Here is a 288,358-nt window from a genome sequence, read left to right as displayed (position 1 = left end):
GCAGAAACTCAGAGAATCCTAGAAATGAATGGCTGTTAGGAACAGAGGGATAAGAAATTCACCTGATTTTGTTCATATTTGCTACTTGGTACAACAGTTGACTAACTTCCTTTAAGATGTTTTTGATACTATGGGTAAAATATCAAAGGCGGATACTTTAACAACATTGTTCAGAAACCTTAGCTTGAGTCACTCAAACTCTCATTAGTCTGATACACTCAAACTCTCATGCTTTCCGTTTTGTTTCATTTTAAGTAAAAAGACATATCTCTCAAACTATCTGGAGGGGCTGATTTCTTTTCACCGCCCTTCAGCCCACCCCAACCCAAGTTTGGAGCATTTTGTTAGATCACTTTGATCTTCTGTTTGACTTCTGCTTCATGGAAAAATGCTCATAAACCTTCAGAGAAAGGCTTTCTTTACTTTTAGCTTTATTCAAGAATTATAAACAGTGGACAGATCTATAGCAAAACGATTTTAAGAGCACTTAGGACCCACATGCTAATTTATTTGCTCACCACCAAAAAGAGGCTTGTTTGGTAAAAAGTTTAAAAAGTTCAGCTCTGCTTAGTGAAAAAGAACTCCACTTTTAAGTGGCTAAAAGTATTGTGTTTCAGGTTCCTTTTTTTAATATTAAGATCTCTAAAGCAACAATCTTCTTAAAGATGTTATGCACAAGCATTGACATGACATTTGAAATGGCTTCAAGAGTCCTGTTACTCTTGACATGCTGGCAAACACTTCACAGATGTGCATTCTTGTTGCAGCCATGTCAAGAGAGGATACAAAATCTGCGACTACAAACAAGTCTCTGCATGTCTTAATCCCAGGGTAGTGGTAGGCCACGAGACATTAGGGTGAGGGCAACCTATTCCTTCTAATCCATCATTATTCCAGCCTTATTGCAGCTTCTCCACAAATTATGGGATTGACCCATTGAGCTCTACATTCTTAGATGTTGAATAACAACTGTGGTTTCAGATAAAAACAAACAAATGAACAAAATGATAAACCATTGCCATTTGGCATTTTGCAATTCTGAGAGTGTCTTTCCATGTAGCAAGTGAAAAAGGATTAAACACTGTTTACACTACTGATTTTTAAAAACGTAGTCCTCTAAACCTCTGTTGGGCTTGTAAATTTATGTCTCCTGGGCTGAATAAGTACTATTGAGAGGTTTTATTTGGAAAATCACTTAATTTTATGTAAAAATTCAGATTTCAGCTTCTCTTAAAAAGTCAGATCTGACCACACTAGCATTTTCTCTGGCAATATCAACTGACAGTAGTAGTGGCTGCGCATTTTATAGAGACAGTTTAATTTTTATAATTTTCCTCACTAACCATGACACTGGGCTTCTTGACTCATTTACCCATGGCCCCCCAGATGGCATTTGAGTCTTTGGCCCCTGTAGCATATGATTACTTTGAAATACCAATACCGGTACAGATGTATGAGGGAGTCTGCAAAGTTTACGTTGCTATTCTGAATAGATGTTATTCCATTCTGCAGAACTGGACCTTTTCTTTAGCAGGATATTATTAGATGAGGCAGAAGGTATCAGGGAAATCTACAGAATGTCTTTCCAATAGGTGTAATTCGGTAACCTTAGTTGTTACCAGTGGAGTGAAGTGAGGTGAAGAATTACATTCTGGGTTCAGTGGAAGAAGCATCTTTTGCTGTGTTGGCATATAGTATACAAACCCTCAATAGAAGGCCAGTTCCAGGTGGACAGAGACTGGGGTTTCTTGTTGAATCCCATGTACCTATAAGAGTATTTGTTGCACATAGTAGGTGCTCAATAAATATTTGTTGAATAAACTAGATGGATTATTTATGGAATGTCCAAGATTCAGTTTAAACAAGACATATAAAATAATCATTATTATTACTTTTTATCAAGTGCCTTCTATGTATTAGGTACTTTGCAAATATCATTTCATTTATCTCTCACAAGAGGTAGACATTGTTGATCCCATGTTATATATGGGGACATTGAAATTTAGAGATTTCTAATTGTCTAAAGTCTTGTGCCCAAAAACAGCAGTGATTTTTATTCAAGTCATTTTGACTTCAAAACTTGTTCTTTCTGTTGCTACTCCACATTTTCTTTTAAATGTAAGATCATACTTTAAAACATTAAGCAAGAGTGATTATGAATAAGCTCTGTCCAAAGGACACCAAAACATCTAACGAATTGCTGACATTCATTCAATCAACTGTCTTGGCTTTTTTTATTTCACAAAATCCACTGTTCAGCTGAGTTTACTGATCAGTTCTGGACCTTGTGGGGGAGCAGGGTGAGTGAATTGAGCATGCAAAAGTTAATCTGTGAACCAGATCAGAAAGGGTATAAGACACACACCCCAGGTAGAACGAGATATTCAGCCTCAGGCTCTCTTCTCTAAGCTGCCAATTGGCCTCCCTGACCCCATCCTATTTCAGCAGAAAGCCTGAAGGGTTGAATTTCCTCTAGGCCTCCCCTTTGACCTCTGGTTTGTCCTACTATGGCTTGAAAGCCTAATTCAGACTTGCAAAGCTCTCAGTCGTCCTTGCTTCCTGCTGACTGTGTCTGCTTTGTCTCAGATCTTCATTTTTGTGTGTCTAGCTCTGGCGTGGTAATCTTACTCCAACTCTTGATTTCTCCCTTAGCTTGACAGTTTTTGGTTGTGTATTTTTGACCTTGCACAGTAGCCAGACCGAGTTAGTCCAGTCACAGGGGTGCAGCAGACAAGACTCAAGGCCCTTGACTTATAGTTGAACTCATTTGAACTGATCAATTTAGCATGAGGCTGGAAGAGTTGTTTAACTTCTGTTCCCCATGATTCTATTTGCCTCCTCTTTTCATGGAGTTGTGGGGATAGCTTTAATGGTGCTTATAAAGTCATTAATTGAAAAATGATCATGAATCTAAGATAGTGTACTAATAACATTTTGAACTAAATTTCTATGAACTTAATATCTAAAAAATAATTCTGTAGGTATAACACAAACAGTATTCACACACAAAGGCCAAGTAATCAACCAGTTGCAGTGGCTTACACCTGTAATCTCAGTGCTTTGGGAAGCTGAGTCAGGAGGATTGTTTGAGCTTAGGAGTTCAAGACCAGCCTGGACAACAGAGTGAAACCTTATCTCTGCAGAAAAATTAAAAATTAGCTGGGCATGGTTCTGTGTGGCTGTAGTCCCAGCTACTCAGGTGGCTGAAGTGGGAGAATTGCTTGAGCCCAGGAGGTTGAGACTGCAGTTAGCCATAGTCATACCACTGCACTCCAGCCTGGGTGATGGAGTGAGACCTTGCTTTGAAAAAATAAAAATCTAATAATTATGAAGCTCAGAGTGGAGAATCAAAACCGAAGCAAATGTAGAAAATGATAGAGCTGTGAAGTCATCTGGGCCTGGAATTTTCTTTGTTGGAAGGTTTTTCATTAAAAATGAATTTTTAAAAAAGATATAAGACTAATCTATTTCTTCTTGAAGGAAATTTGGAAGCTTGTGTCTCAAGAGATGTGTCCATTTCATCTAAGTTGTCAAATCTATGGATACATAATTGATTTTCTATTATTCTGTAAATAGCTGTAGGTTACATAGTGATATTTATTCATCCATTTCTGATATTTGTAATTTGTGTCTTCTCTCTCTTTTTTGTCAGTTTATTAATTAATTATATTAATTAGTAATATTTCCCATAATTTTTCTGCTATCAGTTTCATTGACTTCTGCTCTGATCTTTATGATTTTCTTCCTTTGGGTTTACTTTGTTCTCTTTATCAAGTTTCTTAAGGCAAAAGCTTACATCACTGATTTGAAATATTTCTTCTCTTCTAATATGAGCATTTCAGTTCTATAAATTTTCCCAAAAGCACTGCTTTGACCACATCTTGCAAATTTTGTTGTTTTGTGTTTTTATTTTTTATTCAATTCAGAATATTTTCCAAATCTCCTTATAACTTCCTTTTTGATCTGTGAGTCATTTAGAAATTGGCTGGAATGCAGAACAACCACCAAGATTTGTGCACTGGTCACTGTGAGGTTCACTCCTGTTTTTTGTTTCTAACTGACCCCACATGTTCTAGCCCTGTCAGTACTCCCAATGTTCTCTATGTGATAAGAGAAACAATCCTCCTGCAAAGAAGGATTTTTATTTGCCCAGCAGTAGGAAATCTCTAATGATCTCTAATGGTCTAAACTTAGGATATATTCCTGCCCTTCCCCAGAAGGTTTTTCTATTCCTTTCCCCAGCTATAATGGGTCTCTATCAGAGCCCTGATGGTGACATAGTTTTTGTTGTTGTTGTTGTTTTTCCCTCAGCGGGATAAGGCTTTCTTTTTTTTTTTTTTTTCCTGAGGAAAGAAAAAGAGAGAATGGTGGGGAAGTTGACTATCCATCTCCAACTCATTTTTTTTCTACTACAGAAATTGTGGGTCTGGGGAAATTATCTCTGTGTGGCACTATGCTGGCTTGAGGAAGGTGCAGTGTGGTTCAAAAGAATTTCTCCTCTTGTCATTTGATTGCAGCTTTTCTAGGTTCTTCAGTCCAAGGGGGTGTCACATTTACTCCCAGTATTCAGGATGGTATTTTTGCCTGTGGATAATTGCTAGTTAGATTTCTTGAGGGTGAGAGGGAATGAAGCCAGACAATGCCTATTCATCATCATGCTTTCATCATTCTCCAGTATTCTTCATCTCTTTTATCATGCTTTTCATTCTAGCATTTTTCTTATAGTTTCCATCTTTTTGCTGATCCTTTCCTTGTGATCATGCAAATTAATGACGTTTTTCACTAGATCCTTTAACATATTAATTATAGTTGTTTTAAAGTTACTGTTTGATAGTTCCAAATTATCTCTCATAATTGAATGTAGTTGTGTTAATTACTTTGTCTCTTAATGATATATTCTCTTTATGTGCTGCTTTGTGTATCTTGCAATTTTTGGTTGAAAACTGGACACTTTTTTGTAGACAGCAAAGACTGAAGAAAATATTTATGGCTTTTTGCTAGGCTTCTAGTGTATGGGATTGATTCAATCAAGTCAGGAGTTAGACTGGGTGTATGCTATCTTCCTGTTATGGTTACTCTCAATGTGTCACAGGCTTCAACTTCTAGCATTACCTTGTGCTTAGGTGGAGAGTAGTTTGTCAGAGGGTTTTTCTCAATGTCTGCTTCATCCTCAGATTTAGGTCTTCCCTTTGTGCCTATGCTTTGTTAAGTTCTCTTTCAATGCTCTTGAAGACTGCTATTACTTGTTTATTGAGCTTGCTAGCCTGGTGTTGGGAGTGGAATGGAGGCGTTGTTTGCTGTTCTGGTTCAGTCTCAGTCTCAGATAGGTGCTCTGTCCTTGGGTCTTAGAGGTGAGGCTTTCTCTGTGATATTTTTATTTGCCCAGGAGTAGGAAATCTCTAATGATCTCTAATGGTCTAGACTTAGGATATATTCCTGCCCTTCCCCAGAAGGTTTTTCTGTTCATTTCCCCAGCTACAATGGGTCTCTACCAGTGCCCTGATGGTGACATAGTTTGTTGTTGTTGTTGTTGTTTTTCCCTCAGTGGGATAAGGCTTTTTTGTTTGTTTTGTTTGTTTGTTTGTTTGTTTGTTTTTTTCCTGAGGAGAGAAAGAAATGGGTATATCTTCAAGCCTTTGCCTCGGTGGCTGCTCTTCTCCTCTGCAAGTCTGTACCACAGTGATGTTTTCTCTGGAATCTCATCCTGTCTTTAATTTTTCTCATGAGCACTCAGCATCTGTGGAGAAGAGCCTGCAAGTGGATGTGAATTCCCCTTATGTTTGTGGCTCTCAGTAGTTCTATACTGTCACTCTAAACTCTATACCCTATACTATCCCATTTGACCTTTAACAGTCTGTTAAAAATTTTGGCCGATTTTTTTCTTACCAGCTTGGATGGTATCTGGTGTTTGCTGCAGGCAAGCAGGTACTCTCCTTGAAGGCACCTGTCTTTCTTTGAATTTCTTAAGTTAGTTGTGTCTGCCTTGTGACCATAGCCCTGTGACAGATTCAAGAGAAGTTATAATTTTGTAAATTAACTTTTTTTTCTTATTGGTTATAAGTGTGGGATGATATTCTTTCCTGCTTTCTACATCCAATAAAGGATCCAGAAATACTGTTTCTTGATTTACAAGAAAATTTATTTCTAGGTTTTTAAAACATCTACAGGTAATAAATCTCATTTTATAGACCAAGTGTCAGCAAGGTCATTTTGGACCTCAAGGAACAGACAACCCAATCAAAATACCCAAACCAAAAGTTTTAAATTATCTCATTTGAAGAGAACAGTGGAGGTACAAGGTTTAGTTAAACTTTTCAGCAATTTTGTTAGGGATCTAGGTTCTTTATATTTTTCCATTCTGGTATTCTCAGGATATTGTTGTGTTCCCTTAGTGTAATTTCCCCCAATGTCGCAAGATGACTACCAATGTTCTGTGCATCACATCCCTGCAAACATATCCAGAGCAACAAAAAAGCAAAAATAAATACAAATAAATCAATAAAATAAAAACATAAGAAAAATCAATGGACTCGTGTCATTATATTTTAAGGAAAGAAATGTCCCAAGAAGTCTCTCAGCAAACTTTCTACGTGTCTTATTTGAAAGGGTTGGGTCACATGTCCACTGCTCAATCAATAGCTAGAAAAGGGATGGAACTATCAAATTTGATTTGACCTCATCAAAGGTCACTTCTGGGCTGGGAAGAGAACAAATTTCTGTGAAGCACCCGGCCACCTGACAGCTGAACAAAATCAGGATTCTATTTTTAGCAAAAAAGAATGTGGGTAATGACTGTTCAGTGATTAGTGTTGCCTGGTAAAGTCCATAGGCATAAAGATGACAAGCTTTGGAGTCAGATGTATCTTGGTTCAAATTCTGGCCCTTTGAACTTTGGGAAGTACAAAAGGGACAATACTTTGTAAATACTAAATATTTGGTATTTGTCTTTTTTCCTCATTTAATTATGTTTCTTGGCATTTATTTTGCTATTATAGCCCAGGAAGGGGAAATACCTTGTTATTATAGCCCAGGAAGGGGAAAGCTGCCTCAGGAAAACAGAAGAAATGATTTTGGTTATGGTAGGTGCACAGAACATAGCAGCTATTGTTATCCTGCCAATAAATTGTAATAATACATTTAGCTGATGGCTTATTCTAATTACAGGTACTTTGTTATAGCTGCACTTTCCATTTTGAGTAAAGATGGGGAAGAATTTCCTAGCTCAAGTGCAGAGTGGCAGGCCTTTAGCTGACCACGTTTTATGCAATAGCAAGAGACAGGGACATATGGCAGATATAACAATTTATGGCTCTGCCATTAATGGAGAGGATTCTACATTCCTCTGTGTTCCAGGTGGACATAGCTATGGAGCATGGTGGTCTAAAGAGGTACAACAAAAGTAAGAGAGCTCTTCAGGAACTCATGTTTATCTTTTCAGCCACAGTGATGGGACTATACAATGAATAGGAAAAATAATAGCACCAGCCGTGTAATAAACAGTTTAGATAAATCTACAAAGACTCCTATTTATCTCTCATTGTATCATAAGAATAAGATGGTGGTCAGGTTAAAGTACATTGCATTTACAACAAGACTCAAAACCAAATGAGTCTTATTTATTTATTTATTTATTTAGACAGAGCCTTACTCTGTTGCCCAGGCTGGAGTGCAGTAGTGTGATTTTGGCTCACTACAACCTCTGCCTCCCAGGTTCAAGCGATTTTCATGCCTCAGCCTCCCCAGTAGCTGGGATTACAGACATGCACCCCCACACCCGGCTAATTTTTGTATGTTTAATGGAAATGGGGTTTCACCATGTTGGTCAGGCTGGTTTTGAACTCCTGACCTCAAGTGATCTGCCAGCCTCAGCCTCCCAAAGTGCTGGGATTACAGGCGTGAGCCACCACACCTGGACAAATGAGTCTTTTTTGCAGATCAGTCACCAAATATGTTATTTTGCTTTGATTTTTCAAAAGTGTATGCTTAGTTTTATTAATCTCTCAATGTTTATTTCCCCCAAGACCTTAGATCATGTCACTTAGTTCTTAATCCTGGAATAGTTTTTCTATATTGAAAGTGTAATAGTCCTTCTGCAAAAATACAATGGAACCCCCACCCATAATTTGGCTTGGATGCAGAGACTGATGATGCCACATATATACCGAGAGGACATGAAAAGTTGTGATACTTACATGACTGAGGCATTTCTGGAAGGAGCAGAAAAGGAATACCCGTGGAATCTGAAAATGGCTTAAAAGACAAGGAAAGGAGATGGGTTTGGTGCTTTTACAGTGTTTAGGTGGTGGGTCTGGGCTGAGGGTTCCTGTGCAGGCAAAGGACTTAGGTGGTTTGAATCTCTCACCAGTGCCAAAGGAGAGAACATCCAGAATTTCTTATCAGCTTACTGACTTGTGGGACAGGGGAAGGAGGGAGGGGTGAGGCCTAAAAGCTGACAGAAGTCAAACATCAGAAATGGAGTCAGACTTATTGTGAAAATGAGATATCTAGAAATGTACATCCTTGAATAGGGATGCACCAGATATTTGGGTCCCTTGATAGTTGGGTGAGAAAGTTATAGAAAGCAGGATGAAGAGGGGAGAGAGAAGGGAATGAGTAATCTAACAAAATCTTTTGCCAGCATGAGTTAATTATTTTGGTTCTGAATAAAATTCAAATGTATTCCTTTTGCCTACTGCCTCTTCACGATCAGACACCTGCTTCTCTGCCTGCCCCCTCAGTCTGCCCCCTCAGTCTCTCTGTCATACACTAAGCTTTGGCATCAATGAATGCCCTTTTATTTTTTAAAATGGTTTAAAATTATGATATATTTTACACATACAAAAGAAGTCTTGTGTTTTTTTATGAACCGTTTTAAAAAATACATTCAGATACCCACCCACAACTTAGATTTTTAAACATACAGTTGACTTTCTTTCTTTCCTTCTTTCTTTTTTCTTTTCTTTTCTCTTTTCTTTTGTCTTTTCCTTTCCTTTCCTTTCTCTCTCTCTCTTTCTTTCTTCTTTCTTTCTTTCTCTTTCTTTCTCTTTCTTTCTTTCTTTCTTTCTTTCTTTCTTTCTTTCTTTCTTTCTTTCTTTCTTTCTTTCTTTCTTTCTCTCTTTCTTCTTTTTTCAGACATAGTCTCACTCTGTCACCCAGGCTGGAGTGTAGTGGCATGATGGCTCATTTTAGTCTTGACCTCCTGGGCTCAGACTATCCTCCCACTTCAGCCTCCCAAGTAGCTGGGACCACAGGCATGTACCATCATACCTAGCTAATATCTTTTATTATTTTTGAGGGACGAGGTCTCTATATGCTTTCCAGGCCGGTCTCAAACTCCTGGGATCAAGCAGTCCTCCCGTCTTGGCCCCCCAACATGCTGGGATTATAGGTGTAAGCCATTGCACCTGGCGGTTGATTTTCATTATTTGCAGTAGCAATGTCCTGCAAAGTCACTGTGAACACTGAGTTACTGAATACTGAACCACTGCTCTTAGGAGAAACACAGGGTTAGATTCCTGTGAGCCTCAGATCAGTCACATTTTTATCAACCAATCGACACCTAACCTTGCTTTGTATGTGTTTCTGTTTAAAACACTGTATTTCATATATATGGTTAATTCATTAACATTGAACTCACAGCAACAGCACTATAACTTGACTGAATGAAGCTTAAATGTACAGTTATTTTCTCCAAAAGGGAAAGCACAGCTTTCTTCACTTAGGAACACTAGACACTAGTACTTGAGCAAAACATTTGGGGGCTATTTTAAACAGTAAAATCACCAAGAAAAAGCACAAAAATGCAAAAAAAAAAAAAATGTCACTGGATAGACCACAAAAAGAACACTTGTTTAGAGTATGATAGATAAAAAGAAGGTAGAGTGTGGCCTCGTTTCACTTCAGCTGGGAAAGTGTGCATCAGGTGATTCAAATTCTTCACCACTCAATGCTTGTCCACAAAGAACCGTGAAAGTGCTGCTTGTTCTGATTTGGAGGCTACACACAAATCTTAGCAAGTAGGCAAATTTGCAAATGTGGAATCTCCAAATAATAAATATTGACTGTTAAGTAGTTATTAAATATATATTAAATATATGTTAAATATAACAACTTGCCATTATTAAAGAAAAAATACAGACGAAGAGAATAAAGAGTGTGGAGGAAAAGTTTTGCTACCCAACAGGAAGCCCAATCCAGCAATGAGTCTAAGCTTTGGGGGATGAGTTTCGGAGGAAGAGAAATGGGGTAGATCTTTTAATACCAAAAAAATTGATGTATTAATGAGAGTTCTCCAGAGAAGCAGCGCCAACAGGGTATATATATCAAAAGAGATTTAGTATAAGAAATTGGCTCATGTGATTATGAAGGCTGGCAAGTCCCCAAATCTGCAGAACCAGTTAGCAAGCTGGAGACCCAGCAGAGCCAATGATGTCATTTCAGTTCAAAGGGCATCAGGGTGAAACTCAGAAAGAATTGGTGTTTCAGTTCAAGTGCAAAGGCAGGAAAAAGGTGATGGCCCTGTTCAAAGGCTGTTAAAAAGACTTTTACTTGGAGGAGGGTCAGCCTTTTTGTTCTATCCAAGCATTTGATTGATAAGATGAGTCCCACACACTTTATAAAGGGCAACCTGCTTTTCTCAAAGTCCACTGCTTTAAATGTGAATCTCATCCAAAAACACCTCACAGAGACACCCAAAATAATGTTTGATCAAATATCTGAGCATCTTGCAACCCAGTCAGTTTGACACATAAAATTAACCATCATAGCTGGGGACTGTTTCTGTCCCATATTAGGAAAGTCATGTCTCTGAGTGTGGCTGACAGGCTGGAGACAGGAGAATCTGGCTTGGCTGGAGGTGGCAAGCTGAGCCTGTAGGATACCTACCTAGGGCTCAGGTGCCAGCTGCTATGCATGGGGTGTGTCAAGATTTTGTTTTCAGTCATGCCTCCACTGTTCAGAGTCTAGGTAGCCAGGTCAGTGTCACCATATTTGCCTCAGATTTATTGCTTTAGGAATAAAATGTTATAGATTTGGAGGTACTCTCTTCCAATTTTCTTTCCTCCCTCATCCAAAAGTGCTCTAACCATGTTTCTATATTTTTACTACACATGTATATACCCACAAATAACATGTTATTTTATATAATAAAAATTTTCACTGTTAAATCTATTATACATATCTTTTTCAGTTTCTTTAAAAACTCAATATTGTGTTTATGGGATTTATCTATATTTTATATGGTGATCTGGTTCATTTTATAAATTACATTATATATACATATGTATATATATTTTTTGAGATAGATTCTTGCTCTGTTGCCCAGGCTGGAGTTCAGTGGCGGGATCTTGGCTCGCTGCAGCCTCTGCCTCCCACGTTCCAGTGATTCTCCTGCCTCAGCCTCTTGGGTAGCTGGGATTACAGGCGCATGCCACTACGCCTGGCCAATTTTTATATTTTTAGTAGACACCGGGTTTTGCCATGTTGGCCAGGCTGGCTTCAAACTCATGACCTCAGGTGATCCACCCTCCTCGGCTTCCCAAAGTGTTGGGATTATAGGCGTGAGCCACTGCATCTGGCTTACTTTATATTTTTACTAATCGACATAAAATTTTTTTCTCCCAATTGTTCTACTACTATTACAAAATGCTACAGTGAATATTCTTATGCATGTATGCAAACACCTCTAGCATTCAGCAAGAGAAGTGCTGAGTACAAGCATTTTCACTTTTAGCAGAAATTATTTCCCAAATGGTTGTACAAATGTACACTGCCACTATCAGTGAACACTGCTTTCTGTTGTTTCACTTCCTCATTAACACAAATGTCGTGAGACTTCTTAGATTTGCCAATTTGCTTGGTATAAAGTGTTATCTCATTTTTGTCTAATTTGTATTTTCCTAATCACTAGGGAAGTTGAAAACTTTTCCATGTGGTTATTGGCCATTCACCTTCCTTTTGTTGTAAATTGCCTGTTCATGTCATTTACCAATTTTTCTATCTGATTTTTTTATATTTATTTATAGATTTTTAAAATGTATACCTTGTATAGTAATATTTTCTTGGGGATTTCTTCTACATCTCCTTCCAATAGTGTGCCTTTAAATTTTGTTCAGACACAGTGTCATCTCTTCCTTTGTTGATAAATTGCCAAAGAGTGGGAGCAGGTGGGGTCAGGGGCCAGAGTGCAGGGGAGGGGGCAATGGTGGAGGTGGCGGGGGGAAGCAGAGGGAGGTGGGCTGAGGCCTCGGTGGGGCCAGTGCGACGCTGGCTTAAGGAGCTGGAGGGGTTCCTAATACACATTTAATTCAGTTTCTCTTCCCTAAGAGGCTGCCGGAGTTGGGGCCTCCTCCAGCAGAGACCCTCGGACCCCTGCAGGGCCTGGACTTGGGGTGAACAGGGCTTCAGTCAGCGCAAGTATTCCATTTGCATTTGGTAATTTTTCATGCCACCTATTTATGAATATATAAATCTTTATACCAAATCTATTTTTTAAAACATGGAAAAGTTGCCTTTATGGAAACTTGGCAGAGCCAGAGTGTACACATTCCTAAACCATTAAACAGATTTCTATAACAAAAAAAAAAAAAAAAAAAAAAATTTTGTTCAGACAGTCTTTGCCATCTAAAAATTTTTAATTGCTTTAATAAGGTAAATTTTATGTTTTATTTAGGAAATTCTTCCCTACTTCAAGATCATAAAGATTTTCCTATGTTTATATCCTCAATATTGTTATCTCATAATATGGAACATTTGCATTTCATACTTAGGGCCTTAATTAACCAGGAATTCTTTTTCATATAAAGGTTTCGTAGGATTTTTTTTTAAACCATAAGTATAGCCAGTGTTCTCAGCCTCATTTATTAGATAGCTCATTCTTTTCCCACTATTTATTTTGCCTCTTTCAAGGGCCCCCGACACCAGAACTACATGTACCGCATTCTCTAAATGTGAATGTTTGTTTCTGTTGCATGAGTCCATCTGTTTATCCTCAAGATAGTATCACATTGTTTTAAACACTAAAACTCTATAACAAATCCTGATATTTGAGAGGGCAAGGTGTCTCCCTTCTTTTTTTATTTTTCAAAGTTTTCTTGATGACTCTTGATCTTTTATTCTTCTATGTGAATTTTAGGATTAGCTTGTCAAGTTCAGCAAAAATCCTGTTGAACTTTAATTAGATTTATAGGTTAATTTGGGAAAAATTATCATGTTTACGGCATTGAGTCTTTCTAACTATTAGCATTCTATAATTTTTCATTTATTTGTTGTTTAAGTATTTTAATACATATTTATATTTTTATTACAATGTTGTACATCTTTTTAAAAATTTATATGTTCCTTTTTTTGCCGTCATTGTGAATGGGAGCTTTTCTTTAGTTTCATTTTCTAAATGTATGTTTATTAGGTATAGCAAAGCTATTGTTTTTGTATATTGCTTTTCTATCCAGAAACTTTGAGGAGCCATCATTACTTTGATTAATCCAATTGTGGAATATCTTCAATTTTTTATGTAGACAACAATATCACCAGCTAATATTGAACATATTGTTTCACTTTTTCAGTTCTTATCACTCTCTTATTTTTTTCTGTTTCTGTATTTTTGTCCTGAATAGAAGCAGTAATAGTTTCTTTACTATGTTCCTAACTTTAAAGGTAACGCTTTTGATTTTCACGTTTAGTATGACATCTGCTTTAGGTTGTTGACAGGTACTTATATCAGATTAAGAAAATGTCTTTTTATTGCAAATTTATTAAATTTTTTTTCTTGCTTGCTTTTTTCCTTCTTTCTCTTTTTATCTTTCTCTCTCTCTCTTTTTCTCTCTTCTCCCTCTCTTTTGCTTCCTTACTTTCTTTGGTTAAAAAGTAACAGATATTAGGTGTTATGAAAAGTTTGTGTACCTATGTTCATAGCTATGTCTATTATACATTTTTTCTCATACTATACTGCCCTTATGCACTTTTAATATCAAAGTTTTTCTAGCTTCATAAAAAGGATATGGAGAGCATCTCCCTTTTATAGTTTCTATAACTGTTGTGTAAAATAAGTTATTTGTTCTTTGAGGGCTTGGTATACTCTATGAATCTGTTCCTTGTTTTGTAGTTAGATTATTGACAATGATCTATCTACGAAATTTTAAAATGTGTATTAGTATTTTTTAGCTTAATATTTCTCTTGGAGTCAAGTTTAGTAATTTATATTTGACTCAGGATATTTAACATGCAAATAATATTGCACCCCATCAGAAACTGATTTGAGCAATACAGGTAGTTAGTATGTCAGATATTAAGAAGTCTAGAGTGGGGAATTCTGCAAAGTTGGATGATTGAGAGACTCAACAGTGTCATCAAGGACGTAAGTTCTTTCAACACCTCCTCTTCAAGGAGTCTTCAAGGGGTTGACTCTCATATCCAGACATAGCAATGGTCAGAAGATGGACAGGGCTCTCTTTTCCTGTTCTGTCTTTTTAGGAAACTGTAGCAGACATCTCATCATACTTGGTTGGCCTGAAATAGCTCATGTTGTCACTTCTAAATCTGTCTCTGAGCAAAAAGACTTAGACCAGGATTCACAAGCACTTTCTATAAAAAGCTAAACAATAAATATTTTATGTTTTCTGGACCATATCATATGTTGCAACTACTCAACTCTGCTGATGTAGTGCAAAAACTGCCATAGGTAATGTGTACATGAAAGAGCATGACTGTGTTCCAATAAAACTTTATTTTCAAAAACAAGTGGCAGATTGGATTTGGCCCAAGGGCCATAGTTTGCCAACATCTGGCTTAGACACTTACTTTGATATAGGGATGGAGTCAGCCATCACTCAGATACATGGCTATGTAGATAAGGTTAGATACCTAGAAAAAAACTGGAATGGTGGAATTCTTGGGAAGCTGGGAACAGGAGAAAGAGGCCTGATTCTCAGAGATGCTATGCATTGGACTTTGTATTCTGGGGAGTGGGGAAGCACCTTTAAGCAAGAGAAGACTTCGTAGGCAGCATGAAGACTTCTCTGCAGGGGGTGAAATATTTGATCCAATATCTTTAATATCTCCCTTTTACCACGGAGTTGAGGCAGCAGCTGCATTACAGCTACTCAGGTAATGGCTCTAGTTTTCCACCTGAAGACCTCTTGAGCTTGTCTGCCGTCTCTGGGAATTAAACACACACACACACACACACACACACACACACACACACACACACACACACACACAAAACCAAAAAAAAAAACAAAAACAAAAAAACAAAAAAACAAAAAAAACCTCCCTGGAGATCTTACTATACAATCAAGGTTGAGAGACACAGGCCTAGACTTCTGACTGATTCTCAGAGAAACTCTCTCCCTGGCTTCTCTTGTCTCTCCAGTGGTCACTGGGGTGACCTGAAAATTACCTAACTTTGGGATTAGGACCTTATTTCCAACATTGGGAGCAAGGGGCCTCTATCTGAAAACAGGTTTTACACTTTTGTAGTTGATTCCTACCCATTCGCAATGGTCTCTGAATAAACCTCACTCATAATTAAAATTAAAGGGAAGTTAGTTCTGGTTTTAATAAACCAATGTGATGCAATATCATAAGCCATTAATCTATGCCAAAATAAGAAAATAGAGGAGATATCAAGCATCCAGTTGTCTACCATTTGGAGGCTTCATGCAGATGTTTTTAGGCCACTGTGAAGGCTTCAAACATAAGAGACCTGACCTGTGTGGGGTTGGTCAATCCTTTGGTTCCCTTTGTGAGATCTGGGACTAACCATGACATCTCTGATGTGCTTGGGTGCTCTTTCTTCTAGCCAGTGATCTGAGCACTCCTTTTATTAAAAATACCTTCTAGATATGAAGCCACCATGGACAGCACAAGCTTAAAATCCTCATGTTGGATCCTCTTTTCATCAACGAAAGAGTACTAAGCTTAATCAGGCCAGAGAAAAGAAAGGCTACTTTATCTTTCATTTTCATTTGTGAGCTTAATTTTCCCTTCACTTTCACCTTTATTCCCTGAAAGCAGTATTGCCTAGAAATTCTTCCTACCACTATCATACTGCTTTCCCAGGAACTCTGGAGCTGGCAGCAAGAAGTGTTCCAGCCCACACCTGGGCCCCTGCATGCCACCATCCTTACTCACAGCTCCTGTGGGTTTTTCCAGGACAAAAAGACTCAAAACATACTCTTTGAGGCAAAATGGCCCTAGGAGGAGATTCATGCTGACATAACAGAGTCTGACAAGGATCTCATTCTGTCTCCTCACCCATATCAGAATGCATATTTGGGAAGAATTGCCAAGTATTTTTAAAAAAAACCACAACTTCATTCTTGTGGTTTCCATACCCCTATTTCAGACAGGCTTGGACAAATTCTACAAACTCTATTCCTATGTGGGGGCTCTGAAGGCATTTCCAGCAACTCAAGGTAGAAAGGCACCAGGGTGGGTGGAGATAAAGAAAGGTAGGTAAGGTAAGTTTGATGGGCCCTGGTGGGACCACCCAAACTGCTATAGGAAGCTGCTGCCACTCACCTTTCAAACCTTTTGAAACTTTGCTTTATGTTGAGTCAGCTTGGTGGAGAATTGGAGAAAGCTCTGCTATTTTCTTAAGCCAGTGCACAGTGAAGAAGACAGAAGGTGAAGCAACATGAGGGCAGTTCAGTTCTGCAGTCCTGTGTGAAGCAGCTGTTGTATACAGCAGTGTGCAATGCCCAACTACTGGACTGCAAATAGGACCTCGGCTCTGGAAGTGGTCCAGGTACCAGGATTGATCCAAGCAGGCCCCAGGTGGTATGTTTTGGGTGTCCAGTGCAAAGCCTGAGGGTGGAAATGTGGAAGGGTTGAAAATATTAAGTCCAAAGCATTTAACAGAGAATAAAACCAAAAGTTAGAAGCAAAGCATGGGCAACAGGTTTGGGAGACAACAGGTTTGGAGGCAAGGTCTGGAAACTCAGAGGGTGCTTTTGAAGGAGACATCACAATCACCCCATGGTGGAGGAAGAACTGTACAGGCCCTGCCCCTGATAACAGAAGTGAATCACACGTTTCCATTCTCAAAGAACATACACACTGGAAGAGGAGCAGCCACGTAAACAGGTAATGTATACTAGGTCATATGTGCAGCCATGGATGTAGTCTTTAAAATGCTAAGGTAAAGGAGAGGGGAACCTCATTGGATCAGTGCCACAGGAAGTTTTGCAAAGGAGGCCATGATGAAACAGGGTTTTGAGTGATGCTGGCAGATAAGGATCTGGAGAGGCCAAGGGAATGAGTGCAAAGACACGAAGGTATGAAACAAAGTGATGTGTAGGAAGCTGAAGGAGTGAGAGAATTCTGGAGATGAGGAAGAAAGAGTGATGGTGAGGTCAAGACTGGAGAGGGGGACTTGTAGGTTTTCATAGGAAGAGTCTCGCATTCTGTGCTAAATAGTTGGGTTTGTTTTGTTTTTCATTAGGGAGTGTGGAGCCATGGATGTGTTATAACTGGGGCTGTGTAACTTGATCAGTTTTGAGTTATTAAAGGATTCATTCCTGGAGGCAGTGGCTGTAATAGATTAGATTCATTTGAGGGCTCTAAGAATGAAAGGACTTGGTCAGTTAGAGAGCTACTGCAATGGTTCAGGTAAAGGCTAATAAGCCTGGAACCAAAGTGGTGGCTGTGGGGCTGACAAGGGCAGGGCAGAGGGAAGAGATCCAAGAGATCATTAGGATTTGATGATGAGTTAGACATAAACGATGAGGTAGTGATAAGCATCAAAGATGACCAGCTCAAATGCTGTTCATCTACTGTCATCTCACACGCCTCTGACTTCACGTCACACTTGATCTTAACATATACCACATGCAGACCATAAAGCCCTCCTCTGTTATGCCCACCAACCTTTCCAAATTCATTTCCTACCACTCTCCTCCATTCACATTGTGCTTTGGCCACACTGGTCTCATCACACATTGCAAGCATGCTCCTGTCTCAGGACATTTGTGCTTGCCTATTTATCTGCCTGAGATGTTCTTCAGCCAGAAATCCTCATGGCTGGCACTCTGATTTCTTTCATATCTCTGCCCAAATATTAATTTATCAGAGAGGACCTCCCTAACCACCCTATTTGATATAGGAACCACTTCCTCTCACCCCATTCCTTTATATCCTTAACCCTGCTTGGTTTTTCTGCAGAGTACTTAGCCAACCCATCTTCTCAGAAAAGATCTATGTTGTGGGTAACTGATAATCCTCAAATGTGAGTGGCTAAAAAAGCAAACATTTGTCTTGCTCACACTACATGTCTACTGAAGGTCAGCAGGAGCCTCTGATCATGGTAATGGCCCAGGGTTGAAGAGTGACGAGGCATCATTTAACACGTGTTTCTGCAATTACCGCAGCAGTGGTGATGGGATATGTGGTGGGTTGTGCACTGACTCTTAAAGCCTCTGCCTGCAAGTGATATATGTGATTTCTGCTCCTGTGTCATTGGTCATAACAAGTCACACCTAACTTCAAAAAGGGAAGGGAAGAGTGATGTCACCATGTGCCCAGCAAGGGGGAGAGCCAGAATTATTTGGTGAACAGCACTAAGTTGGTACTATAATATCAGGCACATTATAGTTATTTCTTTACTGTTTGTCTCCTTCTTCCAGAGTATGAGCCACATGATAGCAATGTCTTTGCTTTGTTCCCGATACTGAGAACATGCTTGGCATGTAGTAAGCCAAGTAAGCATTTAATAAATGTTTGTGGGTGATTAAATATACATCTAAGCTCTTCCTCTAGACTGAAATGCCGTGAAGGCACATGCAACATTCATTTATCTTTGCATCTCCTTTCATTTCGTGTCGTGAGCCTACCAAACATTCATTCAACATTTTCCCAATGAAAATCAACCTATGGCTTGGAGACCATGCCTCTCTGTTTTCAGAACTCAAAAATAAAATTTCCCAGCTAGTGAAATACTGGAAACAGAATGGAATCGTGAAGGGGCAAAAAGAAACAGGAACAGGGCAGAAACCTTTTGACTAAATATTTTTATGGTGCAAAACTGACAACGATCATGATGGTCAGTTGAGTCCAGATTTCTTAAATAAATGATATTCATCACTTGCCTTTTATTCTAACTTCCTGTCCCCACAATCTTCAGCACAAAGCTTAACAGTTTGTGCTGATTTGGGTTGGAAAATTTTAAAACTCAGAAAAGTGCATGGCTCTCTGGGTGCAGATCCAATCAGCAGACAGTGACACCCTCCTCTTGTTTTCATTACTATTTCTTTTCCTTATTTTTATTTTTTCTTTTTGTCATCTTCAAGCATAGGCTATTGCTGCTTTCTTTATCAGTAAGTTTTGAGTGTATCAGTTAGTTAGAAGCCTTGTTTATGTGGGGAACTCTGCAGCTGTGGCATTCCAGGGACAAGCCTTAGCGGGAAAGTGAACGAACAAATGACTGAGCCACCTAAGGTTGGGGTTGAGAGAAAAATGACAGTTGTGATCAAAGGAATTGACTCAGGTTGCAACTTGTGCGCCCCTGGAAATCTGGTGTGAACCCCTCTGAAATGTAGAATGAGTAGATGAACGAATATTCAGTCTTGTTCAGAAGCTGAGCATTCAGATTAACACATCTGTCCTCGCTTCCTCATTTATGAATCGAAACGTTGTCAATGTGCCCACAAAGAAACATGTCTGGACCAAGGATTTATACAGATCTTTGAGGCTTTTGCAAAAATGAAAACTATGAACATTCCCTCCTACCTTTACCTGTCCAAGAACAAGCTGGATACACACGTAGCAGTGAGTATTGTGGTTGCAGAGCAGCTTGTTGGGTTTTGTTTGTTTGTTTTCTTTTCAGTCTCCTACGAGGGGAAAAGGGCAGTATGTTTACAAACAAAAAACAGTGCTCCTGAAAACACATCACCTAGAACTGAGCCCCAGTGTAGAGCCTAGTGAAGAAAACAGAGCTACATCACTGCCCTGAGCACCTTACCATGTAGGGCCCCATGGGGCAGAGTGGCATAGATAGGTGGCTCCAGATGACTCCAGCAAGAATGCTTCCTTAGAGTCCTTAGAGAGCAGGCTTCTAGGGAACAAAGGCAGGATTTCTGAAAAGAGAAAAACAGGCCTATAATCCCAGCACTTTGGGAGGCCGAGGCAGGTGGATCACTTCAGGTCAGGAGTTCAAGACCAGCCTGGCCAACATGGTGAAACCCCTTCTCTACTAAAAATACAAAAAATTAGCTGGACGTGGTGGCACGTGCCTAGTGTCTCAGCTACTTGGGAGGCTGAGGCAGGAGAATCACTTGAACCCAGGAGGCAGAGGTTGCAGTGAGCTGAGATGGTGCCACTGCACTCCAGCCTGTGTAACAGAGCGAGACTCCATCTCAAACAAAACAAAACAACAACAAAAAACAGTGCTCAAAGGTAAGGCCCTTTGCAAGATCTCCTTCCTTGTATAAAGGCTATGGCTTGATTCTGGTCCTCAATTTGTACCTGTGCATTGGAATGCTGGGAGTATCCACTTGTGTCTCCTGTCCCTCTCTTTGGGGGAACTGTGACCGGAACACTTTAATAATAATGTTTACGTGCTAGTGCAGTGTCAGGATGCATGCATTACCTCATTTAATCTTTAGAACAACTCTGTAAGTTTATGAAGTCATGTTTACAGAAAATAAACACTTAAGAAACTTGCCTGAAGGCCGAGCACGGTGGTTCATGCCTGTAATCCCAGCACTTTGGGAGGACAAGGAGGGTGGATCACTAGAGGTCAGGAGTTTGAAACCAGCCTGGCCCACATGGCGAAACCCCATCTCTACTGAAAATACAAAAATTAGCCAGGTGTGTTGGTGTGCACATGTAGTCCCAGCTACTTGAGAGGCTGAGGCAGGAGAATCGCTTCAACCCGGGAGGCAGAGGTTGCAGTGAACTGAGATCACGCCACTGCACTCCAGTCTGCACTCCAGACAGAGTGAGACTCTGTCTTGAGAAACCAACAAACAAACAAACAAAGAAACTTGCCTGAAGAAGCAGTGCTGATAAGTGGATGGGTGGGGGTTTAAACCACCTCTGCCTGACTCTAGTGCGATGTTGTCCAAGTGAAATGCAGTTGACCCTCAAACAACGTGGGGGTTAGGGGCACCAAGGTACCCCCACCCTGCAGAGTTGAAAACCATATGTAACTTCTGACCCCCCAAAACCTAATTACTAATAGCCTACTGTTGACCAGAAGCCTTATAATAATAAAAACAGTTGATGGACACATATTTTATATGTTATATGTATTATGTACTGTATTCTTAGGGTAAAGTAAGCTAGAGAAAAGAAAATGTCATTAAAAAAATCATAAGGAAAAGAAAATATATTTACTATTCATTAAGTGAAAGTGGATCACCATAAAGGTCTTCATCTTCATTGTCTTCACACTGAGTAACCTGAGGAGGAGGAGGAGGGGGAGGAAGAGGAGGGATTGGTCTTGCTGTCTGAGGGGCGGCAGAGGTGGAAGAAAATCTATGCATGAGTGAGCCTGAGTAACTCAAACTTGTGTTGTTTAAAGGTCAACTGTATAATGTAAGCCAAATAGAGAATTTCAAAATTTCTAATAGCTGCATTTAAAAAGTAAAAAGATGTGAAATTAATTTTAATAATGTTTAATCTAATATATAAAAATATTTCATTTTAACATGTAATCAAATTATTAATGAATACTTTTTATTCTTTTTTCATATAAAGTCTTTAAAATCTGGTGTGTATTTTACATTTTACATACGTGGTGTGTATTTTATATCTCAATTTGCAACAGCCACATTCCAACTGTTCAAAAGCCACACGTGACTAGTGGCTACTGAACTTGGTAGTGCACTGCTAGAGGCTACTACTCTATATAGTCTCTCAAATGCTCCAAGTCGTGGTGGAGATTTGGAAGACTGAGGAGGAATGCATAATGTCACCACTGGCACCCTTAAAGAGGAGGCACTCTAGGGCTGGGCTGCCACTAGTACATTTGGTGAATATATACATATTCAAGCAAAGTTTCCCTTCTCCTGGGCAGATGAAACCCTGCACCAGTGTGGATGAGTTGGCAAGCAGAGTGCTTGCTGGGTTTTGGTCTCACTTGCTATTCCAGCCAGGTACCCTTGTGCAGTGTACAACCTGCAAAACCATAGCTGGTGGCCCAGCTCCCTCATCTTTCTTCAGCAAACTCTCCTATCATCTGGCTCCAAGTAACTGAGATTCACCTGTAAGGAAATCTCTTCATCAAATTTTTGTATACCATGAAGTAATTCTTTCCCTTCTCTTAATAGTTACATTCTTCTAAACATTTCTAATAGATTCCAGTACTTCCAGTTTGGGGGAAAAGGTGTCTCTCAACTGATCCCTTGATGGGGCAAATAGATTCTTACTGACAGCACTTAGGAATCCTGCAAAAGGAAACCCTTGTCCCCTAGCTCTGTCAGTTGAATATCTGTGTTCTCTTATTGGCTGGCGAGTCCCTTCACCTCCCACAGAAACCCCAGTACCAATCCATTGTGTGTTTCACCGATGGAAACAGTGCATGCTCCATCTGTTTATCATATAGATGTGGCCATTGTGCAAACCTTGTAAAGTTGCCAGGAGAAAAAAAAACCCCACAAAGTGGTGCATTTTGAGGGCGATTACAATCCTTTGAACTATTTTAAAAGCACTGCCTGTTCCTTGTGGGGAGGGAGTGGGAGGAGGGGGGACACCTTCCAAATCTTTCTAGATCCAAGCCAACCTGAGTTTAGACTTCTGGTCTGTCACTTATTAGCTGTATCAGGGCAGGTGAATTCATCTCACTGTCCCTTGATAGCCCATCTATATCAGCATTCATGTGAGAATTAAGAGATATTTCATGTATTTGTGATCATTTTATTAGCTGGGAAAAAAAAGAAAGATAATTCATCTAGAGCATGTAATATACTGATCATCATGTGCTAGTTTATTGACAAGGCTGTTATTAATATTATTGGTGATAATCATAATTTATTATGTTAATTTTAATTAATATTTTATTGTTTGCAAGGCTTCAACTATCTCATAGCATTTCTAACAAGTAGCCTTAAGAATAAATTCGGCTGGGCGTGGTGGCTCACGCCTATAATCCCAGCACTTTGGGAGGCCAAGGTGGGCGGATCACCTGAGGTTGGGAGTTCAAGACCAGCCTGACCAACATGGAGAAACTCCGTCTCTACTAAAAATACAAAATTAGCCGGGCGTGGTGGCGCATGCCTGTAATCCCAGCTACCTGGGAGGCTGAAGCAGAAGAATTGCTTGAACCCAGGAGGCAGAGGTTGCAGTGAGCCAAGGTCATGCCATTGCACTCCAACCTGGGCAACAAGAATGAAACTCCATCTCAAAAAAAAAAAAAAAAGAATAAATTCAAATATGTAATTTTTTTCACTTCAATTCAGCAAATATTCCAAGAATTTACTTGGTTTAAGATCCTGGGCTATGGAAAACGGAGGTTGCAGTGAGCAGAAATCATGCCACTGCACTCCAGCCTGGGCAACAGAGCAAGACCCTGTCTCAAAAAATACACAAAACGAAAGATCCTAGGCTGGGTAGAATAGCAAAGATCTGTATCAGGATCTGTCACTCAAAGTATTTCCTAAGATATGCACCATGACTGCCACCAGACTCCTTTCAAACTCCTGGAGAGCAAAAGATGTCTTTCTCTGAGTCGTATTTCTAGCTCCATGCCCAACCATTCCCCTAGCCCCACATAACTTTATATCCAACTAGGTCAAACGTACTGCATTTCACAGAACATGGCCACCCAGCTTTGCATGTGCTGTTCTTGTGCTCTGAATGCCCTTCTTCCATAGTCTGATGGAGAGCTCACCTACTGATGAGCTCCTAACTGCCCTTCATGACCCTATCCTCGGTGAAGCTTTCTCTGAACCTCCAGACTGACAGCACCTCCTGAGTGAAGCTTTCTCTGACCCTCCAGACAGAGTTAATCACAGTCTTCTCTGTGAACAACGAAGCTGTCTGGAATATTTATAGGGTCTAGGCAAGAGCACCAATACCCAAATACCAAATGTTTAAGAAGTTATAAATCAAGCTAACCCTGGTCAAATAAAAGATGTTCTCTCCTACTTCCTTGTCAAAAATACTATTATAATATCAGACAGAATAAAAATATGAGTAAATGCATTGCTGATTTCATTGGCAAAATAACAAAGATTATTAAATGGAATTGAACAAGTATTATTAAACATTATTTAACTTACAGGTTGAAAATAATATATATATATAATTCATACATTGTTATATGTTAGTATGTACATTTTTATATAGTCATTCTATAAAATAGATTTTTCTTGACTTTGCAAAATCATTTGTTATGTTATAATGAGTTTTTCATCGAATGTGTGTTACATTGCCATTAATGATCTAAAGAATTAATAAAATATATTTAGTGGATATAAAATTGAATGTATCTTATAAAAATATATTAGAGTAAATGTCAAAATTATAAAATTAAAATTATTTTGGTGTGTTTTCAAAAAAGTTATTTCTTCTATTTAAAATAACCTACAAAATTGAAAGGCAAAATATAAATACATGTGATTATCATAACAAAATATATAACAAAATTTTAAAATTATTTAAATAAAACTTGTCCCTCTCCAAAAACATTCACACCAGTGGATTGATGCCCAGGTGTCTGAGGTAGGCTGATTCCCTACCAGTAAGAAAATGCAACTGATCCCTTAACAGAGCTCGTGTTCAAAACTTCATTCTGCATGACTCTGCCTTCATCTCCTAATTTTCATGTATTTAAATTTAGTTTTTTGAAAAGTTAATCACATTTATCAAATATTTTATAGAAGTAAAGCTTTTTGCAAATCTAATGTTCAGTGTTCATCTTATTATCAGTGTTAAGAATCAATATTACATTTCACACATTAGTTAGACTGAGACCTACATATATAAATTTAAAAGTAATGTGATTTTTTTAAGTTACAAATTGTTTTCTTCAGAAGCCATATGCTTTTTGAATTGTTATCTCATTGAATTATTAAGTCGAATAGTTATATCATTATCTTGAATAGCTCATTGGTAAGCATCTCCAAGGTCACAAATTGGAATATCATGAGAAGCAAGAAACTTGATGCTCAGTACTACTGGGAAATGATGTCATTTATGTAGAAAAAAGGTGTGACATGCTCATTTGGTTTTCTGTCTCACCCAAGTGTTTCTACTGCTCAAATCATCTTCTTACTCAAAGCAGTGTTAATCTCCAGTGTTGGCAATGGTGCAACCTGTACTGGGGTGTCCAATCTTTTGGCTTCCCTGGGCCACATTAGAAGAAGAATTATCTTGGGTCACATATAAAATACGTGAAACACTAACAATAGCTGATAAGGTAAAAAAAAAACACAAAAAATTTCATAATATTTCAGGAAAGTTTATGAATTTGTGTTGGGCTGCATTCAAAACCATCCTGGGCTACTTGTGGCCCATGGGCTGCAGGTTGGACATGACAGTCAGAAACTTACAAGGATATGGGGCAAGTGATATAGAGAAGTGTTTCCCTGGGAGCTGGAAGGATGATGTTAGCCTTTAGAGCAGAAGGATCCTAAGTTAACAGAATTCATGAACTCTTTAATAAAATATGTGTGGGTTGCAACATGCTGCTATTACATATTGTTACCTAAATGGAACCTTCTCCTTCTTCCCGTGACATAAAACCTTGACATTATCCTGGACTCCTTTCTTTCTACCACAGCCTGTATCAAACCCATCTCCTAATCCTATTGGCATTAACTTCAAAACTAATTATTGAATCTGACCATGTATTCACCTTCTCCCACTACCATTGTAGTCCAAGCCACTGTTACCTTTCATCTCTTGTTGCTGCACTGTGCCTCCTGATTCATCTGTTTCTTCTCTTCCCTCAACTCCCTGCTTCCTCCTAAAGTCATAACAGTGACAGTCATCCTCTTAAAATATAAGTAGTATCATGTTGATCCTGTGCTCAAATCTTTTCAATACCTTTATGTCACATTTAGAATAAAATCCATGGTCTTTGCAGTGGTCACAAGGCTGTCTCTGACTAGTCTCCTGGCTACCTCTCTTTCTTCATCTCTGACAGTTTACTCCTGGCTTACTGTATTCTAGCCACCTGACAGTTCCCTCTCAAAAATCTAAGGCTCTGTTCTCTTTTGCGTGGCATTATCTGACATTTTTGACTTTGGGGGGTATCAGAAATTACTTTGCATTATAAGAGAGGTTTGGTATGTAGTAACTAGGTTGGAAATATACTTTTGGGGTTAGCTAATGGCGATTATGGGGAGATACTTAGCTCTGCATGTTTGGATAAGAGAAGCATGCTCTTGGCCACCTAGAAATTATGGAAATGTCCCCACCCCCAACTGAGAGATAAGAATCCCATGGGAGATGAGCTGATCCCCTCTTTTGGGGATCCAGGATCTGTTATAAAAATGGGAATGGGACCCTTACTTTCTGGAGATCTGATTTGCCTTCCAGCTGTGTCTGTTTATTATATTGGGCTGTAGAAACTGCATGCTTTCCTGGTCCTGTCTCTCCAAGGACTCCACCCTAAAGCCAGTAATCCAGTTAAAAAACTTAAAAACTGGCAAAGGAAAAATCTTACAACTACTGGATCTTCTTCTGTCTATCTGTATAGTTATATATATGTTGTATGTGTGATGTTTATATAAAAGAGCTCTAACGAATTGGCTTAAAGAAAAATAAGCATTTAAAGAAAATTTTTTGAAAGAAAAATAAAAATTTTAAGGCTTTTTAGTTCATGTAACCTTAGTAATCTTTGGGAAATAAAAAGTTTAAAAGATTATTGGTAAAATAAAGACTTTTGTTCTAAATTAGGCAGGTCAGATATTAGGTTTGCTAAATGCTTTAAGGTCATAAACTGCTTTGACTTTTGAAAATTGTTCAATTTACCTACCTTGGAGACATTAGATTCTAGATAAGGCCTGGGAACATGTGGAATTAGCCATGCCCCTTAGCTATGCAAAGAAGATTATAAAGAAAAGAAATTTTATGAAAGAAAGGATCTTGTATGGTAAATTCTTGTCCTAAAGTAAAATAACTAGTTTAAAAAAGGGATGTTTAGGACAAGTGAGAAAGTCCAAGGATGTTGTAGATGATCTGTGCAAGTCATGAAAAGACTTGTGAAAGGAAATTTATGCACCAAAAATAAAAGTTGCTAAGAGTTACCATTATCACATGTAATTGAGATACTGAAAAAACAGTTTTATATTCAAGGTGTGTAAGGAAAGTGAAATATGCTTTTGGTAAAAAAAAATTATAAGAAGGCATAGGAATGTAAATTTTTACCCAGTTTAGAGGGTTAAAGGATTGTTTTAAATTAAATAAGACAAAGCTAAAGGTTTGGGCCAGGTGCGGTGGCTCATGCCTATAATCCTAACACTTTAAGAAGCCAAGGCATGCAGATCACTTGAGGTCAGGAATTCAAAGACCAGTCTGGCCAACATGGTGAAACCCCATCTCTACTAAAAATACAAAAAATTAGCTGGGTATGGTGGCATACACGTGCTATTGTGGAGGCTGAGGTGGGAGAATTGCTGGGAGGTGGGAGAATTGCTGGAACCTGGGAGGCAGAGGTTGCAGTGAGCCAAAATTGTGCCGTTGCACTTCAGCCTGGGTAACAGAGTGAAACTCTGCCTCAAAAAAAAAAAAAAAATGCTAAAGCTTTGAGCAAGTTGTGGAAGGTGTGTAAAATTAATTGTAAAACGTTCTGTTTGTAACCATATTGGCTAAAGTTAAAGGGGGTATTATCCAGTTTTTCTGTAAATTGAACATTAAAATAAAAGCATAACAGGTTTTTCTTAGAGTACTGATCTGGTCTTTAACAAAAATTGTAAAGGGTTATAAAGGTTTATGAGAATCTCACCTTTTGGCCAAACTGATTAAATTGATAAATTTGTCTATAAGTGTTATTAAAAATTGGGGTTGACATTAATAGTAGATTAATGGAAGTGTGAAGTTTGGTTCCCTCTCAAACAAAATTTTCAGGTAATATCAAAGGATAATGAAAGACTTTTGTTTGCCTTTTGAATAAGGCAAACAAATAAACTACTGAATAACTACTGAATAAACTACTGAAAAAAGAAGGGAAAGACAAGGGACAGATTATTTGGAAAGCTAAATCTTCCCTCTATCAATATGTAAAGGTTTTTGCCTTAAAAATTTTTTTAAACTCATTATTTTGGCTAAATGAATGGCTTGTGGTGACCTGCAATTCTATCTCATAATATCAAGTGTTTTAAAGCTTTAACATATTGAAAGACTTCCCAAAATCAAATTTCAGCTGCAAAATTGTCTTTTCTGACCTCTAACTTTGGGATGCTACATAGGGCCCCTGAAGCAACTGAAAAAGAGGTAAACAAGATTATTTGGTATGTTAAGTTACATAGGAAGTATTGTCAAAATAAGAAATAATGTTTATAGGTTTTAGGTTATACATCTTTAGGTTACATTCTAGTGTATATCATCAATATGTCCCAAAATTGCATGGGATTTCTAAAATTCTAATATGTCTATATGCTATCAATTATAATTATGGTTATTATGTTGTTATTGTAGACCACAGAAAGAACCAAATTTCCTTGTCAATTGTATTTTTTACTATGACTATTTAAAGTTATTTCCAGTTAATTGGTTAATGCTGGTGCAGTTTCTGAAAACTTCATAAGCATACAAAATCCTAGAATATGCTGATGTTTTTTAGGAGGTTCATGAAAGGATAGAAAGAACCTTGAAAAGCACTCCTGAATACAGGTTTCTGATAACTTTAGAATCATATCATTTGGACTGGGTAAAAATTCCTGGAATGTTACAGAAAAGACTGACTGGGTTATAAAACTACTAACCCATGTAGAACAAAAATTAATTAAATACCAAGAAAATACTTTGCCAGATTTTCATCCTAAATCAGCCAATACTGAAATTGTTTATATATGCAATTTGAATGAGCTCCGTGGTCTAAGTCAAATTACCTGTGGTAACCTATCAGTTATCAGTGCTATGCACCTAAATTGGAAAAACAACTGGTGTTCAAGAGAACATAAGTCCAATGTTAAGGATGGATACTTGGAGGACCAGGACAGCTGCCTTGTCCTTCCTGAGCCCTTAAAGCTTTTGTTATTAAAAGTCCTGCATTCCATAACTCATCATGGAAAAGATAAAATAATCAAAATTAAATATATTGGTGTGGTAACTTATAAATTGATAAATAGTGTATAACCAGTGTTTGGTTTGTCAAACCCATATTCCTGGGAAAACAATCAAAACTTCAGGTACATTTGGTTACCTGATGGTCCATTTAAACATTTTATAAAGGGATTTCATTCAATTGTCATTTTCAATGCATGTTTTCTGGTTATAGAAAAGTTCTCTCATGCAAGAGGACTGATGTTGTAACAGTACGTTATTATGCTACATTGTAATTTCACCAGCTAAAGAAAGCTTTTTATGTTTTACTGAGGACAGTCAACTCCTTCACAAACTAGAACCTGAAAACGGGATCTTCTGAAAATATCAGGGAAAGACTGCCCTTGCCATTTACACTACAACAAGACTTTGGACACTTGAACTTTGGGTTCATAATGTCACAACTGAGAAGGGTCCCTCCACACTCTTGGAACTGTACACCCGCTGGAATCCTTAAGGTAAAGCTAACCAGGAAAGTTTCTCTCCAGAAGATGGCATCCTTGATGTGAGCAGCTTTTCCCGAGATCATGGATCAAGACTTCTCTACTCTCATGAGACTCTTATCTTTGAATTTTTTCTCCTTGTTTATGTGTCTATGAACAATAGAAATGAAAAGGGGGTCTGTTGTGTGCACTTATGGGTTATGCTTTTATTTGTGAAGGGTTTTGCAACCAGCCGTATACATGGATAACCTTATACTTTGATAGATAAAAAAATGAAGGCCTGGCTGGGGCAATGGCTCACGCCTGTAATCCCAGCAGTTTGGGGGCCAAGGTGGGTAAATCACAAGGTCAGGGGATCAAGACCATCCTGGCCAACATGGTGAAACTCCATCTCTACTAAAAATACAAAAATTAGCTGGGCGTGGTGGTGCACCTGTAGTCCCAGCTACTTGGGAGGCTGAGGCAGGAGAATCACTTGAACCCGGGAGGCAGAGGCTGCAGTGAGCCAAGATTGCACCAGTGCACTCCAGCCTGGGCAACAGAGTAAGACTGTATCTCAAAAAAAAAAGAAAAAAAAAGTCCTAATGTAGATAAGAAACTTTAGTTGTACATATGTTGCCTCATAATCACTCAAAAACAGAACATTGGTTCACTCTTCTTAACCCACATCATGGGTTAAAGAGAACATTGCCAGGAGGCCTTCACTCTTCAAGAGAGGCATCATTTGTTAGGTTCTTTTTTCATGGCTTGGAATAAAACAGACAATGATTAGAAATGTATCCCTCATGACAGGCTCTGTAGCAGATTCTACTATAAAGGCTATGGTTACACAACAGACTTAAATTCTCTTCTGAAAGTTATGCTAAATAATAGAATTGCTCTAGATTATTTAGTGGCTGAACAGAAAAGTATCTGTGCAGCTGCTGGCCCTCGTGGCCTATGGAGAAATACATCAAATGTAGATTATAGAGATTCACTTGTAGGGGATTAACGAAGAGACTGCTTAGTTAAGTGAGTAGACTCTTTGTCTAGCTCATTCTCTAATCTATTTGATTTTAGGTGGTTTGGTTTGTGGGGACCCTAGTAAGGAGCATACTCCAAATTCTTGGTATTATCCTCCCCAAAGTCATAATAACAGTCTCCCTGGCATACTGTATTCTCTCGAAGGTTTTAAATGTTTGCATGCAGCCATCTCTAGAATGTCAAATGGTCTGTCTTCACTGCAATGACAAGAGCTGAAAGAAGTGTTCAACCGTAAGGACACTGTAACCTATGAATGACATGCTGAGACTGGAAACCCAAAATGATGGTAACTGAGTGTGGCACTAAGACCCTAAGTTTTGGTCACACTCTCACCTAAGTGAGAACCTGACGCAAAAAGGGAGATTTTTTAAAGCAAAATTACAGGAGGCCATTGTTTTGGACTGAGTTCATGCACTAGGCCCCAGCAGACCAAAGCAAACAAAAATGGAGTCGCTCATGCTACATGTGATATAATCAAACTAAGATTTTAAGCAAACACATACATCTTAGAATAGACCAGGTTTCATTTTTCTCCTGTAAACAGAATATTCCAGCAAAAGGAGGTAACTTGTACTCAAGCCCTTGTTCCTACCTTTGCAAAACTCACTGTTCTACTGTTTCCTAGTGGGTTTCAAGACCAAATAAGTACATTTACAATGGTGATAGTGACATCAATGACTAATGTTTTGGTTAATGCCTCAAAATTGAGAAAAATGACCAAAAGTGGGGATTTGTTAAAGCAAACTAAATATTGCCTGAGAAGGACTCTGTACTTCTTTATTTAAGTCCTTGTGGGTGAACTGCAACCTAACTTAATAGGCCGACAAGATTGAAAACCTAACTTAGGAATATGCCCTGAAACTATAGCTGAGACTTGGCCAATCCCAGCAGCCATACTTCAACCACTTGTACACTGCTGAGTGTTCAAACTGTGTTCAAATAAGGCAAACAGCAATCTGTAACCAATCCAGCAGTTTCTGTACCTCACCTCTGATTTCTGTACATCACTTCCTTTTTTTTTCTCTATATATTTGTTCTGACCATAGGCATTCCTGGAGTATCTGTGAATCTGCTGTGATCTTGGGGGCTGCCCGATTCATGAATTGCTCATTGCTCAATTAGACTCCTTTAAATTTAATTCAGCGGAAGTTTTTGTTTTAACATAGGTAGTCAATAAATAGGTCTTAAATTCATGAAAGAAGACTGCCATGGTTGTATACATGGATTCATCCCTCATGAATTTGGTAATTGGCTTGGTTTATATACATATTACTAAACAGAAATGGATTGAAGTCTTTACTTTGGGGCTAGTTCTTGTTTTTCCAGAAATTGCCAATTAAGATAGAAATACAGACAAAGAAGGAAAATAGGTTAGCCCTTAATCATCCATTAAAATAGCATCAGGAAAAAAAAAGATCAGTTCCCATATTGACCAGAAGAGGGCAGAGTCCCAGTGGTAATGTGACATAGGACAGGTGTTTGATGCTGCAGGAAGGTTTCAGAACATATGACACTGCCTAGGGAAGGTAAGCATAAGTGTCAAAGATAGCCACGTGGAAGAAAGAGAAAGAAATAATCTCCAGGAGGGGATGGGATAGGAGATCTTAATAAATCTTAATAAATTCTATTTCCTTTACTGAAATTCATCTTCCTTCCTCAAACATTATTGAGCACCTACTATGTGTCGGGCAATGTGCCTGGGACTCACAATACAGAGACAGATATACTTCATGTGGTGTCTGCCCCAGGAGCTTACATACTAGTAAGGGTTACAGAAAATTTTTTTTTTCCTTATGTGTTAGACTTCTTTTTTCTTTTCTTTTTTTTTTTTTTTTTGCCACATTTTCTTTAAATATATATATATATATATATATATATATATATATATATATATATATATATATATATATTTTTAAATTATACTTTAAGTTTTAGGGTACATGTGCACAACGTGCAAGTTTGTTACGTATGTATACATGTGCCATGTTGGTGTGCTGCACCCATTAAATTGTCATTTAACATTAGGTATATCTCCTAATGCTATCCCTCCCCACTCCCCCCACCCCACAACAGGCCCCGGTAGGTGATGTTCCCCTTCCTGTGTCCATGTGTTCTCATTGTTCAATTCCCACCTATGAGTGAGAACATACAGTGTTTGGTTTTTTGTCCTTGCAATAGTTTGCTCAGAATGATGGTTTCCAGCTTCATCCATGTCCCTGCAAAGGACATGAACTCATCCTTTTTTATGGCTGCATAGTATTCCATGGTGTATATGTGCCACATTTTCTTAATCCAGTCTATCATTGATGGACAGTTGGGTTGGTTCCAAGTCTTTGCTATTGTGAATAGTGCTGCAAGAAACATATGTGTGCTGTGTCTTTATAGCAGCATGATTTATAATCCTTTGGGTATATACCCAGTAATGGGATGGCTGGGTCAAATGGTATTTCTAGTTCTAGATCCTTGAGGAATTGCCACACTGTCTTCCACAATGGTTGAACTAGTTTACAGTCCCACCAACAGTGTAAAATTGTTCCTGTTTCTCCACATCCTTTCCAGCACCTGTTGTTTCCTGACTTTTTAATGATTGCCATTCTAACTGGTGTGAGGTGATATCTCATTGTGGTTTTGATTTGCATGTCTCTGATGGCCAGTGATGATGAGCATTTTTTCATGTGTCTGTTGGCTGCATAAATGTCTTCTTTTGAGAAGTGTCTGTTCATATCCTTTGCCCACTTTTTGATGGGGTTGTTTGTTTCTTTCTTGTAAATTTGTTTGAGTTCTTTGTAGATTCTGGATATTAGCCCTTTGTCAGATGAGTACATTGCAAAAATTTTCTCCCATTCTGTAGGTTGCCTGTTCACTCTGATGGTAGTTTCTTTTGCTGTGCAGAAGCTCTTTAGTTTAATTAGATCCAATTGGTCAATTTTGGCTTTGGTTGTCTTTGCTTTTGGTGTTTTAGACACAAAGTCCTTGCCCATGCCTATGTCCTGAATGGTATTGCCTAGGTTTTCTTCTAGGGTTTTTATTGTTTTAGGCCTAACATTTAAGTCTTTAATCCATCCTGAATTAATTTTTGTATAAGGTGTGAGGAAGGGATCCAGTTTTAGCTTTCTATATATGGCTAGCTAGTTTTCCCAGCACCATTTGTTAAAAAGGGAATCCTTTCCCCATTGCTTGTTTTTGTCAAGTTTGTCAAAGATCAGATGGTTGTAGATATGTGGTATTATTTCTGAGGGCCCTGTTCTGTTCCATTGGTCCATATCTCTGTTTTGGTACCAGCACCATGCTGTTTTGGTTACCTTGTAGTGTAGTTTGAAGTCAGGTAGCGTGATGCCTCCAGCTTTGTTCTTTTGGCTTAGGATTCTCTTGGCAATGCAGGCTCTTTTTTGGTTCCATATGAACTTTAAAGTAGTTTTTTCCAATTCTGTGAAGAAAGTCATTGGTAGCTTGATGGGGATGGCATTGAATCTATAAATTACCTTGGGCAGTATGGCCATTTTCATGATATTGATTCTTCCTATCCATGAGCATGGAATGTTCTTCCATTTGTTTGTGTCCTCTTTTATGTCATTGAGCAGTGGTTTGTAGTTCTCCTTGAAGAGGTCCTTCACATCCCTTGTAAGTTGGATTCCTAGGTATTTTATTCTCTTTGAAGCAATTGTGAATGGGAGTTCACTCATGATTTGGCTCTCTGTTTGTCTGTTATTGGTGTATAAGAATGCTTGTGATTTTTGCACATTGATTTTGTATCCTGAGACTTTGCTAAAGTTGCTTATCAGCTTAGGAGATTTTGGGCTGAGACGAAGGGGTTTTCTAGATATACAATCCTGTCATCTGCAGACAGGGACAATTTGACTTCCTCTTTTCCTAATTGAATACCCTTTATTTCTTTCTCCTGCCTGATTGCCCTGGCCAGAACTTCCAACACTATGTTGAATAGGAGTGGTGAGAGAGGGCATCCCTGTCTTGTGCCAGTTTTTAAAGAGAATGCTTCCAGTTTTTGCCCATTCAGTATGATATTGGCTGTGGGTTTGTCATAAATAGCTCTTATTATTTTGAGATACGTCCCATCAATACCTAATTTATTGAGAGTTTTTAGCATGAAGGGCTGTTGAATTTTGTCAAAGGCCTTTTCTGCGTCTATTGAGATAACCATGTGGTTTTTGTCTTTGGTTCTGTTTATATGCTGGATTACGTTTATTGATTTGCATATGTTGAACCAGCCTTGCATCCCAGGGATAAAGCCCACTTGATCATGGTGGATAAGGTTTTTGATGTGCTACTGGATTCAGTTTGCCAGTATTTTATTGAGGATTTTTGCATTGATGTTCATCAGGGATATTGGTCTAAAATTTTTTTGTTGTTGTGTCTCTGCCAGGCTTTGGTATCAGGATGATGCTGGCCTCATAAAATGAGTTAGGGAAGATTCCCTTTTATTCTGTTGATTGGAATAGTTTCAGAAGGAATAGAACCAGCTCTTCCTTGTACCTCTGGCAGAATTCGGCTGTGAATCCATCTGGTCCTGGACTTTTTTTGGTTGCTAAGCTATTAATTATTGCCTCAATTTCAGAGCCTGTTATTGGTCTATTAAGAGATTCAACTTCTTCCTGGTTTAGTCTTGGGAGGGTATATGTGTTGAGGAATTTATCCATTTCTTCTAGATTTTGTAATTTATTTGCATAGAGGTGTTTATAGTATTCTCTGATGGTAGTTTGTATTTCTGTGGGATCGGTGGTGATATCCCCTTTATCATTTTTATTGCATCTATTTGATTCTTCTCTCTTTTCTTCTTTATTAGTCTTGCTAGTGGTCTATCAATTTTTTTGATCTTTTCAAAAAACCAGCTCCTGAATTCATTGATTTTTTTGAACAGCTTTTTGTGTGTCTATCTCCTTCAGTTCTGCTCTGATCTTAGTTATTTTTTGCCTTCTGCTAGCTTTTGAATGTGTTTGTTCTTCCTTCTCTAGTTCTTTTAATTGTGATGTTAGGGTGTCAATTTTAGATCTTTCCTGCTTTCTCTTGTGGGCATTTAGTGCTATAAATTTCCCTCTACACACTGCTTTAAATGTGTCCCAGAGATTCTGGTATGTTTTGTCTTTGTTCTCATTGGTTTCAAAGACACCTTTATTTCTGCCTTCATTTCGTTATGTACGCAGTAGTCATTCAGGAGCAGGTTGTTCAGTTTCCATGTAGTTGAGTGGTTTTGAGTGAGTTTCTTAATCCTGAGTTCTAGTTTGATTCTACTGTGGTCTGAGAGACAGTTCGTTATAATTTCTGTTCTTTTACATTTGCTGAGGAGTGCTTTACTTCCAACTATGTGGTCAGTTTTGGAATAGGTGCAATGTGGTGCTGAGAAGAAGGTATATTCTGTTGATTTGGAGTGGAGAGTTCTGTAGATGTCTATTAGGTCCACTTGGTGCAGAGCTGAATTCAATTCCTGGATATCCTTGTTGACTTTCTGTCTCGTTGATCTGTCTAATGTTGACAGTGGGGTGTTAAAGTCTCCCATTATTATTGTGTGGGAGTCTAAGTCTCTTTGTAGGTCTCTAAGGAATTGCTTTATGAATCTGGGTGCTCCTGTATTGGGTGCATATATATTTAGGATAGTTAGCTCTTTTTGTTGAAATGATCCCTTTACCATTATGTAATGACCTTCTTTGTCTCTTTTGATCTTTGTTGATTTAACGTTTTTTTTTTTTTTTTATCAGAGACTAGGATTGCGACCCCTGCCTTTTTCTGTTTTCCATTTGCTTGGTAGATCTTCCTCCATCCCTTTATTTTGAGCCTATGTGTGTCTGCACATGAGATAGTCTCCTGAATACAGCACACTGATGGGTCAAGAAAATCTCCCAGAGAATAGAACAAAAACTCAAAGACAGAGAAAGATAGAAAAGAAAATCCAAGCATTGTAGAGGATTAAACCAGCAAGTTCAACATTTGATTAATAGGGTATCCAAAAAAGTAGAAGAGAGAAAATGAAGGCAATGAAGCTAAAAACCTTGAAAAAGGATTAGACGAATGGCTAACTAGAATAACCAGTGTAGAGAAGTCCTTAAATGACCTGATGGAGCTTATCAAAGAAACAACATCAGAAAATTCCCAAAGTTAGAGTCTTGTCAAATATCAACTTCTCAGAGAGGCATTTCATGACCAAAGTATTTAAGCTGTAGTCCTCTCTAGCCAGTGCTCCATATCCTCCTCACCAACTAAATTTTTCTCCATTGAACATGTAACCCTCTGACATGTTTAATGTCTCTCTTCCCCACTAGAATGTAAACTTCTTGCAGGCAATGAATTTTTGTCAGTTTTGTTCACTGCTGTATCCTCAGTGCCTAGATAAGTGCTTGGCACTCTAGGTGTTCAATAATTATTTGTTGAGTTGGCCAGGCATAGTGGATCATGCCTGTAATTCTAGCACTTTGGGAGGCCAAGGTGGGCAGATCTTTTGAGCTCAGGTGTTTGAGACTAGCCTGGGCAACATAGTGAGACCCCGTCTCTACAAAAAATACAAAAAATTAGCCTGGTGTGATTGTGTGTTCCTGTATAGTCCCAGCTACTTGGGAGGCTGAGGTGGGAGATTGGCTTGAGCCCAGGAGGTGGAGGTTGCAGTGAGCCAAGATTGATCATGCCATTGCACCACAGCCACAGAGAGAGACCCTGTCTCAAAATAATAATATTAGCTATTATTATTTCTTGAGTGAATGACTAAAGGAAATGATGCAAGAGACCTAAATCCTCATCTGCCATGGAAAGATGTCAATTGATAATGCCTGGAATGAGTTAATCAATAAAAAGGTATAGTCTATAATTTAAAAATAGGAAAGCAAACACCTGATGGAACAGCTGAAAAAGTGAAAGGCAATTATTTGTGTCTGAGGAATAAGAAGAGAGGCTGTGGGCAGGAGGAAGCAAGTCACCATTGTTTTTCATTATAAGATTTTGTGAACTACTTGTTTTTTTCATCATGTGCTTGTATTGTTGATTTTAAAAGAGTGTACATGTCTCAGAAAACATTTTCTGTTTATTTTCTGTAAAGAGGTCATATCAACAATAATAATAGCTAACATTTATTGAGCATTGAACACTTCTTACATGCCAGGCATTGTGCTAAGCTTTATGTGGATTATTGAAGGATGTATTATATCTCTGTTGTCATCTTGCATGGATTGAAAACCTCTGGATTTAGCCTAAAAGTAGAGAAAAACTCAATCCAAAAATATAAATATTTAGTAACATAAACTCAATTGGATAAATTCTGCTTATCAATCTTCATAACAGGTATGAATTTGATATGCCTATTCATGTCCTTAAAATGCAAGGAAAAAGCATCATACAATACTTTTAAGAATATCATTTGTATTTACTAGGGCATTCTTGTAGAACTGCAACAGTGCTTGTCAACAGGATTTGTTGCAACAGGAGCTATAGAAAGTGAAGGAAAAGTTGTGTATACACTCTTTTGGAAACATCTGTTGGTGTCCTCTGCTTGCTTTCCCACCACCCTTCTTCCTACATTTATCTTCCTGTCTGTTCATCTGGAGTATAAATGACCTGTTTCAGGAAATTCATGAGATTTTCACAACATGAAATGGCTTCTGACAGTCATTTCTGAGCCTCAGCTCTGATCCGTGCCACTCTATCTGTGCCCGGAGTTGTGCTGGAACATTGTCATCCGCCAGTTAGTTGTTCAAGAGCACACGGAACCAGATACCATGCCAACTCATTCTTCAGTTATTTCAGTGATGTAATTTAAACATGGATAGTTGTTTTAAAAAATCTTTTTAGCACAATTCTTTTGTTTGCATGGTGCTGGTGTGTAGACTATATTATGGATCTATTGGGAACATCCTCCACTTCCCTTTTCCTTTTTGCTTGGCTAACTCCTTCTCATCTTTCAGGTTCAGTTTAGCTGTGCCTTCCTTAGAGATGCCATTCTCAACAATGACGCCACCTAAATGGGGGATGCTCTAACTCCCACAGTTCCGGGTGCATCCCTCTGGCATTTTCCTTCATATACTCTATTATCACTGCTGTTTGTTTTCTTTAAATTTTTTTATTTTGAATTTTTGTGGGTACATAGTAGGTGTATACATTTACAGCGTACATGAGATACTTTGTTACAGGCATGCAATGTGAAAGAATCACTTTATGGAGATGGAGTATCTATTCCCTCAACCATGACATTTGTTTTCAGCTTCTCCTGCTGGACTTTATTCTTCATGGGTGCAGAGATCGGACTATTTCTCTTGGTAGTTCCAATACATGGCATAGTGCCTGGAACATAGTAGGTGCTCAGTAAACATGTTGAATGAATGAAAGAAAGCCACTGTCACTGTGTACAGTTCCACTTTAGTTTGCACACACTGATTATGTGAAAAATGACAACCTAAACAACCCTCAGATGTGTTAAACAACTGCTCAGTTAAAGGCTAATGAGTTAAAAAATATTGGCCTAAACCCAAAAGTTAAGGGAAAGAGATAGAGAGAAGGTTATGCAGATTTCCTGTGTTCCATAGGAAATGAATATTTCCTAAGCTTTTTTCCTCCAGCCATTTCCTAAGTAAATTGAGAATGCACCATATAATTTTACAGCCCCATGAAAGAAGAAAGTAAGATGATTTCAGAATGGTTGGTGCCACATGCTATAACCTAGCCTCTTATTTATGGCTTGACAAATAGGTGAGGGAAAGTTGTTATATTTTCCTATTTCTTCAGAGCCTTTGAATAATAGTTAACAAAGACCACATTGAAAAGTTAACTTGCCTTGTCACTCATGAGATCAGGTTCTGGATTATGTGAAGCAAAAATGTTTTCAATACAGTTCCTTCTCCCTGCCGTCCACTACCCTCTCCACTGGGGCAGAAGAGGCCATAGGAAGCACCATAGCTTCTCCACGCCTTTTTTTTGTTTGTTTTTTTGAGAGAGAGTCTCGTTCTGTCACCCAGGCTGGAGTGCAATGGCGTGACCTCGGCTCACTGCAAACTCCGCCTCCCAGGTTCAAGCGATTCTCCTGCCTCAGCCTCCCGAGTAGCTGGGATTACAGGCATGCACCACCAGGCCTGGCTAATTTTTATATTTTTAGTAGAGATAGGGTTTTGCCGTGTTGGCCAGCCTGGTCTCAGGTGATCTGCCTGCCTCGACCTCCCAAATTGCTAGGATTACAGGCATGAGCCACCGTGCCCAGCCTCCTCCATGCTTAGTTCCTATCTCTCTTCATTGGACCAGAGCTAATATGCACTGAATGCCCTCACAAATGATATTAAAAACTTTAAAGGAAATTTTATTATTATTATTATTATTATACTTTAAGTTCTGGGATACATTTGCAGAACATGCAGGTCCGTTACATAAGTATACATGTAATTCTAATGCTATCCCTCCCCTGGCCCCCACCCATTGACAGGCCCCAGTGTGTGATGTTCCCCTCCCTGCGTCCATGTGTTCTCATTGTTCAACTCCCACTTATGAGTGAGAACATGCAGTGCTTGGTTTTCTGTTCCTGTGTTAGTTTGCTGAGAATGATGGTTTCCAGCTTCATCCATGTCCCTGCAAAGGACATGAACTCATCCTTTTTTATGGCTGCATAGTATTCCATGGTGTATATGTGCCACATTTCCTTTATCCAGTCTATCATTGATTGGCATTTTGGTTGGTTCCAAGTCTTTGCTGTTGTGAACAGTGCTACAACAAACATACGTGTGCATGTGTCTTTATAGTAGAATGATTTATAATCCTTTGGGTATGTACCCAGTAATGGTATTGCTGAGTCAAATGGTATTTCTGGTTCTAGATCCTTGAGGAATCGCCACACTGTCTTCCATAATGGTTGAACTAATTTACACTTCCACCAACAGTGTAAAAGCGTTCCTATTTCTCCACATCCTCTCCAGCATCTGTTGTTTCCTGACTTTTTAATGATAGCCATCCTAACTGTCATGAGATGGTATCTCATTGTGGTTTTCATTTGCATTTCTCTAATGACCAGTGATGATGAGCTTTTTTTCATATGTTTGTTGGCTGCGTAAGTATCTTCTTTTGAGAAGTGTCTGTTCCTATCCTTTGCTCACTTGTTGATGGGGTTGTTTGTTTCTTGTAAATTTGTTTTAGTTCCTTGTAGATTCTGGATATTAGCCCTTTGTCAGATGGATAGATTGCAAAAATTTTCTCCCATTCTGTAGGTTGCCTGTTCACTCTGATGGTAGTTTCTTTCGCTGTACATAAGCTCTTTAGTTTAATTAGATCCCATTTGTCAGTTTTGGCTTTTGTTGCCATTGCTTCTGGTGTTTTATGACATGATTGTATATTTAGAAAACCCCATCATCTCAGCCCAAAATCTCCTTAAGCTGATAAGCAAATTCAGTAAAGTCTCAGGATACAAAATCAATGTGCAAAGATCACAAGCATTCTTATACACCAATAACAGACAAACAGAGAGCCAAATCATGAGTGAACACCCATTCACAATTGCTACAAAGAGAATAAAATACCTAGGAATACAACTTATAAGGGATGTGAAGGACCTCTTCAAGGAGAACTGCAAACTACTGCTGAAGGAAATAAGACACAAACAAATGGAAAAACATTCCATGCTCATAGATAGGAAGAATCAAGATCGTGAAAATGGCCATACTGCCCAAAGTAATTTGTAGATTCAATGCTATCCCTATCAAGCTACCATTGACTTTCTTCACAGAATTAGAAAAAACTACTTTAAATTTCATATGGAACCAAAAAAGAGCCCATATAGACAAGACAATCCTAACCAAAAAGAACAAAGCTGGAGGCATCATGCTACCTGACTTCAAACTATACTACAAGACTACAGTAACCAAAACAGCATGGTACTGGTACCAAAACAGATATATAGAACAATGGAACAGAACAGAGGACTCAGATATAATGCCATACATCTACAATCATCTGATCTTTGGCAAACATAGGAAAAACAAGCAATGGGGAAAGGATTCCCTATTTAACAAATGGTTTTGGGAAAACTGGCTAGCCTTATGCAGAAAACTGAAACTGGACCCTTTCCTTACACCTTATACAAAAATTAACACAAGATGAATTAAAGACTTAAGCGTAAGACCTAAAACAATAAAAACCCTAGAAGAAAACCTAGGCAATACCATTCAGGACATTGGCATGAAAAGAAATTTTAAAGGTGGTTCTAAAATTTTAATCTGAGGCTAGTTGAAAGATAATTGTTTAAGGAGGTGTGACTGTCTGTGATCATTGAGAAATTGGGCAAGATTTCATTTTTTTATTTCAAGTTATGTGACAGGCTCAGAAACAACAAATCAAATAGAAAAGAATTCCTTGGAATGGACTCAAGGATATACAAATGAATAGTAAGAAGAAATAGAGAATGATTCTAGTTTGATGGTTTTATGTGTGAAGCTAGATTTTCAGTTAACATAACTCTAATGGAAAATGCATAAATCAGGATGCTATTAATCATGATTGTAGGAGGATTTTCATTGAATGATGTAAGATTAGACTCTGGCTCAATGTCCATTTCCATATGGCAGTTCTTCCTTCTGTAGGAAGAATACTTCTATGCAGAATGTCCTTTTGATTCAAATGGAGCTCCAGAGAAATATTTAGTTAAAAGCTGAAACCATGTCAGTTACAAATCTATATCTTGTTTTCCATTATGACCAGAATAATAGCACATTTTCTTACACTGATCCATGTGTCATGATACCTGATGTTTCATTTACTTTCTTCACTAGCTCTACTTTCTTTACTAGTCTCTGGCTAGGATTTTTAATTGTTATCACTGTTATTATTATTATTACTATATATGGTTAATTATGAATGACTTTGTATTATCTTAAATTTAAGAAAAGACATATCCTGCATATATGTAACTTAAAGTAATATTATACATATATATGCATATATATGGATATATGCATATATACACATCTACATGTATATATGTGTGTGTATGTATATGTGTGTGTATATATATATATATACACACACACACACACACACACATACTGAAATAAACAAGCTGTCTCATGAAACTCCACTGCTGCCTATGGGGTTGCTATTTTGTTATTTGTGGGTTTCAAACTTCAGTAGGTTCTGTTATCAGCCCAGGAGTTTCCTCATTTCTCTAACTTGGAAATATACTAGGAAGCTGTGCACACGTGAGATATGGCAGACCCTGAAAGGTCCCTCGATTCAGTACTCTTTCCTCTACAGGCTCTTAATCTAAATTCTCACCTCTGTGAACTAGTTCTGTTGTGTTTAAGCTTTGTGGACATCTTAGTATTACAGAATTATAGAATTTTAAATCTAGAAACAATATTAAAGGTCAGTCTATAGATAAGGAGATAAAGGTCAACCACCAAGCTCAGTCTATAGGTAAGGAGATGGGAACTCAGAGTTTGTCCAAGGTCTCAGCCTCTGAGAGTTGTAGAACCATGGCTAGAATAGGGTCTTCTGAAGGTCATTTTTATCGACTTTCACTGCGTTCCTGTATTTATTGATGCTTTAGTTTACGGCGTCATCAGGATTCTTCTGGGTGAAAGTGAGAGAAACCCAAATCTGACAAACTTCAAGAAAAGAAGGAACTTTATTAGCTCGTGTAACTGAAAACCTCCAGGCACAAAGAAATCCGGTGGCTTAAATAATGTCTTCAACACTTGGTCTGTCTCCAAATTTTGTCTCTGCTTTCCTCTGTGCTGGATTCATTGTCTGACAAGCTCATCCAATGCTGTGGCCACAGGCCTTCCTCCTCACCACCCTTCCTTCAGAAGCTACAGGCATGCAGTCTACCAGCTTCAAGTCTACCAGAGTGAGAAAGGCTGACTTTCCTACCAGTCCCAGAAAAGTGTGACATTAAACATCATGGGCTTGCCTTGGGTTGTGTGCCTCTGTTTGAACCAATCAGAGGGTCAAAATATATCCACTGGTCTGAACTAAGTCACATACCCTCCCCTGCCACCAGGGATTGGATGTCAGCTCCAGCTGAATCTTACAGGCTGAGAGTGAAGAGAGAAATCTCCTGAAGAAAAAAAAATTTCTGTTAGCAGAGGTAAAATAGATGCCGAGTAGTTCAGAGAAACAACTCTCTGTTCCCAGGGCACACTATACCTGAGACACTGTGTTAGGTGTTTGTCTATGGAGCATCTGTTGTCAATTCATTTGTTAAGCAGATACTTTTTCAGGGTGAACATGCTGGTAGAAAGTTGAACTCATACAAATGGGGCAGAGGAGGGATTACATTGGCTGTGTTGAAGAAGTGATGGGGTGGCAACAGAGAGAGGCTTGGAGTGCAGAGCTTTGCACAGGGGAGGGAAAGTAAGTTCTGAGTGAAGGTAAATAGGGTGTTGAAGGACAGGAGGGCTCTAGGAAAAGGCCAGGTGAGAGGATGCTAGAAAGAATCTGTCTGCTAAGTGCAGAGGAAACTGGGTATGGTTCATTTCATTCAAGCAGTTTTGGAAGAGCAACTGTGTTCCACCACTGTGCCAGGTGCTAGAAAGACAAAGGTGGCAAGACAGACCAGCTCTCATGCTCCACAGGGGCACATCACACAATTGGTTAATGACAACTGCAGTAATTGCTACCAGGGAGAATTCTAGGGTGTTACAAGAGAATATATTCAATATATTTTTGAATATATTCAGTATTCAACAATAGCAAAAATGGGATCAACTGAAGCATCTATCAACAGATGATTAAAGAAAATGCAGTGTATATATACAACCATAAAAAAGAATGAAATCATGTCTTTTGCACTAACATGAATGGAGCTTGAGGCCATTATTTTAAGTGAAACAACTCAGAAATAGGAAGTCAAATACCACATATTCTCACTTATAAGTGGGAGCTAAATAATGTGTACACGTGAACATAGAGTGTGGAATGATAGGCATAGGAGACTATAAAGGGTGGGGGGTGGATGATGAGAAACTACCTAATGGGTAAAATGTACATTATTCGGGTGATGGCTACACTAAAAGCTCAGACTTCACCACTATGTAACAAAATTGCACTTGTACCTCTTAAATTATACAAATGAAAAAAGAGAGAATATACACTAGGGCAGGGTCTCCAAACTTTTTGGCACTAGGAACTGGTTTCATGGAAGACAACTTTTCCACGGACCGGGATGTTGGGAGTGAGGGATGGTTTCTGGATGAAACTCTTCCATCTTAGATTCTCATAAGGAACGCACAACCTAGATCCCTTGCATGCATAGTTCATGATAGGGTTTGTGCTCCTGTGAGAATCTAATGCCACCGCTGATCTGACAGGAGGTGAAGCATGGGTGGAAGTGCTCCCTTGCCTGCCGCTCGCCTCCTGCTGTGCAGACCAGTTCTTAACAGGCCACAAACTACAAACTGGTAAAGGTTTGGTAATGGGGTCTGGCGACCCTTGTACTAGAGGACCCCACTGTATGTCAGAGTGGGGAGTAAGAAGGCAGAGAGGCTACCCTAGAGGGAGCAACATTTCAACTGAGATCTGAAGACTGAGGAGGAGGTTGGCCAGAGTGGAAGAGAGGCCGAGGAGGAAAAGAATTCCAAACAGGGGATACTAGAGCCTGGGAAAAAGTGCTCAAGTTTATTGGAAAGAGAAAGGTACATTCCAAGCCACTGTAAGGCAAGTGAGCACAAAGTAAGGAAGACTGAGAGAGCTCGGGCTCAAAAAGGAAGAAGGAGCCAGACTGTGTCAGGCCATTTGGGCCATAGGAAAGATTTTGAATTTTACTGAGACCATTAATTTTGTGATTGGATTTCTGTTGTTCAAAAGATGACACTGGCTATGGATAGAGAAAAAATTGAAGTGGGTAAGAGCACACGGAGCATAAAAATGCAGTGGTGCTTGAACTGTAGTAGTGGCAATGGTGACGAAGAGAAAGCAGACACATTCACGAGATATTTGAGGACCTTTTCTTGTAAAGATGACTTCTGTAATAGTTGGACGGGCAGTACAATATATCTTATGGATTTAGATAAGTTTCACATTTTCATTAGCTGGTTGAAATATAGGTTTTATTTTTCATGACGTGATTAAGTTGGCTGGGATTAGGCTAAACGTAATTGTTTTATGGCTAAATGTATCCCGTTGTAATAAATAATTACCATGTATCAGCCCACCTAATGCCTGATTTCAGAGACGAGGCCACAGGGAACTTCGACAAGCCTACAGATCTGAGGACTGGACTAAAGATAGAGGAATGGGACCTTAAACGTTACTGGTTTTGCAGAATGTTCTGAGTCTTACGGCCAGCTTATTTGCTGCAATTTCGAGAATCCCCTAAACACGATAGAGCTCATAGTCTCTTGATATGTATTCTTAGATTGCTAAATGGGATGAATAGCTAGGTTTAGGTGTTCCACAGTGCAACAGAATCATTCCAACTGAAGAGTACTGAAGACTTGGAGACTGCGCGTGCTGCTATTTCAGTGTTCCCTTTGAAAATATAACTTTGGAAAATCTGACTGAAGCTTGGGAAGCTAGGATTAACTATGTTAGGGATGTGTACCCAAGAGAAGGTTCATCCTGAGCAGCAATTGCATGCAATACTCTGTGGGTGTACACCAGTATAGAGGAGAGTGTGGGATCTGAGATTACATTATGGCTTTGCCATTTACTAGCTGTCTTCCCAAGTCAGTCACTTATGCTCTCTGAGCCTCAGTTAACCCATCTGTAAAATAAATAATAATAATACCTGCTATATTACTCACCATGGTGCTGAAGATGAAAAGAAAGAAAATTTGTGAAAGTGGTTTGTAAGCAAAAAACTGATGATGCAAAAAGAGTTGTCATTACTTGTCCCAGTCAAGATAGGCTAAATTGTTTCATGGTAAGAAACAGCAAACTCTCAGTGGCTCTAAATGAGGTGTCTTTATCCCCCTGCAAAGTCCACTGCCAGACCAACAATTCGCAGGGTATTTTATTTCCATTCACGTTCATGGTAAAGTCTGTGACATTCTTCAGCCTTGCTCACATTTGTCTCACCTCAGTTTCCGGCTGTTAAGTGAGAGTTGTTGGCTGTGCCATTGTAACAGGCAGCTGCTATCCTTCCTGTCTCCTGTATCTGTTTTCCCTTCTCCTGGATGTAGGCTTGGGCTTGTCTTTGGGGAGTCTCTCATTTCATATTTCACTTGGGGCTGGGCCTCCTCTCTTCCCTCCCTCTCACTTACTGAGGTCCGCCTTTATGGACTGGCTCTGGGGACAGACATGTGACCCACATCTGATCTAACCAATCACTGTTTTCTCCCCACTCCCACCCACTTCTGGCCAGAATGATTTTATAGTGATTGGCCTGAGATCCAAATTGGCCCAACAGTATTCAACTCCAAGATTTTGTTAGAAATATTGGAAAAAAATAAGGATCTTTCTTCAGAGTTTGCTAGACCAAGACGATGTGGGTCTGGGGCTTCCAGCAGCTACCCTGTCATCACTAGAAGATAACCTATCCAAGAATGAAGGCAAGATAGAGAAAAGCTGAACTATAGGTTATACACAGACTATAGTTCTGGCCACATCCTTGGGTCCCTGGATCAAGCCATACCTAAAGATCCACATCCTGGACTTCCTAGTTTATCAGCTACTACATATTTTGTTTTGTTTTGTTTTGTTTGGCTTAAGCCATTCTGCATTGGGTTTATGTCTTGTGCAACTGAAGGGATCCTGGCTAACACAGCCATTCATTTCTAGGGCAGGAGCTGCTAGCCTGCACTAGACTAAACTATCTGTATTTTAATATCAACTTTTTCTTTGTTTCATTGCATCCCTTGGAGCATTGCCACTTAAATGGCAGCTCCTGTTCCTTAGGTTCCTCTAAAACCTGGCCAATGTGCCCAGCGGAACAGCAGACATCAGTTAGAGATCTGACTTAGGAGGACATTGACGCTTTTGAGATCTCCAGGATTTGGGGAGAACATGGCAGTGTGTTAAAGGGCTCCTCTTTTCTCCAACCTCTCTATATTCTCAGCAGCAGCACACTACTAGAGCTAGATCTGTGTCTACCATTTTCCTCACATAGCAAGTTTCTTTCAAGGTGGATACCCCACAGTCTGGGTTCTGGCAGTGCAGCATTCTCAAATGTTGCTATTTCACATCCTCAAGAATGTATGCTTAAACTAGGACTAAGGAAGCCACAGGACAAGCAATTTCCAAGAGTGAGAAAATAGGTAATTGAATAGAAGAAAGGGAGATGGGACTAACAGGTCACAAGGGGTCAACCTTAGGGTGGGTGGCAGTACAGGGGAAGAATTTAGGGCCCTGGGAAGGCTGAGATGGGCTTACTCATGGGGTGGAGGCAGATCATCAAGGTGTTGAGTTAGGCTCAAAGGCAAAAACAAGAACCTAACTATCGCAAACTAGGTACAAAGTGGAGTATTGCTCACTGACATGAGGCATTTTCCCATGGGCCGCAACTGGGTCTTGGTATGAGAGTGGAACCAAGGCATGACTGGCTTAGCTTGGGTGGAGTCCCAAATACAGAGGCTGAGGATGGAGGAGAGAGGGTCATATCTGCAGCCATTTCCCTCCTACTTCAGAAGAAAAATTGCCAAGTTTTACAGACGGCTGAACTCAGACCAGGGGTGTAGACCCCTGTTGTTGCCTTTTGACTCCCCCCTCCGGTTGTTGTCTATCTGAATTATGTATTTCAAAAAAATTTTGATTCTTTTCAACTTTTCGTCCACTTTTAGGCCAGAATTCCTAGATCTGAAGAGTACTTGCTCAAGAATGACCTTACCTAACTCTAGAAATTAGTCTTGCTCAATAAAAAGTCATTTCACAGAAATAAAACTAACTTGAAAAGAAGAGCATCAAATCTGCCGTCTTCTCTCTGCCCTTGGGCTTTTTATTTTTAATTTGAGAAACAGAGTTTTGCTGTGTTGCTCAGACTGAAGTGCAGTGGCTATTCAGAGGTGTGATCACAGTGTACTGCAGCCTCCAACTCCTGGACTCAAGTGACCCTCCTGCTTTAGCCTCCTGAGTAGCTGAAACTATAGGAGTGCGCCACTGTGCTGGTCTTGGGCTTCTTATGTTTCACTTCTCTGAAGTTTTGTTACAGTTGGAGTTTGCCTCATATGCCTCCTAGCTGGATGGTATTCATTCCTAAATTCTATTTTTATTTCTGCCTAGACTCCTAAACCATTTACTATTCCTGAATTCACCAGAGAGTTGAGCATCCTCAGCCCATTAAAAGATACATACCCTCCCCACGCTCCCATGTGAAATGCTACATTGGTTGAAACTCATTCTCCCTCTCTGATGGTGACCATAAAGGCTTTTTGTGAGAGGGCCTGTGATTTGTCCTTGGTATTGGCAGGGGCTTCAGGATGCAACCACTTTTCAGGACAACTCAGTAAGGTACTCACAGAATATTGGCTGTGAGAATAAGTGAATGAATTTAGGAATGAAATAATACGTTTAACAAATTTCCTGACAGTAGATGTCTTAAAATTGGCAAGCTTTTCCTAGAAACAAATTTCTCCTTCTAAGAAGCTAAATGAAGAAAATTTGAGTAACAACGGTGATAGTAAAAACCGAAAGTTTTAGCTTTTTAAAAATCCTAGATTTATTCATAATTAGCAACTTAAGTGTCAAGTTGACCTTGAACTTGGTAGAATCATTCTGACTCTGCTAGTAGTTTTTAGAGTTAAAAGGCTCCTATCTAGGAGACTCTTCGTGGCTTTCATTTCTTATTCATCAATCTTCCGGATCTCTTTCCAATGTTACTTCAAAGACGACTAGTGCATTAGTTACTTCCCTTACAAACTTTGTAGGTGCTAGCCTGAAGTAAAAATTCTGTAGTTTGGAGCTACAGCTTGTTCTTCATGTTTCTTCTAAGATTGTCTCTGTAGAATTAAATGTCAAAATCTGAAAGGCGAGCTCAGGGCAGTTGATTGAAGGAGTATGATATGTAAAACACACTTTATGTACATGTGTGCCAAGATGTGTGCAAGGGGTGCAACAAAATGACTTGTGAGTGTCTCCCTCCTTGATCTGTTTTGACCAAACTTTATTACTCATTTAATGGAACTGTAACAAAGAGCAGGAATCAAAACACATGGGGATCACAGAGGCTGTTATGTTTATTGTGCAGAACAGACAGTGATAATACACTAGAGAAATATTTTCAACAAGCAAGCGATTCAAAGTACAATCATAGACAGCAATTCTACATAAAGAACAAAGAATAAAGTTAGAAGACACTCAAAGGAACAGGGAGAAAGTCAACTGCAGTTAAACGTCTTGATACTTTTCTCCTGCAAACATACCTAACTTGCAGAAATGGTAGAAAAGTTAAATGTCCAGTCTTATGTAGCTGCGACCAACAACAGCAAAGAACAGTCCTATAAAATTTATCTCCCACAAAAATAAACTATATATATAAAAATTTTATGATGTTCTTACTGTTCCATTGGCCACAAGCTTTTTTTTTCAGTATGAAAAATGAGGTATACTGGGACTTAAGAGGTAGTAGTGTGTTTTGATTGTACAACATACAGGAAATAAAAGTGTAACTTTACCAGAGATGGAAATCACTCGGTGCACCATGTTTGGCCAACATGAGCAATTGCTTCCATTTTATGAGCTGGCCAATGAGGTTTCTAAAAGGCCCATCCAAAGATATGGAATGCGACTTTTATTTTTATGAGCCACTGTTTATTTGCTTATTTAACGCACAGTTAACAGTAATGTTGAGTTTTAATTCTCTCCATAGCTCCTTTGGTGATTCACAACAGTGAGCGATCTGCCAGTCTCAGAGAGGTATGTGGCCTTTGAAACTACCTCCCTGAAGCAGCTGGAAGAGAGATGGTTTTGAGTTTCATTTGGCTTCAGTACTAAAAGCCATACTGACAAAAGCCGTCATGAGAAACTACCTCCTGGCCCAGTTGATAATACCATGTTAAAAAGTCAGCACACTCACTAGGAGAGAAAGGCATAAAAACTCTACATAAGAAGCGTTTAAAATAAATCTGGTTGAGACATATTACAAAAATCACATTTGTGTAAAATACATGAAAATATTTGTCAAGCATTTTCTTATATTCAACTAATCTTAAAAACACATATTTTTGATTGCATTATGCAAAAGCAGGGCTTGTTGCATCTCACCTACAAAGCTTCAAGTTTCTTTGAAGGTTGGCTTTTATTTTATTTATTATTTACTTATTTTGCAAAAGTATGTAAAAACGTGTTCCTTTCTATCAAATGTCTTTTACAAAAATAGTTTTGACTAGGGTTAGCTGCAGTTTGAACTATTTCAAACATTGAAAAAACAAATGAATGCTGCAAGTAACAAGTTCATTCCTTTTGAAGTCTGGAGGTAGGTCTTTGCAAGTCAATTAGTCCATCTCCTTAAAGAATTCATTTGAGGTACAGACTTGGAGGGTAATATTTAAATATTACAGTCAAATCTTGTGTGATGTGTAGTGTGATTGAGGAAAATTATCCTTAAGAACCTAGGAGCGACTTGGTTAAAAAATTTTCAAGTTAATGTAGAAATCTAGCAGAGAAGCTGAAACAAGTATTTTAAAAATTTTTAATTAAAAAAACATAGAAAAATACATAGTCATGCTGAAACACAGTAAGGAGATTGCTTCTTTAACTGTAATTAAGTGTACAAAAAGAACTGCAGATGATTAGAATCACCTACCCAGTAAGTTTTTTTCTTGCATTGCTTGTGTATAGCAGCATGTAATAAGTACTAGACTGTAAATTCGTTGTAACATTCAGAGGTAGTATTGAGTAGTGGGGATATATTGCATCTCTGGCTAAAAGTGCAGTTTGAATGAAGAGATGGTGAACTCAAGCCGAAGAAAAGCACCTTGGTCAACCATCTTATGTCAAAACGTATTACTTGAAGTAACACATATGCTTAATTTGAGGTAAGTGGTATTCAGGTCTTTCATGGAAACTGATACACAATGAAAAGAGAGAGGGAGAGGAAGAGAGAGAGAGAAAGACACAGAGAGAGATTGCCCCCCCCTTTTTTTTTTTTGCTTTTTAAATTGATGTATAACTATAGCAAAAGAAATTTAGATTTCGCTCCTCCCACCTCATAATTAGGTGAGTTCATCATGCATTATTCTGTTGTACCTTTTCATTAAATTACAAAGAGGATAATTTTACTTGTCTAGTTTCCTTAAATGCTCTGAGGCTGACAAGTGTTATTTATTGCTAAATGGCATTTTGGCTCTGTAGGAAGTAGATTTCCTGAAAATGAAGTGTTGTCCTGAAAACAAGTGCTGTGAGTAAATTTATTACTCCTGCTGATATGTGTGATATCCATAAATAGAAGAGTTGGCAATATTTGTTTGCTTACTTCCCTTTTTGAAAAATGAACATAACCTTTTCTAGTTTGTTAGCTGAATGAAAGGATACATCAGCATTTCGTCTCATTTAGAAATAAAAAGTTAAAAATCATCAAGTAAGTGTCTACAAGATTATACGAAAAAGAGAAAGTAGTATCTAGTCCTTATCTTTGGTGTTCTAAACAGAGGATTCACTACAGGGAGTGGGTTGGGGTGGTATTTGAGGTGTACACAGTGTTACACACCGCGTTCTTCCTATATGAATGCCCGACGTCACAAGTGTGACACGTTTCTTGTTTGCATGCAGTGCAGTGATTGACTAAACCCAATTCGGTTTTTCTCACCCGCCCACTCTTGCTTATCAGATCAACAAACTATTAGTAGGTTAAGAAAAAAGAAAACAGTAATTAAAAGTTGCATTGTTAAGCTGTGTCCCCTGTGTTTACAGCAGTTTTTCACTAAACCTGGGACTGTGAAGGGATTACAAAGAAGGTGATTAATATAGTCCTTTTTAAGGTTATGTGATTTCTCCCCACCCCACCCCCCCCTCCCCCACCCCACCCCACCCCACCCCAGATGAAAGTGGAAAGACCATGGCAATACAGAATAAGTGGTCACTGCAGTGTCTTCTCCCTTCAAAAGATCCAACTGCTGCTGAGGTAGAAATCGAACGTTGGCGCCCCCTAGTCCTCTTCGGCAGACTCTTGTGAGGATGTCTCTTCAGTTTCCTCCTGGAACACACAAAGGGCACAGCCATGACGCTCAATCGTTATACTGTGTGGGCTGCTCTTGCCAACAGTGCAGAGGTAACCTGTTTCCACAGCACATTATGCTTGCCTCAAAAGAGGATGACGATGACTGGCGAGCCCTCATTCCCAGGGCTTCTTAAACCGTAATTGAGGAATCAAGGTGTTGTTTTTTCCCAGAGCGGTCATTAGCCACTGTTGACTTAAGGCTTGACATCATGGCGGCTGGTCAGCAAATTCAATTGTTTGCTGTCCAGAGAATGTCAGGGCAATGCACGCTTACTCACCAATTAGAAAAAAAGTAGGAATGGATAAATTTTTCCCGACAGCATGCCATTCATCAGTTTTAAAAACCGGCACACAAGAAAAATAGAGTTAGGGGGATCCTTTCTTAAGGTATAAATGAACCCACCCTCCAGATACTGGTAATAATAGCTGGTATTTTTAGAGTGCTTACCAGATGCTTAGGCACCTTCTGTTAATATTCCTGTTTTACATCTGAGAAAACCAAGGCACAGACAAGTAATGTGCCCAAAATTACAGGGTGTGTGGGACCAGGATTTGGGTCGGGTTGGTACTGGTGCCAACACCTGTGTGTGACCCCTACACCACTGTGCAGAGGCAGTGTGAGAGCAGGGGCAGAGCTGACAACGAGCCTTCCCAAATCCATTTCCTCCCCCTTGTATTTATTAAAGCACATTTTGAGACAGTGACCCAAGTTCGGCGTTAACTGCTCAATCTCAATACTAATCCGCATCGACCAAACATTTGATGGTGGGCTAGCCAAGCAGAGAAAATCTAATATATATGTTTTTGCAAGGCCCCCTCTTCATATAAATCTAACTCCTCCTTCCCTTTTCCTTTTTCTGATTCCTTATGGCTCTGGAATTTGTTGGGGTTTCTGCGAGCCGGCTTGAGCCGCAAAGTTCTCTTTCCTTTTGCTTATTTAACAAATGTGCAGTACCTTTCAGGACATGGGTGGTAAAGCGGAGACAATAAACATTTCCGATAAAAGCGTCGTTAGTGAGAGGATGATTTTTATCAAATGCTGCACATTGTCTCATAAGACGGCATGTGAAAAAGATCTGGGGGAAGAGGTAAACATTTACTCCTGCAGCAGACCGAGCCCCTTTAAGAATGGCCAGCTTAAAACAGCTTATAACAGTCTTCATACTTTAATAGATTTGATTTTCCACATGGCTTCATTTTGTCTGGGTGGCTAACCGACACAATTTATACCTCTCTTCCTTTCCCAGGTCACTACAGTACACCATTCAGTAAAGCATGCCTTAAAGCTTGTCTGCATTATATGACCAAACTTCCATTCATTAGTGTTTGAAACACTTCAGCTGTGAAGGGGCTCCTAAATGCTACCATGTGTGATGCTTTTGCGTAAAAGCAGCAAATGGGAGAAAAAAACCCCACAAGAATGGGCACTCACACATTCACATGAATGCACACACACACACATACACACACACACACACACACTCTATCCTGGGCTTTAATCACAGGCCACTGCATACTTCAAACCCTTTGCAAAAGGTTTCAAATATTCTCTTTCCCCCCGAAGACTGAGCGAGCTGTAAATCCTGGGAATAAACACACATACAAATGAATGGATTACAGCTTGAAAAATATAACCACGGCAGCATCAAGTCATGAGATTTCACACCGGTTTTGTTTAGTCTGCTTTGGGTTTTGTGGGAAAAGTGGAACGTATGAGGCTACCTCCCCTTTAACTCCCAACCCCCAAACTGTGGGCTTCACATATTTAAGCAGCAGGTTTATACCTCTTGACTAGGCAACAGGCCATGACCCTGAGATTCTCTGTGGAGCCCTGGCCACAAAGGAGGATGTAGCATGATCAAAGCCATGGGCAGACGAAAGAGAGACGAGCCAAAGATCAGCTGCCCTGTGACCCTGTCCTTTCACTTAATATTTAAATTCCAGAAAGTCACTAAGCTGTTAGGCAGATACACACCTCGTTTGTCCCCAGATGATTCACTTCTCATTCTGACATGAGGTGTGGACTTAGGTGACTACTCTGAAACAGACCACGGCATAAAAGCCAGCAAGTATATTTTATTCCTTCTTACGGTTAAAAAATTGATAGAACTCAGTCAAGCTGGCAAACCTCCTGGATTGTGCTGTAATTATTCAATTTCTAACTGTTTGATTTTTCTATACTATCCGGAAACCAAGGTACTTTCAAATCCGGAAGGAAACAGAATTTTCAGGCCATGAACTTAACAAAGACCTTGTACTAGATGGAATGTGATCAGCTTTTCAAAACATTCCCAGAAACTTTGCTTGATGTGAGCTGCTGAAACTCCTGAATTCCAACCCTTTAGACACAATTCAGATGAAAATGGTGGTAGGTCATATTGTTTCCTTAACTGTCCTTAAGACAATGTGGATAAGACAATGTGGATAGTTGTTTTATTAATGTATCTTTCTGCTGACCTTAGAATTCTACTAGTAACTATCAGTTAGTACTGGGAACATGACTAGGATGTCAGAGGGTGGAAGTCTCACTTCATTAAAGGTTTGGAGGCAATGTGGCTCTCACATGCTCAGAATGATGGTTTTCTCAAATGTCTAGTTAGTGGAGAGCTCTCTCTTCTTGGCATAGCCCTGGCTGGCCACCCTTCAAAGGAAGGAATGGTTCCCAAAGGGTTGATGTGGTGGGGCAGGTGGCTTTTCCCACCTCTGCAAACCTCAGCTCTCACCTTCCCAGTGACTTGGTCTTTGGTTACATGTGCGGATTCTGTACGACAAGTGTGCATTCAATGAAGAGAAGAAAAATCCTCCCTGTCAGGAATGAGGTTGGAAAACCCATTCTCAGCTCTCCTAAGTGTCATGGTTCGGCCAGACTTAACACAGGGTGCTTCTGTGGTGCAAAGAGGGAACAGAAACAGGTGACATGGAGAATAAGCAGCTGGCTCCGACATCCCCAAAGAGTCCTGTTTCTGTAACTGAGGAGTTGGTAGGGACCCCTGAGCTTCGATCATCTTTAATAACTTAAAAGACATGGATGGGGCCAGGTATGGTGGCTTACGCCTGTAATCCCAGCACTTTGGGAGGCCTAGGCAGGCGGATCACGAGGTCAGGAGATCGAGACCATCCTGGCTAACACGGTGAAACCCCATCTCTACTAAAAATACAAAAAATTAGCCAGGCGTGGTGGCGGGCACCTGAAGTCCCAGCTACTTGGGAGGCTGCGGCAGGAGAATGCTGTGAACCCAGGAAGCAGAGCTTGCAGTGAGCCGAGATGGTGCCACTGCACTCCAGCCTGGGCGACAGAGCAAGACTCCGTCTCAAATAAAAAGAAAAAAAAAGAAAAAAAGACATGGCCGTGTGTTATAGACAATAGCTTTTACCTTGACATGTTTTTAAAAAATTGCTTCTCATTTGTCACCTAATGGTCAAAGGACCTTTGAGCTTGTGTAGCTCCCAAGAGGAGCCTTGAAGTAATAAGGAGATGAAAACTGTAGCCAAGAGTTGCACACATCTCATTAGGGTCTAGTGGCAGGGTGGGAAGGCTAAACAGCCACTCTTTGGTCAAGAAGGCTTACCTGTTGGAATGGGGCTTCAGGAATGTTCAGATGAAAGGACTTTTCAAAGTGCAAGTGCACGGTGACATTTTTATGAGCACCAGCCACTAAGGCCTCTAAACACCGAAAAGCTCCCAGCCATCATGCAGCTACTTTACAAAGACAAGTGAGGTACCGGGCCGAAACATGTGAGGTTTCTTGGCAGAAAACTGATGAGTGGGGAACAGGGGTGGGCAGAGTTGGAAAACTATATTTTTATTATAACTACTGGAAAAGTGCACTTACTTTGCCTTAGTTTTTCTTTTGTTCATGAAAAAAGGAATTTGATAAATGTAACTCATTGTTTTAGCTAAGTTTGGAAAAAAACTCCACTAAAACCCAGAAATATAGTTTGCACATATCACTGTTCTTTTAATTTGGTTCAACATGATGCATGTGGTATATATACCTTTGGGTACACTTCTTCTAATAGATTAAAAAGGAGGAGGAAGACAGCCCAATATCCAAACTTAACTCCTAAGGCTGATGGAATTTTAAAATGTCTTGAGTTTAATCAGACTTACTATACAGGCATGGATGAGGGTGTGTGCTGGAAGAAAGTTCAATATTTAATGCTAAGAGCTGAAGCTCTGGGTTTAATTTCCAGATGCAGACTAAACAGCAGGTCTGCAGTAGAAGAGGCCAGTGAATTCTAAATGGAACCAAGAAATACAAACACAGGGGTGGTGTCACCACGATGCCCTCCTTTGTGTGTGGTACGGAGTGCAAAAATCACAGTCCATGTCAGCTTTAATAAGTCCTTATCTTTTTTTTTTTTTCTTAACTGCAAAGAATTCTGCAACTCTTCTATTACATGATGTTGCAGGCCAGAAATACATACGTAATTTAAGCTATCTTGCCAATAAACCTACAAATACTTGGTAATCTAGAAAGGGTAGTTATGGCTAAATGGCATTCTTTTTTGTCATCTGTGTATGTTCAACTTCTCAGGAACTCAGAATGACACATTTAGGAGTTTTCCACGTTCATGAGTATCTTGAGTCAGTCCTGTCACAACAGAAATAAAGGGCTCTCTTCAGCAGCAATGACCAGGAACCAGTTTTTCAAGTTCCATCTGTAGCTAAGTGACCGGCAAGACCACAAGGCTGAGTTTTTCTATTTCTCTGTCAGATATTTTCATTTAAAATTTATCGGGACTGTTTAACTTAATGGAAAGTGATTATTTCCTCCAACTAGGAAAACTCTACAGCAGATTTTTAAAAAACATGTTAAATGGAACATATATAAACAATATAACCTGGCAAGAGCAAGGGATTCTGGTGGAAATGCTAGGCGGGAATTATGTTTTTCAAAAGGAGACAATAAGTTGAGATATTGACAGCAATTGTACCTGATCTTGTCTTTATTTTTGCATTATGTATATAAAAACATAGAATTGTTAGGACTTCTTTGTGTGCGTTAGCATCAGCTTAATAAAGTTGGGTTGAAGGTCTTGCTAGGGCATGTTTAATGTAAAGAAGGTTGATCTTGGACCTCACTAATCATAGATGCCAACCACGGCACTAGCAGGTCTCAGTCCCACCGTGTCAGCCCAGTAATGACTATACATGTCTATCTACACTGCAGAGTTGTGTAAGAAATGTGACCACCACTTGGGGAAACCCTGAAAAACGTAAAAATCCAGTAAGACTATAGTGTGAAGCTGTGATTATTAATGTCAGTTACTCATTCTGTGATTATTTCTTTACCTATGATTCAAGGATAGGTTCTTAAGAAAGAAAAAAACTATTAAAGAAGGTCCCCAGAGGAAAGTAAAATAAAAAATCTTAGATTCCTAAAATGCTCTCCTGCTTTTCTTGTCTGTAGCCTCAACAGAGTTCCATCACTGAAAATACTGCAACAGAAGTAATGCTGGTCTCTGGGATACAATGAATTTCTCCTTTCTGGGATAAAGGGCCATTTTTTTAAAATCTGGAAATGGTAGGCACATTTTTCAAATAGGGAAATCATTTTAGGTATAAACTAATTGCAAGTTTCAGGAGTGATGATTTCTGAGGACTACCGGTTTGATCAGTTTTCCATGCCAGGTTCAATTCTTACTGCAGGAACACTGCATTTAAAAAAATAGCTAAAGAAAGCAAAAGGATTTTTGCATAAACAAAGTATTCAAAAGAAGGTAATTTTTTTTTTTTTTAAATAGAGATGGGGTCTCACTATGTTGCTCAGGCTGGTCTCAAACTCCTGGGCTCAAGGAATACTTCTGCCTGGGCCTCCCAAAGTGCTGGGATAACAGGCATGAGCCACCGTGCCCGGCCCAGAAGAAGAAAATTTATTTCAATGTTTCCACAGCTGTTGTGGAATGTTCTTATTTTTATGCAAAGTAGCTTTAAATTATGATTAAAGACTGCTTAAGGGTTATATTCCAGATGTGCTTATTAATGGCATAGACTAGGAAAAACCTTTTCCCTTTGTTTTGTAGATGTGTAAAATTTTGCATAGGTGTTGTATTTGCGGCCAGGGAACAGAATATTTGTGGATTTTAATCATTATTGCACCAAACATTTTTCATTATCCTGAGTTATGACTTTTGAGTAAGATTATAAAAATATCAATAACAGTAAGTTAACAATTTCTCTGTAGACATCTGAGTGTCCAGCAAACATTTCCTGAATGTAAGTGTCTGAGGCAATGCAACATATTTCTATGCAACCATTAAGGATTTTCTTAGAAAGACCAGGTTTTAAAGCCAGTTGCTATTTGTTCCACATTAATTTGGGTCAGCAAGTTTGGAGAGTAAGAAGAAAGATTATATATTGAGTAAACAATTGGTTTTTATCCAGTACACATCAAAATGTAGAGGAAAATTCTGCAATATGAAGAGGAAATGCAGGCAGCCACTGCCATTTTGTTTTGAGCCTAATCCACAGACTTCCCCACACAGAAACAGTCATACTTAAAAAAAAAACTCTCACAGCAAATTTGTCAAGTCCAGAAACACTAAATTTTGCTTTTTGGAGTTTTATAAGTTGCCCTAAATTGATTGATGTTCTTTCACTTCTGTTAGAAGTTGTCATCTCTATAAAACATTTCCTGCCAAGAACCGCTGACTTCATCCTGCCAATATTCCTGTATTACAACTGTTAGCTAAGCTAATTACTTCATCTGTTTACAGTTAATAATCATTTTGATACGCTTCCTCTGCCCTCCAATTTCCCTGTGCTTCTATGTCCTTGAGCTACTTTATTAAGGGTTAAACCTTGGTTTCTACTTTGCTCTCTCCTTTTCCCTTGACCTTGGTGATGTCAGAGGTCAGAGGTTAAGTCAAAAAGTATTTCCTATACAACAAAACCGTGCAACTTAGGGCAACCTTTGATATGATTCTTCATGTTTTGCCAGTTGGTACTAAACATTTACTGGCCCACAAGATGTTTTACTAGCTTGAAAGTGCATAAGCAAGAAAATAAATACATCGGTAATCTTTGTGACTTAGGCAGTATAAATCATTATGCTCCTTGAGTGAGTAGACGAGTGAGTATTTGTAAGTCTGATTTATTATGAACTATTTACTGCACTGGCCAAGGTACCATGTAAAAGACGAGTGTTAGAGTGAGAATGCTTTCCCCTTTCCTCCTTCCCTCTTTGTATGTCTAGACTAAAAGCCCCCAGTAAAAATGCCTTCTTTGAGAACGAGATGCTGACTGCAATTCATCAACTTGCTTGTCCCAAAATGAAATCTCTCATTTTGCTCCAAACAATGTTTAGGTTGTCTGAAATATAAACATCCTTAAAACTGCCCTTGAAGTCTCTGTAAAAACATTCAACATTTTATTTTGAGGGGGAAGAAATCCCGTGATAATCAAGGCTTACTGAGATTTCTTTGCCCGGGTGCACACCACCCACAGAAGATGTTACTTGCAAGTAAAAACTCTTTTTTTGAAACAGAAAGCTTTGTTTCCAGTCTTTTAGAAACTGAAAACTTTGCAATTCTCTCATTGGGAAATTGAAAAGGAGCAGGTTTATACCTGTCCTAATTGCCAGAGGCATCGTTTGCCAGGGCTGTACAACAATGGGGAAAGTGGATTGAAAGGGTGGAGAGCTGTTAGGATTTTAAAAACCTGTTTTCCCTTTGGGTAGAAGAAAGGTGAGAGAAAAATGTCTGAATTACATTTAGGGAGTCCCTTCAAGTCTCAGATTAAAGCCTTAAAAGGGAAATAGCAATAAACGATCAAATACCTGATAAACTAGCGAAACTTTTTTAGACATCTCAGTTGGAGAGACACTTATTTTTATCAAAGTAAAAACTTGAGTAACAAAGCACCCTCTAATAATAATAATAATCTGGTACTTTTATGGTGTTTCTTTTTTTAAAAAAAGAAAAAGAAAAACCTACCACCATTTCCTACTGAAGAATGTAATTCATATGACTGAGAATTCAACTGCTCAAATTGCTAAAAAACGAGCTGCTTTCTATTTCTTTCTTTCTTTCTTTTGAGATGGAGTCTCGCTGTCACCCAGGCTGGGGTGCAGTGGCACAATCTCTGCTCACGGCAACCCTCCCCCGCCAACCAGGTTCAAGTGATTCTCCTGCCTCAGCCTCCCGAGTAGCTGGGATTATAGATGGCCGCCGCCACGCCCGGCTAATTTTTGTGTATTTAGTAGAGATGGGGCTTCACCATGTTGGCCAGGCTGGTCTCGAACTCCTGACCTCCCAAAGTGTTGGGATTACAGGTGTGAGCCACTGCACCCAGCCTCATTTCTATTTATTTGTAATTAGCTGATTTCAATTTATTGTTTATCACTTGAAGTGGAAATATAGTAGAGTTATTTTGTAAGCTGTTTTCATTGGTTTTGGAATTTTAGAAAAAAGTTAACGTACATATTACAGATTTTCCCCTTTAGATTTTTAAGAGACTATTAACTCTCCCATTAGGATTATGGGACACACTTGATGTTTGCAGCTGATGACACCTGGTGGATTTCGCAAACACAAACCCCTGCAACAGGGTGGTCCTTCACTTTTCATTTCTCTCTAGATGCATGTACTTGTATACACAAACACAAGTGCGTATGCAGGTGCTGAGATTTATCATAATTCTGAATTTGTCTCCTCAGAATAAACTCTGCTGCTTTGTACCCCAGGTTCAACAAGGGCCATTCTTGAAGTTCTGAGGAGACTTCAGCATTGGGCAGTATGAGGATACTTCACCACAGAGCCTTTGTAATTCTGTATACGTGTGACATAAATGCTAGGAAGATGATTCTGAATGCTTTAGCCCTAACAGTAGGATGGAGCAATTACTAGAAAATTTCCTCCAGCTAAAAAATTCCTGCCTTAAAAAACATTCAATGAAAACACTTGACGTCAAAGAGGAAGTACTTTGGAATAAATCAGGATTCTAGAATTTTTGAGACTATAAATCTCTGGAAATGAAAAACTTAACAGTCAAAAATAAGTCAGAATGTAATAATGCTACCTGGAATTTATATAATTATGCATCTCTTGTAATGTTCTTGGGAGTAAGGGAAAAGGCATTATTATTATCCCATTTCCTAGATGGATAAATAGAGCAAAGAGAAATTAATTAGCCCAGTGATGGGGCCAGAAAGAAAAACGTAGGTCTGTTTACACACTGCTGAGCCCTTTTCTTTAGATGTAAAATATTTAGTTGTGCTAAAATTTTTACCACCTCAAAAGCGATTCTGAATGTAACCCCTCAAAGTGCTGTTGAAGGAAGGATATGAGGCTGAGTTAATCCAGATTGCCTCATGGGAAAGCCATCTGGGAGGGTATTTTGAAAGAAACAGATGGAAAAGGAAGAGATTCTTTTGAATGTAGTGTAAAATTTACATTATCCTCCACGAACTTTCACGTAGTTTTCATGTTTATATAATTCATCACTGTGTCATTACACAATATAAATTAGGTAGCCCAATGAGCTCATGTTCTTTTTTATAATTCTGAGTCTGAACTCTCCTATAAAGGGCAAATCTGGAACAGGGTCTGTAAGATAGCCAGATTGATCCTTGAAGATCAACTCAATCCACTTGTGGCTTCTTTGAGATTCTGAATTCTCTTGGGAAAAACAACTGTGATTTCACTTATATTATTTCTTGATGTATTAATGTCCAACTTGCAATCAGTTCTAGCCATATTAATAATCTCCACCTATGATGTATTTGTTCTTGCCTCTCTACCTTTCTATATGCCATTCATCTCATCTGTAATTTCTTTCCCTTAATTTATGTTTCAGTTTTCCCTTCTGCAACTCAACAACAACAAAATCAAACAAAACAAGAAAATTCCAGTCTTATCATCCCCTTGATAACCTGAGGCATTCCACTCATTCATCTGTATCCCCCGTGTGTCCCATACACATTGACATTCTGTGGTCATTTGCTCAACAAATGTTCAGACATCTTCTCATGTGTTTTCATGGAGTGTCTTCATCTCTAGTTGCATATTAAACTCACTTAGGGAGTTCATAAAAAATATGATGGATCTCCAGACCAAATAAACAGAATCGCTGAAGGGTGGGGCCATGCTGGGGAGGTAAATGTTTAACTACTTGCTCCTCAGGAAAAAAAAAAGTCCTGATTTGTAGTATTTGTCACTTTCCATGGTGTAAATACTCCCACCATAGTGGATTTCAAGCTACCTACTTGACATCACTGAACACAGAATTCAGAAGAGATGTTCACTATTTGCTCACAAGGGCTGGTTCCAGCATACCACTGGATAGGACACAGGCATATACATATAAATACATTTCTCAGATGCAGTGACTGTTTTTCTTTGTTTGACTCATCTTCCCTATGACACTAAGCACAAGGGCTGAATCAATATTAACAAACCACATAAAGTGATTAATCTATAGTTCACAGCCTGTGATGCAAATGTGAACTCTGCCTCATCCTTTGACTCAAATGCACAGAATTATCAATTTACTTTCTCTTGATTTTTGTACAGTTAAAGGATGAGAGGCTAAATATATTTGGGTTCTCCTAATGAAAATGTCAAGTTTTTGTTTATATGTATATATTTTTAAATATTGCTTAAAGACGCACAAACACTGGGTTTTTTTTAGCACCCCTCTCCCACTCTTAGCTTTTAGGTATGGGAGCAGCAATGAAAATGATTTTTTTCATGGTAACTCTGTTTTTATTCCACTTAAAGCTCATATGTAATTGTTTGAAGACACTTTCCTTGGATCCTTTCATGTGTTTGGAAGTTTCAATTCTCTTCTAAGTGGCATTTTTAGAGAACAGTAGATATATAAGATTGCCCGGGTGGTCCTTCCCAGGCAAGGCAACATTGACCTAAGAAAACAGGATGCAAGGTAGATTTGTAAAGACTTCTAGGGAAAAAAATTTCATGGATACTTAAAATTACATGAAAGAGTTCTACTTAATTTGATAGCTCATGACACTGCTTACTACTTATTTTAGCAGGTTCAGCATGATACCACCTGGATCTCCAATGACTATTTACATACAGAAGGGAAGAGAACAGCAGGACGTTCTTATACTTTAATACTGGCTCACATTATTAGCAATCCTGGTTAATTTATACTTCAGTTTTGTTTTCTTCAAGATATGCTTCCTCAATAAATATGTTTTTTTAATGTTTCTATGTACAGATTATAGTGAGGACAAGGTGCTCCAGGAATATGGGGCAAGAGACGTAGAGCTATTTTCCAATTTGATGTTGCCAAAAACTTCAGAGACTGTGATTCAGTTATTTAAATAAGATCTAAGAATGCATCAGTCTGCACGTTAGTATAACTTAATTTCCAAGTATTCTAGCATTCTTTGGAGTGTTTTGGGATCATCAAATATTATGAAATTGTTCAATGAAGAAATATGTTTCCAGTCATGAATCATTAAATATAAGTCTGGTGTCAACAGAATATAGACAGTCAGTTGGAAGGACAAAATTTGATGTTTAAGAATTGGTAAAATATAGGATAAGATTAAATATTTGTTTTACATATGAGGCAATGTAATAAAATAGTTTTATTTTTAAAAGAATTTATATTTGCTTTGTACACTTAAGACCTTACATTTTGGGAGGTTTTCATGGTACGATTGCAGACTATATATTCCTAACTTTGAAGGCTACAACACATTTTCAGGAATACTGCAGGACGATAACCAAAAGTAAGAAAATGCGAAATAAGGTTTAGTTTGGGGACATTTTTCAGTACATATTTCACTTTTTATATTAATTGGGAGAAAAAAATTAATGACTATGTCTTACCTGAGCAGGCTTCTTCTGAACAACTTGTTGTGGCTAAGGAGGAAAAGAAAAAGATATATTTTAAAAGAAAATATACATTATAGAAAAAATTAGGTGTACATATTTTAAATACAGATACTTGTCTGCAAAGGAAAGAGGAAAGTATAAAGTTCAACTGGTATATCCAATGTTAAAAGTGTTTATACTTGGCCAGGCATGGTGGCTCACGCTTATAATCCCAGCGCTTTGGGAGGCAGAGGCGGACGGATGGCTTGAGCCCAGGAGTTGTAGACCAGGCTGGGCAACATGGTGAAACCCTCTCTCTACAAACATACAAAAATTAACAGGGTGTGGTGGCGTTGCAACTGTAGTCCCAGCTACTCAGAGGCCTAAATGGAAGGATCACCTGGGCCAAGAAAGGTCAAGGCTGCAGTGAGCCGTGATCATGCCACTGCACTCCAGCCTGGGTGACAGAGCAACACCCTATCTCAAAAAAAACAAAAATGTCTATTCATGATCTCTCTATATTAAGGAAATACAACATAGGTTATCTCAGTGAAAACAATTCCAATTCCCAATTAAATTCTGGCATACAAGCCAACTAGCTTGAAAGAAACTTAACTGTTTGATTCACTTTGTTTTTAGCCTATATATCACAAAACTGAGGAGTGAAGGTACCTAATTTGTTAATATTTTATTTTTTTAAAACACCTTCACTGAGACATAATTTACATACCACATAATTCACTCATTTAAAGTATATTTTAGTATATTCAGAGGGTTGTGCAACCATCACCACAGTCTAATTTAGAACACTTTCATCTCCTCTAAAAGAAATCTTGTACCCATTAGTGGTTACTCCCCACTACCCTCCACGTCCCTAGCCACCTCCCATGCCTAAGTGACCATGAATCTACTTTCTGTCTCTATGAATTTACCTATCCTGACATTTCATGTAAGTGGAATCATACTATATATGTAGAGTCTTTTGTGTGTGGCTTCTTTCACTGGCCTAGGGTTTTCTAGGGTCATCCATGTGGTAGCATCAGCAGTTCATTCCTTTTCATGCTAAATAATTTTCCCTTGTATGGGTATACCACATTTTACCTATCCATTCATTAGTTGGTGGACATCTGGGGTGTTTCCACCCTTTGGCTATTATGAATAATGCTACTATGAACATTTATATACACGTTTTCGTGCGAACATGTTTTCATTCTTGGGTATGTACCTGGGAGTGGAATCGCTGGTTCATATTGTAATTCTTTGTTTCACTTTTTGAGGAGCTGCCAGACAGCTTTCTAAAGCAGCTGTACCATTTTGCAGTCCGTCCCACCAGCAATGAATCTGGAGTTCCAATTGCTCCGTATACATGCCAATGCTTGTTATTGCCTGTCTTTTTGCTTGTAGACATCCAAGTGGATGTGAAGTTAAACATCATTGCTGTTTCAATTTGAACTTCTCTCACAACTAATGATGTTGAGCATCTTTTCATGTGCTTATTGGCCATTTATATGTCTCCTGGGAAGAAATGTTTATTTAAATCCTTTGCCCATTTAAAAAAAATTTGCTATCTCTTCATAACAAAGTTGTAAGAGTTCTTTTAATGTTTTGCATTCAAGTCCCTTATGATTTGCAAATAATTCTGTGAGTTTGTTCAGTTTCTTCGTGGTATCATGGGAAGAATATTGTGTTATATTGTGTTATATCTGTATCTATTGTATGTGTAGAGCAAAACTCTCCTCTTTTGAGTGAAACATCCGAGGGAATGTTTTTCTGCCTGCCTAACTTTCCAATCGAGTATTAGAGAATACTTCTTATTTCTTTGGCATTATAAAAGATGGATTTGAAGCCTGAGCTTTTCGATGGATTATTTGCTTCCAGTCCTCACTCTCATGTCTGAATATAGGCATGTATTATTCTATCTACACATCGCTGAGATTTGTGAGTACACCTGAGGTACTCTGATGTGGATAGCGACATGCTTTCTTGCACCAGTTCTCCCAAATAACAGCACTTAGGATACGTTCACTATTCACTAGCCCCTGTTCATTCATTCTGAGAGCCCCTTCCTCTCAGAGTTCCTCTCAGTGGTACAGTGGTTTATTGCTGGTACATTAAAAATTCCATATAAAAATCATTAGAGCTTTTTTTTTTTAGATGGACAGAATAAAAATAAAATAAATGGCAAGGTACTTTTGCTCAAAGGAAAAGACGTTCTTCCATTTGACTTTAAATCACAGTAAAGATGACGTCATCACAAAAGCCCAAGTTTTGAGATGATGTTTTCTCCAGGGAAAATCGAACCAAGAACGATGAGGACTTCTTGCCTCTTAGGACACAAAAGCGTGGGCTAATAGAGGATTCATTTCCAAAGGGTCATTTGGAAGAAGAGAGCACTCATCTTCCTCCCATTTTTCCCTGTTGATTACACCTGTACACATGTTTACTCCCAAACCGTTTCAAATCCACATACATTCTTGCAGGCTGACTGGTTCCTACTGCTCAGAAATCCCCCTCCTTTTTTGGCAGAGGCTCCCGCATTCATGTGACTCCTGCACACTGCAGCTCAATGAAATCCTCTGAAAGAGCTGCCAGCTCACCCAATTTTCCATGAATTAGGTCCTGACACTTCAATGAGGGGAAAGACAATGTCTGAATCTCTGCCAGCCCTGGCTCCCGGCCTAGTCCGTGTCACGGAACTTCTACCAGCTACCCTCAGACACAGCACTTCATACTTTTCAGACCACCAAACAAACAGACCCTTGAATACTTTCAATGTTGGTTGGGGTTATGGCTGCCAGGATGTTTTCCCAGCCTCTGGCACCCAATGGCTCCAGACTGTGCCGAGAAAGTTTTTGTTGTTGTTATTTTGTTTTGTTTTTATTTTTATGAATGGCTTTGGTAGAAAACGCAGACTGAAGCATAATACTACCACCATTCATAAAAAGGGAAAGGAAACAAACTGCTGTCTGGAAAGCTTTTTGGACGCCAAACAAACTGTAAGTCTCTTATCTTCCTTGGGGCATCTCTCGGCTCAGAACTAAGTGTTGATTCTTAGAAACCAGTTGCTCCTCGGGGTTCTTGGCATTAAAAACACGACTGGCCACTAGAGTTTTATAAGACCTGAATAACATCAATGATACATATTAGTCTTCTGTGTTGTTAACAGTAAATTTTCATGCACCTTAATAAATGAGTAATATTTTGCACATGCATTTCCTATATGAAAGCTAGAATCCTTTATATTTTTAACATCTGCCCCTTTGTTACTGGGAGGGTCCAGGCCTTACTGTTTTCATTTTCTCACAGGGAAACCAAGGCATAGGGAATTTAAATAATCGTCTGAGATCTTTTTCTAAAACCAAAACAACCCGAGTCTACTGATTCTCTTAATCCCTGATATAATGCTCTGAAGAAACCCAGTCTGTTCCTTGAAAAAAAGAAAAAAGAAAAAAGTCAAATCGAGATCCAATCCAGGAGAAGCTGTACTTCCCGGCTTTGATTTTCATCTCCAGATTGTTCAGCAGGGCCTAGTTCTGATTCCTCCAGGTTGCTGATGAAAAGTGAATCGCAGGGGACAAGAGTCAGACCTGCAAAGTCCAGCTGCCTCACCTCACTTGGAGATTCTTCCTTCATTATCAGTTGTGGAGGGGCTGAGTCCCTCTTAAAGGTGTGTACATCATAATGACTGTTCAGTGAACAGATAGCAAAGCCTTTCAAGTTGTTTAGACAAATCTGATGATCCAATTCTAAGTGTGCACATAGGGAGTTTATACAGTTTAGGCACTTGGTCAACTTGGCATGCAAACCCTTCAATGCACTGAGATTTTGAGTTCATTATGTTGAGACTATTGCACCTTTCAAAAAGCTTGTAATGAAAATCCTCATTCCATGGTTGCATTGAAACTTCTAAAATACAATGGGGTGAAAGAGAGCTTCCTCCCAGAACAAAACATCAATAGCAGCATTGACAAAATCACCAAAGGACTTTGAAGAAATTTTTTGGATTAACAGATGTTAAAACGAAACTGTGGCCGGGTGTGGTGGCTCATGCCGGTAATCTCAGCACTTTGAGAGGATTGTTTGAGCTCACGAGTTCGAGACCAGCTTGGGCAACCTAGCAAGACTTCATCTCTATTAAAAATAATTAGCCAGGTATAGTGGCGCATGCCTGTACTCCCAGCTACTCGGGAGACTGAGGTGGGAGGATTGCTTGAGCCTAGGAGGTTATGGCTGCAGTAAGCTATGATCACACCATTGCACTCCCGCCTGGGTGACGGAGCAAGACTCTGCCTCAAAAAAAAAAAAAAGTGGTGAGAATTCAAAGACCCCATGAGTTGAACATACCACGTGAAGCTTAAAAGGGCTCTTTCTAACCACATGGATTTCAGTGAGTAGTTCTCTGCAGTCTAGCCCTTAGAATGGACTAGCTCAGCCACAATTGAAAGTATAATGCTTAAGCAAATAAATATCATTGTTAAAGTATATACAAATAGCTTAGGGTACAACATGCTAAGAAACTGTAGAAGATAAGCAAAAGGAAAGGACATATTTTTGGATTTCTGAGGTCATACAGCAAATGAACATTTCTCCAAATGGAAGAAAAAAAGTTACTGAATTTTTAAAATCCACAGAGTATTTGGATTTTTAAGATTTTGTAGAGAGACACTTGTGTAGGAAATGGTCTGCCATTCCACCTATTTCAGAATAATTAAGAAGTTCCTCAGCCCTCCTAAGAATACAATCTATGGTTCCAGGAAGTCTAGGTATTTTAAAGCTGATACTCAGACAGCTAAGCCACTCCTTCTGGTAGGTATTGAAAGAAAATCCTTGCTAACAAAGGACCCAGACATTAGTAGTTCATTTTAGTACTAATCTAAACATTAAATAAAAAGAGGCTTGAATTGAGCTTACAAACTTAATTTTTAAAAAAAAATTAGGCACAATGTATGGTAAAGCAAACATGATTATTATGTAAAGGGTCTCAAGTTGACCTTAGAAAGAAAGAAGCCCTTCACATGGCTGTCTGTGCAGATGAGTCTCTGGGTTTAATGTAAGCAGCAGAATTTTAATATAATTAGATCCTTTGCTTCTTGCCAGGCAGTAGTAGGTGATTTTGCCCACTTTGTTTTAAAATCATATGATTTTGTTTTAAAATCATATGACCATTGTTCAACCAATAGGTACTTCTGTGCCATAGCATAATCTTTTTTCATGTAGATTGTTTTCCATTCTCATAGCAATATAGTATAAGACAGATCTTCTAGCTATTTACTAATAAAGAATGTAAAAACCCTAATTTCTATAAAAATTCCTCAATGAGAGTTACATTTTGGGGGCCTTTCACACCTCACAAAATAGCATCTCACAGGATCATCTGTTATTTAAAATTTTAAGTTAAATATGGTGTCATATTAAAAATGTTTACGCAAAAGATATTTGTTTTTCAACTTCCAAAAGAGTCCTTTAGATGTAAGCCAGCTCATTGAACTAGTGAGGTTTATGATCATGTTTGTATCCACACAAGTGTAGCCAGTTTTATCTGCCTGAACTGACAGATGAATATATCCCTACCATATAGACAACATTTCAATAAATACATAGACCTATTACTTAATCACTTCACTGATTTCTAGACAAAATTGACCGGTTATTTATAGAAAAAATGTTCCAAAATATTGAATAAGTAGACACAGCTCAAATTCTAGACAAGTAATCATCCAATCTCTCTGCAAACACTCCAAATGGCCATGAACCATCAAGGCCAGCAGCAGCCTCGACTTGTGTGGTTGGGCACATTGATGGGAGTGGCTTTTGACTTGTGGTGTGAACAATATCCTTCTTCACCCTTTGTCCAAAGTTATTTAAAGGTTCAAAACACAACCTTTCTCTCTGTATAGAACATTCACCGAGATCCACTTTCATTTATGTGCTGTGAAATATGCTCTTATCCTCAGAAATTTCACAGTGCTGTCCTGAATATATTTTCTTTGAATTTGACATTTACCTGGCTGAAGGAGGATGACCATTATCAAGAATTTGCCTTTCACGAAATTATGTGATCGACATACTTGTTCATGGCCCTCCGGATTTAGTTTTAAAACTTCAATATTCCAGAATGTCAAGATTTGTGTTTGGGTCACTTTTCAAAAAATGAACTTCAGGCTTTGGAGGCTTTGAATCATTTTTTTTTTTTTTAAAGCATAAGAACCTCCCCCACACCTTTTATGTTAGATCTTATGTGGAACCCTACAACAGAAAGCAGACAAAATGGTATTTCTGAGACTCATTCACGTGGCCTCCACTCCAATCCATCTCTGCCCTCCCAGGATGCCCCTGAGGCCCCTCAACGAAAAACTGGAGCTCCAGGGGAGGTTAAGTAAAAAAAAAAAAATCTTAGGGCTAAGCATGTTGGCACATGCTTTTAGTCCCAGCTACTTGGGAGACTGAGGCAAGAGGACTCGAGTCCAGAAGTTCGAGGCTGCAGTGTGCTATGATCGCACCTGTGAGTAGTCACTGCATTCCAATATGGGCAACATAGCAAGACTCTGACTCTTAAAAAACAAAAATCTCTGATTTCTAGATGCAAACCCTCCTGCAGACCTGTATCACCAGGATAGGTGGAGGCAGAGCGTCTTCATAGCATTCACCCCGTGTGACTCATACTATCAGGTTGAGCTAGCTGAACTGGCATTTTTGTAGGTCAGAACCAATCAATTATCAGCAATTTCATATGGTTTAATCCCATACAATCAAGATAAGGTCTTTCTAATTCAGTAAGGTAATTTTTGTGACTTGTCATTAGGCTGTATTAGGCAACAGATTTTTGTACCTTCTGCGTAGCTTTTTGTACCTTCTGAGATCCTGTACTCAATTTTTCTGCTCACTCCTCTCCAGCCTGGATCCTTCCCCTTACACTTATTTTACCAAAGACTGCCAGATTGTGGTGAAAAGAGGGATTGGCCTATACCAGGTGTGGTGTTCCAGTTTCTTGCTTATGCTGTGGTTGTTCTTCCAGAGCACCAGGACTGTCTTTGTGGCCATCTGGCTAGATTCTCATACCCACTCCAAATCCACCTGAACTCTACCTCTTCATTGAAACTGGATGACTGAAATAATTTGTACATAACACATCTCTGTGGCTATCCAAGGAAGGTCTAGAATGAAAACTGTCACTTTGAATTAAATTTAAAATTAATGGTCAACTCAGGTATTGATCAGATATAGGGGAGTTCAGTTTGAGGTATTCTACAATAGTAAGTGATCAAAAAGTTTTAATGTACCTAAGGAATGTATTTTGATAATTAGATAGGAATATGATATATCTGAAGTTTGAAGGATTTATTTCAGATCAAATGTTGATGCAACATTGTGAGGATGAGACTCAGCTACAGCTAGCTATACAAATCACACCTCTAGGTACCACTTTTCTGGGGTTGAAAGCTTTTCTGTTTTAGTGCTTCCTAAGTTGGGAATGAACCTGCCCCCTAGTGATGGGAGGCTTTGGTAAAGAGGAGAAACCATCTACCAGGAGTAGCTAGTCAGGGTTTTCTCTGAACCTAGAAAAAGCCTAGGTTAGGTCTTAACTTCCATTCATTGTGCCTCCTGTGTGCATTTAGAGATGACTGTGAAATGTGTGTACACATGTAGCTATGGGTGGTTACAATTCAACAGTAACATCTGGCCCTTATGGTGCAAAGGAGATTTTGTAGTTCTCTGTACAAAGTCTCCTAAGAAGCGATAAATCTATGGGGGAGTTTTGGCAAAATCTCTGGAATTTCTGCTTGGTATTGTGGAAGAGGGGAAGTGTTCTTTATTTTCTATTCTACTTGGCTTTGCGCTTAGACTTTAATGCAAAAGACAAAAGTAAGCATCATTTCAAAAGTATTTATTGGATTATTATAGCAAAGTGCCCTCACTGCTGCTGGCCTTGTTTCATCTGCTCAAGGATGAGAATAGCCACAAGCTGCTCTAGTTAGTGTTGATTAACATCAGACTGCGTATGTGTGGCAATGAGCCATAGCAGCTCTCATGAGAACAGACTGGGGGGCTGATACTTTGGAGTTTTTGCCTTCCCTCTGGTGCCTTTCAGACACCTTTGGAATGGAGTGAAAAGATCAATGGGAAGCCCTTTAAAAATCACAGTGTCATGATTAGTTTCAAAATGTATCCTTCTGGATTCTGACCTGATGAAGTGGTTCATTGGCTCATCGAATACTAATTGATATTTGAACTATATGACAGGCAGGAACTGGGTGTAGAAAACAAAGAAGAAATCTTTCAAGAAGCCTAGAGTCTAATGGGGGAGACAAATGAAAAACAGATATTAGAGTACAATGTACAATTTTAGATTAATATTTTTTTCCTACAATGTTTTCTTAAGTGCGGGGAGGCGTGCTCATCAAATATGGAAAAGATAAATGTATGAAAGAAGAGATGACTATTTTCTTTATAATAGGGAAAATGAAAAAGTAGAGATAAGGTCACTGAAAAAAAATTCCAGAAGAAATTTGAAGACGAAGTAGAAGAAAAGTATCACTTTTTCCCTATCACAAAGAAATACATTAAGAAAATTTCTTTGCCTTCACTTTGGAAAGTTAAAGATTACAGTTAAGCTTAACAAATTAGAAAGCAAAAGATGTGGTTTGGGGATAGTGTTGTCAAACCATGGTTAGTGTTAAGGGGATGCTCCGGTGTGCTCCCGAGTTATAGCAGTTTAATAGGCATTTTTGTTTTACAGGAGATGGTTGTGCTCTGAGGAACATAAAGCAGTCTGAAGTAAACAGTCGCACACAGGTGGGGTAAAGGAATACACAGTCTCAGAAGTTGACTTTTCATCTCATTTTTTATGATTCTCTAAGATTTTAGGGGAAAAATCCACCCTTAGTCAAAAAGTGGAGTGAAAATTGTGAGATTAATGTTACTTCATAGAAAATAATGAATGTTTCAGTCCTATTTCCTTATGCTACAAGTTTTCAAAAAAGGAACGCTATACATATATATGTATACACACACACACATATATACATATTTTTTAAGGCCCAAATTATTTATTCTATATGTATTTCTTTTTCTCTGTGTATGACCATTCACAAAGCTAGGTCACTTTGCATATGCACATGTGCTTAAGAGCCAGCACAGGAAAATGAATAAATATTTGAACTGCCATGCTGCTGGGTTTTCACAAATCAAACATGTATGCACAGATGCTATAGCCTAAGTTCAAACTTTAGCTAATGTTAACTCCAGCCAAATAAAGACTAATTAATGCTCAATATTAGATGAAAAGGAGGCATCTATGAAATAATGGAAATGAAATTAGATGCTATTGGAGATTACCAAGAATTAATATCCAAATTTGTTGTTAATACTCCAATCACGTTGGCAATATACTTGAAAGTCCCTTTAAGATATGCATCTTCTTGACATTTGGCCAATTATTCAGATAGAGATTATATGAAATCGGATCAGGACTTGAACTAGATACACACAATTTGACATGTAACATGTATATCTTTTCTTGTATGCTTGCCCATAAGCTTACAGAAAAATATGATTTTTAAAACAGTTCTTAGTACTTTCATTCTGACTAAAGAGATTTAGAATCAATACTCAGAAAATTTATTTGGTTCCAAGAACATTTGCCCAATCTTAGACTAAACATTTGGAAATGGTTTTACAAAATGATTTGACTATCAAGTATTTCCCAGCAGCTATAACAGTTACACATGGAAACTGAATTTAAAAAGCTGAATCATGATTTTAGGCATTTCTTTTCCTTAAGGAAAGAGTCAGTACATTTATTTGTAATCTCTTATGTTCTCAAGGACTACAAATGGATAGTTTATGGGTTGAGTGCTCTATGATACTTAACTGAGTCATATCTCTCCTAGAAGCCTAATTTAGCACTATTTTCTTGGCACTAGTTTAGGGCTGACTTTAGGAGTTGAGTTGTTTTTCTTGGAGGAAGCTTAATATTCACTCCGAGAAACATTAACTATTCCCGAACATTAGCTTATATCCTTAACGTTTTTAAACAGTTGTGAAGTGAGTTCTTTCTGCTACATGCCCACACTTCCACAGTGGCCCTGACACCCTGGCCTTTCCAGAGGATACCTTCTTCCTGGACCTTCCTTCACGGTCTTCTCTGGATTGATGACCTTTCCTCAGAAGCTGTAAATTAAAATGTCTCCATTCCCTTTTTTAGAAAATCAAATACTTCATTCGTCTTGTCTTCCGAATCTACTCCATCTCAAACCTAAGTGGAGCTTCAGGCAACTGTCTTGAACTACCTTACTCAGCTCAACTTCCCTAAAATGGATGATTCTGGGTTCAGCATTCCGTTAACTTAAAAACTGCTTATCTTTGTTTAGCATTGTATAGAATATTCCAGAAATGTCTCTCTGAACTCGGCTTCACGATCACATTCATGGAATCAAACATTCTTTCATTTCAAGATGAGATGACACGAGTTTTCATTTTGTTGATATCGATCATATGATGATAATGCATAATTTGTATGTGTCACATAACAGTGACACATAGTTTGTAACGTGATTTAAAAGTGCACTGACTGATTTTAACCCTTACAACAACCATGTACAGAAGTATAGCCATTCAGATTCATGCATGCAGAAGCTAAATCCAAAAGACAGTAATTGACTTGCAAAACATTGCAAGGCCAGCATATAATGAAACTATAACACCCACCCAGGTTGTATAGCTCCACATCTTTTTCCCTTCTCACTATTCTACACTGCCCCAGAAAAGTATTTTGGGCAATTATTCAGCATATTCTGTGCTTCTTATTTTTTTTACGAAGAAAATCAGTGTTATAGGCAACCATCCTCTTTTATCTATAAAAATAGCATCTGTTTTTAAAAACATAATAAAAATCTAGCTTCCTTGGACTATGATTTCACTAAGAAGAAAAATGACCAAATAAGGAGAAAAACTGCATTTTAATATAACAATTTAAAAGATCTTAGTTCAAAAGAATGTTTCTAATATATTTAAAGGACAAATCAGCACTAGAATACTATTTTTATAGTAACAGCTTTGCTCTGAAAAAAGTTTTCTCATCAAAAAGTTCAAGATGTTTTAGAAATATAAAGAGCATCTTGTTTCTCACTAGATTTCTATAAAAGTAGAAATCCTATCCTGCTATTCTTATTTATAGCTATATCTATCTATCTATACTTTCTTTAATCTTTTATTTCTATTATTCCTCTTGAAAACTCTATAGAAAAGAAATTCAGTTAAGGCTATGAAGGCTAAAATATCCGTGATAAATGTTAATGACTTATTTTTGTTTTTTTTTCTCTCTTGTTTATCACCTGCTATAATATTTGATTATGTTACAAATGTTAGCTATAAATTCTGTGGTATCTATGATATAGAAAATATACAGGCACAGTTCCTGTACCTCTGGACTTTACAATCTCATGTATTATGTGTTATTGTCTGTGACCAAAATATGGAGAAGAATAAAAATGCTTGTTCCCCATACAGATGCCATACGAGTCTTTCCCATAATGATGTAGGCCCATCTACATAATCACATCTCTCCCCTTCCCATCCACATGGCTTTCTACTGAAGAAATCTCCACGTCTCTTGCCTTTAATCCCTTGTCCAGTATGGTCTCTGTGTTCCCTGGCTGGTGCTCCCGTGCATGTGTTCATTTCTGTAGAATGTTACCATCCATGACATTATTTTTTACTTATGATACATAAATACAGAGGAAGTCATTTAAAAGACTTCATTTAAAGCTTGTATGTGGCCGGGCGTGGTGTCTCACACCTATAATCCCAGCACTTTGGGAGGCCAAGGCAGGGGGATCACCTGAGGTCAGGAGTTCAAGACCAGCCTGGCCAACATGGTGAAACCCCATCTCTACTAAAAGTACAAAAATTAGCCAGGTGTGGTGGTGGGTGCCTGTATTCACAGCTGCTCAGGAGGCTGAGGCAAAAGAATAGCTTGACTCTGGGAAGTGGAGGTTGCAGTGAGCCGAGATCACGCCACTGTGCTCTAGCCTGGGTGACAGAGCGAGACTCGGTCTCAAAAAGAAAAAAAAAAAGCTTGTATGTGTGCATGTGTGTGTGTACATATAATATTTATACATATTTACATTAAGACACATTACTAGTCAAAGCTACCGACACACTGCTTCATGCTCCAGTATCAGAGAAGCTGTGTTTACAAACATTGAGCAGAGCATAACACCAATGGAAAATTTCAGGGAGAATCTTCCCAAAGCAGGGAAATTGGCCATCTACCTGACTCACTCAGTCCCTACTATGTTTCTAGTCTTCTGGAAGAAGTAAATATTCAAAAAAGGTTTCCAACTAATTTCTAAGCCTCTCATTGCCTGGAAGAAGTCCTCTTCCTCTTGTAGCTCTTCTTCCTCAAGCGCTGAGTCATACCTTCCATATATCTCATAAAAGAGTGCTTGTTAGAAATGCTGATTCCTGGACATGACTCTTAGATTTGGGGGGCCCAGTGACTTGCTTGGGAGGATGAGGTGAGAGGATGGCTTGAACCTAGGAGTTCGAGGCCGGCATGGGCAACATGGCAAACTCTATCTCTAAAAAAAAGTACAAAAATCAGCCGGGTGTGATGGTACATGCTACCCATTTGATAGTAGTAGTCTCAACTACTCAGGAGGCTGAGGTAGTAGGATCACCTGAGCCTGGGGAGGTCGAGGCTGCCATGAGCTGTAATCGTGCCACTGCACTCCAGCCTGGGTGACAAAGTGAGACCCTGTCTCTAAATAAATAAATAATTAAAAAAAAACGTTGTCATGGGAAAACAATGCTTACACACCTACAATTCTTTTCTCTAATAAGGGAGTTGTTAGCATGAGAGAGTTACTTTTTTGGAGTTCCAAAAGTGGATAGAAGAAAATGAGTGTATTTTAAAAGACATATTAAATATAATTTGATCTCCCTGTATTTCCTGCTGATCAGTGTATGTAAGGAGGTAATGGAAATCCAACCAATTTGTAAGACTGTAGATAAAGAATTCTGATGAGTCTCAAATAGCCCACCAAAGATAATTCCTACTGTATGCTTTTGGGTATAACAGTGAACCCCAACTCAAACTGATTTAATAATAAGGATATTATTTACTTAACATAACAAAAAGCCTGGAGATGATGCACATTTAAAGTTGGTAAATTCAGTAGGTCAAGAAATGTCGGAGCTTCAGATTCTTTCTTTCTGCTCTTCCAGTTGACATTTATTCTCAGTCTATTTCCTTCAGAGTCAAAAAATGGGTACAGCCATTTGCAGTGTCCATTCATAGTGGCACTTCCAGAAATGTCAAGGTCCAGCAGGAGAGTCTCTTCCGACAGTCCCTGCAGATTTCATGGCCCTTTTTAACAGGCCAGACCTGCTTTGCAAGGGGAATGGGACCAGCATCACCACCATGAACAAATCAGATTTACCCCAGGGCCATGGAGAGGGTCACTTTCTGTGAACAAAGGAAATTGGGGAATGGATAGAGAGTAGCAACTGGTTTGGCTTTGCACATTTTACTATTCTCTGTGCTGGTTTGTCTTTGAGGGTTGGTAAGAAGCGCCCTCTTGACCCTGAAATCAGCTGCACAAGATTTTTCTTTGCATTGTTTGTCCAGGGCTAGTGCATAAAGTGTTTGCCTTTGTCAAATTGTTCCTGAGGAGGTAGAAGAACAGCCCTCTTTGTAGAACGTGTATGTTTCAGTTTTACAGTTATTATGGAGATGGTGTCAGTGGTTTTTGCTTTCCTGGTCTGTTTGGAATTTTCCTCTGGCAAATCCAGATTTGTGGACCAAAGGGTGTAGCTGTTCCTGACAGCTAGTTAATGAGTGTGCCATACTGCCTAAAGACCAGCTGTAACTCATTGGTCATGTCCAAAAGGAATTCCAGAGATGGGTAGTAAATAACTAACATGAGCTTCTGCCCACATTCTGGAAGCCGACTAAATGTCTACTGACTTTTAATGGGAGTCAACTGCAGTTCTGCTTGGTTAAGTTGAAGAAGAGCAGAACCTGGGGTTGTGCTTGGGGCCGTCTGCTGCCCAGTCATAACTATTCTCTTTGTTCAATGCCGCTCTTCCGGCTCCCTGTCAGTTCAGCAGGGGAGTATCCCACTCTAGGAACAAGTTGTCTATTGAAATGAGATGCTTGTCTCTCTGCAGATGCAGTGGTATTCAAGTCCCTGGCTCTAGATAATACACAGTTTGGTATGTCTGGGCTTATTGCCAGATGTGCAGGTATCTCTGATCTTGGGAAGAACTGTTGGTGGTGGTAGCTTTTAAAAAAAAATTAATTTTTTTAAATAAAAGAAGGATGTTTGTAAGGTGCTATCTTTGATTGTAGTTGCTCTTTCCAGGATATGGAAGTTACTTTGGAGTATTACACGGGCAGCTTTTTGGCCTTGGGAAAAATTCTCCTCCAAATAACTCACTGGGCTTTGTAAGGGTTAGGAGGTGACATCTTGGTACCTGGTGAGTTCCATTCCCTTCACATACAGGGAAAGGAAGTTCAAGATAGTGGGGGAAGAACAGGGCTTTGGGGCCAGAAAGACCTCTGAGATCAAGTATGAGACCAGGTATGCGTAAGCTGTGTGACCTGGTAGCAATTTAAACTTCAATTTCCTTAATTCTATAAAGTGGATTCCTCATTGGGTTGCTGGGGTGATTAAATATGATGAATGACACTAAAGTACATAGCACAGTTGCTGGCTGAAAGAACTTAATAAGCATTATTCAATAGCACTAGGGAGGGTGGCGGTGATGGCAGTAGTAGTCACCGTAGCAGCAGTGGTCATGTAATCCTTATTGTTTATGATTTGCAGTGCTCAGTATCAATAAATGTAGTACCACTGTGATGAATGATTACAGGTCTCTCTGTATTATCAATGTAAAACCTGCACTCTCTGATTTGCAAGTTAGTCACTTAAGCCTGGCCGTTTCTGTGGCGTTTGGAATTCTAGTTTCAGCTGCACAGGAATATGTATGGCAACCAGAACAGGATTTTTTATGTGCTTTGTTCACCTAACTTGTGCAGGACAATGGCAATTTCCTTTGTATTGTGTGACGCAGAGTTCATAGGCATACATTTCACAAAGATGTTATCTAGACTGATTTCCTTCATTCAGCTCTAGCCTGGCTATTTAAAGTACTTGATTTGTGGATAGGGATATCCTCCCCCCACATTCTTGTAAGGCCAAAAAAAAAAAAAATGAATGGAACAAAAGATTTACAGAGAGAGCAAAGAACACACGCATTCATAATATTAACAAGGAACAACATTACTTAATAGTAAAAGGAAAACAGCTTAATAATAGTGGCTTGCAAACTACATCTGACCCACAGATTCCATTTGTGAATGGGTCCAGCCATGTGAACATTAAAGCTATATGTATTAGACATGTATGAGAATTCCCTGTAGCTTTTTTTCATAATATTACTGTAACAGGACGCTGCATCAAGAATGCAGTGCCTTAAGCACTTAACTGCTACCCTGCAAGACTTTACAGCTTAAAGTACTTCCCTTGTTCTCCTATCTTCAAAACACCCTGGGCTGCTGGGAAAGAGATCCAGACTTTAAAATGTACTATTGTTTGAGATTGCTTTTGAAAGGAACATCTATTTTATAAAATTTAATTAATGACTACCAATTACATTTCAGGATTTGAAAGAAAAAAAAAGCTTCTTTTTCTTCAACAGTTACCACTCTCTAAAAATAACTCTCAGCAAGTTACAAAATTAGAATTTCATTAAAAGCAAACTTAATTTTTCCATGTTCAAAGTTATGTGTTGCTTACAAACTACCTTTAGTATGCTTAGGCTGTTAAAGAGTTGACAGATACACTTTTCTCCAAGATCATAACAGTAAGTATTCACACTATGATGTCTGCATGTGTGTTATGCAGACAGAAAAAAAAAAAGAAAAACCCAAATTCAAACAGACGTGTAGTTAGGCTATAACGAGCATGTATAACACACTGCAATTATGCAGATATTTCTGTCAAAGAGATGTCATTTACTCAACAAATTTTCAAATAGCTGCTTTGTGCTTAGATGACTAATAGATTATTCTCGAGCAAATGTTAAGCAGCCATCTAATAGATCACATTCAACTATAAGTTCACTGTTTAACAAGTTATAATGGTGCTAATAATTGATAAAATTCCCTATATACATATAAGCTTAGAATTAAGCTAATTTTTCAACCTATTGTTTGACATCAAATGGAACACAAAGCTAATATGGAAGAGCTTGAATGTTGGAACAATCTAATTTTCTTGATGCTTCCCCAACAGACGCAACAACTACAGTATCTTCAGGATGCAAAGCCATACAGGCGCTGTCAGTTCCCTTCTACTGGGGGGCAAGAAAACCTCCCTTTGAGCTGTGGTGACAGGGTTACATGGGAGGGTTTGGTTGCTCTTCAGTTCAGAAGCCATCACTGCCAGCACCTGCAACTTGCTGCTCTGCACCTTCTGCTCTGACCACTGGTGAGAGAAGTCACTCCTTCCTTCTCTTGCTCTTAAGATCCCTCTTAAGTCCTGCAGGGTAACACCTGCTTGGCTGCCACAGAGGTGTCTGGGTCTCCTGGTGCCTTTATGGATACTCACCACTCATGCAGGGTCTTCAGGGAGAAGATGAAGAAATCAACAGCCAGCAGCATGAAGAATGCCAGCCTCTAGGTTGAGTGATTTCATTCACAGTTCCTCAACCTATGTGCAAATCACTTTCAAGTGAGGAACTTCTATTCATGTGAACAAATGTAAGCATCAGAACAAAAGTGCCTCAGTTCTGCTCATCACAAACAGATGACATTTGTGGGTGTACCAACAGCCTTTATAGAGAAAATGGAGGTATGATTTGGTAGAAAACATAGAGGCCAAGGCTCTCAGGAAGACAGATTTTGCATTCTCTGGTTATAGCCACAACATATTAGATAGTAAAATCACAGGAATGTCGTTGAACAAGTGGGCTGGGGTATAAAAGGAACCATTCTACAGCATGAATTCCAGTATTCTCCTAATGAAAAGGAAAAAGACCAAAGCATAAAAGTATGCTGATGTTATTAGAGAATATGGTCATTGCTACACAACTGGAAAAAGTGAGCATGGGAAAATGTCACTGGATCCAGGCAATACTGGTTTTATCCCCCCAGCCCCTGTATTTTATCAATGGTTGCACAGTGCCACTGTTGAAAATCTGTATAAATTCACAATTACTCCAATTATATGGAATAATATCTCGCAATGTAGCCATTTAAATCTGAATTAAAGCACTTAGAATGTATTTTCTTTAAGTGGCTCTTTTTGAAAAGATGTGAGAATTCCCTATTCTTTGAGGGCTACTGTTCAGTGAATATACAAACACATGTAAACTTTTTCTGCTACTGCAAGCTGAGGCAGAAGAGAAGGTAGGATATAGTTGATATAGGAGTTTACAGAAGAGTTCTGTGGCTTTTTCTGAGAACTCATATCTGGGCATACTCTGTCCCAGGGCAGTTCTATATTAGTGATAAAATTGGTCTACGTTGGCATTGCTTTCTTCACTCTATTATGGTGTTTGTTCATGGCCCTATGGGTTCAAACAAATTAAGGACAGGTTAACTCTTCTTACAAATGGTTAATAATCATTTAGTGATTAGGGAAAAATTGTCACTGTTGCTTACTCCTTATAGAGTGCATACCAGTGTTTAAAAAGATAAAGACATTTTTGATGGATACCTCCCACTATCTTTTATATTTATTCTTTCAGTCAACCATAATTTCAGAATAACAGACTTACCTATGCATAGCTACTGAGGAAGCAAGGTATAGTTTGGTAAATTTTTTAAATAATCTTTTTATCCTTTAGCATTAATTACCTCATTCACTGAATGCATCATTCTGTATACAAAATGTTATTACAAAGTGGATTTCATAAGAAATGCAATCTATTTTGCAGACTATAGTGATTGTTTACACAGGATAAATTAAAGGGGTGCTTTGCAACATCGCTTATGCTTAAAGGACAAAATATTAAGGAGGTTTAAAGAAAACTTACAGCTTAGTTTTGTGTCTGGTCAGGTATATGTAATTTTTAGTACAATAATAAAAAACAAACTTTCATGGAGTTCTGCAAAGGTCTTTCCTGTATATCAGCATGTATATGAAGAGACCATGTTTACGAAGCACGGAATCGTCCCCAGGTTACTCTTGGCAGCTGATAATGAATGAAGGAAACATTTCAAACCTATGCTAGTCTACCTCCAAAGGCCCTACTTTATCTTCAAATTATACTAGATAGGAGTGTAATCATGATAAAGAATTCGTAAGAATGCAGTTCATCCCCTAAATATCCTAGCTGAACTTCTCAAAGTGATAAGGAATGCTCCTCTGTCACAGCCCAAGAATAAACTTAGCATATATAGGACAGAGGTGTGGGAAAGAAAAAACAAGTTGGTGTCTGTGGTATGTGCCCAAGATGCCAAAATCACTGATGTTTTGAATGGCAGTGGCAAGAACAACCTCATTGGCTATAGTCATTGCAATAATTGTTTTTTATAAAGTGAGGACATCCTTTTGAAAGATGGCTGCTTTAGATTTTGCCTTGAACACAAATTTTGTAGACAGTAGACCTGTCACAATGCCCAGAGAGTCCTGTTGCTGCACAGTTTCCCTCCAATTTCTAGAGAAAGTGGCCAATGATTAAAAATTTAAAAAAGCACTCTCATATCTGTAGTACTATTCAAGGAGGGACAGGGCATTACTGCCTGGTGGTAAATACATTCCACACTATTTATCACCAAATAGCTCTATCTGTCATGGTACTGTGACTGGTCCTACACCCAAATTAAGGTTTATAGAATTGAAACTATCCTTTTAACTATCCATTGAACTTGTTTATTCATTTATTTTTTTCATTTATTCAACATACATTCATTGAGTGCCTTCTATACACCAAGCACCAGGGTGGGTACATAGTTCCTGGCATATAGCCAGCATTCAAGAAATGAGAAAGGAAGAAAGAATGAAAGAATATGATCTTTGCCACTTGACAAGTCTAGTGATGCTTATGTTAACAATCAAACATTATCAAGAGAAACATAAAATTACAGTGAATTCATAAATGTAGTTTGAGACACACATATCATGCACATTGGCTGAATTTGCATATACAACCACATTAACAAAATTTGAAGTTAAAATTTGAAGGCAATAACTCAACTATCTGGAAAATTAATATCCCCTGAGATTCCAAGATTAGATGAGCATTTACAGTACCCAGTTTTGACTCCAGCTCTCACTTCCCTCTTCCTTCTGGGAAGAAGAGGTGCAATGACAATTAATGTGAACCTTACATGAAGTATAACTATCTTGTTTTATACTTCTTAGAATGAAAATGCAGATTTCTCGTGCTCGAAAACCTGGACATTGAAGCCAAATATATGCTATGGAAAAATTAAAGAATGAAGGTAACCGGATTATCCAAGTTTACATAGCTTACACTACTCAAATTTATTTTATTTTTTTGAGAGACAGGGTCTTGCTCTATCGCCCAGGCTGGAGTGCAGGGGCATGATCATAGAGCTGCCTGTAGCCTCGAACTCCTAGGCTTAAGTGATCCTCTTGTCTCAGCCTCCTGTCAAGTTTAAACTATTCAAACAAACCTTCATTTCTTGGGTTTGGTAAATATTTCAGTCCTGCATTGACTGTGTCGTTCTGGCGCCCATCCACTAATAGATCCATGCACTTAGAGGTTTTAGAGGAGAAAGGGACATAGATGCCTAATCAGCAATTTGTATGCTAAAAATACCGTGTACATTTGGACACATCTGGATATATTGATACGCACACAAACACACACACACACACACACACACACACACACACACACAAACATCTATAAACTTAGCTCCTGGGTTCCATTCTTGTTGCCCTTGATAAGTAGAGCAGTTATAAGTATATAAAGGATATTTATGTGTGTGAAAATCTCTTAAGTCTTTCAACATTTGATTGCTTTACATAGTTGTGAGATGATGGTTTCGGGAGGGGGTAAAGAAGGAAGTTCCAAAATGTGAATGGTATTTAAATCTCTTAAATTTTTTTCTTCAAAGGAAGAGAAAAAGAATGAAATTATGTTTTCCCTCTTCAACAAGATGGCTTGCAGAATGGCTGTGGGCAGAAAAATAACTTAAAAGAATATAAAGACCCAGTGACTTGAGTCCCTTTCATGAAATATGTGGGTTAAAAAAAATCCAATAACCATAAAACAACCTTTTCTTTGATGCTGAACAAAAAACAAGCTTGAAATTTAGTGCTGCTGAGCAAATGAATGAAAAATACAGATGTCTTTTACCTTCAGCTCAACGCAGATTTGCCATCTGAACAGCTCCATGCTTAATTTAACTCTTTGTATGACTGATCATATCAAAGCATTTAGTTAACAGCAAAGGTTTAAATTGAAACTTAAAAATATACATTTTTTCCTTCCTTTTTTCCTGTCTTAGTGAATTAGAAAGTTCAGCTGCACCATATCCCTTTTCTTGTCCTCCCTGAATTACAAAACTTTAACACATAAAAGCAAAATATGTATGTCTTTTCCTGGTATCGTAATCTAGTCTGATTTTAAAAATTAAGATATCGATTGTTTTATTTAAAATGTAGGACCTTGATGCTATTTTAATTTTCCAAAGTCAGCTCGTAATACCAATTTCCCCAAAGGTCAAAAACAATATATTAAGGAAATACCACCTGCTACTTAGAGCTTGCACAGGAAATTTGCATTTCCACTTTGTAATGCATTATTTAGGGGGAGGAAATGACAGCCTGCTTCATTATCCCAAGGCGCAGAATCCCAATAGCTGCAAAGCAGCAGACAAAAAGCAAAAGAGGCCGGTGTCCATTTTCCCACCAAATATCATGGAAATTACAAATTCAGTAGGAGAAGCCAAAAAGCATGTGTTGAAAAATGCCAAGCTCCCCGCAAACTCTCTCTTCTGTCCCCATGAAAGCCAGGCTTGCCTGCCAGCCCACTTGAGTTGGGCTAGTTCCACAGAGGGGCAGGTACGGGCCCTGGGCACATTTTTCAATCTTTTGTAAATAGTCCCTGAAGGATTAAGGTGGTGGTCATGGCCGTACCCTTTAACCTGCCTCAAAGAGTGAGGGAGAGCTCATGGAGCTTGCCTGTCCAAAGTTCAATAGACCCTTTCTAAAGTTTTATTTACACACCAAACAAGGTTGAAGATAGATTACTTCCTACTGTCTAGCTCACAGGAAAGAAGCATTCTGTTCAGATATAATATATACATTAAGAAACAAAGGAGTTGCTAAAAGCTTCTCCTCTTGTAAGCATTCAACTATACTGGGGCTTACAATATATTCTACTCTGAAATAGGCAGCTTTTCTTGAGTGTATCATCTCTGTCCTCTTTCTTCTCATCTTTTTCTATCTTTCATGGTTTCCCCCCTCTACAGTTCTTACTTCTGTATATAAAAACCTCTATTCCTCGCCACATATCCCATACTTAATATGTGTGACTATTAAAGCCATCTGTCTTGACACATTACAAAAATGCATTCAACTTATCAGTGATTTTATCTCGGTAAGGGCAAACAACCAGTTTATCCAATTGTTTTTCCCCAGTGAGTCAACTGAATATCCTCTTTAAAATGAGGTATTTTCAGTTGAATTTAGTTTAAAATTGAGTAGAAATGAGCATTCACCAAAGTGTTTCGTGTAAGGTGCTTCCTGTGCTTGAAGAGTTGGTGTAAGGTTTTGTCATCTACCTGTGTAAATTAGCTCCTTAAATATACATCTCTTTATAGATGAGATCACCTCTCAAGTGCCCTTCTAGCTTAAGAATTCTGGGATTCGGGGTTTAGGGATAGGTCTTCTGCAATCTAAACACTCCCTTTTTAAATTTGCAGATTTCTAAAATATATATATGATATATATTACATATATACATACATATGTATGTATATAAATATCTAATACATATATACATAGGTCTCTTTAGACATATCAAGTCGATACTTTTTTTTCAATTTTTTAAAACAAGTAAGTGTTTAAAATTAGGATTACTTCCTTTTATCTTCAAAGAGGAAAGGTTTTTACATTTTATAGTCATAATGCACTAAGAACAAACAAAACAAAACTCCGCTTTAAAAATCAAGTATGGGAAGGCTGCAACACTGAACTATAGAGTATGGAAAACATGAGGAAGTCTTGTTACTCAGAGAAATGGTTTGACAAACTTTGGCCAGAGAACAGTCCTCAGTATTTATGTAGGAAGGAGTTTTGAGAACAGAGAAATGTAGAACTTGTCTGCACAGTATCCAAACACCTATACAAAAACTTGGCCACTTCTCTGAATATTTTAATTGCGATTCTAAAAGTTTGCTGTGCATAGACCAATTCTTAAAATGGTAAGAAGGTTAGAAAAAAGGAAATCCCAAAGTAAGATACATACATACATACATACATACATGCATATATACAGTACACTACATATATAAATATATATGTACTCTTTGTCTTTGCATCCTTTATATATGTGTAATCTTTATACGGATATAAATACAGCCATGCACCACATAATGACGTTTCACTCAACAATGAACTGCATATATGGTGGTGGTCCCAGAAGATTATAATGGAGTTGAAAAATTCCTATTGCCTACTGACATTTTGATCATCCACACCCTATGTGTGCCTAGGCAAATGTGTGTGCTATGTCTTAGTTGTTAGCCAAAAAGTTTGAAAATTAAAAAAAATTAAAATTTTCAAAATAGAGAAAAGCTTATAAAGATATAAAGAAAAATATTTCTGTACAGCTACATAATGTGTTTGTGTTTTAAGTGAAGTTTTATTACAAAGAGTAAAAAAGTTAAAAAAATTTAAAGGTTATAAAGTAAAAAAGTTACAGTAAGCTAAGGTTAATTTATTATTGAAGAAAGAAAAATATTTTTTATAAATTTAGTGTAGCCCAAGTGTACTGTGTTTACAAAGTCTGCATAGTGTACAGTAATGTTCTAGGCTGTCACATTCACTCACCACTCACTCACTGACTCACCCAGAGCAACCACAACTTCCAGTCTGGCAATTTCCATCCATGGTAAGTGCCCTATACAGGTGTACCATTTTAAAATCTTTTATGCTGTATTTTTACTGTACCTTTTCTATGTTTAGATATGTTTTGATACACAAATACTTACTATTGTGTTACAATTGCCTACAGTTTCAGTACAGTAACATGCTGTACAGGTTTGTAGCTTAGGAGCAATGGGATGCACCATTTAGCCTAGATGTGCAGTAGGCTGTACTATCTAGGTTTGTGTAAATACACTCTTTGATGCTAACACAACAATGAAATTGCCTAAAGATGCATTTCTCAGAATGTACCCCTATTGTTAAGCAATGTATGATTGAATATATATCTTTATAAAATATATAATATATACACATATATACATACATACATATATATATATATATACTCACATACATATTTTGGGTGACAGAAATATGTATGTATATACATACATATATACATACATATTTTATATATACATACATATATAAAAAATATATATACACACACACACACACACACAGATACAAAGAGAGAGAGAGACAGAGAGAAAGAGACAGACCAATAAGCCTTTATTTTCTATGAGGACAGGTATTTGTATTACCTGAGGACAAGAGAAGTTTGTATTAATCCAGTAAAGATATTTGGATAGCCGAAAATACAATTAGCTGTAAATCAGGGTTCTGGTTTCTAACCCATTTCCTGCTTCTAATAATTAGCTACAAGATCTTGGGCAAGTCTCTGGAACTTGCTAGGTTTCCATTTCTCCATCTCAAATGGAGATCACTGTGATAATTTGTGATTTTATAAAACGTAAAGAAGAGTTTGTCCCTGTCTTCCTCAAAACTGAACTAATTACCAATTTTCTATCACACAGCCACTTAAAAGTGAAGAACTGTCTTTTCCAGTGTGGTTTTTATATTTGGCAGCAAAACCAAACATCTAGTGGAGGCAGAATATGGAATCAAAAGGCACACGTAGCCTTTGTTAAAGCAGCAATTCATCTCTTCAGAAAGTTGTGATCCCTTCCTGGAGCCTGGTATGGCCGTGGATGGTAGCTCACAGGATTAAGTTTCAGAAAATAGGCTTGGTTTTTCTACCATGAAGGGAATAAATTCAGTTCCTATAAGTGTAGCAATTAATGGGCACCCATGGCCATCCCACTATGAGGGGAAAGGGGCCATTTTGTAAAAAAACAATCCAGGGCTGGAACTCAGTTTGAAAATGGTGTTAAGTTGTGCGTTTAAAATGAGTGATAAAACTCCCGTGTGTTGAAAGAAGGCCATGAAACACTGCAACTCCTCCTTGCTTTGCAAAAGAGTAACATCCACGCCATTCACCTAGGAGTCTCCAATGATATACCCTCCTCCCATTACACTTAAGTGGCAAAAAGACCCCTGATTACTGCATGGTAACAGTGATCAACATGGTCACGCAGAAAAGCACTTTTTTTTTCCTTTCCTGGAATGAACAGCGTGCTGCTTCTGGAACTGGAGGCTGCATTTCTGTCACCCAAACCTCTCTCAGAGCTGTGTGTGTTGTGAGACAGCTGAATGTCTCACTGAATGTTTCCTGTGACAATGAGGGTGCTTCAGAGCTTCCCACTGCTGCCACAACCTTTCCTTTGTGATCTTCATGGTTAATGAGACTGTAAACCAGCATCCAAATCAGCATTTGCTGATTGAAAGCAGGTTTAAAGGGCGAAAGAAAATGGTAGTGGTTTAATGATTAAACAACTTTTTACTGCTAAACATTTAAGTTGTTTTAATGTCTAAATCAATACACTTGCAGGATGCAAACTGCAATTAGGTGGAAACAGAACTTCACACTCTTGCAGTTAGAGAAAAACTTGCTACTATCACTTTAAGTGTCAAACTTGTGAACTGGCCTTGAAAGCCTCTCCTCTGCCTCCCTCTCCCCACCTCCGAGGCATTAATTCTATAGAGACGAAGTTAAACACTTAATTTGCAAAACTACTGAGAAGTAAATTTCTTGTTCCAAGGTAACTGGAGTAATTGCCAAATGCAGATAAATCCTCCCCCTGAGTAGGAAGCCCCACACTGTTTTGAAAACAATTCCTAGACTTTGCCCCTGTTGAAGCTGATTGAATGCTCAACCACAAGACTCCACTGTTGTTATCTCTCGCTTACTGCTTTTAGGGGCGGAGTTAACACTTTTCAAAAATCCGAGCTTCCCTAATAAATACAGGGATTTAGTGAAGATTTTGATTGTCTGGGGTTGGCATTCCTGAGGACAGAATAATTTATTTTGCTCTAAGCAGGTGTGTTATGAGAACAGAGGCTATGTTGATAAGAGATCCCTGGGAGCTGGTAATATATTATCTTCTGTAATTTCTTCCAAAAATAGACTTAATGGAAAGAGGATGCATAATATACCCCCTCTCAAAGGAAGCGTTCCCCAATACAACAGAAGCAGTCATTCTAAAAACAGCTTTATGGCTCTGCAGTCAATAGCTCTATTTTCTCCCCTTTCACAACTTCCTTCCTTCTGCTATGTAAGAACTTATGTGAGGGCACACACACATTCACGTGTCAGTGCACACAACTGAAAATGCCCGAGATCCGCATTCTCTCAAAGATCTGCAAGATCATCGAAAACTTAATGATCGCTTGACATGACTTAACCTGATTAATTGATAGTGCTTTTCATTTTATTTCATTTTTTACTCCAACTCTGATCATGTACAACCATGAATTAACCTTGCATTTAATTCAGTTCAGGGAGCAATTTCCAAATGCCTACTATGTTTGAAGTGCCGTATTAGACACAAAGATATACAGGAAACGATGTTCACAAAATATAGGCTGTAAGCAGAACACTTCCCCAAAGAAAAAGATGGCACCAAGAGCAGAATCGGAACTCTGGTGTCCAAATTGCTCCTAATTAAACGCCTAAGCTGCAAGTCAGGTTACTTGGTCAGGCTAAGTTCTTGGAACTAAAAATTGCCTAAGATGTTTTCCTTAGCTACTTCACAAACTAGAAGTTCCTCCTGCTCAGGACCACCCAAATGCTTATTAGAAATTGTCCAAAAGTCAATTTTTTTCAAATTTGGGACACGTTTGAGCGAACAAAAGATATGAAGAATAGTTAGAGTCACACCTGGTGGCAAAAACTTATAACCTAAAATGTAGCATCTTTACTTTAGAAATTGTAGAAAAGATACTTTTGAGCTACTCAAAATTAATTGAGTTTTTTTATTTATAAAAATATTTTAACAATTCAGAAAGGAATTTCACATTTGAGGAATACCAGGGTTTAATAAAAGACAGTAGATGGAAACTTTTAAGGAGGGTCTGCTTGGAAGCTTCTGGGCATTTTCAAGGGCTGGAAATTTCTTTATTCTGTTAAATTTTACCTCAGAACATATGGTTTCTCTCTTCTCTGATAGTTTTATTGCCAGCCCCACTCTAGAAATATGACAGAACGGCAGAAGAGGGATGGAAGAAAATAGGAAGACCTGTTCTGAAAGGCTGGGAGAGAGTTGGAAGGCCTCAGGAAGTTGCCAAAGACTTCACAATTACTTTTTTTGTTTTTTTGGAGACGGAGTCTTGCTCTACTGCCAGGCTGGAGTGCAGTGGCAGGATCTCGGCTCACTGCAACCGGTGCCTCCTGGGTTCAAGTGATTCTCCTGTCTCAGCCTCCTGAGTAGGTGGGACTACAGGCACGCCCCACAACGCCCAGCTAATTTTTGCGTTTTTAGTAGAGATGGGTTTTCACCATGTTGGCCAGGATGGTCTCGATCTCTTGACCTCAAGCCATCCACCTGCCTCAGTCTCCCAAAGTGCTGGGATTACAGGCGTGAGCCACTGTGCCTGGCCAACTTCATAATTACTGATATTTAGAGTGACTTCAGGGATGTGTGTGTCTGTGTGTGTGTGTGTGTAGGGAGGTCTTGCGGTAGGCTGAGGCAACACAGAGGCAGAGGACAATTGGTGATTTGTAACCCCACAGCATTTACAAAATTTGAGTCCCTCTTCCATATTCATTTTACAGCCCAGAAATTAATAACATATTTGAGAAGTTGGGACTATCTTCAGATACAGCAAAAAGAACAATGGGATTAGAAGTCAGATGAAGAAATATTAAAATAATTTTATATTCTAAGTTGGTTCATTTTAACTGGGCTTCAATAACATGAAGAAGAGTAGGAAGTGGGTAAAGCTTCCACTGCCCTGAATAAGCCAAGACAAGATGGACCTTCCCTACCCTAAGAGGAATTTAAGTCACTATTAAATAGTATCCTTCCCAAGGTGGGCTGGGGGTGGGTCAGAGAATGACTTTCCTGGTTTTTTTGTTTGTTCTTTTGTTTTGTTTTGTTTTTTTGAGATGGGGTTTTGCTCTTGTTGCCCAGGCTGGAGTGCAATGGCGTGCTCTTGGCTCACTGCAACCTCCGCCCCGCCAGGTGCAAGCGATTCTCTTACCTCAGCCCCCGAGTAGCTGGGATTACAGGCATGTGCCACCACACCCAGCTAATTTTGTATTTTTTAGTAGAGACGGGGTTTCTCCATGTCGGTCAGGCTGGTCTCGAGCTCCCGACCCCAGGTGATCCACTCGCCTCTGCCTCCCAAAGTGCTGGGATTACAGGCATGAGCTGCCGCACCCGGCGAGAATGACTTTCTTACGGGTGATAAAGTCTGGCATCTCCAATCAGAGCCCTAGAGCTCCCATTTGAAGCCAGAAAATGGCTCTTATGTTGCTGTCCTACCATACTCTTCTAGGTTCCCACAGGGTACAGGAGCCTACAGGAGCTTCCATTATTCACTAAGTTGTTTGATCTTCAGCCTCAAAATATATTTTGTTGGACTGGTCCAGTGCTGTAGCTGGCAAGGGGAGCTCACTACTGTACCAGCTTAGTCCCTGAAAGCCCAGGAACTGACAATAGTCTGAATGTAACACAGGGAAGCCCCTAGTGGGTGGTGAGTGTTCCTTCATCAAAGAAACATTCCACTTCCTCATTCTCTCCCCTAACCCCCAGTCTTCAGAACATCATTTTATATAAATCATAAAAATGGAGCTGCTCTCCTTTGGGAGTGGGAAAGGACCCAGAACCATGTTCTTTTATTTCTTGAGGGGTCTTCTTTAAGAATAGCCATAGGGATTTTTTTTTCTTCTTTTTTTTACTTGATTGGGCCCAAGTTTACCAACTAAATTAGCAGGAGGACCACGCTGCCCTTCTTTGGGGCACAACAATTGGTGGGGATGAGCAGCTTCCCCTCGTTTCCAATTGAAGAAACTAGGGAAATGGTCAGGCAATGAAGTTTCCCAAGGTTGGTGTATTAGTCCATTTTCATGCTGCTGATAAAGACATACCCAAGACTGGGAAGAAAAATGTTTAGTTGGACTTACAGTTCCACATGGCTGGGGAGGCCTCAGAATCATGGTGGTAGGCGAAAGACACTTCTTACATGGTGGTGGCAAGAGAAAATGAGGAAGAGGCAAAAGCGGAAACTCCTGAAAAACCTATCAGATCTCATAAGACTTATTCACTATCATGAGAATAGCACAGGAAAGACCGGCCCCCATGATTCAATTATCTCCCCTGGGTCCTTCTCACAACACATGGAAATTCTAGGAGCTACAATTTGAGTTGACATTGGGTGGGGACACAGCCAAACCATATCATACTGCCCCTGGCCCCTCCAAATCTCATATCTACACATTTCAAAACCAATCATGCCTTCCCAACAGTCCCCCAAAGTCTTAGCTCATTTCAGCATTAACCCAAAAATTCACAGTCCAAAGTCTAATCTGAGACAAGGCAAGTCCCTTCTGTGTATGAGCCTGTAAAATTAAAAGCAAGCTAGTTACTTCCTAGATACAATGGGGGTACAGGTATTGGGTAAATACAGCCATTCCAAATGGGAGAAATTGGCCAAAATAAAGGGGTTACAGGGCCCATGGAAGTCCGAAATCCTGTGGGGCAGTCACATTTTAAAGCTCCAAAGCGATCTCCTTTGACTCCAGGTCTCACATCCAGGTCATACTGATGTAAGAGGTTGGTTCCTACGGTCTTAGGCAGCTCCGCCCCTGTGGCTTTGCTGGGTACAGCCTCCCTCCCAGCTGCTTTCATGGGCTGGTGTTGAGTGTCTGTGGCTTTTCCAGACACATAGTGAAAGCTGTCAGTAGATCTACCATTCTGGGGCCTGGGGGATGGTGACCCTCTTCTCACAGCTCCACTAGGCAGTGTCCCAGTTGGGACTCTGTGTGGGGGCTCCAACCCCACATTTCCCTTCCCCATGGCCCTACCAGAGGTTCTTCACGAGAGCCATTCCCCTGCAGCAAACTTCTGCCTGGGCATCCAGGTGTTTTCATACATCTTCTGAAATCTAGGTGGAGGTTGGCAAACCTCAATTCTTGACTTCCGTGCACCCACAGATTCAACACCACTTGGAAGCTGCCAAGGCTTGGGTTTTCCACTCGCCAAAGCCACAGCCCAAGCTGTACGTTGGTTCCTTGCAGCCACAGCTGGAGCTGCTGGGACACAGGGCACCAAGTCCGTAGGCTGCACACAGCATGGGGACCCTGGGCCTGGCCCACAAAACCACTTTTTCTCCTGGATCTCCAGGCCTGTGATGGGAGGGGCTGCCGTGAAGGTCTCTGACATGGTCTGGAGACATTTCCCCCATGGTCTTGGGGATTAACATTAGGCTCCTTGCTACTTATGCAAATTTCTGCAGCTGGCTTGAATTTCTCCTCAGAAAATGAGATTTTTTTCTTTTCTATCACATAGTCAGGCTGCAAATCTTCCAAACTTTTATGCTCTGCTTCCCTTATAAAACTTAATGCCTGCCGGGCGCAGTGGCTCACGCCTGTAATCCCAGCACTTTGGGAGGCCAAGGCGGGCGGGTCATGAGGTCAGGAGATCGAGACCATCGTGGCTAACATGGTGAAACCCCGTCTCTACTAAAAATAAAAAAATTAGCCAGGCATGGTGACGGGCACCTGTAGTCCCAGGCTGAGGCAGGAGAATGGCGTGAACCCGGGAGGCGGAGCTTGCAGTGAGCCGAGATCCTGCCACTGCACTCCAGCCTGGGTGACAGAGCAAGACTCCGTCTCAAAAAACAAAAACAAAAACAAAAACTGAATGCCTTTAACAGTACCCAAGTCACCTCTTGAATGCTTTGCTGCTTAGAAATTTCTTCTGCAAGATACTCTAAATCATCTCTCTCAAGTTCAAAGTTCCACAAATCTCTAGGGCAGTGGCAAAATGCCACCAGTCTCTTTGCTAAAAATATAACAAAAGTCACCTTTGTGCCAGTTCCCAACAAGGTCCTCATCTCCATCTGAGAACACCTCAACCTGGATTTTATTGTCCATATCACTATCAGCACTTTGGGCAAAGCTATTCAACAAGTCTCTAGGAAGTTCCAAACATTCCCACATTTTCCTGTCTTCTTGTGAGCCCTTCAAACTGTTCCAATCTCTGCTTGTTGCCCAGTTCCAAAGTCGCTTCCACATTTTCAGGTAGCTTTTCAGCAATGCCCCACTCTCCTGGTACCAATTTACTGTATTAGTTAGTCTGTTTTCACGCTGCTGATAAAGACATACCTGAGACTGGGAAGAAAAAGAGGTTTAATTGGACTTACAGTTCCACATGGCTTGGGAGGCCCCAGAATCATAGCGGGAGGCGAACGGCACTTCTTACATGGCAGTGGCAAGAGAAAATGAGGAAGAAGCAAAAGTGGAAACCCCTGATAAACCCATCAGATCTTGTGAGACTTATTCACTATCACGAGAATAGCATGGGAAAGACTGGCCCCCATGATTCAGTTACCTCCTGCTGAGTCCCTCCCCTAACACATGGGAATTCTGGGAGATACAATTCGAGTTGACATTTGGGTGGGGACACAGGCAAACCATATCAGTTGGTAATAGGAGAATTGCACCTAAAATACGCATTCTAAACAAATCTACATGTTCCTTGTCTTTTTCTCTTTTTTTATTCTAGATTTTCTATTATATTTTAGTAGGCCCTTGATGTTTTTGAGGACTTGGCAAGCCCCCAGATTCACAGTCTCTAAACTTAAGAATCCAGGAAATAGTTCACTCAGGTTTGGAGATCTCTCCTGAAACTGTATTACTATCTAGAGGCAAGCGTTTCCTGTGCACATCCTCAGACTGCAAGTTAACTCCTTTTCCAGCTTCTACCCCGGACTCATCTCTCACTTCACGGCTATTTTCACAAAGAACTCCCCCACCACTAAAAAATGGTTTTGTTTCTTTAAAAGAGTTACTATGTAAACTCAAATTAGGAAACAAACAAGTCATATTGGGACTACCAGCTATGTATTGGCTCACTTCATCCACAACTAAATGATTTTCTCCCAAACATCAGCTTCCCGGAGCCAGAATTCAACTTTGTGCACAAGAAAAGTGACAAATTACTAAATGTCATGGACTTCAGAGTCCATCTTTCGTCATTAAAAACTGGTTGCCTGAGGCCCAAGGTGTTCTTTGTAAGAAGCTTTGAATCCTTTGTGGATTGAGGAAAAGCAGGATAATATTAAATAAGCCACAAATAAACAGCAAATCTGAACACCATCTGGTGAAAAGATTTGTTATATTATGTGATTCATATAGCTATTCTGCCACCTATTTGATTCCACTGCATGTCCTTCAGTGGTATTGATGGATTCACAGACATTGTAATTCTTATCAATTTAATGGCAAGTAATAGAACATGCTATATCTTCTCACGTGGTTCTCTTTATCTGTCTTCCAGAGTGAGAAAATGGCAGATTTACATAAATGTTTAAGAATTATTGGATTAGCCTTTGAAATAACATTACATGAATTTAACATTTTTCTTAAATTCTTATTTCATTGGCAAAAATCTGCCCTGGCATCACCTGCACTTACTACTAAAGCATCTCTGCATTCACCCACTGTTATGAAAATCAGGCAAGAGCAGAATAGGAAAGTGGGTCCAATGGGACTACTACCATTTTTTTTTTAAAGTAGATATTTTGCTTAATTTACTTTTGCTTTCTTTTGAGCCAAGAGCTCATGGACTACTGCTGTATTTTCATTAGTGATACGGTTTTATGTATCATTTAACAAGTACACCAAAATGCCAAATGTATATGTTAGGGTGAGTAATAAAGACTGGTTTTTCAGGGCGCCAGTCCATATTTTTTATAGTGCTTTCTGTCTTCCATTTTCAGGACTTAGCAAGTCTATGCTGCGCAATGTTCCCAAAGGGATATGGCTGTAAAATGTGTGAGGTCTGATAAATGTTCTTATCTGATGTTTGCCCATCTTCTGTGGGAAAATTCTATTAGATGAAACAAGACTGTCTAGACCTCCCTTTTCTTTTTCATCCTGCTGAGAGATTTATCAGAACCGTACCCCTTCCCTCCTACAGAAACATTTTTTTACATCTCAAGGTGCTTTGAAAATTGTAGTCAGCCCACTGGTATCTCCAGCTCTACAACATCATTCACCTCACTCCTAAAAATAGGAAATACTGCCAGGAAATGGATGCAAACAATTCTTACGTATTTAATAAAATAAGTAACATTGTTACCTTTTCCAGCTATTTCTCTGTTGCCCTTATGGGAGCATCTGTGGTAGAGCATTAAAAAGTTACATACAGATGTCATCCATAAGACTATTTTCAGACTCTCCAGCCTCCTGAAATTTGTCAACACCATTCATCTTGATCTTTACCAAAATCTGAGTTTTGTTTCTTTTCTTAAAAGTTTGAGAAAAGTGCATTCAGGTGTTTTTAAAGCATAAGAAGGTGAAAATTACATTTTTGATGTTTTCAAGGCCATTTTTCTTATTTATGTCATCACTGCATACAAAGTGTCTGAAAATAAAAAAGTTGAAATTTTCCAAGCATTCAACATAAAAAAACTTACAGATTAACTGTAGAACTATTTCCCAGTTTCAAAATTAATTAAACGCCACCACCAAGTTTTCTCACCAGCCCTGCTTACATTTCCTATGTGCACATCTCCCCTTTCTAACCAAGCTCCACTTCTCTTTATAAGTCCTTCCATCACAAAATTAAAGGAACATGTGATTTCCCTCCAGAACGACACTGCCTTTAATTCTTCTGCAAATGCTGACAGGTACTCTTACGAAAATGAAACCAAAAAGAGGTGAAGGAAGAGACAGAGAAGCATATTTCAAATCATTTTGACCCATTTCTTCATTTTGCTAAGATTAGGAAGGACATTTTGTGGAGCTAACTCAAAAGGCCATTTCACAAGCACTTCACAAGGGCATTTCACAAGAGGGTCTTTGAGAGAGAGGGCTTTGAGTAAATTACTTAGAAAATCCAAGTTTAAAAGCCTACTCTGAGTGAAGAATGGATGTTTTAGTTTGACTTATCAAAACTGGATGTTTTCACTGACTACATTTCTAGATAATTCTTCACTTTTATAAATTACTGAAAACCTGCTTTCTTTCTCTCCACCTGTTATCAAGAATAAAGTAAATGCTTGTAGAATTGTATTAGGTACTAAAGAGATACACAATAGTAGTTCTTGTCTTTACTAAGAAACTTAAAGTTTCATCACAGACACAAGATGAATGTCAAAGAAACAACTAGAGATACGAGCAAAGTAAGGGCCAAACCCACAGATCTAGGGCTCCACAACTGCACACTCCAGGAAACTCCAGCCTTTTTCAGTTCTTACTGCTCTTTCCTTCCCCCTTCTGTCTCTTCCTTGTCCTTCTTTTTCTCAATTCCTTTTCTCCCTTCTGCCTGTTTTATGTGTTTGGCCTGTCAGTGATGCTCACAGGCACTGTTGAGTACTCTGCTTTATGAAAACGCCCATGTTTCTATATCTGCTTACTTGCTTGATTCAGTCATTCCCTCATTCCCTCCCTCATTCGTTAAACCAACACTGTCTTATAAAGCTCTGTGCTAGAGAGCATGGAGGAAACAATCCAGACCAGATCCAGATTAGGCCCTGGTTTCACCTCTCTGCAGTCCTAGCTTTTGTCATTTGCTTTTATGGAAGCTGTCAAACACCATGGCTTCTTACTTAACTTCTTAGCGGCAATCCCGTTCCAGGGATCTGTGCTGCCTTCTCAACATTCTCACGGCCTCAGTGGCAGGGACCTTAGGCCCTGGGACTCCTCAGATATTTCTGTCTGCTTTTTCTTCCTTCTTTTAACTTCTCCCCCTCCCTCCATGCATTACCACTTAGTGCCCCTGGGGTTCAGCCAGGGGCTCCTAGCCCATCTTTTCCTTCTCTACTTATTCCCTTAGTGCAGCCATAAGGATTCAATTACCACCTATACTCAGATGAGCCCCAGATTTCCATCTTCAGCCCTGACACCTCTTCCTCTTTTCAGTCCCTTATTTCTCAGTGTCTACAAAATATATAGGCTAGACATTTCATTGCCATCTAAAACAAACGTGTCAAAACCAGATTTTATTCTCTCTCCACCCAAAGGTGCCTCTGCGGGCTACCTCACATAAGCGGCCCAAGTGCCGCTGCCCCAGCTGCCAAAGTCTACCTTCACCAGCTTCCTCTTTCTATTTATTGTCCGCTTTTCCCTGCATCCTTCCCTCAATTCTTCTACTAAGCCCTAGTAACTCTTTCTCTCTATTATTTTCCCAGACCCAAGCCTTCAAGGCTATTTCCATAGCCAAAGAACTCTTCTGGATATTAACTATCTCAAAGTCAAAAAACATATATTCATACACTCAAAAAAGTAGTAAACAGGAAAAGCTTCTTGGGGCATCCTGCACATCCTAAGACTGATCAGGAATAGTTCCTGTCACGTGTTTTCTAGTGATTTATAAAGCATTAAAAAATGCTTCAAGCTGGAGTTATATGCGTATTGTTTAAGCTTTTCTATTTACTTAATAGTTGTTTTTATATTATGTTCCCAGAGAGGTACTGGCCTAGCAGACACATTAGAAATAAATGCAGAAAAATGCAGACAAGATAAATGTAACAATGGAATTTCAAGCATATCCATCAAAAGACCTATCTGCAGTCCAGTACATCATGCTGTCAGGAAATTTTGCCTCTGGCTTATCTTCAAGTTTTCCACTTCTTAATCTTCATCCCTTTTTACACACTTTTTTATATTAAAGTATTCTTCTACCTCCTTGAGATGAATGTAAGAATACCTATCAGTTACTGAACATGGAACCAGCTGCCTCAGACTTGCAGCTTCATTGATCACCAGAACCAATTTGGTTGAGCCCTGGAAAATGTAATGGTCCACTGCACTCCCTTACTGTTCTGTGGGGGACTTGTTCAAAGTTGTGGGCCTAGTATAAAAGGATCTTCTTTTCTGGCAAGGATGACAGCACGGTACTCCTCTTAGAACGACTGGACTCTCACCTCCTAGGAAGGTTATTAGTGTGTAGATTATTTAAGACTGATGGTCACCCATTCCCCCTTTCCCTCCAGTACCCTGGGTTAGGTCATTTGGATGCTCAGTTAAGTCATCTCTAGAGGCGTGGTAGAGAAGAGGGGGAAGCAACGTTAATATGAATTAACTATCTTGATTTTGCCAATTTGCTATTACTAAGAATCTGTTAATAGAATGTGGACATTTTAAGCAAAATCTATTTGGGTTAATACCCAAATGTCCAAAATTTAAACCCAAAGAGTAACTCCACAAAACAAAAAAATGTAAGTCAAGGTAGGTATTCAAAGGTGCATCCAAAGAAATAGCTGGAACTGGCAGAAGTCATGGCAGCCCATCTGAAGCTGGGAATGAAATGTTACTGACAAACTGCACAGAGGATAAAAGACACAGGAAAATACCAATGGAATGAGAAAGGAAAGTCATGTGATATTACATGGCACTGAAGAGACAGAGACAGTGAATACTTTTTAAGCATCTGTTTTATGAAATCAAACCACACCATAGCCACACTGTGATTTCTGCAAAAAGGTGGATCCCTGTACGAGAGTAACTGGAGTTCAGCCCACCCTCTACTCTCTAAGCTGTCCCCGCAGGCATGGCTCTGCATGTGCCTAGAGTGAGTACTTTTTTCAAATTCGTACAAGGGTGCCATATGGGGTAGCAGTGAAACTACATCTTGGGATGCAGACTTCAGTTGGAAACATAAGAAAGAATAAGCCAGTGTTTTGAAATGATCTAAAAGACACCTGATAGGTTTCTATATCGGAGAAAGCCACACATAAGGCTCATAGATGTAATGGACAATTCCTCAAGGTGAAAATAACATGAAGAGCTATCCTGGACTCCTCCAATGACAATTCAGTGACTCCTTTTGGTACTGTTTCCCAGAGATGTTTTCTTCTTGGAGCTGGTTCTTGGTAGTAGATTGTCCTGTGGATATGACATCAGGATGGGGCATATGGCATGAATACCTCAGAAGAGATCTAGTGATGGAACACTAATAGACATTTTTTAGACCAGGCACGATGGCTCACGCCTGTATTCCCAGCACTTTGAGAGGCCAAGGTGGGTGGCTCACCTGAGGTCAGGAGTTCGAGACCAGCCTGGCCAACATGGTGAAACCCTGTCTCTACTAAAAATACAAAAATTAGCTGGGTGTGGTGGTGGGTGCCTGTAATCCCAACTACTCAGGAGCCTGAGGCAGGAGAATTGCTTGAACCTGGGAGGTGGAGGTTGCAATGAGCCGAGATTGTACCACTGCACTCCAGCCTGAGCAACAAAAACAAGACTCCGTCTCAAAAACAACAACAATAACAACAACAAACAACCAAAACATTTTTTTTTAATTATACTTTAAGTTTTAGGGTACATGTGCACATTGTGCAGGTTAGTTACATATGTATACATGTGCCGTGCTGGTGCGCTGCACCCACTAACTCGTCATCTAGCATTAGGTATCTCTCCCAATGCTATCCCTCCCCCCTCCCCCCACCCCACAACAGTCCCCAGAGTGTGATATTCCCCTTCCTGTGTCCATGTGATCTCATTGTTCAATTCCCACCTATGAGTGAGAATATGCGGTGTTTGGTTTTTTGTTCTTGCGATAGTTTACTGAGAATGATGATTTCCAATTTCATCCTTGTCCCTACAAAGGACGTGAACTCATCATTTTTTATGGCTGCATAGTATTCCATGGTGTATATGTGCCACATTTTCTTAATCCAGTCTAACATTGTTGGACATTTGGGTTGGTTCCAAGTCTTTGCTATTGTGAATAATGCCGCAATAAACATACGTGTGCATGTGTCTTTATAGCAGCATGATTCATAGTCATTTGGGTATATAGCCAGTAATGGGATGGCTGGGTCAAATGGTATTTCTAGTTCTAGATCCCTGAGGAATCGCCACACTGACTTCCACAATGGTTGAACTAGTTTATAGTCCCACCAACAGTGTAAAAGTGTTCCTGTTTCTCCACATCCTCTCCAAAACATTTTTTAAAAAGCATGTTGCAGGGGGATGAATAAAGACAATTATTTCAAATTCTCAACATTGTGTTCAACCCTAGGCTCCATAAGTGCCAGGAAATAGTGAACTGATGTAGAGGAGAGTATAACGAAAGGGAAGAGCAAGGGTAACCAACACTTCTTAGAGCACTGGTGACACATCAGGAACACTACACACATCAGCTGTGATGGGGACCCTGAGAGACAGGTCCCATGAACCCCACCTGACAGATGAGGGAACTTACGTTCAGAGAAGTCATGAGCTCTGAGTGGGGTCAAACAGCTAGTGAGTAACACGGCCCAGATTCAAACCTAGGTCTAACTACACAGTCCATATTCTTTCAATTACACCCTGCTGCTTATTAAAAGGCTGAATAATACACCTTATGAGAAAAGGATAAAGGAAGTTCTATAACTCATGCTTGATAAAAATGACTGAAAAGTGATATAATGTTTTTGAAGTACTGTCTAGGAAGGACTAACCTAAAGGATGGTAACCAGCTGTTTTGAAATGGGCTCTGAAGAAATAAGATTAGAAAATGGGCTTCAACTGCAACAAGAAGGCAAGTTTCCTTACCAGAAGGATTGCACTTATTGGACTCAGTGGCTGAGGAAGACTGGGGGATCTTCTTCCTGTGCAGAAGTCAAGATGACTGACCCCGGAGAAAAGCGGAGAAGTGAAGTTTGTTTAAAATGGGGAAGACCACTGAAGGAGTTGACCAGAGAAAAGGAAGGAGAGGCAAACTGCCGCAGAATGGTACAAAATGGCAGAAGGAAAAAATAGCACAAAATGGTGGAAGGAATGGAGGAACAGAAGAACTGTTGTGTGGAGAACTACACAGAAAACAAGAGACTCATGATTATAAGTAATTAATTAAAACCTTTTTGTTTTAATAACGTCTAGTGTAACTGTGCTTGTGAAGCAAATTCCTACCACATCTCCTCTGAAGGTGTTTTCAAACAATAGAGATTTTTTATCTGAATGGAAGAATTTAAGAGTGGTCCTGCCTCAGAGCAGGGGCACAGAAGTGCTAAAGGACTGCTTTGAGAGTTTTTGTCAACCCTAAAACAGTTTCTATTTTAACTTTATATTTATATAGATGAATAACGTTCTCATTTTAGAAACTAAAATGCCCCATTTGGCATGATCATCCTATGAGAATCCACATTTTAGACTTGTGAAAACTGTGGGCCAGAGAGGAAGAGGGACTCATCCAGTAAATAGCTGATGGAGCTATGGCATGACGTTAAATCCAGGAATAGATTCCAAATCCAGGATTCTTTCCAGAATCAAAACCTATGCTTTCAATCACATTCTGAGTGTTGGCTGTCTGTGAACAATACCTCCTCAGGTTGTTCCTTTAACTTCAATGTGAATCACTTATAACTGCTAAATAAAACTGATAATTCAGCATGAACAGGACAATGCAAAGGACCCAAGTATCTAAGACTCCCCTGACACTCTACAGATTGGAGGAAATGATTTTCAGAAGGGTTCTAGACAGAGCAGGAGCAGGAAGCAAGGTCTAGAAGCTTTTGTTCTTTATTTTGCTGAGGCCCACCATGAAGAGTGCTCCCAGGGGACATTCTTTCTTTCATTTGCATATTCATTCATTTATTTAAATTTAAAATAGATGAGGTCACACTTTTTGGCCTATTTTTGCAGCACTGAAAATTTTTAAAGCTGTGCACTTAATGGAGAAATAAATGACAGAATATAAAAATATATCAAGTTCACTTTAACATAAAAAATTTGATTAGCTTACCAAAATAATATGCATAAATTTAAAAATTTAATATTTATCATTTACCTGAAGAATCATTCTGTGAAGTATGGTAAGGGTTGCAAACTATTGGGTGTTTGGGGATTGTAAAGAGAACATAAACAGAAAGACTAGTGGAAAGATATAGTTAATACAGTATCTAAATCAGGGATCACCAGCCTGAAGCTCTGACACTAGAACTTCCATACAACGTATTATCTATAAGTGTAGATATGGCCAGATCCATAGAGAGTAGACTTTTAGTATAGAGATGCCACTATCATAGTTTCATTTCTGTTTGGCCATGCTTGTAACATAATTTTTAGAATGGAATTGTTAATAAACATACAGTTAAATGTGGTGAACCCCACATCTTGGAGATTCAACAATACTGATCATTTACCATGGTAAGTTCTTATTTCTACACGGATGCTCTGGTTCTGTGTGTGCATAAGGGGCACTTAGAGAATAAAGGATCTCATCATCTCAGGTATGACAAGAAAGACCAAAAGGGGCCCCAAATGTAATTCCGTTTGGTATTGATGAAAATTCTAATGACCGAATGCTCATTAGGAGGATTGGCTTTTGGAATAAGCCGTGTTTGTGGAATCGAACATGCTAAGAGAATAGAAGGAATGGACAACTTAGAGCATATGACCCGGCTTTGCTTCCTGGATCTTAATCTTGCTGTCATCACACAGCTTTCCCTGGAGTCCTGCCAAGCAATGTGCCAGCAGAGAAGCTGCTCTGTTGAGTAGAGGATGTGGATGCTAATTACCCTATCACCTGTTTCCAGGGAAGACTGAAAGCATATTAAGGTTTTTAGAAGGCTGATCCTCTCAACAACCAGCCCATTATTAAGCTATCTTCTTATCTAAAAACTAACTTTAAAGTCAAGTGGTAGAGATGGTTCATCTGTTATCCCAAACTTTGAATATCTGTTTTTCTAACAACAAAGACCAGCTGCTCCCTACCTCCAACACTTGAGTCTAGAGGCATCTTCTAAAATTTGCTTGTACTTTAAATGCTAATGTAAGTCATCAAAGTATACCAATTGAGTTGGATACATGGAGTGTCGTTTTGAAATAAATAGTTCTATTGTTCGATATCAGCTTTTAAGCTTAGAAAATGTCCTCTGCATATCTGAAGGCTTATTTCTTAATATTGTTCCTCTCAAAGATCTTGCCCATTGCTGCAGAATCTGTGGGGGCTCTAGTGCTGAAAGGATAAAGGTGAATAGAGAATGGGGTGGAAGGAAGCTAAACACCACCTCTCTTAACCACTGGCATTCAGTGACTACTAATTGCTACTACTAACTGGTCTATACAGTTCAAAAACTTGAGTTGAATTTGCGCCTTTGAATTCAGTCAACGCTTGGAACAAAGGGTATTTAGCCCCCTTTTTTTTATAAGTCAAAAGGACACATATAAGAAACCAAAAGAAAACTATGGATATGTGCATTTCAGTTTCAGTTGGACAGTACTCCAAGAACTAATAAGATGTTTTAAAAAGAAAAAAAGGAGAAAACTGTAAAAAGTGTCTGAGGACCTAGTACCCCAAGTTCCTACCAGAAGATGTCATGAAAACTCAGGGACCACAGACACCGAACAGAGAGAAATGCATGCAGGAGCAAAGGAAAAACAGCAAAATCTTATGTAGAATTATCAACTACATGCGTTCATATTCATGGCTAAAGATACAGAACATCTTACTCAATAATCTATAACATTGGGACAACAGAATCTATGTGGTAGGTGTGAGGAGTGAGTACGGTGTAAAGATTTTTAAGTGAGATATAAAAGATTTAATGCAGTACCTCGGTCAGCAGTGACTATTGTTCATGACTGCAATATTAGTCTTTGAGAGAATACTTGGATTATTGAACAAAAAAGAAAAAGACCTGGAGAAGGTATCTGCTCTTGGTGATGGGGACCTGTTTCATGAGAATGGTTAGGCAATGACTGAATTAAGAGACTGAGCAGAGGCCTCTTCCCCTGACTAAGGGCAGAGAAAGGAGCATGTTTTCAGCTGTGGCTGAGTAAAAATGAGTGTAAGAACCACCTGGAACACAAAGAGGGGAGGTGGACAGGAGCCTCGTCTTCATTGCTTTGGTCTTTAGCTCCTCTAGTTTTCTTCTCTAGTGTATGCTCTCTCTCCTTCCTTCCTCTCTACCTCTTTTCAATATATCCTCTTTTGTGCTGTTAGCTTTATTTGCCCTTTTTACTGGTCCTAGTGAAAGTATTCTGTACATTCAACATCCAAGACGATGTGCATGCAGCCATCTCCTAAGAGAGGACTACGTGAGCCAAATAGGTCACCGAGGGTGTGAATGTGGAAGCCAGAGGTCTCCACCTGAACAGCTGGGTTTGCATGTGTTTACTCCTACAGGCTTAAAATGTAACATCTTGGTCCTCTAAGCAGGGTATAAAACTATGTTCAATGGATTTACAGAGATGAGGTTATATCTCCATATTCATGCCCGTGGATGTGCTACTCCTACATTCACATCTATATAGGCAAAAAAGAGGCAAAGACATCAGGTTTGAGGCTTGATGGTTTTTGGTTAAATTAGGTCAAAGTTCCCTGTTTTTCTTCATCATCCCTTTTTTTTCTTTGTTGGTTGGTTGGTTTCTAAATAGACTCCTTCAGATAATGACATCTCTTTCCCACTTCACCCTTAGCTTTAGATATTTTTCATTCTCAAGTTAGCCTGAGAGAATAATAGCATTTCTAACTTTGTCTTCCCTATGACTGAAAAATTCAAAATATGCCTGTAAAAAGATTAAATGGAAATTAGGGATGCTAAATATTCCACATTACAGGAATAAATCAGAGATTAAAAAAAAAAGAAGGCAATCCATAGTTTAAATTTCCTGCCTGCAGGGCACACTACACCTTATATCCTTTTAAATTCCACAGGTAATATAATTTATATTAAATGGGGCAGTTCCCAGCAGAAATTTGTGCTGGCGCCAGACAAAACAATTACTTTGATGTGCACTTTTGAAAGTATTGTGGCTCCCAGGTATGGGACTTACATACAAACAGTAGAGATTTAGATGTACTTTCTGTTATTAAAATTATTACATTGCTAATGTGTGATTATTGAGCATAATAAGCAAATTAAAGGTAATCTATTTACTTTAAAAAAATTAGATCAACAGTTAGAAAGTAAGAAAAATTAAAGTCAGACAGTCTCATAGTTTGCTAAGCTACAATTTCCTAGAAAAGAAAGCAAAACAAATCTTCTGCCAGCGGATGTGTTCAGAAGTAAGCCTTTTTAAGATGATGGTAGGATATATGTTGTAAAGGTAATTATAGTGGAATTCAGGTCGGGCCAAAGTAGATGAAGATTAGAGTTTTGTAACAAAAAAAGCCTTTTGCTGTAGTTGACCACATTGCAGAAACTCCTCAGTCTATATGGGAGTTGGGTTGCAAAAGTCTGTTTGTGAATTGACTATCAGGAAAGCAGAATAAACGTTCTTACTAAAATTACAATGGTTAAAAACATAGGCATCTATTAAGTCCCCATTAGATGCCAAGGAAGACATTAAGGATGAAAGTTCCTTCAAGGAAGAAATAGATGCATAAACAAATAATTTTAACACTGTGCACTAAAATGGCTGTGGATGAACGAAGAGAGGACCATCTAATTCTACTTCCCAGCAACAACTGGAGACATATGAAACTCATTTTGAAAATGTAGAAAGGGTAATAACAAAGAGAAAGGCAAAGGAAAAAAAAGAAAGGATGTGAAGGGAAATATCTGGAAGACAACTGAATGAGACTTTGAAGAGATTAGGAAAAATCTAGAGATGTTGGAATGTATGAGTAAGAAATCACACTGAGTAGAACAGACAGACTGGAGAATAGAACTACAATATGTGTGTGAGATATGCCGAGCTAAGGAGAACAACTCATGCCAACAGTTCCCCGTACCTGTTCCCAAGCAGGAAGGGGAAACCCAGCCTGTATACAGGCTGCCCTTCGCATGTAATGGCTGTTTGACAGTCAGGTACAAGTAAAGTAAAGTGTGCTTTTCATGCAATACCATAACTCACCATGAAAATAAATTAATCTTCAACAAAATTATACCAAATTTAGGCAAATTCTTGGTACACTTGATTGTCTAATTTGGCCTTCTTTTCTCCACAAAGAGTGTGTGGTTTCCTCTAAATGCTTAATTGGCAGACTCTACGGATATCTCAATTTTATTTAAAGGACAAAGATTTGAGTAATTAAGTGTAAAAAGAGAGTCAAGCTACCTTTGTAATGGTTGAAAAGCAATGGTACAGCTGAAATGGACTGCCAAAATGAAACTTAGGTCACACAGTCGTTGAAACCACCCAGAAGCAGTAGAAGGACTGGAAATTATGTTGGAAACCCAATTACATCATTACTATCCAGTGCAGCTGCTTAATCCCATGTCTACCACTTCCCAGAACCATGCGGCCACAACAGGATTGTTACCTAGAAACATCCTTACTTGAAAAATTAAGCACTTGTCCAATAATTTCCTGTTAATCACCAATTTCCCTAAACGTTGGCTTGTGTGCCTTGTAAGTGGCCACCCTATCTTTCGGTTCCCTATTCTCAAATCGCTGTCATTGATGAAGAACTCCCCAAAGAATAGGCCTCCTAGGTCCCTCCAAAGAGGGGCATAGACTCCTCTCTGAATTGCTCTTTTATGCTAGTTAATTGATTGTTGAGTGATCCCCTAACTTTGCACAAACGCTGAGAGGCCCAGAACTCTCAGCATATGACTATCAGAGCACTTTACCCCCCACCTTTTTTTTTTTTTTTTTTTTGAGACGGAATCTCTCACTCTGTTGTCCAGGCTGGAGTGTAGTGGCATGATCTTGGTTCGCTGCAACCTCTGCCTCCCTGGTTCAAGCTATTCTCCTGCCTCAGCTTCCTGAGTAGCTGGGATTACAGGCATGCATCACCACACCTGGCTCATTTTTGTATTTTTTGTTTGTTTGTTTTTAGTAGAGATGGGTTTTCACCATGTTGGCCAGGCTGGTCTCGAACTCCTGACCTCGTGATCCGCCTGCCTCGGCCTCCCAAAGTGCTGGGATTACAGGTGTGAGCCACCGCACCCAGCAACCCCTTTTAATTGAAGTTAACAGTTCACATGCTTGGCTCCCACTCGTTTTCAGGTACAGGGAATGCCCATACACCTTTGGAGTCAAATGCTAGCCTTGCACAGGTCCTGGCACACTGGAGGTGATCAGTAATTGGAAAAGAAACCCATTTCCACAGGGTCTTGATCTTTAATGTTTGTAGCAATTAGGACACTATATTTGACGTTGAACCTCCAGAATAACTATTAGACAATAACATCAGCTTCTAGACTTGTAATATCTTATAAGCATGGTTTCTGCCCTCAAAGAACGTACAATCTAAACAAAGAATAATAAAAAAACTTAAAATCCTTACTCTACAGAACTTAATGTTTAGCATAATTTGTTATTTTTAACCTTTTTCTTTATGATCTTCTTCTCTAATGCCCTGTTTCTTTCCCCCTCTACCCTTCTAGTGGGTACCACCAGCCCTAATCAGCATCAAACAAAAATATCCCCAAGAGTATTCTATGAGTTGAACTAACTCACCACCCGGATTCTAAATGCTGATGATAGGGAAGACTAGAGAGTCACCTTCTTGCTGAAGTATGGGAAGTGAAACAACATACTAGCAAGACACTTGTGCTTAGCTTTTTCCTTCTAAAGCTACAGAGCCCATGAATAAACACAAAGATGTACCTACACACTTATTAATGAATGTTGCTGGGCTACTGTGGACCCATTTCTGTAGAAATCAACCTTCAAGAGCTCACATAAAATGGCAACAAATCTGTATGCCCATAAGATGCTATCATCGGAGGCACTGACCCCCCAAGTGACCCCTGACAGTCCCCTCACCTCTCCCACAAGACTTCCAAAGGATCGCCCCTCCAAGCCATTGTTATGTGTGACCTCATGGCAACTTCCCGACATGAGTTTAGCTGCAGGCTGATGTCTAAAAGTTCACGCACTATAAAAACTGGTTTATTGGATGCAAAAGAGAATTAGGACTTCAAAGACTCTTACTCTGTCAAATTAAATTAACATATGGAACAGCAACTAAGCTATGATTGGTATTCATAGCATCAGCTCTTTGGTAAGGCTCTGGCTGGTTTTTAATGCAGCTTGTTCGCTGTTTTAAGTGAACTATTGCTGATCTAATCTGGTTACTTAGAAGAATATTTAATGACTTGGGAAACAATATCATGTGAAGTGTAAAGAATACAAAATTACACAAGGTATAATACATATTTTCTAAATGAGACTCTATATTTAGCTTTTAAAATTGTTTACTTCATAGATAAAAAATTTACACTAAAATATTAACTCTGATTTCTTCTGAGTAGTAAGATTCAACAATTTTATTTTATTCCTTCAGCTTTTATGAGTCATCTAAAATTTCTAAAGAGAATGTATTAGTTTAAGAATATATGTGTTTTTAAGGAAAGTATTTTTTAAAGAAAAATATTCCTTATGTAAGTAGAAGCGTGCAAAGAGTACTGTGCATATACAGGGCAGGCATTGTCATGCACACTGTGTCGCTATTCTCAGAAGAAGTGGAGTTGAGTGATGACATGTCTGTGCTGTGGAGTTAGTGTCCACACACAGGTTTGGACATGAGGTATTTTATTTGTCTTCTGCTTTTTCTTTCTATTCCTCAACCTATAAAACTGTAATAATGAACAATCAAAATATTTGAATATTGGTAATTTTTTTTTCCATTTTCTTTTTCTTCTGGAAGAGAGCTTGGTTTCAAAATACAATGGAATCCCATACAAGAAGCTTGATAAACACGTAAACAAAATTAAGCAGAATAAAGCATGAGAAATAGACAATATTCAATTTTTTTACCTACAAAAACGGCAATTTCATTTGGTTTAACTGACTATATCAATATTGTTAATTATACAGAAAAATGCCCATTTTAGTATTTATCCTTATTTTCTATTATGTGTGTGTGTGTGTGTGTGTGTGATAAAGTCAATTCATTATAACCTACTCCCAAAATAATCAGAAAGCCACACCTCTAAGAAATAAAAATTAGGACATGCATTTCAAAGACTGATATAAATGACTTTCTATTTATCTGCAATTAAAATAAACTTTTTTTTTTTTGAGATGGAGTCTTGCTCTGTTGTCCAGGCTGGAGTGCAGTGGCGCGATCTTGACTCACTGCAACCTCTGCCTCTCAGGTTCAAGCAATTCTCGTGCCTCAGCCTCCCAAGTAGCTGGGATTACAGGCACCCACCACCATGCCCAGCTAAATTTTGTATTTTTAGTAGAGATGGGGTTTCACCATGTTGGCCAGGCTGCTTTTGAACTCCTGACCTCAGGTGATCTGCCCACCTCGGCCTCCCAAAGTGAAAAAAATTTTCACTCTATACAGTTTCACTCTATAATTTACCTAACCAAAAGCTGACTTGGCTGTAGAGTTATATATATGTAGGATGTTTAAGAGTTTTAAAATAAGTAATTAGTATCATCAAACTAGCCAGAAATTTAATCCTCAAAATGTCAAAAACAATTATTTGAATCAATTAATAAACACATCATTCAGAATCATCAAATCAACCAGTTGTGCATATCAGAACCATTCTCTTGCACCTTGTTTTATTCATTTATAAAACAGTAATTCTTTAGTTGTAAAGTTGCAGCAAAAAAATCAGTTAAAGAACAATTGCTAAGGAACTGGAGAAGGTGGCTTGCACTGTCTTGATTCTGAATGCTTTCTACTGTGGAAAAACAAGATAGGTCCCAGTTCTATGTGGTAAGGGCATACTGATAATTGTGTAGTGCTTCATATTAGAAGTCATTTAAAAATGAATTGCTCTGCAGCTTCAATTGTTTGATGAGTCTATAATCTAGAGGTAGACTGGGTGACTGCGGTGCTTTGGTCACTCAACGAGCCAAGGAACACACTGGGTGGAAGCAGTATGCCCAGATTCTAGGCCCAGCCTCTCAACCCATGAGTTAATTCTATGACGTTGAACAGATCTGTCAGACGTCCCTGGCCCAGGGCCTCTGGAAAATGAAGCTAATGATTTAAAGTTCTCTCTGATTAACTAGTGCTTTACAAATTACTGTACAAATTCAAGATATTATCATTACTGCTCATGGATCGCTACGCGATGTGTTTGGTTTTGTTATTTACTACTATATACTGACAAATATAACCCCACTTCCCCCAAATAAAACATTACCTCTTTATCTCCACTAGGAAATCAAGTGGCTCTAGGCCGTTATCATGAATGTAAATTTGCCAGTGTTGGGTCTTATTTCATTCCAGCAACAAAAATGGATGTTATCTGTTATCTGCTAGTTATTCACAGAAGCCTTACTTCTCACCAATCAAAAAGCCAAAAGACGTGGCATAACTCTGAGTTCAGAAATTCTGTGATCAAATCCCTATTCTTCCTCAGAATGAAGAAGCACTACTCTTGGAACACAAACAGCCTCTGTAGGTCCACGGATACAGTGTTTGACACGCCTGTCAGAAGCATTTTGCTAACATTTAACCTAAAAAAAAATACTCACTGTGATTTCTCGAACCTTTTACCTTGGATCCTTCTCACAGTGGCTCCTGTTTACCAGAGACCCTTGCTCTGCCCCCACCTCCCCGGCGATGTCTCAGTATGTTCATTCTGCTCTTGTGACTACAGTCTTTTTGGCTTTCCCTAGAAGGTAATTTTTTCCCCACTCAGATCCTTTTACTGTGAGCCTATGCATTTCTCCAAAGTTTCCTAATAGTCTGCAATTTATGTTACTCAAACTGATGGCTGAAAAATCAATTGATTTAAAATCCTACATGTCCCTTTATTTTCTAGCATACATTGGCCATATATACATTTAACTTTATGGCATTTGTTTTTAGGAAATGCTTTAGTGAAGTGACACAAGTTTCAGTCTTTTCAATCAGCAAAGCCATTAGTTCCAAATTGTATATTTGGTGGAGAATATATTTATGTGTATATAAACACATTCTAAACCAAGAGACAATGAAATATAAAGCAGCTGAAGGGAAATGGTATTCCCAGTGACATCTCATATCCTGGTGCTTGTTTCTTTAAAAAAACAAACAAACCAAAACAAACAAACAAACAAACTAGGGCAACATTTAGACCAATATATACGAATAATGTATTCTCTTTCTTCTTTTAGATCCTACTTCAGCTTGCTTTATTTTCTTTCTAATACTACTACTTGGTTTATATAACTATCTCACTCTACAAAATTTAGATATAAAATTTTGAATTAGTACTGGTAAGTACTAATTAGTACATTGATATTTTGTATGGGACAAGAGGAGAGTGAGGAAGTTGGAATTATCTTAGGCCACACCGTGAGTTTCACAATTAAATCCTGTAGTATCAGCAGGTCAAAAATTTGGTTGTATCAGAGATGACTAATGACATCAGAATATAGTTCTCTACTTTCTTCTGAATGTAAAAAGATACCAAAACATACTGTCTGTTCCATTTCCTCATTTCTGGGCAGCTGTTTTCTCAGACTCTGCTATCTATTGCAGAAAATGGATCTGGCCATCCAGCTGTCACTTAGTTTTATTCTCACACTTGATGAAAGCATTTCCCCAGGCTCAGTGTGTGTCCAGTAATTTAAAGGAATATAATTTTTGGTTGTTTTCTTTTTCAAGGGCTCTTGGGGTAAAACATTTTTTCAGAAAAGACAGAGAATTTTTGAGTCAGAAAAACCTGAACTCAAATCTCATCTTCATCATTTATTACCAGTATAATGTCTCATTTTTGTGTAAAATGAAGATATTATAATTGAGCTCACAGAGATTTTCAAAAGATTAGTTTTGAGGAATGTGCCTGGTATAGAATGTAGCACATAACAGGTGTTCGATATTGTTTGTTTATTACTATCTATGGAAGACAAATTAAGATGATCAACGGTCTTCACAAATTCACGTCAGTTCTCTTAAGAAACTGAAAATGGCTCTTTAGCTATTTATTTGGAAAGAAAAAAAAAACTCTTAAAAGTAGGATGATCCATATTACAGCAAACATTTAAGCTCAACCTGGGAAACAGGAACCAAGTCCTCCTTATATTGGTGCAGAGCCCAGGACAAAGTTTGCTACATAGTCGTTTCTCAGAGAATAAACTAAGGAAAGTCTTTACAAAGTAAGTTAATCAACACCATCCATTTTTATTATATTTGAAAAACATTCCTATGGTTCTCACATAAAACACTTCGTTTTCACATACTTCAGAATATTAAGTTGGTGGAGATCGTGTTTCTTAGGTTTGTGTGTGTGTGTTTTATTTTGTTTGAAAAGTTCTGCTTGTGTCCTTCGAATAACAAGGATCTAAAAATAGGACTCAACAGAAAATTGTGGGGGATTTATAGATTCATGTCATAAGGCATCCATTGTCTTCCATTATCTAGTAAATGTTTAACGTCAGGATCTCTGGGAGAAAAAACAATGTGTGCATATATACATATTCATAAGTGTATTATAAAATTAGTGATTTAAGGAATGTTTAGTAAATAATTGACAAGTGATAATAAAATATGTAATACTCTGTTTTCAAATTCCATACACCTGTAATTTGTTTCACTTGCTATTTCTTGCAAAATTCAGTATCAGTTTTTGTAATTCTATCACCAACAACAGTGTCACAAAATCAGACAACAAATAAACGCTTGGTGACTATTCATTTCAGCAAAGAAACAGCTCATGTCATTAACAAATAAGTGCAGTTTCAACATGAACATTGGTTGATATTTTTCTTTATATCAATAAGTAAAACCAAAGTGAAACAGTGAAGTCAAAGGTTTACTCATTCATCAATAATGTGAGTGACTTCTTTGTTAAACCGGATGATAGTTTTTGAATATCCAAAGAATATTTCCTTAAATGTTTTATGCTATTTATAATGTAAAGGCTGCCGAAATTATTGTTTAACCTGCATTATTAAAATGTTCTCAATAATTTTTTAAAGTCTAGTTAATAATCAAAACAACCTGTCAAGTCCTGCTTGTAGCATTTGCCAATTTCTGTGGTGTAAATGCTCCTACCATGGTCAATTTCAGCTGCCAACGTGTCATCACTAAACACAGAGCTGGAAAGAAATGGGAGGTGGCATACCACACATAATATGTGGAGTATTTCTCCACATAGATACAACAAACATAAATAACATCAAGAGCATAAATAATAGTAAAGTCCAGAAGAATAACTTGGAAATGATGAGCTTTACACATTGCCTGTTTTTAAACATAATTTATTTAATTATACATTTATATATGTTAATTTTTAGTAAGGGCTATGTTTAACAACCAGCTCTCAAACTTTCTAAAAATGTAACAGTTGGCTCCAACGTGCCTCCAGCACACCACAAAATCTCCCTTCAAAACAATGGCCTGTTTGGGTATATTTAGCTTTATTAACCGAATTGAGTGAGTGTTCAGTAATTACCAGCGCTTGTACTACAAAAATTGGGCTCATTTTGTTCCTAGTGGTCTTTTAGAGAACAAGAAAAAATAAAATTGTCCCTGTGGTCTCCATACCCCGCTCTATGCATTCACTGCAGTCCACAGTGCTGGTCAGTCTCCTTTGATATACTTGGTCCTTGGCTAGAGGCTGCTGTGAGCTTGCTGTGGCTACTAAGAGGAAAACTTAATGACACTTGTCTGGTTTCTACCTGAACCAGGTTCAAGATTTAGGTCTGGTTAAGTTCTGCTCTCTGGCATTCAGCTATGCTGTGACCTAGGAACAGATTCTACCTTGCTTGAAAACACCCTGAAAAGGAGTCCAGGGGAGAAGTAAAACTAAAAACAAGCTCCTTGGAATAGTAGCGTGCCATTTAGTCATGTAAGATCTAGTATTTTCTTAACAAAATCTTCATGTACAAATTTAGAGTGCATTAAGGCCCTCCTAGAGAATGCAGAGAGGCTGATAATTAGTGGCCTTTCTCTCTAATAGAGATGTAGCTATGACTGAAATAATCCAAGGAGACCTCAATTCGAACAAATCGTTTTCACTGACTACAGAGTAAACATGACCTAATTTGCTTACAGCAGTTAGAAGAGTAATGTAAATTACATATACAAGATAATCTAAAATAATGAAGTCGTTATAAGTATTAAAATATTACCCTATCCGTAAAGATTTTAAAAGTACAAAATATTCAGATGATTGAGACGAAAGGTTTCCCTCCTCTTTTGATTTTATTATTTGCTTAAATTCCCTGCATAGTTGCCTTAGTGTCTAACTTGAATAGTAGAAAAACCCCAAGTGTCAGGAAACTACTCAGGTAGCAAAAGTGCCAGCAGGTAAAATGTGATCCAGTAGTTTGGAACTAAAAATATCAGCTTTCCTAAGATGCAGTGGGATATCTATAAATTAAAATGAAAACTATCCAGAGATAAAAGAGCTTCAATTATCTTCATAAAAATAACACAACCTGGGAAATAATCACTTTCTTCCTCAGAATATAAGATCCTGAAGGGTGCAGACCATGATAAAATGTCTAGAATGCAGAGCACAGTCTAGAGTGAGTTAGGCTTTTCCTTAACCAGCATTCGGAAAGCTGGTCAGAACGTTTCCAGTTCCTTTCCCAGGCCAAAATTCCTCTCATCCAGAGATAAACTTGATTCAAACCCTCATCCCCCTCTACTCCAGCCTTCTGCAATTCAGAAAACATCCTGCAATTATCATATCACAAGGCAGATTTTTCCAAAGTGCGTGTGTCCTGTGACAGATAATAAGGAAGAGAGCCAGTGAAGTAATGGAGTGAATACTGAATCAGGGAGAAGTAGGATCGGAAGTCATTATGGGAGAAAAAAGTTAAATGTAGGTACTATAGAGAATAAATAAACATTGGAAAGGACTTGCTCCCAAATGTGTCATAAACTACAAGCTATGAAATATAAGGATATTTGGAAACATTTGGATATTCAACTAAACTTTTAAGTTTTCATCTGTTCGGAAGCACGAGTTATAAACTGACCAGAAGGCAAAATAGGATGAACACAGTCAGTGCCACTTGCTAGGCATCGTTGGAAATTGACTCCATTGTCTTTTAACACCAGAACCTCCCTAAGCCCCAGTTTCCTCATCTTTTTTTTTTTTTTTTTTTTTTTTTTTTTGAGACGGAGTCTCGCTCTGTTGCCCAGGCTGGAGTGCCGTGGCACGATCTCCGCTTACTGCAAGCTCAGCCTCCCGGGTTCATGCCATTCTCCTGCCTCAGCCTCTCGAGTAGCTGGGATTACAGGCGCCCGCCACCACGCCCGGCTAATTTTTTGTATTTTTAGTAGAGACGGAGTTTCACTGTGTTATCCAGGATGGTCTCGATCTCCTGACCTTGTGACCTGCCTGCCTCGGCCTCCCAAAGTGCTGGGATTAAAGGCGTGAGCCACTGCGCCCGGCCTCCTCATCTTTAAAATGGGAATAATCGTAACATGATTTGGCAGGGAGGCTAGGAGGATTAAGGATAATGTGAATCATGCGCTGGACATAGTAGGTGCTCATTGTATAGTGGCTACCACCAGGATTATAGTACATACAAAGGATATTTAAGCCCTTAAGGGCTGTTGAATATGTACTATAACCATATGTTTGAAACATGTGAATATCAGATAACACCGATATTTTAAAATGCATGATGTTTTCTTCACTGGGAAAAAAAAAGATGCCTCGTTAGCACCTTTCCAGGACTGGGTAATGGGGCCCTGTGGGAAACACTAGCCACTGCAGATTTCCTTGAGGCTGGGAAGCTCCACCTTTCAAGTTGCAAAAGTCTCTGAAAGATCTGAACCCTGAGTTTATGATTTACAATATGTTATACTGAACAGATGATAACAAAAAGCATTAATCAAAAAGCAAAACCTGAAAAAAAAAATGAATAAAGTGCTGCTCTACCGAAGGTAATGACTTTCTCTCCTCAAACTTTTTCCCATCCGACTTACAGCACCTGGATATTTTAAAATGTATTGAGGTAGGGATTTGGGGGCTGTTAAACAGCATCACGACACCTTGGCTAGACAGAAGCCTGGTGTCCTGTTTGTTATTTAGTTGGAGGCTGAAACTCATATTAAAATACATACACTTAGCCAGGAAGTCAAGGCAAAATTAAAATGAAGAATTAGCATCAGTGGCTGGTGGAAACACGAGGGCACTGTGCTATCCCTTCCGATGGATGAATCATTTAACTTTTTTTTTTTTTTTTGAGATGGAGTTTTGCTCTTGTCATCCAGGCTGGAGTGCAATGGCGCGATCTCAGCTCACCGCAACCTCCACATCCCGGGTTCAAGTGATTTCTCCTGCCTCAGCCTCTCAAGTAGCTGGGATTACAACAGGGGCGTGCCACCATGCCCAGTCAATTTTTGTAATTTTAGTAGAGACAGGGTTTTACCACGTTGGCCAGGGTGGTCTCAAACACCTGACCTCAGGTGATCTGCCTGCCTTGGCCTCCCACAGTGCTGGGATTACAGGCGTGAGCCACCACGCCCGGCCTTTCTTCTTGCTTTAGGACAAATAATAAGCATTGCTTTTCACCCATCCTCCCTTAACCTAACATTCCTTTTGACTTTTAAATCGCTGCTCTGCATGCTTGCTCACTCTGTGCTCTCCCTGACCACTCCTTTTTGTCCTTTTGCCTAAGCCCCAGTATTCAGATGGAACATAAGAAAATGCATGGCAAGTAAGTAGAATTACCTCTATCAGGATGCCTAATGTACTATTTATTTCCAAATTACATCAGAGATTTCCATTTAAAATAAGAAACTTTTTCCTTAATTTTCTCAGAAACTTAAAAATAATGCCGTTAATATGATCACAAGTTCTCTAGTTTGTACTGTCAGTTTCTTTTCATCAAAAAAACAGTGTTATGCCACAGGGTGACTATGGTCAATAATAATTTAAGTGTACATTAAAAAATAACTAAGAGTGTAACTGAATTGTTTGCAACACAAAGGATAAATGCTTGAGGTGATGAATACCTCATTTACCCTGATGTGATTATTAAGCATTGTATGCCCGCATCAAAATCTCTCACATACACCACAAATATGCACACCTACATACCCACAAAAATAAAAACTTTAAAAAAATAGTGTTCATCACCTAAAATAATTCTAATTTCACTTCTTCACTATTGCAGGAATCAGGTTTCAACTAACCATTTTTGCATTCTTTTGAGAAGCAAATAGGATACAACAACAGTGACGAGTTACCCCATTCAGTCTGGCATTGATAACACAGCCAGGGATATACCACCACAGCAGCCACATGAAGTTGAATTCTTGTGTTAAGTATTTATTCCCCCAGACTCATTCATCTCAACTACCAGATACTTTCAGTAATTAAATGCCAGCATGTAAGAAAGATCTCAAAATCAGATTCTTCATGCAGTATTCTTCCAACGTTTAATCAATTAAGAAAACACAGACCTCCCCGCAGGCTGTGAAGCTACTGTAGATCAGATCAGTATATAGAATCATCTTATGTTCAACAAAGGCCTTGCCATTGGCCATTGACTTACGAGTAGCAGCAAAGGTCAGAAGATCTGCTTCTAGAAATGGCCATGCTGCACACGCACACAAATGTGCGTTCATAAAAAGAACAGGGAGAAGAGGAGGAAGAAGGAAAAAGCAGAGAGAGAGAAAGAGAAAGAGAGAGAAAGCACCACACTCCCCCTACAACAGCAGCTTTGTGATCCCTCTGGTAATGTTACCCAGTTTTGTTTATCATGAAAAGATCCCATTAATGCCTCAGCCCCATCAAACAGCAGACCAAGTCCATGAATGGCACCTATCAGAGCCCAGGGCAAATCCAATGATTAGAGGGAATTCGCCAAAGGGCCTTTGTAGCTGAGAAAAATGCCTACTCCAGAGAGGAATGCAGAAAATTCCTGGGAGCACAAGCCCTTCTTTGTTGGCAGTTGGGCGGTATTCTGGAGCAAATAAAGGGACAAAAATGGGATCTCAGATGCAATGAACATTTGAAGAAAATGGTTTTCAAAGACCTCCTTGAAACATTCCTTTTCAAAAACCCCAAAACCATTAGTCTGATAAGGATGAACTACAGAACTTCTACTCAAACCACCATTTTATAGTATTGCATAACCTTGGAGATTCTCAACAGGAATATAGTTTTATTTAGATCTCCTTTGTCCTGCTGAGTTTCCTGGTTAAACAGTAAGCCAAAGTTAAAACTTTACAGATAAGAAAACACACACATGCAAACGCACTCCTCACTCACTCTCCTCAACTTTACTGACAGAATAAACTGAGATTTAGCATAACACAGAAGCATCAGGCAAGGAAATAGGAAAGCATATAATACTGAATCGAGTGTACTAGCTGTCCTCAGAGCGGAACAAAGCATAAAGAATATGCTGAGCTATCACCATTATCCAAATATGCATACAACCAACCAGAAAGAAGTCTGCTAGGCAGACTATGTAGGACAAAGAAGGTAAGTTAAGGCATAGTAGACATCAGTAAGCTTTGCTTTCATCTACTTCTGTGCACAAGGAGGTATTTGTTTGCTGAAACCCCCTAACTAACATATGGCAAATATAACATGCCTATATTGTTTTTATTATACAAGAGCCGGGGTCTACCAGAGCATGCAAAAGGAATGCCAGGTCTACTATACTTCTTTAAGTATGTTTCCTAGAGAAACAAAATCTTTCAGTTTTGTCTGGTAGGAAAAAGTTGCCACAATAGAGAATGAATCAGAACCTTTAGGTACAAAGGCTTTTAAAAACCTAAAGCCTCAGGTAATCATAAGGAAGGCATTTTGATACATCTGAGTTTCTCATTTTTCTCAAAAGGTTTTTTTTTTCCCCTTCTTAAGGCCCAAACAATTTTAATGACTTTTCTGCACAATGTGCCCCTAAGTGTAATACCTTTCCTCATAAATCTTGTTATAGACTTGCTTTATGTTCCATTTTAATGTTTGCTGGGTTGAGGGAGGAGCAAAGCAATAATCATGTAATTCTAGTTGAAGGTTTTCCTCCCCTTTCTCCTAGGCTGAAATCTAATAAAATATTATTTACTTGCATCTTTGGAGAGCTATTCACTAACATTTTTCAAAACTGTAGTAAAGTGATTGCAAAGGTGGTTTCTTTATTGCTTTGCAAATGTTGTTCATTTTACAATTTGTTTTAAATGCTGTTTTACTGGTACCGGTGGATTTACATTATAAAGCTGTATTAGGGTGCTATTTGGGATATACACAACAAATGCAAACCTTTGGACCGTGCTTCTCCACACTCACTTCTTATTTGCCCATGTAATCATATAAAACACTTCTCCCAGACTTCCCTTCCAAATAATTGAGCATACATAATTGTGGGGTTATTGCATCACTGTTTATGGCCAACTTTGCCCTTTCTAAGAGTTACTCCAATAAGTCTCTACCTTGGGGTGTACTTCCATAAAGTTTATACATCTGTGCACCAAAAGGGAGAGGTCAGCTTTACTTTTGCACCATTAAAGGTAGTTTTGCAAACACTAATGAATGCAATACTTTCTCAAATACAAGATGGCTTGAAAAGCAATTGCCATACTTTCCTGATGCATTTTGCAAATTTCCACCTATGTCTGGACTGAAAAAGCTTTATTATTAGAGTTCTTATGAATAAAATGCTTAGATTTGACCATGTAAAAATGATCCATTTGAAAGAAATGTCCAGAGCAGAAATAAATTTAAGCGCAAAACAAAATAAATGCTCTCAATGACCCTGATTCAGGATTCCCTATAAATGGAGTGTACATCTCCACCACTATAGAGTTCTCTGAAATCTTGCCAGATGCATAAATCCTTGAAACATCTTCTAAAAGATAAGAATGAGCTTGGAAAATAGATCATCAAAGAAATATGCAGTGCCTATAAAATAAACCACACACATACACACACAATTTTCATTTACCAGATCCTCTTCCACAAATCTAGCAGATGGTAGAGTTTTAAAACTAAGTTTTTCAAACTGCAATCTGATTTTCTATTTAAAATAGAATCCTTAACACGTTAGAAAAAAATGCAGTGAATATCATACAAACACCAGAGGCATACAACCAGGCTCACGATAAGTTGGCCAACGGAAGAAATGTATAAAATTTAATCAGAACTGTGCATTCAAAACCATTATAATACCAATTGTTAGCTAGACAAGTTTTTACTCCCCTCTATGTATCATTTCTTTATAGTACTAAAGTCTACAAAAAAAGTGAATTAAAAAATATCATCACAAGCACTCTTCTTCAGCCAGTGACATTTTCAAGTGCTCTGAGCCATACCAAACACAAGAAGAAACAGCTACCCCATGAAGGCTATACTCTAAATACAGTGGGAAAGTCAAATATCAGTTTTGCCTTTTCTCCTCTTAGAGGATTCAAACTATCCTAACATCCTTCCCTTTCCATCCTTATCTCCCAAAATTACACCAATTAAACTTTGCAACTTCATTGCTTAACTCTTGGAATAAAGCTCATTTTGACCTCTTTACCAGTAGCCATTCACCCCCTGAAATGCAGGACAGCTCTAAACCTCGAAGGCTGCAGTCAAACACAAGAGGGTTCTCACCAGCCGCTACCTCTGAAACCCTACAATGTTTGCAAAGGATGAAAAATCTCTAACAAGGAGGTGGTTTCAAAAACCAGTCCTGTTCTGCATCCATTTGCAAATACTAATAGAGAGGTGGATTCAAATGCTACCTTAAAAAATTTCCACATTTGAAACTTGTACCCTCAGGAAGAAAAAGAAAACCACTTTGAAGAAACAAAAATTATAACAAATGAGGTGGTTTGTTCTTTTCGCATGTATCCATTTGGCCTTGTTGAATTCTGGAGTACCCTGTCATGGCATATCTTGTCATGAAACTAAATGCCTTAGGTTTTAGCTGTGACCACACTGGGGTGAGGAGACAGTAGATGTTGCTATGAACAAAATGGGTCTTGCTGCAGCCCTTAAAGGTCCTCCTGTACTAACAGCAATTCGAGAGTTGAGCTGTAATTTCACCCTCCTTCATGCAGGACCTTGTCTCCCCTTCCACAGGAAATGGGGGCTGAGTCAGTGGGGCATGACTATAATAGGAGCCTGTGACCGGGGTGCAGTGTAGCCATCAGTATAAATCTGTCATAGACACACTCGCAGAGGAAGAGGGACTTCCATACACTGCCGTCTTTACACTTTTTGATGCAGATACAGATTTATGACACACGGGAAGCAGAGAGTCTTTGAGCCAGAGGGGCCCTGTGAATCAAGGCCATTTTGTAGGTTTCCGCCGCTTGAAAGAGCTACACATTTATAATTGTGCTTGAAGTCAGCCCCCTTCCAGCCCCAGGAGGCAGCATCATTTGGTTGAAATAAAACTGAGGACTTTTCTCAACAGCTGGCCAGCTCTAGTTTTAAGTTTTAACAACAGGATGAATGGATTGAGGACGGCTGAAGGCATCAAAAAGTGCTATGCCAGACTTTTAGGGACCGTTTTCCTGACGACCCCATTCCCATGGATCAGATTCTCTCGGAGATGACAAACTCTACTTTGAAGGGTCCCCTCGCTTTGGTCACCCAACACAGATGACTCTTTCACCAGGATACTTAAAAGCGATCCAACTGAGACCTTACAAAAATGTCTAACAAGTTTCAGGCAAAAAAAGAAAAGACAAAAAAGAGTCAGCTAGGAGTAAATGAAAAACCTGTCCAGAGTTGGTGTTAATTAATTAAAAACACAATTTCAAAGCATCCCTAATAGAAGACTTCCTCCGTGCAGCCAGTATCTGATTCAGGGAGTGACTCAAGCAATAAAATCACAGTTGGGACGACTCTCGTGGTGCTGGCAGGCCAAGTTCAATATTTTCCCTGTGAGGCATGCCTGTACTATAAAAAGAATGTGATGTTTGAAAATGAGTGTCTCTGCTCTGTGTGCTGGCATTAAAAGTCTCTCCTAGCCCTCCTGCCACATTTTGAGAGTACAGTATGAATCACAATCATGTGACGAGCACCTCCTTGCCAAATTCTTTCATGCTGCTACCACGGTATGTTCCCTCTTAGGTTTTTGCCAGCAGCCTCTGTCCTCCAGCCAAGACCATCAGAGTGAGTGTCGGCGCAGAGGCAGAGCACTCCGGTCCAGATTCACCAGCGAGAAGACAAGGCAGCGCATTATTGTACAAACTGTAATCTCTGAATTGACTAAGTGAGCAGGAAGGGACAAAAGTCAGCTGAGAGATGCAGCAAACAGGCTGCCAAGAGAGGATGAAACACACAGAAAAAGGGACTGACCTTTGGAGGGTAGCCTCCGTTGTGCTGGGCACGGGACTGGGCTCTTTAAACTCATGCTCTTATTTAATACTCCTGAGAAATGATCATTAATACTATGAGTGAGGAAACTGAGACCCACAGTTATTAGATAAGTCACTTGCTGCAGCCACGCAGCACAGGGCAGCAGAGTTGGGGCTGGAACCCAAGCTAGTGTCCTGTCTCTTCTCTCTCTATTCTACTGCTTCTGATTCTGCAGCTCAAACTTGGAGAAGCCAGGAAAACTGCTCTTCTCCCATCTTGGGCATTTTATTATTTACGCGACTCTTAACCAGCACTGTGCATCATGTCACTTTCAACAATGCATGTTGATGAAACATTTGTCAGCCAGATTAACAGCCGTAGGACCAATCTTCCACAGCCATGACCACAGAACGCACCCCCAAGCCTAACTGTCTTCCCTAAATGCTGCTCCAGTGTCACAATGGGAACTGGGAGAGTGTGTGGAGGAAAATATTATTGTAGTTCAACATCATGAATCACTACTGATGGAACCACTCAAAGTTTATCCCCTACTTACATCTGCATTTCCTTTGTGTTCATTTATTGCTGTGGTTAACTACAGATTTTGAGTCTCCTGTAAGCCTAGCACTGTCTGGCCCCTAAGAAACAGAAATGGATCATGAAATCAGAAAGCTCCCTGGAGTTATAATGCTTATTTATCCCAGTCTTCCTAAATGGTCTGGTAGGTACAAGGGTTTGGAATCAAAACAGGGTCAGAGCGGCTGAGTTTCTATACTTTACATTAAAAAGTCAACTGGTTCCAATGGATGAAAGAGGAGGTAAAGGAAGAAATGGAAGGCTCAATTCACATATACGAATATATTGAAGAAGTCGGCTGGGCGCTATGGCTCATGCCTATAATCCCAGCACTTTGGGAGGCCGAGGCAGGCAGATCACTTGAGGTCAGGAGTTCGAGATCAGCCTGGCCAACATGGTGACACAGTGAAACCCCGTCTCTACAAAAAATGCAAAAAAAGCCGGGCACGGTGATGCACACCAGGGATCCCAGCTACTCAGGAGGCTGAGGCAGGAGAATCGCTTGTACTGGGAGGCAGAGGTTGCAGTGAGCCAAGATCGCGCCCCTGCACTTCAGCCTGGGTGACAGAGTGAGACTCCATCTCAAAAAAAAAAAAAAAGAATATACTGAAGAAGCGGTAAAATAGTCCTCTCAATCTCAGCTTAATCCAAGAAGGACTTCCCTTTCATGGAGTTCAGGTCTATCTGAAAGCTGAGTACGTGTGCATGGGGGTTGTGAGGGAGAACAATGCTGATTTTCATGGTATATGTAGCTTGCTTGAGTCAATTGTGTAGTATAGCTTCCAAAACAACAAAACAAAAGATATATACCTTAGGCAACGTTATAGAAATATATTAAATAGTATTCAGGATAATGCTAGATGATGATCTTGCTCTTCTTTGCATTGATCAAATCACAAGAATATATTAATGAATAAGTAAGCATGATTTTGAAAAAACTAAAAGCTAACACCTATTAATTTATTCAGTCCATCATTCATCCAACAAGCATAAATTGTTGAGGAATATGCCTCAGGTGCTGTGCTAAGGGCTGGACGTGCAAAGAGACATAAAACATGGTCTCTGTACTATTGAGTTGAGTATATGAGGATAACACAATGTTTTAAATAGTGGCCTATTTAAATGACTATACTTAAATAGTGGGCTGAACTTGGTAACCACTAACTTTGTGGCATAATGATTTTCAGGACTTGGGCAACTCTCATTTTGCTGAGTGTTTTGCTGATAAAATTAGCCCAGAGGAATTTGTAAGGTTCTTTGCTTTTTTTCTACTCTGTGAGTTGACGATGTTGTTGTTGTATAGGACCATTTTGTAGCAATTATAGAAGAAATACAAGTGGGTAAGAATTAGGAGGAAGATGGCTGGACTGTCTTTAGGGAATAAGACAGAAGAATTTTTCAGAGTGATTTCCATGTGAGTGGGGCTAGGATGTAGGGAGAAATAGGAAGCAAAACAGTACAATTCTGAAGCCAGTCTGCCCTGCCTGGCTCTTTCATTCATCAGCTATTGAGTCCTACAGCAGATGCCTTTACCTCATTGTGCCTTGGTTTGTTCATCAGTGAAATGAGGATGATAACAGAGTCTACCGCACTGAGTTGCTGTGAGAAAGAAAGAAGATAATCCTCGCAACAGCCCTGATACGTACTTTCCCATGACATAAACCACTTTCAAACAGGTTTGTCAGCAACTCCTCACCTACATACCTCTTTAAAGTCAAAGCCCAATTCACTCACCATTCTGCAAAGCTGGAATATTCTATCCTATTCCTTGTTGGCCTTTTGTGTACTGTGTTTTCAATGAGCATTCTTGGAATGGAAACTCTCTAGAATATTCACTTTTTAAAAATCTGTGGGTATATATACATATACACGTATATTTACCTATTAGATATGTATTTACAATATATTTACTACAAAGGGTCCTCTGTGCACATCTACATCTAAGCATTCCTGATTCAGTGCTAAGGTCACTTTGTTGGAAAAGACAAGGAACAAATAGCAAATAACACTGGCAGCTCGTGGTATGCTGAAGTTTGATTTGTAGGAAAAAGTCCCTTTTTCTTTTCTGGGACTTGAGGAGAACAAACAGTGATCCTGTATTAATTCCAAAAATGAGTCTTACCAAAAGCCAAATGAAAGAAATCTTAAATGTCTAGTTGAACATTGGACAAGGGTCATAAAGTTCAGGAGATTAAAATGGGCACAACTAATATTTCTTTTAAGAAACATTTAAGACTTTGGGTATTTTTTGTGGGTAAGAGTAGGGTGATGATGAAATTCAACAGTATAATAAAACAAGATATCAAGCATATATCCTTCCTCCTAGTGTGGACACAGAAGGCAGCTGATTATTGGTGGAAAGAGCAGGCTCGAAGTTAGACGGGCTGAGCATGGTGCATCTCTAACGGGAGGGTGGTCCCTGGGTCCCTATGTCATCATTGTCATAAGAGTTAGCACACCACGGGGCCGGGCGCCGTGGCTCACACCTGTAATCCCAGCACTTTGGAAGGCCGAGGCGGGCGGATCACGAGGTCAGGAGGTCGAGACCATCCTGGCTAACACGGTGAAACCCCGTCTCTACTAAAAATACAAAAAGTTAGCCGGGCGTGGTGGCGGGCGCCTGTAGTCCCAGCTACTCAGGAGGCTGAGGCAGGAGAATGGCATGAACCCGGGAGGCGGAGCTTGCAGTGAGCAGAGATCGCGCCACTGCACTCCAGCCTGGGCGACAGAGTGAGACTCTGTCTCAAAAAAAAAAAAAAAAAAAAAAAAAAAGAGCACACCACGGGCACTCTATTCCTATTGGATGAATGAGTCTATGAGTCAAAGGTAGTTTTATTCTAAGGTTTCTTTTCTTTTCTTTCTTTTTTTGGGGGGGACTGAGTCTCACTCTGCCGCCCAGGCTGGAGTGCAGTGGCGCCATCTTGGCTAGCTGCAACCTCCACCTACCGGGTTCAAGCAATTCTCGTGCCTCAGCCTCCGAGTAGCTGGGATCATAGGCGCACACCACTGCGCCCGGCTAACTTTTATATTTTTAGTAGAGACAGGGTTTCACCGTGTTGGCCAGGCTGGTCTCAAACTCCTGACCTCAAGTGATCCACCCGCCTCGGCCTCCTAAAGTGCTGGGATTACAGGTGTGTGCCACTGCACTCAGTCGGTTTGAAGGTTTCCTTTTAAGAACATATTTGTGCCTCCCTAACTCATAAACTATATCCTATGTTCCCAAACCGCTATGGAAAGGGGATTCATAACCTCAGGAACACCAATGGCTAGGGGGTTTGTGTGTGTCTGTGTGTGTGAGTGTGTGTGTATGAGAGAGATGGAGAGGAAATTCTAATAGAAAACTTAATGCAATCATCTAAAAGACACATTAATGCCTTGGAGTGATGGCAAGGAAGGGGCAATTAGATTAACAAACTCAAATGTTGTTGTCATTGCTTTTTTTTTTTTTTAATTTGCCTGTGGCAGGCTAATATTGGCTAGTAAGATATCTTACTGTAAAGCTCCTAATGACGCAACTCCAAAGAATCCTTAATATTTAATTATTTTAATTATAGAAGGTAAGATTTAACTATTGTTCTTTAAGATTTTTAAAATTTTACAAATCCTAACTGTAAATTTTTTTTCTTTTTGAGATGGAGTGCAAAGGCGTGATCTCGGCTCACTGCAATCTCTGCCTCCTGGGTTCAAGTGATTCTCCTGCCTCAGCCTCCTGAGTTGCTGGGACTACAGGCTCGCACCACCATGCCCAGCCAATTTTTGTATATTTTTAGTAGAGATGGAGTTTCACTGTGTTGGCCAGGCTGGTCTCGAACTCCTGACCTCAAGTGATCCACCGGCCTCAGCCTCCCAAAGTACTGGGATTATGGTACACGCCACCACACCAGGCTAATTTTCATATTTTTAGTAGAGACGGGGTTTTGCCATGTTGCCAGGCTGGTTTTGAACTCCTGACCTCAGGTGATCGACCCATCTCAGCCTCCCAAAGTGCTGGGATTACAGGGATGAAGCACTGTGCCTAGCCTAAGTATAAAATATTTTCCTTAATCCTCTTCCATATGGTGACTCATTGGAATGCCAGCTTGAAAAAGAATAGCCAAGATAAGGTTTTCATTGCCTTCATTGAACTGGCCTTAAACCAAGTCATCAAACTCTTTTGTCTTTGAAACGCCTCACTAAAATATCATCCATTTTATGAGGGGGGGAGTCAGCGTTTGTGTAATGAACTCTTTATAGAAAACGCATCATTTAAATTGTCAAATAGATAGGAGTTAGGTAATTGGCTTTCTATATTTTTGAGCCATGGGGAACATGCATTTCTTTCTAAATTAGCTCAGTCATTAATCCCAAGAATTTCATAACCTGTAGTTCAAGTCTTGCTTACTTATTAAGGGAAACTGAGGAAGGCAATGAATAAAACAGAAAATGTGGAATTCTATAGACTGTGCCTTGAAAAAGCAAGAGTATGTTCAAGATAAGATAGAGTGAAAGTGACCGCTGTGGGTTGGGTCTTGGCTGGTGGGTTGAGAAGCTTTGTCTGGAAATTTCTCTGGAAGTCAATGGTCTGGCCTGGTTGGATTCACACCTCCTTCCTCGAACACCTCTGTGTTGTCTTTTAGCTCACGTCCTTCTCAGTAATTCCCTGCAAGAATGATGAATCAAAAGAAGCTCCCCGCCGGGCGTTGTGTCTCATGCCTGTAATCCCAGCACTTTGGGAGGCCGAGACGGGCAGATCACATGGTCAGGAGTTCGAGACCAGCCTGGCCAATATGGTGAAACTCCATCTCTACCAAAACTACAAATATTAGCCGGGCATGGGGAGGACGCCTGTAGTCCCAGCTACTCAGGAGGCTGAGGCAGGAGAATCGCTTGAACCTGGGAGGTAGAGGTTGCAGTGAGCAGAGATTGCGCCACTGCACTCCAGCCTGGGCGATAGAGGGAGACTCGGTCTCAAAAAAAAAAAAAAGAGAGAAAAAGAAAGAAGCTCCCCGCGAGGAGGAAACAGGGACTAAGGGTGACAGGGAGTCCCTACCCTTAAGTGAAATGTGAGCTTGAAAGCAGCTTAAGAACAGTCTGGTCTAAATTCCACTCAGTCTCTTAACCTCTTAAATCTGTGTATCATTTAGTCAATGAACAGTTTTTAAGAATGGTGAAAATAAACCAACATATATAATATATATGTAAACCAAGTTTTCAAAGTCTGATCTTTTTCTTGATTCAGTTTAACCTAGTAATTTTTTTGTAAGTGAAAGTAAGTTTATTAGGAAAGTAAAGGAATACAAGAATGGCTACTCCATAGGCAGAGCAGCAGCTTGGGCTGCTGGACTAAGGATACCTAAAGTTATTTCTTGATTATATGCTAAACAAGGGGGTGGCTTATTCATGTGTTTTCCAGGAAAGGGGTGGGCAGTTCCCGGAACTAAGGGTTCCTCCCCATTTAACTGAGTAATTTCCCTCAAAACAAAACAAAATTTCATGGCATAGTTGATATCATCAGCTCAAATATTAAAATAATTTTGAAAATCTGACTCTCAAAGTCATTGGTTATAAAAATCTTTTCTTATCATTGTTGTTATTATTTGGACAAAAATTTGGGGAGAGGCAGCCTATCTTAAAACTACTTTTACCAAAGGCAAATGGCTTGAGATACGTGGCATGTGCTGTCAGGTGCATGAGCGATCCTGCTGCCACCAAGTAAACCATTTTCCAACATGTTATTTGTTCCCAGGGACTGCACACATTCCAGATGCTATCACCAGGGCTGCTAGTGCACAAGAAAATAAGCAAATGAGACACACATTGGCTCATGTGGCAAATCACCGGGTTTGCCAAATGGAAAAGAACAAAAACTTAGAGGGAAAACATTTTGTTTTTAATCTACAAGGATATTAATAAAACTAAAACCCAGCATTTTGTGGCTACATTTCCCAGGAAGACGAGTGTCTTCTGGCCAAAAGAACATAACAACAATCCTTTGTATCTGAGAAATATGTATCTCGTGATGTCATTTAAAAAACCCACTATTTATCATGATCAGGGCTGAAAACATGTTTCTCTAAGACTTGGGCACCAGAAAAAAAAGGAAGATAAATTCTACCTAAAATAATCTGTAATTCAGAGAAAATAAATTCAATGACTGTAATTTCATCTGTTATATGTCACAGCTTAATATCAAAAGCTTCTCTAGATAAAGTTCTAAGGAATAAATAAACAGAAACTACTTACTACAGAGCTAAAGAGAGGGTGAAGTACAAGAATGAAAATTTCTTAGAAGAGAAGACTTTCTATACAAATTTAATTTGTATACATGAGAGATGAAGGAAGCAAATTATATTATAGAATATCAATTAAAATAGAATCAATTGGAAGTCACAAGTGATTAATACAATTAATTAACACATATAGCACTATGTGCCAGGCGCAATTTGAAGCACTTTACATAATTAGCTCATTTAATATTCTCAACAACCATTATAATATGATGATACCATTTTCATTCCCAATTTGCAGCTGAGGCAACTAAGGCCCAGATAGATTAAGAAACGCGTCCAAGTTCATACAGGTAATGATTCTAGTACATATTAATCCAGATGAATCTAATTCACAAAATTTCAACAATACTAATAAATATTGAGAATTTAGAAGCATAATTCCATTAGGATATGAAAAATCTTAATAGAGAAATTTCACTTAGTAAATAATGCTATTTGGACTTTTTACCTTGAGGATACCAAATTACATGCATAAATGTACAAGTTTCCTTAGAGATAAAGACTAGTGCAAGTAAAGTTTAAATTTTGCCCTTGACAGCAAAAGTAGATATACTTGTGCATTAATATTGATCAGTCATTATCAATTGACCAGGCACAATTTGGTGAATATGTTAATTTTTCCCAACAGCCATGAGCATGCAAATACAGGCTGAGTGTCTGAAATGCTTGAGACCAGAACTGTTTTGCATTTCTGATTTTCTTCAGATTTTGGAATATTTGTCTTATACTTACCTCTTCAGCATCTCTAATCTGGAAATCTGAAATCCAAAATGTTCTTATGAGCAGTTCATTCAAATATCATGTAACTGCTCAAAAAGTTTTGGATTTTGGAAGATTTCAGATTTCAGGTTTTCAAATTAGGGATATTCAATCTGTATATAAAAAATATGAGAGCCAGATACGGTGGCTCACACCTGTAATCCCAGCACTTTGGGAGGCCGAGGTGGGTGGATCACTTGAGGTCAGGAGTTCAAGACCAACCTGGCCAACATGGCAAAATCTCATCTCTACTAAAAACACAAAAATTAGCTGGGCGTGGTGGTGCGCGCCTGTAATCCCAGTTACCCGGGAGGCTGAGGCAAGAGAATTGCTTGAACCTGGGAGGTTGGAGGTTGCAGTGAGCTGAGATTGGGCCACCGTACTCTAGCCTGGGCGACAGAGTGAGACTGCGTCTCAAACTAACAAACCGAACCACGAGATTATTTTTCCCAGTTTTCAATTGTGTCCTGAACTCTCTATCTTAAACAATGCATAGGTATGAAAATAACAACTGGTACATTGATTTTAATAGGGGAGAATTTATTTGGAAAGCAAGAATGTTTATTGTAAACTGTGCCTCTTTCTGGAAATATTTACAATTTTCAAAGAAGTGGCCTTAGCAAAACTGTTAGTACAGCCCTTGATTTGCAGGTGAAAAAAAAGCAGTGCATAGACATTAACCTAAATTCAAGTTAGGATTAAGGTCAACATTAAGGGGTAAGCAGGACATAGCACAGTGACTAAGTGCATAGGAGCATTTATTAGCTGAGTGATCTTGAACAAGTTATTTAACTTCTCTCTAAGTCTCACTTTCCTCATCACAAAAGGAAGAAATATTTCATAAGGTTGTTGTGGAAACTGAGGTAATATATAGACAGTACTTTGCACAATACCAGACACCCAGTAAGGGCTCAAGAAATGGTATTGTTGTTATCCTTATCTTTAACAAGTGATTCACAACCAGTTAGTGTCAGAACAGGATGCAAAGCACTTTTGGAGTATCTGTTGCTATAAACCGAGTTCCTTATCCTTTGCATCTATCTGGGTCTAAGGAGGCAAGATCACATAGCATTAACATTTTCCACAAATGTGGTGTGATCCATCGCCTTTCCTCTTCTTTCACCCCTAGAGTAAGCCTTCAGCCTCTTAGGAAGTGTTTTCCATCAGAATTTAGCTTTGAAGTTGAACATTTTAAACTCTGTTGGGAAGGTTCAGACGCACATTGACAAAGAAGATAAACAAAGAGTCAGGAAATCTAAACGGGGAAGATGCCATGGCTCACATTACCTGCTTCCTCCTAGTTGGAGTTGAGCTCTTCCTGGAAGCGGGGCAGAGTCTGCCATTTGATTAAACAATTCAACATCAAAGCTGAACAAAAACATATAATCAATCTGATCTTAATTCAAGTGTGCCTACCCCTCCTTGTGAAAAGCAGCCTTGTTTTAAAAAATATTTCCCTAGCAGATCAGGTATTTTTGAACAACTCCCTATCGTTTCTGCTTCACTTCCATCTCAAGTTCTGGTTCACATAACTAGCCAACATTTACTGAGGGCCCATTAAGTGGCCAGGCATTGTGCCAAGTGCTTTGTTTATGCTTTCTCATTTAATTGTCACAACAACCCTTAGAGGTATTTTCTCATCCCCATTTTACAGATGAGATGGAGGCTGGGGAGAGTAAGTCACTTGTCCAGGGTTACACTATTAAGAGCTGAGCGATTAAAACCAAACAGCAGTGGGGACAGGCCCTCAGGAGACATTTCTACTCCTGGCTTGGTCACTGCTCAGATACGTCACATGTCTTCTAGGCCTCAGTTTCCCGGCTTGGAGAGGATGCAGCCTCTCTAGAAGTTCCCTTCCACAGCCTGCGGCAGCTTCCCAGGGCGGGCGGGCTGCTTTGTTTCCACACTCAGCTGCTGTGGCTGGGGCCTCCCTGGGCTCTGCCCTGTTTTGTTTTTGCTGCTGGACCTGCTACAGACGCAACCCTGGCAGCGCAGCCCGGAGCACAGCCGAGGCTTCCTCTTTCTCTCAGTTCCTGGCTGCTTCAGTATGAACAGAAAAGGTGGGCAGGGGCCAACTGGCAGGAGCCTCCGAAATAGCAGCACATGATCCTCCTACCAGCAGCAGAAAGGCCAGCCCGCAAGACCTCGCCGCCTGCCCAGCTCTGTCATTGACTAAGGTTGCTTTTGTCAGTACAGCCGCCAGGGGTTTCCACGCTCATTCCCCTCCGGACAAGGTGGACAGCTTTGGTGATAGACAACTGGGAGGTAAAACTCCACAGAGCCATGCCAGCGACTGACCGCCCAGGGACAGGAGATGGAGACGTTCAGCTGCAAAGGCTACGGAGGAACCCCCGCAATTGGAATCTCTCCATGCCTTCTGCAGCATGGAAACATACTCCGGGACCTACCGGGGCTCTCTCGGGCCACCTCTGAGTGCAAGGGAAAAGAGTGCAGTTCAAGGAAGGGAATGTGTCTGTCATCCCACCACTTGCGCGCAAGGCCAGTTCCGGGATCAGCAGGCTTCCTTCACCAGCACGGGCTCTTCATTAGCAACCACTGGGAGGGAATGTGTGCGGAGTCAGTGAGTGAAGCTCTCCTTCAGCAATTTCTCTCCTCCTCTCATATTTCTCCCCTCTCTCTCTCTCTTTCTCCCTCCCTCCCTCCCTCCCTCCTTCGCTCCCTCTGGGTCCAGGACAATACTCAGGCCAGGACAGTTCCAGTCATAACTGGATCTTTCCATTACTTGGTAGCACACAGGAGGATTTGTTGGAGTGGTTTTTTGTTTTGTTTTGTTCTGCTACTATTAAGCAAGATTGCTTCATAATCCTTTAAGGGTTTTTTTTAGCCAAGTCTTATTTACATATCCTGGCCAGCAAGCACGTGATTAACCCAAGGATGTTGGAGGGAAGGCAGATGCTACATCTGAAAAAAATCTGATTATGTTTCATTCTGGAGATACAAACAGCCGAGCTGTCAAAAGGACAACAGTCTCTTGGGCCAACATGACACCAAACTCTCAAACTCTGGAGACCCTCAGAGACAAGGAGGAGGAGCTGCTGAGGTAGGGGCACAGATGCGAGGAGTTCTTCTCCCTCTCTCCTTCTCTTTCACTATCTCCACTTTGGGGGCAAAGTGTCAGGATAGCCAGAGGTACACATAATCTAATACATGGAAATGGTGGTAAACTGCCTGTCAATTCACCGCACCACCATAATATGTCTAAAATGTGGTGCCTGTCTACAACTTACATGCCACCCAGAAAACAAGCTGCACTGGCATTTCTGCATTGACAGAAAGGACATTTGAAAATTTTCCCTACAGGCATTATTTCAACTGATATTTACGAGTGGTTTTATGGGATAGAATCGTGCCAGTCATATCAAGGAACTTTTCATATCTTTCAACCCATGCTAAGATAAATAGAGCCAGTTATGATTATTCTCATTTCTTGAAAGGTACCTAATGATCCACCAGAAAGTTAAATGAATCCTCACTTATCAGAGGAATTTTTTTTTTAAGTAAAAGAAACCTAAACCCCAAGACCTAGACTCCTGGAATAAGAATCTCTTTACCAGTGAAAATTCTTAAACATTAAATAAGCATTTACCGGGAGATATCGATGAGGTCTTAACTGTACATTGTCTGATTCTGAGGCAAAACATACAAATACAAACACTGAACTAGTACTTCTAACTCATCCTTCCATGCTACCTGCTGTGTGACCTTAAGCAAGTCATTTATCTTCCCTAAGTATACATTTTGTTATCTTTAATATACAGGGACTGTGTTTGAGGTCTCTAATTTCCCATATAGCTCTAAAATGAAATATTTGTTTAATGAAAGAATCTATTAACATTGTCAACAGCAGTTTTTATTTTAATCTTTAAATACAAAGGGCAACACGTGTTTCATGGCACAAAAATCCTTCATTGCCATAACCTCTGAGAGAAATATTTTTGCAAAGTTTTCTTGCTCTTCTTGGGAAAAAACAATCATGCCATTAGGTTCTGTGAGTGAGGAGATGCCAGTGATACAGGATGAGGGATAGAGGTTTTATTTATTTGCTTTGACCTGAAATGCTTTCAAAGTGCTAGGATTTTCCCCGTGAAAAATGCTTTGCTTCTAATATTATCTCCAGTGATCAAGAGTTAGTGTCAAAGGTTTGTGAATGGATTTCAGAATGTGCAAGTGGCACCTCCCATCGTTAGCTGTCTACATTTTTTTATAACCACTTGCATACTTTTGGTCAACCACTGTAAAATAAACAGTCCTTCTCAAATGTTTTTGTTTTCTTTGACAGCACAGCAATAATTCACTTGGAATGCTGCAGAATAGAATAGCACTTTAATGCTGTTGTAAGGATGGCTTTTATGATTTCTATTCATCGAGTTGTTTTTAAGTTAAAAGATACCAGACTGAAAAGAACATAAATCCCTGTGGAGATATGTTATGCTTAGATCTTTGCACCCTGTTCCCACCCAAGGATATATACATAGAATATATGTATAAACACACATCCACATATGCATAAATATATGTGTACATATACGCTCAATATAGACATTTAACACAACATTCACCTAAAGTGTTTACTGTTTTTGTTTTTGTACTTTTGTTTTAAATTTGAGAAGTATAGCATCTAGATTATAGTAGAGTTTTGTGTTCATGCAAATGAAGATGTAAATTAATGTTTATTCCTACCTAGAAAAGTTTCAGGAAAAAAATGTCATAACACACTTTTGCTTACTTGGTACATACTCTTGTTCTCTTTTTTCTGGCCATGCACTTACTAAATATGAAGTTTAGAAGAAAAAAACTTTATATATAGTTTGTTTCAAATTTGATATATTTTAGTTAAAAGTGCTTTATTGCCAGGCATGGTGGCTCACACCTGTAATCCCAGCACTTTGCGGGGGCCAAGGTGGGTGGATTGCTTGAGCCCAGGAATTCGAGACCAGCCTGGGCAACATGGCGAAGCCCCATCACTACCAAAAAAAAAAAAAAAATAGCTGGTATGGTGGCACATGCCTGTAGTCCCAGCTACTTGGGAGGCTGAGAAGGGAGGACCACCAGAGCCTGGGAAATCAAGGCAGCAGTGAGCCGTGATCATGCCACTGCACTCCCGCCTGGGCGACAGAGCTAGACACTGTCTCAAAAATAAAAAAAAGTCTTTATTTTTTTTCTTTCAGGGGAATGGTTGATTACTGTCTCAGATGTACATACCAGAATTAAGTTTATACCTATGTGTCAAAAATGGAAGGATGAAAATTGACTTGAGAAACTGCACAGTTTCTGTGCAACATTATATAGGATATCTTTACAAAGGACAACATTCGAAGCAAGAAATTGGAGCTTAGGCAGTATTACACTTTCTATCTTACCTATACTACTCTCTGAGAAACCCATTTCTAGCCTGTACAGCATAGCTTGTAAACTGTGATCTTCGACTAGTATGAATAAGTCTTGTGTTGAGTTTAATTTCAGAGGCCGGGAGTTTATCAGCTGAGCCATCTCACCTGCATTCCTTGCAAGTCATTAGAGCCTTAGATGCCTGGCTTGGCTTTGGGCTTCTCCAGCAGAGAGCAGTGAAACACTGTCAATAAACCTAATTCTGGAAACCAGAGTAGATTCCAAGTTGGGAAAAAAGCAAAGGCAGAACTAGCAGGCTCATCAGAGTTATAAAGAAACTGGGGAAACTGGGCTTGTAGATTTTTTAAAACAGATATGTGTTGAAACTTTGATGTCAATATTAATGGCAATACACATATTTAGATATTTAAATGTTATTCAAAATATCACTTCATAGCAAGGTAGATGACCCAAAAGAAAAAGTGTGCGCTTTCCAAAATTTGCTTCTTATTTTAATCCTGCAATTGCTATACAGTTACACGTTTATTAGCTTTACTATTACACATGTATTAGGTCATTTCCATTTGCATTCAGTGTTAGAACAATGTCAGCTCTTCAATCCCAATCTCTGGCTACCTAGCTTGGCAGTTCTTCAAGCATCCCTTGTTTACAGGGACCACTTGGAAAGTCAAGTATGTTATAACAAGTTTATGCATCCTCATTCTACAAGAAACGTTGTTGCAGAGAACCATTTTAAGAAGCTTAAAAACAGTTTTCTATGGCTCCAGTTCAAAATGGGGTTCATAGTGGGGATGTGTGAATGGCGCTTCCAGGTAAAATGATTTATTATTACATTACACATGAACTTGTTAACAGTATAACACAAAAGTGTGAACACTCCCCAGGACACCTCACCCTTGGCTGGGGTGCAAGTAGGTTCTTCTCCTTTCAATCAACAGTAGCATGATGACAGAGAATATTAGTGAATGCAGTATGTTCATGCTTGGCTGCTCTTAAAGAAAAAATTTTCACAAAAGGAAATATGAGCGTTTACAATCCCATGATATGGAACATAGGATCTGACCTGTTTACTTCTCTTGGATGACAAATAATTTAATCTATTAATTTTTTTTTTGAAGCAAAGACAAAAGGGAAGAGGCCTAAAAAAAAAACCAGGCAGGTCATCCATTGCTCCATTGACGTGGGAGATAATACCCTATGTATAACCAGTGACTTGAAGAGTTCTCATTCTGAAACTTTTTTGCTCTCTTCAAAGCACTGGGCTCAAATGCTAGCCTCTGTGTGCAGGCTGCCAAAATACTAAGTGAAGCATGGGGCACTACACATTAAAGGGGAAAGGTCAGCATGGCACCATGCCCAAAATGCATGCTGTACAGCGGGATGAACTTTGGAGAGACCAGCTCACATCAAGTCACCGTGTGTTTTACATTCTCCCAGTGACCGGGGTCATTTTACCTCCCATTGGAATCTCCTCTCAGCCATTATGTCTCCCAGTTCTCAAAGGAAAACCTCTCTCCTTGACCCCTCCTAAGGCCTCTCTGCACAGTACCATTCTAGCAAAAAGGAACAGCTCCAAGCCAGGAAACTACTTCCACAGGGCAAATAAAGCTTCTGCCAGAACTCCTAAAGGCAAAGCTTCCCTGCTGCTGCAGCAGCCAGCAGACGCAGGGCTGCATTGCTTGGGAAAGTGCAGCCTGCCGCTCCACGTCAACATTCCACCCCCTTAGCTTTTCCCAAGGTCTCAGTGAGAAAACCTTTCTTTTTTCTTTCTTCATTTTTGTTTTTGTTCTTATCAGTTCAAACAAGAACAATGAATTCCTCAAGCCCAAGCAAGAATGTGACAAGGTGTCAACAAAGCCAACCAGGAAGGTGATGTATGGCCCATAAATCACTTCACAAACCAGGGCTGCAAAGAAAGCACCCAGCAACCCAGAGCCCCGAGTGTGAGTTTTTTCTACTCCTAAACCTTCACACCCCCCACATCCACCCTCCTCCAGCACCTCACTGACTGCTCACCTGTCACTCCTCCACTGACCAATTGGCCTACTCATGGGGTAAGACAAGTTCTGTTCCTTCTGTGGCAAATACTGGGCATCTATGGTAGAGCACCACATAATATAATGTGCTTTAGGGACATGTGTTGCTATGGGGTATGGTTTCCGGAGGCTGTCTGGAAAGCTCTACTCAAAACCTTAATTTGAAAGGTTTATAAATGGTGAAAGTATTTGTTCTTAGAGTAAAAATTTGATTTAGAAAGTTTGGGCTTAAGTGGTGAAATGATTTTATGGTTTTCAAAAATCAGAGGCCAGAAATTGTTTTGCGTGCTTTATAAATGATATAAAGAGAAATGGAGAACAACCAAATTAGAATCTCTTTCTGGGGTTGTAGGATTTGGTTTTCTTGAAAGAAATATTGAATGTATAGTTGTGTACATATTAAGATTAGGAAGAGAAAGAGTATTCACAATTGCCTTATGCAAAGTAACTTATTGGCTAATAGAAAATTACCAAATATTTTCTTTCACTGTTTTAATAGATGTGACTAATTATACTTTTTATGCCATGGTTTCAGAGTGAGTATATGGTGTAAATTCCTAATGCAAAAACTCCTGAAAAGATTTAAATTCAAATGACTAATTTTCAGCAACTCAGTATCCATTCTGTGAGCTTCTATTTTTTTTTCTATATATACATTTTTTTTTTGAAAAAACAGGCCTTAAATACATATTTAACTAACAGGCTGGAACAGCTAAGTAAATCATTTATAAACACAGATTTATATAATGGAATGACCTGTACCTACTACATTCCTATATAACCAGTTTAGGAGAAAAAGCAAAAACTTCCAAAGAAGCAATTTTGTTGAAAACTGAAGACATCAACAAAGAGAAAACCTCACCAATCCCCATGATAATGGTGACCAAGTTCAGTCTAGTTGAATGCAGTTTCATTTCTTTCCTCCAACCACTTTTAAAAAAAATCAGATTCTAAAAATAGCTGAAGAAGCAGAGATGAGCTCATTCTCTACTAAGTAACCTTGCACATTCTCTAATGATAGTAAAAATAATTCAAAGAAAAAAAGCAAATAAAAAAAGAAAAACATCCACCAAGTTGGTAGTTCAAACTCACAGAAAGTTGACTAATGGCATACGTAGGCCTACTATTAAAAAACCAGACAAGGCCGGGCACAGTGGCTTACGCCTATAATCCCAGCCCCTTGGAAGGCCGAGTCAGGCGGATCACCTGAAGTAAGGAGTTCAAGGCCAGCCTGGCCAACTTGGTGAAACCTTGTCTTTACTAAAAAAAAAAAAAAAAAAAAAAAAAAAAAAAAAAAAAAAAATAGCCGGGCACGGTGGCATATGCCCGCAATCCCAACTACTTGGGAGGCTGAGGCAGGAGAATGGCTTGAACCCGTGAGGTGGAGGTTGCAGTGAGCTGAGATCACACCACTGCACTCCAGCCTGGGCAACAGAGAAAGACTTTGTCTCAAAACAAACAAACAAACAGACAAAACTGAATATATGAAAATCTGAATAAAATATTTCTTTGCAACACAGTATAGTCTTTGAAATAATAAACTAACAGTTGTCATAAACTGCAAGCTCTAGTGTATGTAAATAGATCACCTTAGAATAGTATCATTTACTCACTCAGGAACACAGCTATTCAATTAAATAAAATACATCTGGTATTATTGCCAGTAAGACAAGCAAAGCAAGCAGGTACTGAGCCACTGTCAGTATATTTTCTCATATGAGAATAGGGGAGTAAAAATTAATTTGGGACTACTTTGGGACAATTACTTGTATTAACTCTAATAAATATAAGCATTTCTTTTTATTTTTACATCTGTGATTAAACAAAACAAGACAAAACCCATTATGGCCATAGCATCAAGCTACATGATAATTCTAAAAGGGTATTACTGGGGGGGCGGGGAACCTTTCTGGTTGAATAAAGGGAGATGAGAAGATAAAATAAGTACTGCAGATGTGTGAGATCCCAATTTTCTTGCTCTGGAAAAATCTGTAGAAAGAGCTACATCTGTCTCAAAATGTGACTCTCTTTTTCTGAGATGGAGCACCAAACTGGAAAAGGGAGAGATGAGCCCATTGGGGCAAATCTTTAAACTCTTCTACTATTTTTAAGCGTACTTGTGAAAATGTTTACCTGTATGTATACATACAGAAAAACAAATGAGTTTGAACTATGATTATCCATTACTTTATTTTTTTAAAAAAGATATCTTGCCAAGTCTTAAGGTGGTTCTGCGGGTAAATCAGGGTAGCAAGCTGCTTATTATAAAGCAGCTTGAAGAACAAGTACATAGAGGTCACCTGCACTCACTTCAACAACCCTAGAGAGGCACCTGGAGTCACACTACACCTCCTTCTGAAAAGATTCTAAACAATTTCTAAAGGGCACCACATCTTCAAATGGTTTCCCTCCTGCTGGAAACCTAGGCTTTGTTGTATGAGCGTAATTCGTTACCACTGAAAAGAAGATGATTAAAATTTCTTGAGTATTCACCTCACATCATTAAAGGTTTTTATATATATTTTCACTCAATGTGTCTCAGCAAGACTGACAAAGTCTTCAACTAAGTAGTAGACTTTATATAGCTTTAAATTCTGTGTATTACATATATCTATTATTTATATAGCTTTATTATTTATATTATATATTTATTAATTTACATTTTAAGTTTATAAAACAAAAATAAGTTTTCTTTTCTTGTAGGTGATAAATGAGATCTATGAAACTGTAAAGGATAAATTCTTACTCTTATTCCCAACAAGCTGGTGTCAACAATAATGCATACAAGGAAGAAAACATAATTGAAAAATTAGTACAAATTTGCTTCTGTTTTATTGTCCACTCATTCAGCAGATGTTTATCCAGTGTGTGCAAAGTGCAATAGTAGGCTATAGAGAGATAAAAAACAAAATCTCACTAACTGTGGGCCATTAATTGGCATACCTCAAACTGCCCTATATTGTTACCTACCTTTTTTGGTGTCTGATTTTTGAATTCCATAAGGACAGCGACCATATGTTAAACCTCCATGTGTGCCTGCTCTTTTCAGTCATCTAATAAATGATTCTGCCATTATTGTTACTCTTGTGCAAGCACGGGCAAATACCACAAGCAAGACTTGAAAACAAATCCTCAGTTCCCTGTCTTTAACAATGAATTTTGTGAGGATGAATATAATAAAATATAACAGAGTAATGTGATAATGGTCACATTTAAATATATGTATGTATCTACATACATATATGTATACACATCATAAAACACATGTAGACATGCTTTATATATCTTACTTTCTACCAAGCTCTTTTCATATTTATAAGGGAAATTAAAGTATAATATATGTGGTTCACTAATAGTGACACTGGACATCTCTCCTCTTTTCCTTCTTTCTTTTTTTCTAAAATAAATACTATCCTCCAATCCCACTGGTGCATTTGACTTCATGAATGACTATCTATAGCCATCTACACTTAGCCTAGATTCAGTACGAAAAAAATATTGAGAAAAGGAAATAAGCCATTTCTGCTGATGGCTGCCGTATTTGGTGCTGAAAGCATTATTTATTTGTAACACACCAGACAACAGAACCTAGAGAGCTCATGGTACAGGTGCAGACACATGGCTTGGACACATTCATTCTTTGGATACTTTTTATAAGACACACACTATGCTCTGTATTGAAAATACAAAGATAGATGAGACATAGTTTCATGCATGAAAAACATGTAAACAAATAATTATAGTAGACGGGTAAAAGTCCTTTACCTCAGGTGTGTGCAAATTCCCATGAGGCAAACAGGAAGGAAATAATTTCAAGAGAGGTTGGCGGGGGCACCGTATTTGAACTGGGTCTTGGGAGATGTGTTGAGATTGGTCCAAATGGAAGTAAAGGTAAAGACTATACCAACCAGAGCACAGATGTGAAAGACCTAATGGAAGTTTCAGAAAAACGGGTCTTTCTGTCCTAAGGAAGTGAAGATTTCAACTGGTGGGTAGTAGGAGGCAAGATTAGAAACTAGGCCCAATGCTATAATCAACATAAGAAGTTCAGACTTCCTTGGGTGAATGGTAGTCATTGAAAATGTTTGGCAGGAGAGTGATAAAGTGTCTGTTCTGAAGAAAACACTTGCAGTGATAATGGAGGTAAGCTGGACAAAGAAAAGTAGAGGCGGCAGGAAAACTAGTAGGAGGCTGGTGCAAATAGTTTAAGTGAGAGATGATAAAGACTTGTACAAAGAATGTGGCAGTGGGAATGTAGGAAAAGAAAACTCAAAACATATAGCTCCAGGCACCTTTAGGAGTAATAAATGGCAGAACTTTGCAAATGTTGAAAATGGAGACTGACAAGTCAAGGATGACCGGGTGTATGATGGCACTCAGATAAGCTACGAATACAGTCAGTCAATGCAGGCAGTGACTGAAACACAGATACCACAGAGCTAACTCAGAATGAACACATGGAATGAAAAATAGAGGACCTCAGATATAACCCTGGAGACGAGCGACGTGCAGAGGGCAGGTAGAGAAAGAAGAGCCTCCCGGGTGCAAGGAACTTCTTGACAAGAGAAGAAACACAGGACAGGTTTACCTTCAGGCATCCAAGGAAGGCAAGTGTGAAATAAGGAGGCACGGCTGATGTGTCAGATATTTCAGAAGAGACATCAGGACGGGGACTGAGAAGTGTCCCCTGGATTTGGCAGTTAAGAGGTTACTGGCAACCTTATTTAGAGGATTTTGTGTAGGGGGACCCTAGGAAGGATGAAGGGGGCAGAAGCCAAGTCACACTAGGCTCCGGACTGGATGAAAGATCTGGAGCATATGTTTCATTTGGCTGGCATCCTGTTGCCTCCCTGCCACTTCAGACTGGCTTCAGTCTAACAAGGACAGGCTGTCACACCTTTTGCTATGCCCACAGACCCCTAAACCCAAGAAAGTGATGATGCAGTGGAGCACAAAGCTACAAAGCACAGAAGGCAATTGGTTATTTTCTGCGGCATCAGCCTATCAAATAGGAAAATTAAATATATTGTTGGTAATCAAAGATTATTCTGCTATTGCCAAGCCTTTCTGAGGAAAACTAACAGAGTAAAGTATGGGCAGAAGTCAAACTGGAAGTGATTTTTAAGAGGTCTTAAGAAGCCCATGTGACATTGTTCTGTGCATCTGACAGCCTGAGTGTGAACTAAAATGGAATCTGCCTAGGAAAGGAATGTAGTTCTCTCACCTAGAGGGAAAACCGCACCTTCAGAATCCCCATAGGAAGGGGATATAGTAATGGAGAAAACATTTTCTGCTTCATTATTCTTTAGCCTCGAGAATCTAGATATAGAACATTCAAAATTCTCATGAGAAGGAAAACAAATAATACCTGGAGGCCAAGCTAAAGGTGTCTTGCTTCTACTAATGAACTTAAATTCATTTTCCATTCACACACAAAAGGAAGAAACCTATATAAATGGATTAAGAGGGCCAGAAAGACACAATAGAGCAGGAGTCAGCAACCTTCTTCTCTTAAGGGTTGGAGAGTAAATAATTCAGGCTTTGTTGGGCAGACGGTCTCTGTGGCAGGTACTCAGCTCTGCCACTGTAGTAGGAAAGCAGGTATAGACAATACGTGAACCAATAGGTGCGGCTGGGCCCAGGAATACTTTATTTGTTGATACTGAAATTTGAATCTTACATAATAAATATTATTATTCTTTGTTTCAACCATGTAAAACTGTATAAATCTGTATTATAAACACATATCTTAAAAGCTGACTTCTAAAGAAGAAAATTAGTGTAGCAAGTAATTATGATGCATTGGTCATTAGACTATGGCTTCTGACTGAGCCTACGTTTTTTCTAAATCATGTCGGATTTGACCTGTCATTCTCTTGCTTAGAAATCTTTAATAGCTTCCCATTTCCTGTAACATCCAATCTCCTTAAGCATGTATGCACGGCCCCTGTGACCTGCTACCACAAAGCGTTTAGGTTCACTGTCCACATCCACCCCCTCACCCATGGTATGTCTCTAATGTACACTATCCAATCCAAACTAGCTGCTCTTACCTAAATACACCCTACATTTCCCTGCCTCCATTGATTTACTCCTACTTTTCACATGACATGGAAGTCCCTGTCCCAGGGATGTCATCTTCCAGCTGTTTTGTTTTGTTTTGTTTTTAGATGGAGTCTCCCCCTGCCCAGGCTAGAGTGCAGTGGCACGATCTCGGCTCACTGAAACCTCAACCTCGTGGGTTCAAGTGATTCTCCTGCCTCAGCCTCCAAGTAGCTGGGATTACAGGCATGTGCCACCACGCCTGGCTAATTTTTGTATTTTTAGTAGAGACGGGCTTTTGCATGGTGGCCAGGCTGGTCTCGAACTCCTGACCTAAGGTGATCTGCCTGCCTCGGCCTCCCAAAGTGCTGGGATTACAGGTGTGAGCCACCACGCCTGCCCCCAGCTGTTCTATTAGAATCCTATTCATTCTTTAGGGCTCAGCTGAAGTGTCATTCATCTCCTTTGTAAAGCCTTCCTTATTTTACCTAGTTGGAATAAAGGCTTCACATATTGTTTTTTACTATTTACATTTTGGCAAAAATATTTCGAAAACCACTACCTTACAAGGCTCGTACAAGGTTAAATAATAAATCAAGACAATGTTCATAATGTGCTCAGCCTAACACCTGACACATAGTTGAAATTCAAAAATAAACAGAAGTTGTATGCACATGCATATCTACCCCTAGACTGAAAGGTCTTAAAGCTAAGGACCATATTGTGTTTACTTATACACAGACCTGTAACAATGACCTGTATATACATACGTTGTATTCAACAAATGTTTATTGAATATAGCTGGAATATTGTGCACTACTTTTTTTTTTTTTGCAAATCATGACCAATACTTTTAATCCTAAAGCTAAGTGTGAGAAGGGCTGAAAAACTGTTAAGATTTTTTATAACCTTTCTAACTGGGTTGGCCACATGGAGCAGAAAATCATGGACTTTAGAGTCTGACAAACCTGGGTTCAAAATTCAGTTTTATTACTTTCTAGCTTGTGTATCTGTGCAAGTCACTTTAATTTTCTGAGACTTGTTTTCTTCATTTATACAACTGTCAATAAAATATGTTTTTAAAGGTGTATTTTGAGGTCTCTAGAACAATGCCAGGCTTGGTAGGCATTTAATAAGTACTGGCTAAGAATATTAAACAGGATTGTGTTTAAATACTCCCATTCATATTACCTACATTGTGAAACACTGTCAAAATGGTATATACCAGAATAAAATGTGAATTGTATTTTTTGACCATTCTTTCTTAAATACATAAGGAGAGCTGCTATCTCTAGCCCATTTTGTGGGAAAGAGTCAGTGCAATGGAGGGTGGTTCACTATGATCCCTAAGAATTGACCCCACTGACAGCACCCTCTTTGACTTTTCCCTGCTAACTTCAGCAGGTAGCAAGAGGGGAGCATGGGCTATGGTGTCAGATTAATTGAGGCTCCATCAACCACCCAGATGGAATTTTAGGAGCTATGGTAATTCCTATCTGCTGGGTAGGGTTCCTGAAATACAACCATGGTGTTTCATTTCCTAGTTGTTGCTGTCGTCTTTCTGAGTTGCTCTGTGATCCACCATATTCCTTCTCTAATCTTGCTTTGATTTATGAATGTACATGATGATGGTGATGGTAATTTCCTAATTTAAATGATAAATACTCGAACTAACTTGGCCCAGAGAACCCTACCAAAAAAAGGAATCAATGAGTCAGATCCTTAGAAAACAGTTCCTAGAGTCATTCTAGCTAATCTTTTCATCAGTTGAGAGTTTTGCAAAGGGGTTTCTGCCTCATTGACCAAGAAAGTGTAGCGGCTTACCAATGCCAACCTCTTAAAGCATAAGTAGAGGAAATCAATGGTAACCTGCTAACCTCAGTTCTACGCAATGCATTGGCAGTTTGGGACAGCATTAATGTTTATAATATGACCTTGTCTACATTTGGGGTTTGGCACAAATTTTTACTTTACTTCTCAACTTCAAAATTTGATGATTCCATTATTTTGTCAAAAATAACCAATAAATACCACTAATCACTTAGTTGACAACTTATTAAAATTGATGCTAACAGTTCCTATAGATTCTAGTGAGAGTTTAAATGAAAGAGTTAGGTAGAAACAGGCAAGACTGATAGTACCTGGATTTTTCTGCTATGTCATGATTCCACAAACCATCCTTTAAGATGCACTGAATTGGATAAGAACCATGGAGAAAATGGTGATTATGTACAAATGGTGATTATGTATAAAAAGAAACTCTTGCTTCACATTTTCTCCATATTCAACGTAGGTGGTGCTTTGGGCCCAAGTGAGGTGACTCATTGCCTCAGTTCTCCCTTTCCTGTTTCACAAGCAGACACAGCAAAGCCCGGAGAGTAATCTGACTCCTCCACGATCGTAGTGGACTGCATCCGGGATGATATTTAGTTTTCCTTCTCTGTGGGCTCTGTAAAACCACCTACTGCTTAAAGAAGCTCTTTGACATGTTCTGAACTCTAAGAACAAATGAAAATGGCATTTTGGGAAAAAAAAAATGAAGCCAGAACAAAGAAGTCAGAAACGTGATACTGCAAGATCAGGCACTTATCTGCACTGCAAATGAAAAAAGTTTCAGACTCAAAGAATTAACAATTTAACCACTAGTTTCCCCTTGAGATGTTACTGTCACAAGAGATCCTTACATTTCCAGTGGCATTCAACAGATTCTCCTCTTTAGTGAGGACAGCTGCAGAAAGTTACTGAATATTTGCTCCCTCTCAGATGCATAAAGATTATTTTGTAAGCAATGTTGGAGAAAGAAAGAGCTCAAAAGGAGGGTGAACATCAGAAGAAAAAAGGGACAGATCTACAAGGTGCTTGTGACATCTGTTTTCACTTTGTGCTGTGGCCAGTGGCAGAGTGGAAGACCAACCTTTAATCAACTTAGCAACATGGTGCCCATGTCCAGTTATTCAAGTGCTTAGTAAATACTGTTACAGAGAGCCCAATGAGGAATGTGGGTCTTCTGGGAATGTGTAAGAAAGAAAAGGCACGTTCTTACCCTCGAGATGCTTATAGTCCTGTTCAGATGACAAGCTTTATGTGTTAATACGTTAATTCAGATCTTTTCCTCACTTCCTTCAAAACTCCATCCAAAGTTCTTCTCCTGCAGGCAGCCTTACGGCTCTGACTAATAGCTCATGCCTCAACTCTGTGTCCCCACAAGACTCATATCCTCCACTTTTACACAACTTGAACTTGGCAGAAGTGTTCTTCAGTTGATTCATGTGTGCTCAGTCCAACTGATTTGTCAGTATCATGAGGATACGGTTTTGGTCTTCTCATTCCTTTATGTCTTTTCACAGTAATTAGTTCTGTAGCTTAAACATAATAAACACTCATTAAGGGAAAACTGGCCAGCCAATTCTAACTCCTCCTGCTCAGATGACACTCCAAGTGTGCTGGTTCCTGGCTTTCCCACTAACAGATTAAGTTCCTAGAAGTTCCCCTTCCTGAGAAGGCCTCCAGATTTTCATGCTGCCTTTGTATCCAAAAGCAAAGATGTTCTCAACAGAGCAAAAAGTTAGAAAAGAACTCGATGTCTCAGTGGGCTAGATTTCTGCTCATTGCAAAAACAGGACAAGGGCCTGTTTCTACGTAGCTTGTGCCATTAGCCACATTCAGGGATACCAGTTAACAAAAATGGCAGGCCCTCAATTTAGTGTCAATGTTTTTTTGTCATTATGTGAGCTAGTTATTTAACTCCCTGCTAAGTTATCTCATGTACCTCTTGCCATTTCTTTCCTCACACACTCTCCTCTTTCTTCTCTACTTTGTTCTTCTGCAGTGTTTAGAAACTAGAAAATCAGAACTGATTTCTCCCCCTTCAATCTCTCAATCTCTCTCTCTACCAGTGTCAAGATGGGAAGGCACATGTTCCTATCTTGACAGCAGCAGAAAGAAAAATGGCAGCAGAAGGAAAACAGCAGCAGAAAGAAAAATTTGACTCAGATGGGTTGAGAGGGCAATGGCAAGCAATCTTGGTACATGTCAGCTGCATCTCAGGTAAGTGTTAGTGATTTTTTTTTTTAAAGTTGGCACTGCTGAAAAGAAGAATGACTATTCACATTAATAACTGCCTTCTTAAATTTGTAATGAAGAATGAGAAGCGGGCTAAGGTACAAGAGGTAATGTTTATTTCACTTTGAAGCTTATAGGTAGTTACATGGGTATCACAAAAAGAACAGATATAATGAATCATCTTGCCTTTTACCTGACTCTTAAGACACCTGCAACATATCCCTTGGATGTTCCGCCTTGTCACACTCATAACCGAGGGGAAAAAGAAGACAAAGGTGAATGCTCAGTTAGCCCCTAACCCTCTTGTCCTATCTGCTGTTAATGTTGCCCACAGGTCTACCAGCTGCAAGGCTATCCATGACCTCCTCCATCAAGTCCACCCAGACTCTCTGATCTAAAGCAGCCTCGCCTACTCCAATACTCTCCATTACATTAACTTGGTTCACTTTTCTTCTTTGCTCTTATAAGGCTTGAAATCATCATCTGTATTTTTTTAATAACTACGCCGTCATTTATAATCCCTCTCTAGAATGTAAGAGCCACAAGACTAGGGACCTTAAGTTTTCTCCAGTGTCTCTCCAAATATCTAGCACAGTGCCTAGCATTAGCAGAGTGGGCTAAATGTTTGCTGAGTGAGTGAACAGATGTTTCCTTAGGAGTCAGTCTCAATTTCCATTTTTTCCCCAACGTTTGTAAATCTTCTCTCTAATATAGAGGTCCACCCTCCTTAGACACAAAGGAATTATAGTTATACACTTGCTATGATTCCCAGAGTTCACAAATTCTGATGCTCCATCATTTTAGCCAGCAACTCTAGCTTGAATATTAGTGAAAAATAGATGGGGATGGCTAGGCGTGGTGGCTCATGCCTGTAATCCCAGCACATTGGGAGGCCAAGATGGGCAGATCACGAGGTCAGGAGATCGACACCATCCTGGCTAACATGATGAAACCCCGTTTCTACTAAAAATACCAAAAAAAAAAAAATTAGCCGGGCGTGGTGGCAGGTGCCTGTAGTCCCAGCTACTCGGGAGGCTGAGGCAGGAGAATGGTGTGAACCTGGGAGACGGAGTTTGCAGTGAGCCGAGATTGAGCCACTGCACTCCAGCCTGGGTGACAGAGCGAGACTCTGTCTCAAAAAAAAAAAAAAAAAAAGAAAAATAGATGGAGATACAGACGCTTAGAATGTATGCCTTCCCATCTTGACACTGGAGAAATGGAGAAATGTTATTCTAGCACATTCTGAATTGCATTCCAGTTCAAATTTGAAAACCTTAAAAAGCCTGAAGACTAACTTAAGTTTCAATTTAATACAATTATTTTAAAACAACAGCTATAATATTTTTACTGTACATATGTTCAATTATTACTAAGTACTTTCATTTCTATCTGTAAAAGTATAGTATAAAAAGTTCACCCTCATGAAATCAGACAAAAATACAATTGACCCTTCAACAATGCAGGGGTTGGGGCACTGACTCCCTGTGAAGTCAGAAATCCAACAAAAATCCACGCAAAACTTTTGACTCCACAAAACTTAACTGCTAATAGCCTACTGTTGACTGCAAGCCTTACTGATAACACAGTCGATTAACACATATTTTGTATGTGATATTATTATATACTGCATCCTTACAAACTACATGTAAACTACAAAAAAATAAGACAAGCAAGAGAGAAAATTTGTTCACTACTCATTAAGTAGAAATGGATCATCATAAAGGTTTTCATCTTTACTGTCTTCATGTTGAGGAGGCTGAGGATGAGGAGGGGTTGGTCTTGCTGTTTCAGGGGTAACAGAGGCAGAAGAGGGAGAAGAGGTGGAAGAGGAGGCAGGAGAGGCAGAAGCACTCAGTGTAACTTTCACTGAAAGAAATCTGCATATAAGTGGACCCGTCCAGCTCAAACCTGTATTGTTCAAGGGTCAAGTGTGCACTAATATGAAAAAGAGCTGAAGTGAAAAAATGGATCAAAATATTTCTAATCATAGTTAAATAATCTAAAAAATGTAGGCCACTGACAATTTTATGCTTCTGTTCAATGGCACTGCACATACAATCCAGAAGAAAAGCTACTATGTGTGTTAAATGGAAACACTATAAAATCATTTGTAGTGTGTCCTAAGAAAAGAGGAGTATATGAACATTACAATAGTAATGTTAATGAATTTAAACCTTTTTTTCCTAGTATGTTAAATATTTCCCTGTATTACAAAAATTGTGAGCATTCATAGCAAAGCTGGTGTTCTCTGCCAAATGCAAGGTGAATGTGTGCTATCTACAAAATAGTCAACAGTGGAGTGAGTAACATAACAGGGGATTTCAAGGAGATGGAAGACAACACTATTATTTTCCTAATGCTCATAATTCTGTTTCTGGCTATGTAATTTTGTCTTTATAACACTACTCAATTAAATTTATATTTGGGCCAAAAAATTATCATCTTGGCTGCCATGTAGCACTCTTCAAATCTCTTAAAATCACTTGCTTAAGTTTGCTTTTTCTGAAAAGCACTTACCCACCTCTCTGGGGTGTTTTTTTTATGAATTAGGAATCCTGGAGCCCTCAGAGTCTAAGCATGGTTGGCAGGTTGGAAGCAAATAAGCACGATGGAAATGGGCCCTACTTAGTTACTATGGATACCTCAGATATAAAGGATCCCTATTTGTAGTGCTCATCAACAACTACTAGCACAAAATCCCTCATGCTGCTTGGACCTAAATAAGGTCATAAATGTTTACTGCACATACATAATATTCATGGAACCCTTCTAAGATTGCAGAGCCACAGTGCGGGAAATGATATTTCTTTCCTTTGGTGGATTTTCATATCCCATTTTCCATCTGGAGAAATGAAGATATTGTTTTGCAATTACCTTTACAGAACAGAGCATTTTTGCTGGACTACTAAAATCGCTTAGCCAAAGTTGGGCATAAATGCAATTCCTGTGCCAAGCCAAATTACCTGGAAACATCACACCCTTCAAAAGGTTTGAATACTTCATGTTTTGGGGTGAGGGTTGCGACTTCTGTAGTCTAAAGACAACATTCCCTAGTCAGTGAGACTGAGCTGGGCACAGGATTTGGTATTCCTAACCTCCAAGATCCTGTCCATGGGAAAACCATTCAGGACTTTTCTTGTGAATGAATCCCAAATTACAATTTAGTTTCTCATCATCTGGTCCATGCAAAGGATATTGTTGTGATTTTTTTTTCTTTGAAATCTAATGATCCTTGAAAACAAGGCAGTCAGTGTAAACACACCAGGGACACTGTACTCCTCTTTACAGATGTTCACCTCATACTGCAGAAAGGAAGGTGCAGTCAATTTCGGGAACCAGGACTTGCACTTGTGCCCTGTTTTGGCTTAACAGTTTTAGTTTGAGGCCAAGGCAGTCAGTTTAAACACACCCGGGACATTGCATTCTTCTTTACAGATGTTCACCTTGTACTGCAGAAAGGAAGGTACAGCCAACTTCTGGAGCCAGGACTTGCACTTGTGCCCTATTTTGGCTTAACAGTTTTAGTAAACCAACAGAAATGCTCCATTCTGTAAAGCTAATTGCACAACAAAACCTTAACTTTTCCAGAGGCAAAATGGGGTGTCACTAGATATGAGTTAATGATCTGGCCCCAAAAGAATTCTAGTTTCATTCCCCAGCTCTACTTAAGTGCTGATAGTGTCGTCAGGATTTAGGGTTCACTGCTGTTGTTGATTATCCCAGTGGTAAGCTCAGTCTAGTGACCTAATAGATATGAAACAGCCATGCCAATTACCATGAGCTGAGCATGGGTGGGTAGAGCAAGGGAAGCATGCGTAAGTTCGTGTGGACGGTGGGACAGCTGGAGAAGGATGTGGTAAAGACCACTGGTCCACATACTGCCGTTGGCAGTTGACAACCTATATTATCTCCTTTGTGTGCAGTGGTCCCCATATTCCCTTTCTTCTCCACTTTCTATATCACATTTCATTTTCCACATTCTCTTGGGATCTTTATCCACAGCCATGGCTTCAGCTACTGTGACCCATGGCTCCATCAGCTCAGCTCCCTCTCCTAAACTTCACACACACTAAGTACATGAGTGTTTCATCTCTATCTTGAATTCTAAATCCACTCTTCCTCTTCTTGAGTTGCATGGTCATCCACCAAGTGACACATACTTCTAGTCCAGGTCTAATCCTTGATGCTTAACACTTTTTTAATTTTTGTAGTATAAGAGATTTCTAACAACTGGCTTTCATTTTGTACACCCAAGTAGATTAATTGTTCTAAAGTAGTATTTTAAATGCACTTTCAAAAATATTTAGTTTTTCCTCAATTACTGTGTAATATAAAAATGTAGAACTACCTAAGACATTTAGGCTTATTTGCAGAAAATTGATAATACTATAATAAAAGCAAACTGTAGTAGTGGTGGTGGTACTGATTGTGGGACACAGAGACAGACAGAATCCCATTTTCTGTTGTTTGAAGTTATGGAATGTGTGTGTGTGTGTGTGTGTGTGTGTGTGTATGGTGCATTTTGGTAAATTTGTTATAACATCTGAAAAAAGGTAAGTATATCCAATGCTTATTCTTTTGTTAACTCTCTTAAAACAGTATGACTCTCTGAAGTCATACTGTTCACTTAGAAACATGTTGCACAGCCAGGCGTGGTGGCTCACACCTGTAATCCCAGCACTTTGGGAGGCCGAGGCGGGTGGATCACCTGAGGTCAGAAGACTAAGACCAGCCTGATCAACATGGTGAAACCCCGTCTCTACTAAATAAACGAAAATTAGCCGGGCGTGGTGGTGGGCGCCTGTAATCCCAGATACTCAGGAGGCTGAAGCAGGAGAATCGCTTGAACTGGGGAGGCAGAGGTTGCAGTGAGCCGAGATCGCGCCATTGCGCTCCAGCCTGGGCAACAAGAGCGAAACTTCATTCCAAAAAAAAAAAAAAAGAAACATGTTGCACAAAAACGGATTTTTTTTTCAAAAATATGTTGTTATATTAAATGTTAAAGCATATCTTTAAAGCCAGTTCACAGAGAGAAAAAAAATTTAAGTATAATCTATATTTATTTACTCAATTTACTCTTAAAATTTTATCAGTTTGTTTTCCATGGAACTACAAGGTGCTTAAATTAAATATATATAGTATCTAGGTTTTTTTTTTTTTTTTTTACCAATTTAGGATAAATCAATATTACCTAAAACGAGATGAAACTACCAATGCAATATTTTGAAAAAGAAAAGTAATTTATTTTCTGAACGCAGTGTTCCATAGTGACCCACATATATAAAATGATGATTAAAAAATAAGAAATACGTTTACATACAGGTTTTGTCACATGGAACGCTCTGTTTTATCCATCCAATACAATAGCATGTATTGTTTTCTTAAATTACCTTTTTTTGTTTTGTTTTGTTTTGTTTTGTTTTGAGACGGAGTCTTGCTCTGTCGCCAGGCTGGAGGTGCGGTGGCACGATCTGGGCTCACTGCAACCTCCACCTCCCAGGTTCAAGCGATTCTCCTGCCTCAGCCTCCCAAGTAGCTGGGACCACAGGCATGTGTCACCATGCCCGCTCATTTTTTGTATTTTCAGTAGAGACAGAGTTTCACCATGTTGGCCAGGATGGTCTCGAACTCCAGACCTCGTGATCCACCTGCCTTGGCCTCTCAAAGTGCTGGGATTATAGGCATGAGCCACCACACCTGGCCTAAATTATCTTTTTTAAAATCAATCATAGACACGTTTTTTTCTTAATTTTGAAGAAAATGCCCCAAAGTAGACACATCTTTTTCCAGTTCTGCAGAAAAGTGTGCCATGAAGTCAAACACCATGTGTGGCAGCTTCAGCTTAGCCTATGTCCCTGAACCAGGCCTAGTAAGATATTCTACATTTTGTTATCTTTGAGAATATTTTCCAACATCTGCTTCTATGTCTACTTTCTATTTTGTAATCTCATTGAACAGTAGCAGTGCTAATGTCACTTATATTTATGTCTCTAAGTACTGAATCCAAGAGATTAGCAGCAGCAGTAATTCCTCAGGGTATAGTAATTAATGACATAATACTGTGGACATACTTTTTTGAAAAAACAAAAACTTCCAATTACGCAGTTTAAAGAAATCATTTTGTGGGAATGACCTGAGTAGCCTAGCCACGTATTTTTTGTTCTTCATTTAACAAATATTGTATTAAGCGGTTACTGTATACCACAGTCCTAGGTTTTGAAGAAAATGCAAAACTGTTCTCAAGGAGTTTACAAAACTGGTAAAGATAACTGTTCAAAAATTACCAGTACAAGAGAAAATGGAGAATGCTATAATGAAAGCAAGGCATTCATACAGACAGTCCCTGACCTATGATGGCCTGACTGGAATTTTTTGGCTTTACGATGGTGTGAAAGTGATACACGTTCAGTAGAAATTATACTTCAAATATCCATACAACCATTCTGTTTTTCACTTTCAGTACAGTATTCAGTAAGTTACATGAGATATTCAACACTTTCTTATAAAACAGGCTTTGTGTAAGATGACTGTAGGCCAATGTAAGTGTTCCGAGCATATTTAATGTAAATATTCTCAGACTGTAGGCAGTGTAACTGTTCTGAGCATATTTAAGGTAGGCTAGGCGAAGCTAGGATGTTCAGTAGGTGAGATGTCTTAAATGCCCTTTTTCCTTTTCTCTTTTCTTTTCTTTTCTTTTCAGACAGAGTCTTGCTCTGTTGCCCAGGCTGGAGTGCAGTAGCACAGTCATGGCTCACTGAAGGCTAGACATGCCAGGCTCAAGCATTTTCCCACCTCAGCCTCCCGAGTAGCTGGGACTATAGGTGTGTGCCACCACACACCTGGCTAATTTTTAATTTTTTTTTTTTTTTTAGAGATGGGGCATTACTATATTGCCCAGGCTGGTCTCAAACTCCTGGGCTCAAGCAATCCTCCCATCTCAGGCTCCCAAAATGCTGGGACTACAAGAGTAAGCCACTGCACACGGCCTAAATGCATTTTTGACTGATGATATTTTCAACTTCCAATGAGTGTATCAGGACATAACCCCATGGCAAGTTGAGAAGCATCTGCAATGCGTGTTTACCCTCCTACAAGGATGAGACAGCCCACTTCTGACTAGGGCAGTAAGGAGCTAATTCATAAAAGGTGCTGTCTAAACTGGACTTTGAAGATTAAAGAAGATTTTAAGCAGCTGAAAATGGAAGAAGGAAATTGCAGGTAAAAGTGAAGGTGAGAAAGTGTTCGTCCTGTTCATGGAATAGGATGTTTACTCTTAGTTATTTCCATATTGGAAATAGAGCTTTCGGCTACATGTATATAAGAAAAATGGTATTATTTAACCACAAATGAAGACCCAGTTAGCAGTTTCTGAGCAAAGCAATGACATGCTGGAGTAATGACAGAGGAAGAACAATCTGGAAGTGGCCTCAGGACACACATGTAACAAGAGCAGGGGAGAGACAAAGTGTGCATTGGAAAACAGGCAGACTGTAGGTAGGGTGATCATACAACTTACTCTCCAAATTAGGACACTTTGGGGAGTGAAAGGGGTGCTATTGATAGTTACACTACTTGGAGGCTATAAGTGAATTTGGTAGAGGAAGGAAAGTAGTGGGACAGGAACCTGATGACCTAGCAGGACAGGAAATCTTAGGTTGATTCCTATTTCTTCCAGTGCAGAACTGTGTCTTGTAATTGTTTCAGTCCCTCACCAAGTCTGGCTTATAGCCAGTGCTCAATAAACATGGAGTCACCAACTGATGACAGATAAACACGATCCCTAGGCGTCATGCCTGGGAGATGCTGTCTACATTTCTCCAAAAGGTCAAGGGTGGCAATATCCCAGAACTGTCAAGATTTTCCCTTTTATGACTTTTAAGAGTGTTTCTTCAAAAACCTTGTTAGCAATCTACATAAAAATAATGCAACAGTCCAGTTGATTAGAATAAAAAGTAGAAATACTGTACAAGAAGGGCTGCCTTTTAAAAATAATCAGAAAGAAGCACAGTGAGCGAGATTTAGACTCTTTGGCTTTATTTTTAGGAGGTTTTTTGTGGTTTTATGTTAAAGCATTCACCATTACTGCAATATTTAATATACATTTTTTTAAACCCCTGGAATGTCAAATAACTAGGCTGTGCATAACTCTCTCATGAATTCAATATGTAAAGGTACAAATATAAGGTACCCATTAAACAAAAACAGAGAAAAATCAAAGAAGCACAGCAAAATTGTTACAGAGTGGTTTTTTTAATTTTTCATTTCTTGCAACACTTCATTCTAAAAGAAAAATTATCACAGGATTGAAAAACAAACTTGTTTTCCCTTTAGATCATACATAAAACTTGACTATTATTTGAAGTTGATAACAGAAACTGGTGTTTCCAAAGATGTCACTGAATACAATACTTTTAGGAATTGCTGAATCAAATTTTCTTTTCTTTTTTTTTTTTGTAAATGAGAAAGGTAGAGAGAACTGTAAAATCAGTCACAAAACATATGGAATACTGAGGGATGAGTCTAACAATCTGACTTACTCTTGTATGTATACACATTCATTTTCTCAAATTAGTACACACCATTGGAAACTGCATCAACCCATAAAAATAACTCATATGCCTATTATGTTTTTCCATTTTAAGCTTATAATAGCAGTAACGACCTCAGCAAAAGACATTTCCTTAGAATTAATGGCTGGCTGGGAGGCAGAGCCAAGGGCCACTGGTTCCTCCCAGCTGGTCATTAATCCTCAGGAAATGCCTGCACCTCCATCATTATTGCTAAAGCACCATTATAGAAAGTTCTCACAGTTCCAATATATGGAAATTTGAGGCCATTTTGCAAGCCCATGGTATTCATGTGAGTTAATAGGCCACCACTGAGCACAGAGGATGTAATTATCAAAACGACAGAAGGGAAAATATTGTTCTCCTAGGTCTGTAAGATTATAGGAAATGGGGACTAGCCTTATGGGAAGAGGTATATTTGAAGCTAAAAGACATTAATTTAAAGGGAGGTTTGGAATCACATATATAAAAGTCAGTAAAAGACAGAGCAATCCATTCCCATGACTTCGTTTAAAACTATTTTTTTAAGGTGCAAATAAAGGTTATTTGGAAATTTCCTCCCAAATTGATAAATGAATATTAAAGAGAATGCAGTCAGGAAGACTGTTTATACACACAAATTATTATATTCAACCAGTGAAGTCTGGGGGAATGAATACATTTGACAGTGCTGAATGAGAATGGGATTTCTTTCTTTTAAATTTTGGTTTAAAAATTGAATACACACCATTAAATATTATAGAGCAAACATTTTATTCTAGACTTTATTACTGCTAAAACAAACAAAAACCCTAAAGTTCTGTCTTTTTGTCTTAGCTAGGGGCTTAACACATCAAACAAGCATTAATAAAACTGAAGGCCAAAATGATAACAAATACAGTGCTGGTGCTCTGTGACACAGTTTCAGTTCTCTGCAAAAGCTTTTGCTAGCTTCCAGGCTAAATTGAAAATAAAAATTAGGTGTTTTCAGGTCTATTCATTCCTTCCTTAAAATAAACTAAGCCCAACAAATGTCTTCAAAAGAGGGAATTAATCCAAAAATCACACCAAAAGCAGTCTATAAATCTTTTGAATGTGTTATTGTAACAAACTACAAATGTTGGATATGATGCTTTACACTTAATGAAATTCACTGCAGTTTCTCATTATGCATTACAAATACCAGCCTGGTTCTAACAGGTTTAAAGTTATAAAGAACTGTTATGGGTTGAATTGTGTCCCCTAAAAAGATATAGTGAAGCCCTAACCCACCTTGTCTCTATGAATGTGACTTTATTTGGAAATAAGGTCTTGGCAGATATAATCAAGGTAGGATGAAGTCAGTGGGGTGGGCCCTAATCAAATATGGCTGGTGTCCTTATAAGAGGAAAAGAGACACAGACACACAGGAACTGCTGTTACCACCATGTGGCAACCAAGGCAGAGAATGGAGCAATGCATCTAAAAGCCAAGGAGCATCAAGGATCACCAACAGCACCAGAAGTGAAGGGAAAGAGATGGAACAGATTCTTCCCTAGAGCCTTCAGGGAGAGCACGGCCCTGCCAACACCATGATGTCAGACTTCCAGTTTCCAGACTGTGAAAGAGCAAATTTCTGTTGTGGTAAAGCACCCAAGTTTGTGGCACTTTGTTATGGCAGCCCTGAAGAAACTAACACAGGACCTGAAGGAAGAGATTTATCAGAACTGTGGTCAACATTCCCAATGGAAATCCAAGGAAGATCGGGTGAGGCAAGAGGAAGCGGCTCGCTACAGGGAAAAGCAATGGACTAGAAGTCAGGAAACCTGGCTCTTGTCAGAGCTAACAAGGTTGTGTGGCCTTGAACTGGACACAATTGCTCTGGGTTTTCATTTTGTCACCTGTAGAATATAAGAGGATTTAACTATATAATCTCTACACCAAGTCTAGCTTTATAGATGGGAAGACCAAGGACCACACAGACCAACATTTTAATACTTTCAAATTCACTGTTCTGGCATTGCTTGGACCTCAGGGACAGAAAGCAGGACACAGGAAACAGAACTGCAGTCTTCCATTTGCCTCAAGCCATGCTTACTGCAGCAATGTGGCCACATTTATTTTGGTTGAGTAAGGCCCAAAGGAGTTTGCTATGGAAGCAACAGCAGCATATGCTGATATTCTATAATTATTTTCTTTCAAATATAACTTTTTCTGCACTTCCAAGATTGTCAAAAATGTCTACAGCTGATTCAAAAGCATGATTTTTGTTTAAATAAGATAATAGTTACCACCAAAAATAAAGAATATCACTTGTAATTCGTAGATATTTGAAGTGCCAATAGTCAAAAAGCATTAGTCCAAAAAAAAAAAAAGAAAAAACAGCTCTTTGTATGCCACAGCATAGCTGGGATTTAGGATCCAACAGGGCTTTTGGTCCAAATATACTAAATGTATTCTCCAAAAGAATCCCATAATGATCACATTGATAGTGTTTTACTCTTCAGTTATTATGATCAATCATTATCATCATCATCATCATCATCATCATCATCATCATCATCTGTGTTCTGGTTACCTAAACAAACACTCAGATTCTAAGAGTGACTAGTGGAATGCAATAGACCTTGGCCATTCTTAAATGTTAATATTCACAGTTTGAACTGTTTGCAAATCCATTTTTTCTCAGACTAGAGTGCAGGCCTGAGACATTTAGCCTGGAGGGGCAACTTGGCCATCTGCCTAGTGTTTGCATCTTAGCACAGCTTTGCTCTGTGTGTGTGTGTGTGTGTGTGTGTGTGTGTGAGAGAGAGAGAGAGAGAGAAAGAGAAAGAGAGGGAGAGAGAAAGGAAAGAGAGAGACATAGTTGTAATATGAAATTTTTATTTGGGGAACCTAAACATTACAGTGGCATTCTCAAATGTGGATCTTCCTAAATGTGTCAAGATGACATGGTTCTACTATAATTGTTCTAGAGACTGGGCCAGATAGCCAAAGTACAATTAACAGGACAGTTTTCTCAGTGAATATCTGCCCGCAAGGACATTTAAAATCTATGTGAAACAAGGAATTTCCAGGGGATGAAGGTATTCATCCACAACTTCAGGACGAAACAGGCATGTGTTTCAATATATCCCAAAGGGCAAGCAGGTACTCAAATACGCCTGTTGTATGTGCCTTCAGGAAAAGCAGGTGTGTTACACTCCCAGGCCAATCCTTTCTTTCTTTCCTGGCCTCTGAAGTTGGCAGAACTCTGAATGCAGTACAAAAGTGTAAGTTACTTCAGGCAAGCAGTTAGCTGTGTGCAAAGCCCACCTATGATTTTGCCAGGGCCAGCCAGACCTTTATAATGAGGGAATGTGAAAGAGTAACTGCACAGCCAAAGACAGGAACCATGGGCCAGAATTCCTCTCCCCACATTCCTACAGTCATGCAAAGTTCTTGTGTACTTAGAGAAGACAAATTTAGTGTATGTCATCATGGGATGTGCCACAAACTCCTGAGCAACTGACAGTCTTAAAAGAATACCGGAGTGGGGAGGGAGAGCATCAGGAAGAATAGCTAATGCATGTTGGGCTTAATACCTAGCTGATGGGTTGATAGATGCAGCAAACCACCATGGCACACATTTACCTATGTAACAAACCTGCACATCCTGCACATGCACCCTGGAACTTAAAAAATAATAATACCTTTGGTAGTGAATACATGAACCTACATGTGATAAAGTTGTATATAACTTGATGCTCACACATACACACACACAAATAAGTACATGCGAAACTGGGGAAATCTAATCGCGATGAATGGATTGTGTGAATGTCAACATCCTAATTGAGATCTTGTTCTACAGTTTTACAAAATGCCAGCATTAGGGGAAAACTGGTCAAAGCCCACAAGGCACGTCTCTGAAAGAAAAGGGGGCTAATTTTTCTCTCTACCAGAGAAAGGGCACGAAAGAAAGTTTTATTTAAAGAATTTTTTTATTTTGAAAAACATAAATGTGTAAGGCTATCAAAATGTTCCTTTCTATATTGATGTTTCTCTTATCTAGCAATCTACAGAAAATGTGGAGGGACTTCCTTCTGACCTTTTTGTAAAAGGAACAGAAGATGTCAACAAGATAACAAACAACGTAGGTGGAACACAGGATATCTCGAAATGTGTACCTTCATCAGCCATTTTTCATGACAAACACTTTGAAATGTCCCAGCATTACACATAGTTTAAAAATTCTGCATTAAGTTAAAACTCATTAATCCTGTAAGAGTTCTTATGATTCATGAGCATGGGAAGCCTTGTTGTAAATACAGTGCGATCATCTCTCCTAGATTAACTACAGTGTCTGGAACTGCATTCCCACACATCTGCCTCAGCTTTTACTATGGACTTTAATTAGGGAACTTAATGCTTTGGTGGCATTCTCAAATTTGGATATTTCTATTTGAGATCCAGAGAGAGACGGGAAAAGCAACTGAATTTATTGAGCACTCACGATGCGCCAAGCACTGTGCATTGAGCTGCCTAGACCAGGAAGGGTGGGACCCCTGTGCGGCGAGGATGCAGGCTCATGCCCCAGACATGACATCACATTACCACTCTGCCCGCTCAGAATCACTGACTTAGGAGGCCAAAAACGATTAAGCGAGTCAATGGCTAAGGTCACAGACAGCCATAGAGAAAAGGGCCTCGGGAAAACAGCATCTACAAATCCCATATGGATCACTGCGGCTGATTTTATTAGAATACTGAAACACATAAAGTAATCTGCAGGGATATTTAACCACATTCCACTCTAGACTACTCAAACTTATGTACTTTCAGCCCCATAATTAAATATGAAACAAAACTGAATTGAGGCAAGGAAACCAAAAGATTAATACAGTACAAATATGGGGGGAAGTTTCTTGCTTCTATAAACTTGAACAGTATATTCAACAGATTTAAACTTGAACAGTATATTCAACAGATTTTAAATCTGTTGATAATTACGGTATCACATGTAAGTATTCATTTAAGCATTACCATGTCCAGGCTACTTTCTTTTCTCCCCAGTTTCAGTGCTCTTAGACAGTCCTCATGGTTCAGCTGTCACAGCCAGGACAATCAATTTTCCAACTGGTCTTCTCCAGTGCCACACTCCCAGTTCCCCACACGTCAGTCGGCAACCTTCCCCCTCAGACTGTACCACTGCAGACACGGCCATTGTCCTCTCCTGCCTGGGATCACTGCAACCTTCCAGGTCATTTCCACTCCAAGCCATCCTCAATGTCCCAAAGTTTCCTTCTCATTTAGATATGTTTTGTCCATGATGTTCTGTTGGAACTTGGCAGTGAATGTCTTAAGAGACGAATTCTAAAATCCTCCTCTTCAATGTCTACTACTGGAGAGGTCTCTTCTGCTCATCTCTCTCTCCTGGGCACTTCACCTATTTATTACCACATAGATCATGTGGCACTCTCTTAACCTCACCCAACCCTGCTTATTTATTCACTACTTCTGCACATGAACCCAATACCTTTCATGTTGGAATTCTTTTGATATGTCTCTGTGATACATCTGAAAGTTGTCAGTTTTAGCCTTTCAACCATAAGAGCAGATGGAAATGGAAAAAGAGTAAATGCCTCATAAACCATTAGATAAGACAAGGGAAAAGCTGAAGATAGCAAGCTAAGTGTTAGAAGTTATATAAATAACAGGAACAATTTCATTCACCCTATTGTAGTATATGAAATTTTAATTATTATTATTATTATTTTTTGAAACAGAGTCTCGCTCTGTCACCCAGGCCAGAGTACAGTGGTGCAATCTCAGCTCACTGCAACCTCCACCTCCCGAGTTCAAGAGATTCTTTGGCCTCAGTCTCCCGAGTAGCTGGGATTACAGCAGCGCGCCACCATGCTCAGCTAATTTTTGTATTTTTTTCTTTAGTAGAGATGGGGTTTCACCATGTTGGCCAGGCAGGTCTCGAACTCCTGACCTCAGGTGATCCACCTGCCTTGGCCTCCCCAGGTGCTGGGATTGTAGGCGTGAGCCCCCGCATCCAGCTAGTGTATGAAATTTTAATTGCTGATACTTACTGCTGTTACCTTATGATTGCAAGGTGCTTTATTTGTACAAATTATTTGTACAAATTATTTGCACAAATTGTACTTTGTACAAATTTGTACAAAGTACAAATTACTTTCAAATTATTTGTACAAATTATTATTTGTACAAACTGTACCTTGTACAAATTTGTACAAAGTACAAATTACTTTCTTATATTATTCTGACCACAACCCAGACAGGAAGACAAAGAAGATATGACAATTATTATCCCTCTTTTACATAAGAGCAAGCAGGTTCAAGGATAAGTCACCTGTCCAAGGTCACAAAGCTAGAAATTCATTAAGTCAGAATGCAAGTCAGAAAGGCCTTTCATCACGAACGTAGTGTTCCATCTACCATATCATTTGAAGTCTCATTCAGAACCGTGATTAGTGGGTTAGAAAAACAGGACATAGTGAGAAAGACTTGGGAATGTTATTGTGGAAAATGGAAAGCTGACAACATATTTTCACAGGGTTTAAAACTAATGATTTTTTGTTGTTGTTGTTGTTTTGAGACAGAGTCTCGCTTTGTTGCCCAGGCAGTGGCATGATCTTGGCTCACTCCAAACTCCGCCTCCTGAGTTCAAGCTGCTCGCTGGAATTACAGGTGCCCGCCACCACAGCTGTCTAATTTCTTGGTTTTTGTTTTTGTTTTTGAGATGGAGTTTCGCTCTTGTCACCCAGGCTGGAGTGCCATGGTGCAATCTCAGCTCACTGCAACCTCTGCCTCCCAGGTTCAAGTGATTCTCCGGCTTCAGCCTCCCAAGTAGCTAGGATTACAGGCATGCGCCACCACACCCGGCTAATTTTTTGTATTTTTAGTAGAGATGGGGTTTCACCTTGTTGGCCAGGCTGGTCTCGAACTCCTGACCTCAAGTGATTGACCTGCCTCGGCCTCCGAAAGTGCTGGAATTACAGGCCTGAGCCACTGTGCCAGGCCAAAATAATGGTATTTTGAGCATTTACTAGGTACTGGATACTTTAGCTGAAACTACAATGGAGATATTACCAGCCTCATTTCACAAAAGAAGAAATTTAGTCTCAGAGAGGTAACAAAGGCCTAAGGTTAGTAAGTGATAAGGTTCAGACTCAAATGCAGATATGTTAAGACCCAAAGTACGTACACTTTACAGTACCCCAAGTAGGAAGATATATTTTGAAGAGGAACATAGCAGATGTTCTCTGTCACCATTAAGAACAAGACAAGAGGAAATGGACTAAGAACCGTAAAAGGAGAAATTCTAGGTTGAATACATGAAGACCCTCCTGTCACAGGAAAGACGATTAAACTTGTACACCACTGTCAAGGATGCTCATGAAATCTCCTTTCTAAATTGCTTTTTTCATACACATAAGGATGTTTTTCTACCAAAGATAACTTCAAGACTGCAAGTGAATTAATCTAAACATTTTCTTGGACACAAAAATATCTCAGACTCAAAAATAAAAAAATAAATAAAAGCACAGGATAAAACACCCAAATTTTCATACAAATTGGGAAATTTTGTGTTTGCCTTATGGATATAAAATGTCAGCTTCTCTAAATGTTTATTGTAATATATTTGTTTCAAAGATAGCAAATAGTAAGTCTGAATACTTACCACATTATTACAATCCCAGCAGAAAAGTCTTTTTTTTTAGTAAAAAAAAAAAAAAATTCGGTCTCTTCATACTGTGACTATGTAAGGCCAAGCTCTCTCACACTACACAATCTAAGTGCATTGATCATTCTATTAAAGCAATAATATACATAACCCATTTGCTTTATCATAGCAGGAAACAATGCAGTACAAGTGAGTTTAGTGTGAATTAGTTTCCTGTAAATACTGTGGCTCCCTAAGAACTTCCAACAGTGCAAATAGGGTCATAGCTGTAACAGCTTTGTTCCCATAGGTCTTAACAGTTGAAAAGGATCCCAACTGATCTCCACTAAGATGAGTGATTTAATAGCGAGGGGGACTACATGTTAGAAAAAATTACCTATTTATTGCTTATAAAATTATGGATTTTAAATGGTTTTATGTAGCTCATCAATTGTCTAAACAGGATGGAAGGCACAAAACTTTAAGCCTGGCTGATTTGATGACAAATTTTAATATCCACAAAAAATTCAACCACCAATAGAGGAAGGGCAATACTAAATAAAAAATAGAGGCTAGGCACAGTGGCTCACGCCTGTAATCCCAGCACTATGGGAGGCTGAAGCAGGCGGACCATTTGAGGTCAGGAGTTTGAGACCAGCCTGGCCAACATGGTGAAACCCTGTCTCTACTAAAAATACAAAAATTAGCCAGGCGTGGTGGCAGGCACCTGTAATCCCAGCTACTCGAGAGGCTGTGGCTTAAGAATCGCCTGAACCCGGGAGGCGGAGGTTGCAGTAAGCCAGGATCGCGCCATTGCACTCCAGCCTCAAAAAAAAAAAAAAAAAAAAAAAATACAGAGCCTACCATTGTCTTGGTTTGGTAGTCTGGAGATGACCACTCTCATTTAGGAAAATCTCAATAGCAAATCCAAACAATGTCATTAAGCTCTACCACATTGCTATGTAAGAAATTATAATAAGGAGAATTAGGACTGGGAATGAGATATTTTTCACCAAATATATATGGAAAATATGTAGTCCAAAGATATGAAAGGGGAATAAGGGATTTATTTATTGATTTGTAAATCAAACTATACTTTCTCTTAAAAGAGAAATTTTAGATTAATAGCACAGAATGAACATGTTATAAGATGGACAGCATTATCACTCATTGCCTTTTCATCCTTTCCTTAAAACTTATAAGGTGTGCATCCAGTGCCAAGAATGTCCATCTCTCAAGAGAATGAGGGGACACAGAGATGGCCATGTTCATACATTCTAACTCCACCCCTAGGAGAGTGGGCCCAGGCATGCAAATGCCTCATCAAGTTTCCACTAGAGAATTTAAGGAATACTGAAGTTGGACTACCTGAGAGAATAATGGCAGGAAAGAAAATGTAGGGACAGAGACCCTGTAATAAGGAAATTACACTCGAGGATCAGCTTCTGACACAAACTGCGTAGGATGTATCTTTTCTGACATCAGAATCATTCTGAACAGGAAATAATAAGGGACCGCAAAACAAACAGTGCTTTCTAGAACATTACCAACCATAATCGTATGAGTCCATGTTCCTCCATGCACATACAGTTATTATCTCACCTTCTTGGGATTTAGTGCTTCCTGCACTGGGGAACTGCCTTAATATTGAAGATATTTGGGTTTTCTGGGAACTTGGTAAACCTGCACTTCCGTTATTGGTAATGCTTAAACTTTTTTTTTTTTTGAGACGGAGTCTCGCTCTGTCGCCCAGGTCGGACTGCGGACTGCAGTGGCGCAATCTCGGCTCACTGCAAGCTCCGCCTCCCGGGTTCACGCCATTCTCCTGCCTCAGCCTCCCGAGTAGCTGGGACTACAGGCGCCCGCCACCGCGCCCGGCTAATTTTTTGTATTTTTAGTAGAGACGGGGTTTCACCTTGTTAGCCAGGATGGTCTCGATCTCCTGACCTCATGATCCACCCGCCTCGGCCTCCCAAAGTGCTGGGATTACAGGCGTGAGCCACCGCACCCGGCCTTAAACTTTTAAGTTATGTAACATTGCTAGCTATTATTCTAACTGAAGTACTTACTCCCATGTTGACATAAGCCTAGGATTTCAGGTTGTTGTCCCCAGTAAATCTTTAGTTGTACACCCTACTGCCTTAATGTATCACTTTAAGTGCTTTCAAATGCCCTTGAAAGAAACAAATAGAGTAATTGACTTTTTACTTTTCTTTATTCTCATGTTAGTACTAAAAATTAACAGAAAGAAAATGGGACACAAATAGGCCATTAAAATAAGTTTTTGTAAAAAGAGAGAGAGAAAGAGAAACTACCTTAGAAAATTAGTTCATGAGGTTTGGCCAATAAAGCTGTCTTCTGTTTTTCTGATGATCCAAAATTGTGACAAAAATCCTTCTAAGGTACAGCATAAGAGTCTATTTTGGAAAGCAGAATGCTATTTCCAGGAGTGAGGGAATGGAAACATTAACATAGGGCAAGACATTCGAAGTTTCTATTGGGCCTGGGTGATAGTGGCTAGCAGCTTACTTCTTTAGTGGAGAGGCATAAGATGGAATTCAAAATTATTACAAATACTGCTTTGATGCCTATAGGTTGTGCTTTTTAAAAAAAACCTGCTGTAGCCTCTTTGGAAATACAAATCATTAGTTTGGATTTTTTTAAGTCAAAGAATGTAATTCAAATCCACATTCATTACTGGAAAACAAAAATTCAAAGGCCATCCTTTATACACACTAAAGAAAAACTGTCATCCTACTCACCGAACATTTAGTAAGCACCATTATGGGCCTGAGACTGTACTAACATCAACAATTATGACCTATTGAGAGCTTGACACATGCTGAATAAAGTTTTTTTGATGGCTTCTCATTTAATTCTTATGAAACAATCCTACCAGACAAAAACTATGATTACCCTTTGTTTTACACACAGGGAAACTGGGGCTGGGATGATCAACAACTTGCCTTGATTAAGCTGATACCTGAACCCAGGCAGTCTGAGCTCTTAATCACTTTGCTGAATTCCCTCCTATGTCCTAGGTGCTGAGGTTAAAAAGATAAATAGGAGATATGCACCCAACCCTCAAAGAGCTCATTTTAAAACACAAAGGGCTGCACTATTCAGAAATATTAAAGTATATAATTAAGTTGCTATAAGACCTGGTGATTTAAAAATTATTTGATAAGCATAAATTATATTGAGTATGCACAAAGAGGAAAAATAAGGTCACCATATGTTAAATGGCTCAACAGAATTTTCCTGTTTTTTTCTGATTCCCTTTTTCTCCCTCTTTTTGGAGCCTGTACCTGACGATTTAACACCCATCTTTTTAACCCAATACTAACTAGATGAAATTTGACTACTTTGATAAATCAAATCTGTATACATTTTGTATTAGCTTATATATTTGCTGTGAAGATAATGAGAGAATGTAACCCCAGGCACACAGCACATAGCACAACCAATTCATATATCATATATAAGTGTGTGTGTGTATATATATAGTATGTATGTATACATATACATGAACATTCAAATTATGGTGTTAATATAGGTAAATTCAAATAGTGTGTCATTAGGATTTGGAAAGCAATATAATTACTTCTATGGAAGGACTTAAATTCTAAAGAGCTCAAAATACTTGAAAACTGTAATTTAATTTAGCCTCCTAACATCTGAAGCATAGAATAATAATCTACCTGGCAGGTATCAGGTTATCTCTTTAGAGCTCCCCAGACTATAAATTCCCCAAAGGCAGCCCCACCTATCTTGTCAGCCTTGACATCCCTAGGACCCAGCACAGACTTGATTTATAATCGTGTCAGAAGGCTTTGGCAAAATGTTTAGACAAATGGGAAAATCACAAAATCAAAGGGTCTCAGAACTGGAACTCTAGGGTTTAAATGATCCAGCCAAGAAAGAGACAAGCAACCAAATAGGTGAACAACAACAACAAAAAAAGTGTTTCAGTAGCCTCCGTCTCTATCTCTGTCCTGTACATGCTGTTCCTTCTGCACAACATCACGTTTAAACAGGCACTCGAGGTGCATTTTCTGAGTTAATGCACTGAAATTACAGTACAATGTGATAACACGGGCTTTCCCTGGTCATATAGTTAGGGTTAGCTCTGTGGCCTCTTAACACCCAAACAGGACTCTTTCAGCATCATAAGACAAATTCACTAAACCTGAATTGAAAGAACTACATTCCACAACCTGAGTCTAATGTAAGCATAGATTTGATGCCATTCTTCTGAATCTGAACAGAGGCTAAAGACTTGCCAGAACAAGCTTGACCAGCAGCCATTCATCGTTTACTAAGGAAATGCTCAAAAGGGACTCTTGTTTACTACGGCATCCTGAAAAAGACTTTTTAACTAACTTATAAAACCACGTTTATTGTAAGAATGAAAAAATAATGAATGAAAAACAAATTTCAGTGTCATGGCTGCATTCAGTGATTCCTGAGGACAGGGTTGGGGGCGAGCCTGGATGTAGATAATCTGAAAACCTTATGTTGGCTGTTACTCTCAGCCTCCTTCTTACCAAGCCTTTTACCAGAGCTGACCCCCTGTTCCTGACCCTGCCCCCCATCTGGTGGAGGCGCTAATGAGCAGTGAAATGGCCAAAGGGCAGGCAGCAGGGGGGAGGAGAGAAAACAAAGCAAAGAAGGGGACAAGAGGCTGGATCATCACAAACTCAATAATCAGTCCCTGGATGATAGAGCTGGCTGGAGCAATAAAGGTTTTTGTGTTTTACAACCATAAATGCTTGACAGCCATTAGTTATGGACAGAATGTTCCTGTCAGGCACTTAGACATGAGAAAAGGCACGGATAAATTAAGCAACCTGCCCAAAGGTATTCAGCCCATCAAAACGCAGAGGTCCTTTTTTCAATCTGGAATACAAGGAGTAGGCTTGATTTCATCCCATCTTTTGTCAAAAATGTTTAAATGTTTGTGTCAAGTATTGAAGAGTTTAGAATCAGGAATTCCTTGATTTTTAAAAAAAATCTTAAAGGCCGTGAGTGGTGACTCACGCCTGTAATCCCAACACTTTTGGAGGCTGAGGTGGGAGGATCACCTGAAGTCAGGAGTTCAAGACCAGCCTGGCCAACATGGCGAAACTGCGTCTCTACTAAAAAAACAAAAATTAGCCAGGCATGGTGGCGTGGGACTATAGTCCCAGCTACTCAGGAGGCTGAGATAGGAGAATCACTTGAACCCGGGAGGCAGAAACTGCAATGAGCTGAGATTTTGCCACTGCACTCCAACCTGGGTGACAGAGCGAAACTGTCTCGAAAACAAAACAAAACGAAACAAAACAAAAACAAAAACGCTTATAAAAGCAGCCTCCACCTTTAAAAACACAACAAAAATGTTCTCCTGGAATATAATCATTTTACTTGTTTACCTAGTTAAAAAAACGTGGCATATTAATTTTATTAATATACAGCATGGGGATTTCCAACCTTTTAGAAATATTTACTACCATCCATAAATACTTACAGTAAGGTGAATGTAGGTAAATATGTGTATGGGAGTAGGGATAGTACACTGTGTAAGGAAAGTCTTACATACATTTGTTGTCATACAAAATGGTCACTGATTCTACATTTGTCATTTTATTAGAATTAAAAATTGAGATTACTGTCTTGGCCAGGACTCTATTGATCTGATGATAGCATATGGAGAAATAAGATATTTTTATGAACTACCTCCTGTCTAGAATTTGCCACTCCACACAAGTGAGAAAAATCTCTTCTTCCTTGGTGATAGTCGATGCTATTTTGGCACAGCAGCAAAGCCACTGGAGCTTCAGACTCTGCAGTCAATGTTTTTATAATCCTAAATGGTTAGGGTCTGGTAGAGGTTGGCCATGCTAAACTGGATGAACTGGCTGACCAAGTAGGGCAGATTATCAATCTCTTTTTTTGAAAGTCTTCATTTAACAGAATAATTAAGAATAGCACTTACATATTAAAACAAATGAAAAAGATGTTAGTATTGAATCAAAACATGAATGATCAAATTCAATTCTTCACTTTTAGATATGACTTATTAGTGTTTTCATATTTAATCTTTTAATTTTAAATAATCTCTTTAGTGAATTTTGTGGTAAACTATTAAAATAAGATTAAGCTACTTTTCCCCATAGGGAAAAAATTTGAAAAGTACTCTATTTTTATCATAAAATATTGCAAAGGAAAAGATAGTTTCAGAAAATATTACTTACCAACTTTGAATGCATTATATGCATCAGCAAATTTATATTTAATTACTAAGCATGTATTTTAAAAATGCAGTTGCTTTAAAAAGAGCATCTCCTGTTTTTTAAAGCACGTGATAATGGCAAGGGTCTAAGGGAAAATGATTTCACCTTCACACATTCCATTAGCAGACAGTTTTTGATGTCATATCAAAGTTATTTCTTCCCCTCTGACTCCAGTACAAAGTTGCAATTATCTTCAATCTGCATTATTGGATATCCCTTTCTAAACATTGCAGTTATATATTTCTTTTTTTTTTTTTTTTTTTGAGATGGAGTCTTGCTCTGTTGCCCAGGCTGTAGTGCAGTGGCATGATCACCAAGCTCACTGCAACCTCTGCCTCCCAGGTTCAAGCAATTCTCCTACCTCAGCCTCCTGAATAGCTGGGACTACAGGCATGGGCCACCACACTCAGGTAGTTTTTGTATTATTGATGGACATGGGGTTTCACCATGTTGGCCAGGCTGGTCTCGAACTCCTGGCCTCAAGTGATCTGCCCGCCTTGGCCTCCCAAAGTGCTGGGATTACAGGCATGAGCCACCATGCCCAGCCACTTTCAACAAGGAAAGTCTTAAATTACAAACAGCTAAAAGTTTTTGTTTTGTGTGTGTGTGTGTGCTTGTGTGTGTGTGTGTGTGTGTGTGTGTGTGTGTAAGTAGCAAACCTCTCTGGAGGGAAACAGTAATGGACATGTAAAACTTAATGTTTTAGCTTCAAAATCAGATTTCCGGGTTCTTCAATGCATTAATGCTTGGGATCTTTAGAATAAAGCCAAAGAATTCCAAAACCAAAGAATGTGTGTAGTAGATTTTATTTTGATTCAGTTCTCCCTTCTCGATCCTCAAATCATCACTTAAATTTCTAGATTTCTACAAACTAGGGGAAAAAAACCCTTGCTGTCTTATCTAAAATCCTCACGTTTGACTAATATATAAAATTACATCACTTTCCTGTGTATCACAAGCTCTTTAATAAGAGAAAGACAACTGCCCCCCTTCAAAAGCAATGGAATGGAAATGCATATTTTTTAATCAACGTACTGCACACACCCCATTACCAAATAAAGGGAATCAGCAGCCTGAGAAACCAGCTGGGGATTGCTGGGATCTTTCTAGTGACCAATTGAAGTGAACTTTAAGCATCTGGTCCTTGGATCAATTTCTAGGTCAATCTTAGTATCTCCAGAAAGATATTTTTCTTATAAAAACCATTAATTCATATAGGGAAATATTTTTCTTCTGTTGTTAATTTCCTTTCTTTTAAAATATTCTGAGAACAAAACACCTAAAAGTATCACTTGTTCCCATTGATGTAGTCTTCATTATTTGGTTCTTGCTTCTTTTCCTCCAGAAGCACTAGCTGCATCACTAAGCAACATCTGGATGGAGGATTTTATACATGAGGTTAACAACTTTATTACTTCATTGTATTCTTGAGCCTGAGCCCCACTCTCTAAAACTTTCTCCAAATACTTTCCATCACTAAACTAGGTATGTGACGAGCTCCTTTCCTAGGCAAGAATAGAAAAATGCAAATAATTAAATGCCAAATTTCAATTGGCAGGACTGGCTAATGGAATTCTATAGAAGTTCTGAGAATCAGCACATCTCTGTATGTACATCTTGAGGCAAACAGCAGAAATACTTCTTTTCAAACTGATGAACACCACATGACACCAAATCTCTGCTATTGGAAGAAAGGCTTCTAAGCTGCAATGTAAAACTCCTCCTTAATAGCAAAGAGAATTAAAATGTTCTTTAGTATTATTTATAAGCAGTTCTTAAACTTGATTAATATTCAGCATAAATATATTGAGGACATAATGATACTGTCAAGGGTACTTGGTTAGTCTGACATATAACTCTGTTACTTCATTCTATGTGTAACTACTGGTGGCTGTAAGTAATTAAGGTTTAGCCTACAGCTAATGTCAAAATGAAAGTGTACAGTGAAATTAATCATAATTTCCAACATTTACTGAGCACTACCTATGTGCCATGCTCTTTATTAAGCCCTTTGCATGCATTATCTCATTTAATCCTTACAACTCTATGAGAAATATACCTTTTGCAGATGAGGAAACTGGACCTTTAAAGGTCATGTGATTTTCTTAAGACTCCAGTTAGCTAAGTGACGGACCAGAATTTGAACCCAAGCCATCTGAATCCAGAGCCTGAGCTCTTAACTATAAAAAGCCAGGAAAAAAAGAGACCCAATTTACCTCTAGCCTCTTCTACACACACACGCACACACATGAAAATCAGACCACCTCATAAAAACAATAGATCTGAAATCCAGTTCAAACTAGGGGGATAAAAAAAAAAAAAGATGAAGGGAATTAAAGTAAACAATAGAAGTGTTCTTAAGCAAATCTAGTTAACACACTCGTTAGATCACTGAATTGGCCAATGCTTCATCCCCTCTGAAAGCAAGACTGATGCAAGTTTCTCTCCCACACCTACCCATATGGATCCCAATTACATCAGATCAGAGGATTCCTCGGTAGGTATCTTTTCCCAGGCCTCTTACATGAATCTATAATATCTACTGGAACAAGTTTTAGAAGCACAAGAACTTTAAAACAAAGCAAAATATCCCACAAGAATAAAAGGGGAACAATTTGGCTTCTAACCCATATACCTAATGAATCCAGTCGGTTCAAAAATATATCTCTAACTCAAGGAAATCGGTGAATGACACTGTTGGAAAGAATTGAACTTGCTATAAAGTATAAGCCCATTTCCTATGGAAAACGCAATGATTTATTTCTTCAGCACAAGCTTTCCAGCAAAGAATGCCATTGAACGGAATGCCTTGCTGTGACTGGCTGCATACTCTACCCAACAGAAGATATACAAGCAAAGAGGAAACACACTGTCTAGAAAAAATATACAATTTCCTTTTATTTCCTCTTCTCAGTAGAACAACTCTTCTTTGGGGACCAAATCAGGGACTTGTAACAATTCACCACATAATATTTTCCATTCTCACAGCCAGTAAAAATTAGAAACCAGGAGAGTCAAAGAAAATGGCCCAGCTATTCTCAGAAAGGCAAGGATTTCTGTGGTGGGGGCCTCACATGTGCTTCTTACCCAGCAGGAAGATCTGATGCCTGAAATCCAGATCCCCCCTAAATTAGCAAGAATCCGTTAAGAAAAAAAACATATATATCCTTTAATTGCTCTATAGTTTACTCCTGCTTGGCTGAATCATCAACTGTTTAAGGATGTGTGGTGAGAAAGAAAACTGTAAAGAAAGGTAGATGTAAACTGAATGACTTCGAAGTACTAGGGCAGGCTGTAATTAACTAGCTGGCCAGATGTGGAGCCATAGGAAGGTTCGGAGAAGACAGGACTCTAACCTATGGAGGTGAATTGGTGACCATTATAGGACAGCCCAAGGGCAGAGGAGATGAAAGGCTGAGAGAGTTAAGAGGCCCCATATGATGGAGGTTAGTTTGCTGGTTAACTGCCACTGTATTCGCTTGCAATTTAATTTCATTTTAGCCACATTAATCCCATGGCTTCAAAGAACTCATCTATTTTCTATTATGTTGCCTATTAGAAAGATTATACACGTCTTTCTTATTAATTAGTTCAATGGTATGGGATGTCCTTTCAGAGTTCTGATGCTTAGAAAACAGCAGATCTCTATTTGATATGTATGCCAGTATCAACTTAGTCAACAATGTGCTCATTAGAGTATAATGGAAGCAGCAGTTTTTGACTTCCGAGTCTAAGGCAAAAAAGGCCTTGCAGCTTCCTCCTCAGTTACCAGAAAATTCCCAGAGGTAGTCCTGAGTGCATGTAAGAAGCCTGATTATCCTGGGGAGGCCATGTATGGGTGATCCAGTGCACGCACTCCCAGATCCGCCCAGATTTCCAGCCAATCTTGATAAAGCACCAGATTTGTAAGTGAAACAGCTCCAGATTCTGGATCCCAAGTATTAAAGTCATCCCCTGATGCTTGAGTCTTCCCAGTGGAGGCCCCAGACATCATGGAGCAGAGACAAGACTTTCTGCTCTACCCTGCCTATCCTTGACCCAAAGAATCCATATGCATAATAAAATAGTTTTTTTACACTATTAAGTTTTAGAGTGGTTAACTATGCAGCAATCGATAACTGGAACCATATGTACAACAAGGAAGGTGATAAACCCACTGTTTATGGAACCCACACTTGAAATATGATATTTAGTTCTAGGTGACATCTTTCAAAAGATTAACGAACAAACATGTTCAGAAAAGAATAACAAGAATGTTCCTTTATGGGGAAAAAATGAGAAAACTGGAGTATGTGTTACATACAAACACAGATACATACAAACAGTATGTGTTAATTGCCCTCAACCGTTTGCAGGGCTATCATGAGTGAAAGTGAAAACAATTACTCTATATATTCCCAGAAGGATGACCTAGAGACAGTGGACGGAAGTTACAGGTAGTCAGATGGAACAATTTTCTAATGTGCAGAGCTTTCCTAGAAGAAAGAGGCAGCCTTGAGAGGTAGCAAGTTCCCTAACTTTAAAGGTAATCAAGCACGCTAGATGATCACCACTTGATAAGTAGGTTTGGAGAGAACTAATTTAATGAACAGAAGGTTGAATGAAATATCCTTACTTTAAGGTCACATTTTAACACTGAGATGTTTTTCATCTAAAGATCATCCCATTTCCTTATGCTAAGAAATCTAATCCCAACACATGTTGAGCAGAGGAAAAATATAAGATGAATAAATTAAAAGAAAGGCAATACCAAAGTATAAATAGAAAGTGATGCAGAACTCTAGAGGAGAAAGGAATGGCAAACAGGAACATATAATCCAGCATAACAGAAAAAAAAAATCTTTTTAAAATTTGAAGCATGAAGAAAGAATTGAGGAAGAGGAAAAAGCAAAGCCAAAGAACCCATCATATGCAACACTGGGTATAAAGGATGCCCTCATCCTTCTTGAGAAACGATTTCATTCATTTTTAGGACTTCTTTTCTCCGTCAGTGGGAAAGACAGACCAGAAGAACATGGGTAACACAGCAAACAAGGGAACAAAGTTCAAGCAGTAAAATTAGCAAAGCTCTTCAGTGACCACTGAATTTCTGGCCTCAAAAGATACAGGATCTGTGTGCCTATAGGATCAGGTGCACTTGTATGGATACAGCTATCTCTAATGTTTGCATGTGGAGAATGACTACTAAGGGAAGCAAGAAAAACTCAAAATAAACCCTTGCTTCCTAACAAAGCCATGTGAAAAAGAAAACACAAACCATCTAGAAAATGAGATGTGTCCAAACAAAAGCCATGGAGAAAACCAAAAAAAAAAAAGAAAAAGAAAAAGAAAGAAAAAGAAAAAAGAAAAACGTTAAAAAGTTATCACATACACATTGTGTATGAATTTTAACACCATTTGTAATCAACTTCCAAGGCTTCATAATACCCTTTAACTTTAGTTACTCAATCTACTGAACAAATCATCTCATTGTTACCCTATTTGAAGGAAGAGTGGAGCCTCTTTTGATGTTGATAAGAGATAGAAAAATGAGTCCACCTTCAGGAAAGAAAAGTGTTCTACGTAAACACCTGGAGCCTAGTGGTAGGAAGTGATGATAATTTGTCTCTTGACTTAACCCTTTCAAAGATTCATCAAACCAGAAGTTGGAAATTCATGTAATCGACGAAATAAAACTTTTCTCATTTAATACAACAGAAATTTTTCTTTAAAAAAAAGAAGAAAAATTATATCTTATTACTCACCCATTTCCTAGGTCTGCCTCTTGGCCGTTTTTCTCCAGTGGCTTCTGCTTTCTGCAAATGAAAAAGGAAGTCATTATAGTTTTCTACCTGACATTGTTTATAAGTACTGCACCAAGGGACACATTTGAAGTAAGAATGTTCTGCTTTGCAGATGACGTATCGGTTTTTTTTTTTTTGTTTTTTTTAACAAACTTCGTCTCCTCTAAGGTTAATCTTTTTCCACATTTCTGAGTAGATTCTTCTTCATTGCATGATGTAAAGAGGTATCTATGCAACCCCTCGCCCTAAAAGACACCCCCTGTAGTGATCTCTTCTGAAATACATGAAAATGCTTTTTCAAAAGCTATTTTGCTTTTATTTCTGTCCATATTAAAAACATTATCCCCACATTCTGTAACTACATAAGTTAGTATTTTAGAAAATTAATATTTCTTAAGATGATCAAGATTCTTTCCATGTCACAACTAAAGTTGCAAAAATTAATATTGACATATTACTTTACAATTTACAAAGCTCTTCTACCTATATTGGTAGTCAAAAGCAAGTATAAATGTGAAAAAGAATACACAAGCATTCTAATTCAAAATAACAAATATTTGCACACTTCTACATGTTTAATTTAATGTTCCTTGCCTGAAACAATCACCTGTCAATCAGTTCACCTAAAGCAGAGGAAAAAAAAGCAGGCAGAAATCATCAGTTTGTCCCAGTGATTAAAACTATATGTGCCTAGAAATAATGATTAATTAAAAATGTACTTTATTAACCATAATCCCACACTTAACATGAATACATTTCTATCTTGAGAGTTTATTTCATTGCTTTACTTCACAGAAGATTTTTCTGATATCACAGTTGTTAACATTATTTATAAAGCAATTAGTTTTTCCGTTTTTGTCAGCCCTAGTCCAATCTTCATACACAACAACACACCAATACACACACATATCACATACATCTATAAAAACGTGTTCCTGCTTTTTAGGATAAAGAAAACTTAGTACATATTGTTTCATGTATAAGAATCATCCATGGCTATATTAACACACAAATACAGGTAACTTGAACCAGGATACCTTGTTCCACATTTTACTTTTGTTATCTGAGTTAGCAGCCGGTGGGGGTACTTGGTACAGTGATATTGACTGTCTACACTGCCAAATGAAACTTTCCTCTTTTTCTCTTCAATCTGCCTGGTAAAAACAAATAGCTTTACATGATAGTTGACAAACAGATAGATGGATAGGCAGATAGACAGACAGGTAGATGAGAGATAAAATAAGCCACAACATTTCTCACCAAATAGTATCTCCCTGATCTGGCATTACTATCCAACAGGTCCCATGAATTAACGCAAACTCTATATGACTGTAATGTTAACTCACAAATATTGAGCATTTAAAATATCCCAGGCACTCGATTGTCAGTCACATGTGTTACGTTAATCCTTACAGCAGCCTTATAAAGTGGGTATTATTATTCCTCTTATTTTGTAGATGAACAACTAAGTCTTAGATAGGTTAGGTATACAACTGGCTCAAGGTCACAAACAAAGCAGGTAAGTGGCAGACCTGGGATTTGAACCCAGTTTTGTCTAACTGTAAAGACTGTGCTCCTAGCCTCTTAACAATGCTACTACCCGGTAGTATACAAGCATTTGCTACCATAAAAAAATACTTTAGGAAACTAAAATTGTCACTGATTCAGTTAATTTCCCAGGACAAAAGAAAACCTGGTAGCCTTTAGGGGTTCTATCTAACCATCTGATTTGGACACTCTGAATCATTGTTTATTATCACTTTTGAATGGCTCCACAAAGGAATCATTTGTTGTCAGAGGTTAGTGGCATTGTCTTACCTTCAGTCCCAAGGGCATGAATTTAGCGAAAGCCCAGAGTGTCAAGTAAATAATACCCTCTTCAGAGCATTGCCTCATGGAGAGGGAGGTGCCCTGAGAAGATCACAGACTCTACCTTGGAACGCTTAGATTCCAATTCCTGCTCTTCCATTTTAGCTTTATGACTTTGGGCAGGTCCTTGAAGACCTCAATTTGGTTTCATCCGTGCAATGGAGATGACTCCTCCTGTGAGACATCATTCCTAGAAGTACTTAGAAGTTCCTGCCTCCCATGAGGTGCTCCATAAGTGTTCTTTCACTCCTAACTAGATGGAACCCTTAAAGGGAGTTTTTCTTTTTTTTTTTTTTTCTTTTTGAGACGGAGTCTCGCTCTGTCGCCCAGGCTGGAGTGCAGTGACGCGGTCTCTGCTCACTGCAAGCTGCGCCTCCCGGGTTCACTCCATTCTCCTGCCTCAGCCTCTCAAGTAGCTGGGACTACAGGCGCCTGCCACCACACCCGGCTAATTTTTTGTATTTTTAGTAGAGACGGGGTTTCACCATGTTAGCCAGGATGGTCTCGATCTCCTGACCTCGTAATCCGCCCGCCTCTGCCTCCCAGAAAGGGAGTTTTTCTTCAAGTTAGTTTCCTCTCACAGAAGCCTTGGTCAATGCAAGTATTCCTTCACACCCATCTGTCACCTTTAGAATGAGGCTTTTAAGGATCCCTTTGGCTATTGCATAGTGAGTTATACATGAGTGTGGAGTTCTCTAGCACAGAAGCAGCATCTGACTTAATCTTTGGAAGCAACTGTAAGATTGCACAGTTAACCCAGTAGTAAATTACACAAACATGGAAAATAGAAATCCTTTTTATTGAAAAGGGGGTGTGAAGTCAGGGTGGGAGAAGGAGCCTATTGACCTTAGAAGTTAACAGTGCTACACCAGGCTTTTTCTGCACGGTTGTTATGTTTCAGGGGCCATGATGTGATCTGGGTGTATCTAAAATCTATTGAAGAGAGAGGTTTTTTTTCTGAAAGAGTTTCACTGTATTTCAAAATCAGAGAAAGCAAATCTCTCAAAAACAGAAAAAGCCCTGCAAATAAGATGACTTTTAAATGAGCATCTCATTTACAAAAAGCCTATTGAGAAATAAAATTTGCACCATTAACTAAAGGGCAAAATATCACGATTATCACTCGGACTTGTTAAAAGCAAACTTGCTCCTTGGTCGTTCAGGCCAGTGTTACATGTAAACTGAAACCCTCTTCTGAGACTACATCTAGAAGAAACACATTAGCTGTGCTGTGTGGCGTCAATCTGGGAGGTTTTCATTGTTCTTTAAAACCCACATTATTTAATCATTCTAATCAAACTCCACAAAGGCTGCAAAACAAGTTAGGGTTTTAGTTTGTAAACCAGCTTAGATCCAGGATTTTTACATATTGGAAAACATCAGCTTTAATATTGTTTTCCTGTGTTTAATGCTCTTCAGGATATTATTTTTCAAAAAAGACAAACAAAACATTCAGGAGGCTTGTTTTGTTTTAACATATGCAATACTGTAGAAGTGTATATTTGGTTTTCCTTTGCCAGAATAGAATTTGGCTTTATACTACAAACCCATGTATAACAGAGGCATAACTAATTCTCACTATTTATTGCTCACATCAAGAGAGAAAAGGGAGATATGGTCGGAATTCTCATTGGTAAGAACTGAAATTTCAGACTGTTACCAGCACTATTATGCGAATATTTACAACAATCATATCTCATTAAAAGTGTCATTTCTCCCTTGTTTGCCCTCATTAATATTTTTATGTTTTAAACTTCAGATTCAAAACTGTACACTTAATTTTATGATATATTTAGAAGCAAGTCCATGAAGATTAGGAGAAATGTTAAATGGGAAATATAATTATTTCTTTCTCTAAGAAGTTCTGTACTCCAGGCTCTTCAATGTACTGCATATTTTAAAAACTAATTAGGAAAGAAATTCACTAGCAAATACATCTCTTGAGCTTGAAAACAGTGCTTAGCACTAGTGCCTCGTGTACAGGAGGTGTTCACTATATACTTGTTGAAGGAAGGGAAGGAGGGAGGCAAAGAGAGAGGCAGGGAGGAACGGAGGGAGGGAGGGAGGAAGGGAGGAAGGGAGGGAGTGAGGGAGGGAAGGAAAGAAGGAAGGAAGGAAAAAAAGGAAGGAGGAAGAAGGGAGGGAGGGAGGGCAAGAGGAAAGGAAGGAAAAGTGTTTATATGTGTGTCTTATTTCCCTCTTATCATCAGAATTCTAGAGTTCAGTAAAACTAGAGATAATTTCACCTAGCCCTCTCATTTAGCAAAGAAGAAAACTTCTGGATGTGTTACAATTCCCAAAGACATAGCCCCATGATATTATTTGGGAACCAGAAGTCTTGTGGGTATCAGTCGCAGAAGGCATACATTTCCAATCCCTTTATAACCTTTGGAGTGGCCCTTCAAAGGTTTCCCAAAGCGTAATTTCCAACCTGCATTTCAGGTTACTGGAGATAACAGAAATCTACCTTGTAACAAATATTTTACAGAACATTCAGCACATGGTAGTGGAAAGAGTATAAGCTTTAGAATTAAAGTGAATTCAAACCCAGGTGCTACCATTTACCAGAGTTGAATATCAGATATGTCCTGTTTACATCTTTGAATCACAGTTTTCTCATTTGTGGAATGAAGACCACAATGCCTAAATCAGAGGATTAAAGGAGCTAACATATATATAAAGTGCCTGACAAAAGCTATGGCATTTAGCACTTAGTCAAATGTAATTTCTTTTCCCTCCCCTTATTTTAAAATGCTACCCACAAATATAATACTTACCAATTTTCTTAGTTTCCAAAGTGACTTTCCAAGCATTATCTTACTTCAGTAGGGCAGGGCAGGTGTTACTTCCCGTTTTACAAATGGGAGATTAAGCAACCTGCCCATGTTCACAGGTAGTAGAACTGAGACCCAATCTGATTTCAATGCAGTGAAGTGTCTGTTCTTTGGAGAGCTATTCCCATATAAAATAAAACTGCCATTCAAAAATTTAAAAAATAAAAGATAACCTTCTAGGGTGAAAATCAAATTAGTTAAAAGTAATGTATTTCCAAGTTTCCTATAAACACATGGACAAGAGCAGAGGTTGGAAACTAAGAATAATTCAATTCTGACTTCAGGGTCAGGTTTAGGTGGCTATTAATTTTTTGCTATTACAAGTTCTCTCATCATTTTTTTTATGTACTGTGATATAGCCAGAAATCCCCCACTGCAAATCCATCAGTGCATCTGTACCAAAAAAAAAAAAAACTAGAAAAATATTTGGGTGTGATGGTGCCCTGTCTTGTTTGCATGTATCTTGATTTGCATGAAGCCCACTATCCAAAGCCTAGAAAGCACATTTTATTTCCTTCAGTTGCTATTTTTAAAAATATAAACAGTATAAATCAATGTACACTGATATCAAAATCAACTCTACGAATCAATCCCACTAAGTACTGAGGAAATTCTCATTTTACCTTTTTGATAATCCAGTTCTGTAAGTTTCCTAATTTTACATGCAACACTTTTAGCCTTGAAGAGACATTACAATTTGCTATCACAATATATTTTCCAATAGAAAATATAAGTAATTTCCATCACCCATTGTAGTTCCTGCCTATTACCCAAGTTAGCCTTTACTGTCAACTCTGGTGTCCTTATTTTGCACATGCTTATCTTCATGTATACAAACACTAAATTAAAACCAAAGCCAAATGACAGGCAAAGTTATCATTTTCAAAGTTTAAGATTCTTCTCCTCCAAATCTTCTCTCTACTTCTTTGTAATCATAAAAATCAATAGCAATGATACAAGAGATCATTGCTATTGATCACAGGAGTTACCTTCTGAGCAAACATGATCCTAGACAAAAGAGAATGCCTGCACTACTCTTCCCTAATTTAAATAGAATATGCCATTCAAAATTGCTCAGTGTATTAAAACAATATGAAATAATGCAATGCCCTAACAAATAACAGTTCTCTATTTCCCCTTTTCTCTTGGTTGGCAGAACAAAGATTCATAACTAAAACCTTCAGAATCAGTGAAATTAATTCAGTTTCCACTTTGTGCCTTCTGCTCTGTAAACTGCAGAAAGTCAACTAACAAGACAAGACATGTTTGAATGATTTAACTGACATAAAATCCTCTTCAGCACCCATCTATTCTCAAGAAAGAACTGAAATGCAATAGAATACCAATCTGGTATATTCTATCTCCTTAGCAAAATGATCTGTTGAGAACTTGAGATAAAAATGAGCCAGGAATGTAGGTCAGCCAGAGAAATGAGGAGACTTCAAGTTCAGAAGAGTTCAGAAGGATGAGAGCTTCCAGAGAAGTAGAACTATAGGTCCCTTGAAATAAAATTACTTCATAAGATAATTCAAATGTATTTCAATCTCCCATATTTGGATCATAATCTGTGATGATTAAAAGCATTACCAGATAGAATGTGCTGGTGCATTAAGTAAGGCTTTGTCTTCCCTGGCAAAGTGAAAGAAAAAAATTAGTCAATTGTTTAGGTAAGTCAGCCTAAATATCAAGATAATGGAACAACAGTTGGACTTTACTTAATTTCACCTGCTGAATTCATTTGTATCCTCAGATAGGGCCCTGAATCCGCCTGAATTCATTTGTATCCTCAGATAGGGCCCTGAATCCCACAATAAAACTTACCTGCCCATTGAAACACAGAGGAATTAAACTAAATCATAGTAGTTTAATTTAGAAACCATAGGCCAGAATTATATGATAACTTCCAAAGTTACCTTTCCTTAACTCACCAATAATAATGTCTTTGGTTTCTCCTTTTAATTAGGCCTACTATATTCTGAAGAAAATTCTGTCCTCACTCAGCATTTATGCTGAATGATTTTTCTGAAATGGTGACTAAAACTATCTTCTCTCTTTTTAAAATATCTGTGATTGGTGTGGGTAATGATTATGAAAAGCAAACCACATTTCGAGAAATGCAAATGATTAGAAGGAGCATGAAGTAGTCTTTACAGTATCTAATTAATTCAGGCCTTCTTTTTATAGCAAATCAAACATAGAGATTAAACATTTACTCTGAACACATTATTTTAACTATAACTACTTTATCTAGATATTTTCATTCTGCACTTTGCTTCCTAGATCTGTCCATTACACCTAAAGTCAAAAGGGTGGTGAACAAATATATGACATGATGAAGTAGGGTTATCTCACACCTGAGATCTTTTTTTTTTATTTTCATTTTCCTTCCAATAAAATTTAATTCAACCTCAGAAAAAAACTTCCTAAAATATGTGAATGAGAATTGGCTTAAAACTTAAAGGTGAATTTGACCTGAGACCTTCAACACTGAAGAATTAGTGACAACCCCTCCAGTATTCTGTCATGATTAAAAAAGTACAACAAAACCCTAAACTAAAGGAGATTATAACTTCTTTCTCTCTAACCATCTGGGAACTGTAAAAATGCAAAGATTTCCATCCACCACAACCAGGAAAGCAAAGCAAAGCAAAACAAAACAAAAAAGGAAGTTAAGACATAACTGGTCATAGGTGTACCTCAGACTAAAAAATAAATAAAAGGGTAAAGATATGCTCACACAGACGTATACACACATGGACAAATGAATTATTCAGGAAAACTTTAACTTCTGATTTCTTTTATTCAGGTAACTATATGAAACTGATTCAGGGACAAATTTTGAGCACTCAGATTGGAGTTCTGAGGAATGACTAGAATCATTACACAATGGTCATGCATAGTAATTAGTTTTAATGGAATATTAAGTAGATTGAAGAATAATTATCTTCTCTTCCAAAAGTTCCAAGCATAGGAAATTGTGTTCTTATAAATGTCTTTGTTTTACATATTATATAAATCAATTTTCTACTGAATATGGTTTGAAATTGAAGTGATGGCTAATTTAGTAGTCATTCACTTGGTCTTGCAACATTCTGCATGCATTGTCCAGTTTCACACTGTTAATTTTCAAATCAACAGCTTTGTTTTCAAATGTCCCAAGGCCAATTACTGAATCCAAATATAAACTTTGTAAGTCAAGAAACTCCAAGCAGCAAGAAATTTTAAGTATATAACCATCAGGATTTCAGTGTGCATTGCAGCTCCTCTAATTTTAGGCTTCTTTCTTCTCATATACTTACCAGTCTTTGCAATGTATTTTGCATTGTGATGGGTCTCAGTTTACAGGAAAACACTCACTTTGTTACTCATAGAAGACTTCTCATATCTATTCTGGTCAGTCTCACAGGGTATGTTTATCTTACATGTTATGAACAATATAACTTTTTCTAAAAAGATTTGCATTGCAAAATCCTGACGAACATATATGTTTTGTTAGAACACAATATATGCTTAATAAACAAATGTTTGAAAATCATATTTATATAGAATAGTAACATACTCAACAAATTCTGATTTGAAAGTGAAAATACCTTAAGTTTACACATGCCATGAACGATTCATCAATGTCATTCATTATTTTGCAAGGTATTCTCTTCTCCAGATGAAGCGTAATTTATAAAACTGAAGAAAAATAAGTCATGTTATGGGCAAATGTATTTATTCATTTTTATTACAAGAGGGATTTTTATAACACCATTGTAGGAAATAATTGTGTCTGAAAGAATGAAAGATTCTGGAGAAGGAATCTTTAGAAAAAAGAAAGCCTACTTCTGTTTTGGAAATTGGAATAATGTATGCATACACATGAAGAATTTTCAGAAAGATGAGCGGCGTAGGGGGGTCATTTACAAATGCCTGTCACTAGAGTCACTAAAAATAAATCAACCCTTACTTAGGAATAGATCAACTTTAAAAATTTTGCTTTAGGTGGTAAACTAGGCACTAGCTTCAGCTTCCCTTTTCTCAATACAAATTTTGTTAGTCAGTGGTAAGCTTTTTAAAATGAAGCGGAGGCGATGGGAGCGTTTCTATCTATTCATCCAAAAAACATGAAATATAGTAAAATATGGGAGACAATTCATTTTCCTTTTTAGTATTAAATTTCAAATTACTTATTTATGGTGAAATTTAAAGATTTCTTCCTAGGAGATATTATCATGATGTGTTTTTCAGAGGAATTATACCACAGCTTAAATGCGTGTCAGCTATCTAACAAGATATTCATTTGTGCATCTCCTTAGAATAAAAGTAAATTAGGTAAACTCCACACTTACACAACATAGAAAAACTCCTTGGTAAAATCAGTCCATTTTAGTTAATTTATAAATGAGATAAAATGAAACAAATGTAAAGTATTCATATTAAAAATACCAGATTATATATTGCCATTTTTAAATAACAAGGTTACTTAGAGCTATTTTAAAGTTTATTGATTAAATAAGAAACAATTAAATCTAAACTCTAAGAAGCAATTAAATTTAAATATATTAAAAATATGCTCCTCAACTCTGTTCAAAACTGTTAAAACAGACAAGAACTCAGAGTAACTTCCTAAATAACTTTATATGTACCATTAGTTGCTATGGCAGTTTACATACATTACAGTTAGTACCCACAGTCACAAAGAAAATCACACAAAACATTAATCCCCAAACGATGAGCATATAGTCCTTTCTAACAAATACTGTACATGGAGTACCCAAAACCGGTGAAAAGGTATATCCAAATTTAGTTCTGATTTTTGAAACTTTGTTCTCAATTACTACACAAACCTACAAATACAACGCAGAAACTTTTTTTTCCAATTTATTTATAAAGTCAAAAAAGTGACTGGTACTTCTCTATACATGCATTAACCCTGACATAGTTCCTCTTTGCTAGCTTAAACACAGCCAACCTGAAGTTATCTTAAACTGCAAGTTTAAACTTATTAAGATAAACACTGAATATTACACTTAACTGGGTTCCATTCTGCCCAAAAAGAGATATTAAATGAGCCAAATACTTGTTTTAAAAAGTCTCATTGTCCAATTCAGACATTTCTATGTCACTTGATGAAAAGGCATTTTGAGATTATGATATACTATACTGCAGGTTTATTGTAAAACAAACAGTATACTTTATTATCACAATTAAAGCTGCAAAATTCATGGAATTTTTCCACTATCCCACAACTAGATTTACTTCTAATTATCGTCTATTTGGCAAAGTACTTTAATAGGGGGATTTGGTTTGCAGTAGCCATGTAATAAGCACAAAGTAAATCAATCTTTATCATTTTTCAGAGGAAATTGCAAAAACTTTACCACCAGGCAAAATCTATAGTTTTGATTTGTTTTTAACTATTTACAACTGGTGCAAATATTAATTGTGTCATTTTCATCCCGCCCCCCCCGCAACCCCTTCCTTCCTCACTTCTACCCGTTTTAAGGTTCAAATTATTTGGTGGCTGTTTGTTTAAAAACAACACTGTTAAGTATCTTCATAAACTTTTTATGCTGAGCATCTGCTTACAAAAAAGGTTAACTCGCATCTAACTAATGTTAAATGTAAGAAATGAGTCTTGTGTTACCCAGTTGGGACAAATTCCTGGCTGCGGAGTTAGAATGGGAAAGTTACAGGCAGGCTCCTGTAGTCAGTCATTGATGAAGTTAGGAGAGCTTGACTTGAGAAATCTCACCTTTTGAGCTGCTTTAGAGGGACTCTTGTTTTTGCTGCCTTTGGGTCTTCCCCTGGGTCTCTTAGGAGAGGGCTCACCGGTTGGTTCCTAATTGTGAGGGAAAAAAAAATGCTGTTGTGGCAAGAATGTCTGAAAGAAATTGACCCTGACTCTTTAGCTATATTTTCTGCATGTGCTGCTCAAAAGAGCTGTTGGAACACGTTCAGTTCAAGCATAAATGGATGATGATGGTACAGAGTTTACAGAAAGGGGAAATAACTATACTTTTAATGCAAGGGTTCAAAGAGGAAACTCTATTTTGTATATGAAAACTAGATTCTACTTCAAACCTAAAATGGTAACAAAGACTGAAGAGGCATGTTCTAGAAAGAAAGTCATATACTTTTAAGGTGTAAAGTTTACAGGGCTATGCATTTGGCAACTCATAGGAATAATAGGCATTTTAAACGAACACCACTCTGCATTATACTAGCATTTCAAACAACAGAAATACGAAGCTACCATCACAGATATTTCAACAATCTTCCATATTGAAAAGGTGGCCTTTAATCATCTTTGTATACCTGCCTTCTAGGTGGATTATGATTCAACTGACACATTTTGAGTGAAATACTGGAGCAATTATTCAAGTTCTTCAGTTCAAAATAACTCCATTCCCCCTAAAATTTCCAAATAATTATAGTAAATCTATGGTGGGAGGTTTTGCTTGAATCATCTAGTTAATTGCTTCAATTCTCCACTTCCTTTTGGAGATGCAGGCATGGCCTCCAGTCTAAATTTAAATATCTTTTGATAAAAATAAACATATTTTCTTCAAAACTTTCTTTTGAGAAAACTCTTATGGGGGTGGAGTGGAGAAAACTAAAAGGAGGTAAAAGCGAGGAGGAATGGAGTGTCTGGGAATGAGAAATGGAAGCAATCACTTGGTTTAGCAAAACTTTAAATGGCTCCTATGCCAAGTAGTAAATACTCAAGTGGTTAAGAGAATGCGATGATTAATATTCCAGATCCCAAATATTTATCCAGTGAATCATCTATTCACATTTCATTCAGATTCGGTGATTAAGTGAGACTAATTAACTTAAAACCCATGAACGTCCTCAATGAAAATTCGCATCCCATTTAGAGAATTCGGGAAGGTTCCCTGCAAGCTTCTGTGGGACCACTAGCACCAGTGGGCACATCGAGAGCAAACACATCGGAGACAAATTTTTCTTTCTTTGTGAACTCTGCCTTAACTCAAAGGTAAAGTATCCAATCACCTCCAGACCCCATTGTAATTTCTTTTGGATTTTTTTTTTTTTTTTGGAGGGGGGGCAATTAGTGAGTTAGAACTGGGTGGCGGGTGGGAAACAAGTGGGGGAGGGCAGAGACTTCCTGGGAGGTGTAAAACAGGATTCAAATGCGGTGTAAAGTGTCGCTTGGGCAGAGCGGGAAAACTCAGGGGCCTCTAGATCGGCTTGTTTCCTTTGATGATTTCAAAAAGGTACAACTCTCAATTTTTCTAAAATGCACTGGCAAGCAAACATTGTTCAGTTTCCCCACCTTGCTCTCGGACAACTTTGGGACTCTAGGATTATTTTCTAATCGGCGTGTTTGCCATGAAGGAAGCGATTTAAGACTAAGCAGAGAGCAAGTTTTAAAGCCCGAGAAAGTGGAGTTTAAATGTTCTCAATAGACATATCCCGCTCCAACTCTGCCCGCCGCGGCTTGGAAATTACAGCGAACAAAACCCCCAGCCCTGCGCGCTGAGCGCAGCTCTGCAAGCGCCGGCTGCACGCTTAATTGGTTGCATCCGCAGACAAAACCCTCCACTCCGCAGGGTCCCGGGCGCCCCTCGATCGTCCCCTACTCAACCCCCGGCCACTGGCCTTGGAGAAGAGCATTTAATGGCTGCAGCTCTGAGGCGCGAGATCCAGGGGCAAAAGGGGGACCGGGCCCCTGACAAGGAAGCGACCCTGGCTACCCTGCACTCTCTTGGACACTCCTTTCAACGCGCCCTTAGCTGGGCGAGTTAACCCCGTCCTGCGGGGAACCAGGCTCCCCGTAGCCCCTGCCCCGGGCTCCCTCCGGCGGCCGCCGCATATTTAAAGAGCCCAAAAAGGACCAGGCAGCCGGGTCTCCATGCGTTCTTTGTCGGGAGGGCGCGAGTCTTGGGCCACCGAGAGCTTGGAGGAGGGCGCCAAGGGGGCGGCTGCGGCGCGCCAGCCCCCGACCCGCGAGCAGCCCCGGGAGGCGGGAGAAAGAGCCTCCGGCCCCCAAGACTCTAGCCCCTTCAGCCCAGATCGGCCGAAGCGCCCGGGTCCCCGGCACCTCCTTCCTCCCGGGCAGTTGCAAAAGCAACTCGGAAAGCGCCTGCGAGCCCGGGTTTGTCGGATCCCGGTCGCTTCCAGTCACTGGGCGACACCGCGCCACTCGGGGCCGTGCACAATAGCGAAAGTCCGAGGACGCGCTTCGCCCGACCCCACCTCCCGCCTTCCCCGGGCCGCCCGCCGCGGCTCCCCACCTCCCCGCCCGGAGGGTTGCTGGCGCCCCGGGGCCGCGCGGCGCACTCGTGGGGTCTGCGCCGCTCCCCCCGGCCGGCCGGCGGGCAGTGTGCGACGGCCGCGGCGACTGGGCTCCCGCACTCCGGCCGCCCCGCGCGTGTCTGGGCCCCGGCAGTGGGGACGGGGTGGGCTGGTGCCCCCACCGCGCCCTCGTACTGACTTGCTGCTGCTTCCTGGGGCGGCCGCGTCCTCTCTTCTGAGGCGCTGGGGCGGCAGGTTGTCCCTGGGCTGAAGTGGACGGCTGCCCCGCGCCCTCACCGCGTGCGCTCATCCTGCCTCCCGCCGCCGCTACCGCCGCTGCAGCCGCTTCGCCTCGACCGCCCCGGAGCTGCCCAGCACCTTTCGGGAGATGAGGTGATAGGGCTGGGGACGCCGGCGGGGCGAGCGCGAGCTGGCGGGCTGCGAGGGCTGCTGTTGCTTAGGCTGCCGCCGCTGCCACCATCAACACCGGACGTCCAGCGGCTGCCAAAAAGAGAAGAGGGGAGGAGGAGGAGGAGAGGAGGAGGCGCTGCCGGTGGCGGCGGCGGCGGTGGGTGGGTGCCGGAGGTGGAGGTGGCGGTGGAGGTGGAGGTAGCAAGAGGAGGAGGGAAGCGAGGGAGAAGGAAGAGAGGCTTTGAGGTCGCAGAGGCTCCTCTCGCGGGTTGGGATCAGGAGTTGCGGGCACCGGGAGCACTTCGGAAGCGGCTTGGAAAGGGAAGAGACTTGGAGTGAATTGTGTCCCTTGAAATGTTAGGCGGGGAAAGAATTCCTCCTCCTCTTCCCCCCACCCTGCGAGAGAGAGAGAGAGAGAGAGAGAGAGAGAGAGAGAGAGAGAGAGAGAGAGAGAGAAGAGATTGAGATTGAAAGTGCCTTGGGCAGTCGGAAAGCAAAGGAGGATGGGGAGACTCCGCCGGGATAGGGTCGGGCACGGAGCACAGGCAGAGGACAGAGTAGTGGGTGGCACCGCGCCTCCTAGGGTGGCGGGAGCAGGCAGCGGCGGCACCGGAGAGTCGGAGGGGGACGGGCTGCTAGCTCCTGAGTCTTGCACCAAGCGCGCGCTGCCCGGGCTGGAAGTTTTCTGAGTTCCTGCCCCAAGATTCAAGTGGGATGAGTGTGTGTGAGTGTGTGTGAGTGTGAGTGTGTGTGGTGTGTGTGCGTGCACGCGCTTGCGCTTGGGGAGGGGGTGGTGGTGGGGGGAGTGCCCACCTCTAATCGTGGGCGGATAAAGGGGAGGGGGTTGCGCAGGAAGAAAAGTATGAGGAGGAGGGAGGCCAGGCGGACCGCCGAGCCAAGGCGCCTGGCTGCTAGCCAGAGGCAGCGTTCGAAATACAACTGCCTCGGCGGCGGCGGCGCCCGGGTGCCACCCGGAGCCCCGCTCACGTGCTCCCGCCCGGCGGCGGGGTTAAAGGGACAGGCCGGGGATCCCGGGCTGGCTCGCCGTGGGCCTAGCTCCACCCGCCTCTCGAGGTCACCCCTGGGCAGTTGTCCTGGGAAGGCGCGGGAACGTGACTGTCCCGGAGCCACGTTTCGGGGCTTGGCCTTTACCTGCGCCTCTACCGTGCCGAGCCAACACTTTGCAGGAAGCGTCTAGGCTGCACCTCAGGCAGCGCACCGGTTCACTGTGAGTGGGAAGGGACTGCAGTGGAGTGGGAGAGGTCCCCTGACAGCCGTACTCCGCCTCGGAATGCCCTCACCACAGAGCCTGCGGGCGGGCGAGCGCGCACATACACGGAGACATGCATGCAGATACACACGAACACGCGTGTAAGCACATGCACGCAGATACACGTGGACACGGGGGCATTCATGCGCTGGTAAACACCCGCATTTACACACACACACATACACACAGGCACGCAGATAGACATGCACATTCGCAGACACATGCAAACAATGTGCACACACAGAGCGCCCCAGCTTCTTCATTGAACTTTTTTCTCCAGGAAAGACTAGAGGCAACCGAAGTTCCCTCCCCATCCCCCTCCCCGGGAATCCGATGTTCCCAGGGTAAAGGGCACCTTGTAGATTCCTAACACCACAATTGCACTCACTGCCCAACTCTCCCTTCAGTTTACCTCGATTTAACCTTCTGCCTGAGAACTCTCTTTCTGCCAAGTCCTAATTTTATGGCCTGGGCTGTTCTGAGTTATGTGAACACCATAATGGCCACAGTCCGTTTTTAAAAGGTGGAGTACATTTTTAAATGTACCTCTTTTCATCCTTGAATAACACAAAACTCTGAAAAAATTAGGTTCAGATTTTCACACATCACACCCAAAATTATTTTGGACTAATTCCAAAATAAAAACTTTCACCTGGGGAAGAATTTATTTTTTTCAAAGATACAGACCACCGTGGAATAAAAACGCCTACTTTGCAGCCCTAAGCAGGAGTTAGGCACCGCCAGGTTCCGCTGTGCATGTGGAGGAGGCGCGTGTAAATGTCTGCTTTGGCGCGGCAGCGCTGATTGGTCCGCGTTGCCATTTTAAATCCATTTCCAGCTGCCCTTTGCAGAGCTGGGACACTTTGCTGCACGTTGAGTGCTCTGCAGGAACCCAGGGTTTCTGCTGGGTCTGGGAACGCTTAGCTGTAATGGAGAGAGAGAGCCTCCATCCCTCCGGATGGAGCCCAGCAGCTGACTGGGGAGGGAGGGGTCTAACAGGAACCAAAGGTTTTCTGTCAGGGCTTGGCTCAAAGATGGTATCTTCATCAAAGGGATTGAAGTTTCACCTAACGATTACAGTGACATTTCCTAACTGCCAATCGTGCACATTTAAAAACTATCACATATTTGCACTGTGGTGTGCACATTTCACATACACGTACAAAATAGGTTTTTGGGTTTGTGTTGTTTGCTCACTTTTTGCCAGGAGTAGAGAGAAATTCTGAAGGTGAATGCAGGGGAGTCACTGAGGAGTTCAGCCAGCCAGTTTTGTGCTGTATACCTCATTATATCCTAGGATTTTTTTTTTTTTGGTAACGTGTACAGAGGTCAGCAAAGAGCAGATTCCAAAATTTTGTTTTTGCGTTAATCTTTGAATATAAGAGAAGCACAGAAAAATTGGGGGTGGGGGAATATACAGCCACTTGTTTTCAGGCTGCTATCATTTTGCTATTAGACTATTTGACCCCTTTTGAATTTATAACAAGGGTATAAAACAAATATTGTATCAAGTTCTACTTAAATCAATTTTATATATTTTCATTCTTTGGAAGCTGTATTTAATTTTTCAGAATTCTGTATACTTTCTGTAGGTGAAACATTAAAATTTGTTGTAATCTTTGAAATTATTGAGACTTTTACTATTCAAAAAGGATTCTCATATATTTTTAAAATAATGTTAAATGGTTAGATTTTATTTTTAAGGAAAGGAATTTTTTTTTTACATTTACATCTGAGGGTTTTTCCCCCAGTTTATGTTTCTCAACCATTCACTGCCTCTTCTTTATCACACCATATTTTACCCATGTATTCAAGGCTCAATTCTTCTTTCCAATTTGAAAACTTTCCAGGTAGTTTCTGTCCATATTCAATTGTGTCTTTTCTTCTTCTGCACCCACCATAGAATTAAGCAATTAGCACCTTGGTTGTATATGTTAACAAGGTTTTTAATTATCTGTGACACATGATGTAGATTAGTGTTTAGATCAGGTCAGCCCATTAGTGGGTGGTAAAATTAATTTAGCAAACCCATAACATCATTTAAAAAATAAGTAGACTAGGATTGAGAATATCACATGTAAAATTTCTGTCTTAGATATATAGTACATATGTATGAAAACTATTAAGATATATTGTATTTTCATCTTTAACATCTTGGAATTTGGGATGTATCTTAGAATTCAAGGTGTCTTAGCACTATGTTATCACATACTAGGTAGTGTCTTTTCTATTTTGGTGGTATACATGCTGCTATGGTTTGGCTCTGTCTCCACCCAAAACTCATCTTGAATTGTAGTTCCCATAATCCCTACGTATGGTGGGAGGGACACGGTGGGAGGTCATTGAGTCATGGGGGTGGTTCTCCCATGCTATTCTCATGATAGTGAGTAAGTGTTCACAAGATCTGATGGTTTTATAATGGGCTCCCCTCTTTACTCAGCTCTCATACTTCTCCTTCCTACTGCATTGTGAAGAAGGTGTCTTGCTTCCTTTTTGCCTACTGCCATGATTGTAAGTTTCCTGAGGCCTCCCCAGCCATGCAGAACAGTGAATCAATTAAACCTCTTTCCTTTCTAAATTACCCAATCTCGGGTATTTCTTCATAGCAGTGTGAGAATAGATTAATACACATGCTTATATGTAAATTTTATGTATATTCCCAGAAGACAGGTAGCATTTCAAGCACCTCTTTTTTTTTTTTTTTTTTTTTGCACTAGTCTTGTCTAGGTAGTGTTCTGTTCATGATAGACTTCTGGTAGTTATTAATTTATTACAACAACGAAGGTATCTATAATAAATTTACTATTTTAAAGAACATGCCATACAGGATGAGAAAAGCGTTAGATATACTAAAATACCTTTGGCATTCTTTTAACGAAAGAAAGATGCATCTGTGACAAGGAGATTTAAGTTCTCATATTGCACTTTATCAATGACATATTGACACCTTAATACATTCACAAATTAAAAAGAATTATTTAAGGATTTACTCAGATTATAACTGATTAATCATGAATATATTTCATGTGTAATTAAATGCAGATTTATTATAATCAGGTATTTTGGAATTGAATCTATATAAGGTCACAGAAAAAAATTATAACTAATATTGATCGAACAGAATGCATAGCACTCGTGTGTGTGTATGTAAATAGAAGTTTAGTAAAGTACAATGTAAACACATAGGCTAGGTGAAGTGGCTCATGCCTGTAATCCTAGCACTCTGGGAGGCCGAGGTGGGAGGATCACTTGAAGCCAGGAGTTCGAGACCAGCCTGGGCAACATAGTGGGACCCTGTTTCTTCAAAAAATAAAAAAATTAGCCAGGCATGGTGATGTGCACCTATAGTCTCAGCTACTCGAGAGGCTAAGGTGAGAGGATCACTTGAGCCCAAGAGGTCGCAACTACAGTGAGCAATGATGGTACCACTGTACTTCAGCCTGGGTGACAGAGTGAGACCCTGTCTCAAAACACACACACACACACACACACACACAACAAAACAAAGCAAAATAAACACATAATCTGGCCTTCAGAGCTTTGCATTCTACTTTGGCTGAAAAACATTTCATGTGTTTTAATATAAGGTCATTCGCACTGCTCAAACCCACAATTTAGAAATTATGTCTTTAATAATTTATTATTTAATCATAATTGTGGGCCGGGCGCAGTGGCTCACGCCTGTAATCCCAGCACTTTGGGAGGCCGAGGCGGGTGGATCCCGAGGTCAGGAGATCGAGACCATCCTGTCTAACACGGTGAAACCCTGTCTCTACTAAAAATACAAAAACGTGGTGGGCACCTGTAGTCCCAGCTAGTTCGGAGGCTGAGGCAGGAGAACGGTGTGAACCCGGGAGGTGGAGTTTGCAGTAAGCCGAGATCGCGCCACTGCACTCTAGCCTGGGTGACAGAGCAAGACTCCATCTCAAAAAGAAAATAATAATAATAATAATAATAATTGTGTCTTTAATGCTTAATAGTTAATGAAATGTAGGAGAGATTATCTCTAAGAGTTTCCCTACAGTATCATCAAGAACAAATATATGCTGCTAAATTAGTTTTGGGGTTTTAAATTCTTTCAGATAGGCTTCCTAGTCCTGTAGTCAGAGGATCACCAAACAAAATAAATTTGTCCACTCATTCATTCAAGAAACATATGTTGAGTTGAGTTGATTTTGCAGAAATCTCACCTGTTATTCTCTCAGGACTCAGAAATGTAATTCATCTAAAACTAGAGAGAATCTCTATTAACACAATTAGGTCTTCATTTAAAATCTATTTACTTATCACATTAAGTCTTCCAGTACTCTCCTCTGTCCAATCCATCATTCATTCAGCCCTATTTATTGAGCACTTAATACATGCTGGGATTCACAGAACATTCCTTTCAACAAAAGTCATGGAACCAGAACAGAAGTGGAGGAGTTTCATGTCTGCCTTTCATCTATTGACATTGTATTATCAGCCCCAAGCAATCTCGGTCTCCATATATTATCAAGCAGCTTTGGGTAGCAGGAAGAACATGGGCTTTGAAATCAGATTTAGGGACAGGAGGTGTAGTAGGCAGAATGGCATCCAAGATCTTCTGCCTCGAGGTGTACATGAGTACATAATCACTGGCTGGGCTTCACTCCTGTGACTAGGTTGTATTACCTGACATACTGGCCTTAAAACAGGGAAATTATCCAGAGGAGTCATACCAAATGTGTGTTTAAAGCAGAGAGTTTCCTCTGGCTCAAGAAGGATTTGACTCATACCATAGCTTTTTGAAGATGGAGGACATGGGTGGCAAGGAATGTGAGTGGTTTCTAGGAGCTGATGGCAGCCCAGACCAACATCTAACAAAGAAATAAGGACCTCTGTTCTCCAATCACAAGGAACTGAATTCTACCAACAACAAGAACAAGCTTGAAAGTGGAGTCTTCCCCAGAGCCTTCAGACAATAGCACAGGCAGGCCGACACCTTGATTTCAGCCTTATGATCCCTGAGTAGGAACCCCAGCTACCCCATACCTGGCTTCTGACTCACAAAACTGTGAGCTATTAAATGGGTATTTTAACCATATTTTAAGTCATTAAGTTTGTGGTAATTTGTTATGCAGCCATTGAAAACTAATACAGGAGGGAATCTAGTTAAATAAACTTCCTCTCCTTTCACCATCCGTGAAATGTCACCAAGCTCCAAAGCACAATGACTTTATCTAGAATTTATCTGGAAATGCCCCACGTGGTCGCATCACTCCTACCAAGCCACCTGCCCTGTCTCTTTGCGGTAATTGGGTAGTAGTGACCAGCATCATCTTGAATTGCTTTCCATCCTTCCCTGCCTTTTTTTTCGTTTTTCCTTACTTTCACTGCCTTGAGTGTGTACTTCTCAAATAAAGCATAAGGATTAATCCTTACCCAAGACTCTTGTTTGCTCAGGAACCAGACTAAGGCACCCAGAAATTCAAACTCAGTGTCTGTGAAACTGAATTGATCATCTGTGGTGGTTTAAGAACATGTTTGTAAATTCTTCAACATTCTTCCCACAAAGGGTGAAATCTAATTTCCACTCTTCTTAAACGTGGGTCAATTTTACTAACATGCTTGTAATAAATAAAAGGCAGTAGAAATCATGCTGCATCATTTTGGAGACTAGATACCACAAGGCTACAAACACAGATAATACAATTGCTGCCTTGATCTCAATCTCTCCCCGTGCCTCCTCCTGCCACCTTGGAATTCCTGAATGTGAGAAGCTTAGCTGCCTTGAAGCCACCATGCTGGAGAGACCTTGGGCAGAGGCCACACAGAGATAGAAATGCCAAGGAGCCCTTGCTGTGACAGGTCTCAAACATTTATCTTCCCATCAGCTGCCTGATAAGTGAGTGCATGAACATTCAGATAATTCCAGGCCCCCACCCCCAACTGCCTTTAAGCCACCCCAAGCAGATGTGAAGCAGAACAAAGAGGAGAGACCCCTGCTGAGCTCTGACCCAAGTGCAGATTTAGGAGTAAAACACATGTTGTGTTAGTTCTTCATTCACTAGGTTTTTGGGTGAATTGTTACATAGCCATAGAAACTGGCCCATAATTTTTTCCCCAAAACGATTTTCTTTTCTTACCAATCATTCTTATCCAGGAATCGCACTTAGCTAGGAATCAATCTAGATCCTTCTCTTTCCACATCAAATGATCACCAAGTCCCTCTAATTCTGCCTTCTAAATATTTCTTGACTCTACTTCCCACCCCACTGTCACTGCCTTAGTTAGGGCTCCCTCCCCTTCTCTTTTGGATTACTTCACTATCTTTCTCCATGGTCTCCTAGCTTTCAGTCTTACACTGTAAAAATCCATTCTTCACTGCTTTTAGAAGGATTTCTTTCTTTTTCTGATCAGTTATTGTTATTGTTCTTTTTCTCTTATCACAACTGTAATAGAAAATGCATTGTTGAAAATGCATGCGACAGAAAAGTAAAGACAAAAATTCCCCAATTATCACACCACTGAGAGAAAACTCTAAAACTATTTTAATCCTTCCGGACTTTAAGTGAACAAATACAGGTTCATACTGCACATTAGAATTTATGACTTATTTTTGTTGTTGTTGTTTGTTTTGTTTTGTTTTGTTTTGAGACGGGGTTTCGCTCTTGTTGCCCAGGCTGGAGTGCAATGGTGCGATCTCGGCTCAGTGCAACCTCCGCCTCCTGGTTCAAGCCATTCTCTGTCATGAACAGTCAAATGTAATTCTTAATTGATAAAATATTCAATCCATGCATGATTGGCAAAAGTTATAATGTGACTGGCTTTTTAGAAAAATCAATGAATTTTATTTTTACAGCACTTTTAGGTTCACAGCAAAATAGAGTGGCAAGTACAGAGAGTTCCCATATATTCTGTGTCTCCACATACATACAACCTCCCGACCTATGTATATATACATTGACACCATTTGTTACAATCCATGAACCTACACTGAAATATCATTATTGCCCAAGGTCCATAGTTTACAGTAGGGTTCACTCTTGTGGATGTACATCCCGTGAGTTTTGACAAATGTAGAATGACACGTATCCACCATTGTAGTCACATACAGAATAATAGTTTCACTGCCCTAAAAATCCCTATGCATTGCTCGTCATCTCCCCTCCCACCTAATCTCTGTCAGCCACTGATATTTTTACTGTTTCAATAGTTTTTGCCTTTCTAGATTTCATAAAGTTGGAATCACACCATATGTATCCTTTTCAGATATGCTTCTTTCAGTTAGTAATATGCATTTAAGTTTTCTCCATGCCTTGTCATGGCTTGAGAGCTAATTTCTTTTTAGCACCAAATAACATTTTATTGTTTGGATGTACTACAGTTTATCCACTCACAAAGTGAAGGATATCTTGGTTGCTTGCAAATTTTGACAATTATGAATAAATCTGCTATAAACATCCATGTGCCAGTTTTTTGTGTGTGTGTGTGTGAACATAAGTTTTCAATTCTTTTGGGTAAAGAACATGAAGCACAATTGCTGGATTGGTAAGAGTATGTTTAGCTCTGTAAAAAACTGCCAAACTGTCTTCCAAAGCAGCTATACCATTACCATTTTGCATTCCCACAAGCAAAGAATGAGAGTCCCTGTTGCTCCATCCACATCCTTGCCAGCTTTTGGTGTTACGAGTTTTGAATTTTGGCCATTCTAATAGGTGTGTAGCGGTATCTGACTGTGGTTTCAATTTGCAATTCCCTAATGACACATGATGTTGAACATCTTTTCATATGCTTATTTGCCATCTGTATATCTCCTTTTGTGGTCAGGTCTTTTGCCTATTTTTTAGAATAGGTTTTTTTTTTATTTTCTTATTTTTGAGTTTGAAGAGTTCTTTGTATATTTTCAATAAGAGTTCTTTATCAGAAGTGACTTTTGCAAATATTTTCTCCCAGTTTGTGACTTGTTTTCTCATTTTCTCGACATTGTCTTTTGCAGCACAAAAGTTTTTAATTTTTGTAAAGCCCGGATTATTCATTATTTCTTTCATGGATCATGCCTGTGGCATTGTGTCTAAAAAATCATTGCCATACTCAAAGTCATCTAGGTTTTCTCCTATGCTATCTTCTAGGAGTTTTATAATTTTGCATTTTACATTTATTAATAAATCAGAGATTTATTTTAGTTAATTTTTGTGAAAAATATAGGGTCTGTATCTAGATTTATTGTGTGTGTGTGTGTGTGTGTGTGTGTGTGTGTGTGTGTTTAATTTCAATAGTTTTTGGGGAACAGGTGGTGTTTGGTTGCATGGAAAAGTTCTTTAGTGGTGATTTCTGAGATTTTGTTGCACCCGTCACCTGAGCAGCGTACACTGCACCCAATGTATTGTCTTTTATCCTTTAACCCTTCCCTCCTCCCCGCCTATCCCCAAAGTACATGATATTATTGCTATGCCTTTGCATCCTCATAGCTTAGCTCCCACTTGTAAGCGAGAACATATAATGGTTTTCCATTCCTGAGTTACTTCGCTTAGAATAATGGTCTCCAACTGCATCCAGGTTGTGGCTTATGCCACTATTTCATTCTTTTTCATGGCTGAGTAGTATTCTATGGTGTGTGTCTGTGCATATATATATATGTCACATTTTCTTTATCCACTCGTTGGTTGATGGGCATTTAGACTGGTTCCATACTTTTGCAATTGCTAATTGTGCTGCTATAAACGTGTGTGCACATGTTTTTTTGCATATAATGACTTCTTTTCCTCTGGATAGATACATAGTAGTGGGATTGCTGGATCAGATGGTAGTTCTACTTTTAGTTCTTTAAGGAATCACCATACTGTTTTCCATAGTGGTTGTACTAATTTACATTCCCACCAGCAGTAAAAGTGCTCCCTTTTCAGAGCAGTCCCACTGGATTCTTTTTTTTGGCGGGGGGAGGGATTTGGACATCCAGTTTTTCCTGCACCATTTGTTGGAAAGATTATCTTTGCTTCATTGTACTGCCTTTGCTTCTTTGTCAAAGATCAGTTGGCTATATTTATGTAGGTCTATTTCTTCACTCTATTCTGTTCCATTGTCTGTCTTTTTTTTTTTTTTGAGACGGAGTCTCGCTCTGTCACCCAGGCTGGAGTGCAGTGGCGCGAACTCGGCTCACTGCAAGCTCCGCCTCCTGGGTTCACGCCCTTTTCCTGCCTCAGCCCCTGGAGTAGCTGGGACTACAGGCGCCGGCCACCACGCCCGGCTAACTTTTTTTGTGTTTTTTAGTAGAGACGGGGTTTCACCGTGTTAGCCAGTATGGTCTCGATCTCCTGACCTCATGATCCGCCCGCCTCAGCCTCCCAAAGTGCTGGGATTACAGGCGTGAGCCACGGCGCCCGGCCTATCTGTCTATTCTTTAACCAATATCACACTGCTCTGATTACTGTAGATTTATATAAAATAGGATTATATCAAACTAAAATGCTTCTGCAGAGCAAAGGAAACAATCAAGAGTGAAAAGACAACCTACAGAATGGGCGAAAATATCTGCAAACTCTCCATCTGAAGGGATTAATAACCGGAATATATAAGGAATTCAAACAATGCAACAGCAATAAAACAAATTATCCAATTTTAAAATGGGCAAATGATCTGAATATACATTTCTCAAAAGAAGATATACAAATGGCCAACAGATGTATGAAAAAATACTCCACTAATCGTCAGGGAAACGCAAGTCAAAACCACAATGAGATATCATCTCACACCACTTAAAATGCCTGTTATCAAAAAGACAAAAAATAACAGATGCTTATGAGGATGAAGAGAAAGGGTAACTCTTGCACATGGTTGGTGGGAAAGTAAATTAGTACAGCCATTATGGAAAACAGTATAGAAGTTCCTCAGAAAACAAAGCAATTCTATCTGTTTTTGCCTCATGTATTTTGATGCTCTGTTGTTAGGCACAAATACATTAAGAATTGTTATGCATTCTAGGAGAATTGACCTATTTGTTGTTATATAATGCTCCCTTTTAAAAGATAACTTTCCTTGCTCTGAAGTCTGCTGTGTCTGAAATTAATATAGTTACTTCCTCTTTCTTGTGATTAGTGTTAGTGTGGTGTATCTTTCTCCATCCCTTTACTTTTAATCTATGTTTTTTTATATGTAAAGTGGGTTTCTTGTAGATAACATATACTTGGGTCTGTCTTATTTTTTGATCCACTTTGAACTTTTAATCAGTGCATTTAGACTATTGCTGTTCAAAGTGATTACTGATGATATAGTTGGATTAGTATCTATGATATTTGTTACTGCTTTTTATTTGTTGCCCTTCTTTGTTCCTATTTGGTCTTCCACTCTTTTTCTGCCTTTCATGGTTTTTTTTTTTTTTTTTTTTTTTTTTTTTTTTTGAGACGGAGTCTCGCTCTGTCGCCCAGGCCGGACTGCGGACTGCAGTGGCGCAATCTCGGCTCACTGCAAGCTCCGCTTCCCGGGTTCACGCCATTCTCCTGCCTCAGCCTCCCGAGTAGCTGGGACTACAGGCGCCCGCCACCGCGCCCGGCTAATTTTTTGTATTTTTAGTAGAGACGGGGTTTCACCTTGTTAGCCAGGATGGTCTCGATCTCCTGACCTCATGATCCACCCGCCTCGGCCTCCCGCCTTTCATGGTTTAATTGAGTATTCTGTATGAATCTATTTTGTCTCTTTTCATAGCACATAAATTGTACTTTTTTTTTTTTTTTTTTTGGAGACGGAGTCTCGCTCTGTCACCCGGGCTAGAGTGCAGTGGCGTGATCTTGGCTCACTGCAAGCTCTGCCCCCCCCCGGGTTCACGCCATTCTCCTGCCTCAGCCTCCCGAGCAGCTGGGACTACAGGCGCCTGCCACCACGCCCAGCTAATATTTTTGTATTTTAGTAGAGACGGGGTTTCACAGTGTTAGCCAGGATGGTCTTGATCTCCTGACCTCGTGATCCACCCACCTCGGCCTCTCAAAGTGCTGGGATTACAGGTATGAGCCACTGCGCCTGGCCCATAAATTGTACTTTTTAAACTTTTTCTTACTTGCAATATACATTTACAATAAATTCAAGTCCACTTTCAAGTAACACTATACCACTTTATGGGTAGTGCAGGTACCTTACAATAACAAAACATCCCTAATTCCTTCCTCCCTTCCTTTTATTGTCTCCTACTGTTATTTGCTTTATTTACACATAAGAATATATAAGTATGTGTGTAAATATATATATGCAAATACACAGTTGCTTGCTATTTTGAAGAAACTGTTATCTGTTAGATCAACTAAAAATAAGAAAAATAAACGTTTTAATTTTACTTTCACTTATTCCTTCTCTGATGTGCTTCCTTTCTTTATGTAGATCTGAGATTCTGAGCTCTATCACTTTCTTTCTCCCTGAAGAGATCTTTAACATTTCTTGTAAGGCAGTTCTACTGGCAACAAATTCCCTCAGCTTTAGTCTGTCTATGAGTCTTTATTTCTCTTTCACTTTTGAAGAATAATTTTACAAGGTGCAGAATTCTAGGTTGACAGATTTTTTTTTTCTTTCAGTGCTCTAAATATTTAATTCCACTTTCTTCTTGCTTGCATGGTTTCTGAGAAGTCTGATGTAATTATATCTTTGCTCTTCTATGGGTAAAATGTTTGTTTCCTCTGTCTTCTTTCAAGACTTTTTCTTTATCTCTAATTTTCTGATGTTTGAATATATTATAGCCAGGTGTAGTTTTTGTTGTTTGTTTGTTTTGAGTTTGGGTGGGTTTTTTTGTGTTTGTCCTTGGTGTTCACTGAGCTTCCTGGATTTGTGGTTTGGTGTCTGACAATACCTTGGGGAAATTCCCAGTCACTATTGCTTCAAATATTACTTCTGTTTCTTTCTTTTTTTGCTATTCCTATTATGTGTTATGTTACACCTTTTATAGTTGTCCCACAATTCGTGGATATTCTGTTCTGGTTTTTTTGAATCTTTTTTCTATTTGCTTTTCTGTTTTGGAAGTTTCTAATGTTACATCCTTAAGTTCTGAGATTGTTTCCTCAGTCATGTCTAGTCTACTAATGAGCTCACCAAAAGCATTTTTTATTTCTGTTACAGTATTTTGATCTCTAGCATTTCCTTTTTTATTCTTTTTTTAGAATTTCCATCTTTCTGCTTACATTATAATCTGTTCTTGTATACGCTCTACTTTTTTCATTAGAGGCCTCTACTTACTTATCATAGTTTTTAAGAATTTTTCATTTGATAATTCCAACATTCCTCCCATTTCTGACTCTGGCTCTGATGCTTGTTCAGTCACTCAGACTGTGTTTTTTTGTCTTTTAGTGTGCATTGCCATTTTTGTTGAAAGGTGGACATGCTGTACTGGGTGCAAAGAACTGAGGTGACTAGACCTTCAGTAATGTAATCCTAAGGTGTGAAGGGGAGAGAGTCTTCTATAGTCCTATGATCAGGTTGCACTTTTTGGTGAGCCTGTGCCCCTGAACTGAGTGCTTCTCCCTTCTTTCCCCTGCCTGTTAGGTGGAGCAGGATGGCTATAGGAGGCTGGGGTTATTTTCCTTCCTTCAAGTAGGTTAGGCTCTAGTAAGACCCCGATAGATTGGATTCCAGTTAATAGTTTCTCCTGAGAGCAGGCCTTGTTAGGGACAAAATGCTGTTGCAAGTTTCAAAATGGGTTATTTTCCCCTTCCCTTGCCAGAAGCATGAGAAGATTTTTCTCAGATAATCACTGTGAAGACCTGGTAGAGATCCTTTACATAAAACTCACAGAAGTGTGGACAACCCCATGGCTGGAACCCCATGGAGTTTTTTAACTCTTAGGCTAGCATACTCTGAGCCTCCAGCAGTTCATCAATTATAGTTCATGTTTTCCCATCCTGGCACTGGTTCCCATTATCTCCCTATTCCCACTCTTGGAAATAATCCCTAGAACTTCCTAGAGCAGAGGTGAAAAACACTGGGTTAGGAAATAACTTTATACCTCTGATTCTAACTTATAATGGTAGATAACCCTCAGTTACAGATGAATATTGGCTTATACATTTTTTTTCTATGATACCCAATAAAAGTATTGGGAGAAAACCAGATTTATCACCTGAAAATATTAAAATAAAAATAAAATCACTTATCATATTTGTATCATAGATGAATGATTATTGTATATTTTAAGTGCAACAAATGTGTTGTCACCAAAAGGAAAATTTTAGTCTGTTCCATCATTTTCTATTTTTTGATAAAGTGTTCACTGTAACTGTTATCTCTTGTAGTACTAATAAGAAGCAGTAATAAGTGGTAAGTAGTAATAAGTAGTAATACAAATGAATGAGACAGTACCCATTTGGTGCCAAGCTTTTGGGAGAGAGAAGCAAAGTTTGGGAAGAAGCAAAAAGAAGAAAAACAAAAACAAAAACAAATCAGACCTGGATGTGAGTTCAGACTTCAAAGTGTTTACCAACTGGCCAGAGTTGCATGTACATAAGTCACTATAATTTAAACCAGAAAAATATAATTACTATCAAGTATGTGCTGAGTGAGTTCAAGGAAAAAGAGATTTCCCATGTTGTGGGGATTAAGGAAGGCTACTTGGGAGGAGTGGTGTTTTGAGAAGGCCTTGAAGGACAACTAGACACAGAGATGGGAGGACAGGGATTTCAAGCAAAGGGAGGATTATGAGAAAAGTTGCTGAAATACAAGCCCAAATGCATGTGCCAGGAGAGGTTTTACTGTATTAGTCAGATGCCAGCTGGAAATAATTCACTGCAGATGGTTCTTGTGAAGGCACTAGAATTCAAGGACCATGTATAGAGATTGGACAGGGTTATAAGAATAAAATAGAGATGTTAAGGCACCTAGATATTGGCAGCAATGGAGAGCCATTATCACTCTAGGGCTTAAGGGGTAAGGGGAAGAAATCATGTTGAAGACCCAGTGAGATTTGGAGCCCTGGAGGAGGAGCTACCTGGTAGTAGCTCAGGTCAGGAAGCAAGTGGCCATTGCCAGAAGGGAAGCACCAAAGCAGGGCAGTGGGAAGAAATATCCTGAAATTTTTCTCTTCCCACTCTTGCTTCCTTATGCCAGTGCATCCCATTGGCCAAACTTAACAAGCAGCTAACAAGCAAGGGGTTCTGGGTAACTTGGGCTACCAGCATCACCCTCTAGGTAGGGCACAGAGCAGGGCAGAGAAGGATGAAGAATAGATCTTGGGTGGCCAGTTAGTGGTAAATCAAAGAATAATCATGAGATGAAAGATTAGAAGTTTAGAGACAGCTTTGGAACATCTTAATTACCACACTAAGGAGTTTGTAAATTACTTGATAGTTGGTGCAAAGGTACTGACGCTTTATCAACAAGATAGTGACAAAACAAAAACTCCAGAAGTGAGTATGCCAGCTGAGTCAGAGTTCCATGTGTTATCAGTGTTCATGTGCCTTCTTCCATTCTATGTCCCAATTCTTTGCATCTGGTTTTCCTTGCTGTGATCACCTTATGGTTAAAGTATGGTCACTCCACCTCTAGTTTCATATCCATGACCTAGACAAAGCAATACGAAGAAAATGACAAGGACATTGAATTATCTTCAATGTCAGGGACAATGACGAGGAAACCAAATTTTTCCAGAAGTCTACAACAGAGTTTCACCACAGGGTCAACCCCAGCTGCAAGTAAGGGAGGCTGGGAAAAAGAACATTACCAGAAAAAAATCACCTGTTTTTCTTTTGTTTTGTTTTTGTTTTTGTTTTGAAAAAAAACATTATTGCATAGCAGCTAGCAGCATTTGATACAAAAGAGGAGTAGGCTTGATGGGAGAAAGACACTGTAATTCTTAATCATTTGGTCTTTTAATAATTCTAAATTTGGGTGTTGTTGCCTCAAATGGAGAAGTTGGGAAATGAGTTCTTAGGGGAATTAAGAGAGTTTCTGAGATTTGAGAGACATGGAATTTTGAATGACATCAATTTATAATAATAACATAATGGCTAAGCAGTGCTGGAAACTGAGAAAGAGGATGGAACTGGGGACAGGGAATTGAGTGGTAAAGTAGACTGGATTACTGTTTCCACTCTTCCTTACTTAATACAATTATACACTCTTGCCCTTTGCCACTGTGAGCCACTGTTTACTTACTGGCTTCATTGAAGTTGGGTTTGGCAACATGAACTTTTTGGACAAAGGTTTGACAGCAGAAATAACAAGTGCCAGTCCCAGGCCACAGAGTATTTCTGCTTGCTGCTTGAGGTTCTGAGATCCCCTGTGAGAAGAGCATGCCTGGTCCTAGGTTGAAGACACATGAAACAGATCAGAACTACTGCCAAGCCAAGCCCAGTAGAACCACAGTCAACTTGCAAACCCATAAGGAAGAAATATATGCTTATGGTTCAAGCCAGAGAATTTTGAGATTGTTTATAGGCAATACTATTGGAGCAGAAGCCTAATTCATACAAGTGGTCATTCTAAAGAACACAATAATATATACAGCAGCTCCCCACCAACTAGGATGACTATGATTAAAAAGGGAGATGAAATAAGTGCTGGTGAAGATATGGAGAAATTGGAACATTCATAAATTGCTGGTGGGAATGTAAAATGATGTCGCCACTTTGGAAAACAGTCTGGCAGTTCCTTAAAATGTTAAAAGTGGAATCACCATATGACCCAGCAATTCCACTCCTGGACATACCACCAAGAGAAATTAAAACATACATCCACGTAAAAGCTTATGCATGAATGCTTATAGTGGTACTATTCATAATAGCCAAAAAATGGAAATAGCACAAGTGTCCACCAACTGATGAATGAATAAACTCAATGTGATGTTTCCATACAATGGAATATTACCCAGCAATAAAAAAGGAAAGAAGTACTGACACATGCTACAACGTGAATGACATTACGCCAACTGATATAAGCTAGACCCAAAAGGCCACATGCTATATTATTCCATTTATATGAAATGTCCAAAGTAGGCAAATCTATTGATACAGAAAGTAAATTTGTGGCTTGGGGATAATAGGAGGAGGGATGAGGAGTGATTGTTAATAAGTGAAGGATTTCTTTTTGGAGTGATGAAAATGTTCTAAATTGATTTTGGTAATGGTTTCACAACTGTGAGTATACTAAAAACCAGTGAATTGTATACTGTAAATGGGTTAAGTGTATGATATATCTCAATAAAGCCATTTAAAATGAAGAACAAAGGATGAAGCCACAAACCTACCAACAAAACACATGCTGTGACCTGGGGGGCCGGCAATTAACCAGTCAAACCCTCTCACTTGATCTTGATTGTGACAGGTGCCATGTGTGGTTGCAAAAGCTTGCTGGGGTTATATGGGGTGCAGCCTTTGTCAGACAAACAGATTTTCTCTATGAGGTACCAACCTGCCTATATAGGGAAAAGGCATATATTCATGGCCTCATTAGCACCAGGCTTTAACTCAGTGGTTTCCAAACTCTTGGAAAAAAATATTTATTTAATAACATACACAAGTTCTACTTGAATGAATTCTCATCGTAGAACATTCAAAAATTGAGAAATAGTTGGAGTAAAATGTAAAAGTACCTCTTTACCAGCCTCCCAAGTCTACATATTATCCTCCCCAGAGGTAATGACTGGAAACAGTTCATGTATACCCTTCTAGTTCTTTATTCCAAGCACTTACATGTATATAATAGGCAGATATACAGCTTTCTTTTACATAAATGGGACCATACTCTTCACATTGTATTGAAAAATGCTCTTAAAAAACTTAACATGTCCAAAAGATCTTTCCATGAATTTTTATCAGCTGTATAGTATTTCATAGTATAGCTTGCGTTACTATGCCCCTATTAAAGAATATTAGATTGTTTCCAATTTATTGTCATTACAAAACAATGATAAAGGAGCTCTTGATACATACATCTCTGAGCATGTGTGCAAATATTTCTGCAGAATGGTTTCTAAAAGTTACATTTCTGAGTTGAAGAGAGCACACATCTCAAATTTAAAGTATTTATTATGTTTATCAGCAGAAACCTTTTCCAAACAAACTTTTACATGGAAGCGCAATGCATAGAAAGTTGAGAGGAAAGTCACTGAGCTGGGGCAGGGAAGCAGAGCTCTAAAGCTTCAACCCCTTAGCCTCTCTCTTAAACTCTGCCTCTCACTGTCCTAAGAGGCCTCTGCAGAGCCCTAGGGTTCCATGGAATACAGATTGAAAACATTGCTTTAACCAACTGAATTGACATGTTTTATTTCAGAATGTAAAGATGGATTTAAAACATGATTTACATAACAAATTAATTCCAAATGAAAGAGTTTTAACTACCTTAAGAGTAGCAGGCCAGGCATGGTGGCTCATGAAGCCCAGCACTTTGGGAGGCCAAGGTAGAAGGATAACTTGGGCCCAGCAGTTCAAGACCAGCCTAGGCAACATAGAGAGATTCTCTCTGTACCAAAAATTAATAAAAAAATGATTAGCTGGGCGTGATAGTGCAAACCTGTGGTTCCAGCTACTTGGGAGGCTGAGGTTGGAGGATTGCTTGAACCCAGGAGTTCAAGGCTGCAGTGAGTCGTGATCATGCCAGTGCACTCCGATCTGGGTGACAGAGCAAGACCCTGTCAAAAAAAAAAAAAAGACTAGCACATTCTTTTAGTTCAGCCAGTTTTAAAGCAGTAGTAGCTCCAGAGTATCTAGAGAGGAGGCATCAGGGGAGATAAGCTGATTGCTAGAAGGGGCTGGATTCATCCCGCTGCTGCATTCACACATCCAGCTCCTTGCCTAAGGTGGCTTTGGGGGGACTGAGAGTGATTGTTGAGGGTGGGATAAAGCATCCTCCTTCAAGCTACCACTTGGCTTGACCATATCATAAATGTTCCATAAATCAATACTAGATGTCAGGAAGACAGAATATTTCAGTGCTAGATTTATTTATTTATTATTATTTTTTAAATTTATTTTATTTTATTTTATTTTATTTACTTTTTGAGACAGAGTCTCACCCTGCCGCCCAGGCTAGAATGCAGTGGCCCGATCTTGGCTCATTGCAAGCTCCGCCTCCCGGGTCCACGCCATTCTCCTGCCTCAGCCTCCAGGGTAGCTGGGACTACAGGCGCCCGCCACCACACCTGGCAAATTTTTTGTATTTTTAGTAGAGACGGGGTTTCACCATGTTAACCAGGATGGTCTCGATCTCCTGACCTCGTGATCCGCCCACCTCGGCCTCCCAAAGTGCTGGCGTGAGCCACCGCGCCCAGCCAATTTTTTTAAATTTATTTTTTAAGATGGAGTCTTGCTCTGCAGCCCAGGCTGGAGTGCAGTGGCACGATCTTGGCTCACTGCAGCTGCTGCCTGCCGGGTTCTAGCGATTTTCCTGACTCAGCCTCCTTGGTAGCTGGGATTACAGGTGCCCACCACCATGTCTGGCTAATTTTTGTATTTTTAGTAGAGATGGGGTTTCACCGTGTTGGCCAGGCTGGTCTTGAACTCCTGACCTCAGGTGATCCACCCACCTCGACTTCCCAAAGTGCTGGGATTACAGGCATGAGCCACCGCGTCCGGACTCCGTGCTAGATTTTTATACATCTTTATTACCTATGGTTTTGTATTAAATCCAAGGCTTAGAAATTAGAACTTTTAGAATGCTTATATTACTATCAGCAAAAGGAGCACATCTGGCTAGCAATAAGTCTTTTGCAAACCAACACAAAACATAAGGTGATGTCACCTAATTCTAATGAAATCTTTAAATGAAGTTAAATTGAATTCTTGAATGAAATTCAAGAGCATAAAATACTTCCACAGAAGTTCAAGAGCATAAAATACTTCCACAGTAACTCATTTCAAAGACCCCACCAACATCATTTAGCTTGGAAATCATTGTGAAGATGTACAACTTATATTTCCTAATTCCATTTAATAGGAAAAAACGTAAGTAAATCTAGTTAAAGCTGTATAGTAGAGGGTACTTACTATCTGAAGTAAAAGGTTCACCAATATGTAAGAAAATAACACAAAACCCAAGACATTCAAAGACATTTCTCATCATAACATTAATTCCCTCCTTGAGAACAGAGCCTCTGTCTTTCATCTTTCTTGGGCCTTGCATACAATCAATAAATCTTTGATAAATGAATGAAAAAATGAATGGTAACCACCGCCACCAAATCTGAGTGGCCTCCCTTCCTGAAAGCAGAGGGTACATAATTTAATTAAAACGTTCCAGCCTCTTTTTAAAAGCAGTTCTAAAGAAAGAGACAGGTCTTAAAAAGTAAACCAGTTCTTTGAAATCAAAAAAAGAAACATATGTCGCTTATAAAATTCTTAAATACTACCGAAACATATAAAATGAGAAGTAAGAATCTTCTCTCACCCACTCCTGAAACTATAGCTCTGGTTCCACTCCCCAGAGGTAATTTCTGATGGCAATTTCATATTAATTCTAAATGGATTTTTTTTTTGAGGTGGAGTCTCACTGTCGCCTAGGCTGGAGTGCAGTGGCATGATCTCTGCTCACTGCAAGCTCCGCCTCCTGGGTTCATGCCATTCTCCTGCCTCAGCCTCCTAAGTAGCTGGGACTACAGGCGCCCGCCACCACACCTGGCTATTTTTTTGTATTTTTAGTAGAGACGGGATTTCACTGTGTTAGCCAGGATGACCTCGATCTCCTGACCTCATGATCTGCCCGTCTCGGCCTCCCCAAGTGCTGGGATTACAGGCGTGAGCCACTGCGCCCGGCCCAATTCTAAATGTTTTATGCATTTGTGTGTGGAGTGAATGGCTCTTACTTTTTTTTTTTTTTTCTACACAACATCATCATCTTCTCCCCGTGTTTTGGGAATTCCCACCTAATATTTAATGAGGTGGATCTTGCCTCTTGATACGACAGCTAAAAATGCCAGATATTCCCTTTTCTGGCATTTCTTGCAGCTGATGTATAAACACACCCTGGCTGCCATCACTTAGCACCCTAAACTTTGTTTTATTTTATTTTTTGTTTTTTGTAATTTCAACTTATTTTAGATTCAGGGGGTACATGTGCAGGTTTGTTACATGAGTACATTACATGATATTGAAGTTCGGGGTATGAATGATACTGTCACCCATGTCCTGAGCATAGTAACCAACAGTTAGTTTTTCAACTGTTGTTCCTTTCCCTCCTTCCCCCCTCCAGTATTCCCCAGTGTCTATTGTTCCTATTTTTATGTCCATGAGTAACCAGTGTTTAGCTGTCACTTATAAGTGAGAACATACGGTATTTGGTTTTCTGTTAATTTCACTAAGGATAATGGCCTTCACCTGCATCCATGTTGGTACAAAAGATATGATTTCATTATTTTGTGTGGCTGTGTAGTATTCCATAAACGCTAGACTTTAGAAGTCAGAGATTCCAAGAGCAGGTTACAGGCAGAATCCATGGGAGTGAGGATGGGGCAATGACTGCAGTCAGCAGTTAGATGCAGCAGTGGGTAGTGGTGCTGGCAGGGCACCAGCAGCATCAGAGATTTCCCTGATGGTGCATGGGACAGCTGCAGGGTGTGGTTTGGAGCATTGTTACTGCTTGTGTAAATTGAAAGCTGATTGTCTCAAAGTGGTGCATTGCATTTGTGCATTGCCCAGGTCTCACTGGATCCTTTTTTGCTATTTTCTGTGTGTTCCTTCTCCCCAGCATTTGAGGTGCTTTCTATTTCAAAAGCCAGTGCCTAAATCTTTCTCTCAAGGGCTGTCCTCTGGCTTGTGGAGCTAGCTTTTGCCAGAATGCATAGAAAGCTGGAAATCCTAGGAATTTGCCTTCCAAGGAGCACTCTTAACCAATGATTCAGAGATGTGGAATAAGAAAGCCCAGCTTCTGTGCCTTGAGTTGGGGCAAGACAGCCATAACTTCTGCTATACAGTTCCCCTGTGGGATCAGGCTGAAACTACCTTTGCATAGGATAGCACCCTTGATGGGTGTGGGCTTTCTCCCATTCCCTGCCTTACTTCCCCACTCTCTAGTTGGCTTCTCCTGGCATCATTTAATAAATCACTAAGACATAAATTCTCCAGGGTCTGCTTCTTGGCAATCTACCTAAGACACTCAACTTTCAGGAGATTCTGTACCAGTCAAAATCCCTTTTAAAAAATCTCCCTTTCTGTCTAAATTAGCATACATTGGTTTCTCTTGCTTGTACCTCAGTATAGATACATGCATGTATATATATACACATATGAAAATATAGACATACTATTAACAGTATTACAAAAATATTTTAGATTTTTATTCTTTGCTTTTTTTACGTTTAGCCATCTACTTTTATGTTCATTTTCGCCAGTCTATTATTATGAGGATTCTCTTCTTGCCCTCTTTCTAAGGGTTCCTTGAATTTTTCATCAATCCAGTTTGGATAGAATTGGTCCCACTTGGCTTCAGGGGTGATCTATATAATTGGCTTAAAACAACCATCAATTCCCACATTCCTCAAAGTAGGATTGGTTCACAGGATTGATCACAAGAGCAAATCTGCCCAATCAGGGCAACAAATTCCAGGACTTTTATTTAACCTTTATTTCTACCCACCTCCACTTCCACCAAAGAGCCTGATGGATTTGAGACCTTAAAGAGGCCCATGTGATGGAAGTGTAGAGTGCAAGTGGTACAATGGGCCTGAGAGGAAGTTGAAGAGATAAGCAAGTTTTTTTCTGTTGGACGATCTTGAAATTTTTGCATATTTTTTCCAAGCACAATAGAAATTTCCATTTTAATTGAACAGGAAATATGTACCTAGCTCATAGCTGTAGGCAACCATTTTGGGACTAGGAGTGGGGAGCTTGCTAGGATCTGGAGTCAATATAGCACCAGTTGAGGAAAAGAAATGGAAAAAGGGATACACTATGTAAGCCTTGAATAAATCCCAGACTGAAGGATGCCTCTGTTCTAGACCCAACCTATTTCCTTTTTTGTTTTGTTTGACACTGTTTGGGTCAGGCTTTCTGTGACTTTCACTCAGTAGGTGTGCCATGAGCTTCAGTGATTTAATATATGTAAAATGCTTAGAACCATGCCTGGCACATGGCATCCACTAGATTGTAGTAGCAGGAGTAGCAGGTGTAGAACATCACACATGACACAAACATCTTCAATTCACCTTGTTTGTCTCTGGTGCTTATAGCAGGTTTTATTCCCTTCCCCATTTCTTTGTGATTCTAACCACTCCTGAGCATCCTCCCTCCAGCTTCCTTATCCCACTTTCTTCCCATTTTCCTGTCCTCTCCCCCATCACTTCATTTTTCTCATCTTCTCTACCCTTGAAGCTTGAAGTTGTGTGAGGATGCAGAGTTTAGGATCAGGGAGAGAAACTCTGGAAGGAGATGATAATGCTTTTGTGTCTTTTTTTTTTTTAATGGGCTAGATCTTTTTTTGTCTTGTATTCGATCTGATATATCTCTCTTGCTTTTTGATGCTTAGAGCCATGATACTCCAAAGCCTTTGTTATTAACAAGGAAATAATTATCAAAAGTTGAAATCACGTCTTTCCACACTTTCTATGAAAGCATACAGCTCCTTGGTTATTCACTGAATATGCATCTTGTAGAAAAGCAGATTGCTCTTCCTTTTGATTAAATCTTTTAGCAAGGATTCTGTACTATTTTATGCTTTTTTAGTATTTTCCTTTTCAGATAAAAATGCCCATCAAATCTTTATAACATATAAATTTTCCTCTTGTGTTCAGATGAGCAATCATGCAGTACAAGGAAAAAATTCCTTGAGGTGTTTGGATGACTTCACAGTATGAACAACTGAATTTTTAGTGGCTTGGCAACAGAACCTCAAGATAGAATTTCTTTTGTAATACAGTCTTAAAATGTGCATTTCTCCAAATTCATTTACAGGAAATAGCATAAAATTAACATTAATACTGACATGACATAATAATTTACCAACCTGACTTCTCTTGCAACATAAATATACACAGAATTTTATTACTTTTTTTTTAGAGACATGGTCTAACTCTGTCACCCAAGCTGAATTGCAGTGAGTGGCATGATCATAGCTCACTGCAGCCTCAAACTCCTGGGCTCAAGTGATCCTCCCACTTCAGCCTCCCAAGTAGCTGGGAGTAGCACACAGTAGCTCCCGAGTAGCACACCTGACTAATTAATTTTTTTTTTTTTTTTGTAGAGATAGAGTCTCTATGTTGTCTATGCTGGTCTCAAACTCCTGGCCTCAAAGCAATCTTCCCATTTTAGCCTTTCAAACTGCTGGGATTACTGATGTAAGCCACCAAGCCTGACCCATACACAGACATTTTAAGTGGGAGAACTCCAGCTTAATAATTGTAACACAGAGTAACAATATAAAATGATTCAAAGTATAGTATTTTTCTCATGAATTATGAATGACGTGATTTAGATTTATTTTCCCCATTTATATCTTTCCAAGCCATGATTTAAATTATTTGACATTCATCTTTCAGCTTTTAATCTACTTATCATTTATTTGTTCATATTTGCAGTCAGCGAATAACTATGGCGTGTCTGTTGTACACAGAGCACTGTGCTAGGTGCTAATAAAGAGGGAGAGGGAATAAAAGTGAATAAGTCCCTTCACCTAAGAGCTTACAGTTGAGTAGGAGCAAGACCCAACACACAAATAACACTCAAAATAATGTAAAGGCATGACATATGAGGCAGGGAGAGAGAAGAAAAAATAAGGTCAGGCAAGTGAATGGTTAATCAAAGGGGAAGAAGTAAAGCCTGATACATATGTGTGTCTTAAATTATTCCATCTGGAAGAGTGTATGAAAGGGAGCAGCAAAAGGTAAGAGCAGACAGCTAGCACAGGCCAGACCATGGAGGGCCATGAGGCCAGTCTAAGCATTTCATGGTCGGCAGAAGCCCAAGGTTACTTGTAGGGACTCCAAGGATTAAATCTGGCCTTTAGGAATGTTGATCTGTCAGAATTGTACAGAATAGAATGCAAATGGATACAAACTAGAGATGTTGTGGTTGATGTTGTGCCAAATATTTCATTTTCCTTAGACATATACAGCTCTCGCCAACATTGGTGTGCCATTCAATGACACTTTTCCATAAATATTGGGGCTATGGAGAATAAAGAGATGAGACCTGGAGCCCAAGTCCATAGCTGAAAATAGAGTTATGCTGTGGAACCCAGAGAGTCTGAAAGATTTGCTGAGAATGCTTAAAATGACTCCACAAGGAGCAGGTTTTCACGACTCCTGGGACATTGTGGATGGAGATGGCAAATTGGATCCACTATTCTTTTAATTCCATGAAGTTGCACCATATGTTTATAAATAGTGCTTTTGTGATGACCCTAATTGAGGGAGATTGAGTGCTATAACTGGCCTGTTTCTGACTCTCTATTGTCTAAGATCTTGCATTCTTTTAAAAGTTGAAACAGAAAACTAGAGTAAATTACACATATCTGCTACCCAAAGGATTTATATTTTCCTTTTGTTTGTTCTTAAATACCATCATTCCTTTCATCTGGTGACTGTTCAGTTGCAGGACAGAGTGTCATAAAGCCAGATATCCTGTCCTGTGAATTCCCCTCCACTTCGTGAAATTAAGAGGTAAGAGGGGCATGGAAGGAGGAAAGGAAAAAGGCAGAGGAAGTTCTGTTTCACTGAAGACCTAACCCCCAAATAAAAGAAAAATATGTTAGCACACAGAAAATTTCTGATTAGCCACAAGCTTCAGTGTTGTCACTGGTGCTGGTTTACTTACTCCATCTGATGAGAAATGGAGACAGCATGAATTTCAACAGCGTGCTGAAATGGGCTGTGATGGCACTCAGGCTAAGTGCCGACAGAAGGGGCCCACCTGCCTTGCTATGCAGATGAGGTCTGAGTGTGTGAGGACTTCAGCTGCCCTTAAGAGGTGGCTGCTGGCCTCCCTCATCCCAGCTCTCCTCCAGGCCCTTCCATCTTGCACTGGTCAATTGTGCCAATGAATTTACCTTTCTGTGGTCAATGAAGAAGATAGACAAGGTTTGATTGAACAATACATTCAAATATTCTATGAGCATTGCCCAGCAAGCAATTTGATTTTAATGCTAATGTGGTACATTCTACATTTCAGATGTGAATAGGGCTTTTCCTTCCTCTTTTTCTCTCTCTCTCTCTGCTTTCCTGTCTTTCCTCATCATCCCATTCTTCTTTCCTTTCGTCTCTTCCTTCCTGCCCCCTTTCTCTCCTTCTTTCTTTCCTTTCTTCCTTTGTTCTTCTTTTGGGGGAGCAGTAAGTAACTTTCATGTTATACAAGTTCAGAGAAATTAAAAGAGGATTTGTACTATGCTCAGGAAAAAAAGTGCTGCCTTCAGGAAATGGGAGGTGTTGTCTTCTGACTTACATTGTCACAGAAAGCATGGGTTTGTCTTAAGTTAGGTTTGTAACTATGGGTAGTTGGTGTGGGCATTTCTGGTCAAGGAAATCTGCACTTTGCGTAGGAGTAATCAGACTGTTTATCCACAACACTGATATTTGCAAGCACACCATGGGCTTTTATCCTGGCCACACACTTCCACCAACTAAGGCCAACAAATGGTTGTGTGAGTACCGATCTCTGTGATAGAAGCAGCTGATGGTGAAGCATCAGTTGTTCTGCCTTCTGTGGCTGTACCTGTAACATTCTGACAGCCTCTTGAACAAAAGAATTGTCCCTAGAGCCACACAGGAGACTTACATTATATATCAGTTTCCTAGGGCTGACATAAAAAATTACTACCAATTGTGTGTAACAGAAATCTGTTCTAAAAGCCAGAAGTCTACTTCTAAAAGCCAGAAGCCTGCAATCAAGACACCAGCAGGGTTGGTTTCTTCCAGAGACTCTAAGGGAGAATCTTCTATGCCTCTCTTCCAGCTTCTGGTGACAGCTGGCAACCCTTGGTTTGTAGGTTTACCACTCTAGGCTTTGCTTCCGTCTCCATGTCGCTTTCCTCTCTGCATGTCTGTGTCTCAAATCTCCTTCTCCTTTCTCTTATAAAGACACCAGCCATTATCGTTAGGTCCCATCCTGCATCCAGGATGATCTCATCTTGAGATCCTCAACTTAATTACATCTGCAGTGACCCTACTTCCAGAAAGGTCACATTCACAGAATCAGGGGTTACAACTTGTACATACATTTTTGTGGGATACAATGCAACCCACCACACACTGCTGCCTTAAAACAGAAAAGTCAGAGACAAAAATCTGTAAAGCTTTGGCCGGGCCTGGTGGCTCACACCTGTGATCCCAGCACTCTGGGAGGTCGAGGTGGGCAGATTGCTTGAGTCCAGGAGTTTGAGACCAGCCTTGGCAACCTGGTGAGACCCCGTCTCTACCAAAAAAAAAAAAAAAAAAATACAAAAAACATTAGCCAGGAGGGGTGGCATGCTCCTGTAGTCCCAACCATTCAGGAGGCTGAGGCAGGAGGATCACCTGAGCCCAGGGGGTTGAGGCTGCAGTGAGCCAAAATCGTGCCACTGCACTCCAGCCTGGGCAACAGAGAAGACCTTGTCACAAAAAAAATCAATCAATCAATCTGTAAAACGAAATCAACATTTAAGCCAATGGGAAAGGATTATTGAGCTCCAGGATTAATTTGGGACTTGTCATCAAACAAATAGAACACAGGCTCCATTTGCTCATAATCTTTTTGTCTAGAATGATTTCTTTTGAGTTTTGTAAAGGAAGTTCTCCTTAAACACTGATGTCACATTTCCAGTCATTTCAGAAACCCAACAGAGGAAAAACAAGACTGCTAAGTTGCTTCCACAATGTTTTGCTGAAAAATTAAAAATGACTGCAAGGGAAAAAAACATGCAGATGGCTTCACTGAAGATTATCTTGGGGTTAAGAAGCATGATCTATTAGCTAAGGCTTGATCTCTCAGGAGACAGAATCCAGAGGAAAGTTAAGGGTAGTTTTGGTTAAATCAGTTTAGCAGTTTTAATACACTCAAGTCAAATGGTCAGTTTGAAAAAAAGAAACCTGTCAACCTCATTGTTTTAATTCTAAACTAAAATCAAATGGTAAGTTTCATTTAACCATCAGAAAGTCTCTGATGGACCATAACTTTTTCATGCTTCTACTATTATAATCATGCTATTCCCCTGCCTCAGGGTGGGAAAAAAATGAGTGAGTCGCTCTAATAGATTAGTGTTTTCTGTGAGCAGACCAGCCTGCACAATTTTATGATTGCTGACAACTCCTTTTTATACACTTCCCTATTTTGTTGATATCTCTATACATTCGCTCAATGGAACGCATTTGGTGTTTTCTGAAGTGAGAACTTGCATTTATTTACCTACATATTTTTTGACATCTCTGCTGATTTTGTATGCAGGGAAGTCCTTTGAAAAGCTGATACTTAAGGAAGATAATTCAGTGAGCACACCTAGTTATTAGTCTGAAAGCTGGAGACACTGGGTAACTACCTCATGTTCCTGGGTCAAGTAATATTAATAAGACCTTAACCTGGAATTCAATTCTTAGTGCCCATATTAAAAAATGACTGCAACAATGCATGCCACTAACGTTCTTTGCACACTGCCATTCCAGATGACCTGTACCTCTGAGTCCCTCCAACACTGTGAACCATCAGGAATGGACTTTCTATCTTTGCACTTCTCTTGCGGGACATTACAACCTATAACCATTAGCCAGAAAATGGTTAAAATTGATACTATAATGATAATTCTGATGTTAAGGTAACTTAAGGCAATGCTCAGATTTTGACAATAATTGCACAAGAAGATATGATAGTTTGGCATGTTGATATTATTTCAATAAGAAAAACAGCATTGTAATTACTGGCTGCACAGACATTTGGAGTCACATATATGCACTATCAGAAGCACAGAGTGGGACCCTCTTATAGAGCCATGTGATTCTCTTGGTTGTATTTATGGACCTAGGCACTAACACCTGGGAAAATACTATGAAATATAAACCTTAATTGAAATATGCTCATCATGCTTAATTGGAGCATGCTCCCGGGAAAGTAGAGGAGGTTTCTGCCTATGTTAAAAATTGCAAAATAGGGCCCAAAGGTAACACAATTTTCTTCTTTTAGTAGAGTTTTTTATTTAACAAAACTATAACAAAGCTGTAAGACAAATATCTAATGTGCTTGGCTCATTAACAATACTTATTTTTCTAATCAGAATTAATATTCTACCATATTTTCTTTGGAAATAGCAATATTGATATTTATATGAAATGCAAACAAATGATGCAATGTTCCATATTTTACAGTTTTTTACTGTGATATATTCATTCTTTAAAATTTTATGTTAGCTCAACTACCAAAAAAATGCTTACACAGTACTTTTCAAGATAATATATTGCTCCATTATAGCAAATGCAGTATGACTTGGGCTTAGGAATTGGAAGCTAAAAAGCAATCTTTGTACATGTGTTCATTATGTCTCAAACAAGGCTCTTTTGGTAGGTCTTGGACCACTGATAAGTTATTTCAAGGCACAATTTCCAAGCATGTGGCAAAACTGTTTAAATATACAGTATAGATGTAGATATAGACATACATATGGATATATTTCAGGGCACTATTAAAATATCTTTAAAGGGAACATCCTTGGCAGCAAAGGGAAAATATTAAACCTGTAATTCTAAAAAATTAAATGGGCCAGGCAAGGCAGCTCACATCTGTGATCCCAGCACTTTGGGAGGCCATGGCAGGAGGATCACTCAAGCCCAGGAGTTTGAGACCAGCCTGGGCAACATAGAGAGACCCTGTTCCTACAAAAATGAAAAAAATTAGCCAGATATGGTGGTGCATGCCTGTAATCCCAGGTACTTGGAAGACTGAGATGGGAGGATCGCTTGGGCCCAGGAGGTCAAGACTGCAATGAGCCATGATCACACCACTGCACTCCAGTCTGGGAGACAGAGCAAGACCCTGTCTCAAAAAAGAAAACAACAATAACAACAAAATTAAATGAACTTCACAAGAAAAAGGAAAGTTGATTTTGACTTTTGATATTTTGGTGGTTCTGTGAATTATAGATCTTACTCGGTAAAATCACAAATCTCTAAACTCCATCTATTTACTTTGCCATGAAAGCACATTAAAATATGTTTTGTTGTTGTTGCTGTTGTTGTTGTTGTTGTTTTTTAAGACGGAGTCTCGCTGTCGCCCATCTCGGCTCACTGCAGGCTCCGCCCCCCAGGGTTCACGCCATTCTCCTGCCTCAGCCTCCCAAGTAGCTGGGACTACAGGTGCCCGCCACCTCGCCCGGCTAATTTTTTGTATTTTCAGTAGAGACGGGGTTTCACTGTGTTAGCCAGGATGGTCTCGATCTCCTGACCTCGTGATCCACCCGCCTCGGCCTCCCAAAGTGCTGGGATTACAGGCGTGAGCCACCGTGCCCGGCCTAAAATATGTTTTTATGTGTAATTGTATATAACATTTTGTGAATATTTTAAAAATTAAAGTAATATTAGCTTAAAACTAAGCATACTTACATAAATTCATTAATCCTCATGACAATCCTTTGAAGTAGGTATCTTGCACTCGTTATGTGTTTCATTAGTATCACCTGCATTTTTAAATATTCTATTTCTTTTTTTCTTTTTTTTTTGAGACGGAGTTAAGCTCTTTTTGCCCAGGCTTGAGTGCAATGGCATGATCTTGGCTCGCTGTAACATCTGCCTCCTGGGTTCAAGCAATTCTCCTGCCTCAGCCTCCCAAGTAGCGGGGATTACAGGCATGGGCCACCACGCCTGGCTAATTTTGTATGTTTATTAGAGACAGGGTTTCGCCATGTTGGTGAGGCTCACCTGGAACTCCTGACCTCAAGTGGTCCCCCTGCTTTGGCCTCCCAAAGTGCTGGGATCACAGGCGTGAGCCACGGCACCTGGCCTCTACATTGTATTTTTATATTGAAATGAACTAAATCATTTTCTCTCTTGTTTAAACAGAAAAAACTGTAGGGAAAAAATGAGAACTTTAGGTTGTTAAAATATTTGAGCAATGTACACTAGAGCCAAGTACTAAATAGCAAGGATGACATTATTCGTATTTTCTTAGGAATAAGATCTTTCTAGGAGATCATAAATATTTAAGCATAAACACACCATACAGTGGCAACCAGGGCAATTCTTGATTCAACATGGAATTTTTTTCAACCTTTAGACTGCTAACTATACAATCTGAATTTACTCATTAATTGCCAAGTATCAACTTTGGTTTAGAATGTGCAGATACAACTTTTAAGCCAGATCTTAACTTTTAAGATGTTTAAGCTTAAAGACCTTGGGAAGATCTTGTGAGAGTGATGCACAAAAGGAAATGTTCCACAATAATTGATTTTTATGTTCTTGTTCCATCTAATTCAAATATCTCAGTCTTTACCAGGTTTTCTCCTGCTCCACCTATTTTGTAATTGCTGTAACTTTATACAATTTTATTGTATTCATTAATCATATGCGGGGCTGAAATTTAGTTTTGCCTCAAATATCCATTCTTCCTCAACAAGGTAAACCCCTGAGTTTTAGCTGCACATATGGCCTTCAAGAATAAAGACATTTCTGGCCAGTTGTGGTGGCTCACGCCTGTACTACCAGCACTTTGGGAGGCCAAGGCAGGTGGATTACTTGAGGTCAGAAGGTTGAGACCAGGTTGGCCAACATGGCAATACCCTATCTCTACTAAAAATACAAAAAAAAAAAAAAAAAAAAAAATCAGCGGGTCGTGGTGGCAGCCGCCTGTAAGCCTAGCTACTTGGGAGGCTGAAGCAGGGCAATCGCTTAAACCCAGGAGGTGGAGGTTGCAGTGAGCCAAGATTGCACCACTGCATCCCAGCCTGGGCGACAGAGCAAGCAAGACTCCCTCAGAAAAAAAAAAAAAACAAAAAAACGAATAAAGATGACATTTCTTAACTTTCCTTACAGCCAGGTGAAGCCATCTGAGTAATTTTAGCAAATGGAATGTAAATGGAAATCATGATACAATGCATGCCCTTTTTAGCATCTTCCTCACGTAGACTGAAACAGAGATGTGATGTCTGGAGCCTCAGCAGCCATCTTTGAACATGAAGTGATCTTGAAAAGCAGGCTTCACACGACAAGACAACCACCTGGAAGGAGGCAAACTTTTGCCATTTGGGAAAACCATTCCAGCCAGGATCAACTGCCTTCAGATTTCTTAAACTTAAGACAGACATTTGCAGCTTATTTAATATGCTTTTTATTTTTTTGTGACTTGCAATCAAATCACTTTCTCCAAAACAATATCTAATTTACTATCACATTTGATCTTTATTGCTTATAAAGTGTCTCAACAGTGTCCAGCACAAGCTAGTGTTAGAGTTCTGTTGCCAGGCATAAACATATGCTCAGATGATCAGAACATTGCTGACTTAAAGTTTTATGAATTTATTTGCTGGTTAATATTTCTTATATTTTACATGGTACAAAATGACTTTTCTTCTTTCTGAATAATATCTGACAATGTGTAGTTCAACAGATTTTGCAGGTGAAATACTCCTTGAAATAGTGAAGTCTATTGTGTGCCTACCTTATAACGTTTTCTGGCACTGTACTTGTGTGAACAACATGAGGATAAATTCAGATGCAAAAAGTCAAGCGTTCTGTATTCTCAGGTTAGGAAGGGTGCAGGGGTGGAGATATTCAGTTGTTCAGCCTTAAGGCTGAAGAAGACCTTGGCATCTGTAGATCCTAGGGAGCTGCTAAGTTCAACTTAAAGAATATTTCCTTTAACAAAGGCAAATCATTAAAGGCATAGAGACGAACAACAAGACAGCTTTGTCAGCTTTGCTACAGGCCTTAATGTCGTTTGAACAGAAAGGCCTGTGAGGTTTTATCTTGACTCCATGACAGGTTATGTGGATAAATCACTGTGAATTAAACCTTAATCAAGTGTTTAGTCAAGTTCAATCCAACTATAGCTCTATAAAGCCAGTCTTGCTTTTACTCCAATTTTTCAATATGGTAAGCAATTTATTGAACTCTGGAAAATTCTAGATGAGTTTCCTAATTTCTCATATGCTATAACAAGAAGAACAATAATTAAATGCTGCCTAATTTTACATAAAATTTTAATTATTTAACAATTTGCATTTTGAGGTATTTATACTTAAAAGCCTTTGAAAAAAGTGACTGAATAACTATTTTCTTCTTAGATGAAAAAACAAATTTTCCTTTTACTAAAAAAAAAAAAAAAAAAAAAAAAATCACATTTGGAAGGCAGTCACCAGGGACAGTTTCACTTGGAAAGAAATTTTTTGAGAAAGTTCCAAGTGACTGAGAAAAGAGAATTATAATGGAATTTGTGCCACAACTTTTATTCTGACAGAGGGGCTATTCATCCTATGGAATTCTTTTAAAATCACTGACCTGAACAATATGCTTCTCAGAATGTTTTCCTGCTTAGCTTATAAAGATATTATTATGTATCTATGATATAATCACTAGAAAATGCTCCCTGTGGGGCATTTGTTGTCCCCCTAATTATCATAGTTGATTGTAGAATTGATATACCTGATATACTTCAAGGTACAACAGGAAAGCAGATAAAATCTTTTAAGCAAATGGCAACTTCTGTCTTCATACTGAAATCTGTTATTATATATAGTACTTCTACCAATTAAAGGATAGCCTATAAGCAGAACTTTTTAGTTTAAATGGGCAAACATTATGGTAATAGGGTTAAAATAATGATTCCTCTAGTTATTTGTGATTTTGATATCAAGACAAATCTATTTCCAATAATAATCATTAGTTATAATCTCTGATACAAATTACTCCTCAGGGACTCAGTTTCCTTTCTGGAAAATGGAGCTAGAAATACTTTCCATCTTTAAGGACTGATTTGAACATAAAGAGAGGTAATGTATGTAAGGAGTCTAACACTGTGTTTAACTAATTTCTATTAGTGTTTATTTTAGAATTCGTGCAATTCTGAAGCCCAGAGCCATAAATTTTATTATACCAATTTTTCTTATTTTGGCTGTGATACTGAAGAATAGTAACTCAATAAAGTTAACCAACTATAAGGAAATCACAGGCTTCATCTGTCACTTAGGTCTTCATGATTATTCAAACTATTTGGGAAGATCACAGATTAGGTTAATGTAAAACAGCCGTGAAACTTAAATTTCTTTACATTTGGCTTTGGAATGTGTTTGAGTCTTCCATTTGAAAATTGGTGTGTCTGGGGGTCTGGTATTCACTTCAAAGAAAATGATGAAGATGGATTGAGAAGCTGTGGCTCAGGCACAGAGAAAGATGCCCAGTTCCTCCCATCCTGCTTCTCTGTCCAGCTCTTCCCTTAACCCACGCAATGGTTAAAAAACAAACAAACAAACAAACAACAACAAAAAAGTCTGCTTTCCTTTAACTGATGAAAAATCTGTGCACTCTCCAAACTTCCTTAGAGTAAGGAGGTGGCTAAGTATTTGAGCTTCAAAGGACTTCTCTGCATGCAAACTCATAGAGGAAATTGGAATGTCTAAAACGCTATAATTAAACAAATGCAATACTAACTGCATTGAACTTGAAAGCTAGCTTGTTATGGTATAACCTCAAATTCTGATAAACCACCCAAGGAAAATACTGATTAACAGCAGTGTGCTTTGAATATTTATAGACATAGATCTGAATATACCAAAACAAAGCCTGCACCACTGATTCTATTATTTATTTAGAGATATAAACGTATTTTTAAGTGAGTTTTTAAAGAGCTGATGTAGCAATAACATTAAGCTGGAAAGATTTTCCTTTTGAGGGAAAAGAATCACTTTCAGGAAATTCTCAAATTCTTTCATTTTAGATAAAATATTTAATGCTTAATTTGAATGTGATAGAAATTAATTTAAATGAGGCACATTAAAATGCACCTAAATAATAAAACCTGCTACATATTTTAAAACCACACATGAATCTCTGGTTAACAAAGGTGAAATTATTCTTAAAGGAGAAGGTGGTATTTAAGTAGAACAAAGATGTCAAATCTGATATTTAGAAAGCATAGAGGTTATAGTATGACAGTGTTTTCATATTTTAAGATATCAAGTATAGAATGATTTTTTAAATGGTTATTTCTAAAAGATTTAAAACAGAGCTTCAGGGAAACTTGATAAAATTTAATTATATAGTGATTTTCAACATTCTAACAAAAGAATGGGCCACAGTATTAATAGGTATAATGTGGGATCAGTGTCCTGGGTCAAACATTGAACTATATAAAGTTAAACATGTTTCATTATACATTCATTATCTATTGCTACATAAAAATTCCTCCCAAATTTAGCATCTTAACTGGATGGTTCTGGCTGGAAGACTCTCATGAGGTTGTAGTCAAGATGCCTTACAAGACCACAATCATCTGAAGGCTTGAGTGGTGTTCAACCGAATTAAACTTAAAGGAGTTTAATTGAGTAATGAATGATTTGGGAATCAGGCAGCCCCCAGAATCACAGCAGATTCAGAGAAACTCCAGGGATGCCTCATGGTCAGAACAAATTTATAGACAAAAAAAGTCAAGTAACGTACAGAAATCGGAAGTGAGGTGCAGAAACAGCTGAACTGGTTACAGGTCAGCATTTGCCTTATTTGAACACAGTTTGAACACTCAGTGGTGATGAATGGTTGAAGTACGGCTGCTGGGATTGACCAAGACTCAGCTATTGTTACAGGCACATACTCCTAACTTAAGTTCTCAATCTTCTGTTTTCCTATTGAGTTAGGTTATGGTTCATTCACAAGGACTCAAATATAGACGTAAGGAGTCCTCAGGCCATATTTACTTCACTTTACAGTGGGTATGGACGATCCACTTCCAGGATAGTGCACTCTTGTGGCTGTTGGCAGAGGCATTCATTCTTTGCCATGTGGGCTTCTCTTTGAGACATAGCAACTGGCTTCTCCCAGAGTGAGGGACCAAGAGAGAGCAAGGAGGGGGCTGCCATGCCTTTTATAACCTAGTCTTGGGAGTCACACACTGTCATTTCTATCACAATCTATTCACTAGAATTCAGTCACTAAGTTTAGCCTATATGCAATGGGAAGGGAAATAAACTCCAATTATTGGAGGGAGAAGTGTCAAAGAATTTGTGAGTATATATTAAAACCACCACATATCTCGAGAACTTTGTAGAGACCTTAATATGCTAATGTGAATCCAGTAGTATGGGTACCATTTCCCAAGCATATTTGACCACTGAATTCATTTTTGTGGATAATTTTGCAGAACCAGTGTTCCATTGAAGACACTTTGGGAAACACTGGTTTAACACTGCCATCACAAAGAAAAACATACGTAAATTTCTTCAAGGCTACAACATATCACATTATTAGCTTGTTATCCTGGTGCTCGATTTGTAGATCTTAAATAAATACCGACTTTACTCAGTGAATGTTTATTGTTATCTTCTCTGTGCCAGTCACTGCGCTAATAATTGGCTGTTTAAGGCCAAATAAGAAATTGTCCTTGCTCCTGACCAGCCAACTAATGAGGTCCAAGGTATAACAGTTACAGTAAGGCAATGGCAAAGATGTGTAGCATACCTTATGTGCATTGCACAGTTTAAAGTGGTTTTCTCATTTTAACTCATTTAATCCCCACAATAACACTAATGAGATAGATCCCTCTTTTACAGATAAGAAAACTGAGGCTGGGATAAGGTAACTAACTTACTCGAGGTTCCATAACTCCAAAACGTCAGAAGTAAGATTTCAATCAAGGTGAAGTCTAGCTGTGAAGTTTAGCTCATAGTGTTAAGAATATGCCCTGCTAAGTCCTATACTATCAGATGCTTGTAGGAACAAAAGGAAAGTTGCAAAAAGCTGTAATCGGGGACTAGATGAAAGTGTCACAGTGGAGGTAACATTTAAGGCAGGCATTAAAAGGCAACCAGGAGTTAGCCAGAAGGAAAAGGAAGAAAGGCAATTTCAGCCTTAGGACCTGGTGTTCCCAAAGACACAGAGTCCTGTCCCTGAGTTGTGGGTTTAGAGAACACTGGTGTGAATAGGGAACGCCAAGAATGACAGAGGGTCCTGGGAGATGAAGTCTAAAGTTTACCTGGGGAGTAAAATCCAGGACCGCAGTATTATTTAGCTATTATCTGCAAATGTTTAATGTTAATATTCACCTTTGCAGAAAGTGATTCACCAAGCCAGGAATATCTGGCTAAGAGAGCCTTGAATACCGGGTGTGGTGAACACTGGGATGCACCACCCAGAACCCCTTTCAGGGATGAAGGACATACTCTCCTAGCTGCTGGGAGCACTGCCAGCACAGAGCCCTCAGCTGTCAGCTCTCTATGGGGATTGTGTTGGCTGAAGACAGCTGCCTCACCCAAGGTCATGCCCCTTTTCCAAGATGCTTGCATCCAATGACTGATCAGTGTTGGTGTAGAAAGGCCAACCTCTCACCCCAGCTCAGGACAACACAGCTACAGAGGTCATCCCAGCTTCAGAGATCCCTGTAGAGTCAGCTGCAGTGTTGGTTGAGACTGCATCACAGCTTGATTCTCCCTTTGCGCAATCCTGCTTTTGCCTCTTCTCTTCTGCAGGTAGAGTTCCTTAGAGGCTTCATAATAAACTTGACCTCTAATTTCCATTTCATAGGCTACCTCCTGGGGAACTCAACCAGTGACAATTGGCATCAGGAATGGTTAAGAAGGCAGATCCTGGGGTGGAATTTGGAGGTCTTGACTGGCAATTCAAATCCTGTCACTGGGGTAGGTGGTGGCCAGGCAACCTCTAGTACAAAGTAGCAATGCAATGGTTAACACTTCTGCCAGTGGTGAACTGGGATGATGTACTTACTGGTGACCCATGGAAGTGAAAGTATTACCTGGTGTGGAGTTTGAGAAAGGTGTGGGAAAAAGTAAACAGAGGCTGATGGAATTGGTTTGCCATTCCTAAGCATGATTAATGCTCTGAAAAAAAAATTATGACAAAAAAACAAAAGTAACTAGTTGACAAAAAAGCTAAAATTGACTAAAAGCTAAATGTGAAAGCCAGAAAGAGTGTCTTTGGTAGCACAGAGAGGCTCTCACCTTGTGGAGTGAAGGCAGAGAAAGCTGAGGTTCAGATGCAGGACTTTGTCCCTGTAGTAGCAGAGCTCAAAAGGTTAAGCTCTCAAGCACGGCAGATCCCTTATGCCAAGGTCAGGGCCCTGACTGGGTGGGAGCAGGGGAGTGATTCTGGCAATGGATGGGACATCTGGATTAGTGTGCATGAGAATCAAGAACTCACAGACTGCTGGGTGCAGTGGCTCATGCCTGTAAATCCCAGAACTTTGCGAGGCCAAGATGGGAGAATCACTTGAACCCAGGTGTTCGAGATGAGGCTGGACAATATAATAAGACCTCATCCCTACAAAAAATAAACAAAATTAGGCAGGCATGGTGGCACGCAACTATGGTCCCAGCTACTGGGAGGCTGAAGTGGGAAGATCACTTAAGTCCATGAGGTTGAGGCTGCGGTGAGCTGTGATCGCATTTCTGCGCGTTAGCCTAGGTGACCTGGCAAAACTCTGTGTCCAAAAAAACAAAAACAAAAGGAAAGAAAGAACAAAGGAAAGAATGAAAGAAAAATGAAAAGAAGGAAGGAAGGAAGGAAGTGAATTCGCAGACCTCCCTGAACCTACTGAGCCTGAACAAGGGGCATACTCTTCCCAGTTAAGGACTAGCACATTCCCTTGCTACTTGCTGGGCCCATAGCTAGGATTCCCTCCCTTTCACCCAGCTGAGGATGTGTTGAACCTGACATGAGAGGAAAGGGACTAGACTCCAAAGAGCTGGCAAACTGGCAGGAGCCAGATGAGGGTCCACAGGTCTGGATTCTGTGAATGCTTGATCAACAGTGGTGAAATGTAAAGTTAGAAAGGGAGAATTTACCCAGGATATAGAATTAAACACCTTGGCAAGGACCCTGGGAATGGTACAAATACACTATAAGATGACTCCTAGAAAAAGTAACAGAGCACTAAGCAGACATGTGTATACCTGCCAGAATTGCCATGATAGATGGCATGAGAAGGGGTTTCAAAGCTCAAGGAAATTGACATGTTGGAGTGAGTATACTGTGTAAGGCCAGAAAACCACCAGAGGCCCTTGATCCGCAGGAGGCTTGGGAGGAAGGGAAGCACTATTTGCCAAGCAACGAGGGTTTTGCTATTAAGAGGGGCATCAGCATCCCTAGGAAGTTCAGTGGTGGCTGTGCCCTGTAGGTTAGGGCGGATGGTAGGAGATGCCATCCCTCATAGCAATGGGGGTGATAAGACCACAAGGTGGACATGATGATCCAATCAGGGGCAATGTCATAAAGGCAGTGAGAGGGGTCTCTGACAAGAATGTTATGGAATTGTTAGTAGAATACAGTGTCCCTGAGGGCAAAATAGATGGGCAGCCAGCAAGGGTACTGCTCAATCCATAAAATCAAAAGAACTGAAGGATGAATGATCAGGAGGCTGAGGGCAGTCACCCCAGCAAAATGTTTCTGAACCTAAGCCAGTTTTTCAACCTGGTACTCAGTGACTGAAGAAGCAAAGTCCCCAGGAGGGAGGACCTTCCAATAGCTTAGCAAATGAACACAATAATGACTGCCCTTTACTTCCCTGAAGATGCTGGTGTCCATTTACTAAGAAAGGGGACATTGAGGTGCAGAGACCCAAAGCAGTGCCTTGTCTCCTGGTTAGCATGTGGTCACATGGGGGCCAAGTATGAAATGGGGTCCTGGTTTGGGTCCACTGGGACAGCAGACTACCCCTCCTCCAGTGGTCCTTTCTCTGGCCCCCAAATATACAACTGAAATCGATATAGTTGGCCATGAAATTTACATTGGACTCTTGGTTAATATGATGTTATGTATTTGTCTGAATTAAAAGAGTTAATACATGTGAAGAACTTAGTTCCAGGCACTAGTAAGCATTATAAAAGAATCTGAACAATATTGAATTATTATTATTATTAATATTGGATGAAAAATACTTTGGTCACATACCATAGCTCATACAGCACCCATGTTTGAGTTAGTCAACACAGTGTTTTCAATTTTTAAAATTAGTTGGCAACATTGAAAAAACCAGGGTGTTACAAAACTTGGATGACCGTAGCTGCTGGATTCACTTTGTCACTTGGCACAGTCAGCAAGCACTGACTGCGGCATCGTCTACAGTTCACCGCACTCCTCCTCACTTTCTGTTGCTCCCTGTTGCTCCCTGACACTGACGGAGTGCCAAAAGCTATTTACCACAGTGTTTGTGTTGTAGTCTTTTCTCATAACTGCCTGCTTTCCTTTTTCTTTTCTTCAATTTTCCCAGTCCCCATGGGCATTCCAGTCTGCATGTCCATTACAGAACAGAGGATTTGCAAATTGAAAGGGACCTAACAGTGTTGTATCATTTTTCCTATGTCCTCTTTTTTGCTTCTTTTGCTGTATGACTGTTAAAAGAAAACTGCTTCTTTCTTTAGACAATATGGTCTGAGTAGAGGCTGCAGCCTGGTAACCTACCCCTCTTGGGAAGAGAGTGTGTGGCCTCCTTGCCTAGTAACCTCATTGACTTTTCTGGGCTTAATCATTGTTGTCCATATAATTTCTAGTAGTAAATTGGAACAGACGTAAAGCTATTTCATGGAACTTGAGAGTTTTTCCACTTACTCCCAGCCCATCCCCCAAAATAACCCACCACTCTACAATTACTTTTACATTCATGAATTTGAGTAGGTAAAAGTTGAAATACCTTTTAAAAAGAATTTGGTGGCTGTGCACTTTGTACAGTTCCGAACAAAAAGTAAGTTTGGTAATTTAGAAGAAAGCAGTTGTTTGGTGCTCTGTAGTTGAAAATTATTATGTAAATAATTATCAAAATAATTTTTAGTTCCTTACTATGTTAGTATTTAGACAGCCTATGGGAAGTGATATTCACTCTAACTTTCATAAGGCAGCTTATCTTTTCTATTATCTTTTTGGGAAGATTTATGAATTGGAATTAAGGAGGACAAGTTTGGCACCCAATCACAAGATTCCTTGTGAAATATTTATATTTAATTCCAAAAAATGTTTCTAAGTTCTTATTGTAGTTTTCACTTGAAAAGGCCCTATGACTTATCTTCATCTTTCATTTAAGTAGCAATTGGTTAGGGTTTTTTTCTCTTTTGTTTCTTTTCTTTTTCTTCTTTCTTTCTTTCTTTTTTTTAAGATGCAGGGTCTTGCTATGTTGCCCAGGCTGGTCTTGACCTCCTGGCCTCAAGCTGTCTTCCAGCCCTGGTTTCCCAAAGTGTTGAGATTACAGGCATCAGCCACCGTACCTGGCCAGGTAAGGGTTTTAAAGTACTTAATGCATTCAGAAAATCTTCCAAAAATATAGTTGTATTTGTTTATTGACTGATTTTGCATCAATAGGTTATAAGGAGAATCCAAACTTCTACCTTTGTTTTTACACTGTTCTGCAAATTTGATTTCTGGATTGCTTCCCTCCCCTCCCCCAGATGAAATATTGGGCAATTTCTCTAGTTTTTCCCATTGTTCTTGGGTAATAAACAAATAGTTCCTTCATTTGGGCATTTAAAATGATCCAGTGTAATCATCACAAAGTCCAGCACACTGTAACCAAACTTTATTCAATTTAGAGCTTTCCATGTAAACTTTAGTGGGTCATGGGCATTGCTATTTTATTCCCCTTCTTCACTTCCTTTCTCCCCTCCTCTTCGCTCTAGCTGGTGTTTCTGACCCTTGGAGGGTACATCAAGTTATAGAGGAGATGAAAGGAGGAGCTGCAACATGGCGTTGGTGGCCCCTAGGAAGGTAGATACTCCAAAGTTGGTTCTTTCTCCCAGGCAAGGCTATTGCTGGCTCGTTAGTGATCCTTGGCCAGTGGTCTCTGACTGCCACCACCTTGACATAGCTGTCCGATTAACATTGTCTCTTTGGAGGACTTTTGGGTGCTTACTTCATTGTTAGGGTCCCATTGTTCTGCTAGAGCACTTAACCTCTTGGGTAGGATCCCTTTTAAGGCAGCCCCATGGTGGCTCCCTTTGACCTGAGCTTCCTTTGCTCGTTATCAATGAAGGTGAAGTTTGCTCCCACTGCAGGCTTCCTTATTTTGTGACCAGACACAGTGCTGTGGTCACAGCCATAGACTTTACCCTTACTGTTCTTACTGGGTCTCAGATCCAGTCCATATGTTCCTACACTCCAAGTGGTACATATAATTTTCTTAGAGGTCCTCTTGAAGTTCCTGTTACTTGTATTGAAGTACAATCCAACAATTTTTTCCCATGGAAATTCTCTCCCTACCTCTTCGAACTCAACTTCAACTGGAAGATGATGCTGACCAACTTGGTCATAGCCTTTGCAAGTCCCACTCAGGTGGCCTAGCATTCCACATTTTAATATGGGGTACTTGGAATGTCTTGCCTTATTCTTGGATTTTTGGTGTCTCCATCAAAAATAAAGCAGAATGACTTCAGTGTTATTATCATCCAGCAACATTAATCCTCTCGACTCAGGCTCAGTGGTGTACTGGAGCTGGTTGTTAACCATGGCCATTATTGAAGTTTAAATGAGACAAAATTACAATTAAATAAATTATATTACAAAGGAAGGCAACAAATTGTCAAAGATCATCACTTCCTAATTATTTCACTCCATTTTACTGTTACCTTTACTCCTGGGATTATGTATGTCTATTGTATCTGTATGGTAAAAAAAAAATTATATGATGGTGTATCACTGCACATTTATTCCCAACTCTACATTCAGTGACCTAACTTTGATAGCTTGAAATTGGTTATGGTAGGAGTATTTACACCAAGGAAATTGGCAAATGCAACAAATCAGGGTACTCCCTACCACCAAGCCTGTTGTTAAACATTTACCAATTCACCACTGCTCAGGATCCACTCTTCAAAGATGTTAAGAATTAGCAAGATAACAGATGCTATCCAAGGTAAAGCAGTTCCTTTCAATATAAAAGGGCTATTTTGTAACAACTAACACTTCCTGGGAACAATAGAGTCAGTATGTTCAAACAAGGTGTGTCTCACTCTCCAATGGGCGCAATACTTGGGAGATCAAATTGGTTCCTCTTCACAGGTATCCACCCTTAATACATTTTCAAGTAAAAGTCCGAGATTAGAGAAAGAAGCTCCTGCAGCTGCACATTCCTTGGCAGCCCACATCATAAATGCTTTTGCAAAAATGCCTCACCCAATTTTTTAAACTGTTCTGGGCTACATTTAATAGATGATGAAAATAATGACTTTTAAATATGCCACTGCACAATTAGGCTACTAAAGCAACTGAGACACTTTGGGCAGCTTGAGCCTAGGAAACAATACAAAAATACCTGCAGGGAAAAAAAGCAAAATATCTGCAGGAAAAAGGTAGATGTTGAAGGTCAAAATTTGCATCTACACAGTCAAATTGAATCCATGTGAATGACACTTCAAAAGAAACAACCTCTCATTTCTCATTCAATAGTATACATTTCAGCATTAAATAATCTCTCTATTTTGTTTTTCTTGAGCAGACTCAGGGAAGAGCTAATGGTACCATTGTTTCTCAGAATTTGGGAGAGCATAAACATTTAGAACACATTCTCTAAAAGTGGAGTATTTTTCACAAATTTTAGAAGGATATGTTGATGTGATGTTTGTTGAAAATATGAGAGAATTTAAAGAAAATAGGTGTGAAGGCAAAACTTTGAGACATACAGAGGAGAATGTTGATGGAGGAGCTTCCTTTATAAACTTGACCTCCCCCTGGCCTGACCACGCCCCAGGCTTTCATACATCAATATTTGAACCTGGAACTATCTTTTACATCTGCCCTACAAGAAATATTTCCAGGTAATCGATGTGACCATATCCTTTCTGATCAGTTGCCCCTCGCGCTGAACTGGTTGTTTAACATTTTGAGTATCACTGATATGCTTGTCTCTGTGTCCCCACATAAATAACATGTTGAATTGTAATTCCCAATGTTGGGGGAGGAACCTGGTGCGAGGTGTTTGGATCCTGGGGATGGATTTCCCCATGCTGTTCTCCTGATAGTGAGTGAGTCCTCACAAGATCTGATGGTTTAAAAGTGCGTGGCACTTCCCCCCTCGTTCTTTCTCTCTCTCCTTCTCCACCATGGTAAGATGTGCCTGCTTCCCCTTCACCTTCGGCCATGATTGTAAGTTTCCTGAGGCCTCCCCAGCCATCCTTCCTGTACAGCCTGCAGAACTGTGAGTCAATCACCCGTCTTTTCTTCATGAAGTTCCCAGTTTCAAGTAGTTCTTTACAGCAGTGTGAGAATGGACTAATACAATCACCGTCGTATAGCACTTTGTGTTCCATAGGAACATTTGTGTTCACCATTTCAGATGAACTTCCCAGCTACTCTTTCAGGTAGGAAAGGCAAGCATTATTAGTTCCTCTTTAAAAAGGTATTGCCCCAGCATTCTGGGCCAGTATCTGATGGATGAGCATACAGAAGCTGAATTAGCTGTCACCCGAGTATGGGTCCAGCAGAGCCTGGTAGAAAGGGCACATATTAGTTTTCTTTTGCAGTGTAACAAATTCCCACACACTCAGCAGCTTGCAACATCCATTTATTATTTCACACTTTCTGTAGATCAGAAATCTTGGCATGGCAATCCCAGGTTCTCTGCTCAGGGTCTCACAAGACTGAAATCAAGATGTTAGCCATGCTGTGGCTCTCAGCTGGAGCTCAGGGTCCTCTTCCAAAGTTCATTCACAACGTTGGTAGAATTCAGTAACTTGTGGTTGTAGGACTGAGGCCCCAGGTTCATGCTAGCTGTTGGCAGGGGTCACTGTCAGCTCCCAGAGATCGCCCTCAGGCCCTAGCCACCTGGTCCTCTCAAGGCAGCTGTTTTCTTCAAAGCCAGCAGGAGAATCTTCCTAACTTCTGCCAGAATGTAATGACAGGACTGGTTATCCCATCATATTCAAAAGTCCCACCCACACTTAAGGGAATTGGATCACACAGGACGCAGACACTGAGGAGTGAGAATCTTGGGATCTGTCTTAGAATTCCACTTCCACAGGGCACAAGCCTCCTGCACACAGAGAATCAACTCTCAGCTGGCCACGGATTAGCTTTGTGACTTAAACCTCTCTGTGCCTCATGTTCCTCCAGATTAGGGCAATACTGCTCCCTCAGAGATGTTCTGAAAAAAATAAAAGTACTAACATCTGGACAGTCTTTGGCACGTGAAATTCATTCAATAAATGCTTTCTCTCGTTCTTGCCACCCAATGTATGCCTCACAGCATGCAGGTACCCCTGGTCAGTTCAGTGTTTCTTATAGGTTTCAGAACAGCGTGTTACAAACTATGATATTCAACTTCATGCATTAACAATGAAATACAGAAAATTAAAAAAGATGAACTAATCTTACTTATTCCATCCTGAATGAGGATTTCCTATATCAGATGCATCTCATGTTATCCACTTAACCCTAAAAATCCTGCATGGAAGATATTATTATCCCCATTTAGCAGGTGAGGAAACTGAGACTCACAAAGGTTTCCAATGTACTCAAATGCACACAGTGAATAAGTGGTCTAGCTCATGACTGGGAGTCTTAGCTTGTAACAGAACATCCCACCAAAGAGCCACTGATAAATCAAGGAGTGTGTGTGTCTGTGTGTGTGTGTCTGTGTGTGTGTGTCTGTGTGTGTGTGTGTGTGTGTGTGTGTGTGTGTGCATGTCTGATTCATCAGGAAGGAATGCAAAGAATTTCCTTTTCCCTCAGGGAGAAGGCTGGGCCCCTTTACCTTCAAGGAGAGTGCACAGATTTTAAAATGTTGCAAAGGACCATCAATTTCCATTGAGAGAGAAAAGAAGCTGAAATAATATTTTGTGAATAAGGATTCAAGAAAGCTGGAGCTGGAATTAGTGATGATGATCTATTTCTCTCACTATTTGATGCTAGTTTTAAGTTCAAAAATAATCCTTTGTTGTTGTTGCAATGTCATTATTTCCACATTTTTAAAAAAGCTTGAAGAAGGGAAGAACACACTGTGGGACCTATCAGAGGGTGGAGTGGGAGAGGAGGAAGAGGATCAGGAAAAATAACTAATGGGTACTAGGCTTGATGCCTGGGTGATGAAATAATCTGCACCAACAAACCCTCATGACACAAGTTTACCTATGTAACAAACCTGCACTTGTACCCCGAACTTAAAATAAAAGTTAAAGAAAAAAAAAGCTTGAAATCAGAAACAAGGTCAATGGCACAACGACTCAATTCTCAATTAAAAAAAAATGCTGAACAAATCTTCCCACCCAGATGATTATATGCCCAACTAAAATCTCTAATGGAAAAAAAAAGGTATATTTATTTAAAAAGATTACTCCACAGCTCTCAAAAAGGGGAGAGGACTTGATAATTGACAAGGCAAAGTTGATGCTGCAGAAATAATTCTTCTGTTATTTTTAAAGTTTCTTTTGTTTTGGTTTTATTTGTCTTGTAAGAATCACTCAATTATGTGTAATGAGTCAGAGAGGCAATCAGGCTGATACAAAAGGTTTGGCAAGAAAAAAATGTTAAACAAAGTGGTTTTCTTTTTTTTTTTTTTTTTTCAAAATTTTGATGAAACATTATTAAAGTATTAGTCAAAGAAAACTAGTCACAATTTTGTATCTTATGCCAATTTTCTGATGTAAAGAATTGGTATTATGCTTCTTACATTATGTTTAGAACTTTTTTTGGTCAAAATTCTTTAAAAGTTTTATCTTTTATATACCTATTTAATTTTATTTATGGAGTACAGGGTGATGTTTTGATATAGGTATACATCATGGAATGATTCTTAATTTAGGTAAAAGATTTTCTAAAAAAGGAGAAAAGGAATGTAGGTAGCACTTTAATAACATAACTATACTTAATAAAATGAAAGAAAGGGAAGATGAACTGGAAATTTTTTGTTTTTTTTTTTCTTTCTTCTTTTTTTTTTCTTTTTGCAATAAAAACTGCATCTCCACTTGAGCCCTGGAGATCTAGGCTGCAGTAAGCTATGATAGCACCACTGCATTCCAACCTGGGTGACAGAGCCAGACCTCATCTCTAAAAAAAAAGGATGACAATAACAACAACAACAACAAAAACCCCTGCATCTCTCTAGCAATAGATGTCCCTGCAAAAATAAAAAGCAAAAGTTGTTCAAACAGATCTCAAAGTTATGAAATAAGAGATGGAAATCTTTGAAGCTGAAGGCATCAGAGGAAAATATTTGGAAATGGGATTATTACCATCTCTTCATCACCTCACCAACTGGTATAAAGTCAGAAACAACTTTTTAGCAGCTGGCTCACTTAAATCACATGTATAGGTGATTTAGCTGCAAAGAATAATGAACATGTTGGATTTTAAAATATGTTCATAGGCTGCAGTTGGAACTCAATAGTAATAAGACAAAATTGAGTTCTTTGCTTGGGTGCAAATATTAATAGCTAACTGTATGAACCAAGAGATAGAGACACGAGTTAGCAATAATATGCAGTAGACAGAAATTGTGTTGCTTACAGATTTTTACTTTCCCTTCTACCTTGATGATAAAATCTGGATTTTATTTGGAGCAGCAATGTGTTAGAACTGTATTTGCCAGCATCCCATGAAGAAAGGTTTGGCCATGAGATTTAAATGGAATTTTTTGCACGTAAGTTTAAAGATAGCTATTTAAAGGGTATTTACTCATCTAGAAGGTGTGTCTCTTTTGCTCTTGCCCCTCCCGTTCTTCCTGCCTGGAACACAGATGTAATGGCTGGAGCTCTAGCAGCCACATTGTGTCATTGATGATGGACATGAATAAGGGTGGCAGAGGAGGAAGGCAAGGGAGCAGTGAGTCCCTGATGACATTCTGAAGCTTCTGTTCCAACTCTGGACTGGACTACCACAGGAATTTCTTTATATGAAAAAATAAGCTCTTAACTAGTTATGCCTCTAGTTGAATATCTGTTACTAGCAGAGGAGCTCAATTCCTGATACTGATCAGCAATATAACATGATTATGAAAATGATCCACCTGATTTGAGACTGCATTAATAAATGAATTATACCAGGGTTAGAGTAAACAAAACAAGACAAAAACATGAAACAGCAACCACAAAAACTGACGGATGCCAGGATCTCCTTCTACCACAGTACTCCAAAAAAAGGCAAAAATTATTTTCTTTACATCTTCTGAGGGGAAATGATGTTGGGCTGATCCAGAATTGGAGAAATCAAAGAATATGCTTGGAGGGTAAAGACAGAAAAGGCTGGTCCTGGGAAGTGGGAGATTCTGCAAACCTGAGAAGGGAATGGAGGGATCTTTGCTTTATAGCACCCTGGGGAAGTCACAGGATTGTGGAAAGAAATGACTGTACAGTGCACTGAGGAAGGCTGGGCACCCAGCATCAAGGGTTTCATTTTAGCTTTGGCAAAGACCCTAAAGCCCAAGCCTCGAGTGAAAAGAGCAGGGTCTCCTGTCTTCACATGGACCATACAGGACTTGGACAATGAAACTCTCATGGGGGATTATGATGGCCTGAAGATAAAAGCCACATTCCTCAATTTCCAGGACCCACATAATGCCTTCTCAACCTCAATCATACTTTCATGTGACCCTAAAGAGGCAATACTGGATAAAGGACATTGAATTTTTCATTAGCATGGTGAGACAAGGTACACGGTTAGATTTAATTTGATTTAGAAAAGTACAAGGACTTTTCTACATCTGTATATGATGAAATAAAATTGCTATTTTTGCAGTGTGATATCTTTCATTTAAAAAAAAGGCAGTGACATATTGGCCACAGCACTTCATGAGAGACCAAAGAGCACAAGGAGAGAGTGTGGTAAGTAAAGCTGATTGCCTTCAGTATGCATGTCCCTTTCTTCTAAAGCAACAGTACCTCCAAGTTTTAGGAAGGCCTATGGCTCCCTAGAACACATTTCATTTCCCAATTTCCCTTCCATGTGGGTGCAGGCATGTAGCTAAGATCAATGAAACAGAAGCAAAGTGGCCGCTTCTGGACACACTTCCTAAGGGACCACATGCATCCATCCACGGTTTTGCCCTTCTTTTTTCCCCTTCCTCTACCCTGCTGCTTAGAACTTGGGTGCTACCACTTGGATCCTGAGATGCAAGTCAAGTAGCAGAGAGCAACGAGCTGGCCAGAGCCTGGGTCTGTGGTATTATGGAGCACCACACTGGAGGTAAATCACTTACCTGAAATTTTACACAGAGAATTATACTCCTATATTGTTTAAACCACTTGATGTTAGGTTTTTGGTCATTTGTTGCAAAATCTAGCTACAGAGGTTAGTTATCTAAGTACAGAGGTTTGAGGGAATTCACAGTTATGTCAGGCCAGGTATGATGGCTCACATCTGTAATCCCAGGACTTTAGGAGGCTGAGGTGGGAGGATCACTTAAGCCCAGGAGTTCAGATCATCTTGGGCAACATAGTGAGATACCTTGGTTCTATAAAATACAAAATAAAAAATTTAGCCAGGCATGGTGGTGTGTGCCTGTGTCCCCGGCTACTCAGGAGGCCAAGGAAGAAAGATCACTCAAGCCTGGGAGGCGGAGGCTGCAATGAGCTATGATCTCACCACTGCACTCCAGCCTGAGTGACAAAGTGAGAGAGACTCTGTCTCCAAAAAAATTCAATTATGTCAGAGTGTTGAAGGAGCAGGGTCTACTTGGCCTTAAAGGACAGATCACTCAGAGGGAGAAGGTGGCTGTTTTTTAAAACCTGAAACATCTTGCAGAGCACAGATAAGCATTATTCTGTGTGGCTCCAAGGGGTAAATCCAGCACTATGGAAAAAACATTCTAGGAAGATAAATGTGGGCAAAATATAGGATGAATATCACTTTTGATACCTTTTTGATACTCTTATCAGTATCACTTTTAATTGAGGCCAGTTTCTGATCTGGACACTGTAATTGGCTCTATTCCCAGATATGACTGGTTATTTTCATAAAACATCCCTTGGATTGTAAGCTCAGTGTGGGGAGGGACAGCATCTCCCTCACTTACCATAGTGCCCAACCCTTAGCCAGTGCTAGATAAAGATTTGTTATGTGGGATAAAGGACAAAGCATAACTGGAAGGCGGAGTGGCAAGAGAAGAGATCTTTGAGGACAGTCCTTCTCATAGCAGCAAGCAGAATTTCATTGCTATTTAAATTCAGCTCTTTTTCTTGTTTGGTAAAGTCAAAGCAAAATCTACATAAATAAATGAATCCAAGAACGAGTGGCCATTTTCGTATAACAAGTATGGGATGGAAATGATTCTAGGGAAGAAAAAGAGAAGTTCATTTGCTTTCCCCAATATATGTGTACATATGTGGAAATACCTAAAGAGAAACACACCAGGAAATATGGTATAAGAACTTCACCAGCATTGCTTTCAGGTATGTAGACATTTCAGCCACATTTCAAACTATGCCATCTTGGTCCCATTCAGAAAATTTGAACTTTGCAACTAAAACTATATCAGATGTTTTGCTCCCAATCAATTTTCTTTGCCTTCCTTTTATCTCAAAAGCTAATTCAGGTGTGCCCTGCTTTAAGAGAGCCAAATACAGTATACTACAACCCAAAATTGACAACCTATAAATTAGGAGAATTTACATTACGAAAAGATTCTGAATGGTAACTTCTCAGGAGATAGGCAAACATTGAAACTAAAGTCATTTTATTAGAATAAAATCAAAATATCTCCGAAATTATGATGTAAACCAATGAGAAAACACTATTTATTTATTTATTTGAGAGAAGATCTCATTCTGTCACCCAGGCTGGAGTGCAGTGGCACGATCACAGTTCACTGCAGCCTCAATCTCCCTGGGCTCAAGTGATCCTCCCACCTCAGCCTCCCAACTAGCTGAGAGGAAAACATTATTTTAAGGACACCCATCCACTTGAGACATCCTTAATAGACCAATCAGTGCCAATAGAAGTGACTAGATGTCTTTGGAGTCTGGCAAGAAAGAAAAATCTATGACATGCATGGCTATTGTCTAAAGGGAATCCTCCCTGTGTTATATTGGAGGAAATTATTATTTTACATAAAATTGACTTATAGAAAACAATCATGGTAACAACACTTTTCCATGGTGCTTTTATATAAAGAGTCTTTTGAATCAATTATTTGGCCTTTGGTCATTCATTCATTCATTGGTAAACATTACTTAAAGCCCAGTGTCCCTGAGCCTAGGTTGGGTGCTGGGCATTCAAAGAATAAGTTATGGAGATACTTTTGAAAAGTCCATTCACAAACAAGTAATCATACTAGCTTGGGATGAGTGTCATAGAGTACAAACAGTCCTATGATGAGTGCTCGAGACTACAGATGGTTGCAGATGGTTTGAAGTATGATTTTTCTACTTTATGATGGTACCCATGCAACCATTCTGTTTTTCACTTTCAGTACAATATTCCATAAATTACATGAGATATTTAACACTTTATCATAAAATAGGCTCTATGTTAGAGGATTTTTACCGAATTGTAGGCTAATGTAAGTATTCTGAGCATGTTTAAAATAGGCTAGGCTAAATTACGATGTTCGATGTTCGTCAGGTTAGGTATACGAAATGCCTCTTCACATCAGCGTCAGCAGATGGGTCTTGGAAGAACAATCACTGTCCCTAAGAGTTTTCATTGTATCCTGTAGTAGCCATATTGACTGTGGACTATGAGAAAGTTTTTGCCTTTGGATCATGCTTGGCTTCAGCAGAGAATCTGGAAAGAAATAAGAAATATCTTTTTAAAACTTAGATGTATCATCCTAAGATGGGAGAAGATAGACTAATCCAAAGACAAGGCTGACCTGAAGACTAGAAAATGAGAATATAAAACTTAAGAAGTGAAACTTTTCTACCATTAGGTTGGATATGGGAGATAGAAACCAATATTTCTTGATTATCTCCTGTGTTTTGGGCATTGTCCCAGGAATACTTATAAAAGATGTTCTGCATGGTAGCCATGATATGAATACACTCCATTCTCAAAGATACCAAATCTTAAGTTAAACCAAGTGTACTAGATGTGAGAGCAAGAAGATAGCAGAACCAGATTGGGAACTAAAGTATGTTTCGTGCCAAAGCCTGTGCCCTTTTCCTGAAGCTGAAAGTAGACTTTCTCTTTCTAACACTATAGAAAAAGACTACTTTCTTCTCCATAATTCTAGAAGTCAGAGCTGAGTGGGGGGACTCTATATGTCTTTTCACATGTTCCCTGTCAAGAGAGTATTTCTCTAGAGTAAGAGCTTCAGACTGAGACCCAAGTGATACAAAGGGCATACAGGTAATTGGGACAGATAGAAGAGATTAAACCTTTGTCTATGGAAGAGTAGAAAGGAGAGTTGGAGCATCTGCCACCCTGCACTGGGGTGGCTTCATGCAGGGAGCGGGAGCTGGACATGTGGGGGTTGTTGTCTGGGGGTGAAGCAAGGGGAGGGCAGGCAAGCTTTGGCCTGGATGGGGTGGGGAAGGCAAGGAGTGAACTAAGCAGGGGCCTCAGCCAGGAAAAAGAATGACTTGGTCTGACTGATGGGTTTGGAAAGAAACTGGGCATGCATTGACCAGCCCTTCCTCTTCATTTTATTTTTGGGAGCTGCTGATTTATGAGAAGACAGCATATTGCCTTACTTTTTCATGTTACAAGTTTTGCAGGGACAGACCTCTTCTCCGGGGAGAATTTACGGTTGCCAAATGCAGCCTCTGACTGGGTTGGTCAGTCTGTCTCATTCTGCAAGCCAACTTGCTGATAGGGGAAACATTGGCCAACATCAGCATCATCAGTACAAATATATTTTGTATTCCTCTCTGCCTTACTCTTTTGTCTTATTTCTTACTTGGTCCAGAATTTAAGTGGGAGAAAACAGTGTGTTATTAACTGGGCTGCCTCAAATTTCAATAATGTGAATAGGAGGAAGAAGCAGGGTTTGGGAGATATAGTGGATTAGGTGCCACAGGCAGGAAAAATTTGGATTCACTACTGGGCTGTGATGCGGAGAAAAGGCATTGCAGTAGGAGGAGCTGAGAGGTATACAAGCTGCATCATCTGCACTCTTCTCTTTTGGAGAGGTTGATTCTGCATGAAGGATCTCCCCTAAGACAGGCAAGCAGAAATTAGGCTCAGCTTAGGCAAAAATGGGAGCAGAGAGTTTCAGATTAACGAAGTTTTGCTCCAAGCCTAAGGAGATATGTTCTTTTCTCTTCAAATTCATTTTAATCTGCTATTTGCCATCAGAAGTCCAAGTAGAAGGAGACAATTCAATTCATTTATATCCTAGGTTATTAGCTACAAAACTCAAATCTGTTTGGCTCACACAGGGGCCAGTTCACCAGGGCAGTTCATTACAAAGGGATTTGAGATCACAAAGGGTCTAGTATTTGGACAAAACAAAGTGTCATAAGAGAAGGTGGCTGGTCCAACAATTCGGGATCTAGTTCTCTCCTCTGGGGTAAGTAGGCAAGGGAAGAAAAAATTCCTGCCTTAGCTTCAGACTAACCAAATGTTTTTTTCACAACCATCCTCAAATACATGTGTACGTGTGCCCACACACACACACACACGATTGTTTTAGCTATATAAATAACATATGCCATTGTCGAAAAATGGTAAGTTGACAGAAGAAGGAGAAAAATCCAAAAGTATCTATTAGGATCATGTTTGGCTGCTACAATAAGTCTACAGGAAATAACATGAAGATGGTGCAGCAGCTCCACGATGCCTTCAGGACCGACCCTCCATCCCTCCCTCCCTCCCTCCTTTCCTTCCTTCGTCTTGCTCTGTTGCCCAGGCTGGAGTGCAATGGTGTGATTTCAGCTCACTGCAACCTCCACCTCCTGGGTTCAAGAAATTCTTCTGCCTCAGCCTCCCAAGTAGCTGGGATTACAGGCTCCCACCATAATGCCCAGTTAATTTTTTTTTTTTTTTGTATTTTTGAAGAGATGGGGTTTCACCCTGTTGGCCAGGCTAGTCTCAAACTCCTGACCTTAGGTGATCTGCCTGCCTCAGCCTCCCAAAGTACTGGGATTACAGGCATGAGCCACTGTGCCCAGCCATAGGATGCAGGCTCTTTCTTTTTTTTTTTTTTCTTTTGAGACAGAGCCTCACTCTGTCTCCCAGGGAAGTGCAGTGGTGCGATCTCGATTCACTGCAACCTCTGCCTCCCAGGTTCAAGCGATTTTCCTGCCTCAGCCTCCCCAGTAGCTGGGAGTACAGGCGCCCGCCACGCCCAGCTAATTTTCTGTATTTTTAGTAAGGACAGGGTTTCACCATGTTGGCCAGGCTTGTCTCGAACTCCTGACCTCGTGATTCGCCCACCTTGGCCTCCCAAAGTGCTGGGATTACAGGTGTGAGCCACCATGCCTGGTGCTCCATTTCACCATTCTTATCATGAAAGCCTCTGCCTCACAGCTGGTGCCTCTTTGTTCACAAGATGGCTACTGCAGCTCCAGGCCTCATATCCTTCTGTGGCAGGAAGGAGAGAAGCAGTGCCCCCCTCAGTAATTGAGAGAGAAGAACAGATCACAGAATGGCATGGAGAGTTGATACATATGCTTTGAAAAAAGTGTAATAGTTTCAACTGGGTGCATAACTAGAAAAGAGAAGGTTCTCATTTTGTCAGCTGGGTGTAAAATTGGAGGAAGCCTTGGTGCTTTAACCTGGGTGACGGAACAGCACACGGGTTACTAAAAGAATGGAACAAAAAGTTTCAAAGGAACTTTCTGAGGAAAGGGTAGTGCCTTTATCAGAAAAGTTAAAGCTTTTTTTGAAACTTTTGCTTTAATTCTCATTAGCCAGCACTTTTCGCATGGTCTCCTAGCTGCAAGGAGTTCAGGAAAGCGAGTATTTTTGGCTGGGCCCCTCGCTCCTCTCAATGACATCAGAATTTTGTTGGTAAGGGCAAGGAGGAAATGACCACTGGGTAGGAGAGTTAGTGCTGCCTCTGCTTCTGGCTCAGCCTGTGTTCTGCCTCCCCTTCCCATTCCTGCGTCACCCACAACCTGTTCCATTCTCTCGGTAACCCTGTGCTGTTCTGCCACACAGGTGGGAGCACCAACGCTTCCTCCAATTTTACACCCAGCTGACAAAATGAGGACCTTTCTCATTTCTAGTTATGCATCCAGTCAAGACTATTATACTTTTTTCAAAGCATATGTATAAACTCTCCATACTATTCTGTAACCTGTTCTTTTCTCTTAATGACGTATTGTTAGTGGCTTTGACAGAAGTTAAAATCCATTGCATCTCAGCTGCACAGCATGCTTCCTTGACTCATATTTACCATATGCCATACAGTACTAGAGATGCCAGGGACAGACCCCGAACAAGACCACACAGTCTCAGCTCTCATGGAGCTGATATTCTAGTGGGAGAAGACAATGAATAAATAAATAAGTGAATACATGATACAGCAGATGGTGAGAGGCATTAAGGAGAAAAATTAAGCAGGGCAAGCGAGATAGAGCATGTTAGGAATGGGAGGAGTCTCATGTCGTATGTGCAATGGTCAAGGAAGGCTACATTGATAAGCAGAACCCCAAAGAAGAAAGAGGGCACGTTGTGTGCATTTCTTGAAATTTTCCAGGCAGGGGAAACAGCAGAGGCAAAGGGAGCATGCCTGGTACGCTAGAGGAACAGTACCAGGGCTTTTGTAACTGGATCAGGGTTAGCAGGTGAGAGTGTTCAGAGGTGAGGCAAAGAGATAGCAATGGCTGCTCCAGATATAGTCAGTGCAGCATTTTTTAATCAATTGCATTGTATTTAGTTATTTCGTTGGACATTCTATTTCTTTCCAGTTTTTCATATTTACATAGATTTTTAAAGGTTTAGGTCATTGGTGCCTACATGAAAATAAGAATCGATTAATCTAGTTTTCTGAGAGGAAATTTTAAGTACAACTCACTTCATTTTAAAATAATGAATGGTGAGGCTTCAGTGAGCTATGATCACACCACTCACTGTACTCCAGCCCAAGCAACAGAGCGGGAACCTGTCTTTAAATAAATAATAAAATAAGATAGTATACAAGTAGTGGGGTGGGCAGGGGAGCATACCAAAACTCATCTCATTTGCAAACAAAACAAATTTTAAAATATGCTTAATTATCTTAGCATGATGAGTAGAGAAAAATAGCAATAAATAGAGGAAGAAAAAGGAAAATAGGAACAACAAAGTAGAGAAACACAAGGAATAAAAGGAATAAAGTTTCCTGAAGTAAAAGTTGTTAGTTCTACCTTTTGCTGCGTAAACCCTTGCCCCCCTCACCCCCTTAAAACCATTTTGTTAAGCTCATGGTTCTATGAATCAGGAGTTCAAGGAGGACGTAGTACAGATGGCTGGTTTCTGCTTCACAATACCTGAGGCTTCAGTTGAGGTGATTTGGACGGTAGGAAATAACGGGGCCAGATCAACTGGGGCCATATAGCTGGGCTCTCTGTTCTGGATATTGTCTGGGTTCTTTTGTTCCCCTTCATATGGCATCTTCTGGGGCTGGAATGTCCAAGATGGCTTCTTTATTTACTTGTCTGGAATCCATACTAGGATCCAGGGTGGCTAGAAGAGCTTTCTCCCTACTCTCCCCCTAGCTCTCCTCCCCACCCCCACCACCACCCACTTCACTCTCTCCAGATGACTAGCTTGGGCTTCCACACAGCATGGGAGTCTTAGGGTAGTTCAACTTGTTACACGGTGGATGGCTTTCAAGTGGCCAGGGTGGAAGTCACTGGTCCTCTGAAGAATAGGCCTGGAGTTGGTATAGCATTACTTCTGTCATACTCTCTTGCTTAGCCCAGCTTTTGCCCATGCAAGGTCCATGGCTGTGGTTCCATAGGCAGATGACAAACAAGACCAGACTCAGGGTCATTCTGGCTCACAGTCCTGAATTGTCCACCTTGAACCTCTCAGCCACATCTCCTATTTGGTTATCCATTTATTTATTTATTTTTAGACAAAGTCTCGCTCTGTCACCCAGGCTTGAGCGCAGTGGTGTGATCTCAGCTCACCGCAACCTCTGCCTCCCGGGTTCAACGATTCTCCTGCCTCAGCCTCCCAGGTAGCTGGTATTACAGGTGTCCACCAACACACCCAGCTAATTGTTGTATTTTTGGTAGAGACGGGGTTTCACCCTGTTGGCCAGGCTGGTCTCAAACTTCTGACCTCAAGTTGTCTGCCCACCATGGCCTCCCAAAGTGCTGGGAGTACAGGTGTGAGCCACTGCATCTGGCCTGGTTACCCTTTTTCAGATCTCAAAGGTACTCTTAGTCGATAACAAATTACAGACTATCTCTATAATCTTTAGAAAATACTAATTCTTTTTGTTTGTTTGTTTGTTTGCTCTTTCTTGGTGATGTGCTATTTTTTTTTTTTTTTTTTTGCTTTGCTTTTAGAGTAAGTTCATACGTGCAGCCTTGTAAATGGTAACTTGTCCAAGGTAACAGTCGCTGCCAGGAGAGTCAAAGGGAATGTTGATTGTATTTATTTTACTATCTGTGTACTTCCTGAAAGAAGGGCAGTTTGATAAAATACAGTGAAGCTGCTCTGTTTGGGGCACTTATTTGCAAGTCTGCATTAGCTAATTCCCTCCAGACTTTTGGATTCATGTCATCTGGACCCACTGTTTTGTGTATGTTCAGATTTTTCAAGTATTCCTTTACCTGCATTGACAGAGCATGTATTTGACAGAATAATATTAAAAAATATAAGATGGCAAGCAGATGGTCAGTCTTGACTGGAAAGAGATCTTGTTGAAAATGGTTTGTGAATGCAGACCATGTTTTTGTTTACAGGAATGTCCTTTTAAATATTTAGTTTGATCAGCAATGGAGGTCTTGAAAGAAAGAGCTCAATGCCTGCAAGAATATGTTAGTTGATATCCTCTACCTGAAATAATGGCTTCCTTAAAAAAAGTAAAAAAGTAAAGAAGTTTTTTATACTTCTTGCTGCCAGATGTCTGTATTGCTACCAAAATCATGGAGGTGAAAAAACCTTTTCCTGATCTCCATGCCTGATGCAGCTCTGTTTTTTCAAAGAAGAAAGGCATGGAGTTCAATCTAGTGAAAACAAGAGGAGGAAAAAGAAAAATAAAATGGAAAGACAAAGACTCATACCAAGCAGAATTTCCAAGGACCTCAAGTTTAGTTTCTTTGTGTTGGGAAAACAGGTTGGAGAGAAATCTGGGCTCTGCACTGATACTTGAAATAAGAACACTAAGAACTGTTCTTTAAATAAGAACAGTTTCTTATTTGAAGAATAGAAAGACCAATTTAAAACTCTGGGCACATTGCACAAGTTGCAAAGAGAAACTTGGTAGAATAATACTAGAGTTTTTTTCTACAAAGACTAATTTTTTTTTTCCGTGGATGCCAGTGTCCTGATAACAGAAAAGAATATAGATCAGTATTTTGGCAGTGACCCCTAGTACCTTTCATTATTCACACAGTCAATTCTAGTACCCTCTTGCCATTAATCTCTGGCTGTCACCACTGAAAACACAAGTGGAGAGGAGTTTGTCCAATGCCATTAGAATGTCAGACCCAATACCCTGCTTTCCAGTCCTTGAATCCCCATTCCAATTGCTAAGACATAGGGATAGGGTGATATCAACAGAGCAAGCCTGGAAATTGCTTATATCTATTAGCCACTATATGATGCCGAATATTTTGAAAAGGTTGAATATTTTGGGAGAGTGGACCTTCTATCTTTAAGATGCACATACACTTAACCTTCTTTGTCTCATACCAGGATACAAACCCATGTACAAAAGCACCTACCAGCCTCCAATAGCCCTATGCCATTTTGTGTCTTCAGACATCTTTCTTCTATTTCTTACAGCCTATGGTATTTTCACTCATTTTTCTACACTTACTCTTCTTCTCTCTCCCTTTCTTTTATACACAGCCAAGTTCTTTCTTTTACATTCTAGGCCATACCTCTGTTAGGAGTTATGGCTAAGCCATTTTAGTGGTTAAAATGAAATCTTGTTTTTAATGTTATCACATTGAAATGTTCAATAACTAATTCTCCAAAAAGACATCTTAAAAGATTGTTTTCCTTTACATGGAATAAAACAATTTATCATTATAAAGCTATGGGGGCTGGGAAATATGGCAGCAGCTTCATATACCTGCTTCCAGATAAGGCTGGTTTTGGCATCCGGATAAGTGGGTGTCTAATGGAGAAGGAAGATTATTTCATAAGAGATAGACCAGTGTGAAGAAAATTAGTCAAGTAGTAAGTGATTGACTACCGATTCATTAAAAAACCAATTTGCCAACAAAACAATTTTCAACATTATTGACTCACCAAGAACTTGTTGCTTTGTAGTTCTTGGCACAACCACTTGAAAAATTCCAAGCTTAAAACCATTGAGTATCTTCACACTCCCATTTATATCAGTTCATGACTCACAGTCACAGGCATACAAGCCTCTCCTTATCCATGTATAAAAATATTCCTAGTCCATACTTGTAATGCAACTCCTTTCTCTCCCTGTCAAGAAAGAAAATCTGTAAATTGTAGGAGGCAGGAAAAGCGAGAGATTGGTTTCACTTCACTAAACTATTTAAAATTCACTATACTATTTAAAAAATTCATTGAGATGGATGATATGCCTGATATCTGAATTTTTTTAAACCCAAGAAATTGTCTTCCTCCAAAGTAAGCTATATATTGAGCAGCCTTACTGAAACACACATTCCTGTTACTTTATTACTTGTCAGAACAAAATTATGAATCATTAAATGGGCAAATGAGTCATAGGGCCAATTCATCTATTGACAAATTGCTATCACCTGAAATCAACTTTGATGAATTCATCTAGAACCATTTTAAAGATTGTCTTTTAAGCAATTCTGGAATGTATGCATTTTTTCTCTCCAGAATTTTTAAGTTCATTCTTTTTTTTTTTTTTTGAGACGGAGTTTTGCTGTGTCCCCAGGCTGAAGTGCAGTGGCCAATCTCTGCTCACTGCAAGCTCCGCCTCCCGGGTTCATGCCATTCTCCTGCTTAGCCTCCCGAGTAGCTGGGACTACAGGCGCCCGCCACCATGCTCGGCTAATTTTTTTGTATTTTTAGTAGAGACGAGGTTTCACCGTGTTAGCCAGGATGGTCTCGATCTCCTGACCTCGTGATCTGCCCGCCTTGGCCTCCCAAAGTGCTGGGATTACAGGCGTGAGCCACCACGCCCAGCTCCCCCTTTTTTTTTTTATCAGTAGACATGCCAATGAGCTGATTTAAACAGTGAAGTTATTCATCAATAAATACTTATTAGGTACCTAAGATAAAATATTTTGTTAGACACTTACAGGTGAAGAAAAGAAAGGAAATACTAATGAAATAGGTGATGAAAATTCTTCTCTTTGCTGACTCAGAAGACAAAATATTCATATACTGGCTGACTTGAGAACAATTACAAAACATTCTATCAACAAGTTCACAATGGTGCCACACAGTGTGATGTGCCGACAGCTCCGACCTCCTGCTGGGTCATGCCCATAATCCATTCCCAATGTCTACACATGAAACTCATCCTTTTTCCTCAAGCATGATGTCTTTTTTTCCTTCCAAGATAAAACTTCTTTCCCATTTTCAAATCATAAGATATTCTTCTCCCCAGGCAAATCATTTTAAACCATACAGGTATTTTTACAGTTTTTGTTGTTTGACTCACATATGTCTGTTTTGATTTTAAATTCAATAGGAAAAAAATCTGAATGTAGTATATTTCCTAACATAGAAAATACTTAAAAAATACTAAGTTAATATTTTTAAAAATATATTTATGTATATACATGTGTAGATGATGATTTTAAGCAATACATCAGGGATCAGATGTCTTTAAACATCTACTTTTGAAATCCTTCTGGTATTCAGAGAAAGCTTGGCCCAAGTTAAAAGACCAGGTGACTAACCAGTCAGCCAAATAAGATCTACAGAGAATACAGGAGGCTTAAAAAAAAAAAAAAAAAGAAAAAAAAAGCCTGTCGTTTCAAAAGATGAGTTTTCTAATTTAAATGCAGCCAAAGTTCCCAAGGATGCAAAAAGAAATCCAGCCGGTGTCAGATCCCAAGGTTTTGGGCCTCTGACATTATACATAATTTTTCAGACATGCACCTTAATTACTAGGAAATACTTTAAAAAATAACCAAAACATTACAACAGGTCCTGAGGCATGGGAAGAGAGTCCAAGAACTGAGCAGCACAGTTCTCCAGGGTAGTGACCACATTTCCTCTATTGTTTCATATAGCAGTGTGCATAAGGTTGATGGGCAACAAATAAATTAATAAAACATTCATGACTGGAGGGAGTTTTCATAGAAGACACAAAAAATATTTTACAAATACTGACAAGCAAAATGGTACAATTATGTAGTTCGATTCCTTTCAAATACTCGTTGATGTCAGTATAACCAGACATGGCCCACTTCCACGTATTCAGCCTTAGCTGCCTTTAGAGACTATTCAAAATTTAACTAATGCACTGGATTCATAGTTTGCTATATTTGAGCGTCAGCATACTAAGAATTAACAAAACAGAAATGTCTGTTTTTCACATACCTATTGCACTCCAAGATTTGTTACAAGTCCACATCTGCTATCCGGGTCCTACCTCATATACTTTATTTATGAGAAAAAAAACATATATAATGCTGAATTTTTAAATCCTTGAAATGCAGAGTTGGAAGAGCCTTTAAAGATGTTCTAGTCCTGCCATCCAAGTCCAAATTCCTCCTCATTCAAGTCTAGACACAGAGATTCATAGCTGAACTGCAGCATCCATACATCTTTGGTCTGCCTAAAGCAAGGGTTGGCAAGCTGTTTCTGTAAAGGGTCAGAAAGTAAATATTTTAGACTGTGTAGACCATACAGTCTTAGTTGCAACTACTTCTGTCTGCCTTTGTAGTATAAAAACAACCACAAACAACATGTAAACAAGTGAGCGTGCCTGTGTTCCATTAAAATTCTATTTACAAAGACAGTGGGCAAAATTCAGCCAACCTCTGGTCTAAAGAATTTGCTGTCAAGCATGGAGCATCAAGATGGGTGGAAAAAATAGCCTAAATAATGCAAATAAAATACTCATGATGAATATCAGCAAAAGCTGTCCCTGGCTTTTCAGTCCAAAGGACTCAGATTTTTTAAATAAATTGAGCTTCTTACTAAATACTTTTGTTGGGCCTTATTAAGTAAAGTTCACCTTCCTCTACTCCACCCCTCTAGCCAACCCAAAGATAAAAGAGAGAAGCTGCCAGGCATGTTGGCTCATGCCTGTCATTCCTGCACTTTGGGAGGCCAAGGCGGGTGGATCACTTGAGGTCAGGAGCTCGAGACCAGCCTGGCCAACATGGTGAAACCCCATATCTACTAAAAATACAAAAATTAGCTGAGCATGGTGGTGCATGCTACTCAGGAGGCTGAGGCATGAGAATCATTGAAACCGGGAGGCACAGGTTTCAGTGAGCCGAGATCGCGCCACTGCACTCCAGCCTGGGTGAGAGTGAGACTCTGTCTCAAGACAAAAAAAAAAAAAAAAAAGAGAGAGAGAGAGAGAAGCTAACACATCCAAGCAATCATTTACATGCATTCTGGATATTCTTAAGCGTGATGTTATTTTAAAACAAAATTAAATACACTGTGGTTGATAAGAAAAGAATGTTATAACTTTGTCCTAAGTGGATGGCACCCAATCATATGCAGATAATAGAGGTGATCTATGAACACTGGATCTGGAAGTAAAGGCAGTGCTCAGCTCCACATGGAAGATCACATGGGGAAGCTGATGTTGAAATGAGGGACAGCACGGCCTATTACAAAGCCCATGAGCTGTGGCATCAGAACCATCTGGATTTGGATTGTTTCTGCAATTTAGTGATTCTGAAACACTGGATATGTTTCTTAATTTTCTTGAGCCTAGAGTACCTCATATATAAAATGGAGATAATAATATTTATTTCTCAGGATTGTTAGGAGGGCCACATCAGGTAAGTCCTGCAAAGTACCTAGCACAGTGCCTGGCACACAAGAAACACTGACATTCTATACAGAAAGAATAATGACTGCTCTGTTATAAAACTTAGCCAACTCATCACCATTTGGAAAAATCTGCAACCTGGGACAAAACAAACAAACAAACAAACAAACAAACAAAAAAACACCTAACTTTTAAGGAAATGACTTGCTTCTATATTTCCTGAGGAAAATGTCAATGCTTTCACCTTGCTAAGTAATAGTTACAATCAAGAGCTTAGAGAAAGGCATTGAACTTAGCACAGAAGTTACCTGTTTCTCTCACTTTTACCTTTCCTACAACTCTTTGGCTATTCAATGAGGTTTGGAATTAGCCAGAGTTAGCCATTTAAGTTTCCTTTCAGGTGAGAACTCATGACTCAGTAAATAGAGATTCCAGAATGTTGTATGCTAACGAGGTCTTCAAGTGATCAGCAATGAGAGGAAAGTCTTACTTGTTTTCCTTTGAAGGCAGCCCTAAGACCACCCAGGAGCTTGTGACGCTCAAGAAAGTAACAGCATGTTTATGTAGGAATGTGAGCTGCATAGAACATGGAACACCTGTACTCTGTGGCCTTCACAGACCCAATTAGCTTCTGGAAAGAATTCAGGGTAGAAATCCTTAATGGGATGCCCCAGAAAGTGCCTCAATTCTGAACACCGAAATAATTTCTCCAGCTCTGCCTGCTGTGTATAAAACATATTCACTAAAAACTACTTAGTTACCCAAGGAATACCACATAAGAATCTTTGACATTCAGAAAAGAGACTTGACTTATTTATTATGAGAACTTACAGTGTTGTTACAGGAAACCTATTCGGGGCTTAATTGGAGACTTTCAAAATCCAGAGCCATTCAAATAGAGAATTGGCTGTCCTGTTAGGTAGCAAATTCTCCATGATGGAAGTGATGATCTATCAGAGATATTGTGGAAAGTATCCCAGTAATGGAAGGAAGAAAGATTTGGCTAAATTGTTTTATTCTTGTGTATTTATTTAACAAGCATTTTTGAGCATCTAATATGATCTGGTACTTTTGAAGTTCTGGCACATTGATAAGGGTTAAGAATATAAAGGAAAACATAATGACATTTTTTCCCTTAAAGGACTTAAATATGAGATGGGAAGATAGACAGGATAGCCAATGAAGACTGTAGAGCAGAGGTGCTACCCTAAAGAAATGCAAAGGTAGAGTACCTCACCTAGCAGATAATGATCAGGGAAGGGTTCCTGGAACAGCTGACACTGAACCTCAAGGGGTTAAGTAATGTAAGTTGGTCAGATGGAAGAAGGAAGCAAGAAGCCATTCCAGGAGAAAGAAACGACATAAACAAAGGCACAAGAAGGTCACAGAGATGAAATAATGCTTCAGCCAGTTTAGAGGATGTCATTAGTGGTGGATCCCGGGGCTCTGTCATCAACCTGTCCCATTCATTTTTGTAAAAAAACTTGTGTGTACAGGGTCCCTAATGAAAACTGTGAATATGAGTCTGAGATAATACAAAACGCATTTAAATAGCAAAATCAAGACCCCAAATAGGACACAGTAGGAATTTAAGAAATAATGCTGAATCCATAACTCTTGGCAGGGTGATTAGATGGGTGCAGAAATACAGTATACGGGAGAACCGGGCAAAGAAAAGCACATGTAAAGAAAGATTTAGTAATCCGAGGTAAATAAGGCAAAGCTGTTAACATGTTAATCTTGGTGATGAGTTCGTGGATGTCTGCTATATCATTTTCTGCACGTTTAAATAGTTCATAACTTTTAAAAGCACTTGGGATTTTGGTAACTATAATACAACAATAGGATTTAGTTGCCAAAATTCAAATGCAATTTTTGGCTGGCGTAAGGGAAGTCAGAATTCAGAAGGAAAGACGTGTCCATCTCCTCTATTCCATGCTGACCTGATCCCATGTGCACAGTCTGAACAGTCCAGGACTTTATACTTAGGGGCACATGTTCAGCTCTGTTCTGAGGAGAAATACAAGTGAGTAGGGGCTCGAAACTATGTTCTATGAGAAACATTTGAAGGAATGATGGTGCTTCGTGTGGAGCTGTCTCAAGAATTCTAATCACTGTCTTCAAAACGCTTTCCTGGAGACGACACGAGACTTGCTGTATGTAGCTTTAGAGGACAGGCCTACAGTGGTATATGTCATAAGTGTGTTTAATGGACACGCATTCAATTAGATGAGCTCTGCAAAAATAATCTTATTTTTAGAGAAAAATACAAGTAAGTAGTGTGGGTGGCTCCTTCAGCCATTCTGCTTAATGAGTGTATATGTGCCCCAGAATGAGCAGGAAGCAGGAAGTATGAACTCTCCCATCTCAGGTCCATTTTGCCTCTCTTAGCATAAGTATCTCCCCAGTATGAGTGTAATTCTAGCTTTGTAAAATTCATATTTTTTTAAATGCCTCCATCACCATTATGCAAACCAACTACATTTTCTGCTTTTCAACCAAAGAAACAGTAATCAGTTCCAACATGGGCAGGAATGCTGGCTAACAACTCATAGGCTAATAATGGTTGGGTTGCTTTCCTGAGGAACTTTCAAGACCATGTTTGGCCATATTCAGTTGCTGCCTCATGTGGCTTTAGAACCAAACCTCTTGCAAAAGATACAACTTCACAATAAAACCAAATGTTAAAATTGCAGGGAGAATGGTTTTAGCTTAACCCAAGGAAGAATCCTTTAACACCTAACTTCTTTGAGAAATTAAGAGGATTCTCTCTGACATCAAAGATATTTAAACAGAAACTAGATGATAGCTTTTCTTTGCAGATGGGACTCAGGGATTTGACAAGAGAGGTTAATCAGACTCAAACTAGCTGATCTCTTACAATCTTGAGGTTCTAAAATTCTGTGAGGCAGTGTTTCTGCGCTACCTACAGTGGGGTCCATAAGGTGTTGTTCTTAATTTCAGATTCCTGTCATGACTTAAAGAGAAACTTTCACAATGTCTGGAGCCCTTGATGTCCTGCAAATGAAGGAGGAGGATGTCCTTAAGCTCCTTGCAGTGGGAATCCAATTAGGTGGCACCAAATTGACTTCCAAATGGAACAGTACATCTATAAAAGGAAAGTGATGGCATCTACAGCATAAATCTGAAGAGGACCTGGGAGAAGCTTCTGCTGGCAGGTCATGCCATTGTTGTCATTGAAAACTCTGCTGATGTCAGTGTCATATCCTCCAGGAATACTGGCCAGAAGGCTATGCTGAAGTTTGCTGCTGCCACTGGAGCCACTCCAATTGCTGGCCACTTCACTCCTGGAACCTTCCTAACCAGATCCAGGCAGCCTACTGGGAGCCACGGCTTCTTGTGGTTTCTGACCCCAGGGCTGACCACCAGTCTCTCACAGAGGCATCTTGTGTTAACCCACCTGCCATTGCTTTATGCAACACAGATTCTCCTCTGTGCCATTGGACATTGCCATCACATGCAACAACAAGGGAGCTCCCTCAGTGGGTCAGATGTGGTAGATGCTGGCCTGGGAAGTTCTGCACATGCGTGGCACCATTTCCTGCAACACCCATGGGAGGTAATGTCTAATCTCTACTTCTACAGAGATCCTGAAGAGACTGAAAAAGAAGAGCAGGCTGCTGCTGAAAAGGCTGTGACCAAGAAGGAATTTCAGGGTAAATGGACTGTTTCAGCTCCTGAGTTCACTGTTACTCAGCCTGAAGTTGCAGACTGGTCTGAAGGCATGCAGGTGCCCTCTGTGCCTATTCAGCAGTTTCTACTGAAGACTGGAAGGCTCAGCCTGCCATGGAAGACTGGTCCACAGCTCCACTGCTCAGGCCACTGAATGGGTAGGAGCAACCACTGAATGGTCTTAAGCTGTTCTTGCACGGACTCTTAAGCAACATGAAAATAAGGTTGACAGAAAATAAACATCAGTTTCTAAAAAATAAAAAATAAAATTCTGTGATGCAAAGACCAGAGTCATCCTAAGTCCATGGCATAGCTCATATCACATTGTTGCTCTTTCCATCCTTCTTTCTTTAGATTTCTCATTTTCTGATCTTTTGAAAACAACTTGCTCTGTCAAGAAGCATTTTCCAATTTATCTCAGTTCTAATGTAATAGATGGTAGAGTACTGTTGGTACCCAGGAATGGTAACTGTTCCTGAATTATTAATGATAGCTCCATTAGATCTTAACTTCTTTTTTCTTAGTTCACAGCACTCATTTTGCAGGGAATTTTTACTTTTTCTTGTGGCTAAATCTTAGGAACTCCAGATCCCAGTTTAGATGGTTTCTTTAAAAGTGGATGTTTAAACATATGAAATTATTAGGACCAACAGCAAACTCCCAGTAGAAGGGGAGAACTCAGGGTTGGAATTACCTATTGGTGAATAAGAAAAATCCAAAACTTAGTGGCTTATGATAAATCTTTTTCTCTATCACACAGATCTGCAATTTGGGCAAGGCTCAGCAGGGACAGCTCAGCTCAGATGCTGAGGATGACTTCTGGAGCCTAGAGTCATTGGATGGTTACTCACACACAGTAACCTTCAGATGACTCCAGGCTCCAGGAGTGGTAAGTGATATCAGCTGACCAGAGGGACCACAGCTGGGGTGGTCAGCTGGAACACCTACATGTGGTCTCTCTCTGTGGCTGCTTGGCTTCCTCACAGCATGGTGACAGGGTCCTTAGAGCAACTGTCTTAAGACAGCCAGGTAGAAACTAGATCTTTCTTTATGGCCTAGCCTTAGAAGTCACATAGTGTCACTTCCACCATAGTCAAAGGCCCTCTCAGGTTTATGAGAAGAGTGTCAACATCAAGTTGTAAGAAGAGTATGTATGATAAGAGATCTACTGCAGCCACCTTGGGAAGTACAATCAACCGTGAAATGGATGATTCATTCGGAAACAAGAAGACTGAGAACCTTCTCAGTTTGACTGTTTGCATTCTGTGTTTAGAAAAAAAGTGCATGTGTTTCATCTCCTTTGATCTGACATTAATCTTGCATGTAGGGTTTCAAAAGTCTATGGATTTTTTCAGGTGACTTGGCTACTTGACTAAAATAGATGTAGGGAAGGTAAAACAAGTGCCTGAATTTAAGGTAAAGAAAGCCATGTGCAGACATAAATTTGATGAATAGTTTGCTATGGCTACATTAATTAACAGCATTGCCGTCAACACTAGTCATGTAAAAGACCTCCTTTCTCCCACTTGTGCAGACAGTTGGACATATGCTGGGGTTCTGTACTCAGAGCAGAGCAAACATGCCACAATCACAAAATGTAAGAATTAGCACAAGGGACTAGAGAAAGGAAGATTCTGACTAGTTTGCCCTCACCTCTCTGCTCCGTTTCTTAAACTTCTGTCACCACCGCACCCCGAACTACCTAGCCAACAAAATAAGAGATCCAACACGAACCAAAAATTTGCTATCTAATTAAAGCATCTAAACATTGTTTTAAATCCCAGTATAGTTTTAAGTGATGAGTGGGCTCGTTGCAATGTGCACATGTGCATATGTATGCATGTAAATGGCCAGTTGTTCTCAAACTTTGCAAGGATCTGCCAAGGACTAAATTTTTTAAAATTCTACATTTGGAGGCTTCCAGATGAATGGTTTCCCCTGGTTCACTCAAGCAAAAGAAAGGAAGGGAAGAGAAGAAGGAGGAAGGGAAGGAGGGAGGAATGAATAAGAGGACATAGAGGGAAGCATTCCCTAGGGATTTTGACATTGAATTCTCCCTACGCAGATACATTGCTACTGTTCATTTCCAGTGTTTCTCCAAATAAAAGTCATAAATGTGGTGAATGTCATGACATGCATGTGATTCTGTAGCATCATAAAGGCCAGAAAAACTAACTTATAATATGTTCATACGACTTTTTCTTTGGAAGCCATCCTGAATCTTACAAACTACAGCGACCAACAATAACAAGAAACACATAACACCTGCTTATTCTTCACAAATGGTGGAGAAATAAGCCCAATGAAATGAGGACAGCTGAAACAGCATCTCTAAAGCAAAGGTTGTGCTAGTAGGCTATTCTAGAACTGTTTTTCCTCTCCTTCCCTTCGTTTCTTACCACAAGAGAACAAAACACTCCTTGACCTTCCTTTATCCCCAAGCCCATCTTTCTCCACCACTGCTGAATAATTTGCTCTTCTGAGTGCCTGCTGTGGAACTCAGGTGGTGAGTTCAGTGGGCTTGGCAATGAGACAGGATTTACTGAACTCATCCATGCCTGAGTTGCGTAAATCCATTGGTTGAATCACCCACGTTGAGATTTATTGATTTAAAAGTCCCTAAAAATACACCGCAAAACATTCCTAATCTCTAAGATGGCATCTATACTCTCTTTTGGAGCTCAAAGGTTCAAGAGAAGTTTGTGGATGATAAGAGAGCGTTAAGTTCCCCCTCAGAAACGTTTGGGAAGATAGATAGATTTTTTTTTTTCAGGCTAGATTAAGGGTCAGGAGAATGCCTACATTTAGTATAAAAAGGGAGGGAGTTTCCTCTCAACGATAGTGTTGTGGCTCAAAATCCCAGTGGTCAGCTGGAGCCAGACCAAACACACACCTTGGGAAACAGGGATATTAATCTGTCTGGCTTGTGGGTGTGAGATGATTCTTTGGAGGTCAAGGGACAATGAGGTAACCAGGAACGAAAAGGAATGAAAGGGATTTGAGAACAGTGAGGGAGAATTGATAAAATGAGTAAGAACTATGGGTTTCTGTCTGCTTAGAATAAACAAGGGGTTTCTGGTGAGACAGAGTCAAGCACAGAATAACCTGAAAGATCAGGTGACATATAAGACCAGATAGGAAAGGCTGGACTTACCTTTGTTATAATGTAAGGATTTACTTTATAAGGTGCTAGGTCTGATACCAGGGAGTTGAGGAATTCTCAACAGGACATTCCACTGTGAGCTGCATCCGTCTAGGGAGATTTGCTATCAGTACCAGCAAGTATCCCCCAAAATAAACATAACCCAGGGTGGTCTCTGGGCACCCGCCCCCTTCTCCCTCCTGAGAGTTGGGGGCGTCTGATAGCTGGCATGCCTCCCAGCTAAGAATCATGTGTCCCTGCCACCCTGGCAAATTTACAAGTGAGCTGTGGCAAATTTACAAATTTACAAGAGTGCTGCAGAGCTGGGAAAACACTGGCCTAGTGGGATGGCTGAAAGTTCTCCTGTTTCTTCCCTAGAAAGAGCATGTCGTTTCTCTTTTTGAGGGTCCACTTATTTTTCAATTCTGCTCAGACACTTAAAACAGCCCCCTTTCCCTAAGCCCGCTCAAAACTAACCAGTTCTAGCAAAACTTGTGTTTTCAAAATAAAGTTGTGGTACAAATTCTGAAAATGAGCTCCTTTGACAGTTGGTTCTCATTAAAAGTCTTACCTTAAGGATTTAAAACCTGGTCTCACAGCACACACACACACACCCACCACCAAAGCATTGCAGAAATCTACTAAAGCCTCGGATGCCTGACATCATTTTACATAAAGACGAATACTTTGTGTTTTACATAAGCCCTGAAAGTGAGAAGTTTGCCTGTGTAAGAAAGTGATGATTAAGATCTTCAATAAAGCATAGGTTATATATGTATTAGGGAGAAGAGGGACATTGCCACAGCTTGTCTCTGGAAATCCAGCTGTTAAAGTAGATTCAAGCCATTACAGAAAGCACAAAGAGTTCATAAACATATCAAACCCTCCAAATCAAAATCACAGCAGCTGTGACATGCCCAAAAGGAGGGGCAGTTTAGATGTTTCACAGCAAAATAAAAGTTCCATGCCAACCAGCTTTCAAGGGGAAGCGTGGTGTTGCCATCTCAGATGTAGGCTGGTCTGCAGAAAGTGTTTTTGTTTCTCAATAACTCTGCCACTATATCTCTCACACACGTGTTGGGTTCATCTGCACTTGATGCTGAAAGGGTGAGGACAGAATTCCTGGGACAGCACTACCGAGAGATCTTTCTATCCAAACACTATAGAGAAGGTAAGATGGCCAGATCTCCTAAGTGCTAAGAGAAAAAAGAGAAGAGAATTAGCAAATGAGTGTGGTTCCAACACCAGTCTGGCTCATCTCAGTGGTGCTCCCCCATGATGATATGATCCAAATGGCATCATTTAGACTTTTGGGTCCAACTAATCCCAGGTGATGCCTTGAGAATGAGAGGAGAACTAATTTTGCCAAGGCATCAACAAAGCAAAGTCCTGTGACCAGATGTCAGAAAATTTCAGTCTACAATCCGAGAATTGGATTCAATTCAATTCTTGATAACCCAGATAATACATTCAACTCTTGATAATGCAGAATTTTTTCAGGTAGTGTGTTTCACCAGAACCTTGTTGGATTGGCTTTTTCTTTTTTCTACATGATGTGGATGCATTTTAGTCAAAAGTATTCCATCTATTTAGTTTCAAGGCTAAGAAAAACAGCAGCCCTGACTAGGTCATTACACCTATTGGAAGTATTTGCTTGTTAGCCACTTCTTTTCTCCTGTACCTGACAAAAATTTCAGAGCCAACAGTTCTGCTGGAGGAGGCTTGAAAGACATTGGTAAAAGATTTCCCCTAGATTGAACTCTGAGTGGTGAGGTGTATTTATTTGTAAAATGCACCTTGTCTGTCTTCCAAGTCTTGTGGAAATTGATGATTTGATGTTGGTTTCCTTTATTTCCTTTGTCTCCAACCATTACACCAAATAAGTATAAAACTTAGTTCTTATTTACATGGCCTCAGAAATAGAATCAGTCCTCAAAACCTTGGAATGACTTAAATGCCCATTCAGCTAATAGAATGACAGGGGGAGTAAGTTAAACTTTTAGGTCCCAAAATTTTCTATTCACTCCAGACTTCATGAAGTCCCAGAATCTCACCTTTCCCAAATATGTAGACATTTTAATTTACCTTTCATGTTGTGAATTTACCTTTCATGTAGTTTACCTTTCATGTCAGTTGTGGCACTTCCAGAATGTACCAAAAATTCTGGTATTTCCTGACCATGAATTTCTATGTAGAAGGATAAATATGTGGAAAAGAGGTAAAAACAGTCGGGCGTATTGGCTCATGCCTGTAATCCCAGCACTTTGGGAGATCGAGGTGGATGGATCACAAGGTCAGGAGTTCAAGACCAGCCTAGGCAACATGGTGAAACCCCATCTCTACTAAAAATACAAAAATTAGCTGGATGTGGTGGCACGTGCCTGTAGTCCCAGCTACTTGGGAGGCTGAGGCAGAAGAATCGCTTGAACCTGGGAGGTGGAGGTTGCCTTGAGCCGAGATCACATCACTGCACTCCAGCCTGGGCGACAGAGAGAGACTCTGTCTCAAAAAAAAAAAAAAAGGTAAAAACGCCTTGTAGCTGGATGGATTTCCATCGACTGGACATATGTAGCAGCTCAAAAGTCAAAAGTACAAGCTAATCTTTCTATTAATATAATATGGCGATCACTTGAGAGACAAGCGCTCTTCCCTGGTTCAAGTTCTTCTTTGGATGGTGGATGTCATGGATTTTAGCATAGAGATCTTTGCTAAAATCATCCGTTAAGTTCATCCAGAAGGACACTGCTTTGGAGAGACTACTACTAACAATGCGGAGCTTGAAGATGAGTGAATCCTGCAATTATGAGGGGTAGAAAGTCCTTTGAACTTTCACATGAAGCCTATGATTAGAAAATATTTATTCAAGGGGGGATATTTGTTGTCTCCCAAAAAAGTGTATGAAATTGGCCTGGTGCCATGGCTCATGCCTGTATCCCAGCACTTTGGAAGGCCAAGGCAGGCATATCATTTGAGATCAGGAGTTCGAGACCAGGCCGGCCAACATGGCGAAATCCGTCTCTACTAAAAAATACAACAATTAGCCGGGTGTGGTGGCACATGCCTGTAATCCCAGCTACTTGGGAGGCTGAGGCAGAAGAATCACTTGATTCCGGGAGGCAGAGGTTGCAGTGAGCCGAGATCGCACCACTGCACACTCCAGCCGGGGGACAAAGTGAGACTCTATCTAAAAAAAAAATAAAGAGTATATGAAACTTGAGCCACTTTTCTTCTTCTGTACTGACTATGGCTCTGTGAGGAAAACAGCAATTTCTTATAGCAGTTGGTAGATCAAGAGGTACCGTGATTTTCTTTTTCTTTTTTTTTGAGACGGAGTCTCGCTGTCGCCCAGGCTGGAGTGCAATGGGGAAATCTCATCTCCCTGCAACCTCCACCTCCCAGGTGCAAGCGAGTCTTCTGCCTCAGCCTCCCAAGTAGCTGGGACTACAAGTGCACACCACCACACCTGGCTAATTTTTTTGTACTTTTAGTAGGGACAGGGTTTAGCCACATTGGCCAGGCTGGTCTCAAACTCCTGACCTCAGGTGATCCACCTGCCTCGGCCTCCCAAGGTGCTGGGATTAGAGGTGTGAGCCACCCGCACCCAGCCTGATTTTAGTTTTCAAGTCTTCATTTGAGACTGCGCGCAATGGTTCCCACCTATAATCCCAACAATTTGTGAGGCCAAGGTGGGAGGATTGCTTGAGCCCAGGAGTTTGAGACCAGCCTGGGCAATAGAGGGAGATATTGTCTCTACAAAAAATTTTAAAAAGTAGCTGGGTGTGGTGGCACATAACTGTGCTCCTAGCTACTCCAGAGGCTGAAGCAGGAGGATCCCTTGAGCTCAAGAGGCCCAGGCTGCAGTGAGCTGTGATGGTGCCATTGCAATCCAGTCTGGTTGACAGTGCAAGACCCCATCTCCTAAATAAATAAATGTCTTCATTTGCACAGACTGTGAGAGTTTATTTTTTTCCTTAGAGGTGACTCTGCTAAGCAACAAATCTGGGCTTATACAGGCATATTTCAGATGATGTTAAAAAATCACATGACCTGGTTGCAGACAAGTTTAAGGCCTCCCTTCTTTAAGGATTTTCTCTCCTGAAATCAGCACATTCAACCTTCTCCTCCAATGAAATGTTGTTGCTTTGCATGTCTCATCTACACCATCCGAAGACAACTGATGACAGGTGACAAGACTACTCCAGAAGTAGCTTCCTTTTTTGTGGGTTGACTTTCCTATATCCCAGGTGACTTAAATGTATTTTTGCCCTTCTTTGAAACAACCACTTTGCTTCAGCTGATACCACCAATCCCTCCAATAATAAGTCAACAAATATTTATTGAGAACCCAATTTAAAAATAACAGCAAATGTTCAGTATACTGAACATTTACTATATTCCAGACATGGTTCTAAGAGTGTTACATACATTTTTTATATCCAATTCTCACTACACCTCTATGACACAGTTTTATTACCTATTTACAAGTAAAGAAACTGAAAAACTCCAGAGGTTAAGTAACTTCTTCCAGCCGCTTGCTAGTAAAGGGCCAAGAGAGGCTTTGAACCCAGGCAACCTGACTTCAGAGCAGCAACATTTAATCCCGATCCTATATTACCTACAGCCCCACACAGATAATCCATAAAGATATAGAAGAAAATAAGGGGCCGGGTGCAGTGGCCCATGCTTGTAATCCCAGCACTTTAGGAGGCCAAGGTGGGTGGATCACTTGAGGTCAGGGGTTCAAGACCAGCCTGGCCAACATGGTGAAAACCCATCTCTACCAAAAATAGAAAAATTAGCTGGCCGTGGTGGTGCGCATCCTTGTAGTCCCAGCTACTTAGGAGGCTGAAGTGAGAGGATCCCTTGAACTAGGGAGGGGAAGGTTGCAGTGGGCCGAGATCGTGCCACTGCACTCCAGCCTGGGCGATGGAGTGAGACTCCATCTCAATTAAAGAAAAAAAAAAAAGTCATGATCGTCCCTACCCTTTTCACTGCCTCCTACCTGCCCACTTCCATGTGGGTCAGGTTCCTGAAGATATTATGCCCATTCTGCCACCTTTGCTAGTGCTGGTCCCCTGTTCTGGTGTGTCACCTCTATGCAGATCTGATTCCTCTTCAAGCATACTTTTATCTCTCCTCCAACCTATCTCCCTTTCAGCTTTCCCTACGGAAGCCTCCAGCTTATCTCTGTCCCTTCTTTCTTTGATCTTATTACACCTAATCAAACACTACAGTGACACTGTAAGATCCTTGAGGTAGGGTTTCATATGTGATACTTCATTTATATTCTCTAGGTTAGACAGAGCCACCAAGTTGCTTCTACAAGACACCCTCAAATCCACTTCCAGGATCTTAGAAGTTTGCTTCCTGTTTTGTTGCCCACCATTGTTCTTATTTTCTTCCTTTTCCTCATTTCCTCTATTCTCCATTTTATAAAAGTAATCTCTACTCATTTTCAGCCTCCATTGTATCTGATGAGAGGTCAGCCATGGTTTGTATCATCATTCTCCTGTGTATAATTTTTCTTTTTTCCTCTGTTTACGGACTTTTCTCTTTATCTTTGGTTTTTAGCAGTTTGACTATGATGTGCTAAAATGTGGTTTTGCTGGTATTTATCTTGTTTGTGGTTTGCAGACCTTTTTGGATTTTTTAGGCAATTTTAGAGGTTTGCTTTCATGTTTTTTTTAACCAAATTTGGGAAAATCTGGGTTATTATTTTTCTCAAATATTTTTTTCTGCTCCATTCTTTTTCTTTTCTCTTTCTGACACTCCAACATATATGTTATGCTGCTTGGCATTTTGCTAGTACTCATAGAACCCTTGTTCATTTTTTAAAAAATTGTTGTTTCTCTTTGTATTACAGAATAAATAACTTCTATTGATCTGGACCTCTGTTCTGTAGTCTCCAATTTGCTGTTAAGCCCACCCAATGAATGTTTCATTTCAGATATTACAGTTTTCAGTTCTAGAACTTCCATTTGTTTCTTTACTTATTACCAATTCTCTGTTGAAAATTCCCATCTATTCACTCATTACGTCTATCATTTCCTGAAGTCCTTGAATGTATTTTTAATAGCTGCTACAAAGTCACTGTCATCTAATTCTAACATCTGTGTCATCTCAATATTTACTTCTATTGACTACTTATTTTTCTTTGATTATGGGTCACATTTTCCTTCTTTGTGTACTTTGAATGCTTAGTAATTTTTTTTTTTTTTTTTTGAGATGGAGTTTCACTCTTGTTGCCCAGGCTGGAGTGCAGCAGCGCAATCTCAGCTCACTGCAACCTCTGCCTCCTGGGTTCAAAGCAATTCTCCTGCTTCAGCCTCCTGAATAGCTGGGATTACAGGCACCTGCCACCTTGCCCAGCTAATTTTTTGTATATTTTTTAGTAGAGACAGGGTTTCACCATGTTGGCCAGGCTTGTCTTGAACTCCTTTACATGGGAGACAATTTGCATGTTCAGTTGTAGGGAGACTGGAACAAGTCGTCTTCCTTTAAAGTTAACTATATGCTTATTTTAAAGTACATTTGAGAGGTGGGAGGATCACTTAAGCCCAGAAGTTTGAGACCTGCCTGGGCAACAAAGGGAGGAAAAATATCTATCTCAAAAATAAATAAATAAATAAATAAATAAATAAATAACGTACAATTGAAAATATGGAGGGAAAGTAATTATCAATTCATTCATAAGCAAATGTAGCCATTTTTTAAAAATCCCTATTTATTTTAGTCAATCAGGGCTGCTATAACAGAAATACCATAGACTGGGTGGCTTAAACAACAAATATTTACTTTTCACAGTTCTAGAGGCTGGAAGTTCAAGATCAGGGTGCTTCATGGTTGGGTTCTTGGTGAGTCCCTTCTTCCTGGTTTGCAGACAGACGTATTTTTGCTGTGTCCTCACATGGCAGAGATTGCAAGTGCTAGTCTGTTTCTCTCCTTATAAGTATACTAATCCTATTATGAGGACTCCACCTTCATGATCTCATTTAAACCTAATTACCTGCCAAAGACACCATGTCTTACTACCATTCCTCTGGGGGCTAAAGTTTCAACATATGAATTTTGGGAGATTACAAACATGCAGTCCGTAACACTATTTATCCAGCAGACAGTGTCCTCCATTCTTCCAAATTCACTCTCCAGAGTTGGTTTGTTTATGGTGCTAGGAACTTGCTCAAATGGAACTTGAGTTACTTGTTAAAAGATGAATGAACAAATGAGTTGTAGTAGTAAATTGCAGAGACTTAAAAAGGAGATAAAATTTGGAGAAACTGAAAAGGTAGGAAGTTCACGTGAGGCATATAGGACATATATACAACAAGTGGTTCATATCTTCTTGGAAATTATCAAGAAATAATGTTCTTATTTTATCCCTTTTCATTATCCTAAAATTGTATTACCTTGCCAGCACTGTCAGCAACATACAAAAAGGATATAGTGTATTTATAATCTACCTTTCATACATTTCTCTCCACTTTAGTCATCTAAGCTGCTGCCAATTAATGCCTTATTTACTCCAGGATCTGACCCAAATATTTTGCATTCAGGGATCCAGTCACGGCACTTGAAATAAATAGATAGATCGATGGTGAACCCTGATGTTTACCCTTCAGCCTAATTCCATGTTCCTCCTGCCCTGCTGCAGCATTGCTGTCTGTCTCCTTGATTTGTGTGCACTGTGATGTCTTAGAAAGGTAAACGCTGAATGTCCAGTTCTGTGAGCAGTGGGTCACAGTAAGAAGGACCCAATTCAAGCAATCTGAAGTAGCAGCCCTGGTATAGAGGCAACTTCTTGAATCCAATTTTATAATTCCTCCTTTTCACTATGCCTATTTTTAGTTCCCCCACCCCCTATTTTTTTTTTTCTTCTTGTTAAAGGGAAACAGGGTCTGCAAGTCAAAAGCCCGAAAGTCCTATAGTACATCTTGGGACATTTTAAGTCTTCAGGCCTCTATGCCTTCTGGGAGGTGGAATGGGAGTGGCTAAAACATGAGATTAGACCAGATATTTGGTTTTAACGTTTTAAATGCTGGGTCTTGTTTTATGGAAGATGCTTTGCTAACTATCCACTATTAGCCTTTCTTCCTCACTAACAAAACCCTCTTTGCCTTGTGCTGGCAATGCGTCCCATTCATTGGCTCATAACTGTGAAGGTCATCTGTACCTCCTTGGATGCTAGGAGTGGCCATTTACCCAATTTTGGCCAATAAAATTATAAGAAGTCTGCTGTGATGGGGTGTTGTGGGAACATTTTTGCTTTCATAAGGGATAGTCAAGCTGGCATTGTTCCTTCTTTCTCCTCTTCATTCAATATGGATCTGTCAGGAGCAGCAGCAGCTCTGTGACAGGAAGGAAAAGGTCAGAGCTTAGCAGAGATGCCACAGTCTGTCCCAGTTGCAGTCTCCTCAGGCTTCTTATGAATTGGAAAAAAAAAAAATGTTTGTTTAAGCTACTGGTCATCAGGTTTTACGTGCTTGTTCTTTTGATTTTGTTTCTCTGCTTCTTGTAGCTGAAGCATTCTTCAGTGACAGGTTTTGGGAAAGTTTTTCTTTGTTAACTAGGAGGAATAATACTAACCCATAATAAATTAAAAGGTCAGTGGAAAAGAATACAGTTTAATATAAGAATTACCTATTTTGAATTACCTATAGCCTATGGTTGATAGAAGGCTGTTGTTTTAGAGTTATTTACTGTATTCTATATTTTTCTCCTTCAGCCATTTTTTTTGGTAGTACACTTCGCTCACTCATTCATGCACGCGTTCAACAAATATTGCACCCCAGCTATTTTGCTTGCACCAGGGTGGATACTAGGGATACAAAAATGAATAAGAAAAGTCTTTCATCCCCATGAAGCTCATTCTGGTAGAGGAGGCATGCTAGGAAAGAAGCATGAGTAGCAAGTGAGGGAAGAAAAAATGCAAACCAAGGAGAGAGGCCTGCAAGTACAAGGTTCAGAGAGCTGGGATATGGTGTTTTTTGAGTAAGAAGTTCAGCACAGAGCATGTGGGATTCAGAGCCTGGAGATAAAGGTGGAAATACAGAGCAGAGCTGGATATAAAACCCTTGTGGTCCAAGCTTTATAATTTGGTGCAGCCTGTAGGCAATAAATAAACCACAGATAATCTAAACTTTTTCCAGTTTTGTCACATTTTAAAGTTTAGTTGACATGATCAGATTTCCTTTGTAGGAAAATGGATGGCAGTTTAGAGGACTCACTAAAGTGGAAAGAAACCCATCAAAGGGAGAACATTTCCACCCTGGCAAGAAAGTTCTATTGAACAATACTGGTTTAGAGAATTTTAAAAGCCTTGAATAAGTAAAATTCAGGGAAAAGGTAAAATTCTAGGAAAGAGTAAATTACAGTGATGTACCATCCACTTCATATTCATGAAACTGGGGGAAAATGGGAAAGTCGGCTAATACTGTGTCCGGAATTGGTGGGTTTTTGGTCTCACTGACTTCAAGAATGAAGCCGCGGACCCTCGCGGTGAGTGTTACAGCTCTTAAGGTGGCGCGTCTGGAGTTTGTTCCTTCTGATGTTCGGATGTGTTCGGAGTTTCTTCCTTCTGGTGGGTTCGTGGTCTCGCTAGCTCAGGAGTGAAGCTGCGGACCTTTGCCGTGAGTGTTACAGCTCTTAAGGCCGCGCGTGTGGAGTTGTTCATTTCTCCCGGTGGGTTCGTGGTCTCGCTGGCTTCAGGAGTGAAGCTGCAGACCTTCGCAGTGAGTATTACAGCTCATAAAGGCAATGTGGACCTAAAGAGTGAGCAACAGCAAGAGTTATCGCAAAGAGCGAAAGAACAAAGCTTCCACAGTGTTGAACGGGACGCCAGCGGGTTGCCACTGCTGGCTGCCGCAGCCTGCTTTTATTCTCTTATCTGGCCCCACCCACATCCTGTTGATTGGTCCATTTTACAGAGAGCGGAGTGGTCTGTTTTGACAAGGTGCTGATTGGTGCGTTTACAGTCCCTGAGCTAGACACAAAGGTTCTCCACATCCCCACTAGATTAGCTAGATACAGAGTGTCAACACAAAGGTTCTCCAAGTCCCCACCAGAGTAGCTAGATACAGAGTGTGAATTGGTGCATTCACAAACCCTGAGCTAGACACAGGGTGCTGATTGGTGTCTTTACAAACCTTGAGCTAGATACAGAATGCTGATTGGTGTATTCACAATCCCTTAGCTAGACATAAAGATTCTCCAAGTCCCCACCAGAGTAGCTGGATACAGTGTCGATTGGTGCATTCACAAACCCTGAGCTAGACACAGGGTTCTGATTGGTGTGTTTACAAACCTTGAACTAGATACAAAGTGCTGATTGGTGTATTCACAATCCCTTAGCTAGACATAAAGGTTCTCCAAGTCCCCACCAGACTCAGGAGCCCAGCTGGCTTCACCCAGTGGATCCCGCACAGGGCCACAAGTGGAGCTGCCTGCCAATCCCGCACGGTGCGCCCACACTCCTCAGCCTTTGGGTGGTCGATGGGACTGGGCGCCGTAGGGCTGGGGGCGGCACTCGCTGGGGAGGCTCGGGCTGCACAGGAGCCCATGGAGGTGGGGGAGGCTCAGGCATGGCGGGCTGCAGGTCCTGAGTCCTGCCCCGCAGGAAGGCAGCTAAGGCCCGGCGAGAAATTGAGCACAGCAGCTGCTGGCCCAGGTGCTAAGCCCCTCACTACCCGGGGCCTGCGGGGCCAGCCAGCTGCTCCTAGTGCGGGGCCCGTGAGCCCACGCCCACCCGGAACTCGTGCTGGCCCGCAAGCACCGTGCACAGCCCCGGTTGCCCCCTGCGCCTCTCCCTCCACACCTCCCCGCAAGCTGAGGGAGCCGGCTCCGGCCTTGGCCAGCCCAGAAAGGGGCTCCCACAGTGCAGCGGCGGGCTGAAGGGCTCCTCAAGTGCAGCCAAAGTGGGAGCCCAGGCAGAGGAGGCGCCGAGAGCGAGCGAGGGCTGTGTGGACTGCCAGCATGCTGTCACCTCTCAATGCCAAGTATTGCTGGGGATGAGGGGAAAGCAGGTGGCTGACATACTGCTAAGAGAATAAACTGTTACAACCACTTGGAAGAATAGTTTGGTGATTGATATCTAGTAAAGATGAAAGTATGTAACCCTACAACCCAGCAATTTCATTTCTAGGGACAAAAGTAAGAGAAAACACTTTCATCTGCAAACAAGGGGACCACCACCACAAAGATGTCACTACATTATTTTTAGTAGAAAAAAAAAAAAAAGGCCTACTAAATGTCCCTATGGGAGAATGAATAAATACATTCTGGTATATTCATTCAATGGTATATCCCTACACGTCTCAAAATGGATGTGTCTCAAAAATGTATTGTTGGATGAAAACATTTGTCTACATTGTAGATGATCTACAGAAGGATATTAATGCTCATTGATGTCCCGCCACGGGTTACTCTGGAGGCACTTTACTGAATCCTCCATACTGCCACCAATTTTTCTAAACAGTTAATATGGTTATGCTAACTCCTTCCTTTCCTTTAAATGGGATAAAAGCTGGCTAACAGATAAAAATCTTAAGTTGCCAATTTCTAGATTTGAACAATCTGTGTCCAGTCTAGCCTTGTGTTCATAGCTCAAGACACGACAGAAAAAGTAATAAGGACAATTTAAAGTTAGAGACTTACATTAAGAGAAGCTAGCATTGTTAGCCAGGAAAACACTATGAACTTGAGATGATGTTTAATATTGGTTTTAGGGCTTCTGTGTTCTCAGATATGCAGATCTGTCTGGTTTAGCTTTGAGATTTAAATCTAACCTCTTTCTTTCAAAGGATCTGAAATGATTCTGGGATTCCTTCTTGCATCCTCCGTTTCTTTTTCTCCTTCTGTTTTCCTTCCTTCTTGGAAAGCTTTACATAACATTTTTAAGTATGATAAAGTGTTTGGAAAGCTCCATGCAAAAAGCTGGTTCATTTGAATTCAACATAATTGATTGCACAGCTACAATTTATTTGCCATGCCCTATGCTAGAATCTGCGGCCTGCGAACTAACACACCCCTATGCTCAAAAAATTCATAGTCTAGTTGAATATAGATAAATATCATTCAGTGACTATGCCCCACATCAGTGCCAAAATAGAATACTTAAACCTTCTTTAACTCTTCTAAGCAAAAGAACCTTCATAAAGTTAAGGATTATAAATAGCTGTAAAGGAATCACTCGGTTACGGCGACCACCCAGGTGGTGCCAGAAGTTGGAAGTAGCCCTCCTCCCTCAGCCCGCCATCAGTGCAGCTCAGAACGAATTGGCTTTGCAGGAACGCTGAGAGAAAAGGAAAAGCCGGCCAAATCTTCCAGGCAGAAGTAGTTCTGATCCGAGGATTAGAGCCTGTCAATTAGGGGTGTCCGAATGGGAAGGAGGAAAGGAGGCGAAGGAAATATGGCTTAAGCTCCAGGGGAGACTCATTTTCTTTAGGAGAGAGGGTCAGGCACCAGGACTAGCGCGTTCCCATTCTCCTCCGAAAGGAGTCCATCCTTATCCGGATTTCCCTTGCCATGAAAATGAGGCCCCCCTCCCGCCGGCGCGTGCTCGCTGGGCTGGTAGAAGCTCCCGGGTGGCCCGCGCGTGGCCCGGCCGCGGCGGGGGTGGCCCCGCGGTCAGCTCTGGAGTCCGCCGCCGCCGCACTAAGGACGGAGCCGGCCCCAGACGCGCCCTGGCCCGGCCTCCCCCCGCCGGGGAGCGCCCCCGGCCCACATCCAGGCTGCGTCGGGGTTTGGCAGGCCCGGCCGGAGGAGGCGCCTTTGAAGTCTCGGCTGGCCGACCGGGAGGGAGATGGATGACCGGGCAGGGGCAGGGACGCTGGGGCCCCGCCTGGTTCCCACGATCAGGCCAGCGCAAGGGGCCACCGTGCGGCGCGGGCGGGCTCCGGGGCAGAAGGGGACGAGCGTGCGCCGGCGCGACCGAGGGAGAACTGGCGGCCGCTCAACACGAAACTGGAGTGGGTGTGAGACAGGAGATGGTGGGAGTCAGAGAACAGTGTGTGTGCGACAGGGGGTGTGACAGAAGACGCAGTGTGAGTGTGAGGGGGCCGGGATGCGTGCGTGCGCCCTGCGTTAAGTGCGCGGGGGTAAAGAAGACACGGGCTGCGCGTGGGGTGGGGGTGTTGGCGGGGCGCGCGCCACAGCGACGTGGAGAGGTCTAAGCCCGGGCCGTCTGCGTGGGGTGCTGGGGTCTCTAACCCCGAGCGTGGGCGAGGGGTGGGGGCTGCTCGCCGGAACCAGCCGGGAGCACCTAACGCCCAGTCCCGCGCAGCGCCCGTCCCGGCAGCTCCGGCGGGTCTGTGGAAGGAGACTCGCGGCGGGAAGGAGATACAACTTAACTTTAGAGCGCGGCGAGAGCTATTAACTTGTCACGGGCATCCGCTCATTCTTTATTTAAAAAAAAGTCACGAGCCCAGAAACCCCCCCAAAGGAGGGAGCGCGCGGGGAGCTGCAGCCACCCCCACAGCGCTAGGGAGATTGGGGTGTGCGCCCCCGCCGCCCGGCCCCGCCCCGCCCCTGCCCTCCCCTCCCCTCCTCTCCTCTCCACTCCTCTCCCCTCCCCTCCCCTCCTCTCCTCTCCTCTCCTCTCTCCGCAGTTCCCCGCACCGCCTGGCCACGCCCCGCCGCCCGGCCACGCCCCCCCAGACTGCATGGCGTCGGCCCGTGAGCCAATGGGAAGCTCCCGGGCTCCGGCCGCCGCGGCAGGTCGCGGCAGGAAGCGGTGGGCTAGCGGTGGCCCCCAGCAAGATCGATCACCTTTCCCCCTCCGCAGCTGGGCCAGAGACCCCGAGGGGAACCGGGCCATGTTCTTCTCGCCCTGCCCTGGGCTTGGAGAAGGCTAAGGCCGGTGGTCCCGGACACCCAGGAGGTTTGCTTCTTAGCCTCTTCTCCAGACTTGCAGACACGGATAATAACTCGCCCGGTTTGAGGCCCAGAGAGAGGCTCATTAACTAGAGATTATACAATAAAGGCTCTCCTGGAGAGGAAGGTCGCCTTCCCCCTTCACCCCAAATTATTTCCGATGGGGTCATTGCATACATCTACAGGCCACATCTGTTCAAAAGGACCTATTAAAATATTTGTTGACCTAGAAGTGAGAGAAGGGAGAGGACTGGGAATGTTGGGGCTCCGGGCGCGGGCGGTGGGGCAGCCGGATGTGGTGAGCGCTGGCGCTTAAAATGCGCCCAGTGGGAGGATATGAAGGGGATGTTAAAAGTCACGCAGGTCGCCTCCTCCCCCATATTGTGTTTGAATGTTCTCCATGTTCAAGGTGGAACCTCAGGCTGCAAGGTGTTTGCTACTCTTAAACTGAGTGGTGAAGAGCCAAGATTTGAAATGGAGGAGATATTTCACAGAACGATTTTGAACTGCAGAAAGAAAAAGGTGGAGCCAGTGGTGGAAGTACAGAAAACAGATGATAAAGGATAGTTGCAAAAATGTCATCAGCATTCTTCAAACCCAACAGGCATTTCTAGAGACCTCTGCTCTCTCTTCTCTGAGTCAAAACTCAAATCTGGGCCCTTAGAGAGCTGCAAGTAAAGGTGCTTGGTTTGTGCTATGGTGAAGCCCCACAGGCTGCAAGGTTTGCTGCCTTGTTGGTGGAGGGCAGGCCCCCTCTTTTAGGTCTTTTTTTCTTTTAATTTCAAATTTGAGCTGGAAGACGGTTTATATATCCTCTTTCTTCTCACTCACCTACATCTACGTTCTGAAAATGGGAACATCGGCTACACAACAGAAGCTGCCTTGCTCCTCTTGATGAGGCGCAGTGTTTACTTGTCACTATTTTATTTTATTGGCAACTTAAAACCTCTGCCCTTGAAGGCAGTTGCTCATCCTGGAGTTTCTTTCAGAACATCTTTTTCTTTCTTTCTTTTTTTTTTTTTTTGAGACGCAGTCTCGCTGTGTCACCCAGGCCGGAGTGCAGTGGTGCGATCTCGGCTCACTGCAAGCTCCGCCTCCCAGGTTCACGCCATTCTCCTGCCTCAGCCTTCCAAGTAGCTGGGACTACAGGCGCCCACCACCACGCCCGGCTAGTTTTTTGTTTTGTTTTGTTTTGTTTTTTGTATTTTTAGTAGAGACGGGGTTTCACTGTGTTAGCCAGGATGGTCTCGATCTCCTGACCTCGTGATCCGCCCGCCTTGGCCTCCCAAAGTGCTGGGATTACAGGCGTGAGTCACCGTGCCCGGCCAAGAACATCTTTATTTAATGAAAAATGGTTGACTTGCAGCAAGTATATCTTAACAAAATTGTAATTATAAATGCATTGTATTGTAGCAAACTGATATTAAAACCAAAAAGGAACCATGTAAACAATGTTTATGACATCATAATTCTTGACTACTTGAAATTAAACTACCTACTCATTTTTAAAAATCGGTCAAAAGCTTTCCACTTTCTTTGTTTTTTGAGATTTTCTTTTTGCATTTGGTAAATTTAGAGACAGACAAAAGGGGGAAGGGGTGTTGTATCTTACTCAACAAATAATTGGGTTAATAACAAACATTCCTATAGCCTGTATGAGGCATGAGACTCTCAGTAAAAATATATCAGTGCAAAGCAGAAGTAAGTTGAAAGGTTATACAGAGAAATTCTACCATGGTGTCAAAATATATACCATAGATATATATATAACAAAATATATACCCTAACAAACTATCTCAAAAATCTATATTGTTAAACTGTTAGTAAACAAACAAACACACCAAACAATGTGGTTGACATCCTCTTTTTTCTCAGCATTAGTGCTGAAATTTACCAGGGCTTTCTCTTCTTTCTCTTTCATCTATCCCAAGGTGATCTTAAACATTCTTACGGATTTTATTTACATGTTGATGGTTCCAAAACTTTTACCCCCAGGGCAGATATCTCCCCTGAGCTCAATCCCACTCTCTTCGAAGGCTCCCCAAGCATTTCAAACCTGACAGGTCCAAAATTGAACTCCTGATTTCACATCTCCAAAATATATCTCTCCCGGTCTTTTCAATAAAAAGAAATAATCCGGCTGGGCGCGGTGGCTCACGCCTGTAATCCTAGCACTTTGGGAGGCTGAGGCGGGCAGATCACCTGAGCTCAGGAGTTCGAGACCAGCCTGGGCAAAACGGTGAAACCCCGTCACTAGTAAAATCAAAAAAAAAAAAAAAAAAAAAAAAAAAAAATTAGCTGGGCGTGGCGGTGTGCGCCTGTAGTCCCAGCTACTCAAGAGGCTGAGAGGCAGGAGAATTGCTTGAACCCGGGAGGCAGAGGTTGCAGTGAGGCAAGATCGCGCCACTGCACTCCAGCCTGGGCGACAGAGCGAGACTCTGTCTCTTAAAAAAAAGAAAGAGGGAGGCCGAGGCGGGCGGATCACGAGGTCAGGAGATCGAGACCATACTGACTAACGAGGTGAAACCCTGTCTCTACTAAAAATACAAAAACTTAGCCGGGCGTGGTGGCGGGCGCCTGTAGTCCCAGATACTCAGGAGGCTGAGGCAGGAGAATGGGGTGAACCTGGGGGGCGGAGCTTGCAGTGAGCCGAGATCGCGCCACTGCACTCAAGCCTGGGCAACAGAGCAAGAGATTGAGAGAGAGCGAGAGAGAGCGAGAGCGAGAGAGAGAGAGCGAGAGAGAGAGAGAGAGAGAGAGAGAGAGAGAGAGAGAGAATCCTACCAAACACCCAACTGATCAAGGCAGAAACCTCGGAGTCACTTTTTTTTATTATGTGTTCATTACTCTCCACACCTAATCCATCACCAAATTCTATTTATTCTACATCCAAAGCCTATCTAGGAACGTTCTAGTTCTATTTTCGCTGTCCTCCTGTACGCCAAGCCCTATCTCTCACCAGGATGGCTGCAATAGCCTTGTTTACTGGTTTTCTTAGCTTCTATTGCCTCCTTCTAATCTCTCCTTCCCACACCCCCCAACATCTCTCCATCCATCACCACCCCTCCACCCCACAAGCGGATTTTAACATTTTTATTATTTTAATTTAATTTTTTTTTTGATGGAGTATTGCTGTCGCCCAGGCTGGAGTGCAGTGGCATGATCTCTGCTCACTGCATCCTTCACCTCCTGGATTCAAGTGATTCTCGTGCCTCAGCCTTCCAAGTAGCTGGAATTACAGACGACACACCTGGCTAATTTTTTTGTATTTTTAGTAGAGACAGGGTTTCATCATGTTGACCAGGCCAGCCCCAAACTCCTGACTTCAAGTGATCCGCCGACCCCGGGGGTCTTCCCAAAGTGCTGGGATTACAAGCATGAGCCACTGTGCCCGGCCTTATTTTTTAAAACCACAAATTGGATTGTGTCACTGCCATTCTTTACGATTTTCAAACTTTTTTGTGCCATGGCCTGCTAGACCTGCATGATCCAGTCTCTGCGTACTTCTCCACAGTCACCCTGGGCCCCTCCCCCTTAGCTCAGCATGACTTCTTTGGCTTTCTCTTCCCCACACTCTGCATGGATGGCTTCATCTTATCTTTTAGGTTTCAGCTTAAATGTGACCTCAGAAAGGCCTTCTTTAAGACATTCTATACTCTTTTAGCACTGTTTGTTTTTTTTGTTGTTGTTGTTTGTTTTTTTTTTTGAGACAGAGTCTCACTCTGTCTCCAGGCTTGAGTGCAGTGGTGGGATCTTGGCTCACTGCAACCTCCGCCTCCTGGGTTCAAGAGATTCTCCTGCCTCAGCCTCCTGAGTAGCTGACTACAGGTGCGTGCCACCACACCCGGCTAATTTTTTTGTATTTTTAGTAGAGACAGTGTTTCACCACGTTAGCCAGGATGGTCTCGATCTCCTGATGTCATGATCTGCCCTCCTCAGCCTCCCAAAGTGCTGGGATTACAGATGTGAGCCCCCGCACCTGGCCCATTTTGTTGTTTACTTGTTTTTTGTCTGTCTCGTCCACCTGACTGTAAGCTTCATGTGGGCAGGGGCTGTGTCTGTTTTATACTACCCAGGGTCTAGCATAACATATTTGGCTTTCAGTAAATATTAGTTGAATGAATGAATGAGTGAATAACCCAACACTGAAAATGAGTATCTCAATAAAGTGCTAACAACCTGTATATCTGGGCCGCATCTCCTTTCTGAACTCCATATCTGTATATCCAAACTTCAACAAAGCATCTCCACCAGAATTTCGATCAGCACACCAGACTGAACAGGTCCCAAACTGACTGCATGGTGTGCTGGTTTTCCTGCATTCTCTCTCTACCAGTGACACCACTTGTGCATTTGCTTAGTCCAGAAATCTGGCAGTCATGCAAGGTTCCTTTCCTTTCCACTCCCCATATTCAACTGGCCATCAAGCCCTATCCATCTGCCTTTAAAAATAGCAAGCTCCTTATCTTCCTCTGTTTCCCACTCCTCTCTAGTAGGTCAGAGCCTCCCAATTTCCCTTTGTAATCACCACACTGGTCTTCTACCACTGTATTGTGGGCAGACTGATCTTCTCCCTGCTCCCTAAAATGTTAAGCATGTTCTTCCCTTAGGATGGTACACTTCTTCTTTCTTCCTGGTATCTTTTCCCCTAGGTATCTGCACAGCTCACTATTTATTTCAGTTCTTTACTCAAACATCTCCTTTCAAAGACACTTTTTCTTTTTCATTTGTACAAATTTAAGGTGTAAAAGTGCTGTTTTCTTACATGGATGTATTGCCTAGTGGTAAAATCTGGGCTTTTAGTGTAACCATCACCTGAATAATGTACATGGTACCCACTAAGTTATTTCTCATCCCTCATCCCTCTCCCACACCCCCACTCTTCCAAGTCTTCACTGCCTATTATTTCATACTCTGTGTCCATGAAGTTTTCTTGATTGACCTACATAAAATAGTAACCTGAAACCCTTCATTATCTTAATTTTTTTCTTAGTGCTTACGTTATCTATGTATGTCCTTATTTGTTTAATATCTGTTTTCCCTAATAAAATATAAACCCCACAAAGGTGGGGATTTTGTCTGTTTGTTCATTGCTGAATTCTCAGTGCCTCACTGTGTGCACACAGAGGGCACCCAATAGATGTTTGTTGAATGAAGAGTCTTCTAATTTGTCCTCTGACCTCAATGTACCCTCTTTCATTTATCCTCTAAGCTGCAGTCATAGTGATTTTCAAAAACCCAAATACGCTTGTTTTCCTTTTAGGAACAGCCTCAACTTACATCATAAGGTCCAGTCTCCTCAGCATATGTTAAAAAGCTATTGACCAAGGCCACCCAGCTACCAAGGAGCAGAGCTGGGATTCAAATCTGGTTTAACTCAAACTCTTCAAAACTACATTTCCCTGCATCTTTAACTCAGAAAAAACCAGACTCTTAGGACTTACAATACACTGGACTATTCATACCTCTGTGCTTTGGCATATGCTGTTCCATCTACCAGGAATGTTCTTCCACTTCTTTTTTCATTCACCTTCAAAGCTCCCATTATCTTTCAAGATCCAACCCAAATGTCACAACTTCTGTGAAACTTCACTGATCGATCCAACCTAAATGAATCATTTCATTAGCTATTCAACCATGGTACTTTACACATCACATATTTCTATTTTGCATTATCACTTAGTATTACAATTATTTTTTAACTTGTCTTTCATCTGCATAGTGAGTACTCAATCAATGACTATTGAATGATACTTTAGATACTTGAGTCTATTTTTGCTTAATGCTACACTTGGATGAATACTACATTGAAAATGTTCGTTTCTTTTTTTTTTTTTTTTTTTGAGACCGAGTCTTGCTCTGTTGCCCAGGCTGGAATGCAGTGGCGTAATCTCAGCTCACTACAACCTCTGCCTCTCCGGTTTAAGTGATTCTCCTGCCTCAGCTTCTGGAGTAGTTGGGACTATAGGAGCCTGCCACCACGCCTGGGTAGTTTTCGTATTTTTAGTGGAGATGGGGTTTCACCATATTGGCCAGGCTGGTCTCGAACTCCAGACCTCAAGTGATCTGCCCCCCTTGGCCTCCCAAAGTGCTGGGATTACAGGTGTGAGCCACTGCGTCTGGCCTGAAAATGATTGTTTCTTTATCATCCTAATCTTGAGCTTTGCTGCTCCCATCTCTCTGTACTCATAACTTAATTGCCTAGTTAGAAAATTTGGGAAGGATAGCATTTAGGAATTGCTTTCAGATGCTAATAACAGAGATCTGAAATAAACGTGGCTTAAACAAGACAGAACTTTTTTTCTCTCTTGCAAAGGTAATCCATGACTGGTATGGTGGGTTCACAGTCATCAATTACTCCTTTTACCTTTCCTCTTTGACTATTGTATTGTATGGTTTCCATTCTCAAGATTGCCTCATGGTCCACAATGGATGCTGGACTGCAGCCATCACGTTGCTTTAAAAGACAGGAAGGAGGAGAAAAGGACATTAGAATCACAGAATAACTATATGAAATTTTGTAGATCTTTGACACCTCTTGAGCTAGGTCCTACAAACTCCTCTGCCACAGAACAATTGATTAACATATTATAATTCTGGGTTAAAGCATATTGCTACTTGTAATGGTTATTTTAAAAATTGATGTAAGTCCTTGGATATTCTTCCTGCTAAGAGAAGATGCCTGCTCCATGCAAATCTGGATAACTTTGTTTCAACACGTAGAGTATGGCAGACATGATGCTGTATGACTTCCCAAGCTAGATCATGAAAGGCCACGGACACCATCCCCCCTTGCCCCTCTCCCTGACCCTCTTGGGATGCTCACACTAGGGTAAGCCAGCTGCTATGTAAGAAGTCAGTATCTTGAGACTGCTATGCTTAAGAGGCCACATGTAGTCACTCTATTGACAGCCCCATCTGAGCTCCCAACCAATAGCCAGCATCATCTACCCAGCCATGTAATCTTTAGATGATGGCAACTTCAGCAAATATCTTAGTACAACAACATGAGTAACCCCAGAAGAGAACTGCTCAGCTGAGCTATCCCCAGATTTCTGACCCACAAAATTGTGAGCAAAGTAAAATGGCTGTTTTAAGGTATTGGATTTGGGGGATATCTGTTCATAGCAATGGATAATTATAACACTACCAGAGATGACTTATGGCCTGTTCTGATTGATATGTGCTAGTTTTACCAAATTATTTATTTCAAACCACCTGTCTGCTAGGACCTTGTCTGTTTACACTCATAATGATCTACCAGCAACTCTCTTCATCTCACAAATTATAAGACCAACAGTTAAAAAAATAAAAATTTAGAGACAGGGTCTCACTCTGTTGCCCAGGCTGAAATGCAGTGACTCACTACAGCCTCGACCTCTCAGACTCAAGAGATCCTCCCATCTCAGCCTCCTGAGTAGCTGGGACTACAGGCATGCACCACCACACCTGGCTAATTTTTTATTTTTTATAGAGATAGGGTCTCACTGTGTTGCCCAGGCTGGTCTCGAACTCCTGTGCTCAAGCATTCCTCCTGTCTCAGCCTCCCAAAGTTCTGGGATTACAGGCTTGAGCAACCATGCCTGGACCCAACAATTATTTTTTCATAATTAATCTAAGACTTTTTCCAGTTTTCTGTATGTCTGAGGCTTTTGGCCTGACATTTGCACAAGGAGCAAGTAGGCTATATATGTAGCTACTCTTTTTTTTTTTTTTGACAGGGTCTCACTTCATTGTCCAGGCTGGAGTGCAGTGGTGTGATCATGACTCACTGCAGCCTCAGCATTTGGGCTCAAGAGATCCTCCCATCTCAGTCTCCTGAGTAGCTGGGACTACCATACCGCACACTACCATACCCAGCTACTTTTTTGTATTTTTGTATTTTTAGGTAGAGATGGGATTTCACCCTGTTGCCCAGGCTGGTCTCAAACTCCTTAACTCAAATAATTCGCCTGCCTCTGCCTCCCAATATGCTGGGATTACAGGCTTGAGCCACTGTGACTGGCCTGCCCTCTCTTAATGTTCAGTGATGATACATCCCCCATCACCTTGTGGAGCTATCTGCCGAGAATAATGTAAGATGGTCTACAAGTTTCACTGACTCTTAATTTTGTGGATAGAAATTGGTTATAAGTCACATTGCATGGTTTTAACGTAGATTACTAGTTAATAATGTTCTTATAAAAAATTCTCTTTGAAGATATTATGCTAAGTGAAATAAGCCAGTCACAAAAGGACAAATAATGTGTGACTGCAGTTACAGGAGGTACCTAGAATATAGGTACCTAGAATATAGGAGGTACCTAGAATATAGACAGAAAGTAGAATAGTAGTTGCCAGGGGCTGGAGAAGGGAGAAATGGGAGAATTCATGTTTATTGTATGCAGAATTTCAACTGGGAAAGATGAAAAATTCTAGAAGTGGATGGTGGTGATAGTTGCACAACATTGTGAATGTACTTAATGCCACAAAACTGTACACTTAAAAATGATTAAAATGATCAAGTTTATGTTATGCATTATTATTAGTATTTTTTTTTTTTTGAGATGGAGTCTCGCTCTTGTTGCCCTGGCTGGAGTGCAGTGGTGTGATCTTGGCTCGCTGCAATCTCCGCCTCTCGGGTTCAAGCGATTCTCCTGCCTCAGCCTCCTAAGTAGCTGGGATTACAGGCGCACGCCAACAAGCTCAGCTAATTTTTGTATTTTTAGTAGAGACAGGGTTTCACCATGTTTGTCAGGCTGTCCTTGAACTCCTGACCTCATGACCCACGTGCCTTGGCCTCCCAAAATGCTGGGATTACAGGCGTGAACCACCGCACCCGGCCAACTATTTTTTACAATAAAAAAAATTCAAAAAAAAGTTTCTACTCCAACACCCTTTATTAGAATCAAGAAGAGAAGGAACAGATCAGATAATAATCCTTTGAGGAGTATGAAATAGAATGATGTCCCTTCTCTTTTCAAAGTTCCCCTACCATAACAAATAGGAAGATAGATATCCTCTTCTGGTCTGATCATAGTATCTTATTATCATGAACCAGAAATTGCCTCACAAAAGGTAGTTGCAGTATCTAACTCCTGCTAAAAATAATGGCTAACCAATGATAATGAAATTAAAACTCATCGTTTGTGGGAGCTATTGTCAACTCATTCAATGACATTTTGCAATGCACTCATCCTGGAGTTCCATTGGAAAACCATGTTGTTCAGTCAGAGGTGCCGTGGGAGTCCTGATGTTTTCCGCCAGCCACTGTCGGTGATTAGGAAACACCAGCTTTGAAAATTTTCTATGCCCAAACGCTGTATATCTCTAGGGACTCAATTAAGCATTTGTTCAAGCACTGGAGCACATTCAAAGCAACTTCCTAAGGAAAATTTGGGCCCAATCTTGAGGTGTCCCTGCAGCTTACCTTGGAGGAAAACTGGGGTGGTCTTCATCAGTGAGAAAACACTGATTTGCTTCTGCAACTTTTGTAGGATGGCAAATTTAGTATTTGCTCAGTTGTTTTCCAGACCCTGTGAAGGTGTCTTCTATGATCCAAAAGAAATACTAAAACACTGGGCTCTTGCCAGAGAGAAAAATCTTAACTTTTTCAATTATTTGATTCTTACCAAGATCCCAGCTGAGAGAAGTAATACATGGGGAAGACTGCAGAGTGGATATGTTATTTAGCGTTCAAGGCGAATCCCCAAATACAGAATTATACTAGCTTAGTCTGACAGGACTCACCTTCACTGAAGTCTTGGTTTTCATGGGAGGTTATTATAAGAAACAGGGCTGCAATATCCTCTTTTGCTTTTCCATAAAAATACTGCTAAGACATTGCCTGTTACATCCCTCAGAGCCCTTTGTGGCACTCCATATAGTAAACTCCTTCTGTAATTTCATTTCATTTGAAAACAGGCATTCTTTGCTTTTTTCAACAGCAAGATTGATGTCACTTACGTTTTTTTCTCTCTTTACCTTGGCTATAAGAAGCTCAGACCCAAATCTGAAGCACAATCTCAGTAATCATGTTAACTCTTAGGGTTGGCTTATTTCAAGTTTCCTTTTTCTTTTTTTTTCTCCTGGTTTTCTATTTTGATTTTACCAATTCATTTTAAATGGGGTGTTTTCCGTCATAGACCACCCAGATTCTTTCTGGAAAGAAGTAATACGTAAAACATACTTAGCTCATAACTTTTGACTCCCTTTGATTGTGTCATCTCAGCTCAGCCTCAATTTACAGAAATTGGCTCACAAAATGACTGCTTAACAAACTTAAGGAAGAAAGTGACAACTTAAAGTTGATAGAAGGAAACATACTGAAGGCTCTAGAAGAGGTAGTACACTAAATTCTTATCAGAGACGCATCTAATAGAGAAACAAACTTCAGTGAACTCTTTCACTTACATGGAGCCCAAGACAGACTGAAGTTTGGCCAGACTCAGTTTACAATTGGACAATCCTTCAGCTGACTGTAATCTCCCCTCCATGGAATTCCCCATGAGTTTATTGAGATCCTACCTTGAGGGATTTACCACTTTTCTACCCTTTGGTATCTTTTTTTTTTTTTTTTTTTTTTTTGACAGAGTCTCACTCTGTCACCCAGGCTGAAGTGCAGTGGCGCGATGTGGCTCACTATAACCTTCGTCTCCTGGGTTCAAGCAATTCTCCTCCCTCAGCCTTCCGAGTAGCTGGGATTACAGGCGCCAGCCACTATGCCTAGCTATTTTTTTGTATTTTTAGTAGAGACGGGTTTTCACCGTGTTAGCCAGGATGGTCTCGATCTCCTGACCTCGTGATCCACCGGCCTCAGCCTCCCAAACTGCTGGGATTACAGGCATGAGCCACCGTGCCCCGCTATCTTTTATTTGTAAAATTTCTTCCTCTTTCCTATCACTAAACTGGATGATCTATGAGGGCAGGGGAGCTGTATCATTTATAGTCTATCCCTCAATTCCTTCTTACCCTTCCCAATAGAAGCAGTTGTTCAAATATTCACTCACTCACTAAATAAGTGATGTTCTTTCAAAGATTCCTGTGATATATTATTTACTCCTGGAAATCTGCTGCACAATGTTGTCCCTTTCTTTGTAGTGTCAAACACTGGATGTTTGCCCAGACAAGATACCAAGATCTAAAAAGCATGTGACATTCCTGGCATTGCTTTGTTTTCTAATTAGGATCAGTCATAAAGTTTCTGATAAGTAAATAGATATAAGTCTCAGTTGGTCCTTTCTATTCCTTTCCAAAATTATCTTGATCATTAATTTCACTTTCCAAATTACTATGCTTATTTGTCTTGCATGATGGGAACTGAAAGATTTTGGAATGCATTCCTCAAAAAAGAGTCGGTTAAAATATCAATTTGTATGATTATGTCATTTGGGAATTTTCTGATTTGAAAAATCTGCGATAATTTTTTAAAAAAAAATCCTAAGTAGCAATCTGCTACAAAAGATGTAAGTCAACTTCCATTCACAAACAGGAGATCACAACAAATTTAGTGGCTGCATCCTAATCACAACAAATCTAGTGGCGCTGCAGTGAAAAAGGAATTTATGATGGCAAGTCTGTTAAGCTAACCGGTAAGCACGTACACATAATATTATGTTTGCGGGTGGGTGGAGGCTGCAGGTCATTAATATTCGTTGGGTGTCCAGCCTGGCGTTTGTGGTTCAAACAGCTTTTGTGTTTCGTGCTCCACCTCCCGCAGAGTCACAGACAGCAGTCTGCCCCTTTCCCCACCCAGTCTCAGTTCAGGCGGAGGGTCGAAACGCCACGCACGAGTCCTCATGCCGGCGGGCGCAGAGCGGGGCGCCAAGGGCTGCCCGCGGGGTGCACCTCTAGTCCACCAAGTCCTCTTTGCGGCGGGGATCGGGGCGCGCCGGGGGAGCCGCCCTTCGCCCCCGAGGTCTGGGCGCGCAGGAGGTATAGGACTCTGGGATTTTTTGGCCAAAACTCCGGCTCGGGGTCCCCGCCGCCTGGAGCGGGAAAGTTGCGCGTTGGAGAAACAAACTTTTCCGTCCCCAGGGCAGCGCGGGGAGCTCGCGGACAGGTCCTCTGGCAGCAGAGAGGGAGCGGTGCAGAGGACCGGGGACTGAGGAAGGAGGAGTGCGGGACCGCTCCCCGAAGGTGCCTCCTGCCGAGGCCACCGAGGCCGTCCTGGAGATGGCGTCGGCTCCTGAGTCTGCGGCGCCAAAGTGCTCCCAGGTGGCGCGGAGCGAAGGGGGTTTAAATTTCTCCCTCCTCGCAAACGTCCCCTTGCTTCGGGCCGGAGAGTATTGCGCCCAGACACCTCTCGAGGAAGGGAGATTGGACTTTCCCAGATTGGAGGGAAATTTAGAGCTGGCATTTACAGTTATTGTAAAAGAAAAAAAAGTGTTTTGAGGAGAAGAGGTGAAGGGTAGGAGAGGAGAAGTGTTAAAATTTCGACCAAACCACGAGAAACCTCACTTGTTTTAAGTTCGTGACAGTTTATTGGCTTTCCCTAAATGTCCTCAGATTAGCCTGACAGCTCCTTACCTAAAAATATCGAGTAAAAGCCCCCAAACCAGAAGCAGTTAAACGGTGTCACTGAATTCAATCTCAGAGCGATTATGGAGTTAATTCACATAATAAGCAAATCACAGAGTTGACAGATTATTATATGAACACGGACAAATTGTTACATAAAATATTTTGATACTGATTGTTTTATTAGTAATGTTAAGCCCCTTTATGTCTGTTTCTTTTTCCCGGGATTGACATGTTATACAATGCTCACTGCTAAATAAATAAACCAAAATGGTGTGAACTAATTGTCTCCCTCATTTAACTGTACCTTTTTATTAACATTATTAACATGATTATTCATAATTCCATTGGCTATTTACACTGGCAAAATTTTTCTGTTGTATTTGTTATCCACAGAGAAAAATATGTTAACATGAAGTGGACTTGAATAACATCCAGGTTTGAAAACTGACACTATCGATGTTTAAAAATATGTTAAGAGTTGTTCTATCCCTAGACTATTAGAAAATTTAAACTGCACGTGCCCCAGCTAATTAAAAACAATTTAAATTATTATTAAGAGAAAATACAAGGGATATAATCATTAGTCAAAACTTACTCATTTAAGTGTTGTCAAATGTAGTCAAAACTTACAAAAATACATTTTATTTAGCAAAGAAAAGATAAATGTAATTTATTTTTCATTTTATCAAAAAGGTATGGTACATTTTACTTAATTTTATGTAATTATGCTTTCTAGTTTTAATAGAGCCATGTGCATATACAATCAAAATGATTAATAGGTATTTTGTTGATAAAAGGAAAAACAGAAACTCAATTCTTTATATTTCTACTAAAGCTTCCTAAACAAGAAAATATTTTAGCTAATGAAAAATCTTGAATACCTTAAGTGGGGTGTTATAGATCACAGCAGAAATAGGTGAAAGGTGAAATTTAATTTAGCTGGCTTTATCCCTTCTCCTGGAAACTGGAATCTTACCTATAGGGTGAGGTGTACTGGGAGGAGAGGTGGAGAATTGGAAAAGAAAAAGGAAGAAACTGAAAGAATTTTAGTTTATAAAGAACAACATAAGTACATCAATAAATCACGTATTTTTCCTATAAAAAATAAAGTACAATAGTACTTTATTGAGTAAAATAAATAAAAAAAGTACTTTAATGAGTAAAATCATTAAAATTTCCTACAACACAGAGGAAGTAAGT

At 39.8% G+C, this 288,358-nt stretch overlaps 1 protein-coding gene, 2 long non-coding RNA genes and 1 pseudogene across 14 annotated transcripts, besides 28 other annotated features; 3 read left to right on the top strand and 1 right to left on the bottom strand.

The window, feature by feature from the left end:
* Window positions 31,880–32,451: a silencer, noted in NCBI's record as "S1 fragment used in the reporter construct". NCBI's record gives its function as "represses activity of a beta-globin enhancer-driven SV40 promoter in transfected K562 erythroleukemia cells {active_cell/tissue: K562}" and the evidence as "EXISTENCE:reporter gene assay evidence [ECO:0000049][PMID:30886051]".
* Window positions 32,009–32,303: a silencer, noted in NCBI's record as "tiled region #11483; HepG2 Repressive DNase matched - State 12:CtcfO". NCBI's record gives its function as "represses a minimal TATA promoter and a strong SV40 promoter by Sharpr-MPRA in HepG2 cells {active_cell/tissue: HepG2}" and the evidence as "EXISTENCE:reporter gene assay evidence [ECO:0000049][PMID:27701403]".
* HMGA2 (high mobility group AT-hook 2) lies at window positions 49,661–191,492 on the bottom strand. Of its 5 annotated transcripts, none has more exons than NM_003483.6 (5): window positions 190,571–191,469; window positions 187,865–187,951; window positions 177,383–177,433; window positions 64,537–64,569; window positions 49,661–52,707 (listed from the first exon to the last, which is right to left on the bottom strand). In NM_003483.6, exons 1-5 carry the CDS (start codon window positions 190,679–190,681, stop codon window positions 52,660–52,662), a joined length of 330 nt encoding a protein of 109 aa, NP_003474.1. In that variant the 5' UTR covers window positions 190,682–191,469; the 3' UTR covers window positions 49,661–52,659. The 5 variants fall into 5 exon arrangements, with proteins under 5 accessions (NP_003474.1, NP_001287847.1, NP_001287848.1 ...); NM_001300918.1 differs by lacking the exon at window positions 49,661–52,707 and adding an exon at window positions 63,416–63,596 and having other exon boundaries at window positions 190,571–191,492; NM_001300919.1 differs by lacking the exons at window positions 49,661–52,707; window positions 64,537–64,569 and adding an exon at window positions 100,425–101,232 and having other exon boundaries at window positions 190,571–191,492.
* HMGA2-AS2 (HMGA2 antisense RNA 2) lies at window positions 67,245–82,634 on the top strand. Of its 5 annotated transcripts, none has more exons than NR_199060.1 (4): window positions 67,245–67,517; window positions 67,828–68,188; window positions 73,259–73,314; window positions 80,823–82,634. It is a non-coding gene; the product is annotated as an HMGA2 antisense RNA 2 (long non-coding RNA). The 5 variants fall into 5 exon arrangements; NR_199058.1 differs by lacking the exon at window positions 80,823–82,634 and adding an exon at window positions 74,726–76,026 and having other exon boundaries at window positions 67,828–69,327; NR_199059.1 differs by lacking the exon at window positions 67,828–68,188.
* Window positions 85,623–85,767: an enhancer, noted in NCBI's record as "145 bp enhancer 102 fragment used in the MPRA reporter construct; PK_construct_1741". NCBI's record gives its function as "activates an SV40 promoter by MPRA in HepG2 cells {active_cell/tissue: HepG2}" and the evidence as "EXISTENCE:reporter gene assay evidence [ECO:0000049][PMID:23512712]".
* Window positions 85,689–85,702: a transcriptional cis regulatory region, noted in NCBI's record as "HNF4 motif; enhancer activity is reduced when this motif is scrambled". NCBI's record gives its function as "necessary for full MPRA enhancer 102 activity {active_cell/tissue: HepG2}" and the evidence as "EXISTENCE:site-directed mutagenesis evidence [ECO:0005528][PMID:23512712]".
* Window positions 89,016–89,526: an enhancer, noted in NCBI's record as "NANOG-H3K27ac hESC enhancer chr12:66320206-66320716 (GRCh37/hg19 assembly coordinates)". NCBI's record gives its function as "activates a minimal SCP1, AML or CMV promoter by ChIP-STARR-seq in primed H9 embryonic stem cells {active_cell/tissue: H9 hESC(primed)}" and the evidence as "EXISTENCE:reporter gene assay evidence [ECO:0000049][PMID:30033119]".
* Window positions 117,577–118,343: an enhancer, noted in NCBI's record as "OCT4-NANOG-H3K27ac hESC enhancer chr12:66291389-66292155 (GRCh37/hg19 assembly coordinates)". NCBI's record gives its function as "activates a minimal SCP1, AML or CMV promoter by ChIP-STARR-seq in primed H9 embryonic stem cells {active_cell/tissue: H9 hESC(primed)}" and the evidence as "EXISTENCE:reporter gene assay evidence [ECO:0000049][PMID:30033119]".
* Window positions 118,344–119,111: an enhancer, noted in NCBI's record as "OCT4-NANOG-H3K27ac hESC enhancer chr12:66290621-66291388 (GRCh37/hg19 assembly coordinates)". NCBI's record gives its function as "activates a minimal SCP1, AML or CMV promoter by ChIP-STARR-seq in primed H9 embryonic stem cells {active_cell/tissue: H9 hESC(primed)}" and the evidence as "EXISTENCE:reporter gene assay evidence [ECO:0000049][PMID:30033119]".
* Window positions 118,344–119,879: a biological region, named in NCBI's record as "hESC enhancers GRCh37_chr12:66289853-66290620 and GRCh37_chr12:66290621-66291388".
* Window positions 118,869–119,163: a silencer, noted in NCBI's record as "tiled region #8167; K562 Repressive non-DNase unmatched - State 22:ReprW". NCBI's record gives its function as "represses a minimal TATA promoter and a strong SV40 promoter by Sharpr-MPRA in K562 cells {active_cell/tissue: K562}" and the evidence as "EXISTENCE:reporter gene assay evidence [ECO:0000049][PMID:27701403]".
* Window positions 119,112–119,879: an enhancer, noted in NCBI's record as "NANOG-H3K27ac hESC enhancer chr12:66289853-66290620 (GRCh37/hg19 assembly coordinates)". NCBI's record gives its function as "activates a minimal SCP1, AML or CMV promoter by ChIP-STARR-seq in naive and primed H9 embryonic stem cells {active_cell/tissue: H9 hESC(naive and primed)}" and the evidence as "EXISTENCE:reporter gene assay evidence [ECO:0000049][PMID:30033119]".
* Window positions 123,564–124,476: an enhancer, noted in NCBI's record as "NANOG-H3K4me1 hESC enhancer chr12:66285256-66286168 (GRCh37/hg19 assembly coordinates)". NCBI's record gives its function as "activates a minimal SCP1, AML or CMV promoter by ChIP-STARR-seq in naive H9 embryonic stem cells {active_cell/tissue: H9 hESC(naive)}" and the evidence as "EXISTENCE:reporter gene assay evidence [ECO:0000049][PMID:30033119]".
* Window positions 123,629–123,923: an enhancer, noted in NCBI's record as "tiled region #11590; HepG2 Activating DNase matched - State 14:Gen5', and K562 Activating non-DNase unmatched - State 21:Repr". NCBI's record gives its function as "activates a minimal TATA promoter and a strong SV40 promoter by Sharpr-MPRA in HepG2 and K562 cells {active_cell/tissue: HepG2 | K562}" and the evidence as "EXISTENCE:reporter gene assay evidence [ECO:0000049][PMID:27701403]".
* On the top strand, window positions 133,627–164,725 carry HMGA2-AS1 (HMGA2 antisense RNA 1). 3 transcript variants are annotated; one of them, NR_158985.1, is made up of 3 exons: window positions 133,627–134,234; window positions 148,998–149,148; window positions 164,300–164,725. It is a non-coding gene; the product is annotated as an HMGA2 antisense RNA 1 (long non-coding RNA). The 3 variants fall into 3 exon arrangements; NR_158984.1 differs by lacking the exon at window positions 164,300–164,725 and adding an exon at window positions 155,864–160,005; NR_120478.1 differs by lacking the exons at window positions 133,627–134,234; window positions 148,998–149,148; window positions 164,300–164,725 and adding exons at window positions 134,374–134,714; window positions 138,820–139,077; window positions 141,763–142,140.
* Window positions 146,817–147,017: a silencer, noted in NCBI's record as "peak1770 fragment used in MPRA reporter construct". NCBI's record gives its function as "represses an SCP1 promoter by STARR-seq MPRAs in K562 erythroleukemia cells {active_cell/tissue: K562}" and the evidence as "EXISTENCE:reporter gene assay evidence [ECO:0000049][PMID:32103011]".
* Window positions 154,977–155,177: a silencer, noted in NCBI's record as "peak1769 fragment used in MPRA reporter construct". NCBI's record gives its function as "represses an SCP1 promoter by STARR-seq MPRAs in K562 erythroleukemia cells {active_cell/tissue: K562}" and the evidence as "EXISTENCE:reporter gene assay evidence [ECO:0000049][PMID:32103011]".
* On the top strand, window positions 188,978–257,932 carry RPSAP52 (ribosomal protein SA pseudogene 52; annotated as a pseudogene). Its single transcript, NR_026825.2, has 2 exons — window positions 188,978–189,109; window positions 256,921–257,932. The product of NR_026825.2 is annotated as a ribosomal protein SA pseudogene 52 (transcript).
* Window positions 189,742–190,349: an enhancer, noted in NCBI's record as "H3K27ac hESC enhancer chr12:66219383-66219990 (GRCh37/hg19 assembly coordinates)". NCBI's record gives its function as "activates a minimal SCP1, AML or CMV promoter by ChIP-STARR-seq in naive H9 embryonic stem cells {active_cell/tissue: H9 hESC(naive)}" and the evidence as "EXISTENCE:reporter gene assay evidence [ECO:0000049][PMID:30033119]".
* Window positions 197,829–198,123: a silencer, noted in NCBI's record as "tiled region #869; K562 Repressive non-DNase unmatched - State 22:ReprW". NCBI's record gives its function as "represses a minimal TATA promoter and a strong SV40 promoter by Sharpr-MPRA in K562 cells {active_cell/tissue: K562}" and the evidence as "EXISTENCE:reporter gene assay evidence [ECO:0000049][PMID:27701403]".
* Window positions 216,495–216,996: an enhancer, noted in NCBI's record as "OCT4-NANOG hESC enhancer chr12:66192736-66193237 (GRCh37/hg19 assembly coordinates)". NCBI's record gives its function as "activates a minimal SCP1, AML or CMV promoter by ChIP-STARR-seq in primed H9 embryonic stem cells {active_cell/tissue: H9 hESC(primed)}" and the evidence as "EXISTENCE:reporter gene assay evidence [ECO:0000049][PMID:30033119]".
* Window positions 233,649–234,185: an enhancer, noted in NCBI's record as "OCT4-NANOG hESC enhancer chr12:66175547-66176083 (GRCh37/hg19 assembly coordinates)". NCBI's record gives its function as "activates a minimal SCP1, AML or CMV promoter by ChIP-STARR-seq in naive H9 embryonic stem cells {active_cell/tissue: H9 hESC(naive)}" and the evidence as "EXISTENCE:reporter gene assay evidence [ECO:0000049][PMID:30033119]".
* Window positions 236,536–237,037: an enhancer, noted in NCBI's record as "NANOG hESC enhancer chr12:66172695-66173196 (GRCh37/hg19 assembly coordinates)". NCBI's record gives its function as "activates a minimal SCP1, AML or CMV promoter by ChIP-STARR-seq in primed H9 embryonic stem cells {active_cell/tissue: H9 hESC(primed)}" and the evidence as "EXISTENCE:reporter gene assay evidence [ECO:0000049][PMID:30033119]".
* Window positions 250,249–250,543: a silencer, noted in NCBI's record as "tiled region #15140; HepG2 Repressive non-DNase unmatched - State 22:ReprW, and K562 Repressive non-DNase unmatched - State 24:Quies". NCBI's record gives its function as "represses a minimal TATA promoter and a strong SV40 promoter by Sharpr-MPRA in HepG2 and K562 cells {active_cell/tissue: HepG2 | K562}" and the evidence as "EXISTENCE:reporter gene assay evidence [ECO:0000049][PMID:27701403]".
* Window positions 254,146–254,706: an enhancer, noted in NCBI's record as "OCT4-NANOG hESC enhancer chr12:66155026-66155586 (GRCh37/hg19 assembly coordinates)". NCBI's record gives its function as "activates a minimal SCP1, AML or CMV promoter by ChIP-STARR-seq in naive H9 embryonic stem cells {active_cell/tissue: H9 hESC(naive)}" and the evidence as "EXISTENCE:reporter gene assay evidence [ECO:0000049][PMID:30033119]".
* Window positions 258,646–258,695: an enhancer, noted in NCBI's record as "active region_6609". NCBI's record gives its function as "activates an Ori minimal core promoter by ATAC-STARR-seq in GM12878 lymphoblastoid cells {active_cell/tissue: GM12878}" and the evidence as "EXISTENCE:reporter gene assay evidence [ECO:0000049][PMID:35858748]".
* Window positions 270,697–270,897: a silencer, noted in NCBI's record as "peak1768 fragment used in MPRA reporter construct". NCBI's record gives its function as "represses an SCP1 promoter by STARR-seq MPRAs in K562 erythroleukemia cells {active_cell/tissue: K562}" and the evidence as "EXISTENCE:reporter gene assay evidence [ECO:0000049][PMID:32103011]".
* Window positions 273,439–273,939: an enhancer, noted in NCBI's record as "H3K4me1 hESC enhancer chr12:66135793-66136293 (GRCh37/hg19 assembly coordinates)". NCBI's record gives its function as "activates a minimal SCP1, AML or CMV promoter by ChIP-STARR-seq in naive H9 embryonic stem cells {active_cell/tissue: H9 hESC(naive)}" and the evidence as "EXISTENCE:reporter gene assay evidence [ECO:0000049][PMID:30033119]".
* Window positions 273,940–274,440: an enhancer, noted in NCBI's record as "H3K4me1 hESC enhancer chr12:66135292-66135792 (GRCh37/hg19 assembly coordinates)". NCBI's record gives its function as "activates a minimal SCP1, AML or CMV promoter by ChIP-STARR-seq in primed H9 embryonic stem cells {active_cell/tissue: H9 hESC(primed)}" and the evidence as "EXISTENCE:reporter gene assay evidence [ECO:0000049][PMID:30033119]".
* Window positions 274,390–274,439: a silencer, noted in NCBI's record as "silent region_4634". NCBI's record gives its function as "represses an Ori minimal core promoter by ATAC-STARR-seq in GM12878 lymphoblastoid cells {active_cell/tissue: GM12878}" and the evidence as "EXISTENCE:reporter gene assay evidence [ECO:0000049][PMID:35858748]".
* Window positions 277,036–277,536: an enhancer, noted in NCBI's record as "H3K4me1 hESC enhancer chr12:66132196-66132696 (GRCh37/hg19 assembly coordinates)". NCBI's record gives its function as "activates a minimal SCP1, AML or CMV promoter by ChIP-STARR-seq in primed H9 embryonic stem cells {active_cell/tissue: H9 hESC(primed)}" and the evidence as "EXISTENCE:reporter gene assay evidence [ECO:0000049][PMID:30033119]".
* Window positions 285,697–285,897: a silencer, noted in NCBI's record as "peak1767 fragment used in MPRA reporter construct". NCBI's record gives its function as "represses an SCP1 promoter by STARR-seq MPRAs in K562 erythroleukemia cells {active_cell/tissue: K562}" and the evidence as "EXISTENCE:reporter gene assay evidence [ECO:0000049][PMID:32103011]".

This window comes from Homo sapiens, chromosome 12 (assembly GCF_000001405.40).
Source record: "Homo sapiens chromosome 12, GRCh38.p14 Primary Assembly".
Classification (NCBI taxonomy): Eukaryota; Metazoa; Chordata; class Mammalia; order Primates; family Hominidae; genus Homo; species Homo sapiens.
The sequence above is the reverse complement of the archived record's forward strand: the minus strand, read 5'-3'. Positions and strand labels throughout refer to the sequence as shown.

Coding starts and splice junctions, on each gene's coding strand:
- HMGA2 (NM_001300919.1), bottom strand. CDS start 190,681: ATGAGCGCACGCGGTGAGGGCGCGGGGCAGCCGTCCACTTCAGCCCAG. Junction 177,434..187,864: donor CCTCTAAAGCAGCTCAAAAG/GTGAGATTTCTC, acceptor TTTCATTTGCAG/AAAGCAGAAGCCACTGGAGA. Junction 101,233..177,382: donor GAGGCAGACCTAGGAAATGG/GTGAGTAATAAG, acceptor TTTGTTGCTCAG/GCTGGAGTGCAGTGGTACAA.